The 282,024-nt window shown below is 44.3% G+C and overlaps 11 protein-coding genes and 1 long non-coding RNA gene across 36 annotated transcripts in view; 8 read left to right on the top strand and 4 right to left on the bottom strand.

Annotated features, from left to right (window-relative positions):
- CAPN11 (calpain 11) overlaps positions 1 to 6,092 on the top strand; it is a 12,306-nt gene extending 6,214 nt beyond the window's left edge. For 3 of the 6 annotated variants that reach the window (XM_037844328.1, XM_037844329.1, XM_037844333.1), the window contains 16 exons: positions 198 to 281; positions 375 to 460; positions 692 to 766; positions 953 to 1,107; positions 1,321 to 1,487; positions 2,575 to 2,586; positions 2,897 to 3,108; positions 3,379 to 3,418; positions 3,546 to 3,611; positions 3,693 to 3,750; positions 3,878 to 3,942; positions 4,211 to 4,279; positions 4,675 to 4,753; positions 4,845 to 4,961; positions 5,457 to 5,515; positions 5,629 to 6,092. In XM_037844328.1, the coding sequence (XP_037700256.1) occupies positions 198 to 281; positions 375 to 460; positions 692 to 766; positions 953 to 1,107; positions 1,321 to 1,487; positions 2,575 to 2,586; positions 2,897 to 3,108; positions 3,379 to 3,418; positions 3,546 to 3,611; positions 3,693 to 3,750; positions 3,878 to 3,942; positions 4,211 to 4,279; positions 4,675 to 4,753; positions 4,845 to 4,961; positions 5,457 to 5,515; positions 5,629 to 5,655 (1,371 nt within the window). In that variant the 3' untranslated portion in view covers positions 5,656 to 6,092. The remainder of the gene's footprint in view (positions 1 to 197; positions 282 to 374; positions 461 to 691; positions 767 to 952; positions 1,108 to 1,320; positions 1,488 to 2,574; positions 2,587 to 2,896; positions 3,109 to 3,378; positions 3,419 to 3,545; positions 3,612 to 3,692; positions 3,751 to 3,877; positions 3,943 to 4,210; positions 4,280 to 4,674; positions 4,754 to 4,844; positions 4,962 to 5,456; positions 5,516 to 5,628) is intronic. The other 3 variants (XM_037844330.1, XM_037844332.1, XM_037844331.1) reach the window with 3 other exon arrangements.
- Positions 6,093 to 22,341: 16,249 nt separating this feature from the next.
- On the top strand, positions 22,342 to 23,759 carry MYMX (myomixer, myoblast fusion factor). Of its 2 annotated transcripts, none has more exons than XM_037844559.1 (2): positions 22,342 to 22,500; positions 23,001 to 23,759. In XM_037844559.1, the coding sequence occupies exon 2, from the start codon at positions 23,015 to 23,017 to the stop codon at positions 23,267 to 23,269; it is 255 nt and encodes an 84-aa protein (XP_037700487.1). In that variant the 5' UTR covers positions 22,342 to 22,500; positions 23,001 to 23,014; the 3' UTR covers positions 23,270 to 23,759. The 2 variants fall into 2 exon arrangements, with proteins under 2 accessions (XP_037700487.1, XP_037700486.1); XM_037844558.1 differs by having other exon boundaries at positions 22,950 to 23,759.
- A 980-nt stretch (positions 23,760 to 24,739) lies between these two features.
- On the top strand, positions 24,740 to 39,442 carry SLC29A1 (solute carrier family 29 member 1 (Augustine blood group)). 5 transcript variants are annotated; one of them, XM_037843836.1, is made up of 14 exons: positions 24,740 to 24,914; positions 29,854 to 29,928; positions 31,073 to 31,155; positions 33,171 to 33,252; positions 33,352 to 33,554; positions 33,664 to 33,803; positions 34,137 to 34,271; positions 34,364 to 34,461; positions 34,595 to 34,673; positions 35,159 to 35,244; positions 35,513 to 35,621; positions 35,869 to 35,954; positions 36,330 to 36,529; positions 36,891 to 39,442. In XM_037843836.1, the coding sequence occupies exons 3-14, from the start codon at positions 31,127 to 31,129 to the stop codon at positions 37,000 to 37,002; spliced, it is 1,359 nt and encodes a 452-aa protein (XP_037699764.1). In that variant the 5' UTR covers positions 24,740 to 24,914; positions 29,854 to 29,928; positions 31,073 to 31,126; the 3' UTR covers positions 37,003 to 39,442. The 5 variants fall into 5 exon arrangements, with proteins under 5 accessions (XP_037699764.1, XP_037699765.1, XP_037699763.1 ...); XM_037843837.1 differs by lacking the exon at positions 24,740 to 24,914 and adding an exon at positions 27,775 to 27,904; XM_037843835.1 differs by lacking the exon at positions 24,740 to 24,914 and adding an exon at positions 27,776 to 27,977.
- A 7,616-nt stretch (positions 39,443 to 47,058) lies between these two features.
- HSP90AB1 (heat shock protein 90 alpha family class B member 1) lies at positions 47,059 to 53,165 on the top strand. The gene is made up of 12 exons (XM_037843699.1): positions 47,059 to 47,202; positions 48,706 to 48,852; positions 49,173 to 49,379; positions 49,481 to 49,640; positions 49,820 to 49,953; positions 50,091 to 50,396; positions 50,850 to 51,015; positions 51,209 to 51,399; positions 51,515 to 51,662; positions 51,798 to 52,066; positions 52,347 to 52,680; positions 52,794 to 53,165. The coding sequence occupies exons 2-12, from the start codon at positions 48,706 to 48,708 to the stop codon at positions 52,901 to 52,903; spliced, it is 2,172 nt and encodes a 723-aa protein (XP_037699627.1). The 5' UTR covers positions 47,059 to 47,202; the 3' UTR covers positions 52,904 to 53,165.
- Positions 53,166 to 53,446: 281 nt separating this feature from the next.
- On the bottom strand, positions 53,447 to 56,928 carry SLC35B2 (solute carrier family 35 member B2). 2 transcript variants are annotated; one of them, XM_037843700.1, is made up of 4 exons: positions 56,801 to 56,928; positions 56,084 to 56,277; positions 55,745 to 55,899; positions 53,447 to 54,992 (listed from the first exon to the last, which is right to left on the bottom strand). In XM_037843700.1, exons 1-4 carry the CDS (start codon positions 56,809 to 56,811, stop codon positions 54,054 to 54,056), a joined length of 1,299 nt encoding a protein of 432 aa, XP_037699628.1. In that variant the 5' UTR covers positions 56,812 to 56,928; the 3' UTR covers positions 53,447 to 54,053. The 2 variants fall into 2 exon arrangements, with proteins under 2 accessions (XP_037699628.1, XP_037699629.1); XM_037843701.1 differs by lacking the exons at positions 55,745 to 55,899; positions 56,801 to 56,928 and having other exon boundaries at positions 56,084 to 56,164.
- Positions 56,929 to 58,043: 1,115 nt separating this feature from the next.
- Positions 58,044 to 64,449, bottom strand: NFKBIE (NFKB inhibitor epsilon). The gene is made up of 5 exons (XM_037844247.1): positions 63,930 to 64,449; positions 61,585 to 61,687; positions 60,815 to 61,037; positions 59,744 to 59,832; positions 58,044 to 59,634 (listed from the first exon to the last, which is right to left on the bottom strand). Exons 1-5 carry the CDS (start codon positions 64,295 to 64,297, stop codon positions 59,326 to 59,328), a joined length of 1,092 nt encoding a protein of 363 aa, XP_037700175.1. The 5' UTR covers positions 64,298 to 64,449; the 3' UTR covers positions 58,044 to 59,325.
- LOC119540179 lies at positions 63,490 to 69,210 on the top strand. The gene is made up of 3 exons (XR_005218047.1): positions 63,490 to 63,688; positions 65,187 to 65,408; positions 68,904 to 69,210. It is a non-coding gene; the product is annotated as an uncharacterized LOC119540179 (long non-coding RNA).
- Positions 69,211 to 69,368: 158 nt separating this feature from the next.
- Positions 69,369 to 77,413, top strand: TMEM151B (transmembrane protein 151B). Of its 3 annotated transcripts, XM_037842800.1 has the most exons (4): positions 69,369 to 69,572; positions 71,523 to 71,562; positions 71,669 to 71,963; positions 73,206 to 77,413. In XM_037842800.1, exons 1-4 carry the CDS (start codon positions 69,380 to 69,382, stop codon positions 74,331 to 74,333), a joined length of 1,656 nt encoding a protein of 551 aa, XP_037698728.1. In that variant the 5' UTR covers positions 69,369 to 69,379; the 3' UTR covers positions 74,334 to 77,413. The 3 variants fall into 3 exon arrangements, with proteins under 3 accessions (XP_037698728.1, XP_037698727.1, XP_037698729.1); XM_037842799.1 differs by having other exon boundaries at positions 71,523 to 71,963; XM_037842801.1 differs by lacking the exon at positions 71,523 to 71,562 and having other exon boundaries at positions 69,446 to 69,572; positions 73,206 to 77,412.
- On the bottom strand, positions 76,551 to 93,407 carry TCTE1 (t-complex-associated-testis-expressed 1). Of its 8 annotated transcripts, none has more exons than XM_037842807.1 (7): positions 93,139 to 93,308; positions 84,644 to 85,001; positions 83,075 to 83,643; positions 79,516 to 79,965; positions 77,804 to 77,911; positions 77,583 to 77,641; positions 77,038 to 77,174 (listed from the first exon to the last, which is right to left on the bottom strand). In XM_037842807.1, the coding sequence occupies exons 2-6, from the start codon at positions 84,906 to 84,908 to the stop codon at positions 77,594 to 77,596; spliced, it is 1,440 nt and encodes a 479-aa protein (XP_037698735.1). In that variant the 5' UTR covers positions 84,909 to 85,001; positions 93,139 to 93,308; the 3' UTR covers positions 77,038 to 77,174; positions 77,583 to 77,593. The 8 variants fall into 8 exon arrangements, 6 of the variants coding, with proteins under 6 accessions (XP_037698731.1, XP_037698730.1, XP_037698736.1 ...); XM_037842805.1 differs by having other exon boundaries at positions 77,045 to 77,337; XM_037842803.1 differs by lacking the exons at positions 77,583 to 77,641; positions 93,139 to 93,308 and adding an exon at positions 93,333 to 93,407 and having other exon boundaries at positions 76,551 to 77,174.
- Positions 93,408 to 95,120: 1,713 nt separating this feature from the next.
- On the bottom strand, positions 95,121 to 107,919 carry AARS2 (alanyl-tRNA synthetase 2, mitochondrial). Of its 3 annotated transcripts, XM_037842795.1 has the most exons (22): positions 107,675 to 107,917; positions 106,741 to 106,932; positions 106,044 to 106,189; positions 105,653 to 105,820; positions 104,990 to 105,134; positions 102,623 to 102,768; positions 102,294 to 102,402; positions 101,891 to 101,929; positions 101,676 to 101,787; positions 101,018 to 101,151; positions 100,442 to 100,586; positions 100,033 to 100,205; positions 99,802 to 99,915; positions 99,564 to 99,704; positions 98,686 to 98,823; positions 98,495 to 98,604; positions 98,238 to 98,346; positions 97,790 to 97,912; positions 97,420 to 97,530; positions 96,722 to 96,805; positions 96,492 to 96,602; positions 95,121 to 96,018 (listed from the first exon to the last, which is right to left on the bottom strand). In XM_037842795.1, exons 1-22 carry the CDS (start codon positions 107,915 to 107,917, stop codon positions 95,854 to 95,856), a joined length of 2,958 nt encoding a protein of 985 aa, XP_037698723.1. In that variant the 3' UTR covers positions 95,121 to 95,853. The 3 variants fall into 3 exon arrangements, with proteins under 3 accessions (XP_037698723.1, XP_037698726.1, XP_037698724.1); XM_037842798.1 differs by lacking the exons at positions 106,741 to 106,932; positions 107,675 to 107,917 and having other exon boundaries at positions 95,854 to 96,018; positions 105,653 to 105,783; positions 106,044 to 106,185; XM_037842796.1 differs by lacking the exons at positions 95,121 to 96,018; positions 96,492 to 96,602; positions 96,722 to 96,805 and adding an exon at positions 96,114 to 96,151 and having other exon boundaries at positions 97,388 to 97,530; positions 107,675 to 107,919.
- A 45,125-nt stretch (positions 107,920 to 153,044) lies between these two features.
- SPATS1 (spermatogenesis associated serine rich 1) lies at positions 153,045 to 193,472 on the top strand. 3 transcript variants are annotated; one of them, XM_037842810.1, is made up of 9 exons: positions 153,045 to 153,178; positions 153,444 to 153,614; positions 161,220 to 161,367; positions 166,667 to 166,791; positions 168,022 to 168,183; positions 184,365 to 184,485; positions 185,048 to 185,110; positions 193,033 to 193,148; positions 193,372 to 193,448. In XM_037842810.1, exons 1-9 carry the CDS (start codon positions 153,133 to 153,135, stop codon positions 193,398 to 193,400), a joined length of 981 nt encoding a protein of 326 aa, XP_037698738.1. In that variant the 5' UTR covers positions 153,045 to 153,132; the 3' UTR covers positions 193,401 to 193,448. The 3 variants fall into 3 exon arrangements, with proteins under 3 accessions (XP_037698738.1, XP_037698737.1, XP_037698739.1); XM_037842809.1 differs by having other exon boundaries at positions 193,033 to 193,472; XM_037842811.1 differs by lacking the exon at positions 153,444 to 153,614 and having other exon boundaries at positions 153,056 to 153,178; positions 193,033 to 193,472.
- A 9,066-nt stretch (positions 193,473 to 202,538) lies between these two features.
- On the top strand, positions 202,539 to 258,763 carry CDC5L (cell division cycle 5 like). Its single transcript, XM_037843569.1, has 16 exons — positions 202,539 to 202,843; positions 204,832 to 204,935; positions 206,390 to 206,551; positions 207,117 to 207,244; positions 211,293 to 211,392; positions 215,018 to 215,236; positions 215,776 to 215,920; positions 218,440 to 218,628; positions 233,206 to 233,354; positions 235,004 to 235,163; positions 236,577 to 236,741; positions 238,787 to 238,867; positions 239,178 to 239,420; positions 244,343 to 244,540; positions 256,435 to 256,647; positions 258,094 to 258,763. The coding sequence occupies exons 1-16, from the start codon at positions 202,799 to 202,801 to the stop codon at positions 258,196 to 258,198; spliced, it is 2,406 nt and encodes an 801-aa protein (XP_037699497.1). The 5' UTR covers positions 202,539 to 202,798; the 3' UTR covers positions 258,199 to 258,763.
- The last annotated feature ends 23,261 nt before the right edge of the window (positions 258,764 to 282,024 follow it).

Here is a 282,024-nt window from a genome sequence, read left to right as displayed (position 1 = left end):
TTGCGAAATGTTACCAACTGGGGGAAAGCATGAGATCTCTCTGTGTTATTTCTCACAATTACATATGAATCTACAATTATCCCAAAATGTAAAACCGAATTTTTTAAAAATGAAGCTGGAGGGCTCTCACGTTTCATCCGGTGCTCCAGTCCCTCTGACCAGATTCCAAGCTCCTGCCCCTCCTCCCTGTTCTGTAGGTCCACAGCAGTGAAGACCTGGAGTCGGTGACCAAAATGAGGCTGGTGAGAGGACATGCTTACTCCGTGACCGGCCTTCAGGATGTGAGTGCCGACAGCTGCACCCAGCCCTGGTGGGGATGAGAAGGAGGAGAAATCTCTGGGCCCCTGAACTTTCACTCCTCCCCCCACCGCCAGGTCCCCTACAACGGCAAGATGGAAAGATTGGTTCGGCTCCGGAATCCCTGGGGCCAGATTGAATGGAACGGAGCCTGGAGTGACAAGTAGGTGCCCCTGACCCAGGGCTCTCAGGTGAGGGGAGCAGAGGACCCAGCAGATCCCATGGGCGAGGCCAGTGTCCTGCCTGGGAGGACAACCTGGGCCACAGGGCAAGCTCCACCCCTCTAGGTATCCAGCAGGAGGCAGGCATTAGGACGTGAGCGAATGCTTTGGGAAGGAAGGGGGTCCCTCCTGATCCCCTGCCCCTGCCCCTCCACTGCCTGCCTGTGTCCCAGCGCCAAAGAGTGGCAAGAGGTGGCCCCAGTCATCCGGAACCAGCTGTGGCACAGGAAGGAGGATGGGGAGTTCTGGTTAGTGTGGCTTGGGGTGGGTTTCCTGTTCCCCCCACCCCCTGTTCCTTCTGGGCCCTTGCTGCCCGCCCCCCTCTGCCTTGGGTGGGGAGACTCCAGGGGCCCCCAGGGTGGGCAGGGGCCTCTGGATGTAGGTTCCTGACAGGCCCTACCACCACCTCCACCCACCCCCCCATCCCCCCACAGGATGTCATACCAAGATTTCCTGGACAATTTCACACTCCTGGAAATCTGCAACCTGACCCCTGACACACTCTCTGGAAACTATAATTGGCACACCACCCTCTACGAGGGCAACTGGCGGCGAGGCAGCACTGCGGGGGGCTGCAGGAACCACCCTGGTGGGTGAGAGATTCGAGGGGGCAGGGATTGAGGGCACTGGGTCACAGGGCTCAGAGTCCACAGGGCTCAAGGGCCACTCAGATCTCACTATCTCAAGATGGAGGAGGCAGGCTCGGGCCCGGGGAAGCCGAGTCCGCCCTGGGAAGGGCACGGTCAAGGACACCCCCCCACACACACACAAGCATAACTGTCCTGGTCTGCTTCCCCCACAGCCACGTTCTGGACCAACCCCCAGTTTAAGATCCAGCTCCTGGAGGAGGATGACCCTGAAGACAGCGAGGTTGTCTGCACCTGCCTGGTGGCCCTAATGCAGAAGGACTGGAGGCGGGGGCGGCGTCTCGGGACCCAGCTGCAGACCATTGGCTTTGTCATCTACCCGGTGGGCACCCCCCTCAGAGCCCCAGACACTCTTGCCCCCTCTCCTGGCCTCGCCCCTTTAAGATCCATCCCCCCCAGGGCAGCTGCTGAGCCTGGGAGCCCAGGAGCACCACGCGCTCCACTGCCCTGACATGTGAGTGGTGCTTTGTGCTTTCAGAGGCAGGACCAGCGGTTTTCTTTCCATGATTTTTTAACCTAAAACACTTACCTAGCAGTTCCTTTGTGTCAGACATTGTTCCAGAGGCCTTAGGAATATTAACACCGCTAATGAAGAGGAAGGAGATTAAGGGCCAGAGATGAGGTCACTTGCCCAAGTTCAGACATCCAAGGGTCAGGAGCAGAGCCTGCATCCTGAGTCCCAGAGCCTCCTAGACACAGCCACTTAAACACCCCCAAGTCCACCGACCGCCTGGACTCCAGGGACCAGGTGAAATCCCAGATAAGCAGTTCTCAAACCATGCTTTGCAAAATTCTTGAAATGGCCATTTATCCATTCACTCATAAATTCAACAAGCATTTATTGAGCATCTAACCGGTACCAGGTCCCAGTCCCACCTCCAGGGATCTAACAGTGAGCAGAGCTCTACAATGCACATCTGTACTGTAAAAGTTCTGATCATCCCTGCAGTTGAGAGACCTGTTTAACTTGGTTTAACTCATCTTTTAACAAAATGATTTGTCCAATGCCCCACTTCCATCAGCACCTGTTAACTTTCTGCGGAATATGACTGTTCCATGGCATAGCATTTCAGAAAATGTCCTAGATTTTCATTCCAGCTCTTTCACCTTTTTAGCAGTGTGGAGTGAGATTCATTTTCTCATCTTCAACCTCAAGTGTTAAAAATCTACTCCAGCAAAACTTTGTGTAAACTGTATTTTGCTGTCCAAGACTGAGAGATTCTTAATGTCAGGAACTTTTCGCTGTCAGAGCCCACCCCCCACACCCCACCCCCAGAGTGACAGGGCCCTTAAGCCCCTCCCCAGATCCAAATCCCCTGCACACACTACTCACTCCCCAACCGGGCTCCCGCAGCCCTGAGCCCCTGAGACCCCTGGAGATCTGATCCTCCTCTCTATTCCCTTTCCAGGTCCCAAAGGAGGTACAGAGGATGTGGGACTGGATCCTGGGCAGGCAGCCATCCACCCCGGCTGTGTGTGGATGGGCAAGGAGAATTCAGAGAAAGGCTCCAGAGGGGGGGTGGAGGGGGCCTGGGTTGGAATTTCCAGCCCCCTTGGGCCCTGCATGAGGTTTGGGGAAGGAAAAGACCACATTGGGGGATCCTGACCCTGGTGCAGTGTGCAAGGCCCAGTCCAGGCCAGTTGGTGGTGCTGCCTCCCCTAACCTTGCCCAGCCAGGCCAGCCCCACATCCACCTATATATAGTGGACACACATATATAGACATATATAGTTGCAGGACATTCAGAACATCCATCTGAAGAAGGACTTCTTCATGAAGTATGAAGCCCACGGCTTCTCAGAGATCTACGCCAACTCACGGGAAGTGACCTCCCAGCTCCGGCTGCCCCCCGGAGAATATATCATTGTTCCCTCCACCTTCGAACCGCAGCGGGACGCCGACTTTCTGCTTCGGGTCTTCACAGAGAAGCACAGCGAGTCCTGGTGAAGACCCCCCAACCTCATTGATCCAAGGTCACCTGCCCAAGAGCTGGGGGGTGTCAAGCTCAGGGAGCAGCCGTACAGTCCTCCCCACTCTGTCCATATTTTACAGTTAGGGAAACTGAGGCATGAAGACTCAGTAACAGAGTCGGAACCAGAACCCAAGTCCCATGGAGCTTCAGGGACATGACACAACCTGCCCCCAACTGCCCCATTGAAATCCCTGCCTCTTGGACCTCTTGTAACCCTTGGTTTTCATTCCCTTTTCCCCAGGGAACTGGGTGAAGTCAACTATGCTGAGCTGCTCCAGGAGGTGAGGGGAGGCTGTGGGGTGGGGGGGGTGGGGGGAAGGAACCCAGATGGAGGGTTTTATGAAGGAACTGGGGGCCAGGTTTTTTGGACTGAGATTTTCACCCCCTTTCCCACCCGCTCCCCTCCAGGAGAATGTTTCAGAGAGTGACATAAGCCAGGACCTCCTACATTTGTTTGGGATTGTGGCAGGAGAGGTGAGAGAGCTATGGGCCGGGGGACTGAAGGGAGGTGAAGCAGGATGGCGTGGAGCAGGGCTTTACAGTCACCCTTCCTAGGGTAAGGAGATAGGCTCCTATGAGCTCCAGAAGCTGCTCAACAAGGTGGCCTCCAAATGTGAGTCTCTCACCCCCACCACCTACAACCCTTCTCTCATATATAGTGCTTCATCTTGACTGCCCCTGGGTCCCATACAACACCCATTGGCACCATCTCTTCTTTCTATCCCCGTCCTTTCTCACAGTCAAAGAACTCAAGACTGGGAGCTTCGGCCTGGATGCTTGCCGCTGTATGGTCAACTTCATGGATGTATCTTTCTGTCCAGTGTCCCTCCTGCCCTCCTGCCCTGGCCACAACCACCCCAGTCTGGCCCCGAGGTGGCCACCTTGTTTGCCAGCCATGCTCTCCTTGTTGATGGGAATTAAGCTCTGGGGTAGCAAAAGATGCCTGTTCTGCTCTGACCCCATAGGGACCCAGGGTCCTGTGCACACCCTTTGGTGAGTCCCTCTGCTTCTCTGCCCCCCAGGAGACCCTCTCCACTCCTTCTCTATTATCCTTAACCATTCCCCCACTCCAGAAAGATGGCTCTGGCAAGTTGGGGCTTCTGGAGTTCCAGATTCTGTGGCAGAAAATCAAGAAATGGACGGTAAAGGGCACTGAATAGGGCAGTCTGTGGGGGTGAGAAAGGGAGGTCCTCAAAAGAGCCCGGAAGGAGAAAGGATGGAGCTGGAGCTGGAGCCCCCCACCACACATGCATACACCCCAGGAAGGGACCTGCTGGAGGGTTGCTAAATAACAATACTTAATAACCAGGATGGCCCGGGTATCACCCAGTGATAAAGGATGCGTGCAGAGAGTGCTGGGCTGGGTGCCAGAAGCCTGCCCACTTGGGATTTACCTGCAGTCACTAGATGATGGGGGGTTGGGGGCCCCTGGGGTCTTGGGCAGCAGTTGTGAGCCAGCTGTACCAAGCTGTTTTCAGAGTTTGACCACCTCCGCCATGCCACATGCATGGCCCTACCACATTGTCTGCCCCTTTAGGACATCTTCCGAGAGTGTGACCAGGACCACTCGGGCACCATGAACGCCTACGAGATGCGCTTAGCAATGGAGAAAGCAGGTGGCCAGGGGTCGGGAAAGGGCTTTGGGGCAGTGGGGGAAGCAGGGGCTGGAGGGCTGGCCTCCCCCCTCCCCACACCTCTATTTCCCAGGTATGAAGCTGAACAACAAGGTGATGCAGGTGCTGGTAGCCAGGTACGCAGACGAGAACATGATGGTGGACTTCGCCAGCTTCCTCAGCTGTATCCTGAAGCTGAAGGCCATGTTCAGTGAGTCAGGCGCCTGCCCACTCCCCACCCCAGACCCTCTCCCACACACTCACCCCGAGGGGTGCTCTTCCAGGACCACTGCCCCTTGCAGGGCGCAGACCCCCAGCCCCAGATGCACTGGGTTCAAGCCCCGGCTCCACCACTTATGGCTGGTATGGCTTGAGCAAGTCACTTTATCTCTCTGTGCCTCTATTCCCTTGTCTATAAAATGTGGATAATAACAGGATTGCCGCTAAAGGACTGAAGTGCAAGCTAAATGGTTAAATAACTTAGTGCATAGAAAGAACTTAGAACTGGGTCTGGCTCATAGCAAGGCTGTGTAAGAGTTGCCATTAATTGCATTAATTGTTGGGCACCGGGTGGGATTGGGGGTTGTCTTGGGAGGATCAAGGAACTGAGCTCCCCTTTCTGACACCCTACGTGGTTTTAGAAAGTGAGACTTTCAGAACATTGACTCAGTTCTCAACTCTTCCCCTTACCTCCTCCTCCAAACAGTATTCTTTCTAACCATGGACCCCAAGAAGACTGGCTATATTTGTCTGAACTTGGAACAGGTACACAGGAAGGGGGTGGGAAGGCATCTTCCCTGTCCCCCCTCCGCTGGCCCCAGCTGTCCTGCCCCACCCCCACCCCCTGCCCCCTGGAATCTGCTTCTTCTTTCCCACAGTGGCTGCAGATGACCATGTGGGGATAGAGGAGCTCCAGGAGCCTGGCTCCCCACCACCTGCCAGGGTTTGGGCTGAGGTGGGGAAGGTTGGGCAATGCTCTTGCAGCCCTCAGCTCTCTGTCTCTGATGACGGGATGTGCTCCAGGGGGGTGGCAGTGCTGGGCCCTTGATGCCATGTTTACTCCAGCAGTAGGCGCCACATGCCCACCCTCCTTGCCCAGGGGGGCTTCTTTTCTATTGCAGCCAGGCTTCTGGTGGCTGGACTTACTGCAGCCTCTCTCTCTCTTTGAGGATGTTTTACTTAAAATTAAGTGACACTTCCCCGGTCCCCACCCCCTGTCTGGGGAGGCCAAGAACAGGGAGAAGGGCTTGCAGTTTGCTCTGGGTACTTTCTGTCCTGCTCAGATCTGGCTGCTGACAGCCCTTCCTCTTCTCTCCCTCCACCGTGGGCATAATAAACAGTGCATGCCACTGACTTCCAGGTCTCCATGTTTCTATGGTGGGGGTGAGGGGAAGGGTGTGGGGGATGGGAGAAAGTCACTTCCTCAGCATCAGAGAAGGATCCAGTAGCTCTCAATCAAGCCTGATATCATCCCACCTCCAGGGAGCATTTAGAAATGTGTGGCTGTTGAAAAAATCAGGGAGTGCTATTGGCCCTTCTGGGCAGGGCCAGGTAGGCCACATGCCTTGCAATGCACTGCAGTGCCCCCCTCTGCACCCCAAATACCGACCCGGTACTGTGTCCTGCAGCATCATCCAAGGGCTGGGGGCTGAACCAGGTGCCAGCTAAACCTTCTGCGGGGGCTGGGCACAGCAAAGTGAGGGGCACACAGAGCCCTAAGCCTCCCCCCTCAAACTGGGTCCCCGAGGGTGGCATTGCAGCCGTCCTGCTAAGCACCCACAGGGTCTCAAGTTCCCAAAATCCAACACCTTCAGGAATCAGGCAGGTAATACTAACGAGCTGGCCCTGCTGGGTGTGAGAAAGGGCTGGGTGAGGACTGTGGCAACAGCTGAGTTCATTCCTGCCTAAAAGGTGTTTGGATTCAAATTATGATGATCTTTTTTAGAAAATTGCTGCCTGCCAAACAATTGCGGGATGGGTCCTTGGAGTCTCTGCCCTAGACCCTTCCTCCCCCAGCTCCCTGCTGCAGTAAGAAGACTGAGACCACCCACAGCAGCCCTTCAACTGCACGTCTCCCCTCTCTCCGGAACTTTCCATGGCTGCCCCCTGGCCCCAGGTCTCTCTGGTCTCTGCCTAGGAATCCCCTGGCAGGGGCATTGGCACCTGGGCATGGGGGCTTCTCAGTCTCTCAGGGAGGGACACCCCCAACTTCCCTCAGGAACTGTCGACCCCAAATGAATCTAAGTCCTTTTGGATGTGGTGTCTGGGGTAACTGGTCTCGTCCTACAGTGGTGCTCAGCTTCCTTCTATTTGCACTAAACCCATCCCTCTTAAGCTCACTGGTAGGGAGGGGGCAGGGTGGGGGTTGGGATTCTTATCCCCCTTGATACAGTGATGGATTCTCACTAGTCCTGCCCCCAACCTCCTTTGTAACTTTGAAGACTAAACCTGGTCATCCTGATAGAAAGCTCCCCTCCCCCTTAACCTCACATTAATCATGTCCAGTTGGCCGCCACCCTCCCCCCTCCTCTCGGGTCTCCAGTATCCTCACAGAGATAAGATTGTGCTCTCTTAAGAAGCCTCTTGAATGACCCTCCAAGGAGGGTCAAAGGTCCGGGGCAGAGGACAGGGGAAGGGAAATGAGGCCCTAAAGCCAGCCAGGCCTTTGAGGTTTTGAGAGGTCCCAGCAGCCCTGGTTGGTTCTGGGAACCCAGCAAGGATGCGGCTCCCACTCCCTGTCCTTGGCCCCAGGGTGAGATGCTGCCAATTTCAAGCCAGGATGGAAGGGAAGCAGAAAACTCTCTATTCAAATTCAAACATATAAATATCAATTCTTATTTCTCCCCATCTTTGCACAAAGGTAGCATATTATGCACACCACTCTGCAGCCTTTCTTCATTTAAAAAAATACATATATATATTTATATATTTGTATCTTAGTGAGATTACAGATGAACAAGGGGAGGAGTCTAGAATGATTGTATGGATGAGAGTAAGAGACATCAGTATGAACTAATGTTTAGCGTATCATAGATATAGATGTTTACATAAAGAAATATATATAGATATGTGTATATCCGTGGGTTGGTACACATACATATACATACATTTCCTTACTCTGTCAGCTGAGAAAGCCTAGAAGCAACAACACCCCAGTAGCAAAGAGCGCACATAGTACCCAGATCTTGTTTTCCAATATTCTCCAATTAAAGGAACCAAGGCCCCTTGGATAAATGTCTGACTGTAGGACTGGGACAGGGAATATGCAAGATGAGCCTGGAGCATCTTATAGGGTCAGAAAGTAAAGCAGGGCTAAACACACACACACGCACGCACACACACACACAATGATGGGAGTATGTCAAAGGGTTACAGAAGCCAACTGAAAGAGCTCCCAATGACCAATGCTTGTTTTTATTTGAGCCTTAAAACCAAGAAGTATTGGACTATAAACCCAAAGTATAAAATAAATATCCATGAGTCCACATTGATATAAATGAATTAGTGAGTAAATAAACAGGGGAGGAGAAACATCCGTGCAGCGGAAGATTTCCAAGTAGTTTATTTAGATACTCCATCCTCAAGGAGATGGAGCCTAACTCCCCCCCAACCACTTAGGTGTGGGCTTCACAGTGACTTCCTTCCCAAGAGTTCAGTATGCAAAGGAGGAAGACAAGAGTAACGGCACAGTAGAGAAACCTGAGAAGCACCACTTCAGCCAGGGGACCGTGGTCAGTATCATGGCCATGCCGATATTATGTGCCCTTGATATGACACAATGAAAATGATATTTTATTGCTGTTGCCTTCCTCCCCCAAATCCAAAGTCCCTGTCTAATCATGAGAAAAACCTCAGAAAAGTTCCAATTCAGGGCAATCTACAAAACACCTGACCTCAAAACTGTCAAGGCCATCAAAAATAAGGAAAGTCTGTGAAACTGTCAGCCAAGAAGAGCCTCAGGAGACATGATAATTAAATGTAACATGGGATCCTGGATGGGATCATGGATTAGAAAAAGGGCATTAGGTAAAAACTAAAGAAATCAAAATAAAGGAAGGACTCTAGTTAAAACTAATGTATCAATCTTGGCTCATTATTTATAACATATGTACTATACTGATGCAAGGTATTAATTATAGGAGAAATTGAATTTGGTATATATGAGAATTCTCTATACCATATTTTGCAATTTTTGTGTAAATTTAAAACTACTCTAAAATTAAGTTAATTTTAAAAAGCAATCAAAATACATATCTTGGAGGTTTTTTCCCATCAGATACAGGAAGCTTCCTTATTCTTTTTTATAGCTGCATAACATTCCACTGTATTGAAGTTTCATCATTTAACAGCTTTTTTTTTGTTTAATTGTTAAGTGACTACCTTTTATTTTCCTGTTTGCAGCTGTTGAGCTTTAAACTTTCAGCTGACAAACAAAGCCAATAACAACAGTTAGCTTTAACCATATACAAATCAAATTGCAATATTCAGTGCCTTCAGGGAAAAGGATTTATCATTATTAAAAACCAAAGACTTGTCTCAATAGGGTTTGTAATTTTAGTCATAAAGATGCTTGACAACATCTCGTTTCCTCCTCTACAAAGATTGCAACATTAAGGATTCACTAGATCTTAAGAGTTTGCCTCTCCAACTCTTTTTATAGTGTTCATTACTTTGGGTTTAAAAGGTTAATTATTTCTGATTTTTTATTTAACAATTTGACAATGACAAAGAAATAAATCGTCATATTCCTTTTACAGGCTTTTGAAAAATATTAGCACTGTATGTATTTCTATGTACTTGAATAATGACAACTGGTCTGAATGAAATGGCCAAATGTAGCAGCTGTGTATTCCTCTGGCAAGATAAATGATGCTCTTTATTTTCACCTGGAAATACTGCCATTTACTGGTTTCCTCATTATACTTCAAAACCTTTTCAAATTAGATAAAACACATACTTTTTAAGAGAGTATGAAAACAAATATTTGAAGGCTTTTAATAAGACTTTCCATTTCCCTTTTGCAGTGAATTAACAGCTTTTTTATTGATAGTTTTCAATCTTCTGCTGTTATAAACAGTATTACAATGAATAACCTTATGCATGTTATTTTATGCATATGTAAATATTTCTGTAGGGTAAATTTCTGAAAATGGGATATTACATCAGTAATACTGTAAATATTAAATTCCCTTTCATAAGGGTAGTACCAGTTTACACTCCCATCAGCAATATGTGAGTGCCTATTTCCCCACAGCATCATCAACCGGGTGTGTGGTCAAATTTTGGCATATATCTAATCTGATAGAAGAAAAATGGTATCTCAGTGCAGTTGTAATTTGCTTTTCTCTTATTACAAGTGAGGCTGAGCAAAATTATTCATATATTTTGCATGCATTTCATTTTCTGTGAACTGCATTCTTTGTCCATTTTTCTACTGGGCTTTTGTGTTTTTCCTAATCAAAACCTAGGAAAGATTTATATATTAAGAAGATTAGACCTTTGTCTGTCATAGGGATTGCAAATATTTCCCTTTGTCCATTTGTCTTTCCACTGGTTTTTTATAGCCTGCCACATGGTTCCCAATAGGACTGGTCAGAGGTTATCTGTCCCCTCCCAGAGCCCCTTCCTGACCTCTTAGTGACATCTGACTATACTGAAAACTTCCTGTGTGTAAATAACACTTACCGTGTCCTTTTCCTGATTTAGGGTTACATAATCTCATTCAAACACAGAAAATATAGAAAACCATGTAGAAGAAAACCCAAACACCTTTAATTCCACCTCCTGGGTACCCAATTTCTGGGCTTTTTTGATGTGTATGTGTGTATTTGTTTAGAAAACAAAGTCCTTAAATGTATTCAGTCCTTTGGGAGTCTATACCTGTGCTTTTCTACCTCTTGGATTGTCCGTTGTGCTTATTCTGTCTTCCAAAGTAGGTGAGCTCAGGGTCCTGATGGGGAACTTTTCCCCTCTGCTCACCCCCAGGGCAGCTTCATTCTCTCTCCTTGACACCCCCACCCCCACCCCCACATTTGTCCTGCCTCCTCTCTTCCAAGTTTCGCTGCTGCCCCCACTTCCTGCCTCAGAAGGGTCTTCAGAATCACCTTTTGGGGACCTGAGTTCATCACCTGTCCCCACCCCGGTTTTCCTGTTTCTGTTGGTGATGCCTTCGGGAGGACATCCAAGGCTGCCCAGCCATCATCTGGGCCCACGCTTTGCATCCACTCTGAACATTTCTCAAGGTCACCCTCCTCTGTCTGGCCTTGTTTTTGGATGATTCATGCTCTTCCTCTGTCCCCATCCCTGCAGCACGTCAGCCAGCCCACCGCTGACTGTCACAGTCTACCCTTCCTCTACCCCAAGCATCTTCACCTTCCTCCTTTTCCACCTGGGGCCCTCTCCACTCCCTCCTTCCCTGGCCACTCTTCCTTCAGGCGTCATCTTAGAGGCTTAGTCCTCCAGAAAGCCTTCTCTGAGTTTCCCCACACACTCTCCTTCATCCCCTCCCCACGACTTTTCCTCAGCTCCCCCACATTCACCCCCACACCCCCATACGCTCACTCACCCCCTCGCCCCACGCTGGCCAGAGGCCTTGGACTCCCGAGGGGCCAGCACTCCCCTGTTATTTCCTGTTTACTCCTCTGTCCCATCTACTGAGCATGTGGTGATGAGGGTGGGACTGTCTCCCGGACACATTTCAGTCCTTGTCCACAGTGAACACTGTGTAAACGCCACTCCTGGAGCGCCAAGCTGTCCAGATGGAGTTGGAGCCCTCCCAGATCTGAGTGCAGACTCCTCCACCTCCTTCCTGCCACCCTCTTCTGAGGCCACAGAGGCCCTGGACGACCTCAGTTGACTCATCTTTCCAAAGAGGAGAACATTCACAGGAAAATTGCAAGGGTTGAACAAATCACATACTTGTAAATGTAATGTCATCAATGAATATGAGGTGTTGCTATACAATAAAAAAGAGCGCTACCATTTATTGAGCATGTTTTCTATACCAGGCACTGTTCTACAGTTTAGCCTCTGTCAATGCCCTTAATCCTAATAAACCAGCTCCATTTCACAGGAAAGTGAACTGAGGCCCAGAGCAGTAAACGACTTATTTGCCTAAGATTTCACAGCTAGCAGTGAAGGAGCTGGGATTTAAAGCTGGGCTGTATAGCTCCAGAGCTCATTTGCTCAAACACCATTCCATAATGCCTCTATATTAGATAATGCTATTAATATTATTCAGTCTGAGAGTGGGCATTCCTCTTTGACAAAAACTGACCACCCCACAGGCCACCCCCTCCTGGCATGACTCTTAACTCCAATGGTGATTTCTGTAAATAGATTTTTGTGGAGATATCCATTCATCTATCCCCAAAATGGAGACATCTTCACAGTGCAGCTGTTTAAAAGAACCAGATTTCCTGTTCTTTGACATTCATTTTATCAAAGTCAAATAGGATAAACAATCCTGAGTTGAACTAAGCAGAGGGAAGTTTTTTTCCTTTTGCATTTATGTCACTTTTGTTTAAAAAACACTGATACACAGAGCCCTAAACATATGCATAAGTATACATAAACAAAACAACGGGAACATACACATTACAATTTTACAATGTTAATGGTGTTACTCTAGAGGTGGTCTTTTTTTTTTTTTTTTTGCATTTTCTAAATAGCATGTTGGGCATATATTTTGTTTATAACTGGCAAAAGTCTTCACGCATGTGCCACCTTCTGGGTCTCCACTTTTCCCGGCAGGACATCGGTTCAGTTCCCCCAGCGGGTCCCCCCATGCCCCACAGGCCTCTGAGCTCTTTCCCACTCTCCCCAGCCCTGTCTTCAGAGCATGGCCCTTCCCACCAGTGCCCAGAGAAAGGAGGAGCTGCCCGTGGAAACCCCTTCAATTTCCCACCCCCAAACCTGCCCACTCTCCTTCCTGTCAAGGGCCAAATCTCACCCCTAAGGCCCCGCATCCACCAGTCACCCACTGGCCCTCACTGCACACTCAAGTGTCCTCTCCGCTGGCACCATTGGCACGTGAACAGAGCACAGGGAAGTTTAACTTCTCTTTTGACTTAATTGGCATGGACTTACCCTCAGTGGTATGGACAGATGTATTTTCCCCAAACCCACCATTTCAGGTCCTCCAAGCATTCTTAGGATGAGGTTTCCAGTCCCTTCTCTCGTATTTTCAGAATTCTCTCACCAGGAAAGAGAGGGGACCAGGGAGGAGAGGGGAGGGATCAGCCTGGGTGGGAGTGGGGGGAGGTCTACACTTGGAAATACATCTGCAGGAGAACAGAGATAAGGATTGGTTTTGTGAGCACCCACAGCCCTTCTGGGCCCAGCACTCAGGGAACAGGCTGTGCTGGGCTGCCCTGGAGGGTGGGACGCTAAGGTCACCCCCACATAAGCAAGGCCCCCCTCCTTTGACTGCCCTGTTCCCGCACCCCTGATGCCAATCTCCTCCCTGGCCCAAAGCACCAACTCCTCCCTATGGGGGCCGGAGGAGGGAGGGAGGGAGGGGGGAAACGCACCAGCTCTGGACACCCAAGGGGATCCCGACTGAGGATGCAAGAGTGCAGCCTCCCAGCACCACTTTCTGATTGCCAGGCCCCCTGTGGGAGGCATGGAGGGAAAGAGAGGGAGAAAGAGGGCAGGGGTTAGGGGGGCCAAAAAATGTTCATTATCAAGTAGAACATACGTAGAATAATAATAAAATACAGAAAAGGGCAGCAAATAATATAACAGAATTCTTCCCAGTATTCATTACCAGGACTAAAAATGTGCTAACGTTATGCCACATTTCCTTCAGCTTTCTTTATCTTTCAAAGGAAGAGCACATTGAGGACGCAGCTATAATCTGCTGTCCCGCCACAATCGCCTCCCCTGCCTCTTCTCCCTTAGACGGAGTGACTCCTGAAAGTGGTGTCTTTCTGTCCATATTTCTGCTTTTCCACGTGGGTGTGTACACACAAAAATGTAAATTGCTACTGTTCTAAAATTTTATATAAATGGTATCATTTGGCCCATATCCTTTCACCATTTGTTCTTTTCCACTCAATGTTATGGTTTTGTTTTTTGTTTTTTGTTTTTACATTTAATCCTAGTGATACATGAGTTAGGACATTCATTTCATCCACTGTATAGTATTCCATTTGATAAATAAACCATGTTTACTCTTCTATTTTCCTGTCCCAGTTGTTTTGTCATTACAAGAAGTGTGAACGGACAGCCGTGCACACATTTCTTTGTGCACCCTTGGGAGTTTCTCTAGTGTCAAACCTACAAGCAGAATTGCTGGCTTCCAGGGCAATGTGTGCTTCCAGTTATTAGATATTGCCAGGTTGCCCTCTGTGGCAGTTTGAATGTGTTATGTTCCCCAAACACCATTATCTTTGATGTAACCTTGTGTGGGCAGACCTATCAGTGTTAACTAGATTGTAATTCTTTGAGTGTTTCCATGGAGATGTGCCCCACCCAACTGTGGGTGATGACTATGATTGGATAATTTCCATGGAGGTGTAACCCCACCCATTCAGGGTGGGTCTGAATTAAATTACTGGAGCACTGTATAAGATCAGACAGAAGGAGCAAGCAGCTACAGCCAAGAGGGACACTTTGAAGAAAGCAAAGGAGCTGCAGATGAGAGACAGTTTGAAGATGGCCGTTGAAAGCAGACACTTGCTCCGGAGAAGCTAAGAGAGGACAAATACTCCAAGTGCAACTAAGAGTGACATTTTTTAGGAACTTCAGCCTAGTGAGGAATGTCCTGAGAGAAAGCCATTTTGAACCCAGAACTTTGGAGCAGATGCCAGCCAGGTGCCTTCCCAGCTAACAGAGGATTTCTGGACACCATTGGCCATCCTCCAGTGAAGGTACCGATTGCTGATGACTTACCTTGGACACTTTATGGCCTTAAGACTGTAACTGTGCAACCAAATAAACCCCCTTTTATAAAAGCCAATCCATTTCTGGTGTTTTGCATTCCAGCAGCATTAGTAAACTAGAACAGATTTTGGTACCAGAAGTGGGGTGCTTTTGCTGCTGAGTTTGCAAATATCAAACATGTTGGAACGGCTTTTTAAATGGATAAGGGGAAGATTCTGGAAGAATTGTGAGGAACTTTATAGAAAAGGCCTAAACTGCTTTGAAGAGACTGTGGAAATACGAACTCTAAAGATACTTCTGATGAGGACTTGAACAGAAATGATGAATGTGTTGTTGCGAACTGGAAGAAAGGCAATCCTTGTTTTAAAGTGGCAGAGAATTTGGTAAAATTGAGTCCTGGTCATGGTTTATTAATTTTCTTGGGGTATGGTAGGAACATATTGGAAGCAAAGTAGTTATTTTAGGTTATTTGTTTTCCTTAATCCATTGCTTTGTTTGAAATGTGGGGTTTTTTTGGTTGTTGTTTGCCTGTTTGTTTTTAATTTTTTGATAAACAAAGTTAAAAAATTGAAAAAAAATCAGTAGAAAAATGGGAGTAAAAACTAAATGACAAATAGGGTGGGATGGGGGGATGGTTTGGGTATTCTCTTTTCACTTTTGTTTTTTATTCTTATTCTGATTCTTTCTGATGTAAGGAAAATGTTCAGAAATAGATTGTGGTGATGAACGCATAACTATATGATCATACTGTGAACAGTTGATTGTATACAATGGATGACTGTATGGTTTATGAATAAATTTCAATAAAACTGAATTAAAAAAAAAAAAATTGAGTCCTGGTGTCAAATGGAAGGAAGAATTTGAAAGTGACAACCTGGAATACTTAGCTGAGGAGATCTCCAGACTATGTGTGGAGGATGTACCCTGGCTTCTCCTTGCAGCTTATAGTAAAATGAGAATGGAGAGAGATAAACTTAGAACTGAACTCTTGGGTTCAAAGAAACCAGAAGCTGATGGTTTGGAAAATTCCGGGCTTCCAGGGGGTGGAAACCCAGAAGCTACAGCCCAAAGTGAGGATTTAACCAAACATGGAACCTGACAGCCATTCCAGTACAAGCCAAAATTGGAGATGGAATTATCCAGAAAGGATTTGTGGAAAGTTCTATTGTCTGACAGCTTTGACCCCTGTGTGCTTCATGCGAAGCCAACACAATTTTTGTGAGATCTTTGTAGACAGAGATGCTGCTGGTCTGGACTGGAGGAGACAGACAAAGAACAAACTGAAGGAAAAATTTCTTCAAAGACCAAGCCATGGAGGTTGAGGTCTGGAGTCAAGAAGTCTTGGGCTGGGAGAGCAGAGCAGCCCACAGGCATGGAAAGGGTGAGTTTGCCCTGGAGGTTGAGGGTGGGCCTTCTGCCTCAATGCTCAGGAAATGTTCTGCCACCCCAAGAGGTGGAGCACATTCCCAGGGAATTGGGGAGAGCCTGGCTGCCACCACACTGTTCTGAAGGGGTTGAGCATGTGCCCCAGAGATGGAAGGGAATCCAGGTGCTGCTCCAATGTTTGAGGAGGGTGGGACCAAGAAGGTGGTCTCCCCAATGTGTGGATTATGTTGGAGAACTCACCCAAGCATTTGGAGAGGAAAGGGCTGCCACAAAGGCCCTTAGGAAGGGTTAGACTCCTGCTCTCTCAAGCCCCAAGGATGCAATGTCATTCTGTTAATGACTCTCAGACTTTGAACTTATGGAGTTTGTCCTGCGGGTTTTAGGAACTGTTTTGGTCCTGTTAACCCTGTTTTCCTTACGCTTTCTCCTTATGGCAATGGGAATGTTTATCCTATGAATGTCCTTCCTTTGTACATTGGAAGCACATAACTTGTTCTAAATTACAGATCCACAGCTAAAGGAAAATTATGCCTTAGCAAACTAGAACACCCTCCAAAATGATCCTACCAATTAACTCACCCTCTAGTACTGCATGAATTTCTACTTCTCAGGGTGTGTGAAATGGTAGCTTTTTCTGCATATGGTTTGCATTTCCCCATTTGCTAGTGTGAGTGAGTAACTTTTCACATACGGAGACCACTAATGTTTCCTCTGCAGGCAATGGCCTCCTCCTTTCTTTTGTTCATTTTCCTATTGTGGTTTTTTTTTTGTTTGTTTGTTTGTTTGTTTTGTCATTTTCTTATTGATTACAGCAGCACTTTATTTATGATCGATATCAAATCTTTCTTTATTATGCAGATTGCAAATTTCTCCTCCCAGTCTGTGGAAATTGTCTTTTCACTTTGTGGTGTCTATTGTTAATAAAAAGTTTTCAGATTACTATTGAAGCTGAGTGATGGGTACATGGTTTTTTTTTTTCCATTTCTGTACAATTTCGAGGTTTAGTATGACAAAAAGCTTGTAAAAAAAATCTAAAAAACAAATAATCCTCTACCATCCCAAATTCCTAAAGATCACCTCCCACCTTTTAAAGTTTTCCTTTTCACAATTAAGTTTCCCAATGGCCCTGGAACTTATTTTTGTAGCTGGTGCACTGGAGGATCAAATCTTACCTTGCCCTCATGGGTGGCTGATGTTTCTGATCGTGTTATGTCCCTTCTCCACGAATAGCAATGCCCACTTTGTTCCATGGATTCCCGGAGCTATTTCTAAGCTCTCTATCCTGTTTCCAGCTCACTGTGTCTATCCTGGCATCTGACCACATTGTTCTAATTCCCATGTTACAGATTGACCTCCGTAGGGCAGTTCCTTCTTTTTCTTCTTCAGCATATTCTTGCCCCTCATCCCTTTTTTTCACATACATTTTATGATCAGCTTTTCCAATTTCAGAAAACAAAACAAAACAAAACACTGTTGGGTTCTTATTGGGAATAGCATTGAATTTCTAGGTTAATCTGGGGAGAACTAGAGTCTGTATAACATCATCTAACCATTACCTTAGCACACCTATCCATATATTTAAGTCTTTTCATTTGTCCTTCAGTAAAAAAAATTCAATTGATTTCTCCACCAGTGTCTTGCTCAGTCTTTGTTCGATTTATTCCTAGGAACCTAAGGTTGTTTCTGCTCTTCTTGCCCACATCCTCCCTTACCCCCTACTCCAGCCCCTCAGTCCATCCCTGCTCCCTCCCACCACCCAGGGAGCAGGTGTTCTGCCCCAACAGCTGAGCTGACTGGTCCCAGAGGGGCACTGCCAGAGTGGGTGGCAGCAGAGGCTGGGGGGAGTGACAGCTGGTTCAGTGTGACAATGGGCTGCATTCTGTACAGGCCCCGACTGCCCCTCTTCTGGCCCTCCTCCCCCCTGGCCACAGCAACTGTTCTCTTTGGTAGGGTGGGGTCCCACCTGTCAGCTCTAGTTACTCTCTCAGTCAACATCCACCTCCCTGACCCTTCTTATCCACGTGGTTCAGCTGCCTGCTCACGGGTCTACCATTCCCCGGGGTTGGAGGACAGAGGAATGGTGGACATGGTCAGGGTACCAACCCTCTGAAGAGCAGGATCTCTGCACTGGACAAGCTACAGTGCAGTGCACAAGGTGTTCTTCTAAAATTGTCACCACAGTCAGGCCTCAGGTCCTCAAACAGCCACACTCAGGTAGATGGTTCCGGAACTATTGTCCCCACTCTGCAGATGAAGCAGAGAGGTGCTGCGAGAGATTATGGGGCTGACTTCCAGCTCCTGGGCTAGTGTCCTTCCCCACCGCTGCTTCCTACACCTGGCCAGCTGAGGTTCCCAGCACAGTAGGCCTCCACACCTGCTCCTGGGCCATAGCCCCCCTCAGCACTCCCTGCCCTTGATGAGGCCTCTGCAGTCCCCTCTTAGAACTCCTCATTTGGGGGTCAGCACTATTCCTTGATGTCCCACAAATGGGAGGAGCTCCAGGCCATTGCTGGTCCCTGGTGGCAGGACAATGAAACATGCCACAGCCAGAGGCCAGGCCTCACTGGCACCTGGGCCTCCACTGATTGCCCAAGCAGCCCCAGCCCCAGCATCTGCTCTAGGTGGCTGCTCATGAGCCTTGCCTCGTTTCAGGCCTTCGAGGAGCAGCACATTCCACTGTCCTGGACACAGGGGTATACTGGGCGATAAGACCTGAGAAGACGGAAGGAACACACGTTTATAGGGCACCTTCTAGGAGCCAAGCCCTTGGCCCAGTGTTCTCCCAAACTCTCACCCCTGTCAGCGGAAGGTATTATTTTATCCCCATTTTCAAGAGGAGGCATACTGTACAGCACAACTCCAGAGGGCGCCACTCACATGGTGTTCTATGTTGCTGTCCCTGTCCCTCCCCGCTGCTCCCACAGTTGTGCAGTGCAAAGCCTGCTTGGCCATCCACAGTGGCCTGATCACAGAGCCAGGATATGAATCCAGATCTGAGTGCCTATCGCGGAGGTGTTTTTAAGCACCCATGCAGGGGGTAGCCGAGGCAGTGGCCATCTGCCTTGGAGTCCCTGGTGGAGGCGTGTAGACGAGGCTGGATGAGCAGGGGGCCCAGTGCTCCTGGGTCTGGCAAGAACCCATCAGCTCTATGACCACTTTCATCACCCCACCCTTGTCTCCCCAACTGCTTGTCTGTCACCCTGCTCTACTGCAGGGTAGGAGAGCAGGTAATGAGGTGTCTCGGTGCGTCTGTCCGTCCTGTTCACCACTGTCCCCAGTGTCTTGCACGGGCCTGGCACACAGTAGGTGCTCAATGCTTGTTGTTGATGATGAATAGCTCAATTAACTGATGCCTGTGATTGAGGTGGGGGGCAAGAATGCTTATGGATGGCCCTGAGGATCTGGGCAGTGGACCAGGGGGGAGGACACCACTTACCTCCCAGGCCACAGTCCTCAACTTCACAAATTAGAACCCAGATGCTCTAAAAAAAAAAAAAAAAAAAAAAAAAATTTGGCGGGAGAAAGTAGGGGTTTGGTCAGTTTCCTCAAAGCTGCCTGGCGTCTCCCAGGAGAGCCAAGGGTGAGGGACAGAGGTCAGGGAAGTACATGGAGAATCCAATACTGAAAGCCAAACCAAGAACTGGAAGGAAATGCTTAGTGGCAGCTTTGTTTCCTTTCCGAGAAAGGCTGAGGAAAGCATCACTTATCAGGGCTCTTGGTTTTCCACCTCACCTCAGAGAAGAATGTCCGTGGCAGGCAGAGGGAGAGGGTTGAGGTCAATCTGAGGCAGGGCTGGGAAGGGGGTGGAGAGAAGAGTTAATCCCAGCAGGGGGCTCAGGGGGGAAGAGGGTAGTGAACACTGGATCTAGTCCTCAAACCCAGCTGCCACCCCCTCCCACCTTCCTTCCCAACCCCTCTGGGGCTCCCCATTGTTATTCCAGCCAACATCCTGTTTCCTTTATTTGCCTCATTATTGAGTTCCCCCAGAAGCCCCTACTCTGTTTACATGGGGCTGGGGAACAAGAGTCAGACCCCAGGCCCAGGGTCCAAGGACCTCACCGCTGTGGAAACTGAGTCTCAGAGCAGGTGGGAGTGTGACTTAACGTCAGGGCAGCCACTAACGGGGGCTTGTGCTTGGCAGGGCTGCTGTGGTTCCCTCCGGGCCTGACCCTGCTCCCCTCGGCCTGAGTTTCTTCTCTAGTGCAGTGTGGCCAGTTCCTTCTCTCCGAGCATCTGTCTGTTTCAGGGTTGACTGTGGGGCCACAGGATTCTCATGCACATCCTGGGAGTGCACATGCGTCGATGGAGCTTTGGGGCACACGAGGGGGGCAAACAGACGTGGTTTGGATCCTGATGCAGATGCTTCACTTATTTATTCTGACAACAAATATTTATTCTCAAGCACTGGGGACACAGCAGCAGACAAAATAATCTCAAGTCCCTGCTTTCCTGGAGTTTACATTCTAGTGGGGGAGGCCAATGAGAAACAAGGAAGCAAAATTCATAGCATGTCAGATGATAATTTGCTATGGAGACAAATAAAGCAAAGGAGAGGGATAGGGAGGGGACAGCAGGAGAAGAGTAGAGGAAGTGCACTTAAAAAAATGTATCATATTAACACATGTACAACATAAAAGTTCCCACTCTTTAACCACTCGGAGGTGTGCTTTTAAATAAGATGACTGGGTGATATTTGGGCCAAGATATGAAGGAGGTGAGAGATGAGCCATGAGGATAACTGGGGGGAGATGGTTTCAGGCAGGAGCCCTGGCAGTGCAAAGGCCCTGAGGCAGAAACATGTCTGGCACAGTCAAGGGACAGCAAGGAGGCCAGTGTGACTGGAGCAGAGTGAGAGAGGCAAGGCAAGTGGGGGGCAGGAGGGAGATCACCCAAGAACTTGCAGATCACAGGAGGGCCTTTGGCTTTCACTAGGAGAAAGAACCATCGAACAGTTTGCACAGAAAAGGAACAGGATCTGATTGATGCTCTATAAGGATCATCACAGCCACTGCATGGAAAAGAGAAACCGGGACACTCGTTAGGAGGCTACCACAATAATTGAAGCGAGAGAGGATGGACGCTCACATGAGGGTGGTCCTTGTGGCACTGGTGAGAAGTGGTGAGTATTCTGAATATTTGAAAGTAGAGCTGCCAGTATTTACTAATACAGTATTTACTAATGGACTGTGATAGGAAGAAAGGAGTTGAGGATAACTCCCAAGATTTTGGCCTGAGTAACTAGAAAGATGCAGAGATGGGAAAGCCTGGGAGAGGGGCAGGAGCAGGGGAAGATCAAGCCATTTATTTGCTGTGTGACTCCAGGTGAGTTGCTTGACCACCTTGAACCTCAGTTTCCTAATCTGTGCAATGGTATACTAATCGCTCCCCTGAGACAATGAACTCAGAAGCTTGGCACAGGTGTACTCACTACATGTCCCTGCCCATGGCCCTGGGAAAGCAGATGGCTCTCCTGCCTCCTCAGGGAGCAACTAGAAGGAGAGGAAGACATCACCTATAAACCTACCCTCTTATAGTTCCTGGCCTGCTTCCCCCAAGTAGAATTGGAACAGGCCTTCTCAAGTTTCTGACTTTTCTTTCTTCAAGGTCTTGGATGGTGATGAAGATGGATGATGATAATGGTGGCTGGTGGTGGGCATGATGATAAACAATCATATTTCCAGGTCCCTGTAGTGCATGCAACACTTGCATGGTCATTATTTCATCCGAGTCCAGCAAAACAGGACTTATACCCATTTTATGAAGTAGAAGAATTGAGGTCTTTTAAATTAAAGGAAAAGAACACAACATGCTGCCTCTATTCCGAGCTACCTCATGGAACCTCATTTAATCTGGAAAAAAAAAAAGTGGGTAGAGAAGAGGGTCCTTCTTCCTATCCCGGAGGGGGTGCCACCCAGCCGTGCCCAACCAGGCCCCCCTGTGAGATGGACTGTGCTGCCTTTGCCACCAGATGAGGGCCCCAGGGGCTGCCGGGTCCTGTTCTCCCCGTCTCCCACGCACGCTGGGCATGCCTTGTGTTTAGATGTGTGTCTGCACTACCAGCTTACTGCTTCTGAGGTTCAGGTGAGTTCATCTCATGCAGTGTCCCATTCCACTTCTCTCGATGGCATCCTGAGGTAACAAGATGAGAGGACTGGGGCCAGGATGCATCAACATGCCCAAGGTTTAGAAAGTACAGTCCAGCTCCAACCTTGAGGTCTGCACCCAACAAGAATTCCTGCATATGTCCCCTCCCCTTCCTCCTCCCAGACTGCAAGAGGGGCCCAGCCCAGCTGCCGCGCCCCTCAGTAGACCAGGTGCCAGCCCACAGCTGTCTCTTCTCCATCACTTTCCCCAACCCAGGCATGCTGTCACGGGTGGGGCTGAGCTGGGCAGGGCAGCCCTGCATTGTATTCAGTGAAGCTGTTGGCTCCAGCAAGCAAATTCAGCCAGAGATTGATGCTGAGAAGCAGTTCTGACTGGTGAGAGCTGCCATTGATGGGTGGGAGGGGGTTTTGGTAGGTGGGTGGTGTCGGGCCCAGGTCGATCAAGGACCCTCAAATAAGAAAGAAATTAGAGTTCATAGGGGAAGGACTCTTGCTGGATTGAAAGAGAAGGGTTGGGGAACCTCAGGGGGGTCAGAGAGTGTGCATGACGAGGAAGTGACTGCAGGAAGGAAAAGAAGGAACCCCTGGAGGCTGGGAATGGCGAGTTGTAGGTCTTAGCTCCGGTTTTACTGTTCCCTTGGCTCAGTTTCCCCCTCTGTGCAATGGGGAGAACCACCCTCCTGCCCAGCTACCTTGCCAAGAGAAAGGGATTCAAGAAAGCAAAAATGGCCCATGAACTGCGGTCTAGGGAGTGCGAAGTGTTAACTGGGGAGACGTGTGTGTGTGTGTGTGTGTGAATCCTGTCCATCCCATATCTTTGCCAGGTGAAGAGGGAGCAAGAAAGGTGCAAGCCTAGAGCCCAGGTTGCCTTCCAGCCACTCACCAGGTCATGCCTGCCCCACTGCTCCCACTGCTGCTGCGATCCCTGCTCTCCCGACTGCTGCTGCCCGCCGCCCGCCTGGCCCGCCAGCACCTGCTGTCCCTGCTGCGCCGACTCGCCCGCCGCCTGGCCGCCCAGGACATGAGAGAGGCTTTGCTGGGCTGCCTGCTATTCGTCCTCAGCCAGCGACACCCGCCGGATGCAGGGGAGCCCTCCCGAGTGGCCCACCCAGAGAAGAGGGAAAGGCTAGCCCCCTCAAAGTGAGGCCATGAGTCCTGGAAGCTGCTGTGTCCAATAAAATGCTCTCTTTTGGAGTAGGACATCTTGGCCCTGTCACTGACCACAGCCTGTCCCAGTGGGCAGGAGACATGATCAGAGGCTGAGTGTGGGGAGCCTGACCAGGCTATGGGTCCCCACCCCCTCCTTTCCTCTCCCAACAATGTCTTCTGGAAGGATGCCCTGTGTCTAGCGGAAAACTGATCATCAGCTACTGCTCTGCAGTTCCTCCTGAGACCTAATCACATCTGGCCTCAGTGGAGAGGGGAACTGTCTCCCCAGCCAAATGGGGACATCCAGGTCCCATGAGGGACAAACCTTAACCCAGGAACAACTGGGAATTAAGCTGAGAGGCAAGATTTCAGTCCAGACTTTTGTCTTCAGCCTTAAGATAATAAAACCTTGATTCCCTAGGGAGGCAGACCTACACCCCCACCCCCCACAGCCCAGCATATAGTAGGTGTTAAATAAATGTTTGTTGATTGAATCTTGAGGTGCCTTCCAAAGTCTTGTCTGTCACCCTAACCTGGCCTGGCAGCTTTGGGGGGAGGTGGAAGGGGCCGGGGAGAGGACAGCTGCAAGGCTTCCTTTACTACCAGTTCCACTGTTGGTCTCAGTCCTCACTGCCTGAAAGTTTTTTGTGTGTCTACTTGTCAGTGTGTCACACTGTGACCCAGTAATGGGTTGAGTTTCTCTTGGAGGAAGGTTAGCTGGTCAGCTCAGGATAGGGTGGAAAGTGTCCCTGAGTGAGCCTGGGGACTCTTCTCAGCTGGTGGTGCGCAGAGGGAGAATTGTTTGGCAAAGAGCACTGCAAAGCACAACGGAGCACTGAAAAGATGTGATCTCATCCCAGCCAGAGATCTGGGGTGAGTGGGCATTACCTGAGGCGTTCACCTCATTTCCCCCTTCCCAATCGGAGGCCCCTCTGGGGTCAAATGAGTTGACAGATACATTTGCATCCCAGACTCCGGATAATTTGCTTATTGTTCCCATGCTAGAATCTTCCCTTTCCAAGTTAAGTCACAGGCACCAGGTTCGGAGGGAGATAATGTGGAATACAGGATGCTTTTGGGCCCATCCCCACACTTTTCAGAAGCCTGAAGGGGTAGAAGAAGAACTGAGACCAGAGCTGGGCACCCCCACCCTAGCCCGGCAGAAAGCTGCCAGGCCCCTGCCACCCACCCTTCGGCACAGCCTGCTGCCTCTCCGCGTGCTTAAGAGCCTTTGCACGTGCTCGACAGCCAGTGCACGTGCTCGCTCCTCTCCGGAAGGCGACCCGAAGGGGGGAGGGGTGGAATAAAGGGAGCCGGAGCCCCTCCTCGACACCCTTGACCCCCTCCCGCTCCGGGGCTATAGGCACCTACAGGTACCTCCTCCGCCGGTCGCCCTTCCCAGACCTGACGGGCCCCTCCCACTAGGCCTACTCCGGGCCTCTTTCCCCGCCCGCTTCCCAAACGGCTTCCCGCTTCCGAGGGGCGCCCGGCCCCGCCGAGCCGGCCGCGGAACGCGGGCCAGCCCGTCGCAGCCCCCTCTCCCGCCCTCCTGAGCTCCGGCAGACCCGCCGGGCAGCACAAGCCAGTCAGACCCGGCGCGGGCTGCGCTCTCCGGCCATGGCTACCGCCCCAGCTCCCAGGTGAGGAGGCCGGGCGGGGCCAGGGGCCCGCGGACCCAGGACTTCCGCTCCCCTCAACCCCCGACGCCCCCTCCCAAGTCTCAGCAGGTGTGCAGGGAGCAAAAGCGGGGAGACGAGTGCGGAAGGGGACGGCTGGCGGGGAGACCGGCGTGGGGGCGGGGCCTACGCTGTTCTCACGCTGCCCCGGCAGGGCGGGGCCGGGGCCGGGAGAGAGGCGGGGGAGGGGATATCAATGGAGTCGGAATCTGCGGTTTCTGGAAGAGGGTTCCACAAGGTCAGAAAATGGGCAGAAAACCAAGCTGGTAAAGAGGTTTTCTTGAATCCTGGCCGGGTATCCGTCCTCCCCTACAGAAGCACTAGGAACGGCCTGGAGTAGAGCGAGGGAAGTAAGTTGAGTCTGATCCTGAGAGGGTCGATCCTGTCTTTATTTAAAATTTTGATGTTTTGTTCATCAGGGATTTTTTTTTATTAATTTAGATTTATAAAAATATTTTATGCATATTTTTAAATAGGGTGTCCCCCACACTCCATTTACTGCCCAAGAAAAAAGAGAAGCAAGCATTCAATTTATCTTGAATGCTGAGGTTTTTTGGCCCTCTTAAATTTTGCGCCTCAGGCAAGTGCCTCTCCTCTCCCTAGTCCCAACTCTGCCACAGGCCATGGAGCCACAGTTACAAACACAACTGCAAATATAGACAGTCATGATCGTGTGCTGGTGATAAACCCGGAACTGAGCAAACAGGCTTCCATCAAACTCAGTTGGCTTGTCTGTGACAGCTGAGAGTACACAGGCCTGGGAAGAGGAGTGCAGAGTAGGAGGTGATGAGCCATGCTTGAGGCCTGGAAGTGGGAGGAGGAGGCTGGTCAAACCAGCCCTTCCCACCCTACCCCACTCCTGTGCCAGGGACTTGAGGGAGCCCAGGGAGGGTGAGAGACAGGCAGAGGGTGAAAACGACAGGCTGGGTCTGGCTAGGAAAACTTCAGGCACCGGCCTGTATGAGTTGGGGCTCTTGGAGGTCCCTGGCACATAGCCTGGGGAGGTGGCCCCAGAGGGGTGTGGGTGCTGGCTGGGGGCCCAGGCAGGGTGTACGCCAGATGGGCTTCTCTCCAGCAATAACAGCCCTGGCTGCCGCCATCCGCCAAGCCCGCTAGGCCCCGGGGGGTGGGGTGAGGACCTAGCCTTCCTGGGTCTGCTCTGTGACCCTCACCACATCCCTCTGGGCCCTTTCCACCTCTAGACCCCTTCCCAAACAGCTGAGGCCACTGGCCACAGGCCCAGCTATGCCTGGAAGTTGTCTGACCCTAGGCCTGCCACCCCCACAGACCCAGAGTTGGCAAGGAGGGTGGGGAGTGGAGGGCTAGGAGAGGAAGAAAGAGAGACTGGACAAACAAGAGGGTGGAAATGGGGGAGGCTGTGGACATAGACATGAAGCTGCCCTCAAGCCAGGGGCAGTGCCTAGGAAAATACCCCTCATACCCAACTTCCTGCCCACTGTTTAGTTAAGGCTGGGGGGACGATGATGTGTCGTCTCTGTGGGGGTTTCAGAAAGAGCCTGGAGCTAGAAGGTTGGGGACAACCCTTCTTGAGTAGTTTGGAGAGAGCCCCCACATCCTAAATACTAGATCTACCCTTCCCCTCAGGGCTTAGTCTGTTTCTTTCTGGGAACAGGGTGTGACTCTGCCTTATTCCTAGGAAATTAGTAATGCTAATTAATTAGTGTCTGCAGAGTCTCCTGGGGACAGGCCCCTTGGGTATTGGGGGGCGGGGCGGCTAGATTGGATTTTCTCTTCCAAGGACCTCTACAGCCTTTGGATCATCCTCTAGCACCAAGTGCCCCCCACATTCCATATACTGCCCAAGAAAAAAGAGAAGGTATCCTTCCCCTTCCTTGCTGTCCATCTCCTGGATAAGCCCACACCCTTCCTTTTTCAGCCACTGGAGGATGTGGGGTTCAGCAAGGCTTCCTACCTTCCAGGAATATCTCTAGGCTGGGACAACAGGATGCACTTCAGGATGTTAAGTCTGTTCCTGGCTTGTTTTCTTCCCATCCCTAACTGTGCCTCAGTTTCCCAAAGTTCTGGATTTAGAAAGGGTGAATCATGAGGGGTACAGGGCTTTGCTTCTTACCCACCCCCCTCCACTCCAGGGCACCATACATCCCCCTCCAACTCAAAGCTGCGGGTGGTGTGCTGTTTGAGTGTCTATGTGTGTTAGAGGTGGGATAACCCACTGCGGAGGTCACAGAACAATCGGTGGTCTTAAGTAGGAGGGATCTCACCAGGGGAGAAGGAGGGGGCAGGGGCAATCCTGAAGGAAGTGGAGAAGAGGTTCGAAAGGAAGAAGATGGCACTGAAGAGGGACATTGAAAGGGAAGAGGTGGAGTGTGGAGGAAAGGTGGCATGGGCAGGGTTTGGAGAGGGATAACAGAATGTCTGGGATGGAGTGCCCACATGGAGGCGTCCGGGCCTGTCTAAGCAGAGGGTTTGTCAATAGGAAAGTCCCGAGACTGGTTCCATAGGAGTTTGCTTAGCCCCAGGGGAGGAAACTAGGGGGCACCCAAGTTGGGGCTGTACCATCCACAAGGGCCCCTTTGATGGGGTAGGGTTTGGTGTGGCAGAGCCCAGAGGCCCTACCTATAATGATAAGAAGGCGAGGTGTGGACTAGGCGGCCCTGGGGGTGCAGGGTCTCGGGGGTGGGGGTCCCAGAGAGTCAGGAGCTGCTATGGGGGCGGTAGGGACGGTCCTGGGCGGGCTGGAGCCACCAGTGGGGGCGGGAGGCGGCCGGGGCTGGGCGCGCCGGGGCGGGCCCAGCCGAGGGCGGGTTTGAGCGCTGCGGCGGTCGCGGGAAGCCGCCAAGAGCGCGCGCAGATCTCAGCGCGGGAGGATCTCTTCTCGAGCAGTTGTTGCCCTGGGCTGGAGTCTGGGGACCTCAGGGGCGGAAGGCGCCGCTTGCCGCCTGCCACGTGGTCGGGGAGGCCGGGCCTGACTGGTACGCGGCCGGGAGAGGGGACGCCCGGGGTAGGTCCCTGCTGGCCCCGCGTGGAGGCGCCGCTGCACGTGTGGTGAGGACCCTCCAGGGCGCGGGGGGACCCTGCGGGGAGGGAGGCCCGAGGGGGGCGTGGGCGGCCTGGCTCCCGGTCTCGAAGCGCGCTGTTGCCACGCTGACCTCCACAAGGAGCAGGCGACCAGATAGTTAATCCCGATGAGTCTTGTTGGTACAGACAAGGGGCTACGCCTCTGACTGCGCTGATTTAGGAGTAAGAAGGGGGATGCTGCCTTTTAAATCTCCGCCTTTTTCTGGCTGTACTCTTGTCCCTGACCTCTCCTTCCAGGGCGCGTCCTCATTTACTCCCAGAGAGAGGACTCTTCGATCGCTCAGTGACACCCGTCCCGGGTTTTCCTCCCAGGGTAGAGCGGTGGTGGGTGAAGGCGGGTCCCACCCCTGCCCCTTGCCCCTCTCTGAGCCTTCTCCAACCCCATGGCTGCCCCTATGCCCCTTGGTAACTTTTTTTTGTTCTCCTTAACATCCTGCTTGTTTATTTACTAGGGTATGTGTGCCGAATAGGGGGAGGGGTGGGTCTTAAACCTGACACGCATGTCAGGCTGGGAGGGACCCCCCCCCTTAGTTGGAGCAGTTTCCCCATCTTCCAGTCTACAGAGCTAACTGGAAAACAGCCTTCATACCTCCCTTCCCACCCTAGAAGAAGCCTAGAATAAGCTTGCACATTGAGTTCGAATCCTGGCTCTCTTGCTCACTAGCTCTGTGACCTTAGGCAAGTGACTCAACCTCTCTGAACCTGCCCCTTCTGTTCAGTGGAGACAATTTAGTACCAGCTTATGGGTGGTTGTAAGGAAAGGTGGGGAAGGATCTGCAAGTAGTGACTAGCCCCGTCAATGTTAACTCATGTGGGATCCTGGGAAGTGGAGAATTTGATGTTATCACAAGGGTGTTTCTAGAAGCTGGATGCATGGAAAGTGTTGGGGAGTGGGGCCTGAGGGGAGGGAGTTGTTCAGTTTGGTGGCTGTTTCCAGGGCCACTTCTCAGCAGGGCAAGGCCTGGCTGGAGGGACACCAGATGCTCTGAGCTGGTATATCCCTAGTCGCTGCTGGGCAAAGGCAGACAAGAAGGTCAGGGTGTGGCAGGGGGAGGGGGCTGCCCTGAAGTTGAATTGTTACCAGCACTAGGATGGGGGCTGCTGAGAACAAAGAGCAGGGGTATAGCTGGGGGAAGGGTAGAAATAAATACTTCTTTGAGCCTAAGCCAGGTTTCAAACTACCTGCTTTTAACTGCTAGGAACCTTGCTGGTGGGGAATGGTGCACTGGGTATGCCAAGGTGGGGAGAGACGGAGGTTCCCCTCCCTGCTACCAGATCTCTCAGGCTAATAGAAAACTTAACACTGAGCCTTCCCTGCCCCACCCATCCCAGAGCAGAGCTCTCTTGCTCCCCTCCCTCTAGAAAATGTAAATACTATTATTCACCACTCTGACCCCAGTGCCTAGAATGGTGCCTGACTGGCATGCAATAAATGTTTGTGGAAAGGAAAGGATGAATTAAAGAAGCCCTCTGCCGCCACCCGGAGTTGTGTGGGTCTTCTCCTCCCCTCCCTGTCCCTACAACCCCAGTGTGGTTTGGAGGGCTGAGGAAGGCCTTTGGAGAGTCTGGAGCTTGCCCAGGAAGGGTTTGGAGGGGAGGGAAAGCCCCTTTGAGGGTCTGGGTTGGGGGTGGTCTCCAGCTGCTTCTGTCAGTTGACCTACCCCCCTCAATACCCTGTTTAGAGTCCTTGGTCTATCTCCCTAGCTACAGGGGTGGTTTTATCTCCAGAGTGTGTGAGGTTTCTCAGAATGAGCCCTGCTCCCTTCCCGCCCTCCCAGCGAGGCCTGAGGGGTTCTTTCCTGCTATGCCTCCTACTGTCTTTTCATTCTGGACTCCCACCCAGGAACCCACTGACAAGATCTGCTCCCTGACCTAGGACCACCTCCAGGCTCCCTCTGCTGACAAGCCAGAGCATCTGGTGAGTGCGGTGGGGAAGCCTCACACCCCAAACTGTGTGACTTGGTCCCAGAGTTAGGCCCGCACATGGGGAGATGCACCTGTGCACCTGCCTGGCTCACTGTGCATCTGCTAGTGCCAGGGTGCCTCACCCCACAAGTGGGGAACAGGAGAGGGACACTGATGGGAGGCTAGGAGCTTTGGGGCTCTGCAGTTAGTCAGGGCCTGTGTCCCCAACCCTTTCAGTCTCCCTTCAAAGTTGTTCTCTGAAAGGGGAAGAAGACAGGGGTCTGGGATTGAGTCAGAGAGGAACTGAGGGGGTTGGGGAGACCTTGGCAGCAGGACTGTGGAGACAGGAGAGGGCCTGAGCTAAGTTGTGGAAAGGGCTGGGTTCCAACACCCATTGCAAAATATTTTCCTGGAAAACTGTCCCAGAAATGGAAGGAACTAGGAAACCCCTCGGCAGTGACTTGTAAGAAAGTGCCACCAGCAGAGAGGCCAGAGTCTGAGGTTGGGGTGCCTCCAGAAGAGGACAGGTTCTCCAACCCCACCCTGTCAGCCACAGACCTAGGGGCGCCCCAGGGAGGAAGGAAAGACTTGTAGGGAGGGCCTGGGAGGCCCCAGGGCCTCAGCCTTTAGGCCCTTCACTGCTGCTCCTGCAGGCCTGCTTGCTCTGTGCCCTCCTTCTCTCCTCCCCCTTAACCCTCCGTGCTCTATCTCTTCCACTGGTTCCCTCCTCCTGTCCCTCCTTCCCTTGTCGTCACTGTCCCTGACCCCTCATCCTCTTCCCTGCCTTCTTTGACTGTCTTTCCCTCCCTCTCAATTATACTTCCTCCTCCTTCCCTCTAGCTCTCCACCCTCCTATTCCCCAGCTTACAAACTGCTTCGTCTGCTGGATAATAATAGCGGTGGCAGCGGCCAGGCTGGGAGCCAGGTAGAGCCTGAGCAGGCAGGGGGGCCCCGGAAAGGACTGGCCTGAGGGCAGGGTGCTGGGTGGGGGGCAAGGGGCAGAACCTGCCCAGGCTGAGCAGTCATGAGGAGGAGGGCCAGGAGGGGTCCTGTGAGACTCTGGCTTGCCTGTTCTGTCTGTCTTGGCCTGCCGGAGTCCGAGGAGGCCTGCGGGAAAGCAAGGCCAAGACAAGGCCTCACACTGCTTCTGCCCCCAGCAAACCTCAGACGGAGGGAGCTGTCAGCCAGGCAAGACCAGGAACACCATCACCATGACAACCAGTCACCAGCCTCGGGACAGGTACAGGGGCCCCGGGTTGGGATTTAGGGGAGTGGAAACGGTTCTTTGGAGGTCTGGATGTGGTGTCCTTGGGAATTTGGGTTTGCCAGTACTCACTGGCTTTCTGGCCAGGGGCTGTGAGTCAGGTCAGAGACAGGGTGGGGGCCATGCAGCTGGGTGCTGGCTGGATATCTGTGGGGAGGCCTGGGGTGGGTGGGTGGCAGTCCCTCCTGGGCCTGTCAGTGTTTCCACTGTTGCTCTCCAACCAGCCAGCAGTTTCTGGCCCCACCCGCCACCACTAGGGAGGTGTTTGGCAGCATCCCTCATTCCTGAGCACATCTGACAGAACTGCCTTCTGCCTCCACCTCAGATGACCCCGGCCCACTCTGCCTTGATCTGGACCTTCCTCCTGTATCCCCACCTCTGGAGCCTGTGAACTCCCTCGTTACAGCTGAAATTAGGATCATGCCTGAGTGTTTTAGGGGAGAGGCTGTAGCTTGATTCAAGTTGTCTGAGGGGTCTAGGGCCTAAGAAAGTTAATGCAGTGATTCCTGGGATCCAAAACTCCTTCCAGGGGCCTGGCCCTGTTTCTCCTTCCAGCTTGGGCCTCCCTGACCCCATCACGTCTCCCCTGCCCACCGTGTCCCCCTCCTGTCCCAAAGGTCACAAAACTAGGCCACTTCTGGCTGTGGGACCTTGGGCACTTAGCTTCATCTCTCTGGGACTGTTTCCCCTTCTATAAAGTAGGCATAAGAATATTCATTTCCCAGGGATTTATTGGGTGTGTGTGTGTGTGTGTGCGTGCTATTAAGTACATGCCCTGTGTTAGTTTCCCCCCTTCCATTCCCAGGCTGCCTGCCTGCCCCCACCCCAGCTTTACCACGCCTATAGCGGTTCCCTGAACCCCATTTTTCTTTCCTCTCATCAAGATTTACGTGGTGCTCTTCCTTGTTTCCTAGCCCCAGTTCTAATCCTCTATCTTGTGTGACCTTGGCTGGGAACTTCTCCCTCAGTTCTGGGCTATGAACCTCTTCTCCAAGGTGGGGAGCATATGAGGGAGGTTGGGGGCTGTAGCTGTCATGATTCAGGCCTGCCCAGTTGGGGCGCATGCCCAGTCCCTACCTGGTGTGAGGCCTGCTTGCAGTCCAGACCTCTTTGCTCTGGCCAGATCTGTCTCCTCTGTGCCTTGGGCTTCATCTCTGCCATCTCTGTGACGAAAGTAAGTGTGGGGAGGTTATGAGAAGCATGTCTGGAAATCACCGTGGGAGGGGCCTGGGCTGCTGAACTTGCTGGGAAGGCCTGCTCCGGGGAGGCTGGCCCACCCCAGACATGGTGCTGAGGTATAGGGCTTGGGGAGGTACCCCAGCCCAAACTGGGGCAGTCCTTACTGATGCTGGGGCCTTGACGTCCAGTTGGCTGAGATCTTCTGGCCTGTGCTAGGTGGTGTAACCTATAAAGCTGGTTCTGTCTGGGGCAGGAAAAAACACTTCCCTCCCTTCCCAGCAGCCCCAAGGCACCCCGCCTTCCTGCCCAACTAGGTCCAGAACGGGCTGGGAGTTTCTTGACCTCTCAGTCCTCTTTGGAGGGCCACACAGTCCCTGCCCAGACAGTGTAATCATTTCCATCCTGCCCTGGGGTGTGGGGGTGGGTGGTGAAGGAGACACCAGCTTTCCCACAGCCCTTCAGCAGGATTTCCAAAATCATCTCCGGATGTGTGGGTCACAGTGGTTCCCAGCCTGCAGGTCCTCTGAGCCTTCCGGGCCCTTGGTTTGTTGGCCATGCCATTCAGCCCTTTGTCCCTGGCCCCTCTCTGGACTTGCTTCATGCCCTTTTCCCTAACCTAGCCCCTCCCCCAGCTGCCACCTCTCCACCTCCCAAAAGGCACACACCTGTGGGGGGGTACATGTGCATGGGACAACTCAGGGGCATCTGGAGAGACTAAAGAGCAGGGAGGGAGGGTCTTGCCCAGGTTGGGTCTGGAGAAGGAGGGTGGGATGGAGAGACACTCTGGGCCCTCTTTCCTCTGCCTTCCCCAGGTACAAAGCCGTCTGGCTCATCTTCTTCATCCTGGGCCTGGGCACACTGCTCCCCTGGAATTTTTTCATGACGGCCACTATGGTGAGGCTTGGGGAGGACTGGGTTGTGCAAGGCCCGGGGCTCTGAACCTACAGGCATGGAGCCAACACTCCCCAAACACTCTGCCTCCAACCCCCGCAGTATTTCACAAACCGCCTGGAAAAGTCCCAGAATAAGTCCCTGGACACTGCTGAACTGGGCAAGGACATCCAGGCCTCGGCCACCCCTGCAGCACCACTGCCGGAGAAGAATTCTCTCAGTGCCATCTTCAACAACGTCATGACTCTCTGTGCCATGCTGCCTCTGCTGTTCTTCACCTGCCTCAACAGCTTCCTACATCAGAGGTGGGCCCCCGTCCGCACCCCGCCATCTTCTGCAGCGGCCCCAGCCCAATCCCTCCTGGGAGCCTGGCTTGACCGTCCCTCCTCGGCCACCCTCGGCCTCTCTCGGCAGGATCCCACAGTCCATCCGGATTCTGGGCAGCCTGGTGGCCATCCTGCTGGTGTTCATGATCACTGCCATCCTGGTGAAGGTGGAGCTGGATGCTCTGTCCTTCTTCATCATCACCATGATCAAGATCGTTCTCATTAACTGTGAGCTGGGGCCTGGAGAGGGCCTACAGGGCAGAGACCTCCCCACACATCCCCACCTGTCTTTCCGACCCAGGGTCAGCCAGAGAGGAGCCCCGTTTCTCCCCCTGGAGGAAACGGGTGCCACGGGCTGTGGGGATTCAGAAGCCTAGGCAGGCATAGACCAGGGAGGTTGGGGGGCAGAGAGAATGGCAACTTGGTATCAGGACTCACTGGGGACAGAGCAGGAATTCCAGGGACCCGTTTTTCCCTGGACTACCCCCAACCACCAGCCACAGTGGAAGTGAGTCCTGCCCCGACCCCTGTCTCCAACTGACATTTGCTTTGTTCTTCCAGCGTTTGGTGCCATCCTGCAGGGCAGCCTGTTTGGTCTGGCTGGCCTCCTGCCTACCAGCTACACGACCCCCATCATGAGCGGCCAGGGCTTGGCGGGCTTCTTCGCCTCAGTGGCCATGATCTGTGCCATTGCCAGTGAGTCCTGCTGCCCACCTGCTGGTTGTCCTGGTTATTGTGGGGAGAAGGGGAAGGGGCTTGTCCTTGATCACTGGCTCCACCCACCCCAGGTGGCTCAGAGCTGTCAGAAAGTGCCTTCGGCTACTTTATCACAGCCTGTGTTGTCATCATTTTGGCTATCGTCTGTTACCTGGTCCTGCCCCGGCTGGTGAGCAGTGGGGGAGACATGGGTTTTGGGTGTGGGAGGCCCAGGGCTCCAGGCCAAAACCTTGGGGGAGAGGGGAAGCAGGAATTCTGGAGTTCCACCTGAACCCACCTCCTCTGTCTCCCTTACTTGATAGGAGTTCTACCGCTACTACCAGCAGCTCAAGCTCGAAGGGGTCAGGGAGCAGGAGACCAAGTTGGACCTCATTAGTAAAGGTCTGAATGGCCTGGAGGAGCTGGGATGTAGGATGGCATGCTGGGCAGGAGGCGGCCTGGGCAAAGATCACAAGAATGAGTGCACTGTATTTGTGGACAGTGATGAGCAGAGGAGGACAGGGGGACTGGAGGTGGGGTAGAGGGGACAATGAGAAATAAAAGCTGGAAAAGATAAAATGGGGAGAGATCCCAGATGACCTTGAATCTGGAGGCATTTGGACTGAAGGCATAGGAAGCAATTTTAGATTCTTCGACAGGGGAATAACTTGACCTGATGTAGCCAGGAGAGGTCAGGACCCCCGGGGGCTCAAGCTATGGTGATTTGAAGGGGAAATCTGGGCTCAGTGTTCGGGTGGGGCTGTGGACTGGCTAAGGGGGTGCACACCCTCAAACCACCCCAGCCCTTTTTAGGAATGTTTGCCTTGCTGCCTGTTGCTTTGTCCTCCATGATTTGATAGACCTTCCACCATCTGTCTCCCTACCAGGAGAGGAACCAAGAACAAGGAATGAGGACTCTGGGGCTTCAGCCCCCACCACCAACAGCCCCTCTGTCAAGGTCATCTTCAAAAACGTATGTGGGCCAGGATGTCCTGCCCTCTACCCCTCACTCTTTCTCCTGACTTTGCTCACTCCACCCCCCTACCCCATACCACCCAACTCCTTCCTAAATCATTTGAGACAGCCTCCTCCCCTGGATTCTCTTTCCTGCATATTTGTGTGTATGTGTGTGTGTGTGTGTGTGTGTGTGTCAGGGTGGGGGGTGTTCATGGTTCTTTAGAGCACAACCACCATGAAGGTTACAGTGACCTGGGTGAATCCCGTACCCCTTTTTTTTCCAGATCTCAGTCCTGGCTTTCTCCGTCTGCTTCATCTTCACAGTCACCATTGGGATATTTCCTGCCGTGACTGCTGAGGTCAAATCCACCATCGCAGGCACCAGTGCCTGGAGTAAGGATGCAACTGGTTCCAGGGATGGGGGTGGGGGCATGGCCTTGAGCAGGACTGGGAGTGGGGGAGAAAGGGAGCCTGGGTTGCCTTTTCCCCAGCCAGGCTCTCCTGGGTTCATTGGCCCTTTCCTGGGCTGGAAGCAGATTCCTCATTTTATAGCTAAGGAAACGGGCCTGGTGAGGGTCAGGGTTGCTAAATCTGCTTCTCTGGGCCTGATAACCATCCTTTCATCTGCTTCCTCTTCCAGAAGACTACTTCATTCCCGTATCCTGTTTCTTGACTTTCAATATCTTCGACTGGCTGGGTCGGAGCCTCACAGCCATTTTCATGTGGGTAAGTGGAGGAAGAGAAGGCCCAGTGGTGGGGAAGACTAGCCTGAATCCCAGAAAAGGAACCCAAGAAGGCATGGCGGTAAGGGGACCCCCCCACACACACACACCACACACACACACACACACACACCACACACACACACACACACACACCACACACACACACCCCTGTATAATCACACACACACACACACACACACACACACACACACCTGTATAATCACTACCCAGATCAAGATTAATGACATTTCTAGCACCCCAGCAGTCTCCACTGCATCCCTTCCCAATCAGCACCAGGCTCGGAGATTTCAGTCCAGGGGGTCTGGGTGTGCCCTTGTGGCAGGACTGGGCTGAGCTCTGCCCTGGTTACCCACAGCCTGAAAAGGACAGCCGCTGGCTGCCAAGCCTGGCGGTGGCCCGGCTGTTGTTCGTGCCGCTGCTGCTGCTGTGCAACGTCCAGCCTCGCCGCTACCTGACTGTGGTCTTTGAGCACGATGCCTGGTACATCATCTTCATGGCTGCCTTCGCCTTCTCCAATGGTTACCTCGCCAGCCTCTGCATGTGCTTCGGGCCCAAGTGAGTAGGGCCGGGTAGGAGATGAGCAGTGTCAGACAGGGTCCAGAGCTCCAGTGGGGGACACTCAGTGCGGGGAAAGAGAGGGCAAAAGGAGATTCCCTGACCCTGGAGCTGAGGGTTCCCAGGTTGAGGGGGGCATGGGAGGGCAGGGTTCCTCAGTGTAGGTGGAGATGTGGGAGGAGGCTCTCAGGGTGACACGGAAGGCAGCCCCCGGTGCGCATCCTCCCCAAGAGGGAGAAGTCAGTTTGGGGTCAGGATGGATTGCTCAGCAGAATTTGAGGTGCTCAGGCAAATTCCCTTATCCCTGACCCTGGTTGGGTCAGGGGGCCACCCTCAGGTGAACTTGCTCTCCCTGCTTTAGGAAAGTGACGCCGGCTGAGGCGGAGACAGCAGGAGCCATCATGGCCTTCTTTCTGTGTCTGGGCCTGGCACTGGGAGCTATCTTCTCCTTCCTATTCCGAATAATTGTGTGACCACAGCTGGCCAGAAGAACTGTGCTGCCCGCCTGCTTTCTGCCACCTTCCTTTTTCATCCAAGGATGGGCAGGGGGGCCAGGAGAGTTTCTCTTCTAGCTGACCTCTTCCTTCTCACTGCCTGTGCTGGGTTGGGGCAGCATCCTGGGGAGGGAGCCTCTGTGGAAGGACAGCGGAGACCATGATGGGCCTGAGGGTTGCAGCCCAGGGAGGGGGTGCAGTCTCATCTGCCCGAGTCCCCCGCACTTGGCTCAGGCTAATCCCTGCTTGAGAAGACAGCAGAGGCTCCTGGGCGCTGTGAGTGAGTTGTATGTATATTTGTACATATATACGTTTGTCTGCCTGTACCAGGGGTGGCTGGGAGCCAGAACTGACCGTTGTATGGTCCGATCTGATACTTCCCCTCCCTCCTGTCTCCTGGTATGTTCCCTTCCCTGCTCCCCATGCTAGTCCCTACCCATCATCCTCCTTATTCAGTTGCCATTTTATTGCCTTTTTTATACTCAACAGCAATCAGGTGCCTGCAGAGGCTCTCTCATTAAATAAACCTGTTTTTTTTGGTTGGTGTTTCCCCCCCCCTCCCTCTGTGGCTCCCTGTGCCCTCAAGCCCTGGCTTCATGCCCTGGAAAGGGTGACGGCCTAAGTTTGAGGGGAATGAGCATGACCCAGCCTGGGTTTAGGTCCAAGGGAAGACAACCTTCTTGGTCTTAAAGGGGCTGCAGTGCCCCCTAATGGGGTCCCAGGGAAGGTGCAAGCCTGGAGCCAAGACATCCTGACTATTGGCCCAGACAGAGAAAAGCCAAGTTTTTCTTGGCTGCTTTATTCCTTCTTTCACAGGACTGGGGATGGAGACAGCTCTTTTCCTTTGTCTTCACTGCCACCCCCTTCACTGTGTCCTCATCCCTCAGCCCCAGGAACGAGCTCTCCAGAACTGGCCATCCCACCCCCCATGCCTTCTGCTTCTGGCTGCTTTCCCGCACCACCAGGCAGGCAGAGGCTGAGGCCTGACAGTTCCTCCCTGCCTGGCGCCCTGCCCTGACACTAAAACTCAGCCTTCTTGGGGAACAAGGGACCTGTGTGTTCTCACATTGAAGCTGGGCCTTCCCTATCTCATCCCAAACTCTAGCCTAGGGACGAGTGGATTTGTAGGGAACCTGGAGGAATGCCATGGGTGGGGGCCCTACTGCTGGAGACCTGCGTCTCAAAAATGACTCTTCCTGATTGAAAGTGGGGGCAGAGCCCTGGCCCTCGGGCCGGTGCATGTCTCAGACTCCTCCCAGAAGGCAGGAGGTGTTCACACAGCCCATTCCACTCTGATTCCTGACCAGCAGATTGCTCCAGAGTTAAGGGCCGTTACACATATTTTAAAGGCTCTCTGATGAGCCCTCAAGCTCTAATGGAGTAGTTAAGTATACAGTTGTATTGCAGACTGAAGTCCATGTACTAATTTGTTAAACCAGGGTACATATCTGAGAGGAACATTGGAGAATTCTTTCTCCAGTCTGGGGTGTGGTTTGGCAATGAGTCAAGTGGAAATACTCTTTTCCCTTCCCTCCTCACCCTCAGTCCTCTGTTACTTCCCCATTTTATCCAAAACCTGAGAATCCTGTTGGGCTCCTCAGTGACCTGTTTCCTCCCTGGATCCCTTCCCCCTTTCAGGCCCTTGCTACCTGCCTGGCCTGACTTCCTTCTTCCCAGGTCTCCAGTCCATCCTGCTGATTGCATGGCCACAAGAATAATATGAAAAATTAAGGCCTATGCTTGCTGTCTTCCTGGAGCCTGCTCCTATCTTCCAGAGCATTTCCTGATTTTATACCAGCAGCAGCTAGTTTGTGCAATTTCCTTCTCCGCTGCATCTCAGACCTTTTGTAAACTTATCTTCTACCAAATTAGTATCTTACTCCACCTAACACCCAGACATGTTTTTGAGGGTAGAGTCTACATTTTACTAATGTCTTGAATCTTCAAGCTACAAGCACTGTACCTGATTCCCAGAGGTGCTTAGAAAATGTTTGCTTCATCGTATTGGCTTGTCCTAAGGTGGGACATTTTTCTGCACACAAAGAAGTCAATTGCAATGATGTGATGGCTCCTGACCACCAGGTGCTCTGCAGGCGAACCACCTTGGGGTGGGGCAGGGTTGGGTGGGGGCCTCCTCTGTGTGTCCTCACCACTTGACTCTGCTTCCTATAAGGTTGGAAAGGCTGAGTGTGAGAATCTGTCAGGTATCCCTGGCCCTGCATGACTTGCTACTGCTCATTACCTTCTTTCCACGTGACGTTTCTTCTTGAAGCATCTGTGTATTCAGCAGCTGTCCTCACTAGGGTGGCTGCCCCTGCAGAAATTTCCCTCGTTTACTCTTTTTATGGTGAATTGCTGGGGTTTCAAACACTTCTGAAAAGCTAAGAGCCCCAGTAAAATCAGCACCCATCATTGAAAATAGAAGATATAATTGACTTTATTGGAATATATCTGCGTATCTCTGAGGTGAGTGTGGAAAAAGCCCAGTGAAGACAGTGTAAGGGGGATGACAAAGAGAATCACAATTCCTGGAAATGCCAATTGTTCTCAGAGAAACTGCAATAGAAACTTAAAAGGGATGTAAGCAAGGAAATGCAGAGTCATTGTAAGAGAGAGCCCTATGCTCCGGCCAGCAGGCCCTGGCTGAAACCCACTGAGTCTTACGGGAGAGTGGCAGATAGAGGGAGGTCAGCCAGCAGAGAGACAGGTCAGGTTGGCAGGACCCGCCAAGGCTCTTGAGGCCTGCCTGGTTCCTGGGACAAGTTAGCATTCAGTGTGGAGATGGACAGCTCAGAGGGGCAGAACGCAAATCCCTCAACCCATTTATGGCCCTGTGACCTGGCTGGCTCCTTTAGCCAGTCCGTGTTAGTGGGTGGGTGCCTTTGGGGAGGTGTGCACACCCAGAACCCTCTGCAGCCTTGGCAGCCCTGGTGCTCCCTGGGAATGAGCAGGTTGGCAGTCTGGCTGCAGGTTGCAGGGTGAGCCCTCTGAGCCAGCTGGACCCTGTAAAGTTGCTTGTCTTGGCTGTCCTGCCTTACTCGGCCTCTGCCGATGACAACTGCCCTCTCCCAGGCCTTTCCGAGGTGGGTGGAGGAAGCGTGGGCTTCTGTCCTGGGCCTGTCCTGTACCAGCTGTGCGGCCTTGGACAAGCCTGTAGCCCCAGCTCCTCACCCTTAAAGCCCGTAACAATATGTCTGGTCTTGCTGCGGAAATTAAGGGATCCTGAAGGACAGCCTGGAAGCAGGAAGTGAAGACACACTGGAGCCACGCGGCACCTTGGTCATCAGGAAGCGCCTCAGTACGGCAGCCACTCCCCTCCACCTCTACAATCAATTCGCCTCGCTTCTCCTCATCCCCTCCCGTCTCCCGCGCCGCTCGTTCCCCTACCCTGGAACTCCAGCCCCTCAGAACCAAACCTCGCTTCCGCCACCCCCGCCATCCCCAATGCGAAACACTAGGGTCCCCGCCCCGCGAGGACCGCAGAGAACCGATAAGACTCTCACAGCGGCGCCGTGGGAGGGGCGCGGGAGCTGCGGCCCTTCCCAGCCCAGCCCCGCGGCGCGGAGGGGTGTGACGTCACGCGGCCCGCGCGCCCCCTGGCGGGAGAGCGGCTCCCACTTCTCCGCGCGTCCGCGTACTGGGCGACTGACTCACTCCACTGCCCCTTGTATCTGGATGACCTCGAACCAGGCGCTTTCCGTCTCGGAGCCGCTCATCTGTGAAGCAGGGATACTGACATTTGCCCTGCCAGCCTCGCGGGGTCGCGAAACTCCACCGAGGATCATCACTTTCGCCAGCCACTGTCTGTGCTCACGCCTACACTGGGTCATACAATCCCCCGACAATTATGACGTGCCGACTCTGCCCATTTACTTAAGACACTGAGGCCGAAATGGTTCAAAGATGGAACTCTGTAGATTGCCAGACGCCAGTGAATATGAATCAATCCCTCCTCTGTCTCTCTCACACACACACACTTCTTACCAGAAAGTAAGAGTTCTCCAACACTGAAGGGAATCAGGCATCAGGTGGCACCATAATTATTGCAGACCTGGTGCAACTGCCTCCAGTACATTTCAGACTTACTGTCTCTTTTCCCAACCCCAGGGATCCCAAGCCTACGATACTGACTTCCTGTGTCACTCTGCCCAGGTGAAACCAGCGAGGTTCCTCCTGAAGGGACTTTGGTCCCTTCTGTTCTGATTTTCTCCCCATCCATCGACACTATCACGCCCTTATCTGGGTGGAGGTAGGCTAGGCAGGCACTGGGCCCAGTGAATGGCCCAGAAACCCAGTTAGTTTAGACCAACACCCTAAAAGGAAATGACGTGCTTGGGGCAGGACAGGTAACAGGCAAACAGTTAAGTAGGCCAAGGTTGCTGCCCCCTGCCCCTGGCACCTCCCTTGGACTATAATCTGCTCTGGGCTGAACCAATTTGGGGTTTTACCTTCTTGGACAAAGGGGCCCTGGAATACTGAATGACATCCAAGACCAAAAGTGATGTCGGGTGTTTGTGACGGCAGAACAGACCTTTTGGGGCTGGGCAGAAATGGCAAGCAGGCAGGCAGGACTTAGTCATACCCCTTAGGCAATGGCACCACACCCCTAGAAAGGCCAGATGCAGTCACATGTTTATTACCTGACTGTTACCAAAGATACCGGATTTACAATTCAGAAAAGGCTTAGGTCACAATATCTGGCTCTCTTCTCACCACACTCCCCTGTGTGATTTTGTCCTTGCCCACAACATCAGGCTTCAGCTTGATGACGACTAGATCTACAACTCCAGGCCAGGCCTCCCCTACCTCCCTGCTGCCTCCTATGCCTTCCACAGACTTCATCCACTCTCCTACCAAGAGTGGTCCTCCCCCCCTCCCCCAGCTCCCTACCACCCTTCCTCAGCCTCTTCCTTCTCCAAGCTCTACCCTCAGGAGCCTCCAAGTGGTTTTTTTCTTGTTTTGAACCACACAATTAATAGGCCTGATTGGATAGATTAAACACATTTGGACCTATACCCAACAATTAGAATGTCTTTTTCTCAAGAACACATGGAGCATTTACAAATATTAACCACATTCTAGGTTATGAGAATACAAAGGAAACAGTACCACATATACTACGTTGTATATCTACAACTTTATTAAAGGATAATATTAAAAATAATTGAAAATTTAAAACATTTTAAAATTGATTAAAGAAGATACCATAAAAGGAATTGTAAAATCCTAAAAACTGAATTTTCATAAATATATCAAATCATGTGGGATGTATCTTAAATATTATAGGAGGAGACATTTGTAGCCTTAAATCCTTTTATTAGAAAAGGGGAGAGGCTAAAATTTAATGAGCCCAAATCTTAAAGTTAAGAAGATATAAAAAGAACAACAGAACTGATCCAAAGAAAACTAAATGAGATCATAAAAATTAAGCAGAATAAAATAAGTAGAAAACACATGAAAATTGACATAAGTAAAACAGACAATCTTCTGGTGAAACTGATGAAGGAAAATGGGGATAGGATGGAAAACACTTTTAGGAATGAAAAGGAAAACACATGTTAAAGCAGAAATTAAAAAGATAGCTAAAGAATAATATGGATGGCTCTATGCCCATAACCTTTAAACTTTCAAGGAATATTTAGAAAAATTATTAAATTAAATTGACTCAAGAAGAGGTAGAAACATGAATAGTCCCATGTCATTAAAAAAAGAAAAATTTGAATATTTCCACTCAGAAAACAGGCCCATTTGGTTTTACAGGTGAGATCTACAAAACTTTAAAAGAACAAATCACATCAGTCTCACATTAGTCTTCTAGAAAACAGAAAAACAGCTCCCTACCATCCTTCCATAACACATTTTTAAATTAACAATAATTCTTTAATGTTATAAATTGCCAATCAGTGATCAAATTTCCAATTATCTTACAAGTTTTTAGATTTTTTTTTTTTTTAGTTAGGATATAAATTAAGTCCCTTCATGTCCCCAATACCTTTTATACTAAAATAACATTTATACCAAAATTAGACAAGGCCAATCCATGCATGAACACAGATGTAAAGAAAATCCTAATATTAGAAACTGAATCCAGGCAATGTTTACAAAAATAGATTTTGTCAATACTGTTATATTCTTGGAATTCAAGTTTAGTTTAATATCAGAAAGTGTATCAATGTATTAACTACATGAATATAATAAGGGATTAAAAAACATACACATGATATTCTCAATAGATGCAGATCAAGTTACTTGATACCCTTCAGATTTAAACTTATAGCAAGTTAGGAATAGAAGCGCAAATCTATTCCATGTGAAGTGTTAGAAACATTGCTTTTTTAGATCAGGATGAGTCAGAGATGGCCACAATCACTGTTTTTTTCATTATTGTCCTCCAGGTCCTAGCAGGTGGAGTAAAACAGGAAATGAGATATCAGGATTAGAAAAGAAAACAAACTGTCATGGTTCTCAGATGACAGGATAGTACCTAGAAAACACCGAAGAACTGACAGACAAATTAAGAATTAATAAAGTAGTTTACCAAGTTATTGGCTTTATGATCAATTAACAAAATCATTTGCTTTTCCACTATGCAGGAAACTGAACAAAAATGTCCATCTGCTATAGCATAAAATATATATATATAACATAATAATAAAGGGAGCAAGATTTGTGTGAGAGACTTCTCATGTCCTGGTAGAATGTGGAAACTGAGGCAAAGAGATGGCACCTGGACTGGGCTTGCTGACGCCCAACTGTCCAACACTCTTGCTGTCAAAGTCATGGGCATGAGAAGGCATCAATGCAGGGTGTAGAATTCAGGGATCAAAGCCTCGTGGGGCCAGGGAGACAGTGGCAGGACAGTGGGCAGGCGCCAAGCTTGGGAGGTCACTTGCTCTGGGAATTAAGGGTCGAGAGCTGTTCCTCATGTTCGTACAATCCCTGACATCCTGATGCCCTGGGTGGTTTCATTCACCCATCTTACCTTATCTCAGGACGCTCCCTTCAGCCACATGAGAATTCCCAGTTGAGCAGCAGTGGGCAGCCTCAGTCCAGGCTGAGTCTCCATGTTCCCTGCCAGACCTCACTTGGCTTTATCTAGATCAGACTTCTATCTAGGTCTGCAAACTTGTTCCATACAGGGCAGAACAGTCAATATTTTAGGCTTTGCAGGCCATACAGTCTCTGTCACAACTACTGAACTTCACAAAAGCAGTCACAGACAGTACATAAATGAGTGTAGCTGTATGTCAATAAAACTTTATTTATGGACACTGAAATCTGAATTTTCACGTGTCAAAGATATTATTTTGGTTTTTCTCAACCATTAAAAGATATGAACACCAATCTTAGTCCACAGGCTGTACAAAAACAAGTGGGCTCACAGGCCATAACTTGCAGACCCCTGCTTCAGCTGGCCACCCTCCAACAGCAGAAGGTTGCTCTGGGCCTTTGACGCCTGACCAGGAATAGAGGACATTGGGGGCTGACATCATTGTGGGAACATTGTGGATTGCAGGTGCTGCTAGGAATAAAGCTTTGGGAGACCCCAGGTAGTTTTAAGCCTCTCTAATTGTCTGAGTGACTTCTCTTATCCTTAACTTCACCTTAGAACTCCTTAGCATGCCATTTGCAGCCCACTGTGATCCAGCTTCTGCCTCCCTCATGGTCCCTCTCTCGGGACTCTATATCTTTCCATGCTTCACCTCTCCTGGGAGCAGACTTACTGCTAAGCATGGCTCTTCCCCAGGCTGAGGTGGGGGCCTCTACTGCTCATCCCACACCCCTCTGGTTCACACATGGCCTACTGCAGCCCCCACTGGGCAGGGGGCTCCTTGTCCTCCTGTTTATAAATCTGCATTCCCAGGTGGGGCTCACAGTGGGGGTCTCAATAAATGTTAGGTAAAGAGAGATGACAGTTGGAAGTCATCCTGTGAGGCTTCCTGGAGGAGAAAGTGGAGTTTCTGTGCTGGTACAAAATTTGAGATTTTCCCATTTCAGGTGGCTCCAGCCCTGACACTGCTTGGGGTGCGGGTGGGTAGGTGGGTGGGGGTCCAGCTCAGGGGAAGCCCATCCATGGGAGTGATACTTGGTTAGTTTTGGACGTGGGTCCCCAGAAACAGCATTCCCCACTCCTTTTCTGGTGAATGGAGGGAGCTGATAGAGCAAGGACTCTGAGTTGAGTGACCCTGGTGAAGCCACTGAAGCCACCACTTCCCCACTCACAGAATTGTACAGTCACTTTACCTCCTTACAGGACTGTGAGATGCTGTGACTGCTCTTTGACAACAAGGGAGATTTTTAATTAGCTGGGCCCCTTCTCCCAAGGGAGAGAAGATGTGTTGAGGGATTATGCTCTGGGTTTGATATTTTCATCAGGAAGGGAGTGTCCTGGGGTCCTCTTGGCAGCAGAGCCCATGACCCTTCCCATCTCATAGCCCACAGGCTTCTCACAGACCATAAGGAAGGAGAGTAGAAGGGCAAGGAGAGATCAAATGGGGGTGGCAGAGGCAGGGATTCTGGGGAGGAAAGGGGGACAAGAAAAAGGAAAGTAGGGGTCCTTTGTGTTTTGGAATTCAACAAAGGAACAAAGAATTGGAAGGAAGACTGGGTGCCAGGGCTGGTGAGGTGGAGGATCCTGCGAGTGGTGATGGGGCACCCCCACCCTCCAACATTCCAGGGGTGGACGGAGAAAGCCGGGAAAGAAGTCAATAGACATATACAGAGCACAGAGCAGGGAGTGGCCGTTCTCCCCTGCAGGGGCTGTGGGTCCAGGAGGCTTCCCGGAGCGGCCTTGGAAAGGCAAAGACAGCTTGCCAGCGGGAAGAGTTGCTTCGCCAGTGCCAGGAAAGGCATGGCGGTCCGGGGACGGCTGAGCAGGCGCACGACCTCGGAGTTCCGGGACCGCAGGTGGAGAGAAACAATTTGGTTTAGGGCTGGTGGCCTGCATCTTCCTGCAGCCTCCCAGAGCCTCCGTCACCCTGCAGTGGTCCCTGGAGATCCCCACCCCCAGGTCCAGACAACTGCAGAAAAGAAGCGAGAAGATGCAAAAAAAGAAACCACTCTGCGAAACACCTCGACGTGCCCGCGTAGAGCGGACGCACGTTGCTGGGCAGGGGCAGCCGGGGAAAGTCCGTTGGCCTGGAGCGGCTCCAATAGCCTGCATGTTGTATGAATACTGGGAAGGAGGACAGGTGTCAGTCAATCACTTCCTCCACCACACCCCGGGCTCAGTGGGAAAGACGGTCCCCCCTGCAGCTGGTCTCCACCCCCCGCCGGGGACTCCTGCAGAGCCGGCCTGAGGGGCGTGGCCGCCAAAATAGACACGGCTCAGGCTTCAGCAGGCGGGGTGGAGCCTCGAAGGGAAGGGGAGGGCAGGGGCGGGGCCATCTAGAGGTGCCTGGAAACTGCTGGAAGAATCGCAGCACCACCATTGCCGCTCCTTCCGCCGCGCGCCGGCAAAGAGTACCGCTCTGGTCTGGTCGGCCCCCTCCCCCCACTGGAGCCCCGCAGCGCGGCGAAGCCCCGTCTTTTCTCTTGCCCCCAAGGGATCCAAGCATGGGGAATGCGTGTGCGCGCAAAGTTGGGCTCCATGTTCCCCACCGTCCTCGGAGAAAGCCTCCTTCCATTGTCGGATGTGTAGGTTAGATTCCAAGAGAGAGGTCTGGGCTGGGAGTGGCAGTTGAGGTAGCTAGCTGCCTCCACTCCTGCTGCCACGCGAATAACTCGCTTTACAAGGAGTACGCCCACCTAAAGGTGTGCCCCTTTTTAGGCGTCTCCCGAAACCAGGTCGCTAAGGGGCGCCCTCTAGACGCACCGTTTATGCATAAGAGCAATCCCAATGTCTTATCCTGGGGATGTGGGTCAGGCCCCACAGGTCAGGGATGGGACGGTGAACACGAGTAAACGTGCAACGAACCTGTGTTCTGAGACTGACCACTCCCCCTGCCCTATTTTGGCCCATGACATCATGGAGGGCGGGCAGTGGCAGGTGCCGGGAGGACGGACATCCTCCTTTAAGGCGGAGGGATCTGCGGACCGGTGGCTGGGCTGTGCTTCGCCTTATATAAAGCAACTGGGAGCACCCGGTGGCTCTCTTGAGTCACCCCCGCGCAGCTTTTCTGTTGCGTGCGAGCTCCCTGCCGCTGCCCCCTGTGGTACTTGCACCTCGTTTTCTTCAAGGTAAGACTGGGGTCCCGTTCCCCAGGCTTTTCAACCGCAATCACTTTTTCGAATTGCCTTTATCCTTTTTGTTTTTTTTTAAAGCGCAGAGACTGTTGTTTAGGGCCGGCATTGAGACTGGACTCCTCTTAATTTCTCTTGGGACAGTCAGGGCTCCTCCAGTTGTATTTCGCTTATTTTTTTCCCCCTGTACGTTGGTGGCAGGGTTTCCCAGGTGGCGACCAGCCATGGGTGTGGTGAGCCGCGGAGCAGAACTAGGGTGATGGGCAGCCGCCGCACGTGGTGGCCGCGCCGTCCCGGGACGCTGCCATGTTGGTCCGTCCACTTCCGGACGCGACTACGGGGCGCTGGAGGGGTCGGTAAGAGGGGTAGGTTAGCGTGTTTCGGAATGAGTCAGCACAGCCAGGTGTTACCACCTGTACTTGAGGACGCGTTTGTTCAGAGGGTCTTTGCTCTGAATGCTCGCTGGGGGCAAGAACACTTATAGGCTCATAAGGCGTATGGTACTTTACTCCGTGATTCCCGATTTTCCCTGCATTTCTGGAGGAAGAGGGGAGAGAAAAGGGTGTGGAGGTAGACTCTGTTAGAACCATGGACTCTCTCTTCTCAAGAGCAGGGATTGTTCTGGAAGCTTCTGGAAGCCGGCGCCCCGCCCCGTTGTCCGGATGCTAGGGTGAAGGGAGGCTGCGCGGCGGCGCCCCCTCCTCGCGTGTCTCGGGCCGGCGCATGTCCGGCAGTGACGAGGGTCGGCCCGGCGAGCCGCGGCCACCATCTTAATTGTGTTTGGTTGGATACCTGTACTTAAAAGGGTCGTGGAGTTTTTACATCTTTAGTTCTTTGTTTCTGATTTAATTGCTTCCTATTCTCCCACGGGCGAGTGCGCCATAGTTCCTCAGGGGTTACCTTCCCTTCCTCGTGGGCAGTTGTCCCAGTCCCTGGTGACTTGAGATAATACCTAACGGAGAACGGTTTCCAATCAGTATCGTTATAGTTTCAATCTAGTCATGTTGTTAATATTATTATTTTTTGCATCAAAAGTGTAATAGTGATTTTGCGTGCCTAGGTATTCATAGGGATTACTTGTGGTTCTTGCTAGGATCCAGTGTGTCTGGGGTGGTACCCTAAATTTCTAACAAGCCAGAAGGTGAGGCTGAAGCTGCTAATCCATGGACTTTTTGAGGAGCTGGGTTCTTAAAAGATGCTTTTCAGAGAACTTGTACATTTTGTTGAGGATGCAACCCCCACTTCCCCCCCAAATTGGCTACTCAGGGTACTGCTTGAGATCTTTAAAGAGGCCTCTGTAGACCCTTGGAAATGGATAGCACCAAGTCCAAGGATGATTGAATCAGTGACTTTATATTTACAAAATAAGATCTTAAATAAACAATTGAAATCTGGAGTGAACCTCTAAAGGTCTTGGATATAAAGGGTCCAAGTATGGGCTGTTTTGTTTCCAAGGACACTGTGACTGTTATTTATAATTCGCCACCATCCTTATTGCAGATGCCTGAGGAAGTGCACCATGGAGAGGAGGAGGTGGAGACTTTTGCCTTCCAGGCAGAGATTGCCCAACTTATGTCTCTCATCATCAATACCTTCTATTCCAACAAGGAAATTTTCCTTCGGGAGTTGATTTCTAATGCTTCTGATGTGAGTGCTCTGGACTCTCTTTCTTTTAGTACCCCAAGATAGGGAAAAGGGGTGGTTTAACATATGGTGGGGGATATTTTTGAATGGGACATCAGCAGCTGTTGGAGAAAGGTTTGCCTTGCCCTGTGGGCCCATCTTCAGCTTGAAAGAAAAGGGATGATTTAGGATCTCTCCAAGGGTCCACCATAGGGGGTGGGGTTGGTAGGATGACAATCACAATTGAGGCTGTTTCGGGAGTAGAATACCAAAGAGTTTTCTTTTGGATGAAAAGGAAAGTTAAGAAGGCAGAATCTTAAAATCACTTCTTGTACTGTTTTTAGGCTTTGGACAAGATTCGCTATGAGAGTCTGACAGATCCCTCCAAGTTGGACAGTGGTAAAGAGTTGAAAATTGACATCATCCCCAACCCCCAGGAACGTACCCTGACTCTGGTGGATACAGGTATAGGCATGACCAAGGCTGATCTCATAAATAATTTAGGAACCATTGCCAAGTCTGGTACCAAAGCATTTATGGAGGCACTGCAGGTATGGGACATTTCACTTGGGCATACACCATTATATTTTGAAATGTTTCCTGGCTTTTCTTTTTTTAAACTAGTGTTTGACTTTAAAACTTTTTTTGGCAGGCTGGTGCAGACATCTCCATGATTGGGCAATTTGGTGTTGGCTTCTATTCTGCCTACTTAGTGGCAGAGAAAGTGGTTGTGATCACAAAGCACAACGATGATGAGCAGTATGCATGGGAGTCTTCTGCTGGGGGTTCCTTCACTGTTCGTGCTGACCATGGTAAGCTGGCTTTCCTGTTAGGGCTGGCTGCGTTAGAATTCTCTGGGGGAACTTAAAGGAGAAACTTTGAGCATTCTCTTTGTAAAGCCGTTTTTTTATTTATTTTATTTTATTTTATTTTAAGTACATTTCTGCAGTTATTCTCAACTGTTTACAGTCTACTGCAATTGACTTTCTAGGGGAGCCTATTGGCCGGGGTACCAAAGTGATCTTGCACCTTAAAGAAGATCAGACAGAGTATTTAGAGGAGAGGCGTGTCAAAGAAGTGGTGAAGAAGCACTCACAGTTCATAGGCTACCCCATCACCCTTTATGTGAGTATGGACTGGTAATCTTTCTCTCTCTGTCACCTACAGGGTGTTTGCTGTTCTGGAGAACCACCTCATGGTTTCTGGATTCTGTTTTCCCTTATGTTCTGTACTCTATAAAATCTATATTTTGGTATTTCTAGTTGGAGAAGGAACGAGAGAAGGAAATCAGTGATGATGAGGCTGAAGAAGAGAAAGGTGAGAAGGAAGAAGAAAAGGATGATGAAGAGAAGCCCAAGATTGAAGATGTGGGCTCAGATGAAGAGGACGATAGTGGTAAGGACAAGAAAAAGAAAACTAAGAAGATTAAGGAGAAGTACATTGATCAAGAAGAACTGAATAAGACCAAGCCCATTTGGACCAGAAACCCTGATGACATCACCCAGGAGGAATATGGAGAATTCTATAAAAGCCTTACCAATGATTGGGAAGATCACCTGGCAGTCAAGGTGAGAAACCTTGTGTGTTGGCTCAGAAGGAGAGAAGAGGGTAGAAGGTTGTTCTTGGTGTTAGACAAATGGAACTTTGCAAACTGGTTGGTGACTAGGACCGGTGAAAGCCATGGATTGATCACTTGAGTCCACTCATGGCAATGTCAGAGTGGAGAAATTAACCCTTCTCAATAGCCTCACTTCTTTTCTGATAGAAATCTGGGTAGTGTGCCCATGGTGGCTTTGTTCGTGACTTGAGTGACTTTCCCTCATTCACCCAAGGGTTGTATGCAGTTCATACCTTCTGGATACATTCAGGGAATTAAGGCTTGCTTCTCTCTAGTTGCCTTATAGAGTGTCTGTTTTATCCCAGGTGCTTGGAGGATCTTTGGTCAGCCTCAGATCTTTTGGTGTTGGAACTACAGCCATTCTTACCTGAAATACACAATTAGCTTATTTTGGTCTTTGCAGCACTTCTCTGTGGAAGGTCAGTTGGAATTTCGGGCATTGCTTTTCATCCCCCGCCGGGCTCCTTTTGACCTCTTTGAGAACAAGAAGAAAAAAAACAACATCAAACTTTATGTCCGTCGTGTGTTCATCATGGACAGCTGTGATGAATTGATACCAGAGTATCTCAGTGAGTATTCCCTTGGGCTGCTGTTATTAGTTGGATAAATGAGACGTTTGGCATCTTCAATGGGACTGAAATCTATCTCTGATAATTAATGATTTTCTGCTATCGAGCAAGCGAAGGTTCATTGAACAAATGGAACTTTCTCTGTGAATCTGGATGGCCAGCTCTAGCTGTTTTCTTCCCTGGCTGATTGCAGACTTCATTCGTGGTGTGGTTGACTCTGAGGACCTGCCCCTGAATATCTCACGAGAAATGTTGCAGCAGAGCAAAATCTTGAAGGTCATTCGCAAAAACATTGTCAAGAAGTGCCTTGAGCTCTTCTCTGAGCTGGCGGAAGACAAGGAGAACTACAAGAAATTTTACGAGGCATTCTCCAAAAACCTGAAGGTAAGGAGGCAAATGCTTATTCACTTGGCCCATTTTCTTAATAGTGGGTTTTTCTGTTCAAGTAGTAGAAGAGGTTACTAAGGTGAATTTGATTTTACTTTTGCCAATCTTAAAGCTTGGAATCCATGAGGACTCTACTAACCGGCGACGCCTTTCTGAGCTGCTGCGCTATCACACCTCCCAGTCTGGAGATGAGATGGCTTCTCTTTCTGAATATGTCTCTCGCATGAAGGAGACCCAGAAGTCCATCTATTACATCACTGGTGCGTTGGAGCCCGTTTTTCTCTCAGTCTCGGGCAGGGAGTAGGGTGGGGTGGAGGCGGCAGCATTTAAGGGCTTCCTGGGAACTGGCAGTCTGAGGCATTCTGGTCGCTGAATTACATGTACTAATCCTACAGGTGAGAGCAAAGAGCAGGTGGCCAACTCTGCTTTTGTGGAGCGAGTGCGGAAGCGGGGCTTTGAGGTGGTCTATATGACTGAACCTATTGATGAGTACTGCGTGCAGCAGCTCAAGGAGTTTGATGGAAAGAGCCTGGTCTCAGTTACCAAAGAGGGCTTGGAGCTACCTGAGGATGAGGAAGAGAAGAAGAAAATGGAGGAGAGCAAGGCCAAGTTTGAGAATCTCTGCAAGCTCATGAAGGAAATCTTGGATAAAAAAGTTGAAAAGGTAAGCAATTTTGGACCTAGGGTATATTCTGTAATATATACTGTGGGACTGCTTCCCTGTAAGTCTTTTGTAATCAGTGGTTTTAGGTGGCCTGCTTTTTTGTTTACAGTACTCGTAGCTCTTGATCTGCTCTCCTGTCTACCTGCTTTTAAGGCTGTTATTTTTGTAAAGTTTGACAGAGATTAGTTGGGCATTGCTTCAGTTTCTTTGGAAAGTAGAAATTTGAAATAGCCCCATTTTTGCCTTAAAGTAGCAGTCAGGTGTTCATGTCTGTCCACAGGTGACAATCTCCAATAGGCTTGTGTCTTCGCCTTGCTGTATTGTAACTAGCACGTATGGCTGGACAGCCAACATGGAGCGGATCATGAAAGCCCAGGCACTTCGGGACAACTCTACAATGGGCTACATGATGGCCAAAAAGCATCTGGAGATCAACCCTGACCACCCCATTGTGGAGACACTGCGGCAGAAGGCTGAGGCAGACAAGAATGACAAGGCAGTCAAGGACCTGGTGGTGCTGTTGTATGAAACCGCGTTGCTCTCCTCTGGCTTCTCCCTCGATGATCCCCAGACCCACTCAAACCGTATCTACCGCATGATCAAGCTAGGCTTAGGTGAGGAGCCATATTACCCTGGTGTGGTAAGATGTTGTGGTGCCTCGTTTCTTGGACAATGTTGACTTAGTTCTATGTGGTCTTAACCTCATGTGACATGTTTTTACTTTTAGGCATTGATGAAGATGAAGTGACAGCAGAGGAATCCAGTGCTGCTGTTCCTGATGAGATCCCCCCCCTTGAAGGTGACGAAGATGCATCTCGCATGGAAGAAGTAGATTAGGTGTTTCTGCCCTCAAATCTTGTACCCACTGTATAGTGTTCCCCTGGCTCCCACAGCAGGCCAAGTGGCTCTGTCCCACCTGGCTCCATCTACTGTTGTCTAGCAGTTCCCTCTCTCCCTCCTGTCCTTGTGTCTAAGGCAGGATGTAAGAAGGGCCATGAGCCCCATCTCATTTGACAATGGGGTTGGATGTTGTGTATTGTGTTGGTTTATTTTGTTCTGAAATTAAAGTGTGCAAATAAAGAAGATGCAGTTTTATACAGTTTTGGTTTCCCTTGTGGATATAATGAATGCTGCTTTTCAAGTTTACATAGCTTTTAACAAGACTGAGTTGTCATTGAGTACAGCAAGTTAAGCTCCTTTTTTAAATCTGTATGTGTCATAACCGATTTCTTGAGCTACTAGTTTCTTCCATAGGAAAGATTAAGTTGAACCAGACATGGGTATCTTATAGGCTGTGGCTTAGAATTCAGAGGTTGAGCTACCTACCATGTAATGTCCCTTTCCCAAAGTATGTATTTCAGTCAACCAAAACACATCCAGGCCCCTGCAGCAATTTAATTTAATAAAATAAAAGCAAAAAATTACATTTTCAAAGTACCAAAACCTGTAACCAGCTCCTGGAGCAAAGGTCTAGGGATCAGGAGCATAGGGGGTGGCATTGCTGGGCAGGGCTCTGAGCCCCTCCCTCAGCACAGCACCATCTTTAACTCCCTCAGGAAAGCAGCATTTGGAGCCTATAACACTTGTGCTTTTCTCACCAAAGTAAGAAAGGCAGGTCTCTGGGAGGGTGTCTAAGGGTGGGTATTCAAGGTAAGTGACAAGCACAGGTGAGATGCTGGTGGCAGGGCAATAGCTAGGGCAAAACAAGGGAATTTGGAAGGGAGGGAGTCCTTAAAAAGTGCTTCTTCCCTTGTCCCTGCTAGCTGTCATCTCTACCCTGGGGCTCAAGAAACCTGCCTACCGGAGAGTAGGCAATTTAAGGCAAAGGGAAGGCTGCCTCCTGGGCTCCCCACCCCCAGCTGCACAGAGCTAGTTTGTGATACTGAGAAAAACTGCATTTTGCCCTTGAGCCAGCTTCTAAGAAGTAAAGATCCGGGAAACTGATGTAGTGAGAGGGTCCTATTTACCACTTGGCCCTTCAAGCCCCTCAAACCTTTTGCACAGGGGACTCCATAGGCACAGCCTTCTTTCCCCGTTGCTTTAGGCGGCCCCGAGCATAGACTCTGAGCAGGAGGGCAGCAAAGACCACGCCTACACCCAGTCCCCCCACCACAGTAACGGTGTGGCCATAGAGGAGGCAGGAGAGGAGGATGGCAAAGGCCTGGCGGAGGGTCATGATGATGGTAAAGACGGCGGCTCCAAACTGTCCAATAGTGTAGAAGATGAAGAGCTGGCCACATGCAGAACAGACTGAGAGCAGAAGAGCGTGGGCAGCAAACTCACTGTGTCGCCCCATGAAGCGGGTCCCCTCCAGGAGAGCCCCCTGCTCTAACAGCGAGCCCACTGTGAAGACGCAGGAGAAGAAGTTGACCCCAAACATCATCTGTACCGATGACATCTTGTAGGCAAACAGGGCATCCTGCCAGTTTGAGGTGAAGCTGTCAAAGGCAATGTAGCCTGCTAGCAGGATGAGCCCTGAGAGTGTGGTGGTTGGGGAGCTGCGGGGCTCTGGTCCACTGGACAACAGAAACATGCTGACCCCAACAGAGATGAGGCCAGCTGTCAGGTATTCCCAGTGCTCGTAACTGCGCCGAGACACCAGCTTTCCCATCAGCATGACAGGGATCACCTTGGAGGCCTTGGCCAGCACCTGGGTGGGGAAGCTGACAAACTTCAGAGCTTCATACTGGCACCAGCTGCTAAGCACGTTTGACAGACTGGCAAAGGAGTACCGGTACATGGGTGCCCCATGTCGAGGCTGCTTGCAGAAGACACAGTAGAGGCCTGCCACCATCAGTGCCAGCAATCGATTCATCAGCACCAGGAACTGTGAGTCTGTGAAGCGCTCACCTGGTGCTGAGGCTGTGGCCCCATAGCTGCGGGTCATCACTCTTTCCTGCAACACACCCCAGGTCAGATAGGACACCTGGGAGATAAGAGGAGTCCATGAACAAGGGAAGGCAAAGGTAGGCAAAAATGGATCTCAACCTCCATCTTCCTTTAGGTGGATGTCTGAATGATTTGAAGTCCCCTCTCAAGTTTGGACTGTGATTGCCAGGATTCAACTTGTAGAGAATCAACTTGCTTTAGGACTCCCTAGACCCTGTTTGTCTCCATTCATATGAATATGTTGGAGCTGATACCATTCCAAGCATGTTGCTATCTCTTCTCAGTCAATTCAGAGAAGCAAGACTTCTCAGAAGGGGTCAAACAGCTGTTAGTTCAACACGATATAGAAGGCTGGACTAGTACCCACACCAAAGTGCCATATGTGATCCACAACCTGGCACTCCTCTCACATGCACTATTGCAAGAGGGCTGAATGGCTCCCCCAAACTTTTATCAGTGGGGCTACAGTAAGATTCATCAGTGCAGGAAGATGTGTAATAATGGAACAGAGAAATTACAGAAAAATTAAGACAAGGTTCCTTGTCCTCACTATAAATCATGAAATAGTAGTGTACACTTTACTTTCAGTACTAGAAAGGGGAAGAGAGAGGAAGAAAAAAAGTTACGAGTTTCCTCTAACCACCTCCAAGAAGATGGTATTTTCCTTCTGGGAGGAGGATGAGGACACAGCAAATCATTGGGACTGGTAAGGTAAAAACTTTGGTTCTCTGCAGAGTCCCTGCCCACCAAGATCCAACCCAGGAAGAGAAAAAGAGCCTGCAGACCTACCTGGAGCCCTGTGGCACAGAAGACCAGCTTCAGGGCTTGCCAAGTGGAGGATGTCTCCGACGACTCTGTCCGTGGAGCCAGGGGGACTTCATCGGAGGCCTTGGGCTCATTGCCAAACACACAAGCTTTCACCAAGGGAAAGCAGAGGCCCCTGCCTGGAGAAGGCATACAAAGTCAAGACCAAATCTTCTGCATAGTATTTCACCCTCCCCAGAACAGCCAGCCTGCCGGGCTCCCTCCCTCCCTAAACCACATCCTGTCTGGACTGCCAAGCAGCAGCTGCAATCTGGACCTAGAACACCACCCCCCCTCCCACATCCCCGCCCCTTTCCTACACACCTGTCTCCAGGTAGTTCTTCCGTCTGAAGTACTGCACCAGGAGGTAGCCAGGCACCATAAAGCTGGCATAGCCAGCAGCATTCACCAAAAAGCGGAAGAACCATAGCTGGGTCCATGATTCCTGAGGAGCTTCGGGGGTCTCCCCACCTGCCCCCAAGGAGGGGAGCGTGGCCAGCACCACCACTGCCCACCACCTGCGGAGACAGAGGACCTGAAGATTAGAGTGCAGTTCCTCATCTGCTTGGCCTTCTAAAGGGTACCATAGTGGAGAAGGGCCTGGAGTCTCCTCCCTACCCGCTCCGCTGAAGCACAGCCCGGACAAAGAGCCTCTCTCTCTCTTGGAGGGGGGGCGCAGGGGCAGGCAAGGCCGGGCCCCCTCCTTCCCCGGAGGCTGACCCGCCCCTCCGGCCACACAGGTTCCCTCTGTTCCCTCCAGCGCTCGCCGGCTGCTCACACCACACGCAGCGCCTCCTCCTTCCGCCCCACCCTCCCCGTTCCCGGAGCACCAGCGTTCCCCAACCCCTCAACCCAACACTCTCAAAACCCTTAGGGAACACAAGACCATGCCTCACACTCCCAACCCCGCCGGCTCCCGGCATTGCTATGCGTACTATCCGCCCGCCTGCACAGAACCCACCCGGCCCCCATTCCGAGGGGCGACAGTCACGTGGCCCGGGAGCTCGGTCACATGGACTCCGCCGTCCCCCTAGCCCCCACCTGGCAACCATGGTCCAGACTGCGTGGGGCGGAGGGGGACCGGGGAATGTGGGTCCCCGGGCCGCGCGCTCCCTCCGCCGCCTCCCGGAGCAGTGAGTGAGCGAGCGGCTAGCGGAAGTGCTGTGCTCTTCCCGCCTCCCTCCCGGCGGCCGCCCCCCCAGCCCCCAGCCGCCCCCACGCAGCGCCCAGGGCCGCCGCCCAGCCACAGCGCCCCCGCGCGGCCCGGAGGGAGACCCGGCTCGGTTCCGAGGAGCTGGAAGAAGCGGGGAGCCCCGCGTCCTTGAAGGGCGCTAGCCTCGTGCCTCCCTCTGCTTCGCTATCGCCCGTAGCCCTCACAACCATCCCGGAACGTAGTGGTGACCATTGCCATTTTAAGGACATCTAGCCTCTGCATCCCAAGCGCTTCCCTTTATCTTAGTTTTCCCGTTTTCTGACAGTATGATTTATGACCCCTTCCTTTATTGGGCTGGATTAGCAATTCTGTGCCTCCATTCCCCACAATCTTCAAGGCTCTGCATGATTTGGCCCCTGTCTTCCTCGCCCACTCACCTACCGGCTCTAGAGCCCCACTGGCCTGCTCTCAGTTCCTCTAATTCACCAAAGGCCTTCCCCCAAATGCTCCCCTCCCCCGAACTCATCCGTATGCTGAAAATGACACTGAGAGGCGTTGTCTGACCAAAGTGTGACCCTCTACACATTCCATTGTCCTCATTCCACTACCCTTTTCTTTCACAGCACCCATCACAATTTGCAATCACATTATTTATTTGGATATTATTTTAATGGCTGCCTTGCTCACTAGACTGTAAGATTCAAGTGGCCAGAGACCATGCTGGTTTACTTCCCCATGTTCTTCACCCCAGCAGGGGCCTGACCAGCAGGGCCTTTAAACATGTGTGGAATGAGGGAAAAATATAAAAAGTCACTGCTCCCTTGTTGCCCACCCTAAGTTAGCCCTTTCCTCCAGTTTCCTCCAGATGGCAGGACTATGATGAAACCTTAGGGCCTGTGTCTTCTCATTCCTCATTCTTTCCCTTTATGTGCATTTCCACTGTGCAGGTCAGAAAGAAGGGCCCGAGGGCGCCTACCTCACCCTTCCCACCCAATAATGTCTTATTACCCTGCTCGGGGGACAATTTCCTTCCCTGCCTCTACCACAAAGTCAGAAGGCAGGCCTGCTGAAAGATTCTCCACACACACACTCCACATGCACGTGCGTAAAACAACTCTGAAGGGGAAAACCTTTTTAAGTCTCTGCTGTTTTAGTGTCATGTACTGAAATTTCCCCTTCCCCAAAGGCTCAGTTCAAAGCCTTCTGCGTTGAAGTCATTAAACAAGTGTTAGAGTTCTCAACAGAAGTAAGAAGGGACCCTCAGGGTCTTGCTTGCTCCTATTTCAGCCTTTCTCCTCAGTCGGGAGTACATGGTTTCACACTGGTTGGCAGTTTCAGGCTGACCCAACATGGGTAGAAACAAGAGCTCCCACCATCCAACAGAGGGGCAAATAGGCTTCGCCCAGAATACCCTGGGGCTTTAAGGGGCCTTCCGAGAATCTCCGTCTACCAGGGAAGCTCTTCCTTCCAGACTGACTCTCTTTTTTGTCATCCCTCCTCTCAGCTCAGGACTGTGCTGGCCCTGGACTCTGTCCTCACAGTCTCCAGGGCACCAGAAGGGCACATTGCATGGGTCCAAACTGCAGCAACTGTGGTCCAAGCTTCCAGATGGGAAAAGGAGGAGCCTCCAGGGCCCCAGACCCTGCTCTGGCTTCAGTCAGCACACAGCAGTGGCTTTCCCGAGATCTTCAGGTCATCGAAGGGCAAAAGAGGAAAGGGCTGAGAAAGAGAAAGGAGAGAAGTGGGGTCAGGGGCCATGGAAAAAAGGCATTGGGGAGGGAGGGGAGTTAGGGGAAACCTGTTGGGCCACTATCTCTGCATCAAATGACAGTTGAAGGACATTAGGAACCAAGTCTCCCTATTAACCTCAAGAATAGTGGACCCCCTGGGCTTAGCAGAGCCTTGAGGCCTTAGGCAAACTCTCATTCTCTAAGATAATGCAGAATATCGGAGCTATGGGGGGCCTTAGAAGTATTCCAATCCATGAGTCTGTTTGGGGTGGGGTAGTACTAAGAAGGTACTCACCAAACACTTTGAATATATTTTTAAATTGAACATTTAAAAATGGGAAAGTCTGCCCAGAAAATCTGGCTTTTACCTCTCTTAAAAAACTGAAGATCTGGCAACACTGGGCCCATATCCTACTCTGCCAATCTGCTGAAGCAGACTGCTCCCCCGGGGTATGGGCACTCTGGTTTCCCACAGCTCCCATCCCGCTGTTGTTTTATCCCTAGCTTGCTTCACTGATTCACTTTAGCTGCAGGGCTCCTGTAGGTGCTCAAGTTTGGATGCCCTGGTCCCACCTAAATAAGGAAACAGGCTCAGAGAGGGTTAGAGGCTTGCCCAAGGTCCACAGTTGGATTAGGGGACTAGACCCGGGCACTCCTCCCATCAGAGTGGCCCTTTCAGCTAATTAACAGTTCCTGTCTCTGCTATGAGTGTGAGAGATCCTGGAGAGCAGAGCAGAGTTTATGCCTCTTACATCGTCAGCCAGGTCCTGGGGCGTCTCATCCTCCACATTCCGTAGCAGGGAGTCAGCGCCCGCCTCACAAAGGGTGGACGAAATGCCCCTGAGGCCCCGGCCAGCTGCGAGGTGCAGGGGTGTACACCCATTGAGCATGCGGGCATCCACCCGGGCACCGGCCTGGAGCAGAAACTGCACCAGGGCCCGCTCCTGGGTTTCCACGGCCAGGTGCAGCGCTGTCTTCCCACTGGTGCCCTCCTGGAAGGGAATGAGGATGTCAGCCACTGTCCTCAAGAGGCAGCGAGCTGGGCCTGGACCAGGTGGGGGCAGGCCCTGAGCCGGGCAGCGCCCTGATTGGCTGCCTCACCTGCGCGTCAATGTCGGCTCCATTTTTAAGCAGCAGTTCCATGAGCGGCCGGTTTCTTTGCAGGGTGGCGATGTGGAGACAGGCCAGACCTGGGATGGGGTGAGGGTGGGAGGTGCTGATCTGCGGCCACCAACTCCCTCTCTCCTCTCTCTTCAGGGACCTCCCTACCCCTCAGTCCCAAGGGACCCGCTGCCCACTCAAAGCTTCTGCTCACAGGACTGTTAAAAGGCAAACTCAAAAACCCCCTCAAAAGTCTGAGGGGAAAGGAACTCAAAGTTTCCATCTTTTCAGAGTCATGTTATTGAAACTTTCATGGTTCAGAGGTCAGGTTGCTGAGTGACACCCCCGCCCCCAACTCCAAACTGCAAACTCTACCTGCCTTCAAACCCAGTCCAAAAGCCACCTTCTCTGAGAGGCTGTCAGAGAAGAGCTTACACCCCAGCCCTTCCCCAGGTGCCACTTTCTCCTGTGTGCTCCCCTAGCCTTTCTGGACTGGATCCTTCTCTGCTTAGTATTAGAGAATTAGATTCAAAGTGATGTCCCTCACTTCCTTCGAGTGTCCATTCAAATGTCCCCACTCCATGAGGCCTTCCTGACCACCCAATTTAAAAATCACATCAACTCTCCCAATTCCCCTCAACCCAGTTTCCCTTACTTTGCTCTTTTTCCATAGCACTTACTGTCTTTAATGTACTATATATTTGACTTCTTACATTTATTGTCTGCCTCAACCTTTCTCAGCTTTGTTCAGATATAAGCCCAGCTCTTAGAAGAGTGACTGGCACATAGAAGGCCCATGGTACATTTTTGTTGGCTGAATTAATGAGGTCATCTGATCTCTATTAAACTGAATCTCTTGAGGGCAGATTTAACTCTCCGCTTAGCACACAGTAGGTGCTTTGGTAAATTCTAAATCAAATCCATTCATTCATGCAGCAAAGATGTGCTGAATATCTAGGTGCTTAGAGCTGGAGGCACATCAGTGAACAAGCTGTGACCCTCCCCTCCCTGAGAGGGGGATCCCTGACTCCTGCCCCACCTCACCCCACAGGGCCCTTAGGCTGCCTGCACCTTGCCAGTTTTGCAGTTGCAGGTCCAGGGAGTGAGGCGGTCTTCTGCCTGGTTCTGGCTGTCCCTCTAGCAGGCAGCGGGCACAGGCCAGGTGTTGGCGCTGGCAGGCCACATGCAGGGCCGTGTCACCATGCCGGTCCTGTAGCACCCGGCTGGCCCCCTTCAGCACCAGTGCTTGAACTGCCCCTGGCTGGTCCAGATGCACGGCCAGGTGGAGAGCTGTCTGTGGGCACAAGCAGAGGGTCACAGGGACACTGAGACATGCTCCCACTGCTGGGAACATGCTAGGGTGAGCACAGGTATCCCTGGCTGCCAGCACCTTCTCTGAAGACCACTTATAAAGGCCCTACCTTCTGTTACACCCCCCTTCCCCCAGCTCTTAGGACCCCAGTTCTGGCAGTAGAGTGATAAAAGTGTCCCACTGCTCTTCCTGTAAGTCCTCTTAGCCCCTGGAGCAATCTCGCACCCTCTGAACTTTATTATCCCCAGGCGCCAGGCTTCAGGGAAGGGCTTGGTTGGGGGGTGGGGGGAGAGAGAGCTGTTAAGCATCTCTATCCCAACTCTTGCAACCAAGCTATATAATTATGTGTTGATGAGTCCCTTACTCCAGTCTGTATCTCGTGGGCTGTCTTACTTGTCTCTGTATCCTCGGCTTCTAGGCCAGTGTCTGGTGTCTGGTTTCCTGAGTGAGCAGGAATCTTGTATGGCTGTTGGGGATGGCTGCCAGGGGAGATAAGGGAATTTGGGCACAGCCCACCCTCTCCACCCACCTGGTAAAGGTTGTTCTGAATGTCCAGGACTTCCTGGGGCAGCAAAGCCAGGCAACAGAGCAGCACAGCTGGGGCCTCGTGAATCACCGCCAGGTGGATCAACCTGGGGGGGCAGGGGCAGGGCTTGGGGTCAGGGCCCAGGCCAGAAAGAAAAGGCTGGGATCCTGGGGTTAGAAGGAACACACAACCACTAAATTGTCACCCTTAGGGTAGGTGCAGGAAGTGAGAGTCTGGACCAGGAAGTGAGGGTTGGGGTGGGAAGCTGGTAATGGATCTTGGTAGTGGGAGCTCCACGTTGCCATCTCCAGCTTTCAGGAGGACCTTACTGGCTGGTAGTGTGGGCAGGGCGCACACAGGACAAGGGCCTTCCTGTCCAGCCTGCCCACACCCCACTCCCGTCTGCCCCAAGGGCCCCGCCAAACCAGCTGCAGCTCAGAGCCAAACTGAAAGCTGATGGAGGAGCCCAGAGGGGGTTTCCAGGGCTGAGCTCCCCACCTCCCCCCACCCCATTAAGGAGGACAGAAGGGCGTGGGGTAGGGGATCACTCCCGCCCCAGCAAGGCAATGTTACACATTCCAAGGAAGAGAAAACAACTCTTGGAGGAGGAGCAAGGAGAGAACAGAGCATCTTATCCCACTGCCCTCAGAGGGGAGTCCAGCAGGCCACTCCTCCGATATCACAGACCAGGTGGGGCTTACCCAGCGCCCTGCACCCATTGTAGACTTCCGAGGGGAGGTCTGGGCAGTGCAGAAAATGTGTGTTTCTTGGGGGCCAAGAACCTTAACTTGGGGGTGAGGGGGGCTGCTGGGAGGGGAAGTTCCAGTCCTGGGTTTTCCCCACATCAGGTGAGGAAAACGAAAGCCAGAGCTCGAGGGTCTAGGCCAGGACAGCTGCCTTGGGGCAGTAGTGAAAAGAGTAGCTTGGCTAAAGGGCCTGTCTGGACTGGGGAAGGGGCTGCTTGGGCAGGAGGGGGCTGGCTTTGGCGGCAGGCGAGGCCCAGGAGAGAGTGACGGGGAGGAACCACTCTGGAAATCCCCTCGGCCAGGGCTTGCTCTCTGGGTCACATTCCTGGAGCCACCTCCCTCTCTCCCGCGCTCTCCCCTCCTCCCACTTCCTCTTCCCACTTCTATACCTCCCACAGCCCAGGCACCTCCAGAGGAGAGAGGAAAGTGTCCTCTCCCCTCTGGGCACCCCCTGGGAAGTCCTGCCTCCCACAGCCCTCCCCCAATACACACTGAACCCGAACACCTGTCTCTCACTAGAGATGGTACAGGCCCAGGCTGAGAGGCTAAGAAGGGTCAGACGTCTGCCTCACTCCCTGGCTCAAAGGTCAGCCATAGGTATCCTACAGAGAACCCCCAAAATCTTGGGGTTCTGGGCCTGAGGGCTGGTGTTTCAGACACGGAGTGCAAAAAGACCTGGGGCACTGCTCCCCCACCCACTGGGTCCCAAGGCCATCTTTGCCAAAGGCCACCCAGGATTAGGACCCTTGCACCTCCAAAAAGTAGGTCAGGGCAGACACCTCCTGCCTCCCCTTCATGCCGGCAGCCCTGATCTGGGACTCCAGCTCCCCTGGCCCCTCACTTTGTTTCTCACCCCCAAATCCCTGCTACCCCCTTCCCTGTCATTGTCTGTCTTCTTTCTAAAGGGTAAATCCTCAGCAGGCCAGTCCCTCTCACACATCTGCCTCTACCTCAACTGCCCCCTGGCCCAGTCCCCATCAAGCTCCACCTGGGTCTGGGGGAGGAAACGTGAACTGGAGGGGGTCACACAGGACAGTGAGGGGCATTAGGGGGCTCAGGAGGTAGAGGGTATGAAGGAGGCTGACTCCAGCCCTCACTTCCCCTTTCTCAGCAGAGGAAGTAAGCTGGGGCAGCCAGCAGCCTGTCTGTCTGCTGGGGCAAGGGTGCCCCAGCCTGGCTCTCCTCCTCCTCAGAGGCAGGTCTGCTCTGCGCCGGGGCACTTCTCCCAGCCTCCCAGTCCCCAATGGCAACCTGTAGCTGGCGGGAGTGGGGCATCCCAGATACTGAGTAAACAAGGATGCCCCCTTCCCACCAAGGAAAAAAACAACTGGACTGGACCGGGGACTTTTCTCCTCCTCAGGGTAGGTTACTTGGTAGGTTTCCAAGAGTCTGGCTGCGGTTCCAGCCTCCTGGGTGAGAGCCCTGCCGGTTCTGCCCACCCCAGAAAGGCAAGGCAGAGGAATGATGCCAGGTCCCTCTGGTCTGGGCTTGGCGAGAGCCCCAAAGTGGACTGAGAATTAAGTTTGGAGTTAGAGCGAGCCTCTAACTCCCGGGGAGTCCCAGAGGAAGGGGTCGCACCTCAGCCTCGCCCCCCATACTCACGTGTCTCCATCCTCCGAGATGTAAGTGAGCGCTTCCAGCTGCTGAGGACTGAGCGCCCCCGCGGGGAGAAGCGGCGAACCTGGGGCCGGGTCCTCGGCCTCGGGGCTCCCCAGCAACAGGAGGGGTTCGGTGAGCGAGGAGGAGCCATAGGTGGAGTCAGCCCGCTCCCCGTCCGCGTCTTCTTTCTCTTGTGGCTCCTTGGCGGTCCTCGGGGGCTGAGTCCAGGGCGGTCGGCCGCCGCGGTCCGAGGGCCCGGAACCCGGGGCCGGGACGGGCTCGGGCAAGGAGCGCAAAGAGCGCAGAGACTCGATGCCCGAGTCGCACTGGCTCTCGTCCGCTTCGTCTGGCCCCTTCCGCGTCTCCGACATGCTCGCGGCGCCCGCCCGCGGGGGCCGAGACGCAGCAGGATCCAGCTCCAGGCTCCGCCGCGCCGCCTTTCCGGGTTGCGGGCTCGCCTCGCAGCGCGGACGCCCGGCCCGGAGCGGCCTCCTACCTGGGCTGAGGAGGCCCCAGAGGTCGGCGAGAAGCGAGTACGAGGCTCGGAGCGCGGTCCGTGTCCACCGCAGCGGCCACTTGGAGCAGCCGAGCTGCCCCGCGGCGTTCGCTCTCGCGCTCCGCCCCTCGGGCCCCAGCGGGTAGCCGCGCGCCCCGTGGCCCCGCCCCCGACAGGGGCTTCCGGACGGAGGCCCCGCCCCTACGGAATCCCCCTCACCCCGCCCTCTTGCGTTGGCTCCAGTCAGGGGTTACCCGGTTCTGACTCACTCGTTGGTTGACTAATTTGCTCATGCATTCATTCATTCATTCACTCGCTCTTTTTCTTTTTCTTCGTTCCTTTCACTAATTCCATGTATGCATTCTTTCCTTTCTTCACTGCATTCATTTCATTCATTCATTCGTTCACTCGTTTTAAAAAGAATATTAATTGTCTGCATGAACTGGGCGTCTTGTGGGGAAGGCAGGTGGGTGGCGGGATGGGCAATCGTTGTTTACGATCCCACTCTCATTTCTCTCAATTTCTCTTGCTTTCCCACCTTTCTGTATGAGTGCCCAGGAGTTTGGGTGGGGAAACACCATTACCACCAACAAAAAATCATTAAAGGAGCAGTTCTCCCTTTGGGTCTTGGATAGAGGGTGTCCTGTGTCAATCACCCAGGTCACATAGAATTGGGCACGGGGATGCTGTTTTGGGAAAGTGGATTTTCTTGGGTAAACTGGTGTGTAAAAAGCTGACTGTGGCCATGGGTTTCTTCCTCACAGGGGTGAAACTTTGGCCTCGGGTGGCTGCAGCATCTAGCTACCGCCAACAGTCAGGGAAGTCTAGTTCCTTGTGGTGGGGACCGGAAAGGAGGCCGAAGACATACTGTGCTACACTCTTGCTGACGTTTCTGCCGAAACCACAATCCCAGCACATCTCTCCTCCTTCCCTGCCTCTGCTGTCGCTGGGCCCCAGGAGGCCTTAGGAGAATCCTCACCCACATGGTAAGCCCCAAATCGGTGCCCCATGATTTATCCTTTCCTTGTTCCTCCCCACCCCCACCCCACACGCCAGCAACCTTGGGCCCTTAGAGAGTTGTCCCCAAGAGAACATCTGCCCTTTATGGAAAGATATGGATCTAACATTGGGGGTGAGTGTAGACAGCTACCAACCAGCTTCACCACTGTTCATCCCTGTGCAACCTCGTTTTATTCACCCATCCATTCATCCATTTGACATACATTTGAGTTTCTCCTGTATGCCTGACATTGTTCCCTCTGCTGGAGGTAAAACTGAGAATCACAGGAACAGTAATAACCAACCACCATCACCAACAAAACATCCCATGGTGCCAATCCTTAAAAAGCTTCCCGGCAAGTATAGCATAGAGCCCTTGTGCTAAGGCAAGAGTGAGAACAGAGTGTGGTGGGGGCACACAGTGGGATAAGGAGCAGGGAAGGTTCATTCACACTGGGAATGGGAAGGGAGGAGATCTAGGGAGAAAAGAAGGACCTGGTCTCTGAGGGGTTATTGGAGGGAGAAGAGTAGGGGGAGGGCTATGGGGAAGAGATGATCCACTCTTCTCCATCCCTATGGAGGACCACAGTGGGGGGCTGGTGTGGAGTATTTGTGGAGCATGAAGTTCTGAGACACTACAAGGGAGAACATTTTATCATAACCTGCTTGGGGTGGGAAAGCCTAAGGGAATTGAGGCATCCCCTTCCCTTCAGGCAAGTGTGACTTCATATGTTCTCAGTCTCCTCCCCTGACATGTTCCTCTCCCATCCTCAAAGGCTGGAACAAAAGTCCTAGGGGTTATGGAAGAGTTTTGATAATGGATGGAGGTGGTACATTGAACTGTGTACTTGAAAGTGGTTAAAATGGGAAATTTTATGTTATATAAATGTTACCACAATAAAAATAATAAGAAGTTATAAACTCTGAGACTCTGTCGGTTCAAAGTCTGGCACTCTCATCCTCATTATACAGTTAGAAAGCTGAAGCACAGAGAGGTGAGTTGACTTCTCAAGGTTAAATAGTCAGAAAATGCAGAGCAAGTTTCTCCTGTTCCTAATCCAAAGGTTTTAAGTTTTTTTCAGTGAAACCTTCTTTCCTTTATCAGTGGAGTGCAGACATCAGAGTCCTCTTCAAGGACACAAGAACTCAGGAGCGTAGAGTGACCGCCTCTCTCTTTCACTCAGAGGCTAAAGGAACCCAGCCAGATGTCTGGCCTGAGCCATGAGATGTGACAGTTGTGAGGCAGCCCCTTTTCTGGCCACAAGAGGTCAGCATCGAGTCACCCACTGTCCCCAGCACTAGAGCAGAACTCTTGACAGGACCTCCTGGAGACACTCCAGCAATGGGCAGAGGGACCAAGGCAAGTGTCATCTGGAAGGATGACCTGGGGACTTTGACTTTGGTCAGGACTCTGATTTTGCCTCCTCTTCTCTGAGCTCAGGCCCCTCTGGTCCTCTTCTCTCTGCTGGTGTTCTCTGGTTCCCTTTATTGTGCCCCCACTCCCCACCTCTGCCCACCCCAGGGCTCATCTTCAGGGAAAAGGTCCAGTTGCCATGGTAACCAGCTGGTCAGCTGGATTCTTCCACAGCACCCGCCTTCCTCCCCTCTTCTCCTTGCACCTCCAGGAAAGGATGGTGTGTGTAAATTAGAAGAGGGGTAGGGGCTTTTGTCTTTTGGGAGCTCCCAGGTTAGCCAGAAGGAGCTGGGCTGACCCTCTTCCAAAGCTCCTTGAAGTGGAGATGGAAAGCAGTGCAGAAGATCATAACAACTAAATGGGGAATGGGTTGGGAAAGGCCAGGATTAGAGCCTCTGCCCTCTGCAGTGAGGAATGAACTAGGTGGAATGAACTGAAACCAGACAAGAGGAGTTGGAGTTAGCTGTGAGGCAGGACTTCCCAAAGAGTATAGGTGGGAGACATTGAAATGAGCCATTTAGTGAGATTCCTCCTCTGCCTTGGGGGTGAACACAAACTCTGCCTCTTCAGGACCACAACTCCTTCTCTGTTTGGGCAGCGAAGATGGAGTCACTGACCTTGAAAGGGTCATGCTGGATAGTTCTGAAGCCACAGGCAGTCAGAGAGCCACCCTCACCTCGCCTAGAAAGGGAAGAGTAGGAAAGTGGAGGCAGGACAGGAGTGAGTGTGTTGGGGGAGGGGCAAGGAGCAGTAGCTCTTCTCCCCCAGATGAGGGGCAGGATCACCCCAGACATATTACTGTGATTGCACCCTCCCCACAAAAATCAGATATACAGGCTTTGCCTGATGCAAACTTCCTACCCTCAAATATCCCCACGGATTTCTTTTTTTTTTCAGAGAAGTTGTAGGTTTACAGAAAAATATGCATAAAATACAGAGTTCCCACATACCCCCCATACTATTAACACCTTGCATTAGTGTGGTAATTCATTACAATTCATGACAACATTTTTATAATTGTACTATGGGATCATTTACAATAGGGTTCACTGTTTGTATTGTACAGTCCTATATTATTGTTGTTTAAATTTTTATTCTAGTAACATATATACAGCCTAGGTCTAGCTCTGTTAGTACTGGCAGATGACCTTGAGAAAGTTTCTTTCTTTCCTCTCTCTTGGTTCCCTATGGGTAAATGGGGAGAACAGTTAATATATGTCAAAGACCCTCCTATAGCACAGGACACACAGTAGGATTCCACAGGACTTGTGCAAACACAGATTGATCATGCATAGTCTTTATTGCATTCTATCATAATGACTGGTTTCCACCCCCACCCCACCCCCCCATTAGACTTTGCACACTTTAAGTTAGGAAACAGTGTGTTTCATTTCTGAATAGGGTACACAGTATGTACCTAAAAGCTATTTGCTGAACGGATATATCCAGGAATGAATGAATGAATGTCAGTGCCCTTCCTGCCTGTCCCAGGGGAGACAGAAAAAGCAGTGTTGGGTGGATGGCATGAAGGGGTGGGCTGCCTGCTGTCTCCAGCCTGGTCTGTGGTCTGTGACTTTGCCTCCTACATCAGGCCCTTAGAGATTGTCCAGTCAACTTCTTTACTGCACAGATAAGGAACCCAAGGCTCAGTTAGGTGAAGACTCTTGCCCAAGGTCACTCTACTCATTAATGGCAGAGCTTGGATTAAGAATTAGAATTCCAGTTTTCGGACCTCCAGCCCAGAGTACGGTACACACTTCATTGCTTCTCCCAGGGTGTTCTAGAGAAAGAAAACAGTTCAGTGAAGGCGGGTACCAATGTCCTCCCCTGTCCTCTGTTAGTCCCTTCTCACATCTAGCTTCAATCCCTTCCCTTTTACCCTATTCCAACCCTGGGTCTGAGCACCAATGTTCTGGTTCTTACCTTAACCCTTTACCACCCAATTGGGAATAAAAGATCTTCCCTAACATTTGTACCCTTGGATTCCAAGACTCAAATCTCTCCCTACCACTCAGCCCAGGAACTTGCGGGAACCAGGGATGGGGGGGGGGATGTTGGTTGAACCTAGGGCGCCCCCTCCATGGAGGACAGACAGAGAGGAGTTGCAGCATAGATCTTCCCAGGAGGAGCGCGTGGAGCAGGTGAGGTGAGCCGGGCTGGGAGCGGAAGGGAGTGCGGGGGACCCCTGTTGCTTCTCCCCTTGGGGGTGGTTATTAGGTAGGCTTGGAGAAGGCGGAGTTTGGGGGGCCGGGGGCGGGGCTCGGCTGCGCTGGAAGGAAGAGGGGGGGCGCGCTGGCTCCAGCTCTGCTCAGACAAAAGGCGGCGGCGGGAGCGGGCGGGAGGCGGAGCGGCGCCGCGAGGGCCTCAAGGTGACACCAGCCCCCGGCCCCGGCCCCCCCGGCCCGGCCCCATCAGCCTGCCCCTCACCCCCAGCCCCTCACCCCTTACCCTCGGTGCCCTTCCCGGATCCCCCTCCCCCCGCCGGGGGGTGGGGAGCAGCGAGGGCCCCGCCCCCTCCCGCCCCTTCCCCCGGGCCCGCGCAGGATGCCCCCGGCCCCCGGCAGCCCCCCGGGAGGCCCTGAGCTCGACGCGCCCCCCCTACGACATGTCCCCCCCTGGCTCGGCCGCGGGAGAGAGCGCCGGCGGCGGCGGCGGCGGCGGCGGCCCCGGGGTCGTGGAGGAGCCCACGGCGTTGGCAGCGGCGGCGGCGGCGGACGAGGGCTCCGCCCGAGAGGAGGTGAGAACCAGCTGCGCCCCTTCCCCCGCGCGGCCGCAGACCGGCCCCCCATCCCCCCACCGCGCGCGGTCCCTGCCGGTTCCGCCGCAGCGCGGCCGGCGCCCCGCACCCGGAGCCGGCCGCCGCAGCCGCAGTCCCGCGCCGCCGCCCCCACCCGGCGGCCGGAGCTGTCCGCGGTGGCGGGGAAGGGGCCGCGCCGGGGGCGGGGCTCAGGGGTCCCGGGCCGGAGGAGGGGCCTGGGGGCGGAGCCTCGCGGACCCGGGGCGGGTGGGGGAGGGGGCTAGTCTATCGCGGGGTGGGGATGATGAGCAGATCCTACCTCGCCTAGGGGGGTGTTACCTTGAGGAGCGGGAAGGGCGACTTCAAGGGACTAGAGCCAGGAGGGTGCCGCGGGGAGGTGGTGTTACCTGACTGGGGCCCTAGGAAGGGCAAATGTGCGCAGAGACGACCCCTCCCACCCCATCTCTGGGGTCACTGGGAATGTGTGAGGGTAGGGGATGCACTCCAGCCTCCCAAGGCCCCTGCTGCTCCCCCTGGGAGCCTCTAAGCTCAGAATCCTTCAGTCTTGGAACTAAGCATATATCTAGAGAGGGTCCCTACTTACTTTCAGTCCTCTGAACCTGGAGACAGAGAGACTGAAGATAGTACCAAGATCCCACCCCCACCACCCCAATCTCTCATGTACACTTGTGTACACACATGCACACTGCACTCTCTGGGGGAAAAGCACACATCCAGGGACACACCTGCACCTCTTCACATGTGCTCACACCCACAAAGGGCCACATAGGTACACACCCCCCCAAGACAAGGCTCCTTGAAAGGCACATGTACTCTAATCTTGTTGGTATGTGCTGTGTGCTATTTTCTAGCCTACCTACCTCTCTGTGCTTCCAGATCTTTCCTCTGGCTTCACACCAGGCCCAGGGCCAGCTGCCTGTTACTGTGCTCTTCCTTTCCACCCTTTTGTCCCTTCCCCTGACTTACCTCCAGGTCAGGCCTGCACAACTGAGGGGATAAGTCAGGATCCCATCAGGAGGGTAGGTGTGTGTGTGTTGGGGTGTTACTAAAATCAGACAGCAGGGAGGAGGAGTGGGAAAGCACAGGCCACCACCAGAAATACAACAATAAGTAGCTTCTGGGTGCCAGCATCTTGGTGGGCACCTAGGATGCAAAAAGAATGAGACATGGACCCTGCCCTCAGAAAGTACCAGCCTAGAGGGAGAGCCAGACATGTAAACAACTCTCTGGACTGACTCTGGGACAGATCAAGTGCCAAGTGCTTCCACAGAAAGGCCCCGGGAGAGCACCAAAAATTGTTTTCTCTTGACAAACGGCTGGGCTGCAAACACCTTCCTCCCTCCTGTCCCACCTCTCCCAGACACAGAAGTCTGCCCCTCTGGATGCCTCCACCCCAAATACCTTAGGAAGGAGGGAATCTCACAGGGGAGCTGGGGTCCAGAATGTGAGGAGTGAGCCAGGAACTGGGGTTCTCTGCAGCCCTCCCACCCCCAAAGGAGGTATTAGGCTAATTGTCTGTCTGTCTTCCCCGTCTTCCCCATCCACACCTTCTCTCATTTCATTGCCATCTTGGTGTCTGTCTCTGGACTCTGCCTCTCCATCTGTGGCTTCTTTTCTACCCGGGTCTCCTTGCTTTATCTCTGGGTCTGATCCCTCTTGGACTCTTGGGGTGTATCTCTCTACACTTGTTTGTACTGACATTCCATTCTCTTTCCTGTCCCCATGGCTCACTCTGGGTCACTTCCTCTGTATTTATTTCTGGTCCTCGGCCCCCATTTTGGTCGTACCTTTTCTCTCCACATCCCTGTCTGTTTGTCCCTGGTCCTGGCCTCTGCTCTCCATCCCTGCATCCATCTCTGTGCATGGTCCTGCCCACTCTTTCTCACTCCCTGCCCCCACCTTGGCCTCTCTCCCTGCCCTTCTGAGCAGCAGCGTCCCATCCAGCCCTCTTTCACCAAGTCCCTCTGCCGTGAGTCCCACTGGAAGTGCCTGCTGCTCTCACTGCTCATGTATGGCTGCCTGGGCGCTGTGGCCTGGTGCCACGTCACCACGGTGACCCGCCTCACCTTCAGCAGCGCCTACCAGGGCAATAGCCTCATGTACCACGACAGCCCCTGCTCCAACGGCTATGTCTACATCCCCCTGGCTTTCCTGCTCATGCTGTACGCCGTCTATCTGGTGGAGTGCTGGCATTGCCAAGCCCGCCATGAGCTGCAGCACCGTGTGGACGTGAGCAGTGTGCGGGAGCGTGTGGGTCGCATGCAGCAGGCCACGCCCTGCATATGGTGGAAGGCCATCAGCTACCACTACGTCCGCCGCACCCGCCAGGTCACCCGCTACCGCAATGGCGACGCCTACACCACCACCCAGGTGAGGGGCTGGGGGTGGGTCGGGTCATGGAATTCAGCCCAGAAAGGAGGGATGCTCAGACCCTGCCCCGCCTCTCCCAGGGAGGAACAGCTCAGGGCAGCAGGGAGCTTCCACAGGCACTGCAACAGAGACAGTCAGAGCAACCACGTAATTACAATAAATACTTACTGGGAGCCAGGCTCCATTCTAAGTCCTTTACAAACACTAAATCATTCATTTAGTCCTCATAACAACCCTATGAGGTAGGTAACTATTATTCCCATTTTTTTCAGATGAGGAAACTGAGGCTCAGAGAGCTTGAGTAACTTGCCCAAGATTAAACAGCTAGTATGTGGTGGCGATGGGATTTGAACCCAGGCAGTGTGGCTCCAGAGTCTCCACTGTTGAGTGCTTAATGGGTCTGTTTAATACTGAGTGGTTGGAGATGCCTTCATATATGCACAGTCTCATAGGGTGCACTCACCAGTCCAGTGAGACAGCTGCTACTGAGTCCTCTTTCACAGGAGAGGAGACCTAAGTTCAGTGGCTTGCCCAAGGCCTGCAGCTCCTAAGTGGCAGTGCGAGACTCAAATCCAGGTCCCCTGCTCCTAAGCCCAGTGCTCACAGAGTAGGGGGGCATCAGCAGGAAAAATGGTGGAGCTGTGCAGGGAGAGTCAGAGGGTCACTCAGCACTTCTTGGACCCGCCAGGATTAGACATCCTGGAGCCCCGGGGGAAGAAGAGGAGATGGTCGGAGATGAGGGTGACTGTCTCTGCATGTGATGGGTAAACAGGAGCCTGAGTGATAGCTAAAAGCTGAAGAGGGAGACCAGAGACATAAGGGTTGTCAAGAAACTCCTTGGGAGGTTGCATTTGGAAGCACACTTGTAAAAGGGAAGGAGAGAAGGCTGCTTGTGGTGATGAGGGGGGCAGCATGGGACAACAGAGGCAGTGGCAGAGTCAGGCAAGCCCGAGGGGCAGTTCACAGCCAGGGTCTGACACCCAGAGGAAGCAGGGCTTCACTAAAATGCGAAGGCTCGCAGGCAGGGCTGGGTTCTAGTTCCACCTCAACACTAACTCACTGATTCAGCTGAAGGCCTCAGTTTCTACTTAACTCAATTGATGAAATCCTACCAGTCGCCAGTCTTCTCTTCTCCCAGGGATAGGCAACAAGAGCAGCGATGGGGCGGGCGAGCGTGAGCAGACAGAGGCAAGCACGGGCGGGGGCTTCCCGCGATTCCCGCCGCCTTCTCGGTTGCCGCAGGTCTACCACGAGCGCGTCAACACGCACGTGGCAGAGGCCGAGTTCGACTATGCGCGCTGTGGCGTCCGCGACGTGTCCAAGGCACTGGTGGGGCTGGAAGGCGCGCCGGCTACGCGGCTGCGCTTCACCAAGTGCTTCAGCTTCGCCAGCGTGGAAGCCGAGAACGCCTACCTGTGCCAGCGCGCGCGCTTCTTCGCGGAGAACGAGGGCTTGGACGACTACATGGAGGCGCGCGAGGGCATGCACCTGAAGAACGTGGACTTCCGCGAGTTCATGGTGGCCTTCCCGGACCCGGCTAGGCCGCCGTGGTACGCCTGCTCGTCGGCCTTCTGGGCCGCGGCGCTGCTCACGCTGTCGTGGCCACTGCGCGTGCTGGCCGAGTACCGCACGGCCTACGCGCACTACCACGTGGAGAAGCTCTTCGGCCTGGAAGGCCCGGGCTCGGCTAGCAGCGCGGGCGGCGGCCTGAGCCCCAGCGAGGAGCTGCTGCCTCCGCTCACGCACCGCCTGCCGCGAGTCAACACTGTGGACAGCACGGAGCTTGAGTGGCACATCCGCTCCAACCAGCAGCTCGTGCCCAGCTACTCTGAGGCGGTGCTCATGGACCTGGTGGGGCTGGGGGCGCGCTGCACGGGAGGCGCGGCCGGCGGCTACGCGCCCACATGCCGCTACGGCGGGGTGGGTGGCCCGGGCGCGGCGGGCGTGGCCCCGTACCGGCGCAGCTGCGAGCACTGCCAGCGCGCTGTCAGCAGCTCGTCCATCTTCTCGCGCAGCGCTTTGAGCATCTGCGCCAGCCCGCGGGCCGGCCTGGGGCCCGGCGGGGGCGCGGGCTGCGGGGGCAGCCGCTTCTCGCTCGGCCGCCTATATGGCTCCAGGCGCAGCTGCCTGTGGCGCAGCCGGAGTGGGAGCGTCAACGAGGCGAGCTGCCCGACGGAGCAGACGCGGCTGTCGAGCCAGGCCAGCATGGGGGACGACGAGGATGACGACGAGGAGGAGGCCGGGCCGCCGCCGCCCTACCACGACGCCCTCTACTTCCCGGTCCTCATCGTCCACCGGCAGGAGGGGTGTCTGGGCCACAGCCACCGGCCGCTGCACCGCCACGGCTCCTGCGTAGAGACCTCACTGTGACCTCCGGCCCCCAGAGGGGCTCGCGCTGTCCTCTCTTCTAGCCCTCGCCCGGCTGTGCTCCCTGCGTGTAGCAGGGAGAGTCACGAGGGCTGACTGGGGGTGGGTGGGTGAGGGCGCTCCGGACAGACCCCGATGGCACCGAGACCCCTGCCCTCCTTGTACATAAAGACAGATGGGTGGGAGGGAGTCGGTAGCTGTTTACCCCACCTTGGCAAAGAGTTGCCTCTTCCAGCCCCACTCCTGAGTTCCTAAGGAGAAACTCCCTTTTCCACACACACACTTGAGATCCCCCGTCCAGCCTTTCAATGGATCTTTCGACTGTTAGGTGTTGACTGTGCAGTGGGACCAGCAATTGGGCCTCTTCTCAATTAGGAGGCCCTCGCTCTGCAGGTGTGGGGAGGTTTAGAGGCTGTGGGGAAGGGAAATTGGGGCTTTCTTTCCTCCATGGCCCCACAACACCCGGGCCTCTCTCCATGGTGGGGGGGGGTGGTGGTTCGGTGAACAGCAGGGGTGCCTTCCAACCAGCTTAACAAATTCAGTGGGTCTGAGGGCCAGGGCCAGGTGTCCACCCTGATACTCCATCCCAACACCATGGAAATGTCGTTTGCCTCTTCTTGGCACAGGCCCAGGAGATGGGTGTTTCCTTTCTGCTGTTCCCTCCACTGTTGTTTATCTCACTGGGCCCCAGGAGTCCAGGTCCTGGGGGGACTGCACTCACCATGCAGACGCCACCTCCCACTCCCTGGCTCAGAGGAGCTGTTGCCAGGGTGTTTGGGGGAGGGATGGCGAAATGTGTACCTTGGTCCTTTCTCTAAACTCTTAGCCTCCTGGCAGCATCCTGCTCACCTGGGTTCCAGGCAGGTTCCCCCTTCCAAGAGGGTGAGATGCCACCCAGCCAGGGTGAATGACTGAGTGGGAAGAGCATGAGACAGAGCTGGGTGACACTGGGGACTCTGGAGGCAGGTGGGAGTAAAAGAGGAGGGACCAAAGGGAGAAGGCAGTGGAGGGGAGAGAATAAGGACCTCCAAATTGGGGTCGTCTTTGGGAGGCCATGCTTGCCTCTCCCAGACCTTTGGGGAGGCGTGGAGAGTGGTTGTCTCTCACACATGCAGGGCTCAGGATGGTGTCACAGGCCCTGTCTGGAGAAATACTCAGTTCTAGTGGCAGGGTCAGAGGCAGGAATTCTATAAATCTTGCCTGACCCTTCCATCTTCCTCCACTTCCCCTACCCCATGAGCTGAAGCCCTGCTATGTGTCCCACGGTCTCCAAAAGGGCATCCTGCCACCACCCCAGGGTGCTGGCCCCACATCCTGTTCCTCCAAAGCTCTGAAGCCACCCTCCCTCCTCTGTGCCCTCCCTTACATCTGCCCCATGTGGTTCCGTGTGCATGTCTGCGTGCAGTCCCCGGCCTTCCCGCTCTCCTGGCTAAGGTTTTCCTGGCAGATTTAGCATCTAGGGATTGAGCTCACATTTCAAGCTGGAGAGGGTGACCCTTGTGCAACCTGAGTGTTGCTCAGCCGCGATGCTTCTGGCTCTGAGCCATCAGAGCCCTTCCTCCACCTGCTTCGGCCTCTCTCATCCTCCTCCAAGCCTGCACCTGTCCGTGGGCGTGGCCTCCACCTATGCAACATCTCCTCTGGCTTTCCTCCCCTCCTTCCCTGGGGGGACAGGGGAGGCACAGATTGTGGGGACACCACATCCCATGACCCATCAGGCAGTTGAGCTTGACTTTCATGCAGAGATGGCTGAATGGGAAGGAAAGGGAGGCCGGAGTGTGGGGAAGCTTGGGCAAGAGAGAACAGCTGCCCACCAGGTTTCCTTGGGCAGCAGTGCCCATCTGCCCACCAGTACTGAACCTGCTTGGACGCTGAGACTATGCTCCTTGGGGGCCTGGCAGTTAGAGCATCCCCTCTTTCCTCTGAAGGGACATCTGTGAGGTACAGGTGGTGAGCCGTGGCATCAGGCCCCGGTTCTTGGCCAGCTGGCACCCGGATGTCATGCCCTCCAGTTGGGGCAGCCTGGCCACCCTGTGGCTCTGTGTAGGGAGGAACTTGACTCCTCCTTCCTCAGGCCTGTGTTTGAGACAGAGCCCGGGCTGGGAGGAGGGGAAGGGGTGCCCCTATTATTATTTTTGCCTGTATTGACCATTTTTGCCTAGGTTTTATCACACAGCCTCACCTCCCACACGCGCAGACTTAGAGAGAAACCAATTCTTTGTTCTATTTTCTTGGTAGCTTTATTGATTGCCAGGGAAAACTGAAACCAGAAAATTAATTAATCTCTAAAATTAAACTTTACACTGAATGTTCTTGTTTCTCTAATTAGGACCTCTGCTAGCAGCTGTGGCTACACACACACACACACACACACACACACACACACACACACACATTTGCACTCTGGAACTGTCAGAGGGAGTCAGGCAGACAGTCAGACTCTAGGTTGTCCAGACACGCACACACGTGCAGTCACTCCCAAGCCCACTCTGGTGCTCTGCTCAGTGCCTGCTTGTTGGAAGGAGTCCTGATGGCAGGCACCCCTGGGCTGTGGCTGCAGCCTGTGACCCATGAGTCCAGAGGTTCTGGGCCCCGCAGTCCAAGGAGAATGGGGGATGGGGCTCAGCCTGAGTCCATCAGTCAGGTCCTCCTAGTGTGCCCTGTGGGTGTGGACCAGGGTGGGCAGTTGTGCTGGCAGCCACAGGGTGACAGGGACTCATGAGAGGGAGGTATCTGGAAGGCCCCATGTGTCCCAGGGTCGAAGGCTTGTGGGGTGGGCTGGGAAGGAGACAGGTCTCTCTGTCGATTGGGTGCATCACACTGTGGCCTTTCTGTCGTGGATTTCTAAGCGCAAAGATTGTACAAATCAAACTGGTGGATAATAAAGTTGTGGATGTCTCACTGACTCCTTGGTGGCACGGCACTGCCTCCACCCAGCCCAGTCCCACGTGAACATGAGAAGCCCTCTGGGGTGGAAGGCTCTGCTAGAGCCGGAGGAATCAAGGATCTGTTCAGTAGAGAGGAAAATGATGGGGAGGGGCTCAGAGAATGGGCAGTCCCCATGGGAGTAGTCTGGTCAGGCCCACTCCCTCCGCTCTCCTTCCCTTCCCTATTCCTGGAAGAAGTTGAACATTTCTGGGGGGTGGAGGAGGGGGCAGGGACTGGGTCCCCACTTCTTAAGCCCTACTCCCCTCACCCCAGGACCTTTTCCCCTCCTCACATCTTTATCCACACAAGTCTTTGATCACTCACCCCAAGGATATTCATGGTCTCCCCCCTTCCTTTGGAATAGTGTGAGACTGCAAGCAAGCCTGGCAGGGAGATGAAAGGAGTGATGGGCCTGGGGCAGGGACCCTGTCCCGCCCCCCAGCTTATCCCACAGGGTTCTCAGGGCCACTGGCAGTGATGGGCGACATGAAAGGGCTGGGGTTCAGGGCCTGCTGGCGGGCGGCTTCACGGTTGGCATGGAGGACCTTGCCCATGAGGTACTCGCTCTCCTGGGCCACATCTGACAGGCGCAGGTCAAACTCCAGGAGGGTCCTGTTCTCTGACATGCCTTCCAGGAGCTGCTTCCCGCCATCCTGGCAGAGGGGAGGGATAAAGGGAAGGGTCGTTTCACATCACTAACCAGGATCACACACACACATATGTGTGTACACACACATACACACATTTACATATAGATATGACTAAAAATTTTCATAAAATGATACTTAACCCACTTGGGCAGTACACTGACATTTCGCATCCCAACCTATCCTAGCCTATCCTATTTTTTTTATTCCATTCCATCAAAAAAATGGAAAATGGTGGTCAAGACCTACTAAATTGATGTCTCAACCCCCAGTGGATTGAAAAATATGGATCTATAGCAATGATGTTAATTCCAACCCTCTTGGCTGGTTCAGCCATGGGCATGTGAAGCAAATCTGGTTAATGGGAGTTTGGAGGAGATGGTTTCGGAGCAGGTTCTCCTAACTCTGATAAAGGGAACAAACCTCAGTGTGTGCCCCTGTGTGAGATGCCAGAACCAGGCAGCTATCTTGGGACCATGAGAGGAGCACCAGAGAGGCTGTGGCCATGTGGCTGAGGGGGTGGGGGTAGGACAGAGCTGAAATTTCCCAACCACAGAGCCCCATAACCTGGGGCTTCCAGTTATGGGGGATAATGACATAAATATGTTTATGTCACTGCCTGGTTGGGTTTCTGTTACTTGTAACCAAGAGCAGCCCCTTTGGAGACAGTGTGTGTGTGAGCAAGATTGTTGTCATGGGGTGTAGTGGAGGGTACAGGGACCTCATTGAGGATCCACAGAGGGCCCTCCTCTCTAGCCTCCCACAGGTACAGCCCCTTCTAGGTTGGGTGGGCAAGACAATGTGAAAGCATTTCATGTTGGGATGCAGGTGCTGCTGCTCTGTGGTTGTGACCAATATTGGGCTGTGAAATTAATTTAATGGGTCACAACAGCATTTTGAAAAAGGAAAAAGAGTAGAATATAAAGGAAAACATCAGTATATATCATAAGCAATAAAGGTATGTTCTGCATATTATACTTATGTATATATTCACTAAGTTGTCCTGTAAATTGCATTTCTCACTCTGGGCCTGGGTCAAGGTCATTTGAAAAACACCATCTGTGGGAAGGGAGCTGGACTTTCAATCAGTCCTGGTATGAATCACAGCTCTGCCACTTTGTATTGACTGGATGTTCTTGGGCAACCCATTAACCTCTCTGAGCCTCAATTTTCCTTCTTTAGAATGGGGTTAAGAACATACCATACCTCTTACTAGATAACTGAGAATTGATGGAAAAGTAATGGATATTGGGTGCCTAACAGAGTACATCATCCTGAGTAAGAATTGCTGGCAATTACTGAGCACTCTCCCAGTGCCCTGCTATGGCTAATTGCTTTACAAGTATAACTCTCTTAATCCTCACAATAACAACGTTTAGATGTAGGTTCCATCATTATCCCCATTTCACAGATGAGGAATTGGGAGGCCCAGAGGGGTGAAGTAACTTTCCCAAGTGCTAAATGGCACAGCTGGAATTGAATCTAGGCAAAGTCTATGGCCTTAATACTTGTCCTGCAAGTACCCCCTGGCAGGTGGATTCCCCTACTCATCCTCCAAAGGTCCCAAGACCAATTCCTTGGCCCTGCCTGCCCCAGAAGCAGCAGCTCACCAGTCCTATGTGGTTGCAGGACAAGTTGATGCTGGTGAGCGTGGTGTTGATGGAGAGCACCTGGGAGAGGAGCATGGCAGTGGGCTCTGACAGCTCATTGCCACCGAGATGCAGCGTGGTGAGGCACTTGTTGGTCTGCAGGGCATGGGCCAGTGCCTGCCCACCCTCATCCTCGATGCAGTTGAGGCGCAGGTTGAGGGAGAGAAGGTTGGTGTTGTGTGCCAGGGCATGAGCCAGTGACTGGGCACCGGGTGCACGCACCTGGTTGTTAGCCAGGTTGAGCACACGCAGGCGGCTGTGGCTCAGCAGCTTGGCAGCGGCACGCACTCCACGGTCCCCAATGAGGTTGTGTGACAGATCCAGCTCCTCGAGGGCCGGGTGGTCCAGGAGGCTGCGGATTAGAATGCGTGCCTTGTCGTCGTCCACCTTGCTTCGGGTCAGCCTGAAGATCTGCGGGCAGGAGAGGGTCTACAGCACCTGCCAGCCAGGGATAACCTGCTTGCCCACCTGCCTCCTGCAGGTGGAGGGGGAGCCACAGGGAAGCCTGCAGCTCAGCTCACCTGATGTTGGCCACCTGGGTGCTCTTGGGGTTTAGGCAGGCTTACCCAGCAAGGCAGAGTAGTGCAGAATTGGTGGCAGGTAGCAGGGGGGAAAGGCTACCATTTATTGAGCAATTACTATGTGCTAGGCATGCTGCCTGAACATTTCATAACCACTATCTTTAACCCTCAGCATCCCCATGAGGTAGAGTGAGTTCTCTCCATTTTACAGAGAGAGAATGGAGGCTTAGGGAGGGTATGTCATTTACCCAGGGTCACACAGTGATTAAACAATAGAGGCAGGCTTTGAATCCAGGTCTGTTTGAAGCTCCAAATTGTCACTGCACCCTCCTCAACTCACTAAGATCTGCCTTGGCCAGGAAAGAACCATTTGAAGGAGGTTGCCAGAGCAAGAATCAGGGGGAAATGAGGGAGGATGAGAAGCAGAAGACAGATGGGATGAAGGAATAAAAGAAAATGGGTGAGACTATTGTTATGGATGTTGTAGACAGGAGGAGGGAGCCCCAAATCCTGTCCTTCTGCTGGATTGTTCCACTTCTCATTCGTCCTTAAGACTTCTGGATGGATGGCTTCTCTCTACCTATCCTTCAGTCCTCTTCTTTCTTTACAGCCCTCTTAGACAACTTAGAGTCTTTTGTCCCTCTTGTCTTTTCAATGCATCTATCTGCCAAAACTCTGACCCTGGATCAACCCCACTCTCTATTTTCTGCATGCCTGTACCTGAGAAACTGACATAATGAGAAACGCCACATGATAGGACTTGTTGGTATCACTGGACATGTATTATCTCCAACCACCAACAGGCCCTCAATGTCATATGCCAATCTAACTATATTTATCTGGCCAATTAACTCATACTCTATCACAGTTATTTCAACCTTTTCCAGCCTCCTTTCAGCAGGTTAACTTGCCTCCCACTTTTCAGAGGAATGAACAGCCATTGAATGGGAATCCCTCATTTTCCTGACCCCAAACACAAACCCACCAATATTGCTACTCAATGCACACATCTCCTCCCTCTTGCTCAAGGCCAGTCTCCCTACCTTGGCCCTGGATCCCACCCCTCCTGCTTTCTCAGGACCCTTCCTCAGTGGACAAACCTGAGCCTGTCTCCTACAGTCAGTCCCTTTCTTGCAGCTGGACCAAGGCCTGTCATTGGTTGTAAACACATGCAAGTTTCTTCTGAAGGAAAACCAAACCCCTCATCTATTACTGTTCTACCTTTCCCCCTTTCACAGCCAAAGTTCTTGAAAAAGCTGAACACAGTCATTCCATTTCCATGTTTCACTGTCTCCATAAACCCCTCCAACCTGGCTGCTGCTGCTGTCACTCCACTGAGGTAGCTGCCCCCACAGTAACTTCCATATTGGGCTAAATCCATTCAGCTCCATTCTAACCCATTTGCACTCCCTCCCCTTAAAATGCATGCTTCCCGTCTCTGTGATGCAAAAGGCCATGCCCCCCTTTTCCTCCTCCCTCTGATTTCCTGGAAATTTTCCACCAACACTACAGACTTGGCCTCACTTTTGCCTCTCCCTCAAGAGAAATCCCTCACAATCAGGGCTTCAGCTGCCACCCTCATGAAGGTGGCTTATGTTTCCACCTTCAATTCATACCACTCCTCTGAGCTTCAGACCCATCTGCACAACTAATGATACAACTCCTTCTCTGGAATCCCTCAGATCCCTCAAAGGTAACACAAGCTCAAAACAAAACTCATGGTCTTGCTCCTCTTCCTACACGCCTCGTCTCTGCAAACAGCTCCTCCAACCATCTGGTCTCACAAGCCAGAAGCCTCCATGTTAAGCTCTCCTTCTATTCCAGATCCTTCTTATGCCAGCAAGCCAGTTGATTCGACTGACTAAATATTGCTTGGATCTCTCCACTTCTCTGAGCCACCACAGACACCAGCCTAGTTCCGACTCCCCTCATCTTCACCTGGATTCCACAGTGGTCTCCTAGGTTATCCATCACGTCCACTGTGACCCTGCCCTGGCCATCTCCATCACAAGCAGAGTGGTCTCCTCACACAAAAAACTGCAATAATGTTACCTTTCTTTTGCCTAAAACCCTTGGATGGTATCCCAAAACTCTTAAGGATAGAGACAGATTTTTTAATAATGCGTCCTTCACCCAGCGAGTCTGGCTGCTAATTGACTCTCCACTGTCCTCCCATTGCTGGTTCCTCCTCAGCCCCTGGCCCCAGTCTTGCCGGCTTTCTCTTTCAGCCCCTTGAGCATGGCATGTTTGTCCTGCCCACGGGGCCTCTGCATGTGCTGCTGCCTCTGCCTGGAACATTCTTCCCTCTTTCCTTAGACTACATTTCCTACTCCTCCTTCTCATTCCTACTTAAGTGATGCTTGCTCAGAGAAGTCTTCCCCAGCAAGGCCAAATTCCTCTTTTATAATCTCTTCTAGGAGTATCTTTTTTATAGCATCATCCTGGTTTAGGGTTGCCAGATAAAACACAGGCCACCCAGTTCAATCTGAAGTTCAGATAAACAAGTATCTCCCATGCAATACTTGGGACAGACATACTTATACTAAATAAATTATTCATTCTCTCTCTGAAATTCAAACTTAACCAGATGTCTAGTATTTTTATTTGCTAAAACCAGCAACCTTATCCTAGCTGCAGTTTTACAGTTATATAATTATCTGATTAATGCCTTTTATCCCACCAGACTGTTAGCTTCAGAGGGCACAGATGGTATAATTTTGTTCATTGTCATATCTTCAGCACCTAAGATAGGGCTTGGAGTGCAGATATTTCTTGAATGAATAAATGGTTGGTGAGCTGGGAGGGCAGTGCTTTGTTCATCTCTGTGTCCCCAGAACCTAGCTTGGTGCAGGGTGCATAAAAAACACTAGGTCAATGAATGAGAAGGAAATGGGAGGAAGAAGATGGTGATAGGGGAGGAAGAGGAGGAGACAGGGAATCAGAGAGAAGCTGAGAATTGGGGGGTGGGGGGCAGGGAGAGGCCACGTGGCGGGAGGTACCTTGAGGGTCTGGCATGCCTTGATGGTGGCGGCCAGGGAGTGGCAGTCCCGGAAGGTGAAGAGGAAGAGGTTCCACTCGAAGTTCATGCCACAGTCCTTGACTCCGTACACCAGGTCCAGCTCCTCCAGGTGGCTCAAGCCAGCCACCAGGTCGCCCAGCTGGTAGTGGTCCATGGTGAGCTCCTCCGCCTCTCCCTCGCTGCCCGAGTCCGAAGGCTCCGCGTTCCGGGGCGGCGGCGGCAGCCGCACGGGCGGGAGGAACTGATCCAACTGGATACTGCGCACGTAGTTCCTGCAGAGCGGCAGCAGGTCGAGGATCACGGCGGGGTCCGTGGTGCCGGGGATGAAGTGCTTTAGCAGGTTCTCCAGGTGCCGCTCGAAGAACATCCGCTTCCAGCTGCCGCCGTGCTTGGCCACGTGGTGCACCGGCCAGCGGCGCGTGCAGCAGCGGCGCCAGTAGTTCTCATCCTCTATCAAGTTGGCGGTCACGGTCAGCGGCAGGTCCGGAGACAGGCAGCTCAGGACCTTCTGCTTGTGCTGTGGGAGCAGCTGATTCAGGATAGGATTGTCTTTGGGAAAAGAGGTAGGTAAGCAGGGGTTGCAGTGTTGGGGACAGCACAACAAAGCACCCTGGGCCTGCCTGGGGGCACTGGGGAAAGGGCGGACCCTCCCCTGAGCTTAGGGAGGCCTCAGTCTGAGAGGGGAGACAGTCCCTGCTCAGGAGGCTGGGAAGGGGCACATAGCTTCCTGCCTGAAAGTGGACATGGAGCTTCTGGTTTCACAGAACTCCCAGTCTGAGGAGAAAGCTCAGGTCCAACCCTCAGTTATCCCCCAGTCTGCTGAAGGGACTCATCCCTGACTTTCATCCCTGACTTCAGAGGCTCCCAAGCTGATTCGGTTCATTCATTTCAAAACAAAAACTTTTGAGCACCTACTATGTGCCAGCCATTGTTCTAGGTGCTGAGCAGACAGACAATGGTGGACAAAACAGAGGAAGTCCCTCCCTCACTACAGTTACATTCTAGTGAGGGGAGGCAGACAGCAAACAAGTAAACAAACGAATGTATAATCGGTTAGGTGATGATAGGCTATAGACAAAATGATTGTCCTGTCCTCAGAGAGCAACCTGTCGGGTAAGAGAGGCTGGAAGCTCATCTTTTGGAAAGGACTAACATTTACAGAACAACCAACTTTTGTAAGCAGAAGTGCAGAGTACATAAAAAAAAAAAAAACAAGAATCTGTACACAACATGGAGTGGAGGCCATTTAACCAGGGAGGGCTTTCTGGGGGAGGTGGTTTGTATGGTCTGGGTGGGTTTTTGCTGGAAAGATTGGGAAAGGTGAGGAGAGAGCATAAAGGCTCAGAGGGCTTGGTGTCTGCAGGAGTCTGGAAGGCCCTGGAATTGGGGAGCCTGGTGGAAGAAGTGTCCGGTGGGGATGAGGGCACTGTGCTGGAGGGCAGGGGCTGTGCCAGGACCCAGCCTCGGAGCCCTCGGCTCTAGGCAGTGCCCACCCATACTGCTGTATGCCTGGCCTTCTCTCTCCTGCCCAAGGAAGGGATGGACTCACTCTGAAAGTTCTTGACGATATGCTGAATGCAAAGCTCTGTGAGCAGGGGGACGATGGCCAGTGACCACTCGGCGTCCTCCGCAATGATCCGACGCATCTGACGTTTTCCTGGGCCCTTGGATTTCACGGGGGGTGCCATGACTGAGGGCTTCAAGGATGGTGGGGCTGAGCTGGTGCCTTGGCCTGCAGTGGAGGAACGTTCCTGGATGGAGGCTGAGGACCGGCTGGGCACCGACAGTGATGTTGGCGTTACGGTCTCCTGCATGGTGAAGGCTGGCAGTACAGGGGCAGGTGGCCCCTTGGTGACCCTGTGGCAGGAAACTTCTCAGGCTGGCAGGTCCTTGATGCTGATGGGGACCTGGATCAAGAAGAGGTATTACTTTGGAGGGTCTCTGCAGGCATTTATCTAGAGAGGGAGCAGCGAGTGGTGCTTAAGGGTCAGTCTAGCTGTGTGTCCTCGGGCAAATTACTGAACCTCTCTGCGTTTTGGATGCCTTTGTGAAATGAGAAGAACAGTCATCAATAGGATTATGGGAGGAGTGAACAAAATGATGCATCCGAAGAGGTGTTGTTTACTGTCTGACACAAGACACTTAGCAAGGAACAGCCCCAAATTTTAAATAATAATAGTTATACCGCAATGATAGCAATTTCTGTATGTCCAACACTTTTTTAGTTCTCCACACACATTAACTCAATCCCCATAAAAGCCTTATGAGCTAGCACTCATATTATTTTCCACTTTTCAGGTGAGAAACTAAAGTACAGAGAGATTAATGCACTTGCCTGATGTCACAGCTTATAAATGAGAAGCTTGGATTTGGACCAGTTGATGGAGTTCATAAATACAAGGCTGCATATGTTATTTAAAATTTTCTAGTAGCCACATTAAAAATGTAAAAAGATACAGGTGGAATTAATTTTACATCAACCCCATATTTCTAAAATGTTATCATTTAAATATGTAATCAATATTTAAAATTTATTAATGATATCTATTTTTGCATAGTAAGTCTTCAAAATCTTAACCTAATATTTCCAAAATGTTATCATTTAAATATGTAATCAATAATTAAAATTTATTAATAGTATCTATTTTTGCTTAGTAAGTCTTCAGAATCTGATGGCTCAGTAGCCACATGTGGCTAGTTGCTTCTGTTTTGGACAGCGCGAGCTGGGAGAAAAAGGAGAGGGGGATTCAGCCCCAGGCCCTGCACGGGGAGTCAGTGCCTTCCTCTCCTCGCCTCTGAGCTCCCTATAGTCTCCCCATCCCTGTCTTCCTCCTAGCTCTCCCAGCCTCTCAGCATTCCAGACGGCAACGGGCAGGCGTGGGAGGCGAGAGAGAGCTAAATCCAGAGCTGAAGACAGAAGACAGAGGATGTGTCTGAGGCTGGGGATCCCCCCCCCCTGCCACTTGCCCATCGCTGCACCCTCCCTTTAGGTGCCCTGGCCCTGAGAGGAGCAGGAGGAAGTGGCGCTGCCTAGAACTCAGCTCCTCTCCTGGGCAGTGTCCCCCCCAATTTGTGCCCTGACCTAGTGCGCTGTGTAGTGGCCGGCGGGAAGGAACGCTCCGAGCCAGCTAGGGTGTCCTTGGCAGAGGGAGGGGACCAGATGGTGCTCCCCAGCCTGCCAGGCGTTTCAAGGAGGAAGAACCTGGCTCAGAGAGAGAGGAAAAGAGAGAGGGAGGGAGGGAGATTTGCCTCTGGGCAAGAGTGGGGGACAGTGTGAGGAAGATATCTGGGTATTGTGACACCCCTGATGCAAATCAAATACAAATTCACATGCACATGTGTCCAGAATTGTGGAATAACCAGCTCCTGCTTTTTGATTAATGACCCCTCAGAAAGTGGAGATGGGAAGGCTGCTTAGTGGTGCCAGATAACTTTGCATTTCTAGCTTTGCCAGCTACTTGCTGTGTGACCTTGGCAGGGCTACCTAACCTATTTAAGCTTCAGTTTCTACATCTGTAAAATGGGATAATATCTTCCTGTGAGGGCTGTAGTGGAGATTCCTCTGACATAATATTTGAAAAGGGTACTCTGGTGTGTGGAGGCTGAAGGCACCATGAAGGACGGGGTTTGGGGCTGAGTAGACACTGAGCAGTAACTTGAGATGGTATCTTTGAGGGAGTGCAAAGTTTCTGAGGTCCTTTCCTATATTCAGGGAAGATGGGAAGGGCTAAGTGACAGTGGTAGTGTTGGGGGCTGGAAAGACAGCAGGACAGAGGGGCTGGGCAGTCCAGGCAAAGGAGGTGGGGGTGGAGGCCACGGGCCAGCCCTGCACCTGCCAGCCTGGCATCTGGGCTCCTGGGCCCACCTGCGTTCCCCGTGGGGCAGATCCTCCAAGTTACTGGCTTAAGCATTCCAGGGTTCCCCTTGGTCCCAGAGGCATCCCAGGCCAGGATTCCTTAGGGGTCACACCCGAGGGAGAAGGACTGGGCGTGGCAGGGGGATCCCCAGGTTACTGAGCCTGTTGCCTGGAGCCAGGAGGCTGCACCTTGGGAAACCCCACCTGAGGCCTGCCTAGTGCCTGACTCACTCAGACCTGGCAGTTCTTCCTAAGGTCTGGTCCTCATCACTCTTACTGCTGTTTAGTTTCTGCAGCAGCCTCCGACCTTACACTGCAGGACGTGTCCCAGGACCTTGTTCCTTGGCCTTGTTCCAGGGCCCTGAACCACCTCCTCAAAAGGAAGGGGCAGAACCTGGCTCCTTGGACTGCCATATACCTGATCCGTATAAAAAAAGAGTCCCTGCCATTCTTCAGCGTTTACAGAAACATCCATTGCATGAAGTCTATGTGATTTTGAGAAGAATGTTGAAAACATTAGCCTTGTAATAAGGTCAGAATTGATAGTTTTAATCATTTCTTGATTTTTTAAAAGTAGAGATTACAAAAGTATTTTTGACAAGTAAACTATTGCCACATACAAAGGCTCAGGGTATCCTAAAAAGAATTTTAGTTCTAAATGTTTTATTTTTAAATCTAGTTTTAAAAACTGTTAAAATATTCTAATAAAAAAACCCAAATATATTTTTAAAAGTACTGTTTGAAAGAATAATGAGCAGAAGTAACTCCTTGCCTCCCTGTCATTAACTTTATAAGGACAATTTAAATTGTGAGCTCCTCACGGGACCAGCACTCTGTCTGCTCTCCCCCCACCTCTCTGAACATCCTTTTTCCAAAAGCCTCCATCACAAGCTCCTCTCACTCTTCCCACCCTGCAAGTGTTGAGATCCCTCAGGATTCTGCCATACTCTCCTGCCGCCCTCCCGCTGATGGGTTTCAGCTCTCACTTCCCTCTGAGTTCCAGATGTAGGCCCACTAAGCTGCCTCCCAGGTCTCTCAAACCCCATCTGCCTCCTCCCCCAACTGCTCCTCCTCCTACGCTCCCGACCTCGCCCAAGCACCCGTCCAGATGGACCTGAACCAGAAGCCAGGAGTCAGGAGTCGTCTCTCTCCTTTAGCCCCCCACATCCACTCACCGTCCTGGCTCCCACCCCAGTGGCCAGCCCCTCCTCTCCCCTCTGCCTCTGTGTCAGCTGCCCAGCACCCGGTCTCCACGTCCCCTCTGGTCCTCCCCTCCAGCCTTCAGGCAGCACCCGTAGCAGGCTGTTGCGTAAGCCCCTCAGGGGTTTGCACCACTCATGGGGGAAGGCTCTCCGTGGCTGCAGGCTCTGACATCAGCTCCCCCCTGCAGCTGGAACACTGCAGGCCATTTCAGGCTGCCCAGCCCTTGCTCCGGCAGGTCCCTCTCCTTGGAAATCTCTCTGGAATGCCTTTCCCAACGCCTCACCCCAGGACAGGGCCAACCATTGCTCTCTCAGGTCTGAGCTCAGGCACCGCTTCCTCTCTGAAGCCTTCCAGCCTTTCTTGTCTCTCCCCCAATCCCTCCCTTTGTCGGACCTCCCTCCTCCCAGCACCTGTGCCACTTCGGTAACTCATTGACCACCTTCTCCCCGCCCCCCGCAGCTCCGAGCTCCTTGAGGGCAGGGACTGTTTCTTATTCATTTCTATTTCTAATCCGCAGCCCAGTGCAGGCCTCCTTTAGGTGCAGTAGCTGGTGTTTGGGGCTGCCTGCCCCTCACCCCCACCCATAACAGATTCTGGTCATTAGGAGTGACCTGTTGGTCAGCGATTGGATTGGGAGTGGCCACCTGATGACAGCTGGGCCAGAGTCCTCTTGGGATTTTTCCCAGTGGAGGCAGAGACAAGGACATATAACCTTGAAGGATACGGATCCCTTGCTTCTGGAAGCTCTGCTTCCCTTCACAGGGAAAAAGGCCAGGCCAGTCTGCAGCAGGCGGGAAGGAAGTCTGGTGGAGAGTAGCAGAAATGAGAGACAGACAGAGGGAGCGCCCTGGAACCGTCAGTCCCTCCTCCGAGTCTCAGAGTCTCCCAGAACTGCCTGCTTCCTCAGCAGTTCCTTCAGTTGTGAGAGCTAACTTGGTGGCCTGCTAGTAAGTCCCTTTTTCTAAAACTAAGAATTGGATTTCTGACCCTTTGCCTGACCATAGGTCCTGACCATTTTTATAGGCCCACAGTTTGGTGAATAAAAACATGGAAAAAATCCTAAATCAGCAGATGAAATGGTTTAACGGGATAGCCAAGGAGGATCAAAGCTTCCCAGGTTATTACACACAGGTCCTGACATTCCATTCCTCCCTCTTCTGAATTCCCTGAGCCTCCAGTCCACCCCCAACCCCACACACACCCATCTCTCCAGCCATAGGACAGCAGCAGCTGCTCACATCTGCTCAACAATTAACAGTTACAAGCTCCTTTCAGAACTGTTCTGTCCTTTGAGTCTTACAATCACTTCATAAAAAAGGGCAGGGTGCATTTCCTTATCCCCATTTTGCAGATGAACAAACTGAGGCCTTAAGCAGAAAATGACTTCCTAGGACACCTCGGAGGGCTGGGGTCAGGGCCTGAGAGCACATCTCTTGCCTCTAACTAGAATGCACTGCTTTTTCCATGCTACCCACTCTCAACTAGGAAAGAAGAAAGCATGTTCCCACTCCCTAGGGGAGGGGATCCTGTTTTTAAGCAGAGAGGGCTTGTCAGGGAGGGCCTCCCTGGGCTGGGAGAACACCCAGCCCCTTGCACCCCACTAAGGGAAAATCAGGCCCCTAACATAAGAGTTTTCATCCCTATTATGTTAAAATGCAGTTTTCTCCTAAATGAAACTTAATATTAATATTACATACACACATCTATGTAATATCTGTATGTTAACCTTGAACTGCCTTTTAAAAATGCATCTTATCATCTTTGGTCAAACAAAAGCACAGTAAATTATGAAATATATACTGACACTAAGGTAGTAAACTTTTTAGAAATGTAAAAGTCATGTAATATATGATGATTCCTGGTAGTTTGAGTGTGCAGAATTTATACATATACATACATACATACACATATTTAGACCTTCTTATCAGTCAACCACAATCTCAGGGTGAATGAGTTTCAGATCCAGAAAGCAAAGCTAGAAAGGGGGCAAGGAGAACGTACCACTGAGAAGGTGGAGAGGGTTCACAGGAGAATAAGAGGCAGGAGGCCTGACATAAGGGCCTCCGTCTGGCCTGGGCAGCTTGCCAGCATCATCAGCCTGCAGCTGAGGGTGGGAGCAGGTGGCACTGTCTTCCCTGGAAGCCTTCAGATACAGGTAGACACCTTGTAGGTGGAGGCTCGGGGGCACCCAGACAGCCTCCAAGCACCCACAGAGAGCAGCCCTAGAAGTAGAAGAGTCACCTTCCTCTCTGGAGCTTCTGTCCCTGGGAAACAGAATCCCAGGGTTTGAAGACTGGAAGCATGTTAAAGACTGGATCTTCTCCAAGGCAGGAATCCTCTCTGACACTCAAGAGAGAAGGCTGGGGCCACAAGGAATGAGTGCTTCTTGTGTCACCATCTGGTGCCCCCTCTAAGGGCATGTCCTGCCCTCCTTGCAGGGGGGTGGGGGGCACGGGTGGCTGAGAAAGTAGGGATATGCCCAATACCTTTCATCTCACTGGGGCCTGTTTCACATGTCTGTTGAACTTCCCACAGCCATGTTTCCAGCATCAACTGAACCCAACCTGGGGCCACAGCCCTGGGGAAAAGCCAGTCTTCCCCCAACTTGACTCCCACACTGTGGCCTCAGGACCAGGGCCCAGAGGCCACAAATGACATTCAGGGAACGATGTCCACACTAGGCCTTAACTCATGGGGTTCTATTCTCTCTGTGCTCGAGCACAGATGATATAAAATGACAAGGCTTCCCAGTTTGGCCAGGGTTGTCTGCATTTTTGATTGCTTGTGTCTGATGGACAGGTTTTCTGGGAACCATATCCTTGGCTAAGTCTATGGCTCTCAATAGCTTGTGCACAGCAGAAGGCAGTGTAGCAGCTGGCTAAGGACTCAGGAGTTGAACCGCCCAAGGTCAGATTTCCACTCTGCCCTTAGCATTTGCGAGACCTTGGACAAGTCATTTAACCCCACTAAGTCCATTTCTTTAGCTGTGAAATGGAGATGGTACTTAATAGTACCTACTTCATAGGATTATCAAGAGGATTAAAGGAGCTAATGTCTTGAGACATTTCATATAGTGTAGGCCCCAGAGCCAGCACTCAAGATACGTGGTAGATAATATTATGCTGAAGGTGTTTGATGCCTTACCTACATAAGTTTATTAAATCCTCAGATTTAATACTATTATCTCCATTTCACAAGTGAGGACACTGTGGTTTAGAAAACTTAAGGAACTTGGCTAAATGTCACATATCTAGTAAGTGGAGAGGCTGAGGTTTGAGTTAACGTCTCTTGCTGTCACTTCCATGCACAAAAATACAGATAACTAATGATATGTTGTGGCTGCTTCAGGGACTGCCACCAACTCGGTCATTCACAGCCCTTTTCAGAGGGCCTCTCACATTCTCCAGCTCAGGTGCACTCTCATCAGCAGCCTGGAGACTGCATTGTCCCCATTCGTGCAGACCTAACAGTCCAGTCTCCCTCACCCCCAACTCACTGCTGGCACAGGAGTCTCCCCCAAAGCTGGATCACTGCTTGTCTCCTTTGGCTTGAATTGGGGACCAGGAGAATACCTCAGAGCCGTGCTCTCCTTGACCCATGGCTCACACAGGGCCCTCGATTCTCCTCCCAGGTCCAGGGTGCATTGCTTGAATCTCTGGCACATTTCCTCCTCCCAGAGGAAATCTTAGACCTTGGCCATCCTTCAAGGCCCCAGAGTAAAACTACCTACTCTGGGCAGAGGCTCCACCCACCTGCCTGAAGGGGGAAACTCAAGATGTTGGGGGTGGGTGGTCCTTTCACCTTTCAGCCCCTGTCACATCCCTGGTACCTGATCCTCTTGAGACCCTTGAGTAACTCTGTTCCCATGGACACCCCACCCTGACTACCTCAGCTTCCATCCTGTCCCACCACTTCCATCTCTCACCTGACACGGAGTGTATCTTTGCCTAATCTTCCTCCTCTCTGGCTCATCTCTTCAGTCTCCTGAAATCTAGCCTCCAGTTTCAATGCTCTCTCTGGGAAAGGCTCTCTTGTGGGTCAGTGTGTCCATTCGTCAACCTCCAGGGGCTCTGTACAGCCTTTGGCATGGCCTGCCACGTCCTCCTAAAGCCTCTCTCCTCCTGGGCTTGCCTGACAGCGCCCTTCCTCTGGGTCTCCACCCACCTGTCTGACTGTGCTTTCTCAGCCTGCTTAGCCAGCTTTTGCCCCATCCCAGGATCCCCTAAGGAAGCCGTCCCCAGGCATCTCCTCAGGGCTCTGGGCTTTTGTCTACACCTCCCGAGTAATCTCTTTCATGCCCAGCATGTCAGACTCTACCTAGTGCAAGTCACTCCCAAATTCCCAGTTTGTCGCATCACAAGAAGATGGGCAAAAAGTTTCCTGGACAGAGGCCAGAGTATGCTTGGTCTTCAGCCCTGTAAAACAGTCAGGTCAGCACACTTATGGCAGCCTCCAGCTTGGGCCCTCTCCCAGCTCCTGTCCATTTGGGTTTGTTATCTCTAAAGAGACTCCAGCAGCTTTGCTCCTTACCCCTCACCTTCAGTTCAGATGCCCCAGCAGGGAAGCTCAGCTCCAAAGGTCAGCGAGTCCCTCCCCTACCCCATCTGGGCTTTAGAGGCTCTGGCGGTCTCCTGGGTAACCAAGGGAAAGCAGGCAGGCGGTGGGAGGGAGGGGGGCGGGAAGGCTTCTGGAACTTCAGGAGCCATGGCAGTCCGGGGAGCTGGCGCTGGGGGCCGGCCTTTCTGAGAAGCCTGGGGCTCGAGGACTTAGGAGCAACCGCTCTCTTCCACCACCGACCCGATGCCGCGCCTTCCCCCTCCTCCTTTCCGCAGTACCCCCACACCCACTACCCATCCCTTACTCAGACTCCTACACTCTGGGCCAGACAGTTTGCACAAAGTGACTGTGGCTAAAGAGGAATTACGAGTCCCTCCCCAAAAGGATGGGAGGCTCCGGTAGATACAGACTGGTCCTTCCTCACTCACCCCGGGAAATGTGGGGAGCCCAAAGGATGGCCGCCTGCAGGCTGCCAGCCTGTGAGGACTGAGGGTGCCAGTTCTGTTTCTCTGGGGCGCGGGAGGAGCTTCCAGGTCCCGCCAGCGTGAGTGGGGACAGGGAGAGTTCAGTCCCATAGGAAGTCCCGGGGATTGAGTGTCTCCTATCAGGGAGGTCGCCTCACCCGATCCTTCGGGGTCGCAGCGCTTGCCTTCGCGCAGGCCCCAGCACGGTGAGCGCCAGTCGTTAGGGACGCCGGCCGTCGCCAGGGGGCGGGCCGGGCGTTCGGTATTCACCCGCGCATCCCAGGCCCGGTGTGCACGTGCGTGGGCACCGCGCTTCCGGGGCGAGCCGCGGTGGCACGGAGGGTTGTTGCCCCGTTATGGTTGCTGCCACGCGCCGTGGCACAGGTTCACTGGCTTCCAAGGCGGCCCGGGCCCAGCCTTGGGAAGGTTCCTCCTAGCCTGGTATGTGGGGCTGCTTAGTGGAGAGTGGGAACTATGCGGCCTTGGGGATACGCTTTGCGCTCCTCTGGAAGGTTACAAATAGGTGTGTTATTCGTGGGGGAAGGTGGGTGAGGGGACGTGACAGGGCATCTGGACAGGAGAGCTTGTTCCTTCTTAGTACATTTTGCCTGGAATGGTGGTGGTGGTGGTGTGAATCGGGATAGTGGGGGTCCGGGAAAAGCTCAGTGAATGTCTCTTCTGGAAGATGAGGGGGTGGAAGAACTTCCTCCAGGGCAACTGCAGGAGTTACTGGAGCTCTTCTGAGGCCTCCTGTTGACCCCAAACCCCCCAATTGAGCTGTGTATTCCCAAGAGTGGCATCTTCCATCTCTCTCCAGGATGCAAACAAGGTGGTGCCTGGCACCTGAAGCAGGAAGGTTCCAGGCCCACACAAAGTTCCTTCACAGAGCCCCAAGCCTGGTGCTGACTACCCCCCCCCCCGCCCCCAGCCTTGGGATGACAGGTTGTGGTGCCTCTAATTTCCTAGAGGGAGGAGCTAGTAAGGAAAAGAAATCCTCTTTCAGGAGCCAGGGTGGAGGAAAGAGTTTTCACACATGGAGGCAGAGCTTATTTTTGATATCTGCTTTGCCAATGATTCGTTGGTTACCTTGGATAAGCCAGCACCTCAGAAGCTCGGTTTCCTCACCAATAAAATGGGGGTACCAAAAGTCCTTACCCTGAAGCCCATGGAGGAGCTATAAGAAGCCAGGCCTGGGTGAGTGCCACCGAATAGTGGTCTGCTCTAGTTACCCAGATCCTGAAGTAAAGCTCTGCAGCTCCACAGGGCTGGAGCGAGCAGTCAGGGGCTGAGCGTCAGGGATTTGGGCCTCTTGAAGCCCTCATCAGTGATTTCCCAAGTCATCAGTGCCTTAATTAGAATTGGAAATCGTGCAAGGAATGAAGTGATGCCAGCAGGGCCTGCCTTGCTCTAATATTTTTACTAGACAGCCCCAGAACTCAGTAGCCAGGGAGCCCTTGACTTGAAGATGGGTCTCCTGAGATCTTTTCATCTAGCAACAGAGCTTTGGGAATACTGGTGGAGTTCCAGCATCTGGCTCAGTCCTGGGGGGTTTCATTCTGGTAGGGAAAGGGCTTTCTCCTCCTCTGAACCGCCAGTGTTTAGACCCTGTGTTTTCAGCTTCAGCTCAGCATGGGGGGCAGGTGCTGTGCAACTTGTTTTAAAAAGAGTAAGGTTGGTCTGGCCCCTGCTGTCTCTGTGATCCCTTCACCTGCCACTCTCTCAGCTCCCTGTGCTCAGCCACACTGGCCTCCTCACTCCCATCTCGGGGCCTCTGCACTGGCTGTTCGCTCAGCCTGCAACACTCTTCCTGCAGATAGCTGCGTGGCTCACACCCTCACCTCCCGGGCTCTGCTCAGATGCCACCTCTAGGCGAGGCAGTAACCCCACCTCCACACTCCTGATCCTCTTCCCCTGCTTTATTTTTCTCCACAGACCTCATCACCATCTGACGCCCTCTTCTTTCTCTTGTTTATTGTCAGTTTCCCCTGCTGGAAGTAAGCTGCACCAGAGTAGCATTTTTTGTCTGTTTGGTTTTTACCACATTCTCTGCAACTGGCCAGGGCCTGTTGCTCAGTTTATCAACAAACGAGCAGTGCCTTAATTAAAATGAGAAGTCATTGTTGATGACATGAAGTGATACCAAAGAGGATCCGCCCTGCTGTAATGATTTTTACATGACTGTTCTGGCTCTTGGTGGCCAGGGTGTCCTTTGTGAGTGCCCAGCAGAACCTGTTTGGATACTTGGTGATGAAGATGGTGATGAAGACAGTCCTGATTTGGGTCCTGAAGCCTTTCAGCGCCATGTGAGGGGGACAGACCTTGTGATGGGGCATGTATACCAGGTTGCAGGGAGGAGAAAGGCAGATCTTTTTTTAATTAAAAGAAACTCCTGGATCTTCCTATCTTCTGTGAAATGCTTTTTAATGAGCAATCACAGCCATGACTGCCTGTGTCTTCACATTCACTCAGTGGGGGTGTGCTCCAGGCCCCCTCTGCTCTCCCTGGCCTACATCTGCCTGTGTCCATGCAAGTCCTGGTACAGAGTGGCCTCTCCAGCTCAGCCTCAGCCTCCAGGCCTCTGCTTCGCCCTCTGGGGGGTTTTGCTGGCTCCTTCAGGGCTCCTGGCCCTTGCCTGTCCAGTGTCTCTTCAGTCCACGTGGGTTCCGGGGCAGGCCTGGGTCAGAGCTGGTTGAGAGCATAGGCTTGGGCTGTGCTGAGGACAGCTTCTAGGTCAGCAGTGCTTCCGGTGCCCTGGGCCACAATTCGAGAGCCCCAGGCCTTGCCTCCCATGTGGCTGCACACGGCCAGTGCCCAGGCCTCTGCCGTGAAGGTGGGTGTGGCACCCTGGAGACAGAAACAGAAGGGGAAGCCACGCAGAAACAACCCTCCCTGCCACCATTCACTCAGCTTGTGAAAATCGAGTCATGGGTGATTTGCACGCCCTCTTCAGTTGGGCACATAGTGGGGGGAGTCATTGAGGAGACAGAAGGGTTGGGCTGGGATGTGTGCGGAGGCTGATGAATGTCTGCTACTTGTTTGCAAGGGAGGTGAGACCTGGAGAGGGGGGTGAGCTGGTAGTTAGGGAATCTCAGGCTGATTATACGCTGGTGAGGTTCTTAAGGAGGCGCCTTCACTGGGGGTGAGGTAGGGTGGTCTTTAGGTTCAGGGAAGTTGCCCTATTCCCATCCTGGGGTGTCCTCACAGATCACCTCCACCTGGCCTTGGCTCTCTTATCAGGGAGGAATAAAAGGAGTGGAGTCAAAGAGTTGGACCAAGAGATGGGTGGGGATGGGGGAGCTGCTCTCTGCTTCTCTCACCTGGGCCACCTGACAGGCACACAGCACATTTCCCAGGGGCTGTGGGCTGAGGAGCAGCACAGATGTGCTGGGGGCCTGCTCACAGAGCTGCCGCACCACCTTCACCAGCACCTGGGCAAAGGGAGGACGGAGGGTGAGCCCACAGCTGCCCAGACTCCCAGTTACCTTCCAGTCACGACTTCTCTCCAGAACCCTGGGTAGCCCTCCAGCCCCCTTCCCTGGACACTCACTGACAGGGACTCAGTGGGGACTGTGTCCACAATCAGAGGCCCCTTTGTGTGCCGCTCCAACAGCTCCTGAGCTTTCTTTGCAGCCTATGAGGCAAGAAGAAAAGCAGAAGGGTGAGGTTGGGAGGGAGGTTTCCAATTGGCCCCCCACTTCCGAACTGGGCCCCAGCCCAGCATTCCCCTCCCTTCCTCTTCCCTGGCCCCCAGCAAGTCTTCAGCTTTGAGCAGAGGTGACAGGAGCTCTGCCTGCAGTGGCCTCCTCTTTTTGGGTCCCACCTGTGTCCTTCCCACCTCCCCCACCTCTTCCTTTTCATCATAGCCCCAGGCCCCTACAAATAGGCTGCTGATGGTGTAAAGGACAAATGCTGCAGCCCAGATGGGCCAGGAGGCGGCAAGGGGGAAGGGGGCCTCACAGTCAAGGAGCCATTAGGGTGGAATGGTGTTAAATCAGGTCACTGGAGGCATCCTGGAGGGAGAGTCTGAACCAGACTTGGCAAATGGCAGAGAGAGAAGTGGGGTAATGGCTGGTAGAAGGAGGAAGGGTGCCACTCACCCCTGCCCCCAGCTCTCTGCACAGCCTCTTTTTCACCTGACACGCCCCAGCCCTCTGGGATTCTCAGTGTGCACATGGGAGTCTCTCAGATCCTTGCTTGGGGAACTTGGTATCTGCCCCCCCAGGATGTGGACAAACTTCCTCTTACCTGCCCCTTCTCCAGCTTACGAATGGCAGTGTTGGCACGCCGCTGCAGCAGCTTTAGCGTTGTCTGAAGCTCCCTCCGCTGCCACTGGGGCATCATGGCATTGTCCACAGCCTATGGCCAGAAGCAGCCCATCACCCCTGCCCTTCCATGAGCCAACGTTCTGAGGCTAGGACCAGCCAGGACCAGTGAAGATACCACAACCACCACATCCCACCCTGCAGACAAATGTCTGGGCCAGCCAGAAACTCCAACCAAACTGGAATGCTGGGGAGAGACTAGAAGGGGACATGGAGGCACGGGGAAAAGAGTAGGGCTAGGAGATGGTGGGGAGCAGCTCCAGGGTGATGGTGGTGGTGGGTGTGGCTCTCACATCAGTGAGTCGTCCCATGTCCTTGGATAGGCGCTGTGCCTCCACCACATCCTGGCTGCCCCGACTCAGCCGCTCTGTGGCTGCCTCCACCTCCTGGGCCAGTCTCTGGCCCACCTCTCGGGCCTGTAGGGAGGGAACAGGATGGTCAGGACTGTACAGCTTACACTCACCTTCCCAGAAAGGGCCTCTAAACCCACTGCTGTTTAGGGCCAAAGTAAGAAGATTTAACCATCAAGACCAATCAAGGCACAGGCACCAACTAATCATAACAGATGCTGGCTATAAAGAGCTGGCATGGCCACATCTGGGCACATGTATGGACACTGGCTCTGCTGCTGGGCATCCCTGAGCCTGCAATCATCTGCTATGTGTACATGTGTGTGTCACCTGCCAACCATCCACACCCATCCACCCCCATCAGCCTCCCAGGCCCCACCGGCTGGCCAACCTGTTGGGCCTGCTCCCCAGTGACAGCCAGCAGGCGGGTGGTGCCCTTGGCTAGCTGGCGCTCCCCAATGATCACCAAGTCCCCCAAGGCCCCTGTGCGAAGCAGGTGCCTGTGGGCAGAGGGAGGGAGGAGGAAGTCAGGGGGAATCATGGGAGAGAAGGGAGCAGCCTGAGCCCCAAAGGCTAGTGGCTCCAAAGACCAAGGATGGGTGAGGACCCAGGGCCCCAGGCTAGGACAAGCAGAAAGGAGTGACTCACGTCCCACAGCACAGCTCCACAGAGGTCTGCAGCGCAGCCTTGGAGGCTGGGTCCAGTGCATGGGCCACAGGCACCCCCACTGACACCACCCGCACCGGGTCTGGGTAGACCTGAGGGTGAGAAGGGACAGGCCTGCTAACTGGCCTGAGGGGGAGCAGGCAGTCTACCCCCAGGGGGCTCCCCCAACTCACCTCATCCAGGGAGCGCAGGCCAGGGACGAGGGCAGTGAGAGCCAGGGCCACCTCATCCATGTACACGGGCTCATCCTGTGCCACAGCCTCCTGCACAGTGCTCTCCACTGCCCGGAGCTGCTGTGGGGTCAATGGGGCCTGAGGGAGGGGTGGGGAGAGATGGACAGACCAACAGGCAGTCAGCCCCAAGCCTTTAACGGATGCATTAAGAAGCAGTCAACGCTCATAGGTTCTAGAACAGTGGCTACCACACAATAGGTGCTCTGTGAACGTTTGTGACCAGACAATTTTTTCTTAGAAAGCCACCTAGGAATTGGGCCCATTGGAAACTGCAGGCCTTTCACAAGGCACCGAAAGATGATGAAGAAACAGAAGGTGGAGGCTCTGTCCTCAGAGAGCTTGCAATGAGAGGTGGAGCCTCATGGAAGAGAAATACAGGATGGAGGAGATGCAGGAGCAAGGAGTAGTCAGGTGGGATGGGGATTAATCAGGAAGTACTTTCTGGAGGAAGGATTTGAGCCAGATGTGCAAGGAGGGAAGGGAGAGAAGGTGGCAGGGAAGAGAGACCAGTCTGGTTTGAGAAAGAATGGCTTGGGTGAAAACAGGAATGGGGAAGCTGGGTGGCCAGGGATGAAGGGAGGGCCCTTGGAATCTTCAACAGCAGATCTGGGAGAGGCCCCAGACACTGTCTAGCCCAACCCACTCCCTGGTGCAGGAGGAGCCCGAGGGGAAGGGACTTGCCCCAGGTCACACAGTGATGGAGCAGCAGTGCCAGGCCCAGACCCCAGGCCTTCAGATGGCCAAACTACCCACACTACCAGTCGGCCTCTCTACCCTTGTCACCTCACATGAAGCCTGCCTTCCTGTGCCCTGCTCACCTGGGTGGCCACATCAAAGCGCAGCCGTTCAGGATTGAGGTGGGAGCCCCGCTGCTCTGTGCCAGGGCCTAGGGTCTGCCGCAGCGCCCAGTTCAGCAGATGGGTGGCCGTGTGCTTCTCCATGCACCCGAGACGCCAGGCCTGAAACACTTGTGTCACCCAGGGTCCTGGGTGAGGGTGAAGAGTGAGGAGAGAAGGGGCTGCAGGTTATCAAGAACAGCTGGGGTGGAGTCCTTACCTTATCCACATGTAGTTGCACCTGGTCCCCCACCTGCAGGCACTCAGGGGCCACTGTCTCATGCAGGATGTAGCCCCCACAGACCTGGGCCCGGGCCACTGGAAACAGGACCTCCTGGGGAAGGGCAGGGGCTAAGGCACTCGTGGCCGCATGTGGCCTTTCCCTCCCATTTGGCTGCCATCTAGATTCAGGTCTGCTCCCGCAGAGCTACCCTCTCTAGATGAAGCTTACCTGCTGCCCCGCCCGCACCAGGTAGCCGCAGTCTGAAGCCTGACCACCCTGTTCAGCGTAGAAGTTGGTCTTGTCCAAGAGCAGACCACAGCGCTGGCCTCCCCCAACAGAGGTCACGGCTGCCCCATCCTCTGTGTACAGCTGTAGAACCTGGGCCTCACAGGCTCCAAACTCTGCCAGGGTACGAATGGTTATCAGTGCTAGGGAGGGGGTGGAGAAGCGGGGGTGGGTCTGTGCCATCTTTGAGGCCAACAGGCATGGGGCGGAGAGCCTTCCAGCTGGGGGGCCACAGCGACCCCTGGTGGCCATGCTGGGGAATACATAGGGACTGGGCGCAGATGTCCTCTGATGTCCCTCCCAGTCATGATCTGGCAAGCCCATGGCCACAAACTTCTGTCCCAGCTCTCACCATAACCTCCATTGGGTCGCAGGGAGTAGTTGTACTTGGGGCTGTCATCGGTCAAGGGCACCCCTCGGTGCTGCAAGTCCCCCAGTGCATGGACATCGAGCTGCAGTCCCTGCTCCTGAACTGGCTCAGCCTGCTGTGCCCGGTGCTGCAGGGTGGTGGGCATAGAAGGAAGGGGTGCACAGAGGGTTCAATGGGACCTGAACCTCTGCAGAGCCCCGTCCCTGTCACACAGCTGGGGACCCTGCAGCCCTCTCTGGAATAAGACTCCAGGGTTTGGCTGGCTGCTGAAGACACTGGGCTGGCTAGTGAAACATCATCTTGCAAGTTCCTGAGGATGAGACCCCTTCTCTATAATTCTTTGCTGGCCTCTTCTCTTCTCACCTCTGCTTAGCCCTCTGCCAGTTATTATTCCTCTCTATGGACTGTGGGTAGGGTCTGAGGTCCTGGGAAGCCTGTCTTGTCACCTAGCTTCCAGCTTCCCCTCAGTAGCTGAAGCTCCTCCACCGGGAGCTCAGGGCTGGGGAGGGGGCCGACATGTCCCCACAGAACCCTGGGTGAGGCTCCCCCAGCCTGTACCTGGGCCTCCTCCTGGGCCAGCCGCTCCAGCCCAGCTGAGTCCAGCCGCACACCTTTCTCCTCCAGCATTAACTCTACCAGGTCCAGGGGGAGCCCCAGGTTCCCAGACATGGACAAGGACCAGGCCACTTCAGCTTTAAGGAAGGAAGGGCAAGAGGTGTTGAAGTGGGAGGGTGGAACAGAGGGAGGGGAAAGAGAAGTGAGAGAGAAATAAGGGTCAGTGTTTTTCTACCACACAGAAGCCACCAGGCTCCAAGCACAAGGGCCCCGCACTATACTGGACAGGCCCAGAAGAGGGGTCGTCTTCAGGCTTCATGCTCCATGGCCAGAGCTGGAGGTAGCTCCAGGTTCTCCCTGGGCACAATTCATTTCCAAAGAGGACAGAAGCTCAATCTAGGAAAAAGCAGGCTTAGGAAGTAGGCAGTGGAGGGTGGGCTAGTTGAGCAGCGTGGGAGCGGGTGAGACACAGGGCAGCATTTCTGCCACAGAGAAGTCTGGTTGTCAGGAGAAGGGTACAGGGGAGAGGAACACTGGACTACAGGTGAAGGCTGTGTGAGCCACAGGGCCGGCTAGGAGCTCCCTGCACACAGAAACAGCGTCTGCCCAACCTGGCAAGCCAAAGTGAGCCTTGTATGCCTTAGCCAGGCACCCGACTCACCAGGGAACACATCAGAAGGCCCCAGGTTCTTCAGGGTCCGATCAATGATCCGCCGACCTCGCTGCAGCGAGGCCAGGAAGGCGGCCTCATCCTCCGACACCAGGTTGGCTATCTGGACCAAGGGCAGGGCAGGGGTGGAGCTGGGCCCTCATTGGAGGGGGGTCTCTCTCCACAACTCCCATCAGCCCCCTCCCTCCATCGCCAGAATCCAGTACCTGGGCTGAGTTCTTCCGCAGTTCTGGGTAAGTGTCTCCCTGGGGAAGGCGGAGAGGGCTGAGAAGGTATGAAAGGCAACCAGCCTGCTGTCTGTTCCCCCACTGGGCCTCCAAGACGACACCTGCCCTGGGAGGCTCAGACGAGCATAATGCCTAGGGGAGGGGCCCAAATGGGGAGTCCGCTTCTTTGTGGGGTGAGGGTCCAGGTAGAAAGGGACCCCAGGGTCAGAGGCTCAGGAGCCTGGGCAAGGAGGCCTCCTGCAGGCTCCCTGCTTCTAGTAGGCAATCTCGTCTTCTCAGCCTGCTTATGGGACACATTCAGGGTGGGGAGCACTGGGTGCCCAGGCCAGAGGTTCCTGAGTGCCCAGGGAGGCCTAAGGGAGGAAGGAAGCTCTGCCCTTACCAGTGTCTCCACCACCACAGACACCAGGCTGCCTAGGAAGCCAGGTGGTGCCCGTAAGACCTCAGCAGAGAACCGCACAGCTCGACGGAGGATCTGACGAAGAACCAGCCTAGAGGGGTTCACAGCCCAGATATTAACCCCACAGCCCCTTGGTTGGCAGTGAGGGGAAAAGGGAGGACAAAGTCCAGTATGCACTCCTGCCCCAAAGCCCTCTCCCTTCCCCCCATTCCTCCTGCCGTCTCAACCTAACCCACTTCTCCATCTCCTTTCCTCCTCTCCCCTGCAACCCTCAACAGCTCCTGCCCCTTTCTGTAGCCTTCCAGACTCACGGGGCGCCTGACATCCCAGGGTAGACGCCATCGGCAATGCAGACACTGAGTGTGCGGATGTGGTCAGCCACCACACGGTATGCCATGTCTGTGCGCTCCTCATCTGCCGTCCCTACCTGGCCCAGGTAAGGAGGTGCCCCAGAGCCCTGGAAAGCAGAAGAGAAGGAGACCCGGCTGCTAGCCCTGCCTGAACTAGCCCAGGTAGTGCTCCTCATCACATCTGAAGCATCTGCCTCACCCCAAAAGCTGACCACATCCAGAAAGGCCTTGCAGGGCAGAACTCGGACTAGAGAAGCCTCAGAAATGAATGGAAGCCAGTCCTTGTCTTCATGGGGCTCCCAATCAGCATGGACAAGGATCATAGCTGTGACTGTTTGCTGAATTTCTACTATCAGAACTGGGTAAGTTCTTGAACACATGATATCTAGTCCTCAAAGGAGCCCATTCAGGGAGGTATTCTTACCTTCATTTTAAAGAAGAGGAAACTGATGCTCAGAGGAGGTAAGTGACATGAGGAACACACAACTCATCAGGAGCAGAGCTGAGATGTGAACCAGGCCTGCCTGACTCCAGGTGCTCCCCACTACCTGCTCCTGCCTCTGCAACCTTCATGGGGGGACAGGTAAGGAGGGTGCAAGCTGGGGACACATGCTCTATATCATAGCCTCCCAACTGGTCTTTCAGCTTCCACTCTTGTTTCTCTCTAGCTCATTCTCCAAACTGCATGGGAGTGGCCTTTTAAAAGTGTAAATCAGATCATACTCCCCCTCACCCTGTTACCCATCAAAAGCAGTGTGTTCTCTGCCTGATGAGCTAAAAAACTGGTTAAGGGGGTACAAGTGGGGGGCAGCCACAAGGTTTTTACATTCACAAGGTTTTTACAATCATAAGATAAAGGCTAAATAGTTATAAAATCATTATCAGAGATCAAGGCAGCTGGATTACAGTTCAGAAATTTCAGGTTTTCCCCTTTGGCTATTCTAATATACTAGACAGTAAAAAAGAAATATCTATATAATGATTCAGTAATCATAATCATTTGTTAAATCCTGACTTCTTGGTTACAACTCCCCTGCCTAAAACCGTTCCCACCATACTTAGAAGAAAGACCACACTTTGGACTTCAAGGCCCCATAAAATTTGATTACTGCTTTCCTCTGTGGCAGATTGTTTGCAAAAATGGCCCACTTCTTCCCTTTCCTGTGTACATGTCCCTTTGCAATATGACTTGGCAGATGCTCCCATCAAGGGATAGAATCTGTTTCTCCATTCTTTGAATCTGGGCTGGCTTGGATAACTTGCTTTGGCCAGTAAAACGTGGTGGAAGTGACACTGTGCCAGTTCTCAGCTCAGGCCTCAAGAGGCCTCATATGCTTCTGCTCTCCCAGGAGCCTTGCCCAGCTGCGATGTGAACAAGCCCGGGCTAGCCTGCTGGATGATGACAGACACGTGGCCAGTCACTCCCTGTTGCCACAACTGAGAACTAGCCAGCCCCCAGCAGTAGTGCTGCCTCATTGACTGGAAGCCAACCACAGACGTATGAGTGAATTCATACAAGACCAAAAAGATCACCCAGCTAAGCCCAGCCTAAACTGCTAATCCACAGACTCATGAGCTAAATAAATGGTGGTTGTTTTAAGTTACTAAGTGTTGGCATGGTTTGTTATGAAGCAAAAGCTAACTGACACAGTCTCCAACTCTATCCCATGTGATTCTGCCTCATGCTATTCTACTTTAACTGGCTGGCCTTCTTTTTATTCCTGACACATGTCAAGCTTTTTCCTGCCTTAGGACTTTGATAACTGCTGATCCCCCTGCCCAAAATGAGCTTCCTGTGATCAGTTCCTTTTCTAATTCAGGTTTCAGCTTAAAGGCCATCTCCTCAGTCAGCCTTTCCCAAATACCCTATCAAAGATTCCTCTATTTTCCCCTCTTCCTCATAGTTACTATCCCATCACCCATGTTTACTGCCTGTTTACAATCTGTAAGCTATTATCTTGCTCTTTAATACATTTATTTGTAGTCTATCTCTCACATTAGAATGTAGTCTCCACAACCTCTTTTCTGTTTGTTGCTGTATTCCCTCTACGAAGCATAGGACCTAGCACAAAGTATGCACTCAAGACATTTTTTAAAAGAAGGAAGGAAGGAAGGGAGGAAGGAAAGTAGGAAGGAAGGAATTAAGAGCAATATCAAGTAATAAACAATGAATCCTAGCTTCATGCTTGACATCCTGGTGTCCATGGCTGGTTCCTGTCCCCACATGCTGGGAATACTCTGAGTTCTCAACAAAGATGGTAACCAATGGGGGAGAGGGCTGGTGGCAGCAGGTCAGAGAGGCTTCTGGAAGGGAAGAGGGAGGCTCACCTGGCATATGGCGTCGAGCAGCAGGGAAAAGAGATCAGTGTCGTAGGTGGATCGCCTCCCCTGCAGAACAGCCACCAGCCTTTCCAGGCCCATTCCTGTGTCCACATGTTGCTGGGGTAGGGCCTGCAGGCTTCCATCTGCCTCTCTGACCAGGGAAGGTGTGAAAGGTAAAAGGCGATTACAAATGGAGTAGAGGAATGAGGAGGGACCCAAGGGGGATGCTGACAGTGGGAGGAACCAGATGGACAGTATCATTCCTCTCTGCCATCAATGGCAGATGACAGTGGTCTTGGGTCCTTCCTTTCTAATAAAGGGCTATCCCCACCCTCATCCCCACCTGGGATCTTCATGGAGCCCCAGACATCCCCCCTGGGACAGAAATCTTTGTCCTCAGAAAAAGACACATCGAGGCTGGAAGAAATCTTAGAGATCATCTAGTTCAACTCCATCATATCAATACTGGTAAGAGATCAGAGGTCAGAGAGCAGCTGTGACTAGTTTACATTGTCAAGAACAAAGACTAGGATTATATCACATAATATGTGTAGTGTTTAGAAATGTACCTGGCTCAGTGTTTGTTTTTATAAGAAATGGATCAAAGTCTCCTATCTCCTTTTTCACTTCCTAGCCAAGGAGTTTCCTCCTGCTTCAGGACCCCATTACCTGTTGTACTGCATGAAGACCAGATTCCAAAGCTCCACCAGCTGGGGGTCTCCAATCCCACCAGCCAGGTCATAGTGGATCTCAGTACAGGGCCCACAAGGGCCAGCATCCCCCATCTCCCAGAAGTTCTCCTGTGACCCAAAGGAAAGCATGCGGCTGGCAGGTACCCTGGGGAGAAAGCCAGGCAAGTGGTGGGGAGATGGACAGACACAGAAGCTGGGGATTCTCTCCGCCGGGAGAGCCCCTCTTGCAAGTCCTGGCTCAGCAAGAGGAGGAACAGGACTGACTCCACAGTAACCTGGGATATGCTGAGACTCAGAGGACCCAGGTGGTATGTCTATTTCCCAGCTTCCACCCTCCAGGAGTAGACAACAGGAGGAGGTAGACTTACCCCAAGCTGAGCCATATGTCTCTGCTCTCCAGGTCTGGGGCCAGCCCCGTCTTGGGGTCACCACCAAAGTAAGAGACCCAGAGTCTGTCCTCAGGGATCCCATAGACCTGGGTCAGCAATTCCCAGGCCATGCTGCAAGCCTCTTCCTGGGGTGGGGAGAGGAAAGTGGGTGAAAGAAAGGCCCCACTAAAGTGCCTATCAAGCCGCATGAGTTCAGCCCTTAGCTTAATAAACCAAAACCATTTCCACTGGCCACCTTGTTCCCAGAACAAGCCATGACCATTTCTGTCTCTGAGTTTTTTCTTGCCCAAAAAGCTTCTCCCCCCTTCCAAATCCTGCCTCATTTTGGGTCCCAAAATAAGTCCCACCTTCTCTATGAAATCCTCTACCGTCCCTATCCTGGGGTGATCTCTAATGCTTGCATTTTAGCATTACTGTCTGAACATTTATTCGTATCATGGTTACTGACCATCTATTAGGCAGGAGGCATGATCTCTGCCCTCAGGGAATTTATAATCTGATTAGGGAAGTGAGACACATTTCTATTATACATGCTCAACTAGCACTTTGCCTCTGTATCTGGTATGAAGGCTTGCTAAGTAATCATCTTTAGGAGACTAGAGACAGGACTAACCTTGACCCCCTTCTTGGCCAACCACTGACTGTTTCCTAACTCCAGGGCTCCCTGGAGACTCACCTTAAAATATTCACCCCGAAAGGCCCAATTGCCAAGCATCTCAAAAAAGGTGTGATGAGAAAGGTCTCGGCCCACATCTTCCAGATCATTGTGGCGTCCTCCAGCCCTCACACATTTCTGACTGTTGGCCACACGTCGGAAGCCTGCCATCTCGCTTCGTGGATCCACAGTGCCCAAGAAGATTGGCTTGAACTGGAAGCACATAAATGCGGGCGTTAGAAGGGAAAGATGTGAAGTGGGGACAGGGATGGCTGTTCAGACCAAAGGCTGCTTGTGCCACTGAGACCACAAGTCTTGGCCTGTGAGGCTGGGGGCACCCATAGCCGGTGTGTGTGGTGCAGGGAAGAGGTAAATAAATAGGCACGGTAAAAGAGGGAGGACTGTGTTGGTGGCTGGAAACAGGGCACTAAATGGCTGCATCCTCCATCTCTGCTTCTTCAACCATATCCAATACCTTGAGGTTATAAAAACGAGACCACAGGGTACTGGGCATTCCTAGAATGTCAGCATTTCATAGGGATCTTAGATAGCCTTTAAGGTTATACTACTCCCCAGTTTACAGACGAGAATGATGATGTCTAGAAAAGGTAAGTGGTTGTTCAAAGCCAAAAGCTCAGAGAACAGTGCCTAGCTCAGTGAACATTTAATAAATGAATTTGTAAATGAAGAATGAATAAATGCTGCCAGGCTTCCCCCACCAGCCTGCCCACAAGGGCGTCTACACCTGCCATTCCTAGGCCTAAAATTCAATCTCAACCCAGAGGTCCCAAGTCAGCCATCCCCTCCGAAAAACCCTAACTGGACCACGGAGCTCCGGCTGCAATTACTTTGTCCAACCACGCACCACTGCCTTTCCTCAAAAGCCAAGAGCCCCCTACTAATTTTGCCCAATCCTGCAGCGCCTTTCTCGCTGGGTGGGAGGGGAAAATCACACCTGGTTCATGCCTGCATTGACGAAAAGCAAACTGGGGTCGCCGCGGGGCCGAACTGAAGCGGAGGGCACCAGTCGGTGGCCATGGCGATCCCGAAAGAAGCTCAGGAAGGCGTCCCGCACGGCCGTGGCCGGGGTTTGAGGGGGCTGAGATGAGAGCAGCCGACAGCTGGGGTTCCGCCACGGGGGTGACCTTCGAAAGGCCCGCCGCAGCCGCCCGGCTGCAGCTGCCACCGACGCCGCCATCTTAGCTCTGGGCAGGGACTTCACGGGGTCAAAGGACAACCGACGGGGGTAGGAGGCGACGTGGGAAGGAAACCAGACGTTTCCTACAGCGGCCCCTGGCGGTAGGAGGACTCAGAGGGCTGCCTTTGCCGCCTAGGTGGAAGTGCTTGGAAAAGGGACGCCTGCAGGAGTCGGCCTAGCACAATTCTGGCACATAGTAGGTCCTCAATTCATTCAGCAAGAAAAATTATTCACTGAGAGACTGCTGTGTGCCAAGCATTGTTTTAGGCGCTTAGGGTCCATTAGTAACAAAATTCACAAAATCCCTGCCCTCCGGAAATCTGTTATAGCAGTAATTGTTGTTATGCTTATTAATGTTGCACGCTTACAAATGTTGCAGTGAACAGGTGTGGATTCAACTTCGGGTGTGTGTGTATGAGATTGTGTGTGTTTCTTGGTTGAGGGAAAAAGGCAGAGAGTGCTAAGGGACATAATATCAACATTCAAGAGTCATTTATAAAAATATGTATGAGTACTTAACTGTGTGCCAGGCACTGTTCTAGGTACTTGCCACTTCCCTTTGCCCTTGGTATTGGAGAAGGCCATTTTGTCCTTGGGAATGGCAGCAGTCCCTTTGGAGCAGGAATCTAGCAGAGAAACAGAAACTGAACAGCATCTGCTCCATTATTATTTGCTTAATAACATTTGCTCTTTTAATTTGCCTGGGGATTAGAGAGAATCCAGGTTGGCAGGGCAGGACCAAGCTGTCATTGTATAGCTGGAGAGATTACCTTCCCTCTAATCCTCTCAGTGCCCCAGAGATACCTGCCTCACCCCTTCTGTCTGTCTCTACATGGTAACAGCTGTGACTGTGACCTGAGGCCAGCACAGGTCCATATGGGAGCAGCCAGGGGCCTCATGTGCTTCTCAGGATGCCCTCTTTTCCTTGGTTTGGAAAATTGGGGAGAGAAGAGAATATGCCAAGGTTAAAGTTTTGGAACAGGGACAGCAGAGCTGAGGCCAGTGTGGTCACCTAGAAGGCCTCACACACAGGTGGGCTCTTTTAGCCATCATCTTTTGTGTGTTATGTTATTTGGGGTTTTTTGAAACATCATTTCCTTGGGAAATGTGTAACATATCTTTTTTTGGACTCGAGTTTCTATAGTGACAGTGAATGCTCAATTTTGTATTCTGAGAGAGCCCATGGCATCTATGATCCCATGATCCTCTGTTTTTTCCCTTGCCCATGTAGATTAAAGGTGTTGTTTTGAAAGTGTGTTTTGCCTGTTTTGGTTTTTCCACTGTTTTTGGAACAGGAACCTAAAGCCAGATGGGGATTTCTGTGGGAATGATGATCTTGAGAGAAGACTGTGAAATCCTTACCCAAACTGAGATGGGAGTGTTTTGCTAGAGAAATCTAGCTGGGGCCTCTACTCAGAACTGACATCACTTTTTTTTTTTTTTTCTCTCTCTCAGATTTTGCCCAGAAAGTTTTTGTGTTATAATAGACACTCCATGCTTTTAAACTACTGTGGATCTAGTGTGGAGTCATGTGTGTGTTTGTTTTTCAGTTGTGTGTTTTTAGTTGTTTTCTGTTTGAAGTAGTTTTTTTTTCCTGTTTGTTATTTGTCCTTGTCATTAAAAAAACGTTTGTGTTCTTTTCTTTAAATGTGGTATTATTTAGTGAGTCAGTCTTTCTCTTTTTCTCTTTGGCAAATTAAAAAAAAAATTTTAAATTTTTTCTCTGAAGGCAAAGATTGGGATATGATTTCTGATTTGCCACTGTCATCTGATGAGGAAGTTAAACTTAAGGTCTGCAGCTTCCCAGGGTAGATGGAGATGGAAAGAACTCATCAAACTGGGAAGTTACTGACCTAGGGACTTCTCTCAGGAGTACCGATTCACTGTCTTAGTGTTTGTAGGAATTTCATCTTGGGGTTTAAAATGCAATTGAAGTCTGTTTCCTCTGTGTTTTGTGGGCACTGTTTTGGTGGCTGCCTCCATTGTTGTTAAACGTGGTGCTTTTGTTTTCTCCCGTACCGAGATTTCCCTCATGTTGCCATTTCACGGTTTTATCTTAGCAGTTCCAGGGTGCCTTATTCTCTTAGCCTCCCCTTTCCCCTTGTTCAAAAGTAGCAACACCTTTACTCTGGGAGTGGAAAATGTTCTTTCCGATTTTCCCAGTGGATTTGTGAGCAGGAACCTGAGGTCAGTGATGCATTCCATACTGAACTCTGATGGTCAGAGCCGGGGCTGGACGAGGAAATTTTCACTTTACTCAGCATAGGGAACTCAGCTTTGGGGACTTCCACTCATAAACCATTCGGATTTCTTTTAGTGTCTAGGTTGAAAGTTCAGCCAACAAGAGGTGTTCCGGGTTTGACGTGTTTATTTATTTATGGCACCGTCTTATCTGGATTGTGAGAGCAGTGTTTCTCAAACTTCAATATGCATACAGGGAGAGCTCCTGGGATCTTGTAAAAATGCAAACGCTCATTTGGTAGTTCTAGAATAGGGTCGAAACTCTGCATTTCTAGCAGGCTCCCAGGTGATGCCGTTTCTAGTATGCTAGACCATACCTGGAGAGACAAGGCTGTAGTAAAGGACATGTAGGGAGAGTCTGGACCCAGGTTTTAGGAGCATGCAGTAGGCGCGGTGCGTCCACGGAAACCTGGGGTCGCCTGGGTTCTCGGCTGCGCTCCGAGAGCGGCGCTGTGCGCATGCGTGCTCGCCCCGGGACCAAGTGAAGACGCCGGTTGCGCCCGCCTGTTGCTAAGGGACTGCGGACCTGTAGCCTGGGAGAGGAGTGGGCCGGTGGGACGAGGACGACGATTTAGGGGATCCGGATGGCCGGGCCCTAGGGATAGGAGCCACCCCGGATCTGGAATTCAAGGATTAGTGCACCCTCGAAGTGTGCAAGGCTAGGGATTTGTCCTTATCCTGTGAGGACAAGATCTCAGTTTTGGAGGTCACTAAAAACCCATGGAACAAAACCATTTTGCCTCTAAGAGCCTCAGGTTGTATGTGTGTGTGTGTGTGTGTGTGTTTTAATCGGTGAAATGGTGCTTTGTGCCCTCCTGCTTCGCTCTATGCTGTTTTGAGAATTGAATAAGGCCATTCGGTCAACAAATATTTTTTGAGGGTCTGCAGCAATTACTAACTACGTTCTATCAAGCTTCAGTTATGTGCAGAGTTGAGTGCTTTTCCTTACTCATTTAATCCTCACAGAAGCCCTGTTATCGCGCTTTTTCAGATAAGATCCCCTGGGTTCAGATGAATTAATGCCACACAGCTTGTTATTGTCCGGAGTAAAGATTTGAACCCGGCTTTTGTCTGTCAGACCCTGAAACAGAAGATGTCCCTGCGCTAGACCCGCAGAGAAACATGTATAGAGATGATAAGACTGGGGAGTGAGACAGGTGCCAGGAACCCAGGCTGCTGTGTGAAGGTGCTGCAGGCCCTCAGTGCTGGCCATGATTCCATTAATGGTGAGAAGATCTCGAACTCTCTGTGTCCTTTACACGATATTCAAATCTGAGCCCACCCATCTTGTGACGATGCTCAGTGTAGGGCCAAGATAATTGTGGCTTGTGTTATCATTAGTTGAGCTTTAGCTTCTTTTCCTCTTAAAGAGAGTGAGCTACTAGAGTGCAAGAATGTATCAGATTTCTTTCTAACCCCAAGCCACCCCTGCTGTTTCAGACGCTTAGGAATTCTCTGTAAATGTCTTTTGAATTGGATTTCTAGTCTGTGCTCAGAATACCCAACTAACTGTGGCATATGTAGTGATGGCTTTACACTGAAAGTAAGTGGTTTGGGGCTTAGCACTGTGGAAAGAAGACCACAGACTGGGGATTTAAAAATAAGAACATATTGCAGGAAGGAAGGAGGGGATTGCTCCATAGCCAGAGACTATGGACTCCAACCTCCAGTTCTTTTAAACTTCAGAATTGTAGGCTTTCTTTTATACATGAGGACAACCCAGGAGCCCTTCTAAGAATTGCCTAAAGGTCAGCGGGAGTGGGTGTGGAGTGGGAGGAGAGGGAAGAAGGGGGGGCCCTTGTGACATTCAGCAGAGGAAGGGAAGCTGGACGTTGAGGTCATAAGTTAGCAAACTTCAGAAATACTATTTGAAAGGAATATGATTAAATATTTAAAATCTGCTTAGGCACAGTTATCACCCAAGGGAGTAAAGGATTAAGTATCTATTTGCTAGTTGAGATTTTAATTTTTAGAGCAATGACATGAAATTCTCTGCTTTCTTTGTCTTCTTTCTGGTCTGCCTTCCTTACTGTGTGGCCTCTAATTTTTAAATAACAATATGAAACTACTGATTACTGAGGCTGCTTTTCTCTTCATCTTCCATCTTCTTACCCCTTCTAATATGTTGTTTTTTTATCCTCATACTTGTTACATCATTGTTTTATCTCTAGACATCACACTGGTGTTCAAGGCAAGGGAAAGGGAGAAGGGGCAGCTCCAAATAACCCATCTGGCTCTCTCATCAGAAAACAAACAGACGCCCCCCAGCTGATGTCTCATTTTCCAAATCAGATCATACGACTAACTTTAGCTGCAAAGGAAGCCTGCAAAAATGAGTTTCTGGCTTTTTTCAGCTTCTGTAATGGGATTTGGCAGGGCAGATTTGGCTGTTGGGAACTTTAGACAACCAAAGTTATCATCTTGTTTTCCGGTTGTGGACTTCTTTAAGGGTATGATAGAGAAATGGAAAAACCAGAGTCTTTGAATTCAAGCAGATCTGGGTTTAGATTCCAGAACTGTCACTTATTAACCCCTGACTTTGAACAACTTTTTAGTTGTGGTTTTTGTAGGAAATGCTCAATTCATTTATTTTCTTTCCTCTTGTATGTCTTTGTCAGTATCGACGTTCTTTAATGAGCTTTGAGGCAGTTGGGATGTTTGTGACATGGTCTGCTTTTAGAAAAGGGCTCATGTAGCCTGAGATTCAGTTCTGGTTTTGTCATTAATTCACCGTGTGATCATGTGCAAAAAGTTTTAATCTTTCTCCTATAAAATTGGGATAATTTTATTTTGCTGACCTTGCAGGTTATAATGTAAAGCACTTTGTAAATTAGGGTGCCTTTTAAAATTATTATTAATACATGTTTACTAAGTAGAACATCTACTACAATATTCCAGATCTTTCTATTATAGTCTGAGCCATTGCTCCGCTCTGTGAAGTCAAGATGCTATTCTATGGCCCTATCAAGAAATTGTTTTTGTCCCAGATCTGGAGAAAAACTTTACTTCTCACCTGTGACTGGGAGTAGAGGAGTATCTTCAATGAATATTTGAACAAATGAATGACTGGGAGAGGGTATGCCGTTGAAGAGCTCAAATGTGAGTCATGGATAATGGGTCTTGGGAAGAGACACTTGGGGGGCTGGGGTCAAAGGTTGAAGGGAGGCTTGTCAAAAATTTAAACATTTTATTATGGAAAATTTCAAATATGCACAAAGGCAGAGTAGTAGTGGACCTTCAGTACTCATTACCCAGTTTCAACATTCTGTTCCTGTTTCATCATTTCCCCCACTAACCACTGTTTTTTTTTTTTAAGCTGTTGTTTTTATTTTTGTTGGTTTCAAATGTGAATTTTATTTCTACGTAAACTGGTGTATTTTAAAGCAAATCATAGTTATATCATTTCACTTGTGAATACTTTAATATGTATCTCTAACAGATAAGGACTTAAATACCACAATACCGTTATTGCACCCAGGATATTAACAATAATTCCTTATTATCATTTAAAACCCAGTCCATGTTCAGTTTCCTGCAGTTGTCTTAAAAATGTGTTTTTATAGTTGATTTGTTCAAACCAAGGTACAATGAAGGTCTACCTGTTACATTTAGTTGATTTGTCTCTTAAGTTTCTCTTAATCTGTGGCATTTCCCTCTTTTTAAAAAACTTTTTCCCATGTTACTTCTGAATTTAAAAACTGGGTTATTTGTCCTGTAGTGTTTCCCATATTCAGGATTGGGTTGCTAGTTTCCTCCTGGTGGTCTTTAACATGTTTTTCTACCCCCATGTTTCCTGTAAGCTGGTAGTTAGATATAGAGGCTTGATCAGATTCAGGTTCTTGTTTTTTTTTCTTCTTCTTTTTGGTGAGGTGATCACACACACAGTGCAGTATTGTGTACTTCCTGTGGGATCATCTCAGAAGGCACATTATGGCTGATTGTCTCACTTTTAGTGGTAACACTACCCAGTGGGTTCAGGTGATGTCAGCCTGATCAATCCTGTATATTTCCATAATGGCTGTTATAACCAATGATAATCATTATCTAGATCCATTAGTTTATTAGGAATTGCAAAATGGTTAAATTATAATTCTGTCATTTCTCCTGCATTTATTAGCTATGAGTCTTCATGGCACCTTTCTTTTAAAGTTATTGACATGAAAAGCAAATGCAGTATATCACACAGATTGGATCTAGATCAGATTTTTTTTTCTTTTCTGCTAATGAATTTAGTGGAACAATTGGTGAAATTTGAATAAGGTTGGTAGATTAGATAATAGTTTTGTATCAATGATAATTTCCACATTTTGTAAATATACTGGGCATTTGTAAGAGAATATCCTTGTTTTTTAAAAATACACACTGAATATTTTAGGGGTAAAATGGGATCATATCTGCAACTTACTCTCAAATGGTTCAATAAAAAAAAAAGTGTGTGTGTGTATGGAATGATAAAACAAAAGTGGTAAAATGTTAACAGTTGGAGAATCTGGGTGAAGCATTTGCAAGGATTCCTTGCACTATATTTGTAATGTTTTGTAATATTTCTGTAAGCCTAAAACAGTGCTGTCCAATAGAACCTCTGTGATGATGGAAAGATCCCTTACATCTGCTGTGCAGTAGGGCAGCCATTATTCACATGTGGCTATTGAATACTTTAAATGATTTTTTATTGAATTTAACTTTAAGCTTAAATGTAAATAGCCATGTGTGTCTTGTGGACACTGTATTGGACAATGCAGGTCTAAAATAATTTTAAAATAAGAAATTAAAATTAAATAAAAACATACTCTAGGTCCAAAGAGTTTGGATTTGAAAAAAGAATGTATTATAAACTACCCATAAAAGTAACAACAAAGAACTGATCAAGACTGTTTTTCTTTTCTCTTGACCAAGCTCCTACTAGCCTATTCCTTGCACACTCCTTACCCACTCCTTCCTCTATCTTGACTACCTTGAAACTAATCTTGTAGCTGTGGGACTTCAGAGAAAAACAGCTCAGAATTGGGGGTGGGGGAGAGAAAAAGAAAGGAAAGAAAACAACTTCAGATACTAGTTATTTAAGTTATCAACCTTGTCCCCAACCTCCCCCTCTCCTCTTTTGCCAAAGGGCCCACTAGTACTTTTCCACTATCCTTGGTGTGGTGGTTAATTTCAGATGTCAATTTGGCTACATAATGGTGTCCAGTTGTTTGGTCACGCAAGCACTGGCCTGATTATTACAGTGAGGGTATTTTGTATATGGATTAACATCTATAGTTAGTTGATTGCATCTGTGACAGACTGCATCTACTGTCAACAGAGGAGCTTACCCTCAGTAATGAGGTGAGTTTCCCCATCTAATCAGTTGGAAGTCTTAAAGCCAGAACTGAGGATTTCAAAAGTCTACTTCAACCAGTCAGCTTCTTCTGGGGAATTCAGCCTCATCTTCATCAGAGTTTTCACCTTGTGCACTGCCCTTTGGAATCTGAATTTACCAATCCCCATGGTTGTGTGAGCCAATTCCTATAATAAGTCTCTTAATATTTACCTACACACACAAACACTCTGGAGAGCCCTAACACACTTGCCCTGACTATAAATTCATTCTGCCCCCCACTGTCTTCCTTAGAGTTGAGTTCTACTCCCTCTCTCCTACCATTGTACTGTAGCCAGGAATAAAAGTTGTCGTTACCTTGTTTCACATTGTCTGCTGCCATATATTTTTTTTTGACAGTTATTGGTGCCGTGGCTTGGATAAGGTCACTTTCATCATGAGACCCCCAGATCTGTCACCCAGGTATGTGCCTCTAAAGGCTTTGTCTTCACTCTTGTCTGACTGATACTGAGAATCCATGGTGAATCTGACTCCTTCCTAATCCAGAAAGAAGCCTTCTTGGCTCTTTCGAGTGAGGATTTAATCCCTGACCCCTTCCCCTGAGGGCCCTTCCTGGCTCATTTTGTGAGGCCTCTGTCTTCTCTGTTTGTCTTCTTTATTTGTGGAGATCTCATTTAAAGCTTGATCTTCCTCTTTTGGTGGGATCTTAAATTTTGGTTTGTTTTCTTGGTGTCTCCCTTCACTATGGAAAATTCTGTTTTCTGATTCTCCTTCTCTTAAGACTCCTGTTGGTTATATGTTTTGCCACTACAGTGTTAACTCTGCTTTCTTTCTCATGGCATGATTTCACTAAGGACTCATGTTTTAGTTTCCTTGTCTGCTCAAGCAAATAGCATGAAATGGGTTGGGTTAAACAATAAGAATTTATTAGCTCACAGTTTTGAGGCCGGAAAAAAATGTCCAAATCAAGACATCATCAAGGCGATGCTTTCTCTCCAAGGACTGTGGCATCCTGGGGCTGGCTGCTGGTCATCTTTGGTCCTTGGTTTCCCTGTCACATGTCAGTGCATATGGTGGCCTCTCCTGGCCTTGCCGGGTTCTGCTGATGCTCAGCTTTTGGCTGGTCCCTCTGTGGTTTTCTCTCTCTCTGCCTGAATTTCATTCCTCTTATAAAGGACTCCAGCAATAGGATTAAGATCCATCCTGATTGAGATGGGCCACACCTGAACTGAAGTAAACTTATTGAAAAGGTCCTATTTACAATGGATTCACACCCACAGGAATGGATTAAGTTTAGGAACATGTTTTTCTGGGGTACATATAGCTCCAAACCACCACAACTCCCCAGAACTTAAGTGACCTCTTTGGGAAACTTGAGATCTCCCCAGATGGGCTTCTCACCACCACACGCTGCCCATTCCTCTTTCCTTCTTTTTTCCACTTTCACCCTTCCCTTCAGCTCCTGTAACTCCTTTCTTTTCCCACTCCAGCCCCTCAACTGGGGGCTATAATCATTGGGGTATGAGGCCCCCCTCTCCTTGTTGAGGGCTCTCCAGGGTCCCAGGACTCCCTCAGCAACCATCTGAGATGTGGAAAGTTCACTGAAAACAGACTGGATATTTTATCCACTCAGAGAGATCTTGGCAACACCCAGATGGCCACTTGGTTTTTCCTCAGTCCCATGCCCAAAATTTAGTCCACAACCTCCTTAAGATTAAACATTAGGCAAAGAAAATCTTAAAAGTCTTCTCCACAAATATTAGTGGGTAAACTTTAGTCCTCATATTAAGCAAGTAACCTCAACTTGAGTCATTTGCTAGGAACACAGTGCTGATAAAAATATAAAGTGGGACAAAGATGAAAAGCCAGATCTTTTATAAACCAGTGAATTTTGTATTTCTGTGTTTATGTCTGACTCATGGCTAAACATTTTTGAATTGAAGCTATAAGCTTTCTATTTGTGTCTGCCTGTATGTATATGTATATATTTCTTAAATATATGAGATATTTTCCTACCTCCAGATGGTATTAACCAAATTAATGTATAAAATCCATATTTTAAAGATTTAAAGATAAATATGTGCTTATATAGATTAAATACTCCTAAAATACTAGAAACTAAGGAAACAAAACTTCTAATACTTCCAATATAAAAAGTATTTTTAATAAAAACTAACCCAAATGTCTTAAGAATTCAACTTCACATAATTTAAATTTTTGACAAAGGAGACTAGTTTAATATTGTTGATTTAATAAAAACATCTATGTCTTCTGAGTTATCAGTGTTGAGATGCTAAGCAGGCATTTTTATTCTACTTGGGTATGTTCTTCCTAAACTTATAGAGGTTTTCTGATCAAATAAGTTAGCATTACATATACTAGATATCTAAGATGATGATTTGTGTTTAACCAAATTGAGTCATTATTCTGACAAACTTTATTCAGTAGTAATTGTGTTTTGTAATATTTCAACTTAAAGATAGTTTCCAAGATCTTTTGGTAGCTTAAAATCTTGGACTTATGCTAAAGTAAGTATGCAAGGTACATATGATGTTTTTTTGTTAAGGAAAAAGTGAAAATATTTTAGTTCTAAAGTAAAATGGCTGGTTGTTGCAGAATGAGAAAGTGGAAAGTGTAGGATAAAATCTGAATGTATATGAAAATTCATAGAAGGTATGAAAAAGAGGAATTTTATTTTCTCATGGTCAAAGTTGGATAGGATTTGATGAATTTATTTATAAGATTTTTGAAAGAGCTTAGTATCAAATAGCATAATGATTCTATGAGTCACAAAACTAGAATCTGTTTTTTTTTCTTATATTAAAATAACAAAATTTTCTTAGTTTAGTGGTCTGCTGTTAGTAAGAGGTTATAGAAGGTTTTATCTTTACCTTCTGAGTTATTGGCCTAGAAGGCAGAGTTTCTGTGTCTTGTTAGAATAATTAACTTTACTTTCTGTTAACTTTAGTCATTGATTGTTTAAGAAAAGCAAGTCTTCTCACTTTTAAAAGAACCAGGGTTTTTACAAACATATTACCTCCTATATTTACTTTTAAGTCTTTTAATGTTATTTTAGTTATTTTAGTTAAATAGAGAATCAAGTATTATTACATAGTGATTCAAACCTCCTGAAAACTTTCGACATTTTGCCTTCCCCAAATTGATCCTAAATGATGTAGTTTTATCTCCACCTGGCTTTCGGATTTTCCAGAGGGTCCCTGGAAAATCACAAAGGATTTGTTCTTTCACCTTGTAAAAAGAGAGGTTCTAAATAATTAGATTTAGTTAATATCAGTTACATAGGAAGTGTGAAACTAAAATAGATGCTTAATCTTCCACTGGTTAAATATTTATGGACAAAATGTTGTTAGTATAAATATTTCAGAAGTTGTGTAAAGTTCCTAGAGATTTGTCAACGTCCTCACTGTCCATGATATGTCCTAGTACTTCTTTGCCTAATATTATACAATAACAGTATAGTGTTATTGGTCATAATCTTAGTTATTCTTTAAAAAGGTTACACGTCAATGTGAAAACCGAATTTCCTCATCAATTGTGTTGTTTTTATAATGAACTCATTATCATATCTTTCACTTTTGTAAAAGAGTAATAAATTAATCATGGCCACTTAAAATCTTTTGTCATCCACAGTAGTTTTGTTTGTTAGTTTTTTTAAATTATGATACTTCCCTAAAAGTCTTGCAGTTGGTTACAGGCCAGAGTACTTGGTCTTCAACAAAAAGGGACTGTTTCAGTGACCAGTGAAAAGGACTATGCCAGGTACTCGGGAGCATAGGCTTGTAATGACACTGCTTAAATGGCTTTGAAACCATGCTACTGGGCTGAGTCATAATTTCCAGAACTCTAGTGGAAAAGCTCATGGGTTCATGAGATTGCTAACACAAGATCAAATGGAACAAGATTCAATTACATAGGACTAAATGACCGGATGAAGGATGATTATGGGTTTTGTTTAAGATGTTGCTGATGCTTTAATGTTCTATTTTCTGGATATAAGGAACCCGTTTCTCTTTTACCTTAAGCTGTTTATAACTCGTAACAATTTAGCAGATTATACTTTTGTAAACAGAAACAAAAATGTTACCTTTTTCTCCCTGCGTGATCCCTCCAGAATTTGGAAACTCTTGAGTATTTTTATTTTCATGGCAATATAATTATTTGCATATGTTCAGTAAGAATCTGCCCTGCTCGTTAATAGGAAATAATTGGAAACACTGATTATATAACCAAGGCTTTTAAGGAACTAAAACACTTAAGGAACTAAGGTTGATTTTATGGAGCAAATGCTTACAAAGTCCTCTTGGAAAAACTATCTTGGAACTTGGATTATAAGGTTTCCCAGCCTCACAAGTGAGTAAACAAAGTCACTTCCTGGAGGGACCAGGAACCATACAAGTATTTGGGGACCTTGAGAAGGAGACAGGAATTCACTGCTAGTTGGTCAGTGGATCTAGTGCTAGGAAAGCAAGGGAGTACGCATCCTACAGCATTCATTTTCCTTAATGAATATGCAGTGAAATGAAAAGATGAAAATTGCTGTCTGGAAGAGAGAAGGTGATTTACTAGGGAAGTGTAGTAGGATGGTGTTGGCTTCTTATTTAAGATTTGAGGGCAAATTTCAAAGAATGTGGAAATTAAACAGTGTACTCAAATAACCAATGATCAAAGAAGAAATCACAAGAGAGATTAGGAATTATGTTGAGGCAAATGAAAATGAAAACACAACCTTCCAAAACCTGTGGGATGCATTAAAGGCAGTGCTGAGAGGGAAATTTATAGCTCTAAATGCAGACATTAAAAAAGAAGAAAGATACCAAATCAGAGACCTATCCTCAAAACTGGAGGATCTCGAAAAAGAAGAGCAAACTAAACCAAAAATGAGCAGAAAGAAGGAAATAAAAATTAGAGCAGAGATATGAAAAAGAAAATAAAAAAAACTTTAGTGAGAATCAACAAAACCAAAAGTTGGTTCTTTGAAAAGATCAATAAAATTGACAAACCTATAGCTATACTGACAAAGAAAAAAGAGAGAGGACAAAAAATAACTAAAATCATAAATGAAAAGGGGGAGGACATTACTACCGACTCCATAGAATAAAAGGATTCTGTGGACAACTGTGTGGCAACAAAAGAGAAAACCTAGATGAAATGGACAAAATCTTAGAAACACACAAACTGCCTATACTGACTCAAGAAGAAATAGTTGTCAACAAACCAATAACTAGATAGAATCAGTAATCAAAAACCTCCCAACAAAGAAAAGCCTGGAACGCGTTGGCTTCACAGGGGAATTTTACCAAACATTCCAAGAAGACTTAACTCCAATTCTGCTCAAACTCTTCTAAAAAACTGAAGGAGGGAACACTCCTTAACTCATTCTACAAGGCCAACATCACCTTCATACCAAAACCAGATAAAGATACCACAAGAAAATAAAACTACAGATCAATATCTTTTATGAATATAAAAGATTCATAAAAATTCCTCAAGAAAATGCTAGCATTACTAGTTAATGTAATACACTACATTAATAGAATGAAAGAAAAAGAGCCACTAATCATCTCAACCGATGCAGAAAAGGCATTTAACAAAATCCAGCACCCCTTCTTTTTTTTTTTTTTATTGTGGAATATAGCATATTTACATAGAAGTGATAACTTTCAAAGTCCAATTTAACAAGTAGCTATATAGCAAATTTCAAAGAATGTTATGGGTTATAGTTCCACCATTTCAGTTCTTTCCTTCTAGCTATTCTAATACCCTGGCAACTAAGAAAAAGAAAACTATATAGAGACTCAGTATTCATAATCTTTTGTTAAATTCCATCTTGTCTGTTGCTACCCCTTCCTCTAGTTTAATCACTTTCCTGATCTTCAGGGATGTCTAGGCATTGACCATCCTAACTTGTTCATGTTGAAAAGGGGTGTTGGCATTATGGGAAAAGGGGACACAACTGGTTGATGTTCTTGAAGAGGCTGTTGCCTCTGGGTTTTGGGACTTAGCTGGTGTGCCAGTTTGGATGTATTATGTCCCCCAAAATGACATGTTCTTTGATACAAACTTGTGGGGACAGATGTAATAGTATTGATTAGGTTGGAACCTATTGATTGAGTGTTTCCATGGAAATGTGACTCAATTAACTGTAGGCAAGGCCTTTGATTGGATAATTTCCATGGAGATGTTACCCCACCCATTTAGGGTGGGTCTGAATTAAATCACTGGAGCCATATATAAGAGCTGACAAACAGAAGGAACTCAGAGCAACTGAGAGTGACATTTTGGAGAGAAGATGCAGCCTAGAGAGGAACATCCTGGGAGAAAGCCCCTTTAAAAAAAAAAAAAAATTCAGTTTTATTGAGATGTATTCACATACCATACAATCATCCATGGTGTACAATCAACTGTTCACAGTACCATCATATAGCTGTGCATTCATCACCCCAATCTATTTTTGAACATTTTCCTTACACCAGAAAGAATCAATCATAATAAAAAAACAAAAATAAAAAAGAACACCCAAATCACCCCCCACCTACCATCCCACCCTATTTTTCATCTAGGTTTTGTCCCCATTTTTCTGCTCATCCATCCATACTGGATAAAGGGAGTGTGATGCACAGGGTTTTCAGAATTACACTGTCACCCCTTGTAAGCTACATTGTTATACAATTGTCTCCAAAAGTCAAGGTTACTGGGTTGGAGTTTGGTAGTTACAGGTATTTACTTCTAGCTATTCCAATATATTAAAACCTAAAAAGTGTTATCTATATAGTGAGTAAGAATGTCCACCAGAGTGACCTCTCGACTCCATTTGAAATCTCTCAGCCACTGAAGCTTTATTTGGTTTCATTTCATATCCCCCTTTTGGTCAAGAAGATGTCCTCAATCCCATGATGCTGGGTCCCAATTTATCCCCGGGAGTCATATCCTGCATTGCCAGGGAGATTTACACCCCTGGGAGTCAGATCCCGCGAAGTGGGGAGGGCAGCGAGATCACCCGCCAAGGTGGCTTAGTTAGAGAGAGAGGGCCTGAGCAACAAAGAGGCACTCAGGGGGAGACTCTTAGGCACAATTATAAGCAGGTTTAGCCTCTCCTTGCAGCAACAGGCTTTACATAGGGGCAAGCCCCAAGACAGAAGGCTCAGCACATCAAGCCGTCAGTCCCCAATGTTTGTGAGAACCTCAGCAACAAGCCAGGTGAGGAAGTCCAACACCTCTGCATTCTTCCCCAGCTCTTCAGCGGGGCCTCAAATATATATTTTTATTCTCCACCCAAATTACTTTAGGATGTGTTGCTATTTCATTCTAATCTATTCAGACCTACCATAGCTCACTTTCTACTCACAAGTTCCATGTAATTGTAGTGTTTGAACAAACTGACTGCAGAAGTTATATTGTTTAGAAAATATAGATCCTACATCATATAAATGTCTCTTCCCTTGGTCTCACATGGAAGTTGAAGTTTGAACACAGTCAGTTTCAACCTTTACCCTTTGGCCCGATTTGCTCTAGTCTTAACCAGATCTGCTTTATTCATATCTCTAATTGAAGTCTGGGCTCTATTTCACCTTTTTTTTTTTTTTTTTTATTATTTAACAGTTGCTGTATGCATTAATACTGATATTCACATCTGCTGAGCTCTAGCTCTGAGTGAGAAAGCCCTTTTGAAACCAGAACTCCGGAGCAGACACCAGCTATGTGCCTTCCCAGATAACAGGTTTTCTGGACACCATTGGCCATCCTCCAGTGAAGGTACCTGATTGTTGATGCCTTACCTTGGACACTTTATGGACTTAAAGACTGTAACTGTGTAACCAAATAACCCCCCTTTATAAAAGCCAATCTATTTTTGGTATTTTGCATAATGGCAGAATTAGCAAACTGGAACAGCTGGCAGTAGGAGTTCTCTGGAGGATTGAAGTTTCTGAAGAATAAACTTAGTGAGTGAAAATTTTATAGAGTCTCAGATAGGGACCCAGGTATCCTTTAGGGTTTTCAAGACTACTGTTGATTTGGGCTTATCACACTGTGGCCACTGGCATATCTTGCTGAAGTTTACGTAAGAGTAATCTCCAAGACAGCCTCTCGACTCTATTTGAAATCTCTTAGCCACAGAACCCTTATTTTGTTGCCTTTCTTTTCCCCCTTTTGGTCAAAAAAGCATTCTTCGCCCCCTCAATGCCAGGGTCAGGCTCATTTCTGGAATCTGTGTCCCATGTTGCCAGGGAGACGGTGGGGGGTCCTGTCCCATATTGTGGGGAGGGTGATGAATTTATTTGCAGACTTGGGCTTGGAGAGAGAAAATCCACATTTGAGCAACAAAAGAGGTTCTCTGGAGGTGACTCCTAGGCATAATTATAGGTGAGCTTAGCCTCCTTTTTTTTTTAATATTCATTTTATTGAGATATATTCACATACCACACAGTCATACAAAACAAATTGTACATTCGATTGTTCACAGTACCATTACATAGTTGTACATTCATCACCAAAATCAATCCCTGACACCTTCATTACCACACACACAAAAATAACAAGAATAATAATTAAAGTGGAAAAGAGCAATTAAAGTAAAAAAGAACACTGGGTGTCTTTGTCTGTTTGTTTGTTTCCTTCCCCTATTTTGCTACTCATCCATCTATAAACTAGACAAAGTGGAGTGTGGTCCTTATGGCTTTCCCAATCCCATTGTCACCCCTCATGAGCTACATTTTTACACAATTGTTTTCAACATTCATGGGTTCTGGGTTGCAGTTTCATAGTTTCAGGTATCTACCACCAGCTACCCCAATTCATTAGAACCTAAAAAGGGTTGTCTATATTGTGCGTAAGAGTGCCCACCAGAGTGACCTCTTGGCTCCTTTTGGAATCCCTCTGCCACTGAAGTTTATTTCATTTCCATTCACATCCCCCTTTTGGTCAAGAAGATGTTCTCCATCCCACGATGCTGGGTCTACATTCCTCCCCGGGAGTCACATTCCACGTTGCCAGGGAGATTCACTCCCCTGGGTGTCTGATCCCACGTAGGGGGGAGGGCAGTGATTTCACCTTTCAAGTTGGCTTAGCTAGAGAGAGAGGGCCACATCTGAGCAACAAAGAGGCATTCGGGAGGAGGTTCTTAGGCACAATTATAGGGAGGCCTAGCCTCTCCTTTGCAGCAACAGTCTTCCCAAGGGCAAATCCTGTGGTAGAGTAGCCTCCTTTTTACAACCATAAGTTTCTCAAGAGCATGCCACAAGATTGAGGGCTTGACTTATAAAGTAGGGGGTTTCTAATTCCACATAGCCTATGTTCTGTCCATGATAATCAATCAGTATCTCACCTCTTAGTTGTACAATCCTCATCACTCTCCATTTTAAACAATTCTTATAATTCAAAACACCCCATCGCTCTTTTCAGCCCTTAATTTTTTGTCCCTTGTATTTGTGTGATACCAGTAAGGTATTCCTATTAATTATAGTCCCTAGTATGCAATAGGTAGATTTTTCCCATGTACCACACTGTTGTCAATTCTCTGTACCAGTGTCATACCTTAGAAGAATATCATGCTTCTATCTATATTTGTAGTGCTAATCTGTGAGATACATGCCTTTAAACAACACCTTTCAGTCCTGTTCACCTTCAATGCAGCTTTGTTACTTATAATCCCATTAACAATCATCATGCCTATCTACTCCCGTATCTTTAAATTCACCCTCATTAACATATCTGAACATATTAGTTTATCATTCCCCCTTTACTAGCTTCTGCGTATCTCTAGGTCCCTGTATTAGTTAGGATTCTCTAGGAAAACAGAATCAATGAGAGAGATCTATGAATATAAGATTTATAAAAATGTCTCACGCAACTGTGGGTATGCACGTGTCCAAATTCCATAGGGCAGGCAGCAAACTCGCAACTCCAATGAAGATGTTTGATGAACACCTCAGGAAATGAACTGGCAACTTCGACGAACTCCTCAGGAAATGCTTCGCTGGGCAGCTGAAGAAGTGAAGGTCCTCTGTCTCGCTTAAAAGTCTTCAACTGATTGACTGGATTAAATCCAGCCAATGGCATTCTCTCATTGTGGAAGACATGCCCTTCATTCACGTCATCAGTCACAGCTGCAACCAATTGACTGATCATTTAATAAACCAGCCAGTTGGTTTATTAACCAGCCACAAATGTCCTCACAGCAACATTTAGGCCAGTGCTTGCTTTACCAGACAGCTGGGTACCATCACCTGGCCAAGCTGACACATGAACCTAACCATCACAGTCCCCAATATTCTACATTATAAGACATTGATTTTACATTGCTCAGGGAGTTCGTAGTAATGGTAACATACAGTATCTCTCCTTTTGGTCTAAGTTATTTCATTCAGCATTATATCTTCAAAGTTCATCCATGTTGCCATATGTTTCAGGACCTTGTTCTTTCTTACTGCTGCATAGTATTCCATCATACGTATATCCCACATTCTGTTTTTCCACTCGTCTGTTGAAGGACACTTGGATTGTTCCCATCTCTTGGCAATTGTGAACAATGCTGCTATGTATGTTGGTGTACAAATGTCTGTTCATGTCACTGCTTTCAGATCTTCTGGGTATATACTGAGAAGTGGAATTGTTGGATCATAGGGTAATTCAATGTCTAATTTTCTGAGAAACTCCCAAACTGTCTTCCACAGCAGCTATACCGTTATACATTCCCACCAGCAATGAATAAGAGTTCCAATTTCTCTACATCCTTTCCAGCAATTTGTTGCTTTCTGTTGGTTTAATGGCAGCCATTCTCATTGGTGTGAGATGGTATCTCATTGTGGTTTTGATTTGCATTTCCCTAATAGCTAGTGAAGATGAACATTTTTTTCTTGTATTTTTTAGCCATTTGTATTTCCTCTTCAGAAAAATGCCTTTTCATATCTTCTGCCCATTTTATAATTGGGCTGTTTGTACTATTGTTGTTGAGTTCTAGGATTTCTTTATATATACAGGATATCAACCTCTTATCAGATATATGGTTTCCAAATATTCTCTCCCATTGAGTTGGTCACCTCTTCACCTTTTTGACAGTCTTTTTTTTAAATTAAATTCAGTTTTATTGAGATATATTCACATATCATACAGTCATCCGTGGTGTACAACTAACTGTCCACAGTACTATCATATAGGTGTGCATTCATTACCCCAATCTATTTTTTTCTATGTACATTTTTTATTGAGATATATTCACATACCATACAGTCATCTATGGTGTACAATCAGCTGTTCACAGTACCATCATATATTTATGCCTTCATCACCCCAATCTATTTTTGACCCTTTTCCTTACACCAGAAAGAATTAGAATAAGAAATAAAAGTAAAAAAGAACACCCAAATCACCCCCCCATCCCACCCTTTTTTTCATTCAGTCTTTTTCCCCATTCTTCTACTCATCCATCCATACACTGGATAAAGGGAGTGTGATCCACAAGGCTTTCACAATCACACTTTGACAAAGTCTTTTGAGGCACAGAAGCTTTTGATTTTGAGGAGTCCCCTTTATCTATTTTTTCTTTTGTCGCTTGTGCTTTGGATGTAAGTTCTAAGAAGCTGTCTCCTATTACTATGTCTTGAACATGTTTCCCTATGTTATCTTCTAAGAGTTTTATTGTGCTTTTATATTGAGGTTTTTGATCCACTTTGAGTTAATTTTTGTATGGGGTGTGAGGTAGGGGTCCTATTTCATTCCTTTTGTTATGGCTATCCAGTTCTCCCAGCCCCATTTGTTGAAGAGACTCTTCTGTCATAGTTCAGTGGATTTGGGGACCTTATCAAAAATGAGTTGACCATAGATCTGGAAGTCTATTTCCAAACTCTCAGTTTGATTCCATTGATACATATGTCTATCTTTTTGCCAATACCATGCTGTTTTGACCAGTGTGGCTTTACAGCAGTCTTCAAAGTCTGGAAGTGTAAGTCTTCCCACTTCATTCTTCTTTTTTATTATGTTTTTGGCAATTTGAGTTCTCTTTCCCTTCCAAATAAATTTAATAACTAGCTTTTGCAAGTCTGCAAGTAGGTTGTTGGAATTTTTGATTGGAATTGCATTGAATCTGTATATCAGTTTGGGTAGAACTGATATCTTAATGATGTTTAGCCTTCCTATCCATGAATACAGAATATTGCTCCATTTCTTTGGGTCCCCTTTGATTTCTTTTAGTAACAATTTGTAATTTTCTATGTAGAGGTTTTTTACATCTTTGGCTAGATTTATTCCTAGGTACTTTATTTTTTAGTGTCTATTGTGAATGGAATTTTTTTTTGATTGCCTCAATTAGGTCATTACTGGTGTATAGGAACATTGCCGATTTATGTGCATTAATCTTGTATTCCACCACTCTGCTGAATTTATTAACTCAAGTAGCTTTGTCATCAGTTTCTCAGGATTTTCCAAATGTAAGATCATATCATCTGCAAATAATGACAATTTTACTTCTTCCTTTCCAATTTGTATACCTTTTATTTCTTTGTCTTGACGAATTGCTCTGGCTAGAACTTCTAGCACAATGTTGAATAATAGTAGTGCCAGCGGGCATCCTTGTCTCATTCCCAAGCTTAGAGGGAAGGCTTTCAGTTTCTCACTGTTGAGTACTCTGCTGGCTGTAGGTCCTTCATATATGCCCTTTATCGTATTGAGGAAGGTTCCTTCAATTCCTACCTTTTGAAGTGCCAGTACCCCTTCTTGATTAAAAAAACTTAAACTAATAGTTTAAGTAAACTAGGAATAGGAGGAAACTGCCTCAGCATGATAAATGGCATATATGAAAAACTCACAGCTAACATCATACTTAATGGTGAAAGACTGAAAACTTTCCCTCTAAGATTAGGAACAAATAAGTATGCCCATTGTCACCACTGTTACTCAACGTTCTACTGGGAGTTCTAGCCAAAGCAATTAGGCAAGAGAAAGAAATAAAAGACACCCAAATTGGAAAGGGAGAAGTAAAACTTTCCCTATTAGCAGATGGCATGACCCTATATACTGAAAATCCTGAAAAATCCACAACGAAGCTACTAGAGCTAATAAACAAATTCAGTAAAGTGGCAGGGTACTAGATCAACACTAAAAATCAGTAATGTTTCTGTACACCAGGTTATTAACGATCTGAAGAATAAATCACGGAAAAAATTTCACTTATAATAGCAACTAAAAGAATCAAATATCTAGGACTAAATCTAACTAAGTTTATAAAGGACTTGTACACAGAAAACTACAAAACATTTCTAAAGGAAATCAAAGAAGACTGAAATAAATGGAGGGATATTCCATGTTCATGGGTTGGAAGACTAAATATTGTCAAAAGTGAATTCTATCAGAAGCAATTGGCGTATAGCTTAGGTTCTACTCTATGGGCCTCAAAGAGTTGAAATACTAGCAGAGGGAAGTGAACAGTAATCTTCATTTTAGCTATTTATGCTTAGGTGTGAAATAAATGTTACTTGTTGATAAATTTCTATAATCCAGAGCTTTAGAGGAAGACATTTAGGTGGTTTTATGTTTCCCCTCATGTGGAACAAAAGAGGGCAGAAGCAGACTTGAAAGCCACTTCATGTATCAACCTAAAAAATTACAGAAAAGATGAAATTATCTTTGGACTGTGCTGCCCTCTGTAAAAGGTACCAGGAAGACATTTTTTTTTATTTAATTATTTTTTTATACTGAGATATATTCACATGCCATACAGTCATATAAAGCATACAACCAATTGTTCACAGTACCACCATGTAGTTGTGCGTCCATAACCAAAATCAATTCTTGAACATTTTCATTACCACACACACAACAGTAATAAGAATAAAAATTAAAGTGAAAAAGAATTAAAGTAAAAAAAGATCACTGGGTCCTTTTTTTTTTTTTTGCCCCTGTTTTGCTACTCATCCATCCATACACTGGACAAAGGGGAGTGTGATCCACATGGCTTTCCCAATCATGTTGTCATCCCTCATAAGCTACATTGTTATACAATTGTCTTCAAGATTCAAGGGTTCTGGGTTGTAGTTTGATAGTTTCAGGTATTTACTGCTAGCTATTCCAATTCATTAGAACCTAAAAAGGGTTGTCTACATTGTGCGTAAGAATGGCCACCAGAGTGACCTCTCGGCTCCTTTTGGAATCTCTCAGCCACTGAAACTTACTTCATCTCATTTCACGTCCCCCTTTTGGTCAAGAAGATGTTCTCCGTCCCCTGATGCCGGGTCCAGATTCCTTCCCAGGAGTCATATTCCACATTGCCAGGGGTATTTACACCCCTTGGTGTCAGATCCCACGTAGCGGGGAAGGCAGTGATTTCATCTGTCAAATTGGCTTAGCTAGAGAGAGAGGGCCACATCTGAGCAACAACGAGGCATTCAGGAGGAGACACTTAGGCACAATTATAAGCAGGCCTAGCCTCTCTTTTGCAGTAACCAAGGAAGACATTTTTAAAAGGCTTATTTCTTGAATAATTAAAAAAAAAAATTCTGGGTTGAAATGCCTTTCAACCATTACCTTCTGTGAATTTGCTCCCTGCCTTTCTCAGCCCAAGGTTCAGCACCCATGTGTTTATTGCACACCTGTTACCCTATTATTTGTTGTCCTTGCATGGTTCAAACCACCATTCATAGCTGCCATCCTTTGCCTTATCTAACCAAAATTTTGCCAGGAAAGTGGAAAGGAAAAGTGTTGCTCTCATTGTGTAAACTTTGTGCTGCTGTCCACATTCCATGGAAACATGGGTACAATCAAGTGTTTGTCTAGCCCAACCAGTTGACTCAGTCTGTTCTGTTGCTGGCTTTTTATGGCTTTAAAATAAATTGTGATCAGTAATAAAAAAAAAAAAAGCAATTGATGGATTCAATGTAATCCCAATCAAAATTCCAACAATCTTCTTTGCAGTAATGGAAGAGCTAATCATCAAATTTATATGGAAGGATAAGGGGCCCCGAATAGCCAAAGCCTTCTTGAAAAGAAAGGATGAAGTTGGAGGATTCATACTTCTTGATCTTAAAACTTATTACAAAGCCATGGTAATCAAAACAGCATGGTTCTGGCACAAGGACAGACATACAGAGGTATCAAATTGAGAGTTCAGAAATCAATCCTTATATATACGGCCAACTGATTTTTGACAAGGGTGCCAAGTCCACTCAGATTAGGAAAAAATAGTCTCTTCAACAAATGATGCTGGGAAAACTGTATGCCCATATGCAAAAGAATGAAGGTGGACCCTTACCTCACACTATGGACCATAGATCTAAATATAAGAACCAGAACTATAAAACTCCTAGAAGAAAACAAAAGGAAGCATCTTCAGGACTTTGTGTTAGGCAATGGTTTCTTAGACTTTTACACCCAAAGCACAAGCAACAAAAGAAAAAGTAGATAAATGGGACCTCATCAAAACCAAAAACTTTTGTGCATCAAAGGACTTTGTCATAAAAGAACAACAACCTACACAATGGGAGGAAATATTTGGAAACCCCATATCTGATAACGGTTTACTATCCAGAATATAAAAAGAAATCCTACAACTCAATGAAGAGAAGCAACCCAATTTAAAAATGGAAAAAATACTTGAATAAACATTTCTCCAAAGAACATACACAAATGCCAAAAAAACACATGAAAAGATGCTTAACATCTTAGCCATTAGGGAAATGCAAATCAAAACCACAATGAAATACCATTTCACACCAGTAGAATGGCTACTATTTTAAACAACAAAAAAATTGCAAGTGTTGGAGAGGTGTCAAGAAATAGAAACACTCATTCATGGTTGGTGGGAATGTAAAATGGTGCAGCTGCTATAGAAGCTAGTTTGGCAGTTACTCAGAAAGTTAAATATAGAACTACCATATGATCTGGCAACTCATTTCTGGGTGTATACCCAAAAGAATTGAAAGCATGACTTGAACGTGTATTTGATGCCAATGTCCACAAAAGCATTATTCACAATTTGCCAAAAGATGAAAGCAACCCAAGTGTCCATCGACTGATGAATGGATAAACACAATATGGTATATATGCACAATGGAATATCATTCAGATGAAAAAGGAATGAAGTTCTGATACACCAACATGGATGAACCTTGAAGACATCATGTTTAGTGAAATAAGCAAGACACGAAAGTACAAATAATGTATGATCTTACTGATATGAAATAATTAGAATAAGCAAACTCATATAGTTAGAATCTAGAATACAAGTTACCAGGGGCCTGTGGGGTGGTGGGGTAGTGGTGTTAGAGAATGAAGAGTTAATGCTTAAATTGTACAGAGTTTCTGTTTGAGTGATGGAAAAGTTTTAGTAATGGATGGTGGTGATGGTAGCACAACATTGTGAACATACTAGCACTGAAATATATATTTGAATATGGTTAAAAGGGGAAATTTTAGGTAGTATCTGTTACTAGATTAAAAATTAAAACAAAACAAAACAAAACTGTTCTAGTTTGCTAATGCTTCTGGAATGCAAAACACCAGAGATGGACTGGCTTTTATAAAAGGGGTTTACTTGGTTACACAGTTACAGTCTTAAGGCCATAAAGTGTCCAAGGTAACACATCAGCAATCGGGTACCTTCACTGGAGGATGGCCAATGGCGTCCGGAAAACCTCTGTTAGCTGGGAAGGCATGTGGCTGGCATCTGCTCCAAAGTTCTGGTTTCAAAATGGCTTTCTCCCAGGATGTTCCTCTCTAGGCTGCAGTTCCTCAAAAATGTCACTCTTAGTTGCACTTGGGATGTTTGTCCTCTCTCATCTTCTCTGGAGCAAGAGTCTGCTTTCAACGGCTGTCTTCAAACTCTCTCTTATCTGCAGCTCCTGTGCTTTCTTCAAAGTGTCCCTCTTGGCTGTAGCTCCTCTTCAAAATGACACTCTCAGCCACACCGAGCTCCTTCTGTTTGTCAGCTCATTTATATGGCTCCAGTGATTGAATTTAGACCCACCCTGAATGGGTGGGGTTACACCTCCATGGAAATTATCCAATCAGAGTCATCATCCACAGTTGGGTGGGCGCATCTCCATGGAAGCACTCAAAGAATTCCAATCTAATCAGCACTAAAATGTCTGCCCCACAAGATTGCATCAAAGAATATAGCTTTTTCTGGGGGACATAATACATTCAAACTGGCACAAAAACCAAAAGCATTGGACTGCACAACACAAACAGGGAACCCTAATGTAAACCATGGACTATAGTTAGTGATACAATTATAGTAATGTTCTTTCATCAAATTTAACAAATGTACCATACTAGTGCAAGGTGTTAATAATAGGGGGTGTATATGGAAACTCTGTTTTCTGTATGATTTTTCTGTAAACCTACAAACTCTCTAAGAAAAAAGAAAAGGGGAAAAAAAAAATGAACAGAAAATAAAAATTTCAGATAAAAACTAACAGTTTGGGCCAGCTTCAGGACCGTGGGGGCATTGACACCCCTAGTGAGTGCCTGGGCCTGAGGAGAGTGACGCTGTGGTTCCAGGGCTCCGTTTCTGCCGCCATCTCGTAGGCCAAGAGGAGCATCTCGGTCTTTGTGGTGTTTGTGGCAGGTGATGATGAGCAGTCTATACAGATGGCTGCAAGTTGAGAACATGAGAAAGTGTTAGAAGCATCCACATGCAGTTTTGTTGCTATTAGAATTGATACCAGAAGTGAAGCCTGCCTACAGTTTTAACAAATCTATCCTGTAGTGTGTGTTCCATCCAGTTTCTTTATCAGAGAAAGTGGAATTCCCTTGGAAGTAATAGCAGGAAGTGTTTCTGCAGATGAACTTGTTACCAGAATTCACAAAGCCCAGCAGATGCACTCATTAAAAGGTGATACATCAGTTGCAAATGGGAACCAGTCAGAAAGTTCAGTCTCTGCTCTATCTACTTCATTTGAACCTAACAACACTTACGAAGACTCTCAGTCCAGAAATACAGAACTTTAAGAGGGACTACCTACTTCTCCTGATACAAAGTTAGATACTGCAGCAGGAGAAAGTTCAGGCCATGCTACTCCTTCTCAGGATCCTGGTGGATGTTCAAATCAGACACCTGAAGAGGACCTCACCATCAGAGTGGAAAGTTAATCACAGTCATCGATACCACAATTGTAGTATGTGCCAGCTACTTCTATTCTAGGCTGATCTACACTAAAGTTGTTCTCTTGGAGCTGGAATTCAGCACTCTGAATTTGTCAATCAAAAGCTGGAGTCAGCAATGGGAAAAAATTTTTGGAAACCGTGTATCTGACAAAAGACTGATATCTTGCATATATAAAGAAATCCTACAACTCAATGACAATAGTACAGACAGCCCAATTATAAAATGGGCAAAAGATATGAAGAGACAGTTCTCTAAAGGGGAAATACAAATGGCCAAAAAACACATGAAAAAATGTTCAGCTTCACTAGGTATTAGAGAGAAGCAAATTAAGACCACAATGAGATACCATCTCACACCAATTAGAATGGCTGCCATTAAACAAACAGGAAACTACAAATGCTGGAGAGGATGTGGAGAAATTGGAACTCTTATTCATTATTGGTGGGACTGTATAATGGTTCAGCCACTATGGAAGACAGTCTGGCAGTTCCTTAGAAAATTAGATACAGAGTTACCCTTCAATCCAGCAATTGCACTTCTCGGTACATACCTGGAAGATCTGAAAGCAGTGACGCGAACAGATATCTGCACTCCAATGTTCATAGCAGCATTATTCACAATTGCCAAGAGATGGAAACAACCCAAATGTCCTTCAACAGATGAGTGGATAAATAAAATGTGGTATATACACACAATGCAATACTATGCAGCAGTGAGAAGGAACAATGTCGTGAAACATGACAACTTGGATGAACCTTGAAGACATAATGCTGAGCGAAATAAGCCAGGCATGAAAAGAGAAATATTATATGCTACCACTAATGTGAACATTGCTGAGGGAGAATGCATGGGGTGTTGGGCTTCCCCACCTTGATGATTGTTGATGTGCTCACAGACACTGGGGTCTGGTGGTTTGATGGACTGAGCCCTCAATCACGGGACTTGCCCTTGGGGGAGACGGTTACTGCAAAGGAGAGGCTAGGCCTGCTTATAACTGTCCCTGAGTGTCTCCTCCTGAATGCCTCTTTGTTGCTCAGATGTGGCCCTCTCTTTCCAGCTAAGCCAACTTGGCAGATGAAATCACTGCCCTCCCCTCTATGTGGGACCTGACACCCAGGGGTGTAACGACCTCTGGAAACGTGGAATATGACTCCCAGGGAGGAATCTGGACCCAGCATTGTGGGATGGAGAACATCTTCTTGACCAAAAGGGGGATGTGAAATGAAATGAAGTAAGTTTCAGTGGCTGAGAGATTCCAGAAGGAGCCGAGAGGTCACTCTGGTGGGCACTCTTACACAAAATATAGATAACCCTTTTTAGGTTCTAATGAATTGGAATAGCTAGCAGTAAATACCTGAAACTATCAAACTCCAATCCAGAACCCTAGAATCTTGAAGACGATGGTATAACAATGTAGCTTATGAGGGGTGACAATGTGATTGGGAAAGCCATGCGGATCACACTCCCCTTTGTCCAGTGCATGGATGGATGAGTAGAAAAATGGGGGCAAAAAAAAAAAAAAAAAGCACCCAGTGATCTTTCTTTTTTACTTTAATTGTTCTTTTTCACTTTAATTTTTATTCTTATCACTTTTGCGTGTGTAGTAATGAAAATGTTCAAAAATTAAATTTGGTGATGGACACAGAACTATATGGTGGTACTGTGAACAACTGATTGTATGCCTTGTATGACTGTATGGTATATGAATATATCTCAATAAAACTGAATTATTAAAAAAAAAAAAACAAAAAACTAACAGTTTGTTTTCAGGAGACTATATCATAAGGAAGTTGTCAGACCAAAGGGAAATAGTACCAGAACTTTGAATCAAGAAAGAATGATGAATGCAGGAAATGATAAATATGTGGATGAACATAAAAGGGTATCTTACTTTTTTCTTAATTTATTTAAATTACATATAACTGTTTAAAGCAAAAGAATTTTGCAACTGTATAGTTCTGTTTATCACTCTTGTCCTTTACATTATGTAATTTTTGTGAACTATGTATGTAATCTATATGACTAGCATAAAGGATAGGGGTGGTAAATGGAACTGTTCGGCTGCAAACTTCTTACATTTTACATGATGTGTAGAGTATTAACTCTAAGTAGGCTCTGAGAAGTTACGGATTGTCCTACAGCAGTGGTTCTCAAAGTGTGGTACGGGTACCTCTAAGGTCACCAAAACCCATTCAGGAAGTCTGTGAGGTCCCCCATGTTCCAACAACATATCTGTATGAGGCTGGATTTTCCTTATGTAACTCAACCAAAGCAACATAATGCAATAGCTGGAATTCAGAAACAAATATGAGAATCCAAGTTTCTTCTATTAAGCCAGACATTAAAGAGGTTTGCAAAAAATATAAAACAGTACCATTCTTCTCACCATTTTTTTTTTGTTGTGGGAAATATAGTTATTTTCCACATTTATTTCCACATATGCTGTGGTAAAATGTAGTGCATTTATGTTATTTTAGTTTATTAAAAATATTTTAAATTCTCACATTTTATTTCTAATAGATACAGATAAAACCTACATAAAATCTCTTTGAGCTCTTCAATAATTTTTAAGAGTATAGAGGGGATCTGAGACCAAAATGCTTTAAATCACTATTCTTGCATAACCTCTCAAACATAATGCAACAAAGTATAGCTAAAAAGCCAATAGAGGTTAAAAAGGAATTATAAAAATTTAGCTAACTCAGAAGAAATTAGGAAAGGAGGAATAGACAAACAAAAAACCAGACTGGACAGGAAGAAAACAAATATCAAAATGGTAGACCTATATCCAACCATACCAATAATTCATTACATTATTCCATGTAATCTAAGTATTTAACCAAGAGACATGAAAACATACTTTCCAAAAAAACACATAAATGGATATTGTTCCAGTTTGCTAAAACTGCTATTATGCAAAATACCAGAAATGGATTGGCTTTTATAAAGGGGATTTATAGGTTACAAATTTACAGTTCTAAGGCCATAAAAGTGTCCGAACTAGGACATCAACAAGAGGTCCTTTGCTCCCAGGTTCTGGTTTCAAAATGGCTTTCTCCAAAATGTCTCTGGGCTTCTGTCTCTCTTAGCTTCTCTCTCTCAGTTCCTGTGCATCCTTGCTTGTTCTCCTAGGGTGTTTCTCTCTAAGCATCTGGGGGTCCTCTCTTAGCTTCTCTGGGGCAAACTCTGAGCTTCATCTCTTAGCTTAGCATCTTCAAACATTTTTCTGTCTGCATCTCCAAGTGTCTTGGTCTGTATTGGCCCTTGAGCTCTCTTAAGGACTCCAGTAAATTAATCAAGACCCATCGTTCTAGTTTGCTAATGTTGCTGGAATGCAAAACACCAGAAATGGACAGGTTTTTATAGAAGGGGGTTTATTTGGTTACACAGTTACAGTCTTAAGGCCATAAAGTGTCCATCAACAAAGGGTACCTTCACTGGAGAAAGGCCATTGGCATCCGGAAAACCTCTGTTAGCTGGGAAGGCATGTGGCTAGTGTTTGCTTGCTTCCAGGTTGTGTCTCAGAATGGTGTTCTCCAAAATGTCTTCATCACCTTCTGAGGGCCATCCTCAAAGTGTCTGTCTCAGCTCCAGCTAGCTATGAGCTCCTTCTGTCTGAGCTTATATAGTGCTCCAGTAAACTAAACAAGGCCCACGCTGAATGGGTGGGGCCATGCCTCCATGGAAATTATCCAATCAGAGTTATCACCTACACAGTTGGGTGGGTCACATCTCCATGGACACTGGACCAATAGGTTCCAACCCAATCCACACTAGTATGTCTGCTCCCACAAGAATGCATTAAAGAATATGGCTTTTTTCTGGGGGACATAAATTTACAAACCGGCACACCCATCTTGAATGAGTGAGGTCTCATCTCCATGGAAACAGCCTAATCAAAAGATCCCTCCCATAATCAGTCTGCACCCACAAGATTGAATTAAAAGAACATGGCTTTTGTGGGGGATGTAATAGATTCAAACCAGCACAGATATTCATAGCAACTTTATTTGTAATAGCCAAGAACTTGCAACAGTTCAGGTGCCCATCAACAAGAGAATGGGCAAACTGTGGTATATTCATACAAGGACATTCAACTCAGTAATATAAAAGAATGAACTCTACTGATACACAAAGAAACATGGATAAATCTCAAAATACATGCTGAGGGAAAGAAACCTTACATAAGTATACATACCTCATATACCATTTAATGAAGTTCTAGAATGGGCAAAATTAATCAATTTTTTTAAAATATCATATTTTAAAAATCTTATATTTTTAAAAAGTAGTTGCCTTTGGGGAGTGGAGGCAGGAATAAACTGGAAAAGGACTTGAGGAAACTTTCTGGGCTGACAGGTTTGGGTTACATGGTCGTATGCATTTGTCAAAACTCATGTCAAAACATTTCACAGTATGTAATTTGTAGCAAGAAAATTAAACAAATATTGAATCTAGTTGATGACATGCATGCCAAAGTATTTAGGGGTGAATTTACACTGATACTTGCAATTTACTTTGAAATGCATCAAAAAGAGGATGGATTAATTGATGGATAGATCTGTGATGAGGCAAATATAGGAAAATGTTAACAATTATAGAATCTAGGTAGTGGGTATATGTGTGTTTACTGTATAATTCATAATTCTTTCAACTTTTCTTTATGATTGAAATTTTTATAATAAAACTTTTTGGGGGAAAGTCATTGTTTTGGAGAAGTTTTGCTTCGAAGGACCGAGCTTCCTTTAGTGAAAGTGGGACCTGAAGAGCTGAAAGTAATGCAGAGGTCTGAGGGGGAAAGTGTGTGGAACCAACTTACTTGGAACTAGGACCCTAGAGAATTGTGTGTGCTGGTATGGGAGAGGGAGAAGGGTAAAAAAAACTAAGGGGGCCATGAGTGGAGAGTGGAAGTGAGGGAGGTCAATCAGAGGGAAGTTGCTTTTGAATGTCTATCTAGAATATACCCATTTGGATAAAGAGATTACACATATTACCGGTTTTACTGTTGGTTTAGTCTTTTAAAGCTGCAGAGAGTCAAGATAGCAGTGTCAGCTAGGAGAGATCAGCTGGGCACTTGCAAGTCTCCAAATGGCATGGCAGTACCAGGGCTCAGGGTTTGGTTTTCAGGACTTCAAGTCCAGAAACAAAAACATGTGAGTGCCCCTGTGTGTACCTAGACTGTGCTGGTCCAGTTCATGGGAGATTACTACACAAACCAGAATGATGAGAAATGGAACTGCCAAGTAGATCAGATGTTTGGGGCAGATGGTCACTGTATTCTCTCTCCTGTGAGCATGGGAAGCAAATGTCTTTCAGAAGCCTCCTTGGTGAGCAGAACATCATAGCAAGGGGAGTGAGCCAGATGAAATAATGTCTTAGTGGCTGACGTCATTGATTTAGGGTGGCCAGATGCATGCCTGAAAATCCAATGGAATGTTCTCCTTGGCTGGAATTGTTGGCACAGTCTCTCCTGGCCAGGGCTGGAGACACTCTCTCACATTCTTGATCTTGGGTTTCCTCCTTTCTAGACTCCATTCAAACCATGTTTATTCTGTTAGTAGTTTCTTTTTTCTTCTTATGACACAATGAATTAGATTGTGAGTTCTTAAGTCAATTATCCCATGAAGATTTTCCATGATTTCTTAACCACACCTTTTCAAGCCACCTGTGGCAGTAGTCAGAGGGAAATAAAATAACACATGGTTGGTGGTGAGAAGTGGCTGCGAAAGTGGAAGAAGGTAATTGTAGAGAGAGCAGCCAGTTGAGTATCCAGACCATTTAAGTCAGACCTTTTTCAGAGCGTATGGTCTCTGTGGGTTCTATGAGTGTTTCATGCCTTTTGCTTAACCTTTCCAGCTGGTACAAGGAACATTTTTGACACCTTGGAGAATGGCATTTTCCTGTATACTCTATTCCTACAATGCATCTTTAGTTTGAGCTGAAGCAAGTCTCCACTCATCACTAGTGCTGAGTCTGATGGGATTTTCTCTATTTCAGGTGCAGCCCCTGGCTATTTATTCTTATTTGATTGGCAGATAGAAAATTATAAAACAGTCTACTTTGACTAATCGAGTTACAGGTATTCATTTTAGACAGTGGAGAAAAGGACTCAAAACTTGTAGACTGTGTGTTAACTGATCATCATCACTTATTCATTGCTTTTTAAAAAGTAGTATTAATCTTTTTCTAGTTACAAAAGTAGTACATGTGAATTGTAAAAAAGCTGAAGCTTGAGCAGCTTTGTTTACATGTGATTATGAATGCTGAAGTTGTGTTGTTTGGAAAACCACCTTCCACTTGCAGGGACTGAGATGCCTTGGTGACATGAAGGGGAAGTAAAGAGGGGTTAAGTTGTACAACCAGCATATCAGCGAGCCTAGCTGCATTAGCTAGGTAGTGTGTCTGACTAGGCAATAAAGCGTATTTGTGGCAGTATCTATGGCAGCTTTCCTGGGGACTGCACAGTTAAGAATCCATTTTCTCATAAGAATTGACCAAGGCTGGGGGTCCTTTGTAGTGTTTTTCCCTTCCTTGAAAAAAATATGGAATAAAAAAGTTCTTTATGTAATGCTATGAAAAGATCTCCAAATGTAAAAAGAAAAATATGCAGAATAGGGCATATTGTATACTACAACTGCACACAAAGGGATGGAAAAGAAATCCATTTTCATATTTGCTTGTATAGCTCTGGAACGGATACTCAAGAAATAATAGTGATTTCTATTGGAATGGGGTAGAGGTGGCACCTGGCCAGATGGCAGATGAGGCGGGAGAGAGGTTTTCCCTGTATTCTTTTTTATAGCTTTTGATTTTGCAAGTTATGTAAATGAATTATCTTTTCAAAATTAAATATACAAAATATAAAAAGAGTATATAGAACAACATAAGACAATGCTATCCAGTTCCTTGGAAGAAATAAAAGAGGTAAATTTTAAGATGGTAGCATGCCCTGATTGACTTTAATTTCAGTTCAGTACCAGGCTAGGAGACAAAGACTCTGCATTTTAATGCATGTATATGTGGCTCAGCTGTCAAGGTACATTTTTTTATATTGGTTTTATTTCTCTTTGCCTTATTTTTTTATTTTGCTTATTTGTTTCTTCTACAGGTAAATTTATCATCAAATCTCTCCCCTTTCAGAAAGATATTTGGACAGACCATTTCCTGTATATTGGATTTTGGGTTGCGGAATAACACTGTTTTCCAAAACACATGCTACAAAAGCAGTCAGCCTATGATGGCTGGGGCTCCTGGGAATCAGCTCTGCTTGCTCGCCAGAGCATCTGACTTCCCTGCAGCTTCACTTTTCTTGTTGTTTGAGCTTTTAGGGATGGAGATAGTTACTCTGGCTTTGGTTTAGAGACTTATGATGGGAACCCTTCTGTAAAAGATATTCTGATAAATTAGAACATAAGAGTTCCATTATCCCTTCATGAAATGGGGCCCTTTTCTGTCAGTAAGGATGTCTAGAGAATGGAAAAGTAAACACAATTAGGAATCCTAACATTAATACAATTTGCATTCACTATCAGCTTACCCTTTTGTCTTTGAGATGCTATTAAAAATGTATGCAGGATGTGAGTGAGATAAAACATATCAAAATTCAAGTTGATTCCAATATACAATGGCCCTTCATTTCTCAGGGCCTTTAGCAATCTGGGACACAGCCCAGAGCTTGGGAGTGAGGAAAAAGAAAAGTGGAGCACTTTATGGAGCAAAGAAAAGTCTGCTATAAAGCCCACAAACCTCAATTCAAAGGAGGTTCTCTCCCATTCTCACTCAGATCCTGTTGAATCACTAACTTAGCTTACATTAATAATAATAGCTATCCCTTATCAGGCACTTACTATGTGCCAGGTAACATGTTTTACATGTAATTACTTGTTTAATCCTCACAACATCCCAACAAGATAAGTTACTATTGTTATTCCTCCATTTATAGGTAAAAAAACTGAGAGAGGGTAAGTAAGTTGTCCAAGGTCATTCAGGCATAAGTGGTAGAACAGGATATTGTACCCGGATAGAATGACTCCAAAGCCTATATTATGCTCTCTCACCCCTATCTGATTATGCATGCATGTGCATGTGTGTATTTGACATATCTACCCCTAAAAAGCTCAGATACTTGGTTTTCCAACTCTTGGCATATTAGAAGGTGGACCCTCTATAAGCAAGCACATTTATAACATCGAAAGATGCAGCCTGGCAGCAAAGTGGTGACAGAGGAGATGGAGAACCTGTAAATTCCAGGATCCTGGGTCCTTGCTAGGAGTCAGCCCTGCACGTTTCCTTTGTTATTGCAGGAACTGCCAAAAAACAGTGTAGTACCATGATTAAAATTCACAAGGTGGCAGATACTGTAAGCTGACCCCCAATGTCCAGTTTCGCCTTCCTTCTTCTAGTAGAACATCCAACTTTCACAAGGACCCTGGCTGCTGAGTGTGGCTAAGTTTTGGCCCCTGGACTAGGAGCTAAAGGGAATGTGCCAGGTCATAAAAGTTCTGTCCTTCTGCCTTTTCCTCTCCCTAGGCTGGAATGGGGTCTTGGGGGGTAGAGGTGAGAAGAGTAACACCCAGAGCTGGCAGAGCAAGAAGATGGAAGAAGCTTGGGTCTCTGGCCCTGCAGAATCACTATGTAAGCCCTATACTATTTGTTCCTGCCTTGTTATATGTTGGAGAAATAACCTCCCTCATTTAAGCCACTTTACATTAGAGCAGCCAAACTCACAAGCCAATGAATACACCTTGAGAGATCAAGGAAAGTTTACATTTGGTTTACTGTATGTTTTAGTTTCTCAGCTACTAAAACAAATACCATACAATGGCTTGGCTTAACAACAGGAATTTATTGGCTCATGGTTTCAGAGGCTAGAGGACTTGCTTCTTCCTTGGGGTTGGTTCTCATGGCTGGCTGATAATCTCTGGGGTTCCTTGGCTTTTCCGTTACATGGCAGTGCATGTGGCAGCATCTTCTCCTTTCTCTTCCAGGCATCATTTGCTTCCAGCTTCTGGCTGTTCCCTGCGGCTTCTTTCTTCATGACAAATTTCCTTTGCTTATAAGGACTCGGCCACATTGGATTGAGGCCCACCCTCATTTGGTTCGGGCACATCTTACCTAAAACATCTTCAAAGGTCCTATTTACAAATTGGTTCACACCCACAGGACCAAGGATTGGGACCTGAACATGCTTTTTGTGGGGAACATGATTCAATCCCCACAAAACTTGTATTTTGTTAACAAGTCAAAACATTTTAGAAACAGTTCAGTAAAAATAAGCTTTGGGGCCTAATAGGGTTAACAGGGAAGGTATTTGGAAACATCCCTAGAAAGTTTCTTAATGATGGCAGATAAAGGAGGTATACTCTACTTGGTTGATGTAAAAAGGAGAGCATTTAAATTAAATTCTATTCTACAAATATTTTTGGAATGCCTACTATGTGCCAGGCAAGATGGATGGATCTTGGCCTCACCCTCAAGGATCTCACTGTCAGTGGGGTGCTGGGAACACAGACAGATAAGCATGCGAATGTACAAAGTGATCCGTGCTGGTGGAGCATACAGCTCAACCCAACTCGGGGCATCAAGAGAGGCTCTTTGGAGAGACATCCAAGTGGAGTAGGAGAAGCTTTGCTGACCAGTGTTCTAGCTCCTGGGGGTATTGCATTTTCCTTAAAGATAGGAGCACTTGCGTTTTATGGAAGTTGGAACTGAGAAGCCCATTCAGAGACTTCTCTGCCTCAAGAAATGTGCCCCATGAAACTAACATCTTGAATTTCCCTCTTTCTTCTTTCCTTCTTGTTTCAAACTCCTCCCACCCATGGGACAGTTTCTGGCAAACTTTAGGCTGGCCAATGGGCTACCCTCTTGGGCTTTGGGTAAGCAGCTATTATGATTCCAGGAATCAGGAGCTAATAGTGTCTGTTTCTTCATCTTTAGTAGTGGTAAAAGCTGAAGAAGCAGCCAGGGCCTCTGGGAATTAGAACAGTGCTCACAGACACATGCGTTTGCTCACTCTCATTCCCCATGACAGGCTAATAGCGAATGGGCAAATTATTTAATTATGGTTGTCAGCTTCCAGCTCTGCAGATGATGATGTTAACCTTACCCAAGCAGGAGGACTGTAGGGAATGATAAATCGAAGGTATTAGATGGCTCTTGGCAGACTGAAAAAAAGTCAGTAATTAATTACTTTGGAGCAGTTTTGCAGAAATATTGATGTCTGAAAGAGACTTGACATCTTCTTTTCCTCAGACATTTCGTTTTCAGTCATTTTTTTTTCTTTCCATCACCAGGAGTCAAAATTATAGTAGTTGGGTTAAAGTGGGCGGAATGCAGAGGAGAAGCAAGAAAAGGTAAAAAAGGGCCAGTCACAAGAACTTCCTTCGCTGAGACTGATGTGAGGCTGTCTTCCTTGGGGTCTCACCCCACACTTCTTTGCTGACCTTGCCAGTCCCCAAAGTTAAGACTTGGGTCCGGATTTTTGGCTGAGCCCTTAGCCAAAGCCCCAAACCAGCAATATATGATCATGGATTTTAGAAAATTGTATGTAATTTTATTTCAAGGAAAATTGTTTCTTTCAGTTTATGCGTATGCGTGCGTACATTTTTATACAGGCATACGCACATATACATATACACATATACATAAAATATAAAGATTTTTATCTTAACTTTTAATGAATATTTAAGTTTACTGCACTTGTTTTTCATGCAAAACTTTGTGACTAGTAAAAGCAGATACTAAAAATGGAATAAAAAAAAATACCTTGAATTTTGCTGAAATGACATTTCAGTTATAAATGAGAAGGCTTCTATTTACCCTGAATGCATTCACATTGTCATCTTTGATAGAATAGATAAATAAATTAGGCAGTAACTATTTAACACACCATGCTAAGTACTTGAATTTTCATCTAGCTGCCCCCCCTCCGCCCCCTTCCCCAATGTATAAAATTGCTCCCTGATGTTTTCAGGAGAGAGAATTAAAACCCACCACCTGGTCTACAGAGCACTGTATGTTCTGCACCCTCCCTCTCTCCCTTCATTCTCCATCCCCTGACCATTTCATTTTCTTCATTGCACTTCTTTCTGTCTCTTATCTTCTAATGTATTTGTCCTCCATTTTTAAACTTGTCATTGAAATATAGGCACATGAAAGTGCATGTAGATGAGGTGCTGGGTGATTTTCGTAGCGTCTGTGGACTTCTGCTATGAAGTGGACTGGCCATGACCCTGAGCACCAGCCGTCACCTGCCTCCTGCCGCTTTGTTGCTTGGTGCAAATTTATTCATGTCCATCTGTGCGAGGACAGGCCCCAGCCAGCAGTAGTGCCTTGAAGACTGTCCTTATGGATTTTTCTCTCATTTCCTGTCATTGCTGGGAGACATTGCTATGCAGCTAATGTTTCAGTGTCAGACCAGGGTCTCCAGAGTGAGAAATAGGAGCTGCAAGCCTCACAGCGAACTGCTCTTGCCTGTCCCAGTAATAAGTGGATTCTTTCCACTTAAGTGGATTCAGTTAAGTGCTCAGTGGTGGTATGAACACCATCTCACAGAATAAATCGAAGCCACATTTGCTTCTGAGAGTGATGACTTGGGAACTTTTCTTCTGCATCTGCTCTCAAAGACTTCCTCCTAAATATGTAGGTTTTGTATGCAAATGAGTAGCTGTTTAAAAAATATGTTAAATATGAGGTTCTATGTCTTTCCTGCCCTTACCCTTTCCCTGAATCTGAATTCTGTTTAGCAGAATAAGGAACATCTGGAATGTTTAAAGGCCTGTTTCATCCATGAGAAAGGAACTTTGGGTTTAGTGTGTTTCTGGAAAATGAGAAACATTACTGTGGTCTGTTGCCTATATTTATAATAGAAGCAATGCTCACTTTCAGTTAGAGGTTAGTGAAAATAAAGATGTAAAATTTTTTTCCATCCAAGGTCTTGGGCCCCCGGTTGAGAACTCCTGCCCTGGTGGGAGCCACTAAGATTTAATATTATGCCCCCTTTTACACTTAAAAACCCTTTCAAATGTTTACATTTTTCTGTCCACAAGTTGTCCTGAGAGAAGCCTGTTGTTTGGGGGTGATGGATAAGGCCAGGTCAAGCCAGAGAATAATCTAAATATGTACCTGCTAAAGGTACGACAATTGTTTACAGCACAGGATCTTTATTCCCCTTTCTGGAGTTTTCGTTCGGTATTACCAGTGTTGGGGAGGTTTCTAGGGGGTGGAAGTTTGACTCCCAGCAGGGTCCAGACTTCCAGTTATGGTGTTAGTACTTGGGCTCATGGTCCCAATATATAGAAGGAACAATAATAGAAAGGGAGACCTAAGGACAGAATCCACTGACTGGGTCTTAGTACCTGTAGCCAATTTACCTCTAAAGCTAAATAGTCCTTAGCACAGGGCACTGGCCCTCCATAAGGCAGATGGTAGGTGACACCTGGTGTGAGCTGGGCTTTGTAAGGTCCTGTGACCTTGGAAGTTACTTAACCTCTCCAAACTGAGGATGAGAGATAATGGGGAGACTAATGGTGCCTCCTCCATGGGACTGTATGCGAATTACATGAGAGGGTGCATTTAACATAATGCCCGGCATAGGGTGAAGCCCTCCATAAATTCATATCATTTGTGAGCAAGCAGGGCCCTGCTGACATCTTGATTTTGGACTTCCAGTTTCCAAAACTATAAGACAATACGTTTCTGCTGTTTAAAGCTAAAAAAGTTCATATCGATAGCTATGCTATCCTTGTGCAATGAGGACTCTGGTGTTCAGTAAAACAATTGACACATCTTGTTTTTCTGAGCCTAGATATTTAACAAAAGTAGTAGTCCCATCAAATGGATGGTAACTTCTGACCAGATCCTGAGCTCTCATTGCTAATACTCTGAGTAGAACCCCTTCCCCCCTTTCGTTACTTTCTTCCTCTCATGGAAATCTTTTTATTCTTATGTTTGTAGGGAAAAAAATGTGGAGATGGAGGTGGACATAAAGGAGCAGATGGCACAGCTCAGTAGGACACAACATCTTGCCACTATTTTATGGTTGGCCCTTCCTCTGTGAGCTTTGTGACCCCTCTACGTTCCTGTGGCTTGTCAAATGGATCAAGTGACCTCCAGTCACCACCTCAGCTGGGGCATTTTTAGTCAGACTGGCCCCTCACACTAACTTGCATTTATTTTCCTAATCTGTAGAGGTTTGCTTCAGTTCTGCTTTGTGTTCCCTTTTTCCAGGGGAGAGTTTCCCAAGCTCATGGGCTCCCTGCTCAGCCATTTTTGCATTTTTTTTTAGCGTTTATGTGAAAGAGCCCATCCTGCCCCAGGAGGCAGTCTTCCCCATTTTCTTCCTAAAGCCCATCCTTCTAGAGCCTTCTTGCCTTGGTCCTGGTTCTGGTTCAAACGCTGAGTGGAGGCGAGGAGACCTCTAGCAGCCCTCCTCCCATAACTTTGTTGAGCAAGCTAAGGGGGATGACCTGCCTGCTTCTCCAAAGGCTTTTAGTTCTTCAATAACTTGCAAAAATGAAAATCACTATTTTTTTCTCTCTTGGCCCTAAGAGAATAGCCAAATGCTCTTTGGTTTCTCTTGCCTCAGATTTGAGTTTGTACTTCATTATTATAAAAATTGATCAAAGAAGGAAATCCTCTTAATAACAAAAGCTCAGTTATTGACTTCTTACCATATGACTTCTTACCATGTGCTTGGTATTCTAAGTGTTTTGCACGTGTTTTTTCATTTAGTCCTCACAACGGCCTTGTGAGGCTTTACAGATGAGGAAACTGAGGCTCCCAGAGGCTATTCAGCTTGCCCAGGGTTGCATAGCTAGGAAGTGGAAGCTGCAAGATTTGCGCTGTGGGAGTATGGACCCCCAGCCTTGTACCCACTGAGTCATATTGCTTACCGTCACAGTATTGGTATTGGCTGGTTTGAAGGCCAATGAAATGATTATTTACTTAATTTTTTCTGGAAGAGAAACACATGTTCAGCAATGTTCAGAGGTCTGGCAGCCTTTAATGGATTCTAAGGAAGAGTCTGGCCCTCCATTGAGGTTGCTTTCTTTAGTGCCTCTTCGGTCTTCAACTTTGACCCCACTTGCCTATTCTAGGCAACAGGAAAAGTTCATTTAACATCATATGATTACACCAACAGCTCCCTACTCTCAGCCTGGCTGAAACCAAGATAATAATTTTCCTTGCCACCCCTCTTTCTTCTCCAGCATACCCAGAAACTAATGTATGATTAGATCTGTTTTCCAAAATCTGGTGTCCTCAAGCTACAAGTCTTAGAGTTGTCTTTGCCGCCTCTGTTTGGTTGGCTTCTCATTTCCAATAAGTCATCTGCCCCTTGCCTTCCAGTGTGGGCCCTTCCCCAGACAGGGGCTTTCCCACCTGCCTTTCCATCTCATCAGACTAATCTACCTAGAACATCACCTAGCAGGAAAGAGATGGCACTTTCAAGTTGGATGACTGCAGAGAGTCTGATAAAGAGACCAAGGTGTGGGTGGGATTTAGGAAAATCAACAAAGGATGGGTCAGTGTTCCAGGGCTGGAATAGTGGGAGTCATTGCTATCCCTAGGCTTGTAGGGCTCAGGGAAGGGGGCAGCTTCTGAACCCCAGAGAGAGCTGTGTAGAGAGGGCAACCCAACAGGAGCTGTGGGTGTAGGTGGAAGGACTTAGACAATTGGAGGTCCAACAGGGAAGGAGCTGGGGGAATAAATATCTTGACCTCACTTCCTACACCTCTTTCTTTCCTTCCCTTCCTCCCTCCCTCCCTCTCCTATGGGAACTGGGGGATGCAGTCCATATAGGTCAGTCTCTCCGCACAAAGCAGGGTGGAGCAGGGTGGGGAAGGTGGGGAGAGGATTTGGAGAGGCAGAGGATGTGCAGGATATACCACTTGGCCTTGTCATTTCTCCACTGAGAAACCTGCAGTGACTCCTTTTCCATGGGGGGGTCAAACCTGGTATTTGAGTTTGCAGGGGCTGCCATAGCAAAGTCCCACAGTCTGGGTGGCTTAAACAACAGCAATTTGTTGTCTCACAGTTCTGGAGGCTAGAAGCCTGAAATCTAGATGTCTGCAGGGCCACACTTCTGAAGTCTGTAGGGTTCTGGGAGTGGCTCGCTGGCAGCCCATAGCGCAGCTCAATCTCTGCCTCTGTCACATGGCAGTCTTCTTTCTGTCTGACCCCTACTAACTGTCCACATTTCCTCTTCTTATAAGGACACCAGTCATCCAGTTTGACCTCATCTTAACTAATAGCTTCTCCACAGACCCTGTTTCACAGGACTGGGGATTAGGACTTGAACACATCTTTTTGGGGGATACAACTCAATACATAACACCTGGTATTCAAAGAATTCCACAATGGCTTTACCTAATTCTTCCTATTCTGTAGAGAAAGACATTCCACTTACATAAGCTGGTGTTCTCATACCGTCTGTTTTATATATTGTCTATGTTATATATATACATGTTAAAAATAGTTTTAATCTCTTATTTATGTTACTTGGAAATCCAAGTCCAAGGGAGTTTTGTGCTTCTGGGGACAGGCATTATCCCAGGCCTCTCTGGGCAGCCTGGCAGCCTATGATGGAAGTGAAGTTAGCTCGGCTGGTACCAAGATGACAAATGGACCCTCTCACTGCTGAGAGTATATACTGAGAAGGCTCTGGCACAGTGGGGAGAGCCCAGGCTCTGAATCTACAGAGATTGGTTTAAATTCCAGCTTTGCCCATTAATAACCAAACTAGCTGCTTTACCCCTGAGTCTGCTTTTCTTTATCTGTAAAATGGGGATGATTTTAATAGCACTTCACTGTTATAAAGATTAAATGAGATAATGAGTGTAAGGAGCTCAGCATATCATAGATGCTCACCTAGGCAGGGGACTGTGTCTTACTCACCTTTGAATCCCTGAATGCGGCATGGTGCCTGGTACATGGCCAGGGCTGGGTAACTGTTGCCTGACCTGAACTGAGGGTGAGGCCCTTGGAGGCTCTGGGGGCTAGTGGTGTTAGCGGGTTCTGAGCTGGCTAATGCTCCCTCTCCCCAATCTTCGCCAGGCCCTCTCTGCCTACCACTGAAAGTTTTCAAAGGGGATCATGCATCAGTGATCCACTCAACACCTGTTTCCCCAGCGCACTCTATATCAGGCCCTGATGGCAATAGTAGAGAATCTCAGGATCACCCGTTATTTCCCATATCTTGGTTTTACACTGCCCTCTAGTGTGGGTTTATGGGGCAAGCATGTCAAATGAGAGTTTGGCAATGTTTTTCTTGACATTGGGGAGGCTCCACTACTTGGACTGATTGCATTGCTGATGGAGCAGGGAAATATTGTTTCAGACACCCACCCCCCCCCCGTTTAGCTTGCAACTCTGGAGATTTAGCAGAAACCAGAAACTTTTTTTACCAAAGTCTCTGGCCACCAAGCCATCAACTACTGCCTTCCTGCTAGACTCAAATTTCTCTGGACAGTCAGCACTTGGTGTTCTGCCACGATGCAAGAGGACAGAGGTAGGGTTTATTTGGTATCACTTCCCCTCTGCTTCCTCTAATCCCTGAGCACCTAATTTTTATGGCTGTCCCAGCTGATCTCAAGGGTCTGGGGTCTTAGGAGGAGTCCCAGCCAGGGCCCTAAATCAGAACCCACCGGCCCTGTCCTGTGCCTGCAGCAGTCCACTTCCTCTACTTGCATCCACCACCCTGCCTCTCCAGCGGTTGCTCCTTCCCAGAGCCAAGTTCTCAGGCAGTGAACGCGAAGGGAGGATTCTGCAGGGTGGACGAGTAAGTGGGGGTTAAAATCCAGCCAATTTTTCGCTGAGCATGCCATGAATCCGGAGAAGCGTCTGTCCAAAGGGGCACTTCTTGTGACTATACCAATATATGACCACTTTTGACCTAAAAACGGCAATTGTATATGGTTCAACATAATAACTTCGTGCATACTTACTAGTTGTGGCCCTGGGGTCCCGTTTCCTTGGCTCATTCAGAACCAGAAGCATTAGGTTCATGGCACATCAGTATTCCGGACTGCAGAACTGGAAGGCGACCCCAAACCCGAGGCAAGGTGGAGTTGACCTCAGGGGCCTGGAACTCGCACCACTCCGCACGAAGGGCTCCCAGTCCCCCAGCATATACCGAGGTGACCTCCAGGCCAGCTCGGCTTGGTGTGCGCAGCCTGGAGAGCAGCCACTAACACCACATTGGGAGGGCGAAGGAACTCTGGAGCAGCCCTTCTCCCCTGACCGTGCTCACTCTCTCACAGCTATTCTGGCATGGCTTTCTGGGAACTTCAGCAGACCACGGGCTTCCAGACACACACTGCTCTCCCACCCGCACTTCTAGTGCCGAATCCCGGTGGCCGGGGCTGCTGCACATGCGCGCAGGAAGCTTCTGGCGTCAAGTCCTCGGCACCCGCAGGCTGCGCATGAGGCCAAGAGGCCGGGAGAACCTCTTAGGTGGCTCCTGCGGCCCGCAAGCCTAGGGGCCAGCCGCCTGAACAGGCCTGATGCAGGGAGCAAATAAAATTTGCCTAAAAGATGAGGACAAAGTGGCCTGGGAGGTCTTAAGCTTCAAAGGAATGGACGATTTATGTTATGAGTCTCAGTCCTCAGGACTCAACAGGTGTGAGAGGTGTTTCCTTTCCGGAATTCAAGACTGCGATCCCAACATTTAAGTCGTGATTTCTTGGAATCTAGTGGTGCAGTTTAGGGATCTGGTCTCTTTTCTCCCAGGAAGATGCAAACAGGAGAGGGAGATGCTCAGCTCAGTGCCATTTTAATTATTCACACATCCATCCATCCATCCACTCACCCACCCACCTACCCACCCACCTACCCATCCACTTATTCACTCATTAAACAAATGATTATTGAGCATCTACCCATGCCAGATACTGTGCTGGGTGCAATGAACAAAACAGACAAAAATCCCTTCCCTCCCCACATTGCAGACTCTTGGGTTAACTCTTACAGCTATGCTGGTGCCCAGCTAATATTTCTATTCCAAAGTCGCTACCTCTTCTATGAAGAAATAACAAAATAGAAAACTAAACATATAAAATGTTTTTTTAAACTTTAATAAGGGGAAATGCTCAATTAAAAAGAGCATGATATAAGATTGTATACGTAATTTGATTCCAATTATGTTAACATACATGTACAAAGAAAAAGAACAAGGAAAAAACAGTCCCTAAATATTAGTAGTGGTGTGGCAGATTATATTTTCTAAGATGCTATAACAAGATCTCCTATCACCCATGAACTTCATACATTCTGACTTTTATCCTCCCATTGAGTGCTGGGGTCTGGGTTCCCTCTTCCTGGATACAGCTTCTGCCTGGTTCCCTTGGGATGGTTGCATTTGGGACCCAGAGGCCAGGCTGTGAGGAAGCTCAGCACATGGAGAAGCCAGTGGATAGATGATCTGGCCAAATGCACCAGCTGAGCTCTCAGCTGATGGCCAGTATCAACCACCAGGAAAGTGAAGGAGGAAGCTTCAGCTACCTTCTGACTGCAACCACATGAGCCCCAAGAAAGAACCTAGCCAACCTGTAGAAACTGGAGTTTTCATTGTTTTAAGCAACAAATATTGGGGGTGATTTGTTATACAGCAGGAGATATCCAGAACAAGTGGTTAATCTCTGGATTATGGGATTATGGGTACTAAAAATACTTCTCTGTATTTCCTAAGATTTCTACAGTGATCATCTATTTTTATAATCAGTACAAAAATTATTAAAAATAAAAACATTCTAATGTTTTTCACTTCAAGTGAGAAACTAGGTTTAAATATGAATTTATGGATTTAAACTAGACTTGGAGAACAGCTTTCTGCTCAAGATTTGTTAGGTGCTGGAAAGGATTGGTAAAATAAATTTAAGTTGATATGATGGAAAGAGTGGTGGATTTGGAGTAAAGAGACTTGGAAATGAATCTCAGTTTTGCTGCTTACTATCTGGGTGACCTTGAGTAAGCCAGTGCTCAAATTCAGTTTTCTATTTTGAAAAATGCAGCTGGCTGCGTTAGAAAAATAACATCCACCACTTGCCTGGCCCAGAAAAAACACTCCATAAGTGGTAGGTGGATCTTGTCTAATCAGTGCCAATTATAAGTGGGCATCTGCAAGCTTTGTGGAGGCACATCCTTCACTGGCGCCAGAGGCTACTGTTCCAATCATTAAAATTGCCTGGAAAAGAACCATAACCCACTTTTAAAACGCAGAAACACCAAGTGACTTTTTCAGTGGTCCCTGCTCACTACGTCCAGCCACGGTAGGAACTCTGGTTTTGAGCCTTTTAGGAGACTCCATCACGCACTGAGGGCCAGAGATCCCCGGGATGCAGCGCGGGAGATGGACCGGGAAGCGGCCCGGCCGGAAGCGGCGCGGTGGCGCTGTTTCGGGCGCGTGTCCCGGCAACCCCGGAACGCGGCTCTCTGAGAGGAGCAGAAGGCGACCGCGCCGTCCCGCTCGCCCTGGGCTCTCGGTTTGCTTCCTCGGCCCCCGCTTTCTGCAGTTCGGCTGCCAATTGGTCAGCGGATCTCAGCCGCATGGAGGCCTCAGAGCACAGACCCGGGCTTCCCTTGGGTCAAGATGGTAGGAAGACCCAGAGGTGGAAGTGAGGGAACACCTCGGGTGGGAGGGACAGTGAGCCCCGCCCAGGCTGGGGGTTGGGGGGCGAGGACTCACTGGAGCTCTGGGTGCATCTAAACCGAGATGCACCCAGTAGAGGAGTCAGGCTTTGGTTTAGAAGTTAGCCCTGCCCTCTTGACTGTGACTGTTTGTTTTGACTGATAACTTTTCTTACTAAGGTCTTTTGTCTCCCGGTTGCTTTCCATATTTAATATCAACACGTGCTTAGGTGAGCCCACCTACACTGGAAACGGGCCCCAGGGCTGCCGTCTCCCTTCCATTTCAAGAGCAACCGGTGGCAGAGAGCTGGAGAAGGTCCAAGAAAAAAAAAAGGCAGAATCTGACATGACCGACATGGAGAGGAGATACAGTTGCAGTTGGAAGAAATCACCAGGGCTGGGTGTGGATTTATTTGTCATATCCAAGTATACTAGAGCCCCGGGGCACTGTTTGAAATTTAAGGGAGACTAGTTTGGGGCCTATAAAAAGAACTATTTGAACAGTAGCTTATGTCTGTGTTAACCACAAAGAAAAGGAAAAAAAAAATAATCTAGACATACTTTACAAATGCAACCTAGCCAGAGGTTAAGTGACCTGCCCAGTCAATGCTTCTACTAATAAATGGATGGCAAGGCTGAGATTGGACGTTGAGTCTGCCAGGTTTCAGAGCCTGTGCCCTTTCATTTTTTCTTTGCTCTGATATTAGGCTTGTGGCACTGTTTATTGTAGGGGACAGATCAGGTGGAACTTGTGAACATTTTAAGGAAAGGTAGATTAAATGACAGATGGTAGCTCCATCATTGGCCTTAAGGCTAAGGAGGTTATTTGGGGGCACATGTGCCTTGGAGGACAGTGCCATGGAAGAGTGGCCACATCTCCCAGGAAACCTCAGGGCGAGGACATTCTCAGGGTGGCATTTACCTTTGTAGGTGCATGGCCTGCCACCATGCAGAAAGGGGTTGTAGAATGGCCAGTCTGTCCCGTCCGATTGGAGCTTGTTTCCTGGTCTTTTATTTTCCAGGTCTGTGGTCTCCTCATTCTCTTCCACAGGTCTGGGGAAGGGGGCAGGTAGGGCTTATCGTGCTCTATAGCTGGGACTGGTAAAGCAAGAGGAGTTAGAACCATTCCTTGCCCAATGTGGCTGGGTCAGCAGGGTGAAAAGGCTTCTGGGATTCTAACTTTAAGCTCCCAAGCTTATCTGCAGCTTTCAGATTGGTCCGGGTTAACAGAAGGCGCTTAACCATGTTTCTATGTTAGGGGTACCAGTGGGTCACCAGGCCCTGAGGTCACCAGGCCACATTAACTAAACACCCAGGGCTACCTTCCCTGCTCTGTAGGTGTGTCCACTGAGCAGACCACATCTGAGCTCACCTTACCATGAAATCCATGGGTTCAGGAAGGGCCTCCACCAACCAGTTGAAGATGCCTGCACAACTGTGTACACATTTTCCAGCAGAGAGGGCTCACTGCATTCATTACTTCTCAGAGGGGTCTGTTTATGAGGGTGAAAAACCACTGTGCAATCATTAAGTTGTTTGTGGAACAGATAAGAAGGGGTGGCAAATGGTATTTGGTTAAAAGGGTATCCACATTCCCTCTCTCTCTCTGAGCCATCTCGACAGGTGAACTCGCTGCCCTCCCCCCTATGTGGGACCCGACTCCCAGGGGTGTAAATCTCCCTGGCAACGCAGAATATGACTCCTGGGGATGAATGTGGACCCGGCATCGTGGGACTGAGAGTATCTTCTTGACCAAAAGGGGGATGCAAAATGAGACGAAATAGTTTCAGTGGCTGAGAGATTCCAAATGGAGTCGAGAGGTCACTCTGGTGTACATTCTTATGCACTATATAGATAACACCTCTTAGGCTTTAATGTATTGGAATAGCTAGAAGTAAATACCTGAAACTACCAAACTCCAACCCAGCAGTCTGGACTCCTGAAGACAATTATATAATAATGTAGATTACAAGGGGTGACAGTGTGATTGTGAAGACCTTGTGGATCACACCCCCTTTATCTAGTGTATGGATGAGTAGGAAAATGGGGATAAAAACTAAAGGACAAATGGGGTGGGATGGGGGGATGATTTGGGTGTTCTTTTTTCACTTTTACTTTTTATTCTTGTTCTGGTTCTTTCTGATGTAAGGAAAATGTTCAGAGATAGATTGTGGTGATGAACGCATAACTATGTTATACTGTGGACAGTGGATTGTATATCATGGATGATTGCACGGTGTGTGAATGTATTTCAATAAAACTGAATTTAATAAAAAAAAAAAAGGTATCCACATTAAGCTAACATGGCTTGATGTATTATTTTTCTCCCCACCAGACATTGCTATTGTGAAAATTAGCTGAGATGACGAGTGTGTGAAAGTGCCTTGGTTATGTAAGATGTTATTCCTGCCGAAAGAAATGGAAATAGTTATCTTGGATTCCACAGATGGTACCAAAGAAACAGACTTTCTTTCAAACTCCCCATTTCCTCAGAATTATTTACTGGTCATCAGAAACTTATCTTGGTCCTTAATTGCATTGTCTTTTCTCATGTTATAGTGTTTTTGTGACTTGTTAGAATTTTCTGGTTTATGGCTGACTTGACATTTATTGCATTTGAATAACAATTCTCATTCTATAAGGGTGAACCTTTCACGTGGGAGAAGCTCCTAAGCTTATTTGTTCCTTATCAATGCCTGGTGAGTTCGATAGCCAGGTGGGGCAGGTGTTATTACCTCTCTTGATGAGGGAGCTGGACTCGGAGAGGTTAGTTGACTTAGAGTAACATTATGTTCTTCTAAGCATTGGCAGCATCAGTATCAGAATCCAAGGTTCAGACTGGCAGCTCCAGCACTCTTCTCCTACCTGAGGAGACCTGGGGGAACATCTTGAGGTCATGTTTAAGTATCTCCAGTTCGTGCTTGAAACAGAATCACTTCTAGGAAGATTCCGGTAATTAGCTTGATCTAAAGTGTGTGCAGTTTCCCAACTTTAGCAGAGATTGCCCTTCCCGCTCTTACCCATCCTTTCCTGTTATGCAGCCAAAGGCCGCTTTTCTAGAGTGTTGCCACCATAAAACTTCTTGCACAAACAAGGAAATATATTAAATTGCTAGAAGTGAATTCATAGTGCCTCCTCAGGGCCATGTAATAAATTTAAAATTTCCCCCTAAAAGAAAAACAAAATAAAAAACAAGCTTGTGAAGGGGCCCCCTGTGTTGCCATCCATAGCACCAACCACTTCTTGTTTTGATGAACTCTCAAGCCTTATGGTGGCAGATATACAATTAGAACATTTAAGTGCTATGAAAAGGCAGCCACTGTTAATGGGCAAAAGGTACCATAAGTAAATGATATGATAACTCAGAACTCACATACCAGGATTAACCTTGAGGAAGTCTCTTCTCTGTTCCTATTTCTTTCCACGTGTGTGGGTACTTTCTCCATCCTTATATACACATCTTGTTCCTTTTTCAAAATTTCTTGAAGTGGAACCATTGGGTCAATGGGTGTGCACTTGTTATAGGTTTTGGAAGACACTTATGGCCAAACTGCTTTTTAGTAAGATGGAGACAGTCTGCTTTTCCATCAGCAATGCATGGAAGGCCATTCCTATAGACTGTGCAAACCTGGGCATTTGCCAAACTGGTAGCCAAAAAAAAAGGGCATCTAAAAGAGTGCTTCGATATGTAAAATAAAAGTTCTAAATGATAACACACTATGTCATAGTTTAATTGGCAGCCTTTGCTCTTTGTGGTACATAAAATAATAATGCTATTACAATTGATGGCATCTTATATTCAATGAAATACAGTATATGCATTTAAGGCTCTAAATTTCTACTTACTGCTTTAGTTGAATCCCACGAGTTTTGATATATGGTACTTATGTCACTGATCATTAAGCATTCAGCTCTTTGGTTTTTAGAAAGAACGAAATGTATTTGGCTGTTTGTATGCATTTTTTAATGAAGTGCCTAGTCCTGTTTTTGCCCATTTTTTCCCTTTGGGTATTTATCTTCATCTTATAGATTTATAAAAACATAATTTATTATGACTGTTAACTCTTTTTCCATTATGTATGTTATAAAATTTCCCCCACTTTGTAGTTTGTTATAGAAGTTTGTAATGTAAATATATTCAAATACATGCATCTTTGCTTTTCATTTTCCATAGTTAATACTTTTCTTAGAAATAACATCCCCACTCTTACATTGTGTAAACATTCACCTATAGTTTTTCCAGGTAGTTTTTTCTTTTAATTTTTACATTCCAATCTGTAATCCATCCAAAATTTAATTTAATTTTTATTCCAAATGGTTAATTATTTGTTCCAGCAATATTTTTGAATAATTCATCTTTTCATCACTAAGATAAAATGACACTAATATCATATGCAATTTTATTCTATCTACATTTTCCATTCTGCTACATTGATCTGTCAGGGTCTGTGTCAGTACTGTAATATTCAATGACATTTTAAAATTTATATTCCATAACTGTGTAATCCTGAACAACTTATTTGACATTTCTGGGACTCAATTTCTTTATCTATAAAGTTATTTCTCTTTTATCTCTAATTACAATCTTCTTTCTTTCCTAATGCTTTTCTAATGCTGTTTACTTGTGTTTTAAATGTCTTTTCTTCAAACTTGCTTATCTATATTATTAGTTTTTTTTCCATGAAGCCATGATTCTGATAATCTTTATTTTATTCATTTCTGCTTTTATTTTGTGATTTCCTTCATTATCATTTTGAGGGGCTTATTCTTTTTTCCCTAATTTCTTTAATTGAAAGCTTGGCTCCTTGATTGTGATCTTTGCTTTTGAACAGTATATTCTGTTGATTCTAATATGTACCTTTTTTTCAGTTTGCATCTCTGAAGTTGGAATTGGTTTTACTAGTGCTGTGGGCTCAGCAACAGATGGGAAGTAGTTGTCATAATCTTTGCCATATGAGCATCAAAGCATGCAGAAGGGTGTCAGTGGCTTGGAAGAAAATTCCAGAGGCAATAGAGGAGCACTCTTTTAAGAAATTCTGCCTCACCCATGTTCTTGTTGGACTGAGATCAGTATTATATGGAAAATGTAGACATAAATGATTGAGTTGAAAAGTGATTCAGTAGTCAGCAGACTTTTGAATGTGAATGAAGTTTAAGAATGTCTTAACCAATTTATTTCACTTATATTTTCCTTCTTTGTGTATGCACACAAATGATATATGGTTAAAATTTAAATCTAAGTAAACCTAAAAGACTGTGTCAATATATTAAATAAAAGTACTAAATGATAAAGCACTGTGTTATAGTTTGATTGGCAGCCTTTGCTGTTTGGAGTACATAAAATAATAATGTTACTACAATTGATGGCATCTTATATTCAATGAAGTACAGTATATGCATTTAAGGCTCCAAATTTCTAATTACTCCTTTAGTTGAATCCTACAAGGTTTGATATATAGTACTTATGTCATTGATCTTTAAGCATCTCATGATTTCCATTATGATTTCTTCTTTTATATGAATTATTTAGAAATGTGGTTTGAGTCTTCAAGCATATGGATGGTTTTTGACAGTCTTTATTATTGATTTCTAATTGTGTTGCATTGTGGCCCAAGCATGTGGTCCATATTTTAATTTGTTGATGCTTCTTTTGTGGCCTAGGATGTGGGTGGTTCCTCCTTTGGCTGCTGGGGACCTGTCCTGTTCTCCACACAGCTCGGCTCCTTTCCTGCCTCCTCTAATAGGCTCTACTCCATCTCACCTACTCATACTTCAAGCAGCCTAGTTGACCTGGCTGCTGTAGGCTCCAGGGCATATTCCAGAACAATGCTTCCCACACTTGACTAACCCTAAGAATCACCTGAGATACTTAAATATGCTGATTCCCAGATCCCTCTTTTGTAGTTCTAAGCCATAGCTCTGGAACCTGTAGGTTTAATGAGTGCTCGAAGATGATTCTCATGACTGAGCAAATACAGGAAATTCTGTGCAGTTGGGACTAGGGAGGTGGGATGGAACAGTTTAGTGATGGGGCCAAATATGACCATAAGCATCACTGGGGGAAGGGACTTATTCAAATTGCATGTTCCTAGGTGTCACCTGCAGAGATTCTAATTCAGTGGGTCTGTGATAGGATCTGGGAATCTGTGTTTTTAATAAGCCTCATGGGGGGTTTTACAGGGAGGAAGTACTCATCTGGCCTTTAAACTTCGAAGAGTTGGAGGCAAAAAGTCCTCTTAGCAGTGAAGGGTTTGATGATAGGTTGGGACTTGATATGATTCACTTGCTGTATGAATTTCAGAAGCAGTCATTAAGAAATGAATAAAAAATTGGTTAAGTAGCAGTTCTGCTGATAGATGGTGTGAATTTGCAGTGGGTACATGGTGAGTACCATATACATGTGAAGCTTGATGCTATGTAGATGGAACAGTGGCCAGTCTAAAAATGTATTCAAAAGTCATAGATGTTTGGCTCATTTCTTGTACTTTTCTTGTAACCAGACTAGCAGGTCTATCAAACTGTGTCTGTTGAGCTTCTGTGCTCCATGAAGTTATACATAAAAGAAATGCAATATACATTCATCTGACATTTTTTAAGGTGACTGGACAAGGCACACACCTATATAAAATGATGAAAGAACAGATAGGCAAAGGAAGTAGTAATTGTACAGCAGAGTGGAGATAATGGGCACACTTGTCTAACTGACAGTCAGTGAGTTTCAGGACTCCCTTACTTGTAACTGTGGGTTGTTGGAGTTATAATTCTTTATCATGTATTCATTCAAACATTTATTATCTACTTTATGCCAGGTTCTGTTCTGGGTGTTACTAAGATGAATAAGACACAGACTGGAGGGGTAGACATGTATATAATGAATGATGACGCTACATGTCAGGGGAAGCCAAGGAAATTTTGAAAAGTGGTTCTTTGAATCACATACTTCAGCTATGTTCAGGAGTCCTTATGTGAATAAATCCTTTCGAAAATGTACCTCTGTTTGGAATCCAGACTCAATACAATATACAGTGATATATAGCTCAATCTGGATCTGTTCCAGTTTGCTAAAGCTGCCAAAATGCAAAATACCAGAAATGGATTGGCTTTTACAATGGAGATTTCGTAGTTCACAAATTTACTGTCCTAAGGCGATCAGGTGTCCAAACTAAGGCATCAACAAGAGGATACATTCACTGAAGAAAGGCCAATGGCATCTGGGACACTTCTGTCAGCTGGTAAGGCATCTACTGGTCTTTTGCTCCCAGGTTGCATTGCTTCCAGCTTCTGATTCCAGTGGTTTTCCCCTTAAGCGTCTGTGGGTTTGCGCTTAGCTTCTCTGGGGCAAACTCTGGGCTTCATTGCTTAGTTTAGCATGTCTGGGTCTGTGTCGGCTTTGAGTTCTCTTAAGGACTCCAATAAACTAATCAAGACCCACCCTGAATGGGCCGGGTCACACTTCCATGGAAATAATCTAATCAAGAGGTCCCATACACAATTGGGTGGGTCACATCTCCATGGAAACAACCTAATCAGAAGATCCCACCCACAATAAGTCTGCCCCCACAAGATTGCAATTAAAGAATATGGTTTTTTATGGGGTACCTAATAGATTCAAACCAGCACAGGATCTTTTCTTTTCCACTAGATTCAGAGATAGGGCAAGCAGTCTGGCATAATGGTTAGGATTTTAGACTTCGATATCGCAAGATCTGTGATCAAATCTGGGCTGAGATATTTATTTTCTGTGTGATCTTAATCAAGTTTCTTAAATTTTCTGAGTCTCAGTTTTCTAATCTGAAAAATGAGGAATAAGTAATGTCCATGTCTGTGTGTTGTTAGGATTATGTGGGATAATGTGTTTCATGTCAAGTTTTAGCATAATCCCTAGTACACAGTAAATGCTTAACAAATGTCAACTTTTAAAAAAAATTATTTATAATCTAGAGATCAAGATAGAGTGGATGGTATTTTCAACAACACAATTAAATGGTGATATCTGTGTGTTGCAGGTACTAAATACAGTGAATTTCTGGAATCTGAGGGACGCTTTGCCAATGCAACACCCTCTGGCAGAAGGGTCAGCTCCTCATCTTCTGTTGAAACAGGTCTAAGTGTCAGTGTGCTTCCATGCCCCCATGGAGCATCTGTCCATCTAGAGTAAGTGAGGAACACACAGATAATTTCTGGGGGGTGGGGTTAGGGGAGGGCTGGTAATGTTTTGTTTCTTGATGTGGCTGGTGGTTTCATGGATGTTGGCTTTATATTATTTGTAAAAATGCATTTATGTTTTATGTACTTTTCTCTGTTTTTATTTCTTTCACAGTGAGTGATTCAGTTTGGCCACATCTAACAATTGTCATAATGAAAGTAATTTATATTCATGGTAGAAATTTTGAAAATTTAAAAACAGAATAAAAAATTAAAAACCACAGTAATTCCATTTTGTAGAGAATCATTGTTAACATTTTCTTCTAAAATAAGTAAAACATTACTTCTGTTTTTCTTATGAATACAAATATCCATTTATTTTATGTAATTAAGATCGTATTATAGTCCTCTTTCATAAAATCTGCTTTTTCACTCAATATATGATGAGAATTTTCTCATATCTTTGAGTGTTTTTCAAGAACCTGGTTTTCAATGACTGCATGTTAGAGAATCAGATGAATAGACTACAGTTTAACTGGTGCCCTATAGTTTCAAAGGTTTTGCTGTTATAAATAATGCTGTAATGAGTATCCTTGTACATTTGTCTTTTGTCCATTTCTGGTTATATCATAAAGGTAAATTCCTGAAGTGTAATTATTGAGTCAATAATACTCAATAAGGTAACAGAATTTACTCAAGGGATTCTTTCCACAATAAAATCTGCTCGAAGTGGACTTGCTAGCCCCTGTAGTAGACATGGAAGAGCTGGCATAATTCTCAAGCTCTGCCTCTCTAGGTCCTCTGCAACACAAGTATGTCACTAGAAGCAGCAATGGATCCATGTATCGAAAGGCAAAGAATACCCACACTGTTGATTTCCCATCCTGGAGGATAGGGGACTATGTGATCAATGCCAGTTCTTCATCTACAACTTCCATATAAGAAGTTTTTTTTCTCTCTCACGATATCTGGTTTAAAGGGTACCTAATGCAGTCATAACATATATACCCTAATCTAAAACTCTGGCCTAGACATTGCCCCAGGCTTCATATTGAAATACTGAACTGCCTTCTAGACATCTCTACCTGGATGTTCCACAGGCCCCTCAAACTCAACATAACTCAACTGAACTTATCATCACCCTTTCACAAAAACTAGATTCTCCTGCGTTCTCTGTCTCAAGCAATGGTCTCACCTTTCATGTATTCCCAAAGGTATAGATCTAGGGGTCATACTTGTCTCCTCTCACTCATTCAATTGGGGATCAGTTCTGGAATATCTTATATGTCCATTTCCTCTACTCTATCTGTATCACCATTGTCCCACTCCAGGCTCTCATTGTCTCTTGCCTGGGCCATTGTAATGCCCTCTGTTTTAGTTGTCTATTGCTGTGTAACAAATCACCTCCAAATTTAGTGGCTTCAAACAACAAGCATTTATTATTTCACAGTTTCTGTGGGTCAGGAATCTGGGTGCAGCCTCACTGGCTACCTCTGGCTCAAGTTCTGTTTTATGAAGATGCAGTCAAGGTGTTGGTCAGGGCTACAGGCTCTTCTGAAGGCTCACATGGGGCAGGCTTGCTCACATGGATGGGGGAGAACTTAATTCCTTACGGCTGTTAGACTGAGGGCCTCAGTTCCTCACTGGCTGTTGCCTAGAGTCTTTCCTCAGTTTATAGCCTCTCCATAGGGCATCTCAGAACATGGCAACTGGCTTCCCTCAGAGAAAGCAGGTGAGAGAGCAAGAGTGGACACACAAGACAAATGCAGTCTCTTTGTAATCTAATGTCTTAGGTCACCACGGCTGCTACGACAAGTACCACACACTGGTTGGCTTAACAATAGGAATTTATTGTCTCCCAATTTCAGAGGCTAGAAGTTGAAAATCAAGGTGTCAATAAGTCGTTGCTTTCTCCCCGAAGTCTGTGGTGTTCTGGTGCTGGCTTGCTGGAATCCTTGGGCTTCCTTGGCTTGCATCTCTGTCTCCTGTCACTGGTAATGTCCTTGGTTTCCTACTATGTTTGTCTGATTTCTCCAACTGAATTCCCTCTCTTATAAGAACTCCAGTAATATAGATTAAGGCCCACCCTGATCAGTTTGGCCACACCTAAATAGGATCTTAGAAGATCCTAGTCACAAATGAGTCCACACCTTAACTAACAATACATCTTCAAAATTACATCTTATTTACCAATGGGTTCACACCCACAGGAATGCAGATTAAGATTAAGGGCATGTCTTTTGCTGGAGCACATAATTCAGTCTACTACACCTAATTTTGGAAGTGACATCCATTACTTTTGCTGTATTCTGTTTGTTAGAAGTGAGTCACTAGGTCCAGCCCAATCCCTCAAGAGGAGGAGATTGCAGAAAGGAATAAACACCAGGATGCAGGGATCATTGGTGGCCTTGTTTGAGGCTGCCCATCATATACTCCTAAGAGGACTCCCTGCCGTAAGCCTTATATTCTTAAAGTCTATTCTTCAGGCAGCTTGCAACATTTTCTATAGCAGAAATCAGGCCATAAGTGACCATATCTTGTTCCTGCCTACCATTATTTAATCATCCTCCATTAAAGTTTGTGAAAGGGAGAGTCCAAGCCCCCTCTCATGGACTGCCAATCCTCTCAATCTGTTTTCCTTTGCTTCTCCAGCCTCATCTCCAACCCTCCCACCACAGCCACATCACATTGCTTCATTTCCCTGCTCTTTCTTCCCTCTATGCTTTTGCTTGTGTTGTTTCCTTTGCCTGGGGTGCTTTTCAGTTTGCTAAAGCTGCCAGAACACAGTATACCAGAAATGGATTGGCTTTTATAAAGGGGATTTATTAGGTTACAAATTTACAGTCCTAAAGCCATAAAAGTGTCCAAAATAAGTCACCAACAAGACGATACCTTCACTGAAGAAAAGCCAATAGCATCTGGACCACCGTTGTCAGCTGGGAAGGCACATGGCTGGTGTCTGCTGATCCTTTGCCCCTGGGTTGCATTGCTTTCAGCTTCTGATTCCAGTGGCTTTGTCTTCAAGCATCTGCGGGTTCTCATTTAGCTTCTCTAGGGCAAACTCTGGGCTTCAGCTCTTAGCTTAGCATCTCTAAATGTCTTTCTGTCTGTATCTCCAAGTGTCTGGATCTGTGTCAGTTCTGAGCTCTCTCTCTCTCCCTGAGCTCTCTTAAGGACTCCAGTAAACTAGTGAAGACCCACGTTGAACGGGTGGGGTCACATATCCATGGAAGTAATCTAATCAAAAGGTCCCACCCACAATAAGTCTGCCCCCACAAGAGTGGATTCAAAGAACATAGTCTTATATGGGGTACTAACAGATTCAAACCAGCACAGGTGCCTTCCACCAATGCTCTTTGCTTGTGTTCTCATATTGTAGGAGCTGCCCAGCTCCGAGCAACTTCCCTAGTGGCCTCATCTATGCTATCTTCCTTTCCTGGGGAACCGTTTCTCTCCCTTTCCCTGTCTAGTTTTTTTCTTTTTAAAATTCAGTTTCATTGAGATATATTCACACGCCATACAATCATCCACAGTGTACAAACTGTTCACAGTACCATCATATAGTTGTGCATTCATCATCCCAATCAATTTTTAACATTTTCCCTGCCTAGTTTAAATAAGTACTCTGAATGTGACCTACCATCTCCTTATGGGACTCCACTTCTTGATGCTTGTGATTGGTTTAAAAGAGGGCACATGACCCATGCTGGACCAATGAGACTTCTTCCCTGAGATTTTTCACATTGGAGATGGGGGTGAGGGTTGGTTGAAAGGCTGTGAGATTTTGAATCTGAGGCTGTTGGTGGCCTCATTGCCATTGTGAAGAAGCTGGTCTGCAATTGGCAAAAAAATGAAACCAAGATGTCAGGCAAGCAGGGTCAAGCTGGGGAGAGAGACATTGAGCTCTGGAGACATTGCGCCCCAATTCCAGTTATCCCCAGCTATTACTTTTGTCATGGGAATCAATGTCCCCTTAATTGCTTAGACTACCTGGTTTGAATTGGGGTTTCTGTCACTGGCAGCCAAGAGCCCTGGTTAATATGTGTGGCAAATTTATATCCATGCCTCCTTCATGAAGTCTTTTGAAATGTCTTACATGCCCCCAAAAACCTAACTTGATTAGGTGCCCCCTTCTCAGTGCTTACTTAATTTCCTGGGAAATTTCCTTATCATTGTGTTTACCCACTCTTTCAAAATCATCTATTTATGTGTCCATCTCCTCTCTCCCTGAAACCCTAAGCTCCTTGAAGGCAGAGAGTATATTGAGTCATCTTTGGAATCCCCAGTGTCTAGACTAAAGCCTACCACAAAAGATGCTCAGATAAATGTTTGTGGAATAAGCAAAGTAGGTAGCTACTTGAAAAGTTCTTTTGGAAAACTTTTATCCTTGCAATTTTTTCTACAAAGTTTGCTCAGCAAAGCCTTTTCCTTTTCATATTTAGAAGAGACATATTTCAATCCAATGTTAAAATTATCATATGTTCTGAATTGAGAGGGTAAGACTGAGTTATTGCATTTTGCTTTACCTATAAGCCACAAAAGCTCAAGGATACGTATGTTTATTTAAAACTGGAGATCAAGCTATACAGTGAGTTCTTGAACTGGGGCCTTAAGATTTTAGGCAACATAGTCCAGAATTAGGAGATATTGGCTACAGATCCAGCTCTGACCCTATCTAGCTGTATTTTGTTATAGGAAGTCAACTTCTCTGAGAATCCTTTTCCTTTTCAAATGGAAATGATTATATCAGTCCTACCTACGTCACAGAATTGCCAGCGGGGAGCAAATGAGATATGCAGTAAACAGTTGCTTTCAAACTATTCAAATGTAAGAGTAATGTAATATTATGAAAAAAAAATCCTATGCCTTGATTACGGATAAACTATATCTGAAAGCATTGTCTGAGGCCTTTACCAAATGCAAAGCCACTTAAACCAGAAGGGGTTGCTTTTTCTGCTGACACCCTCATGAGTAAGTTGTAGGTTTTTTTTATCTGCCGGGTAGTTCAGTGTGAAACATAATGCTCAGTTATTATAACCTTTTCATTCTAGGTTTTGTTAAAAAAATTTCTTTCTCTTTATGCTTATTGACTTTTTAATTTCATTTATGGTCTTATTGAACACCCATCTTTTGAGTATGTTTCAGTCTCTCAAATTGTGAATAAATAAATTATATGTTCATGAACTTTTATAGAAGAGTGGGCCCAGTTCTCATAACTGTGGCAGTTCTAGCGTAAGCAATGTAAAATTAGGTTCTAACCACCAATTTAAGCACACAGAAAAATCTCATCCTTCTGTTTTCTTCCCAGCACTGCTGCAGATTTGGATCTGAGATCCTCCTCCTCACATTCTGATCACTCTTCTGAAACTCCATTGCTTGAAGCTCCAAAGGATAAATATCCTGAGGAATTCAGCCTGCTCAAATTGCAGACAAGTAAGCCACACACTCCACCTCCACATGCCTCTGCCCACAGGGTCTTCTCCAAAGTCTGCCAAGACGTTGGGGATGATTTACTGAAGTACTGTGAAGTGATAGTGCTGGGCATTTGTCACGTTGCTTCTCTAATTCTCACAACAACCCTGCTGGGGAGCTGTCATTATGTTTTTCACAAATAAATGTCTGTATATATATTAAAGAACTCTAGCAAAATATTAAAATAATAAAAAGTTTATAAAGTAAAATGGAAAAAGTCCTTCCCCTGTAATCTTTTCAACAACATTCTTGTTCTGCCCCATAGCTGTGAGAGTTTTGATATCTATCCTTCTGGAATTATGAAATGTATATATATGTATGTATATTTATATATGTACATGTATTAAATGGGTTGTATTATACAAACTGTTTTCACTCAGAGTAAATAGATCATGGACTTCTTTCTGTGTCGATTCATATAGCTCTGTGTGGATAATATACATCTACCCATTTTACAGAGAAGGAAATGGAGGCCTGGAGAGTTTCCATCAATCGTACGAGTACACATAGCCAGGAAGTAGAGCAATGGAATTAAGATTCAAACCTGCCTTCCTCCAAAGTTCATGTTGTTTCTTGGCCCCTGTAAAGCCGAAGCATTTCTCAGACAACCCTAGAGCTTTTAGGGGATCTTTTATTGTTTAAAATCACCTGTAGCGAGTTCACATGAGATGTACAAATGAGGAAACACAGCTACTGAGGTCTCTCAGCTGCTTTTCTCATTTGGCATTATTGCATGTGTACATTTCCCCCAGTCACCTTACTGCATGTGCCACTGTTACTGTCAGCATCATGCTCCATCCAGTTAAGAGACCATGGTTGGCCCAGCATTCCCTGGTTGATGGGCATTCTTATTCTTCCTGCATGGTTATCAGAGGGAAGGACCATAGGTGCTTGCACAACTATTGCTGAATTTTCCAATCCATATATGACTTACAACCATAAAATTGGCTTTATTTTTGGAGCAGTAAAAAGAAAAAAAATGAGGCTTCTTAGCTTTTCCCCCAACTTCCCAATTACAACCTTTTGTGCCTAGTCCCCATGGAGGTTAACATGGACCCTGATGTAGAACCAAGGAATTATATACATTGATAAAGGTTGTACAGTTCCTGGGGAATTTTCACAACTCTTTTCACCCAGTTGCAGTATGAGGCTGGTTGCAGTGCAAATGGAAGGATTTCTTATGTCTTGCAGAAGATGGGCAGCGACCTGAGTGGACGTTTTACCCAAGGTTTAGCAGTAACATCCACAACTACCATGTTGGAAAGCAGTGCTTCTTTAATGGGGTCTTCCTTGGCAACAGGAGGTCTCTAACAGAGAGGACGGTGGACAAATGCTTGGGGAGGAAGAAATATGGTAAGGTTCTCCTCCTGGTCCTTGACTGTGATGCCCCCAAACACTCTTCAGTCATAATTCTGCAGGCCCAGCATTCCCCTGGGTCAGGCTGGGGGCAGCTCCACAGAGTCAGCGTGTTACCCTAATGTATCCCAGAAGATGGTAAAGTGAAGGGGACCACTGGCAAGCTATACTTTTTGGCAAAGAATGCACAACATATGCTGATCCACATTTTTTGTTTTTCTCTGAATTTCACAAAATGCTAATGTGACATTTAAGTAATTGGATAAGTTCTCTTGGATACATATTAATAGAAACCCTCATTGAAGTCCGAAGAAAACAATTTTTATTCTGAAAAGATGCTGCTTGTCATGTGCATTTAAATAGTATTTTACATTCTCCACAAGGAAAGCATCCCCTAAACCTTAGCCTGCAGTGCATGTTGTTATTTCATGGCTTATAAAAAGCTTGTTATATGTGTGTGTGTATGTGTGTGCATGCACATGTATTCTCCTTGGTTTGTAACGTGGTAAGCTCTCTGCCTCAACTTGTAAGATATTTAATGAAGGATGCTAAAGAGTTACTGAGTACCAACAGATCATATATGGCCCACTCTTCTTCAGAAACACCTGTGCAGGAGGCAGCCATTGCTTTGGGGACAAACAGGATTGCTACAGCAGAATACAAAGAAAGACATAGAAAAGTCTCATCTTTTGAGCTTTAAAATGGACTTTCTTTTTTTTTTTTTTTTAAATTTTCATAATATATTTTATTTAAACCAATTTTCCAAAATATTATCATTTCAAAATATAATCAATATAAAAATATTAATATTGAGATATTTTACATTGTTTTTTTCATACTGTCTTCAAAATCAGTAGTTACTCAAATACTAACAACTAGGAAGGGAGGTTGAGTTGACGGGAGATTTTTTTCCAAAAATATGTTAAAGAACAATAAAATGCTAAAAGCACAATGTATTGCAAGTGAAATGAGAATCACATTTAAAAACTGGAAACAAAATTACACATCAAAATCTGAAACAAAATCTTTGATCTGGGCTTAAGAAAATAGGCTAAAGTAGGATAAATATGACAGTGAACAGAAAGTTGTTATTACATTGTAATACAGAATATATGAAAACTGGCAGAATCACTTAGGAAACTGGATCCTAGGTTTTTTTAAGAATGAAATAAGAGAATGAAAAACAGAGTCATTTAAGAGTTAACCATATAGGCACAATAATTCATTTCAATCTCCAAACTACTTTAAATTGAATAGTTGATAAAATGGGCAACTTTAGTGGAAATTAATCATTTGGCCTGAAGCACAAAATCAGAACAATAATTGCATGTGAAATAGTTGTATAGGAAAGAGAGAGTAACAGAAAGAGAGAGAGCTGGATTAAACTGTAATCCTCCAAGTTTACCTGATGTAACAAAATGGAGTTGAAAGGGTTTAATGTCAATTTCTAAGTCACAGGCTTCTTAAATATACAGTTTCTCTGTGATGGCAATTTGACCAGTAACAAACACTCTAAAAGGTGGGAGTGAATACTTTCCAAAAGTGTGGTAATACTAGTGTGGGAAGAAATTAAAAGAAACAGACTTTTTCTTTCAGCAGTTTAGAAGTAATTCGAAACCTTACTAAAGCAAGTCTACATCTCCATCTTGAAGACTTATTATTTAAACGTTTTATATATATCAGTACTACAACAAAAGGAACTGTGACCCAAAATGACCATCACCAATGGAGGCATTTTAATATCTGTCAAATTCGGCTCTAATGTGTCAAAACTTCCTGTGTTCTTTCTACTTAATTTCTTAGGGCCCCAGGCAAGTTTTGGTTCAGTGGTTATCCCAGACTCACCTCAGCATTCTCTCCTGTGGGAGACTTCATTACTGGCCTTCCAAATACAGGTTGGAGGCCCCTCCTATAAGCCCTGACAGCACCCTGTGCTTCTCTCCACTGCAGCATTTATCATCCATTAGTGTACCTTCCTGCTTGCTTAATTATCTCTCCCACTGGACTCTCCAACCATCTCTCACTCTCTTTCTCCCACTGAGTACCTGAAAACACAAACTCTACCTTATTTAATTCTTTAATCATCAGCACCCAAAAAAATACTTAGACCATAACAATACAGGCACAGAATGAATGAATGAATGCTGCATTAACAAAAAATCAAATGTAAGTATTTATGTCTGTTTTCACAACCTAAAAAATGATAGAAATATGTCAAACAAGGAGGAAGAATCCTTTTTTCCTATAGACAGATAATTTAGAAAGGAATATAAACAAATCATAGAGACTGAGATACAAAAGACTGAAACTTAGTCTTTTATCTTATCCACAATGTCAACGATATAATGTATTCACCTATAATGAATAAAACCAAAATCTGCAAGCTGATCTTTATATATATAAAAAGGTTATATATATATATGTATATATATAATGTTATAACTTGGTCTTACCCTCTTGAACTAAAAACACTGTAGAGGATTCAATTACAACTACCTGTTTAAAACTAATAATTAATGAGTCTCTTTATTTTTTTATTTTTTTTTAATCATCATTTTATTGAGATATATTCACATACCACGCAGTCATACAAAACAAATTGTACTTTCGATTGTTTACAGTACCATTACATAGTTGTACATTCATCACCTAAATCAATCCCTGACACCTTCATTAGCACACACACAAAAATAACAAGAATAATAATTAGAGTGAAAAAGAGCAATTGAAGTAAAAAAGAACACTGGGTACCTTTGTCTGTTTGTTTGCTTCCCCTACTTTTCTACACATCCATCCATAAACTAGACAAAGTGGAGTTTGGTCCTTATGGCATTCCCAATCCCACTGTCACCCCTCATAAGCTACATTTTTATACAACTGTCTTCGAGATTCATGGGTTCTGGGTTGTAGTTTAATAGATTCAGGTATCCACCACCAGCTACCCCAATTCTTTAGAACCTAAAAAAGGTTGTCTAAAGTGTGCGTAAGAGTGCCCACCAGAGTGATCTCTCGGCTCGTTTTGGAATCTCTCTGCCACTGAAGCTTATTTCATTTCCTTTCACATCCCCCTTTTGGTCAAGAAGATGTTCTCCATCCCACGATGCCGGGTCTACATTCCTCCCCGGGAGTCATATTCCACGTTGCCAGGGAGATTCACTTCCCTGGGTGTCTGATCCCACGTAGGGGGGAGGGCAGTGATTTCACCTTTCAAGTTGGCTTAGCCAGAGAGAGAGGGCCACATCTGAGCAACAAAGAGGCATTCAGGAGGAGACTCTTAGGCACAAATACAGGGAGGCCTAGCCTCTCCTTTGCAGCAACCGTCTTCCCAAGGGTAAAACTTATGGTAGAGGGCTCAACCCATCAAACCACCAGTCCCCTATGTCTGTGGTCATGTTAGCAACCATGGTGGTGGGGTAGGCGAATACCCCTGCATTCTCCACAGGCTCCTCAAGGGGGCACTACATCTTTTTTTTTTTTTCCTTGTTTGTCTTTTTTCTTTTTTTTTTTTTTTAACTTTCCCTTCTTTTTTAAATCAACTGTATGAAAAAAAAAGTTAAAAAGAAAACAAACATACAATAAAAGAACATTTCAAAGAGACCATAACAAGGGAGTAAGAAAAAGACAACTAACCTAAGATAACTGCTTAACTTCCAACATGTTCCTACTTTACCCCAAGAAAGTTACATAATATAGCAACATTTCAGTGAACTTGTTCCTACTACATCCATCAGAAATTAACAGACCATAGTCATTTCTGGGCATCCCCAGAACGTTAAATAGCTTATCTGTTCTTCTTGGATTATTGTTCCCCCTTCCTTAATTGCTCTCTACTGCTAGTTCCCCTACATTCTACATTATAAACCATTTGTTTTACATTTTTCGAAGTTCACATTAGTGGTAGCATATAATATTTCTCTTTTTGTGCCTGGCTTATTTCGCTCAGCATTATGTCTTCAAGGTTCATCCATGTTGTCATATGTTTCACCAGATCGTTCCTTCTTACTGCCGCGTAGTATTCCATCGTGTGTATATACCACATTTTATTTATCCACTCATCTGTTGAAGGACATTTGGGTTGTTTCCATCTCTTGGCAATTGTGAATAATGCTGCTATGAACATTGGCGTGCAGATATCTGTTCGTGTCACTGCTTTCCGATCTTCCGGGTATATACCGAGAAGTGCAATCGCTGGATCGAATGGTAGCTCTATATCTAGTTTTCTAAGGAACTGCCAGACTGACTTCCAGAGTGGCTGAACCATTATACAGTCCCACCAACAATGAATAAGAGTTCCAATTTCTCCACATCCCCTCCAGCATTTGTAGTTTCCTGTTTGTTTAATGGCAGCCATTCTAACCGGTGTTAGATGGTATCTCATTGTGGTCTTAATTTGCATCTCTCTAATAGCTAGTGAAGCTGAACATTTTTTCATGTGTTTCTTGGCCATTTGTATTTCCTCTTCAGAGAACTGTCTTTTCATATCTTTTGCCCATTTTATAATTGGGCTGTCTGTACTATTGTCATTGAGTTGTAGGATTTCTTTGTATATGCAAGATATCAGTCTTTTGTCAGATACATGGTTTCCAAACATTTTTTCCCATTGAGTTGGCTGCCTCTTTACCTTTTTGAGAAATTCCTTTGAGGTGCAGAAACTTCTAAGCTTGAGGAGTTCCCATTTATCTATTTTCTCTTTTGTTGCTTGTGCTTTGGGTGTAAAGTCTAGGAAGTGGCCTCCTAATACAAGGTCTTGAAGATGTTTTCCTACATTATCTTCTAGGAGTTTTATGGTACTTTCTTTTATATTGAGATCTTTGGTCCATTTTGAGTTAATTTTTGTGTAGGGGGTGAGGTAGGGGTCCTCTTTCATTCTTTTGGATATGGATATCCAACTCTCCCAGCCCCATTTGTTGAAAAGACCATTATGGCTCAGTTCGGTGACTTTGGGGGCCTTATCAAAGATCAGTCGGCCATAGATCTGAGGGTCTATCTCTGAATTCTCAATTCGATTCCATTGATCTATATGTCTATCTTTGTGCCAGTACCATGCTGTTTTGGCAACTGTGGCTTTATAATAAGCTTCAAAGTCAGGGAGTGTAAGTCCTCCCACTTCGTTTTTCTTTTTTAGAGTGTCTTTAGCAATTCGAGGCATCTTCCCTTTCCAAATAAATTTGATAACTAGCTTTTCCAAGTCTGCAAAGTAGGTTGTTGGAATTTTTTTTTTTTTTTTTTTTTAATCATCATTTTATTGAGATATATTCACATACCATGCAGTCATACAAAACAAATTGTACTTTCGATTGTTTACAGTACCATTACATAGTTGTACATTCATCACCTAAATCAATCCCTGACACCTTCATTAGCACACACACAAAAATAACAAGAATAATAATTAGAGTGAAAAAGAGCAATTGAAGTAAAAAAGAACACTGGGTACCTTTGTCTGTTTGTTTCCTTCCCCTACTTTTCTACACATCCATCCATAAACTAGACAAAGTGGAGTTTGGTCCTTATGGCTTTCCCAATCCCACTGTCACCCCTCATAAGCTACATTTTTATACAACTGTCTTCGAGATTCATGGGTTCTGGGTTGTAGTTTAATAGTTTCAGGTATCCACCACCAGCTACCCCAATTCTTTTTTTTTTTTTTTTTAATCATCATTTTATTGAGATATATTCACATACCACACAGTCATACAAAACAAATTGTACTTTCGATTGTTTACAGTACCATTACATAGTTGTACATTCATCACCTAAATCAATCCCTGACACCTTCATTAGCACACACACAAAAATAACAAGAATAATAATTAGAGTGAAAAAGAGCAATTGAAGTAAAAAAGAACACTAGGTACCTTTGTCTGTTTGTTTGATTCCCCTACTTTTCTACACATCGATCCATAAAGTAGACAAAGTGGAGTTTGGTCCTTATGGCATTCCCAATCCCACTGTCACCCCTCATAAGCTACATTTTTATACAACTGTCTTCGAGATTCATGGGTTCTGGGTTGTAGTTTAATAGTTTCAGGTATCCACCACCAGCTACCCCAGTTCTTTAGAACCTAAAAAAGGTTGTCTAAAGTGTGCGTAAGAGTGCCCACCAGAGTGATCTCTCGGCTCGTTTTGGAATCTCTCTGCCACTGAAGCTTATTTCATTTCCTTTCACATCCCCCTTTTGGTCAAGAAGATGTTCTCCATCCCACGATGCCGGGTCTACATTCCTCCCCGGGAGTCATATTCCACGTTGCCAGGGAGATTCACTTCCCTGGGTGTCTGATCCCACGTAGGGGGGAGGGCAGTGATTTCACCTTTCAAGTTGGCTTAGCCAGAGAGAGAGGGCCACATCTGAGCAACAAAGAGGCATTCAGGAGGAGACTCTTAGGCACAAATACAGGGAGGCCTAGCCTCTCCTTTGCAGCAACCGTCTTCCCAAGGGTAAAACTTATGGTAGAGGGCTCAACCCATCAAACCACCAGTCCCCTATGTCTGTGGTCATGTTAGCAACCATGGAGGTGGGGTAGGCGAATACCCCTGCATTCTCCACAGGCTCCTCAAGGGGGCACTACATCGTTATTTTTTTTTTTTTTTCCTTGTTTGTCTTTTTTCTTTTTTTTTTTTTTTTTAACTTTCCCGTCTTTTTTCAAATCAACTGTATGAAAAAAAAAGTTAAAAAGAAAACAAACATACAATAAAAGAACATTTCAAAGAGACCATAGCAAGGGAGTAAGAAAAAGACAACTAACCTAAGATAACTGCTTAACTTCCAACATGTTCCTACTTTACCCCAAGAAAGTTACATACTATAGCAACATTTCAGTGAACTTGTTCCTACTACATCCATCAGAAATTAACAGACCATAGTCATTTCTGGGCATCCCCAGAACGTTAAATAGCTTATCTGTTCTTCTTGGATTATTGTTCCCCCTTCCTTAATTGCTCTCTACTGCTAGTTCCCCTACATTCTACATTATAAACCATTTGTTTTACATTTTTCAAAGTTCACATTAGTGGTAGCATATAATATTTCTCTTTTTGTGCCTGGCTTATTTCGCTCAGCATTATGTCTTCAAGGTTCATCCATGTTGTCATATGTTTCACCAGATCATTCCTTCTTACTGCTGCGTAGTATTCCATCGTGTGTATATACCACATTTTATTTATCCACTCATCTGTTGATGGACATTTGGGTTGTTTCCATCTCTTGGCAATTGTGAATAATGCTGCTATGAACATTGGCGTGCAGATATCTGTTCGTGTCACTGCTTTCCGATCTTCCGGGTATACCCCGAGAAGTGCAATCGCTGGATCGAATGGTAGCTCTATCTCTAGTTTTCTAAGGAACTGCCAGACTGACTTCCAGAGTGGCTGAACCATTATACAGTCCCACCAACAATGAATAAGAGTTCCAATTTCTCCACATCCCCTCCAGCATTTGTAGTTTCCTGTTTGTTTAATGGCAGCCATTCTAACCGGTGTTAGATGGTATCTCATTGTGGTCTTAATTTGCATCTCTCTAATAGCTAGTGAAGCTGAACATTTTTTCATGTGTTTCTTGGCCATTTGTATTTCCTCTTCAGAGAACTGTCTTTTCATATCTTTTGCCCATTTTATAATTGGGCTGTCTGTACTATTGTCATTGAGTTGTAGGATTTCTTTGTATATGCAAGATATCAGTCTTTTGTCAGATACATGGTTTCCAAACATTTTTTCCCATTGAGTTGGCTGCCTCTTTACCTTTTTGAGAAATTCCTTTGAGGTGCAGAAACTTCTAAGCTTGAGGAGTTCCCATTTATCTATTTTCTCTTTTGTTGCTTGTGCTTTGGGTGTAAAGTCTAGGAAGTGGCCTCCTAATACAAGGTCTTGAAGATGTTTTCCTACATTATCTTCTAGGAGTTTAATGGTACTTTCTTTTATATTGAGATCTTTGGTCCATTTTGAGTTAATTTTTGTGTAGGGGGTGAGGTAGGGGTCCTCTTTCATTCTTTTGGATATGGTTATCCAACTCTCCCAGCCCCATTTGTTGAAAAGACCATTATGGCTCAGTTCGGTGACTTTGGGGGCCTTATCAAAGATCAGTCGGCCATAGATCTGAGGGTCTATCTCTGAATTCTCAATTCGATTCCATTGATCTATATGTCTATCTTTGTGCCAGTACCATGCTGTTTTGGCAACTGTGGCTTTATAATAAGCTTCAAAGTCAGGGAGTGTAAGTCCTCCCACTTCGTTTTTCTTTTTTAAAGTGTCTTTAGCAATTCGAGGCATCTTCCCTTTCCAAATAAATTTGATAACTAGCTTTTCCAAGTCTGCAAAGTAGGTTGTTGGAATTTTGATTGGGATTGCATTGAATCTGTAGATGAGTTTGGGTAGAATTGACATCTTAATGACATTTAGCCTTCCTATCCATGAACATGGAATATTTTTCCATCTTTTAAGGTCCCCTTCTATTTCTTTTAGTAGAGTTATGTAGTTTTCTTTGTATAGGTCTTTTACATCTTTGGTTAAGTTTATTCCTAGGTACTTGATTTTTTTAGTTGCTATTGAAAATGGTATCTTTTTCTTGAGTGTCTCTTCAGTTTGTTCATTTCTAGCATATAGAAACATTACTGACTTATGTGCATTAATCTTGTATCCCGCTACTTTGCTAAATTTGTTTATTAGCTCTAGTAGGTGTATCGTTGATTTCTCAGGGTTTTCTAGATATAAGATCATATCATCTGCAAACAATGACAGTTTTACTTCTTCTTTTCCAATTTGGATGCCTTTTATTTCTTTGTCTTGCCGGATTGCCCTGGCTAGCACTTCCAGCACAATGTTGAATAACAGTGGTGACAGCGGGCATCCTTGTCTTGTTCCTGATCTTAGAGGGAAGGCTTTCAGTCTCTCACCATTGAGTACTATGCTGGCTGTGGGTTTTTCATATATGCTCTTTATCATGTTGAGGAAGTTTCCTTCAATTCCTACCTTTTGAAGTGTTTTTATCAAAAAGGGATGTTGGATTTTGTCAAATGCTTTTTCAGCATCTATTGAGATGATCAATTGATTTTTCCCTTTCGAGTTTTTAATGTGTTGTAATACATTGATTGTTTTTCTTATGTTGAACCATCCTTGCATGCCTGGAATGAACCCCACTTGGTCATGGTGTATGATTTTTTTAATGTGTCTTTGGATTCGATTTGCAAGTATTTTGTTGAGGATTTTTGCATCTATATTCATTAGGGAGATTGGCCGGTAGTTTTCCTTTTTTGTAGCATCTTTGCCTGGTTTTGGTATTAGATTGATGTTAGCTTCATAAAATGAGTTAGGTAGTGTTCCATTTTTTTCAATGTTTTGAAAGAGTTTGAGTAAGATTGGTGTCAGTTCTTTCTGGAAAGTTTGGTAGAATTCCCCTGTGAAGCCATCTGGCCCTGGGCATTTATTTCTGGGAAGATTTTTGATGACTGATTGGATCTCTTTGCTTGTGATGGGTTGGCTGAGGTCTTCTATTTCTTCTCTGGTCAGTCTAGGTTGTTCATATGTTTCCAGGAAATTGTCCATTTCTTCTACATTATCCAGTTTGTTGCCATACAGTTGTTCATAATATCCTCTTATAATTTTTTTAATTTCTTCAGGATCTGCAGTTATGTCACCTTTTTCATTCATTATTTTGTTTATATGGGTCTTCTCTCTTTTTGATTTTGTCAGTCTAGCTAGGGGCTTGTCAATCTTGTTGATCTTCTCAAAGAACCAACTTTTTGTGATATTTATCCTTTCTATTGTTTTTTTGTTCTCTATGTCATTTATTTCTGCTTTAATCCTTGTTATTTCTTTTCTTGTACTTGGTTTAGGATTGGTTTGCTGTTCATTTTCTAGCTTCTTCAGTTGATCCATTAGTTCTTTGATTTTGGCTCTTTCTTCCTTTTTAATATATGCGTTTAGTGCTATAAATTTCCCCCTTAGCACTGCTTTTGCTGCATCCCATAGGTTTTGGTATGTTGTGTTCTCATTTTCATTCGTCTCTATATATTTAGCAATTTCTCTTGCTATTTCTTCTTTAACCCACTGATTGTTTAGGAGTGTGTTGTTTAACCTCCAGGTATTTGTGAATTTTCTAAGTCTCTGATGGTTATTGACTTCTAATTGTATTCCATTGTGGTCAGAGAATGTGCTTTGAATAATTTCAATCTTTTTAAATTTATTGAGGCTTGTTTTATGTCCCAGCATATGATCTATTCTGGAGAAAGTTCTGTGAGCACTAGAAAAGTATGTGTATCCTGGTGATTTGGGATGTAATGTCCTGTAGATGTCTGTTAAATCTAATTCATTTATCAGATTGTTTAGGTTTTCAATTTCCTTATTGGTCTTCTGTCTGGTTGATCTATCTATAGGAGAGAGTGATGTGTTGAAGTCTCCCACAATTATTGTGGAAACATCAATTGCTTCCTTTAGTTTTGCCAATGTTTCTCTCATGTATTTTGTGGCACCTTGATTGGGTGCATAGACATTTACGATTGTTATTTCTTCTTGCTGAATTGCCCCTTTTATTAGTATGTAGTGGCCTTCTTTGTCTCTCAAAACATCCCTGCATTTGAAGTCTATTTTATCTGAGATTAATATTGCTACACCTGCTTTCTTTTGGCTGTAGCTTGCATGAAATATTTTTTTCCATCCTTTCACTTTCAGTTTCTTTGTGTCCCTGTGTCTAAGATGAGTCTCTTGTATGCAACATATTGATGGTTCATTTTTTTGATCCATTCTGCGAATCTATATCTTTTAATTGGGGAGTTTAATCCATTTACATTCAACGTTAAAACCGTGAAGGCATTTCTTGAATCGGCCATCTTATCCTTTGGATTATGTTTGCCATATTTTTCCCTCTCTCTATTAATATCCTTTATTGTACCCATACCGAATCTCTTTAGTACTGAACCTTTCTCCAAGTCTCTCTGTCCTGTCTTTGTTTCTCTGTCTGTAGGGCTCCCTTTAGTATCTCCAGTAGGGCAGGTCTCTTGTTAGCAAATTCTCTCAGCATTTCTTTGTCTGTGAAAAATTTAAGCTCTCCCTCAAATTTGAAGGAGAGCTTTGCTGGATAAAGTATTCTTGGCTGGAAATTCCTCTCACTCAGAATTTTAAATATATCGTGCCACTGCCTTCTCGCCTCCATGGTGGCTGCTGAGTAGTCACTACTTAGTCTTATGCTGTTTCCTTTGTATGTGGTGAATTGCTTTTCTCTTGCTGCTTTCAGAACTTGCTCCTTCTCTTCTATGTTTGACAGTGTGATCAGTATATGTCTCGGAGTGGGTTTTTTTGGATTTATTCTATTTGGAGTTCGCTGAGCATTTATGATTTGTGTATTTATGTTGTTTAGAAGATTTGGGAAGTTTTCCCCAACAATTTCTTTGAATACTCTTCCTAGACCTTTACCCTTTTCTTCCCCTTCTGGGACACCAATGAGTCTTATATTCGGACGTTTCATATTATCTATCATATCCCTGAGGTCCATTTCGAGTTTTTCAATTTTTTTCCCCATTCTTTCTTTTATGCTTTCATTTTCCATTCTGTCATCTTCCAGGTCACTGATTCGTTGTTCAACTTCCTCTAGTCTTGTACTATGAGTGTCCAGAATCTTTTTAATTTGGTCAACAGTTTCTTTAATTTCCATAAGATCATCCATTTTTTTATTTAGTCTTGCAATGTCTTCTTTATGCTCTTCTAGGGTCTTCTTGATTTCCTTCATATCCCGTACTATGGTCTCATTGTTCATCTTTAGTTCTTTGAGTAGCTGCTCTAGGTGTGTCTCTTCTGGTCTTTTGATTTGGGTGCTTGGGTTTGGGTTATCCATATCGTCTGGTTTTTTCATATGCTTTATAATTTTCTGTTGTTTTTGGCCTCGTGGCATTTGCTGAACTTGATAGGGTTCTTTTAGGGTTTGTAGACCTATTGAAGTCCTTATCTCTAATTTATCAGATCTACAGCTTCGTGGAGTACACTTTCTCTAACTAACCAGCAGGTGGCGTCCACGAGCCACCTGTTCTCCACAAGCCAGATCTCCCCTGCTTAGCCTTTTTGGTGAGTGGGGGAGTGAGTCTTGTGGGGCCCAATTGGTGTACCAAGCTTGCGTGTGTAGTTGGTGTTGCCTGCCCTGTATGTGGGGCGTGTTTCTGGGCAGTCGGGGAGGGGGGGTGGCCCTAACAATCAAATCTCCCTGATGATCCTAGAGTTTTAAAGCTGCTGCAATAGTCTAATCCTTCAGTTCAGTCCTGCCACAGTTTGTCTCTGCCACTGACCCACAAGTCTTTGGTATTGGCGTATGGCTCCTGAGACTTGCAAGTGGGCCCCTCTTCCAGGCTGTGCACCCCGGGTCCTCTGTTGAGGGATGACTGTGCTATGTCACAGGTGAGTGCCATCCCCCCAGGGCAGTTCTGGGCTGCTGGGCTGTGTTGGGAGGCTCCCAGTCTGCTCAAATGATGGCTGAATGGGGCTCTGTTAATTCACACTGCTCCCCCTTCCCAGCTCTGGGACATTCAGCTGAGGTTGCAGGGAAGGCTAATGTCCACGCCCAGTTTTGTGGTGTGTGCCTGTTATTTGAAGCACTTCCGTCACACTGGGTTGTCTGGGGCAGCTCTGGGCTATGGGGCTGGCGATGGGCAGGAGTGTTTCCTGTCCACGAGGATGATGGCTGTGAGCGGACACCCCCCTTTTCTTGGGAAGTTGTGTTGTTTAGTGAATTTTCTCAGCCACTGGATTATTGCCTTTTGTCTCAGAGCTCTCTTAGTTCTGCTCTTGACTTGACGTGCCCAAATTTCAATTCTTTGAAGCTTTCTGTATTGAGCTTCTTAGAGTAATTGTTTTAGAAAAAGCAAAAAGGATTTAAAAAAAAAAAAAAAACAAAAAAAAAAAAACGGCCCTCCTCAGAGATCTAGTGGGTTATTGAAATGCTAATAGACAAAGCAACCAGGGCCATTAAGGAAAGGTGCACAGGGCAGAGAGATCAGCTTTGCTTCGGGATTTGCATATGCGCCTCAAGGCCTGATCTCCGCCCTTCCCCTTTCTGTGTTCACCAGAACTCCAAAAATCCTCTGCTTTTATTTTGGAGTTTTTCGTGTTGTTTTTTTTCTATGCCTGTCTCCTCTCTGCTGGGCTGGCTGCTCTCAGAGTCTCTGGTGTCTGGTCTCAGTCTATCTATGGTTGGAGTTTGAATCAGTAGAATGAGTTTCCGATAAGAGCAGCCACTGCAATTCTCCCTTCTCCTTCCCGGAGCTGACAGCCCCTCCTCCCCCGGGACTGAGCCTGGCAGGGAGGGGCGCGGGTCCCCTGGCCGCAAAAACTTACAGATTTCGCTGATCTCAGCAGTTCCACGTTTTCATGAGTGTTGTATGAAGTATGCCCAAAGACAGATTGCTCTGTGGTGTCCAGTCCACGCAGTTCCTGGCTTTTTACCTACTTTCCTGGAGGAGTAACTAAAACATACAGCTCACCAGTCTGCCATCTTGCCCCCTAATCTTAAAATGGACTTTCGAGCTCATAGTGGAGTTTGAAATTTTTATTTGGATTGAGAATGCATGAAAAGCCAGACTAGATGAGCTGGAAGAGGAATCACTGATATGGGGTTCTTGGAGGAATTCTGTACCCTGCCCAACTCCTGAGAAAAAAATCTAGTGGGTGATGGAATGGGAGTATAGTTAGGGCTTCAGCTTCTGACTGTGGCTTGGGAAGACCTCAAGCTTGAGAAGTAACATCTAACATGACTCTGTACAGGACAGTAGTGATAGCTGTGGCTGGTGTGTGGGTGGAAGGGCAGCTGCAGGGTTATACCCACTCCAGGGGATGTGGAACAACAACTGCATATCCGTGTTCTGAGAAGACTGTGGAAATTAGGACAGAGAGAAAGAATGAGAGAGAAAAAGAGACAGCAAGCCAGGAGACCACATGAGTCTCACAGCTGGGATGAGAGAGGGCCACAGTTGGTGTACCATAAACCACCAGGTTAGGGATCAGATGAGGATGAACTTGTTTCACCTGATATGTTATGGAGAGGGATGGCTTCCTAAGCATTGTGCTAGATGACACATTTTAGCAGACACTGACAGAAATATATGTCGACTTTCAGAGACTAACAGAGATGAGTTTGCAGACAGTGACCCAGGACACAAAGACTTGATGTCATGTAAGCCTGCTGTGTCACACCACTTACTTCCCATCCCTAACTGAGATCCTACAGGGTTGAAGGGGAAAGATTTCTTTAACTGGTCTAAATCTGAAATGTGTGAAAAAAAACCCAGAAGGGACTAAATTTAGCTGTATATTACTTAGGAATGCTTTTGGCTGCAAGTAAGAGAAAAACCAAATGAAAGAAGCTTAAACTGTAGGATATTTATTGTGTATTTAACAAGAAGTTTTGAAATCTAGGTGGCCTTGCTGGTCTGGTTGCCCAGTAATATCATCAAGAGTATAGGCTCATTTTGTCTTTATGTGCCATTATTCTTAGTAGTGTTGGATATTTTTGTCTTCATATTGTCATCTCATGGTTATGAGATGACTGTCACAGTTCCAAGAATTACATCTGTATTCAAGACACAGAGGAAAGAAAATCTCTTGTTGTTTCCTTTTATAAGGAAGGAAAATATTTCCCACATGCTTCTTTGGAGATTTCCTTCCACCTATATCTCACTAGTTAGAACTAGGGCAGATGCAAGTATATATCAAAAGTGAATGAGAATTCTATATTTAATTTTCTGAGGAGTTGCTAAACAGTTTTCCATAGCAGTTGCACCATTTTACTTTCTCATCAACAATGCACTTGAGTTCCAATTTCTCACATCCTCTCCAAAACTTACTTTCCATTTTTTAACAATAATAGCCATCTTTGTGGGTATGGAATGTTATCTCATTGTAGCTTTTTGATTCACATTTCCCTAATGACTAAAAAGATGTTGAGCATCTTTTCATAGGTCATTGGTCTATCAGCTATTGATACAGAGTGGCCAGAACTTTGGGCTGATTATCTGTTTTTTTGTGGAATATTCAGAATCATACCAAACCCCACATTAAACCTAATAGCTTTAGCAGTCATGTCATCTGATAAGTGTTGATTAGATTTTTCCCCAAAAGTAACATCTTATACTTATATACTTATACTATACCAAGTCATCAGTCTTTTTTTCTACTTGTTGACATTATCTTGTGAGAGCCACAATGGTACATTTCTAAGTGTTGTCCTCAAACCGCCTGCATCATAATCAACTGGAGTGTTTATGTGAACTACTGCTTCTTGGTCCCAACCCAGCCCTTCTAAAACAGATTTTCTTGGGTCTGGACCAAGGAAGTTGCATTTTTAACAAGCTCCCTAGGTTATTTTCAGGTATGCTAAAATTTTAGAAACACTGTGCTACAGTAGATGGCATTTACTGCCTTATAGTATTTTTTATCTCCTTGTATGCATATCTTGTCTCCCAAACTAGATAAGATTCCCTAGGGAGAGGTTTATACCTTACCTATATGACAATTGTGCTTTCCAGGGTAAAAAAAATATTTAATACTCATGATAACCCTGCAAAGCAGGCATTTGAAATGGTTTATAAATGAGGATACTAAGGTTTAGGGAAGGTAGGTAAATAGCTTAAGGGCACAGAATTAGAAATTGCAGAATTGGATTTGCATTCAGGTGTGACTGACTCAAAGTCCAAGCCCTTCTCACTACCTCTTGCTGTCACTGACCTTACTTGTCAGTGTCCTGGTTTGGGATTCAGAGGATAGGGTCCCTCCACTCTCCCTGCTTTGAATCCTAGCAGCTAGTACCCAACAGGCACTCAATGTATGAGTGTAGCTAATGCTCTTTCACTATACAGAAGAGCTAATAAAAAGTTTAGACCAGAAGTCTTAGGAATGAAAAGATTTTTAAATCAGATCTCCCTAATCATTGCAGAGACACCTGTAGATTTTAAAACAAAACATCATATCTGAACCCTAAGCCTATTCTTGTGAGGTAATTATAACAATACTTTTAGAAATTGTCCCAAATGTAGACTCACACTTTTATCTTCATCTCCTCAAGGCAAGATAATCAGAAACAGAACTTAATGAAACCTCATAGTAAAATATTAAATTATTCTAGTCCCACTGTCATGTGAATACTTATAGCAAATCTGTGGATCATCTTCAACTCTTTTTATTATTTCATTTTCAAATGTCTTCCACAGATATCGATCCCAGGAATGGAATCCCAAATTTAACTCCTGGGGATAATCCATACATGTACCCAGAACAGAGTAAAGGCTTCCACAAAGCAGGATCAACTCTTCCACCAGTGAGATTTTCAATGTAAGTGCATGTTAATACTAGGGTTATTTAGTTAATTTTAAAGGAATTTTATCTCTTTCCACTATTTATATAATTTTTTATAGAGGGTAGATCTCATTAAGACACAATTGGGTGAAAAATTCCTAAAAATATTCATTTCTATAAATAAGTGAATGAACACATGCATGTTTGTAATTGAAATTATGCACAAGATCTTGTCTATAATTTAGAAGTGGTTGTTATTTTTGTTCCTATTGCTATTATCCCAAATTTGATGAGTTTTCAGTTTTCATACTGAATCAGAGTTTGTTAGCGACTGCAATTTGGGTTGATTTAAACTTGTAACTAAACTTAGACTAAAGTGATTGAGAAGAAAGGGAGGACCATTGAAGGAAAAGAGTTGGTATATTACATTTTAAATGCTATTTAAAAAAATAATCGTGTGCTGTTTTTTTAAAATGATCAAAAATAATAAAAATAATGGCCCTCACTGTTTTCAAGCCATCTTATCGAACACAATGATGTATTGATCTCTTTGCTATAGAAGCCAACCAATTTTATGGCTGCTGTTTTTGTTTTTCAGAGTGCCTTACAAAAGGAAATTTGATACATTTATTCCACTTGAGCCTCTTCCACAAATTCCCAAGTGAGTTCTCTAGCCATGTTTTATTTTCTTCCACCTTCAAGAAAAATCAGTTATTTTTAATTTTTTCCTAAGGAATGACATTTGGAGGGCAAATGTCTGTGGAGCCTGGCAGCTGGGATGCTCCTGCATTCAGCAGGTGTGACAGACAGACAACCAGATGCCACGCGTTGTGCTGGGTTTACACTATGGGAGGGTTTTAGGGAACAGACAGACACTTCTCTGATTTCTCAAACTTAAGAGTTTGTTGGAAAAGAAAGACACATGCTCACATGATGGCAGCCAGGGATGAAGGTCAGAGTTTCAAGAGGCAGAGAGAAAGACAATGGAGCCCTCCTGTATTTGAGGGAAGCATCTTTCCTTTGATCTCCTATTTCTGCTCAGCTCCATTCTGAACCTCACGCATTTCCCCAAAATGATTTCTGAGCTAGAAACAGGCATTTGTCTGTATAAAAAAAATTGGCTTTCGGATACCATCCATATAATTATAGATAGAGTGGGCAAGTTTCCCAGAGTCTGACCTGCTGGGTTTAGCTGGGGGACCAAACCCAGAAGCTCAGTGGGAATACTTTTTATAAACTATTCAGAATATTCAAAATAATAGCAATCACCCATAATCCAACCACCCCACCTATTCTAGCTTTTATACTTTGCTTTTCATGTGCAAACATATTTTCACATGTATAAATCATGGAATACCAATGAGTCTTGTTTTCCTGAAAAAGGTACTTTTTTTTTAAAAAAATTCAGTTTTATTGAGCTATATTTACATACCATAGAATCATCCAAAATGTAAAATCAATTGTTCGCAATACCATCATATAGTACATTCATCATCCCACTCTATTTTTTGAACATTTTCCTTATACCAGAAGAAATGAAAATAAGAATTAAAAAATACAAGTAAAAAAGAACACCCAAATCATCCCCCCACACCCTATTTTTCATTTCGTTTTTTGTCCCCATTTTTATACTCATCTGTCTATACACTGGATAAAGGGAGTGTGATCACAAGGCTTTCACAATCACATTGTCATCCCTTGTAAGCTACATTGCTATACAATTGTCTTCAGGAGTCAAGGCTACTGGGTTGCAGTTGACTGGGTTGCAGCTGACAGTTTCAGGTATTTCCTTCTAGCTATTCCAATACATTAAAACCTAAAAAGCGTTATCTATATTGTGTGTAAGTGCCCACCAGAGTGACCTCTTGGCTCCATTTGGAATCTCTCAGCCACTGAAACTTTATTTCGTTTCATTTCACATCCCCCTTTTGGTCAAGAAGGTGTTCTCAATCCCAGGATGTTGGGTCCAGTTTCATCCGCGGGAGTCATATACTGTGTTGCCAGGGAGATTTACACCCCTGGGAGACAGGTCCCATGCAGGGAGGAGGGCAGTGAATTCACCTGGCGAGTTGGGATAGCTGGAGAGAGAGGGCCACATCTGACCAACAAAGAGGTACTCAAGGGAAGACTCTTAGGCAAAATTATAAGCAGGTTTAGCCTCTCCTTTGCAGTAACGAGCTTCAAAAGGGCAAGTCGTGTGATAGAGGGCTTGGCACATCAAACCGCCAGTCCTCAATGTTTGTGAGACTATCAGCAACAACCCAGATGAGGAAGCCCAACACCTCTGCATTTCCCCCCAGCTCCTCAGGGGGGTTCTGCACATATATCTGAAAAAGGTACTTTTTAAAGAAAGACAGAACATTGTAGGACCAGCATATCCCTCTGTGCTGTGGCCAGTAAAAGAACTGGAAGGCTTGGGCCTTTTCCTCAAGGATCTGACAATCACTCTGATGAAAATGTCTAGTAACCAGACATGGCAGGAGATAGCAAGGCTCTGGTTTCAGTTTCTGATGCTGGATTTGCTATCTCTTTTTTCTTAGATTCACTAGCATTTTCTTCTACAGTGTCTAATCTGCTGTTAATCACATCTAATGAATATTGTATTTTTCATGTCTGGAAGTTTCATTTGATTCCTTTTTATATCTTCCACTCCTTTCCTCACTATTATCGTATTTTCATTTAAATACTTTAACACAGCCTTAACGTTTTTGTCTGCTAATTCTATCATCTTTGTCATTTGTAAGTCTGTTTCTACTGAATGATGTTTCTCATATCTATGGGTGAAATTTTCCTGCTGCTTGATACATCTAGTAAATTTTGGTTGGATCCTAGACAGGTGATTTCATGTTGTTGAGTGTCTAAATTTTATTATCTTCTTTTAAAGAGGGTTGGGCTTTGTTCTAGCTGGCAGTTAAGCCACTTGCAGTTCAATTGGATCCTTTTGAAGCTTGTTTTCAAGCTTTGTGAGGGCTGGTCTAAAGTAGCCTTAATCTGGGGATAATTTAACCCCACCACTAAGTCATGGCTCTTCTGGAATCTACTGAGTGCCCTGAGTGATCAGTGAGGAATTGTCATTGGAGCTGGTTAGAACTTGAACGATTCCCAACCTGTCTGAGCTCTGGGAACCACTTAGCTCACAGTTTCCCGGTCCCTTTATTGCCTGTTCTCATGAAATTTTATCCTACACACATGTCTTAATATTTAGCAAACACTTAAGAGGACTGCTATGTAGATTTATGAAGCTCATTTTCTGTGTAGATCCTTTTTCTCTGGAACTCTGCCCTGCAACTTCCAGATATCCCTGAACTCTGATCTTTGATTCATCAAATTCAGAAAGAACGCTGTGCTCTGCTTGGGATCCTCAGTCCTCTGCTGTGGTCTGGAATGCACCTCTAGGCAAAAGCTGGGCAATCATAGGGCTCTCCTTACTTGCTTTTCTTCTCTCCAGGATCACAATCCTATGTTGCCTGTTGTCTAATGCCCCAAAACAGATATTTCATCTATTTTCTAGTTGTTTAAGACAAGAGAGTAAATCTTATCCCTGTTACTCCACTGTGGCAGGAAGCCAGATTCCTTGTTACCTAGGAATAAAAATTTTAGGGTTTTAAAAAATTTCCTCTTATTTGATGGATTCAGTTATGTATAATTGTATTACCTTCAATAAAGTTATTCATCTCTTCAAATATTTTGCCATTTGTGCTTAGAATTTTTTTTTAAATTTTTATTGGGATTGTTCAGATACCATAAAATTATCCAAAGATCCAAAATGTACAATCAGTTGCCCCTGGTACCATCATACAGCTGTGCATCCATCACCGCACTTAATTTTTGTTCAATTTTTAGAACTTTTTCATTACTCCAGACAAGAAATAAAGTGAAAGATGTAAAAAGAAAAAAAAAAAATAGAAAAGAAAAGGAAACTCGAATCCTCCCATATCCTTAACCAACCCCCCTCAACTGTTGACTTGTAGTGTTGGTATAGTACGTTTGTTACTGTTTATGAAAGAATGTTGAAACATACTAACTGTAGTATATAGTTTGCAATAGGTATGTATTTCTTCCCTGTATGCCCCTCTATTATTACCTTCTAGCTGTATTGTCATACATTTGTTCTGGTTCATGGAAGAGTTTTCTAATATCTGTACAGTTAATCATGGACATTGCCCACCATAGGATTCAGTTTTATACATTCCCATCTTTTGACCTCCAATTTTCCTTCTGGTGACATATATGACTCTGAGCTTCCCCTTTCCACCTCATTCATGCACCGTTCAGCATTGTTAGTTATTTTCACATCTTGCTACCGACACCTCTGTTCATTTCTAAACATTTAAGTTCATCCTAGCTGAACATTCTGCTCATACTAAGCAACCACTCCCCATTCTTAAGCCTCGTCCTGTATCTTGGTACCTTATGTTTCATGTCTATGAGTTTACATATTATGATTAGTTCCTATCAGTGAGACCCTGCAATATTTGTCCTTATGTGTCTGGCTTATTTCACTCAGTATATTGCCCTTGAGGTTTTCTCATCAATTCATTTTTTTTTTTTAAGATGGTTTTGTTCACACACCATACATTCCATCCTAAGTACACAATCGATGGTTCTCTGTATGGTCACATATTTATGTGTTCACCACCTTCACGACTATCTGTATAAGGGCATCTACATTTCTTCCACAAGGCAGGAGGGAGAGTCAAAGAAGCTAGAGAGGCAAAAGAAAGAGGAAAAAAATGACAGCTAGGAAGTAGCAAAGGGAAAAGTAACCTTAAATCAAAGTAAAGAGTTAGACAACACTACCAATGTCAAGTGTCTAACATTCCTCCCCTATCCCCCCCCTTATCTGCATTTACCTTAATATATTGCCTTTGTTACATTAAAGGAAGCATAACACAACGATTCTGTTACAGTCTCTAGTTTACACTGATTGCATCCCTCCCCCAATGCCTCCCCATTTTTAACACCTTGCAAGGTTGACATTTGCTTGTTCTCCCTCATAAAAGAACACATTTGTACATTTTATCACAATTGTTGAACACTCTAGATTTCACCAAGTTACACAGTCCCATTCTTTACCTTTCCTCCTTTCTTCTGGTGTCTCACATGCTCCCAATCTTCCTCTCTCAACCGTATTCATAGTTATCTTTGTTCAGTGTACTTACATTGCTGTGCTGCCATCTCCCAAAATTGTGTGCCAAACCACGCACTCCTGTCTTCTCCTATCACTCTGTAGTGCTCCCTTTAGTATTTCCTGTAGGGCCGGTGTCTTGTTCACAAAGTCTCTCACTGTCTGTTTGTCGGAAAATATTTTGAGCTCTCCCTCATATTTGAAGGACAGCTTTGCTGGATATAGGATTCTTGGTTGGTGGTTTTTCTCTTTCAGTATCTTAAACATATCACACTACTTCCTTCTTGCCTCCATGGTTTCTGCTGAGAGATCCGCACATAGTCTTATTAAGCTTCCTTTGTATGTGATGGATTGCTTTTCTCTTGCTGCTTTCAGGATTCTCTCTTTGTCTTTGACATTTGATAATCTGATTATTAAGTGTCTTGGCATAGGCCTATTCAGATCTATTCTGTTTGGAGTATGCTGCGCTTCTTGGATCTGTAATTTTATGTCTTTCATAAGAGATGGGAAATTTTCATTGATTATTTCCTCTATTATTGCCTCTGCCCCTTCTCCCTTCTCTTCTCCTTCTGGGACACCAATGGTACATACATTCTTGTACTTTGTTTCATCTTTAAGTTCCCGGAGATGTTGCTCGTATTTTTTCATTCTTTTCTCCATCTGCTCCTTTGCGTGTAGGCTTTCAGGTGTTTTGTTCTCCAGTTCCTGAGTGTTTTCTTCTGCCTCTTGAGTTCTGCTGTTGTATGTTTCCATTGTGTCTTTCGTCTCTTGTATTGTGCCTTTCATTTCCATAGATTCTACTAGTTGTTTTTTTGAACTTCCGATTTCTGCCTTATGTATGCCCAGTGTTTTCTTTGCAGCCTCTGCCTCTTGTGTGAAATCTTCTCTAAACTTTTTGAATTGATTTAGCATTAGTTGTTTAAATTCCTGTATCTCAGTTGAAGTGTACGTTTGTTCCTTTGACTGGGCCATAGCTTCATTTTTCTTAGTGTAGATTGTAGTTTTCTGTTGTCTAGGCATCTGACCTCCTAGGCCACCCCAATCAGGTTTTCCCAGACGAGAACAGGCTCAGGTCACAGAAGGAGGTAATATTCAGTATCTGGTTTCCCTGATGGTTTTTCTTAGAGGATTGATACACCTGTGCTTTTCTGTGCTTAGAATTTTATAATGGTAAATCTACAAATGCAACATTCCAATTTTTAGTATGCACAAAACCCAATAACCAGAGATGTTATATGACTTGCCCAACTCTTCCCTCGCTAGTTTGTGGCAGAGCCAGAATTAGAATAAAAATTAGGGAGAAAAGAGTATTTATTGAAAAAAATCCCTATAATTTGCAACATGTTTACAGGGATTATTTAATCAACTCAGCAGATATCAATAGAGTGCTCCTTATGCACTTGGCCTATTGGAGAAGTGGGAAAGTGGCAAATTGATGAAGGCAGGGGTCACAAAGATGAATATGATGTAAGTCTTGCCTAAAGGTTCTTTGTCTATATTGGTAAATGAGTATCATAAGATGATTGGAAATGAACATGGTACAATGTGCACATAGAGGTTGCGCACATAGAGGTTGTACACATGTGGAGAAGTTGGGAATGGATTGTAGAGCAGGTAATATTTGATCTGGGTCCTAGATGATAAGTAAACTGCGAATATGGAAGAGAAGAAAGACTATTCCAGTTAATGTATCCCAAGAAAAAAGTATTGCAGTTTGCATCTATATAAGGACATTACTATTATTGTTTACATTTTAACAACTTTGAAATCAAGATGCATCTAACATTCCTTGTAGGGCAGTTGTTAATCATGACACAGTTGTCATTCATTGCCTATGTAGGACTTGTTACCACATAACATGTCATATGTGGTAACACACATAACTGTAGTGAACTTCGTCTTTATACCTGGTGGCATGTCTGGATATATTAGCGAAGGTTCTCCAGAGAAACTGAACTGGCAGGATATATACATATCATTGCTTTTAATATTAAGAGAGTTATTATAGGAATTGGATGACATGACCATGGGGACTGGTAAGTTTGAATTCTGTAAGGCAGGCCATAAGTTGAAAACTGTTGACGGTGACATTGAATTCCCCAGGAGAAATGGGCTGGCTGAAGTAGACATAGAAATTCTTCTTTATGACTGCTGAAATCCTCAGTTCTCTCTTTAAGGCCTCCATTTTGATGAGGAGACTCCTCTCATTGCTGAAGGCCATCTTCTTTGTTGATTGTAGATGTCATCAGTGGTAGATGCAATCAACTGACTAGTGATTTAAATATATCTCTGAAACACCCTCACAGTAATAATTAAGCCAGTGCTTGCTTGACCAAACAAATGTACATCATAACCTAGCCAAGTTGACACATGAGCTTAACCATCAAATTGGATAACTGCAACTCCTTAGTGTGTCAGTCTTCAACATTTTGAAGAAGGAATCTGAGTCCTGGCCTTTATCCAAAAACCTTCGCTGACCCCTAATGGTAAGGTCAGGAAAGAACCAGCATCAAAACTTCCAGAAAGGTGTCAGTGGTTTGGAAGAAAATCCCCGGAGACCATAATGGACTGCTCCTGATGGCACAGACATCGAAATTCTGAGTTGAAAAATGGTGTGAAGAAGTTTTAGGAATACCTTAAACAATTTATTTTGCTTATATTAAGAATTTTTTCTGAACTTGTCATGGAATAGTTCCTTACATTTCCCAGTGATTTGAGAGATGCCACTAAATTTTCATTATGTCATTGAGTTTGTTCTGGCCTTTCTATTCTGTTTTATCTATTCATCTGTCAATACAGTTTTAACTATAAGGACTTTTTGGTATGTTTTAATGTTTGGTGGAGATGGCCCTGTTCATTGCTCTTCATTTTCTGGATTTTCCTGGCTATTTGTGCTTGTTTTTTTCCCACATGAAGTTTAAAATTAATTTGCTAACTCCATAAAAAGTCACTATATATTATTGGGATCACGTTACATTTATATATTAACTTGGGGGTAATTGTCATCTTTGTGATATTAAGCTGAAAGGACAAGGGCTGTCTTTCCCTTTGTTCAAGTCTGCTTTTGTGTCTTTCAAAACTGTTTTAACGTTCCCAAGATATAGTTGTCTTTCTTTCCATTGTATTAATCAACATCTTTCTTCCCACACTCTTATCTCCTGTTGATGCCTACCATTAGCCAAACCCAACTCAAAGTTAGAGGGCAACTTCCGGAGTTGCAGGGAGGACCCAAGGTGATGCCAGCTGCAGGGCTCAGCCTCCTGGGCAGAAAGCAGAGCAGAGAAGGGCAGAAAAAAAACCTGGCTTTGGGGCAGTGGCAAATGGTGTTTTATTTTAAACTGGTCCCTTTTTGGAGGCCTCTTACTTTTGGAGCATGTAGTGACCTGTCCACTGACAGTGTTTGTAGATTTTGCATCAGACAAATCCAACCTGAGAGTGTTCTCTTCTCCCTACAGCTTGCCTTTCTGGGTGAAGGAGAAGGCCAACAGGCTGAAGAATGAGATAAGAGAAGTTGAGGAGCTTGATAATTGGCAGCCAGCGACTCCCTTACTACACGGTTTATTTTCTCCTGGTGGGTTAAAAAACCTTCAAAAAATATTATAAAAACTGGAGGCAAGCCCAGAAGAGCAGGCTTTTGAGAGGCTTTGCTGTGGAGAGACAGAAGGCAAAAGTTTCTCTCAGAGCAGATGGTGCCTTGGGCAGATGTCATGACTGTGCATCATGGGGTCACTGTGTTGATTGGCAACTGTGTCTTGTAATGGAACACAGCCTTTAACTCCTGACTCTATCCACAGGTTCTTTGGATATTTCAAGGCAATCCTGAGCAGAAACAGGCCCACAAATCATGCACTGATTGCACTCTGGCGAACCTCTTCCAATTGCTTGTCTTTGTTGGTGCTGCTGTCTTAAATCAAATGTTTGATTTTAATGAGGAAATCACTGTGCTCTGCTTTTTTTTTTTTTAACTCTATAGTTTGAAAACTTTCAAATTTATAGAAAAATTGCAAGAATTGTACAAAGGACACCTGTATATCCTTCACCCAGATTTGCCAATTGTTAACATTTGTCCAAATTTGCTCTCATTCTCTCTCATATTATTATTATTTTGCTGCACTATTTGAGAGTGAGTAGCAGACATCATAATCCTTCACATTACATACTTCAGCACACATCTCCTAAGGCCAAGGATATCCGTAAAAATAGCCACAATAAAAATATCAAATCCAGGGAATTTACCTCTAATACAATACTATCTCTTATACAGCCCACATTCAGATTTCATCAATTGGGCTAGTAACCTCTGTTGTAATGGTATTTTTTTTTTTTTTTTTTTGCCTGATAAAGGATCCAGTCCAGCAATTTTATGTTACATTCAGTTTTCGTGTCTCTTTAGCCTCCTTTAATCTGGAGCAGTTCTATACTTTTCCATGTTTTCCATAAAACTGACATTTTTGAAGAGTACAGGTCATTTGGATGTAGAGTGTCCCTCAGCTTGGGTTTGTCTGTTTGACATTTCCTCATGATTAGTGTCATTTTCAGCAGGAATATCATGAAAGTGATGTTGTATCCTCCTTGGTATTCACATTGTTTTCTTGTTGGTTCTAGAAATGCTAGTCATAGTGCAGGGATAGATATTTGTTCTCTTCCTGGTTTTAAAAGTCAGAAAAAAAATTTAAGAAGTGAAGCACACACACGTATATCCCGGTTAGAGCAAAACACATCTATAAATCCTGTTACTAGTGATGAGAAGAGCTACAAGATCAAAAGTTTAGCTAAAGAGGATTACAGGAGGAGGTGGAACATCTGTGTACCATGGTGTCAGGAATCCACCCGTCAGAAGGATGGTGATGGGTGATGAGGATAGAGTCTCGTTTGTTTATCAAGCTGCCAATTACTATGATGTTTTTAGGCACCTACTATGTGTTCAGAACAAGTGCGCTTTGGGGGTTTACTAGGAAGTGAAAGGTATTTATAGAGGCCTACTATGTGCCAGGCATTTTGCTAACATTTGTGAACAATATAGGCATAGCGCTAGTGGGAGACAGTTCCAGTGGGAAACATATTCATCAATTAATTAGACAAATTATAACTATTGTGATAAGTGCTTTGAAGAAACACTTTGAAGAAATTCTGGGTATGAGAATGACAGGGGAATGTGACCTAATCAGGCATGACTTCCTTCTGGAAGTGACAGTTTGAAATTTGAAGGAAAAACAGGCATTAACTAGTGGAGAGAGGGGTGTATCAGTTAGGATTAATTTGGCCTCATGTAAAAGAAAACTCATATAAATGGTTGAAAAAAGATAGATATTCCCCTTCCTCCTCATAAAAGAAACCTCCAGGGAAGTCTTTCAGGACTGGTGTGGTGGGTACATGGTTGCTCATCCAGAACCTGGATCCTACCATCTTGGCTTCCATTTTCAAAATCACACCACATGGTCCAAAACAGCTGCTGGAGCTCCAGCCATTGCATACACATAAGCAAAAAGGAGAAGGAAAGGGAAAAAGGAATAAGGTAAGTACCAGCTTCTGTCTCTTCTTCAAGAAGTTTCCCATTCTATCTCATTAACTTCAAGGGAGGCTGGGAGATGTGCCCCTTTCCCCTATTCTTATGAAATTTTACATAACTTTAAAAAAAATGCCTGTATAAAAAAATCACACAAAGTTGCTAGAAAAAAGCATTAAATTACCAAAAATGTCCTGAGTTTCTATAATATTCAGTTTTCCAAGGGTGCTTTCAAATCAATGGTAAAATGCAAACATTATGTGAGATTTCATTCTTGTTAGTAAAACTTTTCTTGTTATATTAATATCCTTTTGGTATTTACTCTAGTATCCACTTGGAACATTTGGAACTTATCTACTCCAGATAAGTATTACTGTTGTTGTCCTGTAGCTCCATTCCCCATTTCAGTGTTGTCTATCTACACAGCTAAGTAGGGGGAGAGCTCAATGACTACCAATTATGAGTCGTAGGGCTTCCCTTCAATCAAGCAAGAAATGAACATTTGGAGGAAAAGGTTGAACAAAATACACAGCAGGCTGTGACACGGTCAAACTAATGACTCTCAGATTTTAATAATCAGTCTCCTTCACCACCAATTCGGCCCCATTGGTTGGCTAAGGTGTGATGCAGATCCCATGTCCCCAGAACCCTAATGTGGAAAGGGAGAGTTGGGGCCCATGCTGAGTATGACATGTTTTGTTTTGTTTTGTTTTGTTTTTACCTGTTAAAATGTTTGTTGTCTCTGGATACAGCCAAAGTAAAAGAGGATCAGAACACAGTACACTCGTGCTGTCTTCCTATGTGCCTTTAGACTTACTATCAGAGAAAATGGTGTCCACTGCCAGCAACTGTGCTTAACTGCTCTTTGAGTTAACATCAAAATATATCTAGGCCAATTCTTTGATCCCTGGGACATGAGGCCTCTTTCCCCTTACTCCCAACAAAATCCAGAAAAGTAAATGAAACCATATAATTTAGAAGAGGGAGAAAAAGAGGTTACCAATAGATTTTCTGGAATACATTAAGTTCTGGAAAAAATATATTCTTTTGTGCATCTATCACTTAAATATAAAAATGTCAACTGCAACGACTTGTGTGGGTGGAAAATGGAGGGCAAAAAAAACATTCTGTGGGCATTTCCTGCAGGGATTATCTAGGCGGGACAGGAAACTGCTCTCAGAAGGTCCTGTGAGGTTTTGCAGAGGAGTACTACGTGGTAAAGGTAACGAGAAAAACAACCAAAATACAGTTTCCGAAAGTTTTTAGCAGTTTCTAGGTTTTGAAGAGAGAGAATTCCTGTGTAGATATGCTCTATATCTGGGTAGATATGAATTTTAAAAAAATTATTAAATAATTGGACTTCCAGAGTTGCAGGGCCACATTCTATCCTCTGGAAATTAGGGCAATTTTCATCTGGTTTGGGCACATGTCAGTGGTTAGACTGCCTTATTCCATAGCATCTGTCACAACTGGCAGCTGAAGAGTTCCAGTATTGTCTTTGGGCAGGGCGTGTTTTTTTTTTGTGTGTGTGTGTGTGTATGTGTGCACGTGCATGCATGTGTGTGTGTGTGTGTGTGTTGGAGAGACTAGGGCACAAACAAAAGCTCAAATGGGAAAATATGTGAAGTTGTGGCTGTTCCAGATCTTTATTCTTCTGAGATCCAAATTGAACTTGTTAGATATGAAGATTCCCTTCACCTCACTTTAGGTTCTTTGGTAAATAAAAACAAGTGTGTGTGTGTGTGTGTGTGTGTGTGTGCGCGCGCGCGCGCGCGCGCTCATTTCTAAATTTCAATAACTGAAGGTTTAATGGAAACAACCTGTATGTGACATTTACAAGTAAATGTATTAGAACAATAACTTTACATTGCACATAAGGTATTCTAATTTCAGATTCTGCAGACAGGTGGGAAAATTTTGTTGCACAGCTTGTGACACCAATGTCCAAGTCAGAGAAATGAGTTTAATTCCAAGACTGTTTCTATAGTCTCTGTACTCTAAGTTATCAAAATATTAAACTTCTAAAATTCCACAAATGGTTTATGAATTTTTTATGACTCAGCTAATTGTTGTACTTCTAATTAGAGCTATTCAGTTTGCACTGTTTCCTTTTGCTCTTGGGCATTTGGTCCTCAAAAGCTAGGTAGCTAAGATCATTGTTTATAGAATTTGACTTTTTGACATATTTTCAAGTTGGTAACCCCCAAGAGCATGTTACCAGCCTACCACAGCTTTTTCGTCCTGGTTGGAAAATCAGGAGAGAGTGACACCTGGACCCAAAACTGAGCAATGTGCCAGGTGTGGGATGGTGGACCTTTGAGGGGGTCAACGGGATAAGTTCCCCGCCGTGTCCCTGCAGCACAGGGAACTTCCAGAGGGCTTGTGGTCTGGGCTCACCCCAAGGAACTGGGTGGCCACCACTGGCTTGAGGATCCAACACTGAGGTTCCCAGACTTGGACTGTGTAAGAAATACATACAGGAAGAGTAAACATCTCCTGGTGTGCATGAAGGGGCCCTGCTTCCTATTAAATAAAAACCCCAATATCCCAATGCCTTGTTTTCTGAGGAATGTGTCTGCCCTCACTAAATGTGGGGAGGTTGTGGGGCAGTGCACAGACACAGTGTCTAGTGGCAATGCTGTGAACATGGGATCATCGTCTGGCTAGAAATGTGTTCTTCTGGCTAGACACATTGTGGGCTGGAGCAAAAATTGTGGTCTGTTGGAAGGGGGTACCGAATGGATGCATGAGACATAGTTATACTAAAAATTATTTGTTGTTTATCTAAAATTCAAATTTAACTTGGTGTCCTGTGTTTTTATTTGCTAAATCTGGCAACCTACAGCAGAAGTGGCACGGAGGAAATGGATTTGAGGGCTAACTAGGAGGTAAAAGGGATAAGAGTCTGGGATGGCTTGGGTATGGGTGGGGGGAGGCCAGGGAGAAGGCAATGTAGCAACAGGGTGAATGGTAGTGCTGATGCCAGGGCCAGCTGTAGCTTCTGTGGCATCTTTGTAAAATTAGAAAAAGATGCTATCTCGGTAGACACAGCCCTGCAGGCACACGGCTTGGTGAGCAGTGTGCAAGTTGGATTTCAGCCCCTGTTTTCCCCTTGTGCAGTAAACTTCTGGCACATCCATACACAGCAGTCCTGTGCTATACACTGAAATAAGGAATGCTGGAGGAGACCAGGTTTCGATTTTGGACAAGTTGAATTGAGGAACTTGTGAGACACAGCAGTGGATCTGTCCAGAAGGTAGTTGGATGTATGAATCTGGGGTCTGGATATACGGAAAAAAAAAGTCTCCTATGAAATGTAAATCACAAGCCTGTGACATGTGGATGCAGGGTATGATGTACATTACCTGACTGGAATGTCGATTCCAAACCAGGAAACGAACCCAGAAAGACTTCAAACCTCTGGGGCCCGAGAAAAACATTCTCTTTGAAATAACTTTGCCATCTCAGGGCACAGGGGACTCCCTAGAAATAATGTTCATGAACATGAGCTCCTGTGAAAAATTATAAACTACAACTGGATCCCTCACAAGGAAGTGTCAGTAGGTGAAACTCAAGTCAATTTAGATGATTAACTATGTTCAGCAATACGATATGAATTACCAAGGTTGAGGGTACATGGAATTTCATTTGGTAGTAACTAGACACCCAGATATTAGCTTTCTGTGGTGCTGGCTGAGGCATTTCTATATGGGAGGGAGAAGCTTAGAGTCAAAATCTGCATAGATGGGGGTGGGGCTAGAGGACTCTTCTTGAAGTTGTATTTGCACAGCAAGACAGTGTTTTTGCTTAAATTGTCTATTTGGAGAGTGGCTTTATGGAGGTTATGGGGGTGATTAACCCCACCCCACCCTGGTATTGCCAAAGGCTTTTGCCCCTAATTTTAGCCCTTTCTTGTGCAGTTTCTTGTGAGTTTAAAACTGAACATGAGAGAAACTAGAATTTTGATTCTGTTTCCTCACCTAAGTAAATGTTAGCCCAGTCAGAACTAGCTTCCAGAAAGGGATGAGGGGTGAGGAGATGGGGAGGAGGGGACAATGTAACTTAGAAACGCTCCTGCCAGCGTCTTGTTACCTCCTATAAGTTGGATGGAGTGCCAACCTCCTTTTCTTTGGTCAGTGTCTCTTTCATGTCAATAGGTACAAGAGAAAAGCTTTCCAGGGTCAAACTAACTTGGAAACTGCTATGTTAAAAAGGAAGGGACAGGTTTCTTCATCGTACAACTTCCTACAGGCTTTAATTGGTGACTCTGCAAGAGGGAAGACAGAGCATGCAGCTTTTTAAAATTCAGGCAATCATGACCAACTTGTTTAGTTTGTGTGAGACTGGTATTCTGAGGACAATGTTTGGGAAACAACAGTTTAGGTGAGGAGGAAGAAGTGCAGCCTCTTTCTCATTGAGCTTTTGTTTAGAAACACTTTAGACCAAGCACTTTCCCCAGAGGTTCACAGTGACTGACTGTACAGTCTGGATTGCCCTGATGGTGGATGCTCCTTATGGCGGCCCTGCCGGAGATCCTTGGCAGCCCCTGGGGTGGAGATAGCCTCTTGGTGAGGACCTCCAGGCCTGGAGATGAGGCCAGGGTGTATAGTGGGGGAGACTGGCCAACTCAGGCCACCCTGGAGGACAGCCCCTGGTGTTTGTGGCTATGGGACTCTGGTTTCAGGCAACCTGGAACTTGCATGGTGGTGTGTTTTCTGAATCCCGAAGCAGGACAAGTGGTTTGCACATTCAAGGTGCCTTAGGGGATGTTTTATTTATTTTATTTTTTCTATTTTTATATTTTATTGTGGTAACATATATACAACGTGAAATTTCCCATATTCACCACTTTCAAGTATACATTTCAGTGGTGTTAATTACATTTACAATGTTGCACTACCATCACTACCATCCATTTCCAAAACTTTTCCAGCACCTTAAATAAAAACTCTGTGCCCATTAAACATTAACTCCCTGTTTCCCCTTCTCCCCCCCCACTGGAAACCTCTAATCTACTGTCTATGAATTTGCATATTCTAATTATCTTATATAAATGACATCATACATCTGTCCTTTCGCTTATTTCACTCAACATGTCTTCAAGAGTCATCCATGTTGTAGCAAGTACCAGCACTTCATTCCTTTTTACAGCTAAATAATATTCCATTTTATTCCACATTTTGTTTATTCACTTGTTCACTGATGGACACTTGGATTGCTTCTACTTTTTGGCTATTGTGAACAATGCTGCTATGAACATTGGTGTACAGATATCTGTCTGAGTCCCTGCTTTCAATTCTTTTGGGAATATACCTAGAAGTAATTCTATGCTTAACTTCCTGAGGAACCAGCAAACTATTTGTCACAGCTGCTGTACCATGTTACATTCCCACCAGCAATGTATGAGGGTTCCTATTTCTCTGCATCCTTGTCAGCACTTATTATTTATTTATTTTTTTAATAATAGCCATTCTGGTGGGTGTGAGGTGGTACATCATTGTGGTTTTGATTTGCATTTCCCTAATGTCTAATGACATTGAGCATCTTTTCATGTGCTTATTGGCCATTTATAGATTCTCTTTGGAGAATGTCTACACAAGTCTCAAGGGACATCTGACAGAGCTGCTCTGTCTGGATGGACACGTTGTCTAGTGCACATCCCCAGGAGGGTGCAATTCGCATCCTAGGCAGGGAATTTAATTTTCTTGTAGGAGGGTCCTGTTCTCTAAACATCAGTATTTTGTGACAATTTTCCAGTAGGTGGCAGTAAAGTGTCTTGAGGAAGGGGCACATTTTTCTAGTTGGCATAAAGGTGACTGATGGGCTAGAGGGGGCCCTGAGTGGGAAGGGGAAGTCATCTCCATGGACTCTTGGACTGTTAGATCTGAAAGGGCTCTGAGAGAGTTCTGGTCCTACTCTGGATTTGTTAGGACTCTTGGTTACAAATAACAGAAACCCAACTCCAATTGGTTAAAGCCAACAGGGGAACTAACTAACAGGAGTCAAGAACAGGGGTGCAGTTGGGCCTCAGGAATATACTGGATCGAGGGACTCTGACAAAGTCAGGACCTGCCTCTCTCTCTTTCTCCACTTTCCTTTCTGCCCCTTTTGGTGCATCTGCAGACAGGCCTTCTCTTCTTAGTACAGATATGGTGGTAGAAAAAGCCTGGATGTCACATGTCAGAGGTTTAGCAGCCAGCAGAGAGACTGACCTCTTCTAGGTCCCAAAGTCAAAATTCCTGGGGAGGAGACTTGATTGGCTCAGCTTTGATCAGATCAGTCAAATGGCCAGTGGGTGTATGCGAGTGAATGAGTGTACTGTAAACACAGCAGCTGTGGGGATAGTGGGGGCAGGGTGGGCAGGAGGTCCTGGGCACACATCCTACAGGGGAACATTGTGAACAGTGGTCCAGAGACAGGAAATGGCATGTCTCCAGTCACACAGCCAGTTGATAGCAGAGATAGGAATTGACCCAGATCTTATATGGCCAAGTCTGTGTGCTCTTCATAATCCTATGCTGCTTTCTTCTCAAATAAAATAGAGACTTTAATGATACAATTTCACATTTCAAGGTTAAAAAAACAACAAAAATCTAATCAGAAAACTCGGTACAGCTTTTCCAGAAGAGGAAAATGGAGATGTGAAGAAATATAAAGAGAAAGGCACTAAGTATTTTTATAACTTCCTGGGCTAATGCCAAAGAAATGTTCAGGAATGGGAGATGGAAGGGAAGAGAGAGTTTGACAATCCCTACTTCATTGGGTTTTAGGGATCTCTTGATTAATCAGCTCCCAAAATTTGAGGGAAGTATGGTTAGCTCCACTTTTCAGATGAGCACACTGAGATTCAGCAAGGTTATTTACCCCAGCTAGTGAGTGAGAGTCAAGATTTCAACCCAACCTGAGTTTTCTAATACCAGTGCCCTTCAATGGTAACTCTTTAATCCACAGACTGAAGAGTGATAAATGAAAAACTCTGGCATGATATATCTGTGGGTTTCTGGGGCAACCACTGATCACCTGGGGGTGGTGGGGTTGGAATTGCCCTCCTAATAATAGTTGCCATTTTTTGAGTACATATTACGTATCAGTACTGTGCTAGGTTTGTGTACCTTGTCTCATATATTCCTTGGCACTAACCTACGAGGTCGGTTTCGTTTTATTTCTATTTTACAGGTTAGGACACTAAGGCTTAACTAAACTGTTGCCTTCTCTTGACTATTTTCGGATAAATTCCTACTAACGAATTGTGAAATAAGTGCCAAAGTGACAAATTAACAACCCTCTCTACGTACCAACTGGGCTGAAACTCTACCAGAGACGCCCCGCCCAGCCCCGTCCCGTCGCGTCGCGTCCCTGGGTGACGTCAAGGCCAAACCCACGCTATGTTCGGTCGCTGGCCATCTCCAGCTTCTCGCGAGGTCCGCGGACTCCTCCAATTTGTCCAGGACATAAGCGCGTGTAGACCGCTTTGGCCAGAGTGGTTTGAGGGGCTTCTGTCAGTCTTCCCAGAGTAAGGCACCCTTTTCCTTGTAGCCACCCGAGATCTCGCGAGATTTGCTATTCCGCTTATTTCCTCTTGCTCCTGCGCAGATCGCTTCAAAGCAGACGGTCGTGCTCGGAGGAAGTGGCGGTTTTAGGTCCAGTGGCCGCAGCACGGTTACTACGTCTTTGAAGCTTCTTTCGGCTGTTTGCCGAGACACCTCGCCGCCAAGATGCCTAGAATTATGATCAAGGGGGGCGTGTGGAGGAATACCGAGGTGAGTCTCTTTTTCCCGCCGTCCACTGCCCTTCGCCCCTCCGGCTGTTGGTGCGCACGCGCGCAGAGGTCAGGGCGGCGAGGAGTCCTACCGGTGGGGTCTGTGCGGGGGACAGCGCGGAGGCTGACCCTCGGGGCCTTTCACGGAGTGACCGGATCACTGTTATCTGCGTGCCTCAAGGATGGGGACCGTGATTTAACCACCGGGCTAACCCAGCCTCGAGCTCCCTGCCAGGCACTTGTTAGGCCTTTAGTGATATTTGCGAATGGAGGATGCGCCCTTCGCGTCAGAGGAACTCGCAGTTTGGAGGCGCGATGGGACAATCAGCGAGAGTTTGTCTTTGGGGGTACCCTTCTCCCTCAGCCTGTGCACCCACGCCTCTCGCTGATATTCAGAAGGAGACAAAATAAAGAAGTGCTGTGGTCACAACTTTGTGTCTTCATTGACTTCCTTGCAGAGATGAAGCAACGTGAATGCCAGGTTAAAAGAGTCTGTTTTTGCCCTCATCCCTCTGGTTATCTTTTATCACCTATAACGCATCTGTCCTCCCCACAGAGCTCAGGGTCTGTTTCTTCCTGTACCACCCAGTAGTCTCATGGCATTCTTGAATACATTTGTTACAGCTTGCTTTGTCCTTTTGTAGTATCACAACATTTTTTTTGTGATGCTGGGTGAGTTCTTAACCTCTCACAGCCTCATTTGTCTCATTTCTCTAAATGGTGATGACAACCACCTTTTTGAGGATTAAATGAATTATACATTTGGAACACTTAGTACAGAGTGGCACATAATCTTTCTTGCAAGAGGACGGGACGAGGTTTGGTATCCCCAGGACGTAGAGCAGTAAGCAACATGAAACGGTTTTTTGGCAAATGTTTGCTGAATGAAATCTAGTAGGGTAGATAACTGCTTTATATATTTAGTTGTCCAGGCATTTAAGTACAGCAGTACTGCAACAAAGTTACAGATAAAAGCAGTGAAAGTCTGCCTCCCAGCTTGCACACAGGAAACCAGATTGTTTAAATTGTAGAAGAGATGACTTCTGGCAGAGAGACAGATGTACAAAATCAAGCAACAGCATGATTTCTATGCAAGGGTTAGAGCCCTGCAGTCTTTTTTATTTATTGCTCATGATTTTAGGTGTGGGGGAGTTCAAACACAATGTCCAATATGGAAATAAAGCCTAAAAGTAAAATGCCCCAAGTGCATTCATCCATAGCTCCATCATTCTTGGTGTCTGTGGCTTAGCTTGTCAAAGTGCCGTGGAATTGGCAGATTCCATATCAGGATAGGTACCCTGGTGAAACAGTTTCTGGTGATGGGGGGGTGCTGGAGGGAAAGCTGAGTGGTGCGGCTTGGGGAGAAATGCCTTAATTTTTAGATTATACTTGAGATGTGGATTTTTGAGTCATGGGGTTTAAGGGGCTGGAAAGGAAATGACATGGATGAGATGGAAGCAGGAAGCCTGGATGTAGGGAATGGGTTCACCAGAGTCCCCTTGCTCTTTAGGGCTGGGATGTGTCCCTTTTGATTTTCTTTCTCCAAGTATACAGGACCTGGTATGAGGTAGATGTTTAGGAAATGTTGTTTGAATAAATGAATTAATAGATGAGCTACACTCTTTTGAAGAGAAGAACAAGTCACATATTGGAGAACACTTTTCGTTAATCTTTACCAAGTAGGGTTTCTCAGATTGGCCTGTTCCCACTCCCAGTTTATGGGTGTGTGGGAAGGAGGGTTGGATGTCCCTTTGAGGGATTTCTCCTTAATTTCTTGCTTGCTGTTTCTGAGGTTTTGGAACTTTTTTTTTTTTTTTAACCTTTTGTGTTCGTTTATGTGTGTGTGTGTGTCTGTCTCTCTCTCTCTCTCTCACTCTCACTCTCTTTTTTTCTGGGAGTTCTTCAACTACCTAGTCAAAGTTAATGTCAGTTTTGTCTTTTCTCACTTGGAGTTTGGTGACTAAAATTTTTCTTTGAAAAATTTTTTAGGATGAAATTCTAAAAGCAGCGGTAATGAAATATGGGAAAAACCAGTGGTCTAGAATTGCATCGTTACTGCATAGAAAATCAGCAAAGCAGTGCAAAGCTAGATGGTATGTACCAGTTAATGAGTGGAAAACAGAAACGACCTTTAATTATGAGGAAAAATCTCAGTTCTTTGAACCTTACCAAAAAAAAAGCAGACATTGTGATATAATAGTATGGTGGTATGTGATATAAAAATATGGGTGTGGGAGTTGAGAATTTGAATTTTAAACTTAGCTGTCACATGCATCCTTTGTGATCTTAGGCAAGCCATTTTTCTAACTCTGTACTCTGCCCCCATTTTCTTCCAATTAGGATAATAATGGCCCTAATTCATGGAGTTGTAAGGCTCAAATGAGTTAATGTGCTTGAGTGCTCTGAAAAGCATAAGATAAATCTACCTTTAGGTGCAGATGGGCCTCAGCTTATAAATGAATTGTGTTCCAAAAGTTTATTAATTAGTTGTTTAGAGAATATTTTCCCAAAGAAATAAATTATAAATAATGATTATTTTTCTAGCCTACTTTACAGTAGGTGAGTGTCTTTATAATACAGTTGAAATACTGCATATTTGCCACTTCCAAGCCATAACAGAAGCCAGTTGTACATCTGTGGTATCCCCTTTTAAATCATAGGGTAGTGCACACATTAAGGTGTTTTACATGTGTTCTTGGCATGAGTGAACTGGACCCAGGCTTGACCAACATGGTGCTAGGAGGATATTTTGGATTGAACCTAATTTCCTAGGCACCTTGGGAGCAGAAAGGATCAGAATGTGTAGATCGGAACCCAAAGAGGAAGATGGTCCTCATCTTGAAGAAGTGTTTCAGGTTTTTGTTTCTCTGAGTGGAGCTAAGCTCTTTTCCCAGTTTTTGGTATGGGTTACATCCTTTTTGCCAGCCTCTCATCCAGTTAAATAGAGTGGAAGGAAAAGGTGGGTGAGTGGGACATCGGGAAAGACAGAATCACATAGTGGTTTTACCTAAATTTAAAATCACACCAAACAAAAGTAAATACAGTCATCTGTTTGTTTTTAGGATGTTGGAAAGGGGTGTTTTGATTTTGAAAAGCATTTAATAAGTGTTTAAGTCAGATTGTTTAAAGAAGTAAGCCAAGGTGTTATGAGAATCAAAGTATGAGAAATGCAATGAAAACTAGAAACACTAAAAATATGAGGTGGTATTGTCTTATTTCTAAATAGTTTCAAGACTGCTGATAAAAATATAAAACAGAGGAAAACAATTGATAGGTGAGAAAGAAGGTATGTGATCATGTTTCAGCGCAGTTAACTTTTTTAAGCATTACTTATCTTTCATAATTAAAATACAGAGGAATTTGGTGAGATGGGAAATACTGATTGGGGAAAGTTTAGCAAAACAATATTTTAAAAAAAGCAGCTTTCCTATTTGAGGGATAAGAGCATGTATTTTTTTTAGGCACTATATGTCAGTGTATTCTAATGTGTGAATAGGATAGTCATGCTAGATGATTGATTAATGTATAAAATGGTATTTTTTAATAGGTATGAGTGGCTGGATCCAAGCATTAAGAAAACAGAGTGGTCTAGGGAAGAAGAGGAAAAACTCTTGCACTTGGCAAAGTTGATGCCAACTCAGTGGAGGACCATTGCTCCAATTATTGGAAGAACAGCTGCCCAGTGCCTGGAGCATTATGAGTTTCTTCTGTAAGTGAATCTCCAAGAGCAATGTAAAATGTTTATGTATCTTCTGTATGAGGCTGAGTGGACTTGTAGCATTTATCTGTAAACGTTTAATTACAGATCTGAGTAAAGGAGCTGAAGTTATTGGTTTGTGTACTTCAAATTGCATATGGTTGATCAAAATAATGTCTTCTATTATGTACTTTTTAAAAGAATAATAAACAAAAATACAAGTTATACATTTTTATCAGAAAATCTGGGGAAGAAAATAGTAAACGAGAAAATAAAAATCACCCATATTCATACTTCTGGGAGTTAACCATTGGGACATTATGATTTTTTTTTTTATTTGTATAGTTGTACTACATTTGTGATTAAGGGGCTGCTTGGATTCTCTTTCATAGAGTGAGTAGAAATATTCAAATGAGAGAGAATTTTAATGCCATTTCTTTTAGATGAAGCAATAGTAGAAATATTTTATTAACACGCATTTTTTGGGTTTTTGAAAAAAAGTGGCAGCTGGGAAACCTGGCATTTCTTAGACTAAATAGTTTAATAGTATAACTGACTCATCTGGGCTCTTTTCTAGGGATAAAGCTGCCCAAAGAGACAATGAAGAGGAAACAACAGATGATCCACGAAAACTTAAACCTGGAGAAATAGATCCAAATCCAGAAACCAAACCAGCACGTCCTGATCCAATTGATATGGATGAGGGTAAGTGAATGATGGTGAGAAATTTATTTCTTTGGTAACCTTAAACTCCTCAGGCCTCTTGGTAACTTATAATTCCTTTTTAAACTCCTGACATTTTAGAATTCAATTCTGTCTGCAGTTGTTATTCTAAGTCTCTTTTCAAATATGTCCAGTCTTCTCTCCTATTAAAGAATAGTTGCTTTTTTGTACAATGCCCCTTTATCTGGTTTCTTCAATTCATTTAATAAATTAAGCCACCTAAATAATACTGGGAAGATTTCCTAGAGTTTCGAGGTATGTCCTTGAGAATCCTATAATCTCATTCCCATTCCACAGATAGAGGCAACAAGTAAGGATATTGGATCCCAGTCCTCCTCCTGTTTCTTTGAGTTTAGGCAAGTCATTTAATTTGTTGGAGAAGGTAACACTGCAAGGCTGTGATGGAGACTTAGGATGATTTTGTGAGGCATTAAATCAAGAACCAGGTGAAAGGATTTTAGATCCTGGTTATTTGGCCTTAAGAAGGTTGTGTAATTTCTCTGAGCTTTGATCCCCTTGCTTGCCAGATGGAGAAGAATAATATCTACCTTACCTCTCAGGGTTGATGTGAAGCATTCAATCATTACTTTTTGTGTTTTTTTTTTTTTTTTTTTTTTTTTTTTTTCGAAAGATCGTACAATCACTTGCCCCTGGGTACCCTCATACAGCTGTGCATCCATCACACTTAATTTTTGTTCAATTTTTAGAAACTTTTCATTACTCCAGGCAAGAAATAAAGTGAAAGATGAAAAAAGAAAAAAAAGAAAAGGAAACTCTAATCCTCCCCTATCCCTAACCAACCCCCCTCAATTGTTGACTCGCAGTATTGATATAGTACATTTGTTACTGTTTATGAAAAAATGTTGAAATACTACTAACTGTAGTATATAGTTTGTAAAAGGTATATAGTTCTTCCCTATATGCCCCTCTATGATTAACTTGTAATAGTATTGTCATACATTTGTTCTGGTTCATGGAAGTGATTTCTAGTATTTGTACAGTTGATCATGGACATTGCCCACCATAAGATTCAGTTTTATACATTCCCATCTTTTGATCTCCAACTTTCCTTCTGGTGACATATATGACTCTGAGCTTCCCCTTTCCACGTCATTCACACACCATTTGGCGCTGTTAGTTATTCTGACATATTGCTACCAACAACCCTGTTCATTTCCAAAGATTTAAGTTCATCCTAATTGAACATTCTGCTCATACTAAGCAACCACTCCCCATTCTTAAGCCTTGTCCTATATCTTGGTACCTTATGTTTCATGTTTATGAGTTTACATGCTATAATTAGTTCCTATCAGTGAGACCTTGCAATAATTGTCCTAATGTGTCTGGCTTATTTCACTCAGTATATTGCCCTCGAGGTTTTGTCATCAACCCATTTTTTTTAATATGGTTTTGTTCACTCACCATACATTCCATCCCAAGTAAATAATTGATGGTTTTCTGCATGGTCATACATTTATGTATTCACCACCTTCACCACTATCTATATAAGAGCATCTACATTTCTTCCACAAGGCAGGAGGGAGAGTCAAAGAAGGTAGAGAGGCAAAAGAAAGAGGAGAAAAAAAATGACAGCTAGGAAGCAGCAAAAGGAAAAATAACCTTAAATCAAAGTAGAATAAAGAATCAGACAATACCACCAATGTCAAGTGTCTAACATGCCTCCCCTATCCCCCCCTCTTATCTTCATTCACCTTGGTATATCACCTTTGTTACATTAAAGGAAGCATAATACAATGATTCTGTTAGTTACAGTCTCTAGTTTATGCTGATTGCATCCCTCCCCCAATGCCTCCCCATTTTTAACACCTTGCAAGGTTGACATTTGCTTGTTCTCCCTCGTAAAAGAACGTATTTGTACATTTTATCGCAATTGTTGAATACTCTAGATTTCACCGTTACACAGTCCCAGTCATTATCTTTTCTCCTTTCTCGTGGTGTCTCACATGCACTCCACCTTCCTCTCTCAACCGTACTCATAGTTACCTTTGTTCAGTGTACTTATATTGTTGTGCTACCATCTCCCAAAATTGTGTTCCAAACCACGCACTCCTGTCTTCTGTCACCCTGTAGTGCTCCCTTTAGTATTTCCTGTAGGGCAGGTGACTTGTTCACAAAGTCTCTCATTGTCTGTTTGTCAGAAAATATTTTGAGCTCTCCCTCATATTTGAAGGACAGCTTTTCTGGATACAGGATTCTTGGTTGGCAGTTTTTCTCTTTCAGTATCTTAAATATATCACACCATTTCCTTCTTGCCTCCATGGTTTCTGCTGAGAGATCCGCACATAGTCTTATTAAGCTTCCTTTGTATGTAATGGATTGCTTTTCTCTTGCTGCTTTCAGGATTCTCTCTTTGTCTTTGACATTTGATAATCTGATTATTAAGTGTCTTGGCGTAGGCCTATTCATATCTCTTCTGTTTGGAGTACGCTGTGCTTCTTGGATCTGTAATTTTATGTCTTTCATAAGAGATGGGAAATTTTCATTAATTATTTCCTCTATTATTGCTTCTGCCCCCTTTCCCTTCTCTTCTCCTTCTGGGACACCAATGATACGTACATTATTGTACTTTGTTTCATCCTTGAGTTCCTGGAGACGTTGCTCATATTTTTTCATTCTTTTCTCCATCTGCTCCTTTGCTTGTAGGCTTTCAGGTGTTTTGTTCTCCAGTTCCTGAGTGTTTTCTTCTGTCTCTTGAGATCTGCTGTTGTATGTTTCCATTGTGTCTTTCATCTGTTGTGTTGTGCCTTTCATTTCCATAGATTCTACTAGTTGTTTTTTTGAACTTTTGATTTCTGCCGTATACATGACCAGTGCTTCCTTTACAGCCTCTATCTCTTTTGCAATATCTTCTCTAAACTTTTTGAATTGATTTAGCATTAGTTGTTTAAATTCCTGTATCTCAGTTGAAGTGTATGTTTGTTCCTTTGACTGGGCCATAACTTTGTTTTTCTTAGTGTAGGTTGTAATTTTCTGTTGTCTAGGCATGGTTTCCTTGGTTATCCAAATCAGGTTTTCCCAGACCAGTCTTGTTGAGTTTTTAAAACGTTAAAGTTTGTAGGTAGTGGTTTCCAGATGCAGATCATGGCTAGGATGGTTGCATCATTGTCACATGGGAAACTTTTTAAAATACAGGTAGTAGGGCCTCCCCTGGAGATACTGGGTCAGTAAGTCCTGGGGGCAGTCCTGGAGTCTGGATTTTTAAAAAGTTCCCATATGATTCTGTTGGACAGCCTTGTATAGGAATTGGTCTAAGGTATCAGTAATGAGATGTATAATTCTACTTTGGAAAGCCATGGAAAATGTAGTAGAGGAGAGAAATACTTATGAGAAAGAAATGTATCTAATGAAATTAGCAATTCCTTCATAATTGCATAGTAGTTTTTATAATATTTCCAATTTATGCTGTACCATTATATCCTTATAATGAAGGCTATAATAATTATCATAGACACTGTTTAATGAATTCTTACTGGAGACTTTACATATTTCACTTTACTTAGCTCTTCTCAATAGTCCTGCAAAGTAGGAGTTGTTATTCCCATTTTATAGATGATGAAGCATTCTCAGGTACTCAGAGGGTAAATAAATTACCCCAGATTATATGGCTAGCAAGTGGTGGGCCTGTATTTTTTTTTTTTCCTTTAACTTTTTATTTTGAAATACTTTCAAAACTTACAGTCCAGGTGCAAAAATAATACAAACCTCATACAGAGAACTCCCAACATACCCCTGTCTTCCCAGATACCTAGATCCACTAATGGTACCATTTTTGCGCCTGGTTTTTATCCTAGGTTTCTCTGATTTCGGAACTCAAGCTTAGCTTATTTCCATTATGCTGTACCATGTAATGAGTATATGTTTTTTCTTGTCTTAAGCACAAGGGTATTAGGGTGCCATTAGAAATAGTTTCATGATACAAATGTTTGAATTGTCTTATAAGCTCAGTGCCTCTATTATGCCTTGCTTCTGTAGGAGAAGAACTTGGTTTTCCTTCTCTTTATTTTTTCAGATGAACTTGAGATGCTTTCTGAAGCTAGAGCCCGCCTGGCTAATACTCAGGGAAAGAAGGCCAAGAGGAAAGCAAGAGAGAAACAGTTGGAAGAAGCAAGGTATGGTTGTCTCTATCCATAGTTCAACAATAAGTCTGTGCATCCTTAGACCCAGTTAAAGTGCATGATTTATTAACCCTGTTAGGTAAGTAAGAATCAGAATTGTTCAGTGCCCATTTTGCTTATATTCCAAATCTTCTTTATTACTTTGTCTTATATTTTTTTCCCCTAACCATTTCAGCATATAGAAAAAATACCATTTTCTTTTTCTTTTTATTTTATTTTGTAAGATATTGCAGAAGTAATATCTGGGAGAGTTCATCTGGTATGTTGGGTTTGCTCTGCTAGCATAGGAGGGGTTTATTTGTTGTAGCCATCTTGGAGTTAGGCTGGAGGACACATGAGGCTGTGACTTTTGCATGACTGCCAGTTATTTACTCTCCTCGATTAGTGTTGGGCATGCACTGCTGTGAAACAGGAAACTTGGCTGAACATGGAGTTAATGAACCTTGAACTAAATTTTAGGCTCCTATAGAAATTTGTAAATTTTTATTTTAAAAAGTGAGTATATATGTTAGGTGTTGCCCAGGATTTTCCCCACTTTCCCTTCTTTTTTCCTTTTGATTAGGTCTGTGGTTGACATTATTCCTAATAGTCCAGAAACCAAAATAAAGTGGAAAAAGCTTATTACTTTTGGGTTTGGCCATTGGCATAACTTTTGTGGCTTACACAGCTGCCTTTTATGGTCTGGGAAGTGCTTCTTGACCTGATGACTAGCATTGCATTCATGGGTTTAAAGTGTCAGATCCTGGGATTCTTTCATGTCTGAGATGCTTTTTGGCATAGCCGGCCAATCACAGTATGACTGGCCTGAGAGAGTAAGCAGAAACCAAGAGGAGGTACTGTTTTGATGAGAAGTCAGCTGTTAATCTGATTGTGGTTCCCTTTTAAGTGATGAGTCATTTTTCTCTTGCTACTTTCAAGATTTTCTCCCTGTCTTTGGCTGTCAGCATTTTTACTTGAGGTGCCTGTTTGTGAATTTCTTCTTGTTTATCCTACTTGGAGTTCACTGAGCTTCCAGGATGTTTAGATTAATGTTTTCCAGTAAATTTGGGAAGTGTTCAGCCATTGTTTCTTTGACTACTTTTTCTGCCCCTTTCTATCCCATCCTTTTGGTATTCCCATTACACGTATGTTGGTACACTTAATGGTCCCCACATGTCTCTGCAGTTGTGTTGATTTTTCTTTATTCTTTTTTCTCTCTTTTCTTTGGCTTGTTTAATCTCTATTGTTCTGTATACGTGTTTGCTAATTCTTTATTCTTCCAGTTCAAATCTACTGTTGACCCTCTCTAGTGAATTTTTCTTTTCAGTTATTGTACATTTTAACTCTAGAATTTCCATTTGGTTCTTTTTTATAATTTCCATCTCTTTATTAATATTCTCTACTTGATGTGACATTGCCATGATACCTTCCTTTACTTTTTTTTAATGCACATTTTATTGAGATATATTCACACACTATCCTTTACTTCTTTAATCATGGTTTCTTTTAGTTCTTTGAACATATGGATAATGACTGCTTGAAAGTATTTGTCTGTTAAATCCCATATGTGGGTCATTAACAGTTGTTTTTTGTTGCCTGCTTTTTTCCTGTAAGGTTCATTCGTTCCTGTTTCTTTGTAAGTCTTGTTAATTTTTGTTGGAAACTGGACATTTTAAATAATACATTGTATCACCTATGGGTACTGATTCCCCTCCCTGTCAGGGCCTTTATTATTAATTGCTTTGTTTAGTGATGGGCTGGATTATTTTAGTGAAGTTTATCACCCCCTACCCCCCCCATACATACTCTGTTGCAAACGAGGTCCATTCCTTTGGGGAGAGATTTAGAGCTCTGTTTTAGGTCCTGCTTCTCCCCCTGGGCTCTGCTGCTAGGGGCAGGGACAGTGGTGTACTTCTCTGTGAGTGACACCCTGCTTTTGTAGCTGTGTGCTCAGTGGGGGTTGGGGGAAGCAATTCCAGAGCTCCTAGGCTTGCCTCTCTTGATGTGGAAACTCCATCCCACAAGCCAGCGCAAGGGCGGTCAGAGCCCTGGTATTCTCAGCAGTGCCATCCAAGGTAGAACCTATGTTTGATATGTGGGACCTGGATGGAGGAACACTTCTTGGTTGCATGTACTTGGAACTTAGACACTGCAGCAGGTAGACGGGGGCAGGATGAGGTGTGCTGACATCCTTCCCTACCCCAGAAGCTTGGCCCTCTGACTGAGAGCCGAGGGGAGAGGGAGCCTTGTTTTCTTGACTGCACCAGTGGAGTTGAGTTTCCATCTCCCTGAACTGGGACTGAGGGGTTAGGGAGCACGTCTTGATTCAAATACCACAGAGTCTTGCTTTTCTCACTGATTTTTAGTAGACTTTCTGAAATAATTTTTTTTTTTTAAATTAGCTATAGGCCCTTAGAATCCTTTCCAGAGACTCTAAATGGTTGTCTTTAAAATTAATTTTCATTAGTATTGCTTGGGAGCAGGTCTGTGGAGTTCCTCATGCTGTCGTACCAGAAGTTTGGTAACTCAGTTTTCCCACCTTTATGTATTGTGAATAAGTTTCCTCATTATTTAATCATTAAAATTGTAGCATCATAGAAAGTTACAATGAAAAATATAAAAATTAAATGAAATTCCTCCAGTGGTTATCAGTGTTAATATTTTGGTGGACATCCTTCACATCTCCCTGTGCAGATAATCACTGACAGAGCACATATAATTTTTACATATTGCTCTGCAACCTCCATTTTATCCACCATTATGCCTTGGACATTTTTCCATTTCTGAGTAGATTTACAGCTTTTTAATATAACCTGTTATCTTACAGCTATGTTTAAATTCATTTAATTTCTAATTGTCAGATGTTTAGATAGTATCTAGTTATCCATTATTGTGAACAGTACTTGCTGAACTGTCTTGTAGCTAAGTCCTTGTTCATGTTCTTATTTATTTCCTTAGTTAAAGGTTAAGGGGTGAAATTGCTGGGTTAAATGATATGAAAAAGTTTAAGGATTTTAATGTGTATTTCCAAATTCTCTTTGGGAATAGCTGTATCAGTTTATTTTCTCATCACCAGTGCATGAGACTGTCTACTTTTTGCACTCTTGCCATTAAAACAACAAAAAACTGAATGCTCTGATTGGATATGCAGAAATGGTACTTGTTGATTTAATTTGTGATTCTTTAAATATTAGTAAAGTAATTAATCTTTTGTCATTTTCACTATTGGCATTTTTTTCTTTTGTGAACTGTTTATTTCCTTTTGTTCTTCCCCTTGGGGCGAAAACTATTACTTAGACTCTTATATGTAATTATTCCTGATATTAATTACAAATACTTTTTTCTCATTTTCTTATTTATTAAACACATTCCTTGCCACAGATAAGTTGTATATTTACTTGTAGTTCCTCTGGTTTTTCTTTTGGCTTTATTTTTTATGCATGTGTGTGTGGTGTGTGTGCATGTTTATGTGTACTTTTAAATCAAAACTGGAATTTATTTTGGTGAATGCCGTAGGTGAAGATTTAAGTAAATATTTCTTCCCCAGATAACCAGATAATTTTTCTTAACTCTATTGGATAATCTGTTCCTTCCTCACAGTATATGATTTTCAAGGTAGTTTTATTTTTTCCTTCTTTAGACGTCTTGCTGCCCTTCAAAAGAGAAGAGAACTTCGAGCAGCTGGCATAGAAATTCAGAAGAAAAGAAAAAAGAAGAGAGGAGTTGATTATAATGCTGAAATTCCATTTGAAAAAAAGCCCGCCCTTGGTTTCTATGATACTTCTGAGGAGAACTATCAGGCTCTCGATGCAGATTTCAGGAAATTAAGACAACAGGATCTTGATGGGGAGTTACGATCGTAAGTTCTCTTTCTAATTTTAAAAATGGAAAAGTATATAAGAATTTTATGGAGGACCAAGTATTTCCTTTGTCGTAGCTGGACTTTCATTATTTAGTACAGTGTGATCCACATAGACTTCTATCTATTTAATAAGTTTCACCTTTCTGAGAAAACCAGTGACCCTGGCTGTCATGTTTAGTGCAGAATGTTGTTTGTGTCTCTTGAATTTTCAACTCTTGGCACCTGATAGACTGCTTACTCACTCAGTCACAATCTTGATATTTGTGTACATTTGTGAACGGGTTAGTTGTTTTACTAATGGACTTAGGGTACCCTGTTTTCTTAATAATTCTGTTGCTATTTTAGGTTTGCATTGTTAAATACAGTGGGTAGGTAATAGCTTAGTTAGCAACCTGAATGTATATAACTTTTGTCTTTTTAAAATTTTCTTAGAAGTAGGATTATTTTGTCAAAGGATATAAGTATTTCTATGACTTTTAGTGTTATTGCCTATATGTAACTTCTTAAAATCTCTTCTCTACCTTTATCCATGACAGTGAAAAAGAAGGAAGAGATAGAAAAAAAGATAAGCAGCATTTGAAAAGGAAAAAAGAATCTGATTTACCATCAGCTATTCTTCAAACTAGTGGTGTTTCTGAATTTACTAAAAAGAGAAGCAAACTAGTTCTTCCTGCCCCTCAGGTAATCTGTTAAAATTAGTTTTTTAATTGTGTGAATTTCTATCCTTAGGTCATTTATTCAGCAAATGTTTGAGGGCCTGTTGCCAGGCTTACGCTGGGTACTGGGTGCCCTTAAAGAAATTCACAATCTGAGAAGTGAGCCATTAGAATCTGGGTCTAAAAGAAGTCATTATAATATGATATGATAAATGCTGGAACAGAGAGAAGCACAGATTAGGGATTCAGGAACTCTCCTTGGGAGAATTTGAGATGAGGTCTCCAAATAGAAAGGGATAGTAATAGAAGGGTAAGTGTCCAAATAGCTGATGGAAGTTGAATGTTTTTAATTTACTGTACTTTTCTTGTTCGTTTTCTTGTTAAGTTTGGGGGCTTTTGGGAAGTGATGATCCTATTTAGTGTAAATAATTTCATAGTAGCCCTTAGGAATGGAACTGCTGTTGCACCTGATTTTATAGTTAAACTCAAGCCTGGGAAAGTGAGAATTGAGGCTTTACACCTTAACATTCCTAATATTGATCTGGGTTGTATTACCTAGTACTTGAATTAGAAAATGATTTGTTTCATCTTTAAAAAAAAAGGACTTTTTTTTCTTTGTTAGAGAAGTTGTGGTTTTACAGAACAATCATTCATAAAATACAGCTTTCCCATGTACCAGCCCATTATTAACACTTTGCATTGTTGTGGAATGTTTGTTACTATTGATGAAAGGACATTTTTATAACTGTACTATTAGCTGTAGTCTATGGTTTAACGTAGGGTTCAGGGTGTAGTGTAGTTCCATGGATTTTTTTTTTTTTTTATTTTATTCTGTTACCATATATACAGTCTAAGAACAAAAGGTATTTTAATTTAAAATTTAGCTTTGTTACTAAGGATGAATGAAATAAGTGAGTACCTGGTTAAGAGTAGGTAATGATATAGGAAGGAGAAAGAAAGAATAAGGAAAGAAAGGGCACTACAATATGCTCTCTCACATGAGTTTTATGGAACTGATTAAATGAAAATGCTAAAAGTGGTATACAACTGTATAATAATTGTGTAACCAGGTCAAACTTGAGTTTGTGTTAGCAGACAGGTTTTGATTGGTGGCCCAATTTAGGCCCAGATTCAAGTAAAGGTATTTAAGAATATCACTGTGTATGTACATGATTTTTGTTTTTAAATTGATATTTATTTGCTCTTTAATTTTTCTCAGGGTTTGGTTTATGTTTGCTTTTAGTTTTGAGTCTCCATAGCCTTTAGAGCTTGTTAAGAAAGGAGTTTAAAAGATGGGGAGGCTTCTCATTCTTCCTTGCTGGGAATAGCTTGGAGGAGGAATCTAGCAAATAGGAACTTCATGGGTGGTTATTGACTCTTCACATATTTGCCTAGAAAAAGTCTTTTAGTTCTGTAGGGGTAGTGCCTTGTCAACATACTGGATTTTCTGCAGTTTTCTAGATTTTACTACCTGCTGAATGCAGACCTATAATTCTATAGAGGTACTGGAGCAAAGAGAATGTACTTTGTTCTAGGTGTTTTTCACTAACATTTCCCCTCTCCTGTAACTTGAAGAACTTTTTTTTTTTATTGTGAAATACCCTCCCTCTGTAAATAACAACTCCTCTTTATAAACTATTATAGCAAACATTAAACTGTTCATGTGATGATTTAGTAATCATCAGCTCTAGCAATTTGTCACCAGGGCTCCAGGCCTCTTTTTTTGTACTGAGTAGGATAAAGGTGTTGTTTGGCTTTGTGGGCTTTAAGCTACTTTGTTTTCAGGGAATATTTTGTTGTATTTTTCTTTTCTTTTTGAAAAGATTTGTCTGTGGAAATCAGTGTGGGAGTTGTGGAGAAGAGAGATAAAAACGTTACTTTATTCTGCTTATGATGGGCTTTATACCTTGGACTTAATTTTACTTGAGCAGAAACATGGGAATTTTGAGTAACCTCTTGTTTTGAGTGGTACAGCTCTTTAGAATTGGACTTCAGTATGGACTTAGACCTGAAGAGGAGCTTTTTCTAAATCAGTCCACTGGCTGCTCAACACAAGATTCTTGGGCATAAACATGAAATCGTTTTTTCATTTGCTGCTATTCCTAGTAATGATGTTTCCTAAACTAAGATTTTACTTATGTGTTTTTTTCCCTTGGTTCATTTTAGGTTTTTTTTTTCAAAATTACTAAGCTAACACCTTATAATTTTCTTAGGGATTCTCTCTGTGTGATATTTTAATTGGTCTTCAGTACCCCCCCCCCCCACACTATTAACAAATGGTTTTATATACATATTTTTATTTTATGTTCTTGGTGTTAGTGTTGGTTGGTGTTAATGAATTTCAGTACAAAAATACAAGCCTTTGCAGCTTGAGTCTATATACTATATGGGATTTTTTTTTTTTTTTTTTTTTTTCCACATTATATAGGGAATGCTTTTGCTATCACACAGTTTCAGCAGTTGAACTTTGTGGAATATGGGAGTTAAAGCTGTGTCTGTTCTATGGTTAAACTGTTACTGACTGTGATAACTGTGTCCTTTTAGATTTCAGATGCAGAACTCCAGGAAGTTGTAAAAGTAGGCCAAGCAAGTGAAATTGCACGTCAAACTGCTGAGGAATCGGGCATAACTAACTCTGCTTCTAGTACTCTCCTGTCTGAGTACAATGTCACCAACAACAGCATTGCTCTAAGAACACCACGAACGCCAGCTTCCCAGGACAGAATTCTGCAGGTAAGCACTCATGTAGTAGAATGGGCCTTTGACTTCGTTTATTGCCCTAAAAAGTATTTATGAAGGAGAACGTTTAGTGTTTGGTTGTGTTTCTTTTGGGTAAACAGTTTGAAACTGAGTCTTGGCAACATAGATCCTAGAGCATTTCTTTGGTAGGGAAGCTAAATCAGCATATTTGGTTATTAGGTGGTTTCATTTATACATTTATTAATTCATAGTTTCTTTTGAAGCCGGCTCTTCTACCTTCATTAGTCTTTGGTAGCTGTCAGTAAAGCACAACATTTTTGAATTTCATGTTGCCTAGCAGTCCTAGAAAGAAATCAGATGTGTGTAGTTAGTAATTTTTAAAACTCCCTTGCATTTATGTACTTAGCTTGGCATAGTATGCTAGCAGTACTACTTCCCTCCCTCTCCCCAACACGTGGGGTATATAAATCTGTGTGTTCTCAGGGTATCTGCATGCTAGAGAGTGGCCAAACCTCATGACACATATTGAGCCCTTGAATATCATTTCCTCTTCTCTTACAGTCAGAAATGCAATTTTAAGCCTTCAAGAGTCAAACAGTCCTATAAGGCTTAGTGAGAAAAGCAGTAGTGACCTTCATTTGCTTCCTAGAGGCACCAATTACAGCTCTTCTTACTGCTAAGACCCTTGTTACTTGTTCTTTTTTTGGAATTATCTTGTTGATTTTCCACATGTAATTTGAACATTGGGCTCTCTCACACCCTTTGCCTCTGTCATGTACACAAACTCTTCCCATTCCCTCATCTTTTTATTATAATTATTTCATACTTTGGTTACTCTAGATTCATGGTTTACCTTATGTGTATGTAAAGCTTATTCTTTGCTGAGCCGTGAAGTGCCTTATCATTACTTCACTGCACAATATTTTGCTTTTTTTGGAGTTAATACTTGTTTTATTCAGTTGCTGGTTTTCTCATCCTAGACTCTGCACTCGCTGTAGAGTCCCCTAATCTGGTCAAACTTTAGGTATTCTCTACGTTTCTTCTTTTTGAAGAAGTCTTTCCTGGAATCTTTTGAATGCTCTCATCTGGACTATTCTTTCGATCTTATTTATAGCTGTTCTCTTATTTCCTTTCACTGTCATTCTAGAGAGTCCCTTGATTCTCTCTTTCCTAGCTCCTGTCTTTGGCTTTCTTGGTTTACTCCTTTGTTAATGAAAAATATCCTTCAATAGCTTTCTTTTTTTTTTTTTTTTATCATCATTTTATTGAGATATATTCACATACCACGCAGTCATACAAAACAAATTGTACTTTCGATTGTTTACAGTACCATTACATAGTTGTACATTCATCACCTAAATCAATCCCTGACACCTTCATTAGCACACACACAAAAATAACAAGAATAATAATTAGAGTGAAAAAGAGCAATTGAAGTAAAAAAGAACACTGGGTACCTTTGTCTGTTTGTTTCCTTCCCCTACTTTTCTACACATCCATCCATAAACTAGACAAAGTGGAGTTTGGTCCTTATGGCTTTCCCAATCCCTTTGTCACCCCTCATAAGCTACATTTTTATATAACTGTCTTCGAGATTCATGGGTTCTGGGTTGTAGTTTGATAGTTTCAGGTATCCACCACCAGCTACCCCAATTCTTTAGAACCTAAAAAGGGTTGTCTAAAGTGTGCGTAAGAGTGCCCACCAGAGTGATCTCTCGGCTCCTTTTGGAATCTCTCTGCCACTGAAGCTTATTTCATTTCCTTTCACATCCCCCTTTTGGTCAAGAAGATGTTCTCCGTCCCACGATGCCAGGTCTACATTCCTCCCCGGGAGTCATATTCCACGTTGCCAGGGAGATTCACTTCCCTGGGTGTCTGATCCCACGTAGGGGGGAGGGCAGTGATTTCACCTTTCAAGTTGGCTTAGCCAGAGAGAGAGGGCCACATCTGAGCAACAAAGAGGCATTCAGGAGGAGACTCCTAGGCACAAATATAGGGAGGCCTAGCCTCTCCTTTGCAGCAACCGTCTTCCCAAGGGTAAAACTTATGGTAGAGGGCTCAACCCATCAAACCACCAGTCCCCTATGTCTGTGGTCATGTTAGCAACCATGGAGGTGGGGTAGGCGAATACCCCTGCATTCTCCACAGGCTCCTCAAGGGGGCACTACATCTTTTTTTTTTCCTTGTTTTTCTTTCTTTTTTTTTTTTTTTTAACTTTCCCTTTTTTAAATCAACTGTATGAAAAAAAAAAAGTTAAAAAGAAAACAAACATACAATAAAAGAACATTTCAAAGAGACCATAACAAGGGAGTAAGAAAAAGACAACTAACCTAAGATAACTGCTTAACTTCCAACATGTTCCCACTTTACCCCAAGAAAGTTACACAGTATAGCAACATTACTGTGAACTTGTTCCTACTATATCCATCAGAAATTAACAGACCATAGTCTTTTCTGGGCATCCCCAGAACGTTAAATAGCTTATCTGTTCTTCTTGGATTATTGTTCCCCCTTCCTTAATTGCTCTCTACTGCTAGTTCCCCTACATTCTACATTATAAACCATTTGTTTTACATTTTTCGAAGTTCACATTAGTGGTAGCATATAATATTTCTCTTTTTGTGCCTGGCTTATTTCGCTCAGCATTATGTCTTCAAGGTTCATCCATGTTGTCATATGTTTCACGAGATCGTTCCTTCTTACTGCCGTGTAGTATTCCATCGTGTGTATATACCACATTTTATTTATCCACTCATCTGTTGAAGGACATTTGGGTTGTTTCCATCTCTTGGCAATTGTGAATAATGCTGCTATGAACATTGGCTTGCAGATATCTGTTCGTGTCACTGCTTTCCGATCTTCCGGGTATATACCAAGAAGTGCAATCGCTGGATCGAATGGTAGCTCTATATCTAGTTTTCTAAGGAACTGCCAGACTGACTTCCAGAGTGGCTGAACCATTATACAGTCCCACCAACAATGAATAAGAGTTCCAATTTCTCCACATCCCCTCCAGCATTTGTAGTTTCCTGTTTGTTTAATGGCAGCCATTCTAACCGGTGTTAGATGGTATCTCATTGTGGTCTTAATTTGCATCTCTCTAATAGCTAGTGAAGCTGAACATTTTTTCATGTGTTTCTTGGCCATTTGTATTTCCTCTTCAGAGAACTGTCTTTTCATACCTTTTGCCCATTTTATAATTGGGCTGTCTGTACTATTGTCATTGAGTTGTAGGATTTCTTTGTATATGCAAGATATCAGTCTTTTGTCAGATACATGGTTTCCAAACATTTTTTCCCATTGAGTTGGCTGCCTCTTTACCTTTTTGAGAAATTCCTTTGAGGTGCAGAAACTTCTAAGCTTGAGGAGTTCCCATTTATCTATTTTCTCTTTTGTTGCTTGTGCTTTGGGTGTAAAGTCTAGGAAGTGGCCGCCTAATACAAGGTCTTGAAGATGTTTTCCTACATTATCTTCTAGGAGTTTTATGGTACTTTCTTTTATATTGAGATCTTTGGTCCATTTTGAGTTAATTTTTGTGTAGGGTGTGAGGTAGGGGTCCTCTTTCATTCTTTTGGATATGGATATCCAACTCTCCCAGCCCCATTTGTTGAAAAGACCATTATGGCTCAGTTCAGTGACTTTGGGGGCCTTATCAAAGATCAGTCGGCCATAGATCTGAGGGTCTATCTCCGAATTCTCAATTCGATTCCATTGATCTATATGTCTATCTTTGTGCCAGTACCATGCTGTTTTGGTAACTGTGGCTTTATAATAAGCTTCAAAGTCAGGGAGTGTAAGTCCTCCCACTTCGTTTTTCTTTTTTAGAGTGTCTTTAGCAATTCGAGGCATCTTCCCTTTCCAAATAAATTTGATAACTAGCTTTTCCAAGTCTGCAAAGTAGGTTGTTGGAAGTTTGATTGGGATTGCATTGAATCTGTAGATGAGTTTGGGTAGAATTGACATCTTAATGACATTTAGTCTTCCTATCCATGAACATAGAATATTTTTCCATCTTTTAAGGTCCCCTTCTATTTCTTTTAGTAGAGTTATGTAGTTTTCTTTGTATAGGTCTTTTACATCTTTGGTTAAGTTGATTCCTAGGTACTTGATTTTTTTAGTTGCTATTGAAAATGGTATCTTTTTCTTGAGTGTCTCTTCAGTTTGTTCATTTCTAGCATATAGAAACATTACTGACTTATGTGCATTAACCTTGTATCCCGCTACTTTGCTAAATTTGTTTATTAGCTCTAGTAGCTGTATCGTCGATTTCTCAGGGTTTTCTAGATATAAGATCATATCATCTGCAAACAATGACAGTTTTACTTCTTCTTTTCCAATTTGGATGCCTTTTATTTCTTTGTCTTGCCGGATTGCCCTGGCTAGCACTTCCAGCACAATGTTGAATAACAGTGGTGATAGCGGGCATCCTTGTCTTGTTCCTGATCTTAGAGGGAAGGCTTTCAGTCTCTCACCATTGAGTACTATGCTGGCTGTGGGTTTTTCATATATGCTCTTTATCATGTTGAGGAAGTTTCCTTCAATTCCTACCTTTTGAAGTGTTTTTATCAAAAAGGGATGTTGGATTTTGTCAAATGCTTTTTCAGCATCTATTGAGATGATCAATTGATTTTTCCCTTTTGACTTGTTAATGTGTTGTAATACATTGATTGATTTTCTTATGTTGAACCATCCTTGCATGCCTGGAATGAACCCCACTTGGTCATGGTGTATGATTTTTTTAATGTGTCTTTGGATTCGATTTGCAAGTATTTTGTTGAGGATTTTTGCATCTATATTCATTAGGGAGATTGGCCGGTAGTTTTCCTTTTTTGTAACATCTTTGCCTGGTTTGGTATTAGATTGATGTTAGCTTCATAAAATGAGTTAGGTAGTGTTCCATTTTCTTCAATGTTTTGAAAGAGTTTGAGTAAGATTGGTGTCAGTTCTTTCTGGAAAGTTTGGTAGAATTCCCCTGTGAAGCCATCTGGCCCTGGGCATTTATTTGTGGGAAGATTTTTGATGACTGATTGGATCTCTTTGCTTGTGATGGGTTGGTTGAGGTCTTCTATTTCTTCTCTGGTCAGTCTAGGTTGTTCATATGTTTCCAGGAAATTGTCCATTTCCTCTACATTATCCAGTTTGTTGCCATACGGTTGTTCATAGTATCCTCTTATAATTTTTTTAATTTCTTCAGGATCTGCAGTTATGTCACCTTTTTCATTCATTATTTTGTTTATATGGGTCTTCTCTCTTTTTGATTTTGTCAGTCTAGCTAGGGGCTTGTCAATCTTGTTGATCTTCTCAAAGAACCAACTTTTGGTGATATTTATCCTCTCTATTGTTTTTTTGTTCTCTATGTCATTTATTTCTGCTTTAATCCTTGTTATTTCTTTTCTTGTATTTGGTTTAGGATTGGTTTGCTGTTCATTTTCTAGCTTCTTCAGTTGATCCATTAGTTCTTTGATTTTGGTTCTTTCTTCCTTTTTAATATATGCGTTTAGTGCTATAAATTTCCCCCTTAGCACTGCTTTTGCTGCATCCCATAGGTTTTGGTATGTTGTGTTCTCATTTTCATTCGTCTCTATATATTTAGCAATTTCTCTTGCTATTTCTTCTTTAACCCACTGATTGTTTAGGAGTGTGTTGTTTAACCTCCAGGTATTTGTGAATTTTCTAAGTCTCTGATGGTTATTGACTTCTAATTGTATTCCATTGTGGTCAGAGAATGTGCTTTGAATAATTTCAATCTTTTTAAATTTATTGAGGCTTGTTTTATGTCCCAGCATATGATCTATTCTGGAGAAAGTTCCATGAGCACTAGAAAAGTATGTGTATCCTGGTGATTTGGGATGTAATGTCCTGTATATGTCTGTTAAATCTAATTCATTTATCAGATTGTTTAGGTTTTCAGTTTCCTTATTGGTCTTCTGTCTGGTTGATCTATCTATAGGAGAGAGTGATGTGTTGAAGTCTCCCACAATTATTGTGGAAACATCAATTGCTTCCTTTAGTTTTGCCAGTGTTTCTCTCATGTATTTTGTGGCACCTTGGTTGGGTGCATAGACATTTACGATTGTTATTTCTTCTTGCTGAATTGCCCCTTTTATTAGTACGTAGTGGCCTTCTTTGTCTCTCAAAACATCCCTGCATTTGAAGTCTATTTTATCTGAGATTAATATTGCTACACCTGCTTTCTTTTGGCTGTGGCTTGCATGAAATATTTTTTTCCATCCTTTCACTTTCAGTTTCTTTGTGTCCCTGTGTCTAAGATGAGTCTCTTGTATGCAACATATTGATGGTTCATTTTTTTTGATCCATTCTGCGAATCTATATCTTTTAATTGGGGAGTTTAATCCATTTACATTCAACGTTATAACCGTGAAGGCATTTCTTGAATCAGCCATCTTATCCTTTGGTTTATGTTTGTCATATTTTTCCCTCTCTCTATTAATATCCTTTATTGTACCCATACCGAATCTCTTTAGTACTGAACCTTTCTCCAAGTCTCTCTGTCCTTTCTTTGTTTCTCTGTCTGTAGGGCTGCCTTTAGTATCTCCAGTAGGGCAGGTCTCTTGTTAGCAAATTCTCTCAGCATTTGTTTGTCTGTGAAAAATTTAAGCTCTCCCTCAAATTTGAAGGAGAGCTTTGCTGGATAAAGTATTCTTGGCTGGAAATTTTTCTCACTCAGAATTTTAAATATATCGTGCCACTGCCTTCTTGCCTCCATGGTGGCTGCTGAGTAGTCACTACTTAGTCTTATGCTGTTTCCTTTGTATGTGGTGAATTGCTTTTCTCTTGCTGCTTTCAGAACTTGCTCCTTCTCTTCCATGTTCGACAGTGTGATCAGTATATGTCTCGGAGTGGGTTTATTTGGATTTATTCTATTTGGGGTTCGCTGAGCATTTATGATTTGTGTATTTATGTTGTTTAGAAGATTTGGGAAGTTTTCCCCAACAATTTCTTTGAATACTCTTCCTAGACCTTTACCCTTTTCTTCCCCTTCTGGGACACCAATGAGTCTTATATTTGGACGTTTCATATTATCTATCATATCCCTGAGGTCCATTTCGATTTTTTCAATTTTTTCCCCCATTCTTTCTTTTATGCTTTCATTTTCCATTCTGTCATCTTCCAGGTCACTGATTCGTTGTTCAACTTCCTCTAGTCTTGTACTATGAGTGTCCAGAATCTTTTTAATTTGGTCAACAGTTTCTTTAATTTCCATAAGATCATCCATTTTTTTATTTAGTCTTGCAATGTCTTCTTTATGCTCTTCTAGAGTCTTCTTGATTTCCTTCATATCCCATACTATGGTCTCATTGTTCATCTTTAGTTCTTTGAGTAGCTGCTCTAGGTGCTGTGTCTCTTCTGGTCTTTTGATTTGGGTGCTTGGGCTTGGGTTATCCATATCGTCTGGTTTTTTCATATGCTTTATAATTTTCTGTTGTTTTTGGCCTCGTGGCATTTGCTGAACTTGATAGGGTTCTTTTAGGGTTTGTAGACCTATTGAAGTCCTTATCTCTAATTTATCAGATCTACAGCTTCGTGGAGTACACTTTCTCTAACTAACCAGCAGGTGGCGTCCACGAGCCACCTGTTCTCCACAAGCCAGTTCTCCCCTGCTTAGACTTTTTGGTGAGTGGGGGAGTGAGTCTTGTGGGGCCCAATTGGTGTACCAAGCTTGTGTGTGTAGATGGTGTTGCCTGCCCTGTATGTGGGGCGTGTTTCTGGGCAGTCGGGGAGGGGGGGTGGCCCTAACAATCAAATCTCCCTGGTGATCCTAGAGTTTTAAAGCTGCTGCAATAGTCTAATCCTTCAGTTCAGTCCTGCCACAGTTTGTCTCTGCCACTGACCCACAAGTCTTTGGTATTGGCGTATGGCTCCTTAGACTTGCAAGTGGGCCCCTCTTCCAGGCTGTGCACCCCGGGTCCTCTGTTGAGGGATGACTGTGCTATGTCACAGGTGAGTGCCGTCCCCCCAGGGCAGTTCTGGGCTGCTGGGCTGTGTAGGGAGGCTCCCAGTCTGCTCAAATGATGGCTGAATGGGGCTTTGTTAATTCACAGTGCTCCACCTTCCCAGCTCTGGGACAATCAGCTGAGGTTGCAGGGAAGGCTAATGTCCACGCCCAGTTTTGTGGTGTGTGCCTGTTATTTGAAGCACTTCCGTCACACTGGGTTGTCTGGGGCAGCTCTGGGCTGTGGGGCTGGCGATGGGCAGGAGTGTTTCCTGTCCACCAGGATGGTGGCTGTGAGCGGACACCCCCCTTTTCTTGGGAAGTTGTGTTGTTTAGTGAATTTTCTCAGCCACTGGATTATTGCCTTTTGTCTCAGAGCTCTCTTAGTTCTGCTCTTGACTTGACGTGCCCAAATTGCAATTCTTTGAAGCTTTCTGTATTGGGCTTCTTAGAGTAATTGTTTTAGAAAAAGAAAAAAGGATTAAAAAAAAACAAAACAAAAAACAGGGCCCTCCTCAGAGATCTAATGGGTTATTGAAATGTTAATAGACAAAGCAACCAGGACCATTAAGGAAAGGTCCACAGGGCAGAGAGATCAGCTTTTCTTCGGGATTTGCATATGCGCCTCAAGGCCTGAGCTCCACCCTTCCCCTTTCTGTGTTCGCCAGAACTCCAAAAATCCTCTGCTTTTATTTTGGAGTTTTTCGTGTTATTTTTTTTTTTTCTGTGCCTGTCTCCTCTCTGCTGGGCTGGCAGCTCTCAGATTCTCTGGTGTCTGGTCTCAGTCTATCTATGGTTGGAGTATGGATCAGTAGAATGAGTTTCCGAGAAGGGCTACCACTGCAGTTCTCCCTTCTCCTTCCCGGAGCTGGCAGCCCCTCCTCCCACGGGACTGAGCCTGGCAGGGAGGGGCGCGGGTCCCCTGGCCGCAACAACTTACAGATTTCGCTGATCTCAGCAGTTCGACATTTTCGTGAGTGTTGTATGAAGTATTCCCAAAGACAGATTGCTCTGTGGTGTCCAGTCCACGCAGTTCCTGGCTTTTTACCTACTTTCCTGGAGGAGTAACTAAAACTTACAGCTCACCAGTCTGCCATCTTGCCCCACCCTCAATAGCTTTCTGAGAAGGGGCTTATAGGAGGTAGAATTTTTATGACTTTACATTTCTGAAAATTATGATTCTACCTCCTTACTTAATTAATGGTATATCTGGGTATGGAATTCCAGATTGAAATTGTTTTTGTCCACAGTTGGAAGGCCGCATTCCAAGGTCTTTCTTCTGGCTTCCACTGGTACTGTTGGGCCCTCCTGTGCTATTCAGATTGGTCACAGGAAACCTGGATTTTTCTTTTTCTGGAAAGCCTATATGATCTCTTTTTCACAAGCGCCTGTCTTGGTGTGGGTGTGTTTTCAACGGCTATTCTAGGAACTTAGTGAATCTTTTCGTTCTGGAAACTCATGACCTTCAAGTCTATAAAATTATTTTGAAAATATTTTTTTTTTCTCCCTTCCATTCTCATGTTCTCTTTATGAACCTCCTGTTGTTTGGACATTGGACCTATTGAACTATTCCACTCATTTTCTTACTCCTTTCTAATTTTCCATTTCATTGACTTTTAGCTTTATTTCTGGATTTTCTCGGTTTTATCTTTTCAGTTTTAAAATTTGTACTATGTTATTTTTAATTTCTAAGAGCTCTTTTTAAAATGTGTTCAATATTTCCTTTTTTTTGCTTTTTTAAATCTCATTTAATGGATGCAATATCTTCCCTTTTTCCTCTGAGGCCATTATGGATGATTTTATTTGGTTTCTTTTCCCTGTGCAGTCTCTAAGTTACCTTTTTTTTGTTTGGCTCTCTGTTTTCTGCAGTGTTTCTGCAAATGTCTGGTGATCTTTGGCTCTTCCTGTATCTAAGTGGAGGGGGGATGTGCAATTAAAAGCTGATTGTAGCTCTTTAGATGTGGGTGGGGCTCCTCAACTCCTGACTTCCTGGTAGGATGTTTGATTTGGCTGGAATGTTTCACTGGGGAATTCTTTTTTGTTTTCTTTTTGAAATTTTATTGTGGAAATATATATATATATTATTTATCATAACCACTTTTAAGTGTACAATTCAGTGGCATTAATTACATTCAGTCTTGTGCTGCCATCAGCATCATCTATTACCAAGACTTTTTTCTCACTCCGAACAGAAAATCTGTGCCCATTAAGCAATTACTCCCATATCCCCTCCTTTCCCAGGCCCTGGTAAACTAATTAACTTTCTGTCTTTTATGAATTTGCCTATTGTAGATATTCATATGAATGTAATCATACAATATTTGTCGTTTTGTCTGACTTACTTCACTTAGCATAATGTTTTCAAGTTTCATCCATGTTTCACCACCATGTATGAGAACTTCTTTCCTTTTTATGGCTAAATAACATTCCATTGTATGGATATACCACATTTAGTTTATCCGTTCATAAGTTAATGGACATTTGGGTTGTTTCAACTTTTAGGCTGTTGTGACTGGTGCTGCTATGAACATTGATGTACGAATATCTGTTTGAGTCCCTGTTTCCAGTTCTTTTGGGTTTATACTTAGAAGCGTAATTGCCAGGCCATATGGTAATTTTATGTTTAAATTTTTGAAGAACCAGCAAACTTTTCAACAGTAGCTGCATCATTTTCCTTTCCCACCAGCAATGCATGAAGATTCCAATTTTCCAATTCACATCCTTTTCAGCACTTGTCATTGTCTGTCTTTTTGATTATAGCCATCCTAGTGGGTTCTGTGAGGTGGTATCGCATTGTGCTTTTTTTTTTCTTTAACTTTTTTTTTTGTAATAACTTAGATACAATTCCGATTTTCCCTTTTTAACCACTTTCAAGTGTATAATTTGGTGGTATTAATTACATTCAGAATATTGTGCTATCATCACCAGTACTCATTGTGGCTTCGATTTGCATTCCCTTAATAGCTAGTGATACCTAGCATCTTTTCATGCACCTATTGGCCATTTGTATATTTCCTTGGGAGAAATGGCTATTCAGAATCTTTGGCCATTTTTTAATTGAGTTGTTTATCTTTTAATTATTGAGTTTTAAGAGTTCTTTACATTTTCTGGATACAAGTCCCTTATCAGATATATCATTTATAAATATTTCCTCCCATTCTGTGGGTTGTCTTTTCATTTTCTTGGTGATGTCATTTACCTCACAGATGTTTTTAATTTTGATGTAGTACAATTTGTCTATTTTTTTATTTGTTGCTTTTGCATTTGTTGTCGTATTTAAGAAGGTTTTGCCCACCCAAGGTCATGAAGATTACTGTTATGTTCTCTTCTAAGAATTTTTTAGTTTTAGTTCTTACATTTAGGTCTAGTATTCATTTTGACTTAATTGTTGTATGTGGTGTGACGAAGGGGTACAACTTCATTATTTTGCATGTGGATATCCAGTTGTTCCAGCATCATTTAGTGAAGAGACCATTCTTTTCCCGTTAAATTGTCTTGTCTCCCTTTTCAAAAATCAGTTGACCATGAATGTAAGAGATTATTTCTGAACACTTAATTCTATTTCATTGATCCGTATGTCTGTCCTTATGCCAGTACTACACTGTCTTAATAACTATAGCTTTGTAGTATCCTTTTGTGTTTTTAATATGAGCTTTGAAAACTTGTTAAAGATTATTGAGGTAAGGGGAAAATGCTAATTAAGTGTGAAAGTTATTGAAAAAATAAAACAGAATTAGAAGCTAGGCCATGTATAATAAGCTTGGGGATTGTAGCTTTGGATTCTTTTCCTAAAAGGTATGGAAGTTATCTGAAAAGTAAGTCTATTTGATGGGGTTAAGTGTAAGCTGTAATAGAAAAGCCATAACAGTTAACTAAATTGAGTAGAGATTTATTTCCATTTATGTTCAGAGCATGGAGGGATAAGTCAAACTGGTGTGGCATGCCCTGGTGTCAGGGACCTAGGTGCCTTCTTTTACTTCCATTCTCAGTGTTTTCATGTGCTACGGTGGCTACAGTGCCAGCCATCATGACTGCATTATAGCCAGCAGCAAGGAGGAAGGGGGTGGGAGAAGGGCATATACACTCCCATTTTAAGCACGTATCTTTTCTACCTCGTTACTCTTTCCATCCCACTGGCCACAACTTAGACACATGGCCACACCTACCTCTTGGGACATATAATTCTTGTTTTGGGAAGCCTGCTGCCTAGCTTAAAAGCAAAGTTTCTGTTATTATGGAAGAAGAGAGTGGATTTCGGGTGTCAAGGTGCAGTCTCTGCCACAGTAAGATATTAGAAAATGAACACAGCTGTTTGAAGCCCTGTGGAATCTCTGAGATGAAATGACGTGTTGAAAGTTTAGTTAACTGTGCTATCTTTTAAATTATTTTTAAGCAGAAGTTTGAGAAATTGGTCATTATGAGCTTTTATGGGTTTGATGTGACTGTTCTATATGTGATACAGGTGATAAAGGCTGGCTGCTGCTGAATATCAGTAATCCTCTGTTGGCTTGTGGCTGTCTCGGGTAGAATAGCATAGGGTACAGCAGTCAAGGCTCAATTAGGGGAGCAGAACCACTTTGAATACTATAGAATAAAGAATTTGTTATAGGAATGAGATACACATTCCTATAGGAATAGGAATACACAATTGTGGGAAAAATGAGAAAAGTGAAAGTCTAAAAAGAGGTATTGCAGAATCAAGCCCAGTGTGGGTGAATGTGTCAGAGCTTGCAGGAAAATCTGGAAGCTAGGTACAAAGGGGACTGGTATAGAAATCTGTGGAGGGTTGTTGGCTCTCTGTGGCTGTTTTTTCTTTGAGTTCTAGCTAGAAGTCTGGTGCTGAGCCTGACGGGACTGGCTGACTCTTGTAAAGGAGAACTACATTTGAAGCAGGGAAGTACAAGGACACACTGAAACTTGGCAGCACCTCAGTGTGTCTGTCTCTACCTCCAACAAACAACAATGGTTGTTGTTGAGCATAATGGTTGCTGTTTCACCTCTGCTTCCTAAATCTTTCCCAGTTTCACTTTTGACAAACTAACTCAGAAACATACAGGGAAGGGATTCTGGGAAAAGTCTCAGTGTAACCAACTTACCAATAGATCAATACACCACTTAAGAGATAGCTCTCAGATGCACCAGCATTCTACTGGGTTGTCTCATGCTGGGCTAAGCTCCCCAACTCCTTGACCAGACCATTTCTGGGGTCCTTAAGTATAATGTATATTTTGGCTTTGCCTGTTTGTAGTATTGGTACTTACGGTCTGGTGTATCCCATCCATTCTTCTCAGAGTATATGCTGTACAATTTGGTCCTCATTTCTTGTCTTTCTTACGCAGAAGTTCTAAAGCTTGTCAGTAAGTTCTTTCCAGGGAATGCTTTGTATTTGGAATTGCAAACAGAAAACACATAGTACTGAAATAATGTGAAATTCAAGATTCTTCCTCAAATAGTTAGAGATGATGAATACATACAGAATAATGGAATGAGCCTTACTCTGGTTATCTTTGTTTTGCCTCCAAACTTAGATGCTTAAAATAACGATTTTATTATTTCATGGTTTCTGTGGGTCAGGAATTGGGCAAGGCACAGAAAGAATGACTTGTCTCTGCTCAGTGATGTCCAGACCCTCATTTAGGAAGACTTAACAGTTGAGGGTGACTTGATGGATAGAGGCTGGAATCATCTGGAGGTATCTTCTTTCCCTGTCTGGTGGTTGATGTCAGCTGTTGGTTGGAAATGTGGAGTGAATCATGTACTTGTGCCCTCTCCATGTGCCTTGGACTTTTCTTGTAGCTTGGTGGCCTCAGAGCACCACCATGAGTGTTATAATGGGAAGTTGCATTGCCTTTTCTATTCTAGCCCTGGGGGCCAAGCATTGGCATTTCTGCTGCATTCTTTTGGTAACAGGACAGTCACAGGTCCACCCAAATTCAAAGGAAGGGGACAGAGACCCTACCTCTTGATGGAAAAAGTGTGAAGGTTGGATTGTAAGAAGAGTCTGTGGGATAAGAAATATTGTGACAACCATCTTTGGAAAATACAATCTGCCACAAGCCTGAATTGGAGATTGAGAGACTTACAGGTGATAATAATGAGTACAGGGAGAGACCAAAGAGATCACAGTCAGTCCTGCCTGGAGAGTTCAGAGACTTCAGAGAGGGACCTGCCTTCTTGAGTTCTTTTCTTGTGAATTGGATGGACTAGCTGGTATTATCTTACATTCCCAGCAGAAGAAACCAAGGCTCAGACAGGTTATTGAAGACTAGGTAAGGAATTAGTGATGAAACCAGACAAAGTCCCACATGTTCTGACATTTAGCCTAAGCTCACATTGGGAAATTTGAATTCTTATTTAACTCTTTTTGACTGTAAAGAGAATTGGTACAGGTGATGGAGAAGGTTTGGGGTAATGGTAATTTCATATGTGAGGCCACAAAATCATGCCTTGATATATAAAACTTTAGTCTAGAACTTCTGATGTTAGGTTGACAGAGGGAATGGAAGTATTGAATTCTGTATTCCTTTTTTTTTCTCTTGGTTTTTATTGAGAAAATATGTAAGAATTTCACTTCCTTGTATAATAGGACCAGTAGAGAGGATTCTACTATCTTGTTTAAACTGTTAAACATGTTTCTTTACTTTTTTGTTAATCAGGAAGCCCAGAACCTCATGGCCCTGACCAATGTGGACACCCCATTAAAAGGTGGGCTTAATACCCCTTTGCACGAGAGCGACTTCTCAGGTGTGACTCCACAGCGACAGGTTATACAGACTCCAAACACGGTTCTTTCTACCCCATTCAGGTATTGCAAATAAATTAATGGATTTTGTATTTTAGAAAATCTTGAATCCAAGGACTTGAACAGGTTTACTTTAGTAATATTGACAGAGAATGGAAATAAGTTTTTACTTGCCTCTGATTTTTCTTTACTCATAGAAATAAATAACATAACATTATCCAGGAAATGGTAAAATACTACAGCATCCTGATAATGGAGCTTCTTTATTCAGAGCCTTTGATGATATCATCTTGTTTCCTAATTCTTTTGATTTTAAACAACACACTGATCTGTTGTTAATGATTATTTGGTGAATTTTATAAAAATTATAAACTTTTTGATGTATATGTTACTGTTGTATTTTCTCCCAATATTTGATTATTAAAATTTTCTAATAGAAAGGCTGAAGGAATGGTAAACATTTGTATACCTACCACCTAGATTCTACGATTGTTAACATTTTGGTATATTTACTTTATCACATACCCGTCTATCAGTCATCTTATTATTTAGTGCATTTCATAGTAAGTTAGAGTTATCAGTCCATTTCACCCCTTAACACCTCAACTTGCATATCATTAACTAGAGTTCAGTATTTGTTTACAGTTCTTTTGTTTTATTTTAAGCTATTACCGTTTTAAAGAAGTATCTTTCAGATATAAACTTCATAGAAGCAACTTGTGTTAAAATGAATCTTTAAAGAATTCGAAAATTTGTGGTTTACATTTAATTTTGAGCATTAAGATATGTTCTCTCACTTATTAATATGGGAAACATCTCAGGCAGTTACAACTCAGCATGACAGCAGAATCAAGAAGCATTGGCAGCTGAATCCTTATATAACATTTAAAATTTCTTGCCAGGCTTGTAAGAGAGCCTAATCCCTCTTTTCCTGTGTATGTCTTGTCTCTCAACTAGATTGTAAGCTCCTTGGGGGCAGGGACCATGTCTTATACGATAACACCTCACCTATCGGGAACAGCTGTCTGGCAGTGCCACCTGTCTGGAATACAACCAAGAAAGAAACAGGAAGTAAGCGACAATCTTCCCCATTACCCCCTCAGAAAAGGCTTTGAACAATTAAAAAATAAGTTGCAATGTCTATTGGCTTTATTCTTAGGAGAGTCTCTTAGCTTTCATTGAGAACCTGTCGTATTTAGGCCTGATTCTAAAAGCTTGGTTTTTAGATGTAAAAATAAAATGTAAAAGGAAGAAATACTTAAAATGTGCCACATTGATGATAATGATGGGATAGCCAGAGAGGAGACAAAGTGAAGACGTTGAACTCAAAGAATCGTCTGAAGTTATTGAATGTGATGATAGATTGCCCTGCCCACTGTAATATACTCTATGCACTTACCCACCCTGACACATCAGGAAAAGGCTGAAATGATGTCTGGTGGCTAGGCAAGAAAGGCAAGAAAATGTAAAATGAAATGACTTTATTTGAAGTCATTAAAATAAAAATACTGTGCTTAAAGTGTAAATGCTAAGATTGCTGGACTAAACTTTCATTTTAACTTAGAGATCTTATAACCAGATAGAGAAACAGAATTTCTGGAATCTTTATTTCTATATTATTGTCTACTTTCCTTGTGAAGTAATTTATGTGGAAGACATTTGAAAGCACAGTCCAAATATACACTTTTATTAATTTGTATTTGTCTTTTTAGGACTCCTCATGGAACTGAAGGGCTGACGCCCCGGAGTGGGACAACTCCCAAACCAGTTATTAACTCCACCCCGGGTAGAACTCCTCTTCGAGACAAGTTAAACATTAATCCAGAAGATGGAATGGCAGACTACAGTGATCCCTCTTATGTGAAGCAGATGGTAAAGTCAATTCCCTTTGTAATACTCTTTTTTCCCTTATCATTTACTTATCTTAACTTTGTTTTCTTGAAAGAATGATACAATTATTTTAATTTTTTCTTTTTATTTCTGCTTTGTATGCCTCATAAATTATATTTTGAGTCTTGAATTTCTGTTGCTTTACCTTTAAAAGACAGTCTAGATCTCAAAGCCAAGTGAGTTTGATGTTTGATCTCAGTGAAGTTTTCTTTAGTATATTTTGCAAGGTGATGTAGATAGCCAGTTATAAAAGTTACAGTTCTTGCTTCTGCCTGAATTATTGCTTTTATTGGGCCTTATGGTTTCATGCCACAGAAAATCATTGTGAATTTTTATTTTAATGAGTTCCAGTGATTTTGTCCTGTCTTCAGTTTGCAAGTTAATTCTTCTATCTTCCTGTATAGATTTAATTAGTTTTTAATTTTTTAATGCCCAAATTGTTATCAGCTAATGCCACCTCTGAGTGGTTACTTAAGAATTAAACAAATTAAGAATGTAATGTATGCAAAGTTTGGGTCTGGACACCTCAGGGGATTTAAAGTTAAGATGTCCTTTTTCTTAGAGAAGTTTATACCCTGGGAAGACTGGCAGTACTAACCCAAATCCAAAATTAATTTATATAGAAGGAAAAAAAGCCCTTATAGTAAAGCAAACATGTTTAGAGTGGTCAGAGAAAGGAAAATCACGTTTGTTGTGTGGGTATCAGGAAAGCCTCCATTGAGAAGGTATGCAAAAGGAGGATGGGGGCTGTTCCAGTGGAGGCCATAACATAAGCAAGCATGGAACATGTTGTGGGCATAGCAACTCATCTGGTGCGCACACCTGGCACACATCTAATGGAGCAGTCGGAAATGTGAGGCTGTAGAGGTGAGCTGAGGATGTTTTGGGGGAGACTTTGGATACCAGGCAAATTCCTTTGGGAACTGTGGACTCGGGAATTTTCTTTGGCTTACATGTGATTTTTTTTCTTTAAAACATACACGCAAGTTCATATGTCTTTCAGATTGTTTTATTAATCTAAGAACAAATGGTCTTTTGAACTTGTCCTTTTCATTTGCTATTAAATTTCAGTATCTGAAATATATTCCTTCAAATGAAAATGTAATCTCCTAGAGGATATTTTTTCTACACCTACAGAGGTAATTCCTGGACATTGTATTAGAAAATTCCAGAGTATCTTCATTGATCACGTCAAAAGTTTTTGATTGATTTTAATGTAGGGAAGAAAGGGAGATTGAAATTAAACATAAAAACTGGTCTCAGGTCTGAAATTAGGAATTGCTTTTCTAGAATTAATATTAGGCTAATTTTTTTTAAAAGAAACTCTTATATTCATAGAACATTGGCTAAATATGTAATGTGTATGAATTCATAAGGACCAATTCTTCTTTACAGGAACGAGAATCCCGTGAACATCTCCGTTTAGGGTTGTTGGGCCTTCCTGCCCCTAAGAATGACTTTGAAATTGTTCTACCAGAAAATGCTGAGAAGGAGCTGGAAGACCGTGAAATCGATGATACTTACATTGAAGATGCTGCTGATGTGGATGCAAGAAAGCAGGTGGGTAACTGTGGCAAACAAAAGTGTGAATTTGGCTTGAAGATTGAAGAAAGCTATTAAATGTCTGAAAGTCTACTTAAAAGTTTTTTTCAGTATTAAAAAAAGTTATACTAAAGTAAATTATGTAATTATTAATATACACTCACATAATTAAGAATATACTCACGATATCTTGATGGACATTCTTAAAATGTGTATGCATTTAGCGAATACCCTCTGTCAAATTCATACACACAAGTAGTCTTTTTAAACATTGCTTTTCACCCTAGCTAAGAAAAGATGTTACCGGCCAGTCTTTTTTTTGTTAAGTTCAATTTTATTGAGATATATTCACATACCATGCAGTCATACAAAGTGTACATTCAGTTGTTCACAGTACCATTATATAGTTGTGCATTCATCACCAAAATTAATTTTTTTAATAATTCAATTTTATTGAGATATAGTCATATACCATACAGTCATACAAAGTGTACAGTCGTTCATAATACCACCATATAGTTGTCTGTCCATCACCAAAATTAATTTTTGAACATTACCACTCACACAAAAATAATTAGAATAAAAATTAAAGTGAAAAAGAACAATTAAAGTAAAAAAGAACACTAGGTGCCCTTTTTTTTTTTTTGCCCCCATTTTTCTACTCATCCATCCATACACTGGACAAAGGGGAGTGTGGTCCATATGGCTTTCCTAGTCATATTGTAATCCCTCATAAACTACATTTTTATGTAATTGTCTTCAAGATTCAAGGGTTCTGGATTGTAGTTTGATAGTGTCAGGTATTTACTGCTAGCTATTCCCATTCATTAGAGACTAAAAAGGGTTGTCTATATTGCGTAAGAGTGCCCACCAGTGTGACCTCTCAGCTCCTTTTGGAATCTCTCTGCTACTGAAACTTACTTCATTTCCTTTCACATCCCCCTTTTGGTCAAGAAAATGTTCTCCATTCCATGATGCTGGATCTAGATTCCTCCCCGGGAGTCATATTGCATGTTGTCAGGGAGATTTACTCCCCTGGGTGTCAGATCCCACGTAGGCGGGAGGGCAGTGATTTCACCTGCCAAGTTATACCTGCCAGTCTTAAAATTAAATACTTCTTGGATTGGTTAGGGTAAATGAGTTTAGGTCATTGTAAACTAATAAAAAATGTAGATTTTGAAATTTTGAGAGAAGTATCAGAACTAATATTAATAACACCTTGAACTAGCATTTTACAGTTTGTATTTGTACCTAATAATAACCCAGTGATGTAAATAGGATAAGGGTCCAATTTAGAAATGAGAAAACAGGCTCAAATGAATTAAGTTAACTTTCCCAGGTCTCATGGCTGGGAGTGCCATGAATTGATCATCCTGAACTAGAACTGAGGTCATTTAACCCCTTTCACTAAGTCATGCTGCCATATATTTCAGGATGATTTTAGGAAGCTTTAATCGCAAGGGATTGGAATGAGAATGGCATTGGTAGAAAAATCTTATTTCAGAGGGGAAACCATGTGAATGAACTTTTTGGTGGGTAACGTGGGATAATACATTTTTGGGTTTAGTTCTCTCAGCTACTTTGAGTTACAGAAGTCCTTCAGAAATGGCATGAAATTTTAAGTGTTACATTCCATAGTATACATAATTTAAGAATTGTTTAACAACATATCTATTGGCTGGATATTTGAATCCAAAGTTAGTAGTTTTGGGTGTGAAAAGGAAGGGGGTTGTATGTCAGGAAGAGTGATCAAGAGTCTCTAAGTTTAGGATCCCATTTAGACAAGAAAATAATGATTGTCTGATGGATGAACTCCTTTCCCTTACCATCTAAATTTGGAGAATGCTCTAGATATTGGAAGTTCTTAGCTATTGTTGTAATGAGAGAATGAATAGACTAGTTAATCTTTGTTGCCTTAACTTCCTTTCTACAAACTTAAAACAGATTTCTACAGCTTTAGCTGCTTGAACATACATGATCTTATAGATTAGTGTTTTCAACTTTATTGAGATGTGTCAAATCCTGTATAGCTCCAATAATGGATATAAAAATCATTTTCTTAGGCCATACGAGATGCAGAGCGTGTAAAGGAAATGAAACGAATGCACAAAGCTGTTCAGAAAGATCTGCCAAGACCGTCAGAAGTAAGTATTAGAAAGTCTGTTTTGGGAAGTTTTAACTTTCTTTTTATGTGGGTTTTATTATCAGTCACGAAGACTATAAAACAAAATTCTATCTACTTTCTGGAATGTAGTAAATCTTTGAAAATTTAATCAGCATTCTCAAATCCAATCTTAAAAATGTTGCACTGGTACAAATAGGAATTTAGAAGGAAAAAAAAGGAAATTGCTTTTGAAAGTGCAAAATTTGCTATTTCATTCATGTTAGCACAAGTAATAACATCAGTATATTGCAGTGATATGTTTGATAATTGTACTTGTTTTAAAATTTTAGGTAAATGAAACTATTTTAAGACCTTTAAATGTCGAACCACCTCTAACAGATTTACAGAAAAGTGAAGAACTGATTAAAAAAGAAATGATCACAATGCTTCACTATGATCTTCTACATCACCCTTATGAACCATCTGGAAATAAAAAGGGGAAAACTGTAGGTTTTGGTACCAATAATTCAGAGCACATTGCCTATTTGGAACATAATCCTTATGAAAAGTTCTCCAAGGAAGAACTGAAAAAGGTATGATTGAGTAGGAATATTTCTTCTTGAGATTTAAGTATGTGTTAAATGCTGTTGTCATAGACAAACATTAACTTATTTTTCCACGCTGATAATCAGAAACAACTGAAGTATATGGTTAGGAGATAAGTGTTCATATTAAGGGTCCTGAGAAGGACATGCTTTAAATCCCCTTCCCTGCATAGACCTTTGTCAGATAAAAACCTGCTGTGGTGGAAAAGTGTTTTTGTTTCGTGGGTTGACATTTGCCACAATTGTCATTTTCTGTATTCTTCACCTCTGTCATCTCTGAATATAATGCCCCCCCTTCTTTTAAAAATTTTGAGATAATTTCAGACTTACAGGACAGTTAGAAAAGTAATACAAAACCCACACAGAGAACCTCCAACAAACCACCCAGATACCAGGTCCACCAGTTTTAACATTTTGCCACATTTTCCGTATCATTCTATCTATCCGTCTGTCTTATCTTACAGTTTCTTTATCTTATCAATTTTCTAAGCATTTGATAGTAGATTGTATACATACATCCTGCTCCTTGAACACACAGTACTTTGATATACATTTCCTAAAAATAAGGATATTCACTTACATAATCACCTTAAGTGCAGTTATCAAGTTCAAGAAATTTAACATTGATATAAAGCTTACAGTCTATATTCCCCATTTTTCATTTGTCCCAATAATGTTCGTTTGGGCCTTTTCTCCTCCATTGTTAGATCCAGTTCAGGATCATGTACTGCATTTAACTGTCATTGTCTTTTTAGTTGCTCTTGTTTTGTAAGTTGTGGAAGTATATACAGCATAAACTTACTCATCTCATCCACTCCCATGCTTACCATTGAGTGGGATCAATCTCTTTCACAATGTTGTGCTACCCTCAGCACAATCCATTACCAGAACTTTTCCATCATCCCAAACAGAAACCCTACACAACCATTATGCATTGCCCCATTTTCCCTCCCCACCTTGCCCTTGGTAATCTGTATTCTACTTTTTGTCTGTATGTATTTGCATATTCTAGCTATTTCATATGAGTAGAATCATACAATATCTGTCCCTTTGTGTCTGACTTATTTCACTGAACATGGTGTCTTCAAGGTTCATCAATGTAGTGGTATGTCAGAACTCCATTCATTTTTAGGGCTAAGTAATATTCCATTGTATGTGTATGGACATTTGGATTGCTTGTACCTTTTGGCTATTGTGAATATGCTATGAACATTGGTGTAGAAATATCTGTCCAGGTCCCTGCTTTCAATTCTTTTGGGTATATACCTAGAAGTGGGATTGTTGGATCATATGGTAGTTTTGTGTTTAACATTTTGAGGAACTGCCAAACTGTTTTTCATAGCAGCTGTGCACCATATTTTACATTCCCACCAACAGGATAAGTGGGTTTCTACTTCTCTGCATCCTTGCTAGTTCTTCTTTTTCTTTTTCTTTCTTTCTTTCTTTTTTTTTTTTTTAAAGCCATTCTTCAGGGTGTGAAGTAGATCTCGTTGTGGTTTTTTTAAATGCAATTTTATTGGGATACACTCATATACCATATAATCCATCCAAAGTATACAATAAGTGGCTCACAGTATCACCATAGAGTTGTGCATTCATTGCCACAATCAATTTTAGAACATTTTCATTACTCCAAAATAAAGGAAAAAAACAAAAGAAAGAAAAAAAGAAATAAAAAAGAACATCCAAATCATCCCATGTCCCTAGACCCCCCCTATTATTTGTATATATTTTTAAGAATTTTATTACTCATGTGCCCATACACTGGTTAAAGGGAGTGTCAGTCAGTAGGTTTTCACTATCACAGGATCACACAATAAAAGCTATATAATTAAACAATTATCAAGAATCAAGTCTGCTGGATTACTGTTCAACAGTGTCAGGTATTTCTTTCTAGCTATTCTAATAAACTAGAAACTAAAAAGAAATACATAGATAATGTGTAAGAATAAACCTCTATATTGAACTCGCAACTCTGAGATCTCTCAGCCACTGAAACTTTATTTTGTTTCATTTCTTTTCCCTCTTTTATCGTGGTTTTGATATGCATTTCTCTAATGGCCAGTGATGTTGAGCATCTTTTCATGTGCTTACTGGCCATTTGTAGATCTTCCTTGGAGAAATGTCTGTTCAAGTCCTTTGCCTTTTAATTGGTTTGTTTGTCTTTTTGTTGTTGAGTTTTGAAGGTCTTTAATGATGAAACCTCACTTATTTAGCCTAATGTGAAAAAGGCAGGAATATATTTAAAACATTTATAGATTAAACCTTTCACCTATTCAAAGAAGGGAATTTTTTTTTTTTTTTACTGTATTTATTCCCCTGAGACTATTTCCCCCTCCCTGGTTTCGTAGTTGAAAGCAGGGTGGTCATTAGCTTAAAACTGTTCTTTCTTCAGTTGCCGTTCTGTTCATTTGTTTGGGAAGCCTTCATACAGGGAGAGTGTGCTTGGTCTATTCCAGGAGCATAGTTAATTTAAAGGCGTAATGCTTGCTGGGATGGGAAAAGACACTAAGCCAGGACACACTCTTTCGTACCTAGTACTCTCACTTATTTTCCACCACTCTTCTCTCTTCTCTTTCCCTTTTGCTCAGAGAGTTGTCAGATTTGGAGATGTCTTTTAGCTTAGTTTTAATCCTTTAGCTCTGAGGGGCAATGATAGACCCATGGACTTGGAATGGACTGCTGCATACTTTTGGGAGAAAACAAACAAGATTCTTCGCCTCTCCTGAGTTCTCTCTCTTTTTCTTTTTCTTACTTTCCATTTTCTTTCTTGCCTGAGTAATATTATAGTGTTTTTAGAAGGCAAAGAATAGAAGGAGGGTTTAGATTTTTCTTTCAACAACGTGTACCTGGTTTCTGAGTAACTCCTTTACTAAGTGAATTAGAGAAACCGATATCTGTTGAATGCCTTCTCTGTGGCAAAACACCAAATCACTGAATTGGGATTAAGAATTAGGCTATGAACTTGGTACTTGCACAGTTCTCTTTTTAAAGTGAAAATGACATTGGAAAGAAATAACTTAGGAAATACAGCATATATGGAAACCTGAAACATGGATAACATTGTTGCTTATAGAGGTTCTAAAGGGAATACATTCTAGTCAGATGTTTGAAAATAATTATAAGTGGTGCTTTGGAATTTTATTAAACCATTGCAAAGTAGTTTAAATATTCTCCTCTGTTTTATTTATCTACTTACATTCCTCCTTTTTCCAGAAAGAATTTGAAGCAGATTCTTTATGAACACTTTAAAGGTAACTTAGCCTGTATACTCTTTTAATGATTACAAGAGCTAAACTTGTAAATTTTTACCCTACAGTTTCAGAATGGAATACCATTTCTCTAATAATAAAATGGTAGATTTTCTCTAAGTATGCTAAAATTGCTTTGTTTCCATTATCTCCACTAAAGTATTGTTTACAAGTATCCATTCTCTCTCTGGGTCTTCTGTAGATATGCTTTTCCGTTATTTTGTTCAATTTTTGTGCTTTGGTCATTTGTCTTGATATTTTGGTCTGTGTTTATTTTCCAACATTATTAAAAAGATTGAAAGCCTTCTATAGGGTGCAGGAGGTTTTTTCACAAGCCGTGAAGTGAAGGGCTAGAAAAGGTTACGTGGTATGCTTATGGAGTTCTGTGTGTCTGGTGTTGGACTAGGCTCTCTACATATATGTATCACTTAATTCTAATAACAAATATGTCAGGTAGGTATTGTCCCATTTTACAGATGAGAAATGAGCTCAGAGAAATGAAACATTCAGACAGTTGCTTAAATGGTGAAGCTGTGGGTCAACCCATGCCTGTCCAACTCCACCCTTCATTCTGTCATCTTAAACTGTTTCTTCAGTGAATAAAAACTAATTGTATTGAACTATGGCCATCATTATTTGATTTGTGCGCCTAATCTTATTCTCTGGTGGTGTTGGAGGCCTTCCTTCAGAATGAGAAAAAAGGCACATGTGTCCAAAAAGTGGTAGTTACACATCATGGGATCCTGAGAGGTCCCGAGTATAAAGTGGAATGGTAGAGTGGAAGGAACACACCCAAGCATTGATGTTGTTTAGCTTTGGTGTGATCTGCCTTGTCTCCTTACTAGTGGTGTGGTCTTGAACACATTAATCTCTCTGATCCTTATTGTTATCAGCTTTAATATGCAGCTGATATTGCCTCCTTTGTAAGGTGGTTGTCATGATGGGGAATAATGTAGGTAAAACTTACAAACCTAGTTTCTGGAACATAGTAGATACCTGACCAATGGAAGCTGCTATTATAGTGAGTGAAGGCAAAGGATATTTATTTTATTGGGGGAAACCTGGATGGTTGGCTTTATTTTACTTCTTTTTTTTAAAATGCAATTTTATTGCAATATATTCACATAACATACAATCCTCCAAAGTATATAATTAGTTGTTCATAGTATCATCATATAATTGTGCATTCATCACCACAATCTTGGAGCATTTTCATTCTCCAAAAAATAAAATAAAAATACAAATTAAAAAGAACATTCAAAACATTCCATTCCCCTTCTCCCCCCATTGTTCATTTACTTTTTTTGACACTCATTCGTTGTTTTTTTAACTTTATAAAAAAATTTAAAAACAAACAGTAAAAGCACATTTCAAACAAAACCAAAACAAAGGAATAAAAAAAAACAGATAACCTGAAATAACTACATGGCTTCCAACATGTTCCTGCCCTAGATTTATTTTAATCAGTCTGCATTGACTTACAGGCTTCTTAAATCATTTTGCTTAGTTTGTGACTACTCCCCCGCCCCACCACTTCCAAAAACCAAACAACCAAAATGCCTTTACCCAAGAAAGGAGGAAAAACTAGTGCCTTTTAGTTCTCTGGTGTTGGCAAGTATTTGTGGTACTCAAACTTACTGAAATTATTATTGTAAACAGGCCCAGGATGTTCTGGTCCAGGAGATGGAAGTGGTAAAACAAGGAATGAGCCACGGAGAACTCTCAAGTGAAGCTTATAACCAGGTGTGGGAAGAATGCTACAGTCAAGTCTTATATCTTCCTGGGCAGAGCCGCTACACACGGGCCAACCTAGCTAGCAAAAAGGACAGAATTGAATCACTGGAAAAGAGGCTTGAGGTTGGTATTCTTTTACAATTCTAATTTAAATGTACCTTGATTGAAATAATGAACCATAACCAAACAACATAACTAAACCAAATAATTCCACTGGAGACGTCTTCAGAAAAATAGACCCGAGGTAATTACTGCCTTTGCCATTTTTAAGGAAAACTCCACTGAAGTGTTTGATCTGCCTTGGCCTTGTTCATTGGTTTTTCAGAATTTGTTGGCTCTCATAACTGCAGGATATCCTCCGAATTGACCACAGGTCAATCAGAACCTTTTAGGTGTGGGAGCAAGGAGCTAAGAAGTTAATACTAGTAACTCAGAACTATGTAGTCCAATACTAGAATAGCCTTTTTTCTCAAAGGAGAGACCTCACTGGTGTCAAGGAATTTTCCTTCTATAGCCAAGAAAGCAAATTTACAAAACCATGTTGCATTTCTGCCCATTTTCTGATTCCTGTAAATTTAAGTTTCAGAGAAAAGGCTATACTGCATTACCTAGACTCTGACTTCCATGATTTTTCAAGTCTCTGAAAACATTGAAATGTACTAGTTACAGTTTCATGGCATGTGGTTTCTTAATATCGTCTGAATGTTTTGAGTTCCAGAATCTGTGTGGCATTTTGCCAATGGCATGTAAATTGTGGTTCACAGACCACCAGACTGACTTCTGGATTCTTAGTGGTGGTCTTCAGGGATATTTCTGAAGCCAAAATGGGATGGGAAGGAAATAGGGTGCTTTAGGCAGTCACAGGCAGAAAATGGCCCTAATTTCCTCTTTTATGTGATTTCCAGTTTCTCTTTCAGAGAAAGCAGGTAGAAACTATTTTTATTTACAGTTAAAATCAGGAATACTAAAATCAGTTGTGCGGGGAGGTTGAGACCATGTGGGGCTGGGGAAATGTTCAGGAGAAAAGCAGTATCTTCTAACTTGTAAATTATCCTGTCTTAGCTTTACGTTTAAGAGCATGTGTGTTGGCACCTGATAGCTAATGCCTGTGAGCCTCTTTTATTGGTTGGTGGGAAATTTGATTTCTTTCTGAAGTCAAATTCTCATCTTGGGTGAAATCTGACTGATCCAGTGCTGCTGGTTTCACTAGTTGTACACTTACTAGCTCCCAGCAGGGTGTGCTGTTGCTCTGTGTTTTAATGCAGAGTTAAAGTTGGGGAAAGCAGAGCATCAGTGGTTAAATTGTAAGCTGTATTTTGTATTGTGTAGGCTTCATTTCTTATAAATGGTGTTTAGCGGTATATTTCTGATCTAAAGTCAGCATCACACTTGATTGGAAAGCTATTTGGAAAGCTTCCTGGTAACATTTATATATAAATACTTAGATTTCTTACTTAGTCTTAAAGTTTCTTATTTGAGGTGGGTAAACTCTTTCTGCCTCAGATGGCAAGGATATTTTGTGCTGTTTAAAAAAAAAAAGTTTTCCCTAAATCTCATTTATTTTGTTGAGGCACTAACTTTCATGACAGCAAATAAATGTGTCACAAAGTGAGTAGTGCCATAAAGTACAGTAATTTTTAGTTCTATATTGAATTGGTCTTGTGAGCTTTGAAGGGAAGAATACAGAAAGAACGACCACTGTTCTTTTGGAGTTTTATTTGGGTTGTTTATGAGCAACTATTAAAAACATGTGGTTCTCTTTGTTCAGTTTAGTACCAGGAACTGAAATCTTCCGCTGAACTATTTATGTTGAAGGATTGGTGATTTTGAAAGAATATTCACAAAATAGTCTAAAGTGATTTTTTTTTCTTGATTCTTGGATAACTTTATTGTTTACTTTTACTAGTTACTAGTAACTTTTAAAGAATACTTGATCAAATCTTTTAATTTAGTAAACTACACTTATTTAAAATGAAAGTTCATTAAATCTTTCTAAAGAAGAAAAGAAATGCCCAAGACCCAAACAAACAAATCCATTTTATTTGTATCCATCCCTAATTCAGAACTAGGTTTTTCTTAGCTTATTTTAGCTTTTGAAGACACGTTCTATGGGTTTGAAATACATAAATATTTTATTTCAATTGTGGTAATTCTTTCATCATTTCGGCTGATTGCTGAATTATAAATATTATTCAGTTTGTTGTGGAGAAGGAATTCCAGTTATATTGTATAAACTAAATGCTATACTTAAATTATCCTCTCCACTCTTAGGTTCAGAGAGATATGCTTTTTTGTGCAAGCCCAGTTCACCATGGCTGCCAGTATATTTGATTTTTGCTGCCATGAACTTTGGATCAGTGAATCTAAATTATGGTCCTATCACAGCCTATCAAGCAAGATGAAATCCAGCTTTGTCGTGGTTGGTGTCTCCCAAATGGATTAAAAAAATATGCCCTGAGGTTTGTATTGGAGCTACTCCTTGAGCCATTACTCTTGATCCCCTCCCATAGTAATATTTGAAACTTAGAACGTAGATGAAAATCCTTAAGATAATCATTTAAAACTAATAGAACCATCGCAGATTTTATGTGGAATGTGGTGGGGATGCAAGGAGTCTTTTAAATAAATAGAATCAGAATGTAGTCACAGATCAGAAGTAAGTGGGAAAGACTTCTGAATTGTAACCAAGTCCCTGTATTTTATTTTGCTTTGGAGGCAGAATGAATTTTAGAACTTTGCCAGACATTTGTGTGTAAAATAAGGCAGGGAGCAGCCAACACAGAAATGTCAGCTAAAGTTAGAAAAGCAAAAGTTAGAAAGCACAGCATGCTGAGGCCATTTTAATATGATGTCAAAAAGTGCTGGGTATTTTGATAACTTCTCAGGGCCTTACAGGTGTATGATAGGAGATTAGAGTGAGTGCTGTTTATAGTGAGACCCCAAATTAATAAGGAAGGCTTAATTTTGGTTTGATGTTATATTTTCTTAAAAAGAAAGGATGATTTAAATTCATTTTAGAAAACTTTTCATCAAATGGTTGAAAATAGAAGAGCCTAAGTACTGTATTTATGCACGCTTTCAGTGAAAATTACTGAGCATCTGTTATGTGCTAGACACTGCTGTGGGCCCTGGGGTGGTACAACAGTGAACAAAGCAGACGAGCTCTCAGTTCTTGTGGACTTCAGTTATCTGGAAAATGCTTAATGTGGAGAACCTCATTTTTGATGATTCCAGGTAAATGAGTCATTACTGTATTTGGGAAGTGCAAAGAGAATTTGAAGTGTTCTAATTTGTTTCCACTTTAAATGGAAATAGGAAGTTGTCTGAAGACATAATTATTTTGAGTGAAATAATTTCCAGTAGGTGCAAAAGTGAAATGAGAAGTTTGAATTTAGGCCTGCTATTAAATTTAATAATGTTTGAAATAGTATCTAAACTGCTGTGTTGAGGAAATTTGGCTGAAAAGTAGATTTTGTCATGTTTGCTATAAAAATGGAAAGGCTTTTCCAAGAGGTGGAAACTAGGTTCAGAAGTAATACCACTCTCCTTATTTTACTAGCACAGTCAGCTTAATCAAGAAATATTATGTAATACTGACTTCTTAGAAATAAAATAACTTGAAGAACACAGATAATGCATTCAAAATCATTCACAGTGTATTTGTAGAACTCTGAGAGGACCCATGGCTTTACTGAATGGTTATATTTCAGCAAAATTGACTACACTGGATCCCATTTCCCCAGTGATTTTCATTAATAGAGTCAGATATTTTTACACAGTAAGAAAATTCCCTTACCATTTTAAAAAGTGAAAACATAGGGTAAGGATTAAGTGAGTGGGCAATTCTGTGCATAGGATTGTATGTTGTGTTATCTTAGCAGGTTTATGCTTATGTGCCTGTGTGTGTGTGTGTGTGTGTGTGTGTGTGTGTGTGTGTGTGTGTTTGTCAGGGTGGGGTGGGTGGTATGAGGTGTAGGAAAGGAGTTTGTAGAACTTTGGAAACTCTTTTCCCAAGTTCTGCTCTCTGCCGTGAAGATGTGGACAGATTTCTTGGTTGTCTATCAAGAATTCTAAGAGCTGGACCAGATTTCTCCTTGGTTCAACCTTCTTGCTTCTGTTGTGCCTCAACAGTGAGTTGAATTTGTTTCATGCCATTTGTGTGTTTCACTTCCTGTCTTAGACAGATGAAAAGTGCTCTCAGCACTTTTTTGTTAGTACATTACTGTTCTTGGAGAGATTTTTGGGCTTTAGAAGACTAGGAGACTACAGTTTGTATGAGCTTTGTTAGGAGTTTCTTCTAAGGTTAATGCATAACCAGTTGGTTAATACTACAGAGTCATTGCCAATGAGTTCATAATTTTTTTTTTTTTGAATAGTTATTTGCTTTCATGAAATTAGGCTAATATTTGCTTGCTACTTAGCTTGCTTTGCAGGGATGCAATCCGATGGTAACTGATAGATGCAGACACTTATCAAAACTCACTTGGATCTGGACCTCATTAATATAAAGAAGGTTCACTGATAAAACTTAATGCTAGTGGGCAATATAGAGATTAGAGAGTCACCATGGAATCTTGTTGCTTGCAAATGTTTTGGTGATTGAACCACATCTTTACTATTATAGAGATCATATTGCAGAATGTTGGACTAGGAAATGGAGCTGCCATCAAGTGTGTATTTATGTTGGGTATCCTTAAACTCATTTTTCCCATGGTATAAGGGTTATATTCTGGGTCCCCAAGCAAGAGTTTCAGTGAAGGATGCTCTTAATGTTTTTGAACCTAACTATAACAGACTTTAACTGAAGACAGTATTGGAAACCAAAGAATAATGTGTTTATTTTGGAATTACTTAAGCTTAGTAACCTTAACAAATTTAGTGAGCTTGAAAGTAACAATTACACTTTTATAAGTCCCATACAGCCCCCTTTTGTAATGACCCTAGGAAACACTTACGGTGCCACTGATTCATCTCCTGGGGACCATCAGTTTTCCATTGGGCTCTGGCCAGACTTTTTTTAGGCAGCTTCTCTTCTATGTATTTAAAAAATAACATGTGTAGGCATTTTTCTAAAAATAATACCTGTGCTTTATAGAAAACTTAAAAGAAACAGACAATTACAAAGAAGAAAATACATGACTTGTAAGCCTACCATCTAGACATAATCGCCTTAAACATTTTGGTGTAAATATGTATGTTTTAATTTTTTTTTTTTTCCTACATATGGGTGAGGGAAGGAGGTATATAAAAACTAAATTGAGATCATCCTGTGCTACTTTTTTCATTTAATAGTATACTATTTTCAATAAAATTTCTTAGAAAAAGAGGGATCTAATCACTTGCTCTCATTTAACGTCTATGGCAAAGATTAGCTTTGGTGACATCTCCAAGTAATTAATTATATTCTCCTCTACTTCTTAAAATGTTGTTAAATGTAGCCCCCCTCCCTTAAATATTTCTGAGAGACAGTTGTTTTTCTAAAGCATATTGGACAGTCATAGGTTGCATTTTACAAAGCTTGTAAGTGTCTTCCTTTACATTCTCATAAATCACATGGCAGATATATGTTAACTAGAAGCTAAAATTGCGTATTAAAGGCTATATTCTATTTCTTCTTTATAGTTCTAGTGACTAACTTTATATAGTAATTTGACTAAAATAATTTGTCCTGTACTTAAATTTTTTCTTCTGTAATTCTTTTCCATGTTTGCTTGAAATCTTAGCACAGTGTTTTAGCCAGAAGACTTACATAAAACTTGAGCTAAATTAAGTAAAATTGTTGGCATTAAATGGGAGCTAGCAACTTTGCAGTTTTAAAGTTTCTGTTAGTGTGGGAATAATAAATGACTTAACTGTATCAGGTGAGGTAAGGTAATTCCCAGATAGAGGGTAGCAGTAGTACTAAATGTACCTTGATTACTAAGTGAACACTTTCTGGTGCCTTGCTTATGCTGTCATGCCACCTGGAAATTGAAAATCCATTGGAGTGCAGTCATCATATAAAAAATTGAATTATTCTAACAAATGAAAATGATTTGTATGACTAATTTTAAAAAGCATTGTATGTATTAATTTGAAATTGTATACTGTTAAGGTTTTTTGGAATGTGTATTTGAATCCGTGTGTGATTGTGAGGGTCTGATGTGGGAAATCTCAGAACATAAGGAACTTGATGGACCTCATGGATTTAGTCTTACACTTATTAGGAATGAGGACTTTTTGGTTGGTGTAGGTCTGTTATGAGTATGGTTAAAACGGATTCTCCATCCTAATTGCCATTAGAATCATCTAGGGGCTTAAAAAATATGGAAGTCTGAGACTATTTAAATCAGAATCTCTAGGAGTAGGATATGGGCATAGGTAGATTTTAAATCTCCACAGTTAATTTTAATATTTAGCCTGGGTTGAAAACTATTGGCTTTAATAAAGACACGTTCCAAGAATATTTGAATTGGGAGAAAGTGAGTACAAATTATTATCTTTTCTCCTTGATGGTGCTGTAAAATTTATGAGTGGAAGTTTTTTTTTTAAAGTTTTGCTTTTTAAAATTTTATTCCTTCCTCTGTCACCTTTATAGAATTTAGACTCAGTGCTGTGTTTGATTTCTGGGGAAACAGTTTCTTGGATTTTTATATCCAGCAGTATTAATGATTAGGATTTTCTTTTCTTGAAGGTAATATTTCTACTACCTGTTTTTGTTTTAGTTTATTGTTAGTGGTAACAACTTTACTGAGATAATTAACAAACCATAAAACTCACCCAAATATTTAAAATATATGAGTCAGTGTGATTTTAGTATGTTCACAGCATTGTGCAACCAACCCCCAAATCAGTTTTAGAACATTTTCATCACCCCCAAAAAGAAAGCTCTGTATTTGTTAGCAGTCACCCCCCCCCCCCCCCCATTCTCCTCCAACCTGCCCAGCCCAAGTCTATCACAAATCTACTTTCAGTCTTTTTAAATTTGCCTATTCTGGACATTTCAGATAAGTGGAATCATAGAATACCTTTGTGTCTGGCTCCTTTCACTTAGCATAGTGTTTTCAAGGTTCATCCATATTTTGTAACATATAACAGTACTACTTTCTTTTTATAGTGTAATAATATTCTGTTGTATGGATAGACTGCATTTGGTTTATGCACTTATCAATTGATGGACATTTGGGTTGATATTACCTTTTGGTTATGGTGTGTAATGAACATTCGTGTACAATTTTTTTGTGTAGATTTATGGTTTCATTTCTCTTGGGTATATACCTAGGAGTGGAATTGCTGGGTCAAGTGTACTTGGATATTTTCTTCAACTCATTAAGGCCTGAATTTGAACTTCAGGTTAAAAAGTCTCCCCGTAGTTTTGGGGAGCACTGCAAGGCCACGTTCTAATTGTGTTACATTGTAGGAAGATGTTCAATACGTGTCACTGGTCTGGTGGTCCTCAGAGAGGCAAATTGTTCCCTGGAAATGAAAGAACCCTTATTTTTCCTTGCTTTATTTTCGGTAATAGGTAGATCCATGTAGTCTTTTATTAAAGTTGGAATTACAATTTTTTTTAATGCAATTTTATTGAGATATATTCACATACCATACAATCTATCTGAAGTATACAATCAGTGGTTCACAGTAAAGTTGGAATTTTAAAGAAAGTTTTAAAGTCTCATCCTTAGACATTAGGGAGGGGAGGAAAATGGTTAAACTCTTAGTACCTATAAAACATTAATTGCAATATGTTCTCTTATTTAAGCCTCATAACACATTTTTTTGAATTCAATTTTATTGAGATATATTCACATACCATGTAGTCTTACAAAGTATACATTCCGTTGTTCACAGTACCATTATATAGTTGTGCATTTATCACCAAAATTAGTTTTTGAACATTATCATTACCACACACACAAAAATAAAAAGAATAAAAATTAAAGTGAAAAAAAAAACAATTAAAGTAAAAAAGAACACTGGGTGCCTTTCTTTTTCTTTCTTTCTTTGACCTCTTTTTCTACTCATCCATCCATACACTGGACAAAGGGGAGTGTGGTCCGTATGGCTTTCCCAATCACATTGTCACCCCTCATAAGCTACATTGTTACCTAATCTCTTCAAGATTCAAGGGTTCTGGGTTGTAGTTTGATAGTTTCAGGTATTTACTGCTAACTGTTCCAATTCATTAGAACCCAAAAAGTGTTGTCTATATTGTGTGTAAGAGTGCCCACCAGAGTGACCTCTCGGCTCCTTTTGGAATCTCTCTGCCACTGAAGCTTATTTCATTTCCTTTCCTCATAACACATTTTAGCAATGATTGCTGTTTTACAGATGGAGATATGGACACACAGAAGTTAAGTAGATTGTACCAGCTGAAAATAGCTCCCAAGTAGCAGTGCTAGGTTGTAGAAGTGACTGACTGTTAGCCACCACACTGTGCTGCCTGCCTTCAATCATAGTTCCTCACTCTGTCTTAGAAGACGTGTCATTGCCACAGACCCTACTTAGGTTTATCTATTATGGGAAAATGATTGCTTTGTAAAGAACAATAACCATTTACATGGATTTATCCTTGAAGTAAATTGCAGAGGAATAAAAACTTACTAACTTATAATATGCTGAAGATATGAATGGTTTTAAAGGAGCTTAGTTTTTTAAAATTATTTTTAAAATTCAGTTACATTGAGGTATATTCACATACCATACAGTCGTCCATTGTGTACAATCAGTTGTTCAGAGTATCATCACATAGTTGTGCATCATCACCACATTCAGTTTTTAAACATTTTCATTACTCCAAAAAAAAAAAAAAAAAAAAAGAATAAAAATACAAGTAAAAAAGAACATCCAGACTAGCCCATCCCCCCTATTATTCATTTAATTTTTGTCCCCATTTTTCTATTCATCTGTCCACACACCGGATAAAGGGAATTGGAGCCACAGGGTTTTCACAATCACACAGTCACACCATGTAAGCTATATAGCTAAACAATCATCTTCAAGAATCAAGGCTACTGGGTTGCAGTTTAACAGTTTCAGGTATTTCCTTCTAGCTATTCCCATATACTAAAAACTAAAAGGGATATCAGTATAATGCATAAGAGTAACCTCCAGGATGACCTCTCAAGTCCATTTAAAATCTCTCAGCCACTGAAACTTTATTTTGTTTCATTTCTCTTCCCCCTTTTGGTAAGGAAGGCTTTCTCAGTCCCGTGATGCTGGGTCCAGGCTCATCCCCGGAAGTCATGTTCCAAGTAGGGGAGGGCAGTGAATTTACCTGCCGTGTTGGCTTAGAGAGAGACCACATCTGAGCAACAAAAGAGGTTCTCTGGGGGTGACTTTTAGGCAAAGTTATAAGTAGGTTTAGCCTCTCCTTTGCAGTAACAAGCTTCATAAGGGCAAGCCCCAAGATTGAGGGCTAAGCCTTTTAAATTGGTAGTCCCCAATGCTTGTGAGAATGTCAGTAATTCCCTAAGTGGGGAAGTTTAATATTTTAAAGGAGCTTTATTTAAATTAATTCTACATCCATCTGTAGTTCTTAAGACGCATATATGCATGCTCCCCACCTTACTTTAGGCTTATTTGACTTTGACTTTTCATAAAACTAAGCTGGTGATGAATAGATATGAAGTAATACTTTTCTAGTAGAAGTACGGAATTGTACATTTTATGGGATACTTTATTTTTTGACATTCTTAAATATTCTAACCATAAAGCATTGAGATTGTGTTTTTTTTTTTTTAAGATCAGATGTTATCAAAGTTGTTATCGTGGAAAGCCATATATATGTGATTATATTGTTTCTAAACATTTTTAAAAACCTCCTAGGTAAAGTTTTCACATTCAGTGTTTGTTTTGCATTTGGCAGTATTTTTCCTGTTGTACTATTTTTGCTTATTTACCCTCATCCCCACATTTAATATCTCAGAAAAGAAGGTATTTACTTTATCACACTGTCTTCCTTGTTATGGGGTGCTCTCAATTACATTATTTTAAATTACAGAGTATCATTTTGGTGTACATTATCCTGAGACTACCTAATTTTTGTTGCTTAGAAGTCAGTTGTTGAAATCTGTTTGAGAGACAGACACAAAGAACTTAACATGGATTAAGTAATTTTTCCTAAGGATTTGACGTCACAATTTTAAGCGTTGTAGATTGGAAACAAGCATTTGCAGATCACTTTAAAACACAAAGTGATTTTGTTGTGGGGACATAGAATATACCCTAGAGAAATTTTATATTAATGGGATTCTGCTGTACATCCTTCCTTCCACTTCACTCATTTCTCCTTCTCTAACCCTCTCAGCTGGGGCTTTTTCTACTCTACTCTGTCAGTAACCATACCTGCAGAATTTTGTTGAAATTTCTCTATTAATTGTTCTTCTGTGAATTTATACCTTTTAAATTCTCTTTCCGTACTTGTAGAGTGATCTGAGAGAGAGCCCATCTCTGTATGTCTTTATTAGGAAAACTGTCATTTCTCTTAACTTTATGGTGTCTTTTCACTCCTTAGAAATTAAAAAAAAAAATGTTGCCAAATAGGATATTCTTTTTCCTTTATGGGTTTTATGTCAAATTTAGAATTAAGATTATAAAAATAATCTAGTAATTTTAAACTTTGAGGGTTTTTTTTAATGCAATTTTATTGAGATGTATTCACACAACATGTAATCCTCCAAAGTATACAATCAGTTGTTCACAGTATTGTCATATAGTTGTGCATTCATTACCATAGTCAGTCTTTGAACATTTCCATTACTGCAAAAAATAAAATAAAAATTAAAATAAAAAAGAACATCTAAAACATTCCATTCCCCTCCTCCTTCCATTGTTCATTTACTTTTTTAAATACAGATTTATTGAGCTATATTCATATACCCTGCATCCATCTACAGTGTACAGTTATTCACAACACCATCATACAGTTGTGTGTTCTTCACCAGAATCAATTTTTGAACCTTTTCCTTACTCCAAAATAAAAACAAAAGCAAAAACAAATACCCAAAACTTTCTACCCCCTCCATCCCACCCTATTCTTCATCTATTTTTTGTCCCTGTTTTCCCGCTCATCTGTCCATATACTGGTAAAGAGAGTGCGAGCCACAAGGTTTTCAAAATCACGTAGTCACATTCTGCAAGCTACATGATACAGTTGTCTTCAAGAATCAAGGTCACCGGGTTGCAGTTTGACAGCTTCAGGTATTCCACTCAAGCCATTCCAACACACCAAAAACTAAAAAGTGGTATTTATATAGCGCATAAGAATATCCTCCAGAGTGACCTCTCAACTCCATTTGACATCTCTCAGCCACTGGAATCTTAATTTGTTTCATCTCTCTTCCCCCTTTTGGTCAGGATTTTCTCAGTCCCATAGTGCTGGGTCCAGGCTCATCCCCAGGAGTCATTTCCCGCATTGCCAGGGGGATTCGCACCCCTGGGAGTCATGTCCCATGTAGGGGGAGGATAGTGAGTTCACCTGCTGGGTGGGCTTAGAGAGAGAGGGTCCACATCTGAGCAACAAAGAGACTCCCCTGGGAGACTTACGCACAGTTATAAGTAGGCTTAGCCTTGAGGAGGTTATGGTTTGATCACAACTGTGGTATACTAATAGGATGGAATATTATTCAGTTATTAAAAATGTATTAGATGTATAATACATAAGTGCATTTTTGAGATGTAGATTATGAAAATGGGTTGCCACTGCCAGTCTCAGCATCAGTGCTGATGAATGGTAGCAGAAATCATTTTTAGAAAATAGAGTTGAGTTTTCCCGATACTCTGAAATTCATACCTGTTTTGGGTTTGAATCATGGGTGAAATTATTATAAATAGATTATGTAGGACTAATCTATAATTCTTTAGTTGGAAGACATACCCTTCTTAAGCCAAATTTTGTATTAAAGTGCTTGAATTATAAGGAGCTCTAGTGTACTTTTGCCTTGAGGCACATGAATGAACAACAGGTGCCTTTTAGCCCGTTACGTAGCCTACTCTTCTCAGTGTGTTGACGTGATTTCCCCCTGCCCCCCCCCCAGATAAATAGGGGTCACATGACAACAGAAGCCAAGAGAGCTGCAAAGATGGAAAAGAAGATGAAAATTTTACTTGGGGGTTACCAGTCTCGTGCTATGGGGCTCATGAAACAGTTGAATGACTTATGGGACCAAATTGAGCAGGCTTACTTGGAGTTACGCACTTTTGAAGAACTCAAGAAACATGAAGATTCTGCTATTCCCCGGAGACTAGAGGTAATATTATATATTGCCTTGCAGGATTGCTTAGAAAGAAAGCTGCAAATAATTATCAGGGCTTTTCTTTTCTTTTCTTTTTTTTTTTTTTTTTTTTTCCTGTGTAGGCTGTCTCTGAAGTTGGTACTGCCTGGCTTTTTTCAATGAGAGCCTAATGTTTTTGACTTTCCAGTCAAGAATTGCCTGTGTGTAGATGGATAGACCCAGGCAAATAAATGGTCTATCCATAAGTGGTCGACTGTTCACAGTACTATCATATAGTTGTGCATTCATCACCCCAATCTATTTTTGAACATTTTCCTTAAACCAAAAAGAATCAGAATCAGAATAAAAAATAAAAGTAAAAAAGAACACCCAAATCATCCCCCCCCATCTTTCATTTAATGTTTTTTCCCCATTTTTCTACTCATCCATCCATACACTGGATAAAGGAAGTGTGATCCACAAGGTTTTCACAATCACACTGTCACTCCTTGTAAGCTACATTGTTATACAATCATCTTCAAGAGCCCAGGCTGCTGGCTTGGAGTTTGATAGTTTCAGGTATTTCCTTCTAGCTATTCCAATACATTAAAACCTAAAAATTGTTATCTATCTAGTGCGTAAGAATGTCCACCAGAGTGACTTTGCGACTCCATTTGAAATCTCTCAGCCACTGAAACTTTATTTCATTTCATTTCTCCTCCCCTTTTTGGTCAAGAAGATGTTCTCAATCCCATGATGCCAGGTCCAGATTCATCCCCGGGAGTCATATCCTGCATTCCCAGGGAGATTTATACCTCTGGGAGTCAGGTCCCATGTAGGGAGGAGGGCAGTGAGTTCACCTGCCGAGGTGGCTTAGCTAGAGAGAGAGAGGGCCACATCTGAACAACAAAGAGGAACTCAGGGGGAGACTCTTAGGCACAATTATAAGCAGGTTTAGCCTCTCCTTTGCAGTAACGAGCTTCATAAGGGCAAGTCCCATGATAGAGGGCTTGGCATACTCAACCATCGGTCTTCAATGTTTGTGAGAACATCAGCAACAATCCAGGTGAGGAAGTCCAACAATTCCGCATTTTCCCCCAGCTCCTCAGGGCGGCCCTGCATATATATTTTTATTTTCCACCCAAATTCCTTTGGGATGTGTCAGTATTTCACTCTAACCTATACAAACCTACCATATCTCACTCACTTCCTTTTCAAAGTTCCGTGTAATTGTGGTGGTTGAAAAAACTGATTGTAGAAGTTATACTGTTTAGAAAATATAGATCCTGCACCAAATGAACATCTTTTCCCTTGGTCTCACATGGAAGTTGAAGTTTTAACACGGTCAGTTTCAGCCTTTACCCTTGGGCCCGATTTGCCCTAGTCTTGACCAGATCTGCTTCATTTATATCCCATGAGGTATTTTTAATTTTCATTGTATTTCCATATAAAATAATTATCTAATATTTTTGTGTCTTCAAGTGTCTAAAAGAAGATGTTCAGCGGCAACAGGAAAGAGAAAAGGAACTTCAGCATAGATATGCTGATTTGCTGCTGGAGAAAGAGACTTTAAAGTCAAAATACTGAAGCAAAGTTTATATTCTGTCACAGGATGAATTAATTGCTGGTTTTCATACTCTGGAAGGCTGAGACTGATGTTTATTGTCATCAACAAATTTGCCCACGATCTGTGGTTCTTTGGTTGTTTATTTTAAATGATACCATCTTAAAAATTCTGTGTATAAAGACTTTAACTTCACAGGACATTTTAGGGTTTAAATTATTAAGACGATCATTCTTTTAGCAATGTCATATTTGCAAAATTTTTTAGTTTTGGCCTTTAATTTAAAAATCCTGATTTTAAAGTGCTGCCTATGAGTAAACTCTTGAATAAAAACAAAACATTAAAAATTAAGAATGTAGCCTTTTGTTTGAGAAAATTAGATACTTACACCCACAAACCACCATATATGTGTTCTGTGTCATTTAACGAGTAACTCTTTGATAATCAAAACAGCGATCCAGTATTCTGACTTTTAAAAGCTTCAGAGGCAATCCTTTTGTGTCTTTATTAGTTTTGGTAGACCTGATAAAATGGTCATTTGTCTATACCATGACAACACAGATTAACTTTTTATACCTCAATTTTTTTTTTTTTTTCAGTATAATAAGCGGGGGGAGGGGGGGGTCTCTTCCCTGCCCATCCTCCTTATGCAGTTTATGGATTAGGACTCAGAAGATTTGATTTTTTTTGGACTGCTATTTTCTTGTGAATATTTTTCTTAACAAAGGCATTTGAAATGTTGATTTCAAAAAAAGGTCATTAAACATTAAAAGTTCTGCATTTAGCTTAACAAGTCAGTCACACAAGGGTAGGATTTGGGGAAAGGGTAGAGGTGGGGAGATCTAACTTTTGGCAGTTCATATGAAGTGATTTAGGAAAATATTAGTTGGTTATAAGCTCAGAATAGGCCAACAATGTGTTGGACTCAACAAAAAAGTTTGTCCAATTTTAGATTACTAGGAGCTCAAAGGTAGGGGAAGAGGGACTCATTCGTTCATTCATCAGATGATTACTGAATATATACTCTGTGCTAGAGTCTTGGAGATAGAACAGTGAATAAAATAGGCATGGTTTCTGTTTGGTTGTGCTTACAGTCTGTTGAGAACGATAGACAATTAAAATTCAAACGTGTATTGAGTGCCTCTTATGTGCAAGGCACTTATTTAAGTATTGGAAATGAACATTTATTAAGATAGACAAAATTCTTGGTCTCATGAAGGTGATGTTAGTGGAGGAGATACTATACCTATACATAAAGGGAAAAGTATCATATCATGAAGTTTGGATTCAATGGAGAGAATTGAAATAGGGTAATGTGAGATAGTGACTGGTAGTTACTTTAGATTGGGTGATGAAAGAAGCTCTCTGTGAGGTGGTAACATTTAAGATAAGATGTGATTGACATCTTAGAAGAAGCCGTCTTTGTGAGGTTCAAGGGAGGAGCATCCCAGCCAGAGTGTATAGCTAACACAAAGCCCCTTTGGTGTGTTTGAGGAACAGAAACAAGGACATTGTGGCCAGTATGTCAAGAATGGCACTTTTTGAGGCCAGGTTGTATAGAGCCATATATAAGGCCATGGTAAGGAATTTGAATCTTATTCTGAGTGTGATGGGAAGCTATTGGAGGATTCAAAACAAGGAAATGACATGATCAGACTTGTTTTCAAAACATCCCTGTAGCCACACTCTGTCATTTCTCACCAGGCTGGAGACAGGAAAGCCGGTTTATTAGGAGCCTGACTCAGTAATCCTGGCAAGCCACAGTAGTGATTCCAACTAGGTTAGAGGCAGTAGTGATGACAGTGAGTGAACAGATTTGAGAAGTAAGAATTCTCTTGTCTCATGAGACATACATTTATATTTTCCTAGTATCTACTCACTTTCAAGACTTTTTTCCCGGTGATTTCTCATGGGTTTTCTAGAAAATACTTTGCTATCATCTGTAAATAATTATGTTTTCTCTTATAGATTTATTTCATTTTTATTGCATGTTTTATTGGCTGAACTGTTTGGAAAAATGTTAAATAACAGTGATGGTCCTGTGTTTTCTTGTTTCTTATTTTAATGGGAATGTCCATAGCTTTCACCTTTAAGTTGGCTGTGTATTCTTTATCCAGAATGGCTGTGTCCCTCTATTTCTAATTTTTAGAATTTGAGTTAGGAATGGCTCTGGAATTTTGTCAAATATACTTTTTGGGTATCTATTAAAATGGTCATATACATTTTTCTCATTTCATTTGTTGATTGTTATATTACTAGATTTTCCAACATTAAGCCCTCTTTGCACTCTTGGAATCAGGTAGAATATTTTTTTTTTTGTAAGATTTTACAGTTCAGTTTCATTTTATGTAGACTTGAATTAAACTTGATTCTAATACTCAACACAATAATAATAAAACTAACTTGGTACACAAAATTTGAAGTAATACACATACTTCTAGCCTAAAAAAAAATCGCTAAGAATCACATGATTTCAAAACTGGCAGTCTCGGTGCACTGTGAACTGTTCATGCTTCTGCCACGTAGCTGTGCCACTTTAATCGGTAAACACATGCCTATCATTCTGTGTTAGTATTGTGTAAAGCCCAGTGTTGTTTACTCTGAGAGTGACTTTGGTGACTATTTGAACATTCATATTTAACATATTTTCTCACAGGCATTCATTCATTCATTATTAGTGTTAAAGCTAGGGTTGAAAAGGATGTTCCAGTCTCATTAGCTTTGGGACATAAGATGGATGTGATAAAGAGCAATAAGAAACTACCACCATGAGCAAGCACCTTCTTTGAAATTTTTGAGGTAATGCAAAACAGTATCAAAGAAAAAATACCCTAAAGTGATTATAGAGTATAGACCTACACTGTCCAGTGATGCATCCTCCCAGTTTTTACATTTTTTGTGTGTGTGATGTCCTCAGGATGCGTTACTCCTAAAACTGTGACTGCCCTCTTAGTACTTAAGAATTTGATTTGCTAATCCTTTATTTAGGAATTTTGATTTCCACATGATTGAAATTGATCTTCTTTTGGGCCATGGTCAGCCAAGTTTTAACATTGGCATTTTGCTAGCTCTACAAAGCTAATAGGATAACTGGATATAATTTTCTTTGCATTAAACATTTGTATTATAGCATGGTAGTGATATGTTCCATGAAAATGTGAAGGAATGTACTTGTAAACTTTTGAGTTCCTAGCCCTGTTTTTTAAATCATATTTTTTTATTGTCGAATATAACATATATACATAGAAATGATAACTTTCCAAGTGTAATTGAACAAGTAGAGAGCAAATTTCAAAAAATATTTTAGGTTATAGTTCCACAATTTCAGTTATTTCCTTATTATGAAATATATATACACAAAGGTAATATCATTCAAAGTATGATTTAACAAGGAGATATATAGGAAATTTCCAAAGTTGTTATGAGTTATAGTACTATAATTTCAGTTATTTCCTTGTTGTGAAATATAACATATATACAAAAAGGTATAGCTTTCAAATTACAATTTCAATAAATAGCTATAGAACAAATTTCAAAGGATGCTGTGTGTTACAGTTTCACCATTTCATTCTTTCCTTCTAGCTAGTCTAGTACCCTAGCAACTAAGAACAAGAAAATTATGTAAAATAAAAGTTTGAAATTTTGTTTTAAAATAAATTCCTCCTTTTATGTTTATTATTTACTAAATTTAAGTAATCTATACTTTTCTAGAAAACCATTTCATTGAAGAATGTTTTTTCTAGTTTGCATTGACTGTATTTTTCCCCCAATACCACGCTGTTTTTAACACCTTCCAAGGTTAACATTCGTTTGTTCTCCCTCATGTAAAAACATATTTGTACATTTTATCACAGTTGTTGAGCACTCCAGGTTTCACTGAGTTATACAGTCCCAGTCTTTATCTTTTCTCTTTCCTTCTGGTGTCCCACATGCTCCTAACCTTCCTCTTTCAACTATACTCCAGTCATCTTTGTTCAGTGTACTTACATTGCTGTGCTTCCATCACCCAGAATTGTGTTCCAAACCTCTTGCTCCTGTCTTTTCGTATCTGTCTGTAGTGCTCCCTTTAGTATTTCCTGTAGAGCAGGTATCTTGTTCACAAACTCTCTCATAGTGAGTGTGGAGGGGACGGCGGAGGGAGGGGGGAGGAGGGTGTCTGTCAAAGAATATTTTAAACTCTCCTTCATATTTGAAGGATGGTTTTGCCAGATACAGGATCCTTGGTTGGCGGTTTTTCTTTTTCAGTATCTTAAATATATCACACCACTTCCTTCTTGCCTACATGGTTTCTACTGAGCAATCTGCACATAGTCTTATCAAGCTTCCTTTGTATGTGATGGATCGCTTTTCTCTTGCTGCTTTCAGGATTCTTTCTTTGTCTTTGACATTTGATAATCTGATTATTAAGTGTCTTTGCGTAGGTCTATTCAGATCTGTTCTGTTTGGGTACTCTGTGCTTCTTGGATCTGTAATTTTATGTCTTTCATAAGAGATGGGAAATTTTCATTGGTTATTTCCTCTGCTATTGCTTCTGCCCTTTTCCCTTCTCTTTTCTTCTGGGATACCATGATGACAAGTACATCATGTTGTCATTCAATTCCCTGAGACGTTGCTCATATTTTTCCATTCTTTTCTCTATCTGTTCTTTTATGTGTAGGATTTCAGGTGTCTTGTTCTCCAGTTCCTGAGTGTTTTGTTCTGCCTCTTGAGATCTGCTGTTGTATGTCTCCATTGTGTGTTCCATGTCTTGTGTTGTGCCTTTCATTTCTGTAGATTCTGCCGGTTGTTTTTTTGAACCTTCGATTTCTACCTTATGTTCACCCAGTGTTTTCATTATACAGTTCATCTCTTTTGCCATGTCTTCCCTACACTTTTTGAATTGATTTAGTATTAGTTGTTTCAGTTCCTGTGTCTCAGTTGAAGTGTAAGTTTGTTCCTTTGACTGGGCCATAACTTTGTTTTTCTTAGTGTGGGTTGTAGTTTTCTGTTGTCTAGGCATCTGGTTTCCTTGGTTACCCCAATCAGGTTTTCCCAGACCAGAATGGTCTCAGGTCTCAGAAGGAGGCAATATTCAGTATCAGGTTTCCCTGAGGGTGTGTCTTAGAAGATTGAAACACCCTGTGAGGCCTCAAGCTGCTGTGCTTTTCCTAACCTGCCCAGCAGGTGGTGCTGTCAGCCGGTTGCTCCTGACTGGTGTAAGGAGGTGTGGCCCGCTTAGTTTCTGTTTGGGCTCTGGGGTCTGGTTCTAAATGGAAGGCCAGTAGTAGAGCTGGGTACCATGTCCTTCCTCTTAGGGAAGATATACCCAGTAGGGAGTTATCATCTGCTTTTAAATAAGTTCTTTGTCTCTCTGACTCTGCTATCTCCACCCTTGTCTGGGTCAGAGCACTGCAAATTGAAAATGGCTGAGGCTTTCTCCACTGAGCCGCTCGGGTTGAGAGAGAAAAAGGAACAGAGAGCCCCCTTTGAAGGCCAGTCCACAGCTCCACCCCCAGTTTCACCCGTTGGCCAGAGATAGCACCTGGTCCTCTGGGCTCCCCCTTTCAGGACAGAGAAGTCTTCTGCCTCTTTAAGGTCAGTCGTCACTAAAAACCTCTGTCTGCTTGTTGGGGATTTGTTGCTTGTATTGAGCAGTCCACATTTGTTAATAAAAACCCCAGTTGAAGCTGGACTGAATGCTTGTTCAGTGTTGCTTTCTGCTACAGTGACATTTTGCAGTTTGGGCTGCTGTGGGGGGAGGGGGCTCCTGGCTCAGGTCCGCAGTTTTTACTTACAGATTTTATGTTGCGCTCTCAGGCATTCCTCCCAATCCAGGTTGGTGTACAATGTGTGGACAGTCACGGTTGTCCCTGGCAGTTATTCCAGATTATTTACTAGTTGTTCCTGGTTCCAGGGGGACTAACTACCACTCCTCTCTATGCCGCCATCTTCTTCCGGAAGCCGTCATTGAAATTTAAACATTTATTAGCAGAGAATTGTAATAAAGATTTCAAAAGCTCGTTTCTATTAATTTTACCACTTCTTAGTTCTAAGAAAGTTACTTTTACTTAGTTCTACCATTTCTTATTTTTTCCTTGAATAGACTTGCTAAGGTTATCTTATTTTTAGTCTTCAAAAAACCAGTGTTTGGATTTATCAATTCTGATTTTCTGTCTTGTAATGTATTAATTTCTCTTTTAGTGTTTACTGTTTCTTTTGTGTCTTCTCGAGTTTTTCTCCTCTTAACTTTTGAGTCTGGTGTTTTTTATTTTGTTTTTGTTTGTATACAAATGAATGCATTTAAGGCTTCTGAATTATCTCTAGGTATAAATATGTTCATGTCTGTTCCAGTTTGCTAATGCTGCCCTTTTGAAAACACCAGAAATGGATTGGCTTTTATAAAGGGGGTTTATTTGGTTACACAGTTACAGTCTTAAGGCCATAAAAGTGTCCAAGGTAATGCATCAACATTCAGGTACCTTCACTGAAGGATGGCCAATGGCTTCCAGAAAACCTCTGTTAGCTGGGAAGGCACATGGCTGGCATCTGCTCTGGAGTTCTGGTTTCAAAATGACTTTGTCCCAGGACGTTGCTCTCTAGGCTGCAGCTCCTCAAAAATGTCACTCTTAGTTGCTCTGGGGGCGTTTGTCCTCTCTTAGCTTCCTTGGAGCTAAGTCTGCTTTCAAAGGTCATCTCCAAAATGTCTCTGTAAGCTGTAGCTCCTCTCTCAGCTCGTGTGCTTTCTTCAGTGTCCCTCTTGGCATAGTAAGCTTGCTTCTCCTGCCCGAGCTTATATAGTGCTCTAGTAAACCAATCAAGGCCCATGCTGAATGGGCAGGGCCACACCTCCATGGAAATCATCTAATCAGAGTTATCTCCTACAGTTTGGGTGGGTTGCATCTCCATGGAAACAATCAAAGAATTACAATCTAATCAACACTAATAAGTCTACCTACACAAGATTGCATCAAAGATAATGGCGTTTTGGGGGACATAATACATTCATACTGGCACAATGTCCCAACCATTTTGATGTGTAGCAGTCTTTTTTTCTAAGTAGTTTGTCATTGTATTTTAATTTTTGGTTCAGTAATTAAGAATATTTAAAAATTTCTGCGTGGTTGGCTTTTTTTTTTTTTTTTTTTTAACTTTTGCTACCTGTAGGATGTTTACCTAGTGGAAAGAAAAAATAAGGCCTATGTAGTTAATACTTTTGAGAATTTATTGAAAGGTTTTTGGGGCCTGGCATCTAACCATTTTTAAAAAGTGTTCTATGGATGTTTGAAAAGTAGGATTATTCATTTTGTATGGGAGAGAGTTGAATGTGTTTCTGTTCAGGCAATTTAATTATATTATTCAAATTCCATAGAGTAGTAGTGTTGTGTTAAAGTTACTGCTCTCAATTTTGCCTCTTTTCTCTAGAGCTCTTGTTTAGTATATTTTTGATATTGTTATCAAAATACTTGTATCTTTTAGGTGCAAACCATAAGAAAGACCACTAAAGTTACTCTTTTTGTCCTATTTATGCTTTTTGCCTCAATGTTACTTTCTTTGATATTAGAATTTCTCATTTTTTTGGTTTACATTTGTTTGATAAATTGTCCTTTTATTTCTAACTTTCATATTTTACTTCTAGTTGTGTCTCATAAATAACATATCTTGTTGGTTTTTATATTTCAATTAAGAGAGTTTTTGCATTTTGATAGGGAAGTTAATACATTTGCTTTTTTGCTAATTACTGATTTGGATTTTCTGTGATCGTGTTTTAGGTTTTCTCAATGATTCCTATCATTTCCTTAGTGGACTGTAATTTAATTTTCTCAGTGATTTAGAAAATCACATCCTGTACCAAATTTTACAAATGACGATGATATCATTTAGGGTCCAGTCAGACCACATCAGTAATTTGAACAGGGAGAATTCAATATGAAGAATCATTAACTAGTAATAGGGGATTAACTATCTCTAAGCCGGGCAAAGAGATCTCTAAAAATATAGGAGTTGGGGAGCAGCCACTATTTTCTATGGCTGAGGAAGTGTGCCCAAGAAAAGGAGCAAACTTGGAAGATACCCTGCCTCCAAGGCATAGATTCAGACCTCATTGAAGAGGGTGTGTGGTTCATTAGATGGAGACGTTTGCTGAGGTGCCACAGTCTGAGGTGGGCAGAGTGGGAGCTAGTGAAACTAGCTAGGAAGTTATCTGCTGTGGTGTCTGTGAAACTTGGAGGAAAGCTGCTTACTTACTGGGCTGCCAGCAAAACTGTGGAGAGAGTGTGCCACTGGGTCTCCCCTACATCACTGGCAGAGGAGCTAGAAGGACAAGCACCTGCACCAGAAGTGAAATCCCTTCCATTTGCAGTGTACTTCTAGTGCCTTCTTTTTTTTTTTTTTTTTTTTTAATCTTCATTTTTCTAGTGCCTTCTAACAGTGCCTAACAGTGCCCCCGGCAAAGGAGAAATGCTTAGTAGAATACAACTCCAGTTTCACAAAGCAGGATTTGAAGCTGGTGCAATAACCGTTGTATTTCAAAGTCAATTTCATGCTTGTAGTTTTCTGAACATCTGAATAAAGAATAAAGAAGTTGTTTGAACCAGTTTTAATTCCCTTAATGTCCATATATGTCCCTTTGGGGAATCTGTTGTTTTATGTGGTTCCTTACCGTGCCTGCAATCCTTCCTACATTATTTCTTTGGGCCTCCTTTATTTCACATTTGCAGCTACAGATACGGCCAAGCAGGAGAGTTCAGATACTATCTTTCAGGAAAAGTTTAGTTTTTATCAGACTCATATATACATACATATGTTTTACAAAATCAAATTCTGGGAAGTTGGTAATAGCTGGGATAGTTTTTGGCTTTTGGGGTATTCTTACTCTCCACATAAAAACACAGCAACCAGAAACCTGTGGGCAACAGTTACATTGTAACTAAGATGACAGGATATCCCTAGGAACTCCAAAACATGAGTGGGTGGGGATAGACTATCAACAGGCACAGTATTTGTCTGTGTAGGAGAAAGCAGAGGAAAAAATGGGGCATCAGACAGACTGAGAAAAGGGGAGAACACTAAAGTCGTCAGTAGGTAGTCATGGAGTATGTGGGGGACCAAGTTGAAAACAGTGACAAGCACTGGGAAGGGTTTTGCCCACTCCAGTAGCAGTGAATGCAAGGGAGTGAAAGTTTGAAGACAAATTAGCAACCCTGATAATGTGTTAACATGACATTTTTTAACGATCTAAATATTTTAAGTCATGTATGTCTCAAGGCAAGATATTTTTTTTGAAAAAAAAATTCAGTAACTTAGTATTTGGTGGGTTGTAAAATCACTGTGTATAAAACATGTTAACTTACTATCTAGAGCTGCACTCTTCCAATATGGTAGTCACTAGCCACATGTGGCTACTGAGCACTTGAAATGTGAATGGTTCAAATTGAGATGTGTGGTAAGTGTAAAATACTTTAAAACTCCTAATTGGATTTTGGAAACTTAGTATGAAAAAAAACCAATAATTTTTGCTACATGTTGAAAAGAAAATATTTTGGTTATTTGAGGTTAAATATATTATTAAAATTAAGTTTACCTGTTTCTTTTTGCTTTTAAAATTGTGGCTAGTAGAAAATTTTAAATTACATATGCAGTTTGCATTGTATTTCTGTTGTTCAGCACTGTTGTCATTTTGTCATTAATTTCTAACTTAATTTCATTGTGCTCTGGCAAACATACTTCAGACTCTTTCAGTCCTTTTACATTTACTGAGACTTGTTTTATGGCCTAGCATATGGTCTGTCTTAGTGAATGGTCCTAGTACACCTGAAAACAATGTATACTTTGTAGGATGTAATGTTCTATAAATAGCAATTAGGTCAAATCGATTGATAGGTTTTCTGAATCCTTATTGCTTTTTCTCCATTTGTTCTATATAAGTTACTGAGAGAGGAATATTGAAATCACCAACTCTCAAGTGGATTTGCATATGTGTACTTACAGTTCCGTCAGTTTTTGCTCCATCTGTTTAGAAGTTTTGCTATTGTCTACTTACACATTGAGGATGAATTGTCCCTTTTGTCATGAGATATCTTTCTTAATGCCTGGCAACATTCTTTGTCCTGAAGCCTTTCTATGATACTAATTTTGCTACTCCAGTTATCCTATAATTAGTGCTTACCTGATATGTCTTTTCCCATCCTTTTGCTTTTAACCTCTTTATCTAAAGTGGATTTTTATAGATATCATGTACTTGGGTTGTGGGAGGTATGTATCTTAGACTGCTTGATACTATCCCACAGATCACTGGGGCTCTGTTCCTATTTCTTCTTCTTGTTACTTCTCTCCTCTGTTCTGCACTTTTGTATAAATTCTGTAGCAAGTTATTATGTTCACTGATTTTTTTTCTACAGTGACTTTTTTTATTAATACTTTCCATTGAAATTTTCATTTCAGATACTATATTTTTCATCTTTAGCAGTTCCATTGGTTCTTTTTGTAATCATTTCTCGCATTCATATTTTGCTTTACGTCTTTGAGTATAGGAACATATTTATAATGGCTGTTCTAATGTCCTTATCTGCTAATTCCATTATTTATCATTTCTGAGTTTGTTTCTGTTGACTGGTTTTTCTCCTGATTATTGGTCATTTTCCAGTTCTTTGCAGATCTAGTAAGTACCTGCAAAGTATGGTACACACTGTGAAAGTTACATTGCTGGATTTTGTTTTCTTCTTTTAATTTATGTTGGACCTTGTTCTAGCAGAGAATTAACTTACAGATCACCTTAATCTTTTTGAGGCTTATTTTTAAATGTTGTTTTGGTGGTCTAGAGTAACCTCTTCTATAGGGTTAGTTTAATCCTTTTCCTAAGGTGTAGCCTTTCTGGGGTCCATACTGAATGCCCCAGGTATTCAGTGTGGTTTTTCTACTTTGCCTAATTAGAATTCTGTCTCTTGCCCTTTACAAGCTCCAGTATTAGTTCAGTTTATTGTTCCCCAGCTAGTAGTTGTGTTTAACCCAGCTTCATGGCATCTCTTCTGTGGCATATGCGACTTGGTATTCAGCCAAAGATGTAAGGGGAGTCTAGTCTAGAGCTGCTGTAAAATAACCAAAAACTGGGTGGCTTAATATAACAATTTTATTCTCTCATAGTTCTAGAAGGCTCTAGGGAAGAATCCTTCCTTGCTTCTTCCAGTTTTGGGTGGTTACTGGCAATCCTTGGCACCCCTTGGCTTGTTGTCACATCACTTCAGTCTCTACCTCTGTCCTTCCATGGTGTTCTCCCTATGGGTCTCTGTATTTCTCTGTCTCTTCTTATTAGGACACCAGTGTTTGGATTTAGGGCCCACTCTCCAGTATGACCTCATCTTAACTTGATTGCATCTGTAATGATCCTATTTCCAAATATGGTCACATTCACAGGTACTGAGGGAGGACTCCGACATATCTTTTTGGGGGATACAGTTTGATCCGCAACAGATACCCATGCAGATTTCTGGAGCTGTTTCTCTGCATAGTTCCTTCCTTTCCAGTACTGTGCCCTATGAATTTCAGGATGCCATTCTGTGTCTTCATGGCTCAGGAAGACTGCCATGCTTTGTTTGAGTCATCCCTTCCTGGGCTGTGGCTTGGAAAAGTTCCTCTAGGCAGAAAGCCAGGATGATTGTAGGGCTCACTTTGTTTCCCTTCTCTGAGATCAGAGTCCTATGCTGGCTATTGTCCAATGTCTATAAACAGTTGTTTTGTACGTTTGATACATTTTCCTTATTTTCAGTGGGAAACCTAGTTCCATACTAATTAATCTGTCATGGCCCAAAACAGGAGTTGGGAGAGAAAGTTATGAAATCTGACAGAAATAAAAAAGAGAAAATAGACAAAGAAGGTTCAACTTACATATAATAGGATTCCCTGAAGAAGAAAATCAAAGCAAGGAAATAGAACAAATACTAAAAACTATAATTCAAAAAAATTTACTGAAGTAAAAAAAAATTGTAACTACATATTCTAGGTTGCTAATGCTGCCGGAATGCAAAGCACCAGAAATGGATTGGCTTTTATAAAAGGGGGTTACTTGGTTACACAGTTACAGTCTTAAGGCCATAAAGTGTCCAAGGTAATGCATCAATAATCAGGTACCTTTAATGGAAGATGGCCAGTGGTGTCCGGTAAACTTCTGTTAGCTGGGAAGGCACGTGGTTGGCGTCTGCTCCGAGTTCTGGTTTCAAAATGGCTTTCTCCCAGGATGTTGCTCTCTAGGCTTCAGCACTTCAAAAATGTCACTCTTAGTTGCTTTTGGGGCATTTGTCCTCTCTTAGCTTCTCCGGAGCAAAAGTCTGCTTTCAAAGGCTGTCCCCCAAATGTCTCTGTAAACTGCAGTTCCTCTCTCAGCTCCTGTGCATTCTTCAAAGTGTCCCTCTTGGCTGTAGCTCCTCTTCAAAATGTCACTCTCAGCTGCACCGAGTTCCTTCTGTTTGTCAGCTCATTTATATGGCTTAATTTAGACCCACCCTGAATGGGTGGGGTAACACCTCCATGGAAATTATCCAATCAGAGTTATCACCCACAGTTGGGTGGGGCGCATTTCCATGGAAGCAACCTAATCCAAACATTCCAGCTTAATCTCCACTAATATATCTGCCCCCACAAGACTGCATCAAAGAACATGGCTTTTTCTGGGGGACATAATATATACAAACCAGTACACTACATATTGCTCAGAGTTCATAATGCACCTAGAATGACCAAGACATTCTAGTAAAATGACTAAAATTCAAAGAAGAAACAGTTCTTTGGTACTTAGGCAAAAAGAGTATGTGACTTATAAGGGAAAGAAAATTGGATCATCAGCAGACTTCAACAGCAATACTTTATTTCAAAAGAAAATGGTGTCACATTTCAGATACTCAAGAAAAGATAATGTGAGCCAAGAATTTTTTATCTGCCATAACTGACTTCCGTGTATGAAGGGCACAGACTGACTTCCAGGTATGAAGGGCACAGACAAACTTAACATGTAAGAACTTGGGGAATATTGTTCCCATGAGCCCTTCCTGAGGAATCTACTAAAGCAGGGTAGGCAAAGTTTTTCCCTAAAGGATCAGATGTAATTGTTTTAGGCATTGCAGGCCGTATGGTCTCTGTTGCAGCTGTTCAGTTCTGATGTAGTGTGAAAGTGCCCACGGATAACAAACAAATGAGCATGGCTATGTTCCAATAAAACTTTATTTACAAAAGCAGGCGTGAGCCATAGTTTGCTGACCCCTGTCCTAGAGAATGACTTCAGGCAAACAAAATGACTTGAAAGACATCAACATTGAGACTGATGGTAAGCATTAAATATATAATTCTATTTTTATTTTGCATTACTTATAGTTGATCTTATATAAGATCAAATGAGGTTTAAAAGGGATGATTATAAAGTAATTGTTATGATTTTACAATATATAGTACAATTAAATGGGGAAATGGGAATAGCATATGCAAAAAGTGTATTTCAACTTTTTTTTAACTAGTCGTTATTGGTGATGGCAGTATTAGTATGGTTATTCTGAGATTCTTGTATGTGTGAAGCTGGATAAAGCAAATGAGTGTGCATTATACTGATGCTATCATCCCATAAGTCCTTAAGAACCAGGATTCCCTGTGTGGATAAAATGAGAAACAGATGTAATATTGAAAAGGCTAAATAAAAACCCTGTAATCCTAAATCATTATTGGAAATATCAGTATGAGTGCATGAGGTGTTTTGTCTTTCAATATATATTAAAAGGCATGCATGCACACACACACACTAGCTGTATCCCCTGAAAATGCCTAGAAACAATGACCAGCCCAGTAGCAATGAGCTTTCCCAGCATTCAGGTTGTGGTTTTGGAATAAGTGCTTCTTAGAGAAATGGTTGAGTCCAGGTCTGGGGTGGGATATGTGCAAGATGAACCTAGAACATCTTGACATACCAGATCACAAATTGGGTACTAAAGACGATTATTAGTTTTCATAGCCACAGGGTTATTTCTGAAAATGAAACAAAATGTAATGGTATGGGTTGCTGAATTACATCATTTGAGTTCACTGTCTTGCTATGTTCATCATGCAAAGTTAGGGCTCTGATTGGGAAAAAAATATGGAATGGGGCATGTTGTTGGACTCATGGATCTGACAATCTCAAACTTGAGGTCACTCAGTTTCCCTTGACAGTGGAAGTAGCTTGCTCTCCCGAGTCTGGGGAACCTATACTCTCTCTGCTTAACAACACTGTGATAACCTCTGTAGGAGCAAATGCTTTGCAAGGGGATGCTCATTCTCAAGACCCTGGGAAGTCGTGGTGCTGGTGATACATCTGCATTCAGCCTCTGTCCTGTCTTTACTCTCTCATTCTCTGATTCTAAGGTTTTTCAACTTGAATAAGCAGCAGAAGAGACCAGTTGGATTTTGCTGTGTGGTTTTATTGACCTGTGTGTTTTTCTGTCCTGATCCTCAAGAGTTGGGCGAAATACAGAATCATGAGGAAACCCTAAACAATTAGCACAATGAGATCTCACTTGAAGATGAGGTGACTGAAATCTCATGAAGACAGGGAGTTGCCCAGATAACAAAATTGTTGTCTAGTTTGAGCAGAGCCCAGGCCTTGTTCGTGGTTGCTGCAGAATCTGAAATTCCAAACCAGACCAATCCCAGAACACTTTTTATGTCTTTAAATAAAACAAATTATATATGTGCCTAGTAAACCCAAGGGACTCATTAGCCTGAAAATTGGCTTCAACTGAAGGTTTAAAGGAATCCACCTTTTCAATTCATGATTAGTTACGGGAGGTTCTTTCTATATTTTGGGGAGTCTATTTTGTACTCATAACTTTGAAACTGAATTTGTGGAGGAGAAATTTGACATCCTTTCCCGCTAAACATTACTTGATACATGCCCCTTCCCCATCTTCTGCCCAGAGAGAACATTCTGCTGACTGTATCTGAAGACTGTTGTGTAATGAAATGTCTGAAAAACAGAATTTGGACCAGATTCTAAAAAGTGATGCACATGGCCTGTCTCCAGGAGTTTATCATGGATTTAACTGGAAGATTAAACCTATCATTTTCTCTCTGCTCTCAGAAGAGCCTTTAGGGAAACTTTGTATCTGACTGAAAAGTAGAACTGTTCAAAATATGTGGGTGATGATTATTTGGTTTTATTACTCCAAGGAGAATTCCCTTCCCTAACAAATAAAGGTCAGCTCTGCCAACTTTAGTTTGGTGTTTAAAACTCTTCACCTGAGAAGGAGAGGTCAAGAAAACCTGACCAGATTTAGAATTTAATGCTTTGAGAAATCTAGACTAGCAGTTTTTAACATCCAAAGAAGTGTTCAGTGAATGTCCCCCAGTTCTCTCAATTGGTTCAGAAAATCTGCTGGAAGGAAAGGAAGGAGAATGGCAGCCATATTTTTGTTTGGCATCCAGCTGGGTAGAAACAGAGGCTCCTCTGCTTGATGAGTTAGGAAGAGGGCACTTGAGCAAACTGCTACTTGAGCCTTGGAGAATTGAGCATGGAGGGAAGGTGGGATTTAGCCATGATGAGCCAGCAGATGGGGAGCAGGCACTAAACTAGGGATTTTTTGGCAGTCTGTTATTCAGAAGATGACATTGTCTGGGAGAAAGCTAGAGGATGACACTAGGGAGAATAATATGTGGACTCCTGTGTGAGCTACAGACTGGGATTATGTTCCAAGCCACTCTTTGGTTTTGTTTATTTACAGCTAATAAGTTATTTTCTCCTTGCCTTTAATAAGAATCGGTTCTGAAATGACATGGCCATAACTTGGATGGTTAAGGAAATGGTGGTACACCTCTAAATTCCATCAATCTCTGTCAAAGACCAGGGGGTGTGGTCCCAAGTGCCATCTGGTGGTGAAGCTGAGGTGCCAACAACTGGGTTGAGAATTTCTGAGCTTCACATCTGAGAAGTAGAACGTGTTCATATTTTCAAGCAAATTTTCTTTTCTTGAAGTTTTTAATTTGAACTAGATGAATTCCAGAATAATCCTAGATTCTAAAATCCCAAGCAGATAATGAAGAAACAAGGGCAATGCTTTTGCTTGGTGGCAAAATCACAGCAATGTAGAACCCTAACCCAAACCAGGGCTCTCTGACAAATGGAGTTTCATTCCGGCCTGATGTTGACCGAGGTAGCCCAGGGTGGGGACTTGCCTTATTTACAGTTGTAACTGAGAGTTAAGAATGAACAAATAATTATTATTATACAATCATTATATACATGCTTTTCTTCCTTTTTTGTGTATTGTAAAATGATCAGAGGAAAATGCCTGATGTTTCTGAACTCAGCTGCCTTGATCTTTGATCATGATTGTATAGTTATATAGCCTTTACCTTGTGGTTGTAAAAATCTCATGATTGGCCCTGCTCACACCTCCTGTTCCGGTTTGCTAATGCTGCCAGAATGCAAAACACCAGAAATGGATTGGCTTTTATAAAAAGGGGTTTATTTGGTTACACAGTTGCGGTCTTAAGGCCATAAACTGTCCAAGGTAAGGCATCAACAATCGGGTACTTTCACTGGAGGATGGCTAAGGGCGTACGGAAAACCTCTGTTAGCTGGGAATGCGTGGCTGGCGTCTGCTCTGGAGTTGTGGTTTCAAAATGACTTTCTCCCAGGACGTTCCTCTCTAGGCTGCAGCAGCGAGCTCCTTCTGTCTGAGGTCTTATATAGGGCTCTAATAAACTAATCAAGGCCCAGGCTGAATGGGTGGGGCCACACCACCATGGAAATTATCCAGTCAGAGGTATACCAGTTGGGTGGGTCACGTCTCCATAGAAACAACCTAATCCAAAGGTTCCAACCTAATCAACACTAATATGACTGGCCCCACAAGATAGCATCAAAGAACATCCAAACCAGCATACCCCCTTATTCTGTTTTACAACTTCAGAATCTTATGATCACTAAAGACAGCCCCTAATGTTTATTAATGAAGGAATTTGGGTTAGTCCAGAACTAACCCACCTCAATTCCTAAACTGTCTTGCTAGATGAAGCTGGATCTAACCAAAATGGGCCTGCCTGACATGTGCAGTAGCTTAAACTTTAATCTTTAAGTGACCTATATCTCATTATAATAATAAAAATCACACCCTTCATCATATGAAATCTGCCATTTTCTTACATATGTTCTGTGACTACGCATGTAATCCATCTGTGTGTGCTAATTAGAACGTCTCTGACTTTGTCATCTTAAGTCATTGCACTTATCCTAAAGCCTGCCCATCTTTTTAATTTTTTTATTGTGAAATATATATGCAGAAAAGTGATAACTTTCAAAGTATGATTAAACAAGTAGAGCAAATTTCAAAGAATGTTATGGTTTACAGTTCCACAATTTTAGTTATTTCCTTATTGTGAAACAACATATATACAGAAAGATAACTTTCAAAATACAATTTAACAGTTAGCTATAGAGCAAATTTCAAAGAATGTTATGGGATAGACTTCCACCATATCAGTTATTTCCTTCTAGCTATTCCCAGAAACTAATATATATATATATATATATATATATATATATATATACACATATATATACACATATATACATATATGTATATATACACATATATACATATGAATAAAGATTCAGTGTTCGTAATCCTTTGTTAAATCCTATTTTGTGTGTTGCTACCCCTCCCTCTCGTTTGATCACTGTCTCGATCTTCAGGGATATTTGGGCAGTGACCGCCCTAGCTTGTTCATATTGAAAAGGGGACATTATGGGGAAGGGGGCTGCATCTGGTTGATGTTCTTGAAGACTGCCCATCTTTTGATACTTTATAAAACTGCCAGAGTTACAGCAGTTCAGAGGGACAGACTTTTAGGCCGATAGACCATCTGATCTCCTGCTTTGCACTTAGCAATAAACTCTTTCTTTGAAACCTGTTATCTCAGGAATTGGTTATTTGAGTGCATTGGGAAGATGACTGGTATCACTGTGAAAGCCTCAGTGTCCAGGCCTAGTAGGGGCTCCCTGGTGGGCTTCATCTCCCTTGGGCAGTAGCTGTGGTGGCTCTCAGGCATCACAACTGAGTACAGAGCAATTTCACAAACATCAAGCCTCCTGTGTGTGGCCTTTTCCCAAGTGGTCCTCTAGGATGCCATGCACTCACTCCAGTGATGCTGCCACTGCTAAAGAACATCTTTGAAACTGCTTATTGGGATTCCCTTCAGAGCACATTTTTTTTAGTATCCCCACTGGGGCTCAGAAAAGACTGACCTGGAGGCAGTGCCAATAATGGGATTGGAGAGGAGAGAGATGGAGGCAGGACGACTGGTGAGCAGTTACTGCAGGTGTCCGAGGGCAGGCAGTGAGGGTGGCGGCCATGGAGACAGAAGGCTGAGTGGATTCAAGAGGCCTCCTGAAGGCAGATTTGAAAAGTGTTGGTAACCAGATATTGAGGTAAAAAAATGGCTCTGGCTAAGTTGTTTCTGACAGGGATATGATGACACTGCTGACCAAAGATAGGAAGGGGGACTGATTTTGTAGAAAAGATGAAGCTTTTGCTTTTAGTGAAAACATCAAGCAGGCATTGGATAAAGGGTCTTAAGGCCAAGAGGGAGGTTGTTAATGGAGACTAATTTGTACTTACTCATGGAACAAATATGTTAAGTACCTATAATCATATCAGCTTGCGTTTAATGACATACGAGGGGCAATGCTAAACCCCTCTATGCATCTTCTAATTTAATCAGAAAACAGGTGTAGGCAGGCACTCTATCATCTCCACTTTATAGATGGAGATACCGTGACTTGCTCTTTTCCTCCCCATCCTGAGGTGGGATTAAGTGAAAGACAATATGATAAAAGAAGAAAGAGATGAAAACAACATTATTGATAAAAGCCAGACTAGAGGGTGAGACATAGACTCATGGTAGTGTTCTCACCACTCCCAGGCCTCCGGATGGCCCCTCACGGGCCATTGTGAGTTTGCAGAGCAGATAATATTCACCCAGGCGACTGCCCCGTACAGGCAAAGCCACTGCCTCACACTGGGTGGAGAAAAGGAGAAAGAGGCCTCTTTCCTGATTTTAGGACTTTTGGCTTTACCCACCAGCCCAGTTACTCCCTCATCTCTGGGCAAGAGGCTGGGAGAATTTAGGGGAAATTCCTCCTCTTAGAAACCAGAGGACTGGAGGAGGAGGGCTCCTCACCCCTGCCTGATGTGACTAGTATTTTGCAGGGAGGGAGCACATACAAACGTAGGCCCTGCATTCCACAGAGGAACAAGACACGATCCCTTACCTAACATAGGCACTCAGGCTGGTTGGCAGGGTCAGGGAGAGGAGCTCAGGCATGGGAATATACTGACAGTATCGTGTAGCAAGTAGTAAAGTGGAGCCCAGAATCTCGGGCCATGGGAATGCAAAGGAGGGGACTGCAGACTGGACAGGAAGCTGGAAAGAGGGTGCAGGGAAGTCCCATTGTTACCCTGAAGGACAGGTGGGCTTTCAACAGCAGGGAGAGGAGGAAAGGTATTCCAGGCATGGGAATGAGTGAAGGGATGGAGATGTGACCAGCATCCTGCTAGTGTCTGGGGTCGATGGGGACAGGGAGAAGTTCAGGATTGCTGGGTTCCAGGAGACACTCGCCATTCTTTTTGGCCTCATAGCCTATGAATTCCCTTCCTGTGGTCTGTTCCTTGTGTCTTAGGATGTTTGGCATCCCTGGTTCCCACTCACTAAATGCAATGCCTGTCGTCCCCCACACCCCCAACTCAAATGCCAACTCAGATGACCTCCCTGGGAGGGTTAGTACAATCCACTAAGACCTGCGGGTGCTAAGGAGATGCAGGCAAGGCTCCTCTGGACGACCCTGCCCTGGGTGGTGGGGAGTAGAAAGAGCACAGGGGAGGGGGCCAAGCACTGGGTGCGGTGACTGGGAGACCTTGGGCAAGTCACTCCTTTTTCTGCAGAGAGGGGCTAGTGAGCCCTGGCCTTTTATGACCACTTCTGGCCCCCTATTTCTTGCCAGAAGCATTGACTGTTGATCTGTTCAGTTCTGACCACTGTCCTGTCCTCTACCTGGCGCAGGCACAGTGTGGGAGACCGGACGGGCCCTGGAAATTCCAGCCTCTCAGGGCTTCGGTCTTCCTCTCCTGTTGTGAGTGGGTTCTGGCAACCTCGTGAAAGTCTGCTGGTTGCAGCAGGCAAGTTTATAGAGCAGGGCTGGATTCCTAGAAGGTTCCGAGACACCCGTTTCAGGAGAAGGAAGCCTTCAGCAGGCAGGGGTGGGGCTGGGGGGTGGCAGCCAACTGCCAGATGTGGCTGTTCTTGGTGGCTTCTCTCCGCGACTTCAGCTGCGTGGAGGGTGAGAGCCGGCTACACAGCGTGACCCGGGAGCTGGTTGGAAGTGCAGGGCCTGAGGCCCCGCCCAGGCCCCCAAGAACCCGAATCTGCATTTTAACACAACTCCCGGGAGGTTTGCCCGCACAGTAAAATTTGAGAAACACTGTTGGAGCCTTCCCCAGGAGCTGCTGAATCCCTGAAGGAGCAGCTTGTTTTTCTGCTGGTCGCCCGGCTCTCGGGAAGGCTTGATTAATATTCTCCTCCCCCGGAGGCCTTCCTGCCCTGGAGGCTGCCAACCGGCCCTTCCTTCGATCACTCATTATATTAACAATTTGTCCGTTATTTGGAATCCGTGAAAAAAGACTTCTCAAAACATGCCCTGAAGCTCATGGGGCATATGTGATAACTTACTTAAACCAACCTGATACTTATTTAATTTCCCAGCATCGTCCACTCCAAAGAGTTTTTAAAAAGTAATTTTCTGAAACATTTCGATAGACCATTTGTAGCTCTAAAAGACTTTCTCTCCGGAGGGATTTGAGATTATAACTGAAACGAGAAGGCTCTGTTATTAGACATAATATTTGGTCCTAGAAAACCCTAAAGAAATTGGGTGGAAGGGGGAATGAATGGTAGACAGGGCAGGAAGAGTTTGGGGGTGGCGTGGGGAGAACAAGGGCACTCGCTGTGTCTGCAGTTCCCATTTTTGCACTTTGACAAAGAGGCGGAAACCTAAGGAAAAATAAAGGTTCAGAAAGGTGCTGGTGCTTTTAGAAGTGTGCTGTCCAATCTGGGAGTCACTAACTACATGTGGCTATTAAAATTAAGATTGGGACTTATCAAAATAAAACTAAATTAAAAATTCAGTTCCTCGGTTGCACTAGCCACATTTCAAGTGCTCGAGAGTCATTTTTCCATCACGGTAGAAAGCTCTACTGGACAGTGCTATTCTCGACGGTCATATGGGGTGTAGGATACGTTGGCTACAAGCTGTAGTAATTTATTTCCAACCCAAAACTGAACTGCACATGCCAAGAGGGGGCCCCAATGTCCAGACGGCCTTCCCTGTGCCCAGGTGGGTACGTGTGCCTCTCTATGATGCTTTGAAATCTGTAGATGAAACAATGGCATCTGTTCCCATTTTCTCTGTTGAACTGACAAGGAGCTGTGGGCTATTATCTGAGACCAATGCCAGAGGACCTGGTGGCTTTGCCTTCCTTGTGTCATACCGGGCAATTGCTCTTTTTATGCAAGGGCAGGATCGGGCACCAACTAGCAGTGTGCTGCTGTACAAGTGAGAAAGACAGTTTCTGAATTACACATGGGGTTTAAAAGGAGAAAACCATCTGAATCCTGATTTTAATTAAATAAAAGAGCAATAACAAAATTAAGCAAAAAATAAAACACACTCCTATCTTCCCCACACTTCTGATAATGTGCATGTTCCTATCCCTAGGAGAAAAATAATGGCAGAGGTAAGTTTCTTTTTTAATTGCATGAGAATATGAAGTTGTAGACATTTAGTATTGCTTTTGAGATTTAATTTTAACGGGTTTGGAACTCACCCTGATACTTACTGTCTTACATAACAAAACCTTAGTTTTGGCAGCTCTGCAGAATAGTATATATTTAAAACACAAAGGTTTTCACATTCTTATCTAGCTTAACATTTTATGTAAGGGCTTGAAGATATTAAAATGTGTCTATAAATTTCTTGCCTAAAATTCAAAGCACCCTTGTCCTTGCAGTGTTTTCTTTGTCACTGAAAGGGAAGCCCCGCCCACTTTTTTTTTTTTTTTTTACCTTAGTCAGCCCTGTGGGATAGTTCTTGTATGCAAGTAAAACCGCATGCCAAGAATTAACTCTCTGTTTTTGCATTGGTCTTCGATAGGATATTTTAATATATTTCAAAACCAGTTGAGTTCACAGACATATGAACCAAGGTACAAATTCATTAGCAATACTGAGGTGGATGAGAGAGACAGGGAATGCCTGACTTGGCATCAACGATTTAAGAGATGGTCAGGATGGCAACAGGGCCTCTGGGGACTCAGCCTGGGACCTGTAACCACCCCGTTCTCAGGCCTTTGGTCTTTCACCTGCTTGGTCACCTGGTACCTGGGGACACTGGTGGTTCCTGCCGGAGCCCATTGTCCCCCCTGCACCGTTTTATACAAGCCCTGGAAAGGACCATGCATCTGGCATCCGGAACATATTCCTGAGGCAGATGAAAGAAAGCACAAGTGGTCACTGTATTCAGGAGTCAACGTGGAGTTAACTCCCTACTGCATTTGAAAGGTTAGAATAAGCTTTTAAACCTTAATAGACTCACATTTCTTCAAATCCACAGTCAGAACACAAAGTAACCACCTCCCTGAGCAGAAGCAGGAGGGCACCGTGAAGAGAGTGGGGAGCCTACGAGAAAAGAAAGCATCAAACCTTGCAAAGCAGAATGTGATAAGAATGCCTGCAAAATACTTTTTGAGCAATTCCACATCTAGGGTTTTATCCTACAGATCTACAGGCAGTGTAAGGGAAGCCCATTATAGCACTTCATTAGTGAACTCCCAAGAGCAACCTATGTGTCCATCAATGAATTAAATTCATTGTGGCAACACACTTACAATGGAATGCTATGCAGCCCTCAAGAAGGATTGTGACAGCTCAGTATATATTTGTATGGAATTGTCTCCAAGATGTATTGTCTTATGTGAAAACAGCAAGGTGCATGCTAGTGTGTATGGTATGCCACCATTTGTGTGAAAAGAGATATATCACATAGATATGTAGATATATATATGTGCATGTAAATATATACGTGTGTGTATATATCATACATTTGTGTGCATGTGTGTGTATCCAGAGAGAGTCTTGGTGGAAGGCCACACAGGACACGGGTAATAGATTTTGCCTCTGGAGAGGGCATCTGGGTGGCTGTGGTGTAGAGCCCCACACCAGATTCAGAGTCACAGTTTTGGTTGTTTTGACCCTGTATACATGGTAGCTGTGGAGGCCCAGGGGCCTTAGCAGGGTGGCAGCGAGGAACAGGCATCTGAGACTCACCACTCCCTGGGGTCTTGACTCAGATGTACTTGGCATTGAGTGGGTGTGCTGATTAATTGTACTCAGTGAACCAGAAGCACAACCAAAATATGTGGTTCTGTGGCATTTAAAAATTATCAGGAAGAGCAGTCTGGGGTGATGAGTGTGGAAACAATTTTTGGTTTTAGTTTTCAACTGTTAATACGTATGTTCTGTAAGCCAGTCTGGGTAAACATGCTTCTGTTGACCCTACAGCTAGCTGGGGGATGCCCTTCGTCTCCTCATCGAGTCTTGACAGAGGAGAAGTGAGGGGGCTGCCTGTCATCCCCGAGTGGAAAAAGCTCAGGACCCATGCAGGTTCTACCACTAAGGAGCTGTGTGACTTTGGGCAGGTTACCTTCCTTCTCTGTACTTTTGTCTCTTCATCTGTAAAATGGGGAGCTCCTTTATAAGGTTTGTGAAGATTAATTGTAAAGTATCAAGGATTGTGCCAGGCACAGAGC

The sequence above is a fragment of the Choloepus didactylus genome, chromosome 7 (assembly GCF_015220235.1).
Source record: "Choloepus didactylus isolate mChoDid1 chromosome 7, mChoDid1.pri, whole genome shotgun sequence".
Lineage (NCBI taxonomy): Eukaryota > Metazoa > Chordata > Mammalia > Pilosa > Megalonychidae > Choloepus > Choloepus didactylus.
Note: the sequence above shows the minus strand (reverse complement) of the source record. Positions and strands in the feature narration are given on the sequence as shown.

What these genes read in the sequence shown, in the direction of transcription:
- HSP90AB1 (XM_037843699.1), top strand. Translation starts at nt 48,706, where the DNA reads ATGCCTGAGGAAGTGCACCATGGAGAGGAGGAGGTGGAGACTTTTGCC. An exon ending in ATTGATACCAGAGTATCTCA is followed by an intron (nt 51,016 to 51,208) that starts GTGAGTATTCCC and finishes GGCTGATTGCAG; the next exon opens with ACTTCATTCGTGGTGTGGTT. An exon ending in TGGATAAAAAAGTTGAAAAG is followed by an intron (nt 52,067 to 52,346) that starts GTAAGCAATTTT and finishes GTCTGTCCACAG; the next exon opens with GTGACAATCTCCAATAGGCT.
- SLC29A1 (XM_037843836.1), top strand. Translation starts at nt 31,127, where the DNA reads ATGACAACCAGTCACCAGCCTCGGGACAG. An exon ending in AGTCACCAGCCTCGGGACAG is followed by an intron (nt 31,156 to 33,170) that starts GTACAGGGGCCC and finishes TGCCTTCCCCAG; the next exon opens with GTACAAAGCCGTCTGGCTCA. An exon ending in GTTGGACCTCATTAGTAAAG is followed by an intron (nt 34,674 to 35,158) that starts GTCTGAATGGCC and finishes TCTCCCTACCAG; the next exon opens with GAGAGGAACCAAGAACAAGG.
- MYMX (XM_037844559.1), top strand. Translation starts at nt 23,015, where the DNA reads ATGCCTGCCCCACTGCTCCCACTGCTGCTGCGATCCCTGCTCTCCCGA.
- AARS2 (XM_037842795.1), bottom strand. Translation starts at nt 107,917, where the DNA reads ATGGCGGCGTCGGTGGCAGCTGCAGCCGGGCGGCTGCGGCGGGCCTTT. An exon ending in ACATGGGACGACTCACTGAT is followed by an intron (nt 97,531 to 97,789) that starts GTGAGAGCCACA and finishes TTCTGGCCATAG; the next exon opens with GCTGTGGACAATGCCATGAT. An exon ending in GTAAGCTGGAGAAGGGGCAG is followed by an intron (nt 96,806 to 97,419) that starts GTAAGAGGAAGT and finishes CTTGCCTCATAG; the next exon opens with GCTGCAAAGAAAGCTCAGGA.
- SLC35B2 (XM_037843700.1), bottom strand. An exon ending in GAAGAACTACCTGGAGACAG is followed by an intron (nt 55,900 to 56,083) that starts GTGTGTAGGAAA and finishes TGCCTTCTCCAG; the next exon opens with GCAGGGGCCTCTGCTTTCCC. An exon ending in TCTGTGCCACAGGGCTCCAG is followed by an intron (nt 54,993 to 55,744) that starts GTAGGTCTGCAG and finishes CTTATCTCCCAG; the next exon opens with GTGTCCTATCTGACCTGGGG.
- CDC5L (XM_037843569.1), top strand. Translation starts at nt 202,799, where the DNA reads ATGCCTAGAATTATGATCAAGGGGGGCGTGTGGAGGAATACCGAG. An exon ending in CCCAGGACAGAATTCTGCAG is followed by an intron (nt 218,629 to 233,205) that starts GTAAGCACTCAT and finishes TTTGTTAATCAG; the next exon opens with GAAGCCCAGAACCTCATGGC. An exon ending in ATCTGCCAAGACCGTCAGAA is followed by an intron (nt 238,868 to 239,177) that starts GTAAGTATTAGA and finishes TTAAAATTTTAG; the next exon opens with GTAAATGAAACTATTTTAAG.
- SPATS1 (XM_037842809.1), top strand. Translation starts at nt 153,133, where the DNA reads ATGGAGGCCTCAGAGCACAGACCCGGGCTTCCCTTGGGTCAAGATG. An exon ending in GCTTCCCTTGGGTCAAGATG is followed by an intron (nt 153,179 to 153,443) that starts GTAGGAAGACCC and finishes ACACGTGCTTAG; the next exon opens with GTGAGCCCACCTACACTGGA. An exon ending in CCTCTTCCACAAATTCCCAA is followed by an intron (nt 185,111 to 193,032) that starts GTGAGTTCTCTA and finishes TTCTCCCTACAG; the next exon opens with CTTGCCTTTCTGGGTGAAGG.
- TCTE1 (XM_037842803.1), bottom strand. Translation starts at nt 84,908, where the DNA reads ATGCAGGAGACCGTAACGCCAACATCACTGTCGGTGCCCAGCCGGTCC. An exon ending in TATCGTCAAGAACTTTCAGA is followed by an intron (nt 83,644 to 84,643) that starts GTGAGTCCATCC and finishes CTTTTCCCAAAG; the next exon opens with ACAATCCTATCCTGAATCAG. An exon ending in GCGAGTACCTCATGGGCAAG is followed by an intron (nt 77,175 to 77,803) that starts GTCCTCCATGCC and finishes CTTTGCGCTTAG; the next exon opens with AAATCCACGACAGAAAGGCC.
- NFKBIE (XM_037844247.1), bottom strand. Translation starts at nt 64,297, where the DNA reads ATGTCGGAGACGCGGAAGGGGCCAGACGAAGCGGACGAGAGCCAGTGC. An exon ending in ATCTCGGAGGATGGAGACAC is followed by an intron (nt 61,688 to 63,929) that starts GTGAGTATGGGG and finishes CTGCCCCCCCAG; the next exon opens with GTTGATCCACCTGGCGGTGA. An exon ending in GCAACTGCAAAACTGGCAAG is followed by an intron (nt 59,833 to 60,814) that starts GTGCAGGCAGCC and finishes ACCCCATCCCAG; the next exon opens with GTCTGGCCTGTCTCCACATC.
- TMEM151B (XM_037842799.1), top strand. Translation starts at nt 69,441, where the DNA reads ATGTCCCCCCCTGGCTCGGCCGCGGGAGAGAGCGCCGGCGGCGGCGGC. An exon ending in AGGGCTCCGCCCGAGAGGAG is followed by an intron (nt 69,573 to 71,522) that starts GTGAGAACCAGC and finishes CCTTCTGAGCAG; the next exon opens with CAGCGTCCCATCCAGCCCTC. An exon ending in ACGCCTACACCACCACCCAG is followed by an intron (nt 71,964 to 73,205) that starts GTGAGGGGCTGG and finishes CGGTTGCCGCAG; the next exon opens with GTCTACCACGAGCGCGTCAA.